Here is a 269,683-nt window from a genome sequence, read left to right as displayed (position 1 = left end):
TGTAACAACCTGTGTGGAAAGAGAGTCTAAAAGAGAGTGGTCATACGTGTATGTATAATTGAATCACTTTGCTATATACCTGAAGCTAATGCAACACTGTACCTAAACTATATTCCAATATAAAATCAAAACTAAACTAAAAAAAAGGAAAAAAATAGTTAAGGACCTTGAGATGAGACTATCCTGTGTTACCTGAGAAACCCTAATCTAACCACACGAATCCTTAATGGAGGAGAACTTTTCCTGGCTGTTGTGGGAGAGTGATGTGATTATTGAAGATGGTGCTGGCTTTGAAGAGGAAGGACAGTATCCTTGACCCAAAGCACTGGGGGGCCTCTAGAAGTTGGAAGGTCAAGGAAATACATTGTTCCTTAGAGCCTTCAGAAAAGAAGGCATTTTTGCTGATACCTTGATTTCAGCCCAGGGAGACCCATGTTGGACATCTGACCTAGAGAATACTAAGATGATAAATTTGTGTTGCTTTATGTTATGTTTGTGGTATTTTTATTAAAGCAGTAATAAAAAATACAATGAAAACACTTAATAAAATCACCAGACCTTAAAAATCATAAGCAAGAAATAAATTCAGATTGCAATTAGACTTTCCAATGGCAATGCCCCCAAGAGCAGAAATGACAGAAGACAATGGGGTAACTTTTAAAGACGCTCTAAGGAACAAAGTGTGAGATAGGATTTTATATCCAGTTACCAACACATTGTTAACAGCATACAGGTTCATGGTGAACACCCTTAAACCTTTCCTGAGGAGCTCTCCAGACAATGAGCTTCAAAGAACAAAAATGACTAGAGACACTGGCATGAAAACCGCTATGTCCTTAAAATTGAGATTGATAGCATAGGAGAAAGACAATGCAAATGTAAAATCTGAATATTAAAAGAGAGCTTGAGATAAGGCATGAAATATTTTCTCTTTAAAAAAAAAAAAAAAAACAAGGAGTGTTACCTACTTCTGTCTACTGAAAGGGAACAATGACCAACCCAGGTGTGACATATGCAAGTAGGACTTACAATCCCAGCTGTGTTCTCGACCATTTCCTATGGAGAAGAACCCTAGCATCTTTAGCAAAAAGGTTGTCCAGGTCCAGGCAAGAAATCTACAAGATGCCCGAAACTTGCTATGATACAAAATAGCCATGAATCTATCGAGAGGATCCAAGTAGTTTCAAAAGATCTCAAGAGCCACATTGAAGAGCTTCCCAGAGGCTAAAAAGATTTAATTTGAACACCAATGAAAATAACAGATGCATTGTACTGACAGACATTTATTTCCATGAATTTATTATAATACTCAAAAAAGAGTTAATTGATCATCATTAGAATACACTAGGAACTAAAATAGCTGTGACATGAAGAGAAGCGAAAAGCAAAGGAGAAAAGGAAAGATTTAAGCATCTGAATGCAGAGTTCCAAAGAATGGCATGAAGAGACAAGAAAGCCTTCCTCAGCGGTCAATGCAAAGAAATAGAAGAGAACAACAGAATGGGAAAGACCAGAGATCTCTTCAAGAAAATTAGAGATACTAAGGGAACATTTCATGCAAAGATGGGCTTGATAAAGGACAGAAATGGTATGGACAGAAGCAGAGGATATTAAGAAGAGATGGCAAGAATACACAGAAGAACTGTACAGAAAAGATCTTCACGACCAAGATAATGACGATGGTGTGATCACTCACCTAGAGCCAGACATCCTGGAATATGAAGTCAAGTGGGCCTTAGAAAGCATCACTACGAACAAAGCTAGTGGAGGTGATGGAATTCCAGTTGAGGTATTTCAAATCCTGAAAGATGATGCTGTGAAAGTGCTGCCCTCAATATGCCAGCAAATTTGGAAAACTCAGCAGTGGCCATAGGACTGGAAAAGGTCAGTTTTCATTCCAATCCCAAAGAAAGGCAATGCCAAAGAATGCTCAAACTACTGCACAATTGCACTCATCTCACACGCTAGTAAAACAATGCTCAAAATTCTCCAAGCCAGGCTTCAGCAATACGTGAACCTTGAACTTCCAGATGTTCAAGCTGGTTTTAGAAAAGGCAGAGGAACCAGAGATCAAATTGCCAACATCTGCTGGATCATAGAAAAAGCAAGAGAGTTCCAGAAAAACATCTATTTCTGCTTTATTGACTATGCCAAAGCCTTTGACTGTGTGGATCACAATAAACTGTGGAAAATTCTGAAAGAGATGGGAATACCAGACCACCTGACCTGCATCTTGAGAAACCTATATGCACGTCAGGAAGCAACAGTTAGAACTGGACATGGAACAACAGACTGGTTCCAAATAGGAAAAGGAGTACGTCAAGGCTGTATATTGTCACCCTGCTTATTTAACTTACATGTAGAGTACATCATGAGAAACACTGGGCTGGAAGAAGCACAAGCTGGAATCAAGATTGCCGGGAGAAATATCAATAACCTCAGATATGCAGATGACACCACCCTTATGGCAGAAAGTGAAGAGGAACTCAAAAGCCTCTTGATGAAAGTGAAGGAGGAGAGTGAAAAAGTTGGCTTAAAGCTCAACATTCAGAAAACTAAGATCATAGCATCCAGTCCCATCACTTCATGGGAAATAGATAGGGAAACAGTGGAAACAGTGTCAGACTTTATTTTTGGGGGCTCCAAAATCACTGCAGATGGTGACTGGGGCCACGAAATTAAAAGACACTTACTCCTTGGAAGGAAAGTTATGACCAACCTAGATAGCATATTCAAAAGCAGAGACATTACTTTGTCAACAAAGGTCTCTCTAGTCAAGGCTATGGTTTTTCCTGTGGTCATGTATGGATGTGAGAGTTGGACTGTGAAGAAAGCTGAGTGCAGAAGAATTGATGCTTTCGAACTGTGGTGTTGGAGAAGACTCTTGAGAGTCCCTTGGACTGCAAGGATATCCAACCAGTCCATTCTGAAGGAGATCAGCCCTGGGATTTCTTTGGAAGAAATGATGCTAAAGCTGAAACTCCAGTACTTTGGCCACCTCATGCAAAGAGTTGACTCACTGGAAAAGACTCTGATGCTGGGAGGGATTGGGGGCAGGAGGAGAAGGGGATGACAGAGGATGAGATGGCTGGATGGCATCACTGACTCAATGGATGTGAGTCTGAGTGAACTCCGGGAGTTGGTGATGGACAGGGAGGCCTGGCGTGCTGCGATTCATGGGGTCGCAAAGAGTTGGACATGACTGAGCGACTGAACTGAACTGAACCGATACAATGGAATACTACTATTCCATTGGAATAGAATACTACTCAGGATGGAATGGAATACTATTCAGGCATAAAAAAGGAGGAAATAATGGTATTTGTAGTAATGTGGATGGATTTAGAGATTATCATACTTAGTAAAGTAATCCATACAGAGAAAGGTAAATATCATGATATTGCTTATTTGTGGAATCTTAAAAAAGATACAAATGAGCTTATTTACATAACAAATATATCCACAGACACAGAAACAAACCTATAATTACCAAAGGGTAAAGCAGGAGGAGGGGAGTGGGATAAATCAGGGTTTTGGATTAGCTTAGACACACAACTATATACAAAATAGATAACCAACAAGGACCTACTGGACAGCACAGGAACTACACTCAATATTTTATAATAACCTTTAAAGGAAAAGAATCTGAAAAAAGTATGTAAAAGGAAAAGGAAATTAAGAAATCTCTGTCACATACAGATTTATTTGCATTCTAATTCTTATAATCTATAAAATCAATCCATTTATAGCATTTATGGGATAATGGGAAATTTGCATGCTTACTGGATATTGATAGTATTTTTAAATTGTTCAACTTTTTAGCTAGAATATTGACATTTTCATTACATTATTAACTTCTTTCAGAGACATATACTGAAATGGAGAGATGAAAATCATGTTTGGGATTCACTTCAAAAGCTCACAAGATGGAAAAAGTAGATACATTGTAGGCAATAGAGGATAGTGGTGGGTTGGCCAAAAAGTTTATTCGGGTTTTTACCATAACCTGTTAGGAAAAACCCAGACAGAGTTTTTGGCCAAACCAATAGCTGCATTACAGGCAGTGGGTCCAGTACAGGAGTGGGCAATTGCTGATGCTGTGTAACACGGTTAAGGGATTGTGTTATATTATTCTATCTTCAAACATGTTTGAAATTTTCAACAATAAAAAGGTTTAAAAAAATTCAAATAGTGATTGCATTGCTCCAGCTTTCTGATGACTGTCTCATTCTTCGAGATTATTCTAAGTGCTACTGAAATAGCATCATGAAGCATTTTAAGATCTTTAAGTGGTTTGGAATGTAATGTATATGAAACTGGAGATCTGCATACATGTAAAGTTCACTCTTATCCGTGTTTCCTTCACCCTTCCAGACTGAAGATTAGTCTATGGATGAAGAAGACAGAAACACAGGTTAGACAGGACTAGCTTAGCCTTGAGCACTTAGTCACTCAGTCATGTCCAGCCCTTTGTGACCCCATCAGCTGTAGCCTGCCAGGCTCTTCTGACCATGGGATTTTCCAGGCAAGAATACTGGAGTGGGTTGCCATTTCCTCCTCCAGCTTAGCCTTGGCCAAGGGTCAAAGGGAAGAGTTGTCATAACCCACCAGTCCTCCAGGAATTTCACTTTTATGACAGGATACCCTTGAACCTAAATCTGAAATAGACATGGCTGATTTTCTTTCTACTTTAAGTAAACACAACTTTCATTTGGGAAGCTACATATAGATGCTGCAAATATTATAGGTTTAGAGTTCTTTAGCTGAGTCTGTTGCTTTGTTAGGATTGTGAAAGTGAAAGGGAAGTAGTGTTGGGCTCTTTGAAACACCACAGTACGTAGCCTGCCAGGCTCCTCCATCCATGGGAATTTCTAGGCAAGAATCCTGGAGTGGGTTGCCATTTCCTTCCTCAGGGGATCTTCCTGACCCAGGAATCAAACCCGGGTCTCCCGCATTGCAAGCAGACTCTTTACTGTCTGAGCTACCAGGGGACATGTTAGGATTAGGGATCCTTTATATTGAATTTTAAAACCTACAATGCTAGCTTTTCCCATTTTCATTAATATTATCTCATAATAAGTTTAAAGACATTTGACGGTTTTCTATACTCTCAAGTTCTGTGAATAATATTCCTTGCATGATTTTTGTGAAGAGAGAAAATGCCAAAAGGTAGGTTCTGTTATCCCCCAGCTTGAATTGAAGAGTCTACCATGAATATGAACTGTCTGAACCCCCAGTTCCTCCCCTCCTGGTATAGGAGGAGCATACACCCAGCTGCACAGCGATGTTTTCACTGAGAACCCCAAACACTGAATGCCTTGTTTTTCTTTTTCAAGAAATCCCCTATCCTAGGAGATATGTGATGCCATTTGTGCCAGATGCTTACAGAAGAATCGCTCAGGAAACTAGCAGTAACAGCAACAAAAAAGAAAACTGCCCATTTGTCACTGAAAGTGCTCTTATTTTGCTAGTTTTTTAAAATCAATTTTATTTTTTTAATGTCAATTTTTGTAAGAATTCAGAAAAAGATATGCAATTATTAACATTTCAGGTAAAATTATTACTCTTCACAATCTCTACCTTTTCCATGGAGCAGTTTTCTTTAAAAGAAGTGTTATTACCTCCCTACTCATGTGGGCCCTCAGTTCAGTTCAGTTATTCACGACTCTTTGCGACCCCAAGAACCGCGCATGCCAGGCTTCCCTGGCCATCACCAACTCCCGGAGCTTACTCAAACTCATATTCATTGAGTTGGTGATGCCATCCAATCATCTTCAAATAAATGTCTGTAGGTGGGACTCTGATTATAAAGGCAGAGTGAAATTAATGTACCAAGGTGTGAAGTATGAACTTCAGCTGGGTTTCCATAAAGAACTCTGTTGATTACATGTTTGAAGCTACAGAGATCTGTCTCAAATGTCACTATTGAAGCCTTTTACAAGCTCTCATGCTAATCAGCAAGGACAGCCTGCAGCTCTTCCATGTACCGTGAAGTCCGTGCTGACAAGCAGCTTATCAGCGCTGTTTTAGCAGTGGCACCAGAAGATGCTCTCCACGTTTGCCTTCTTCAGAACTGAGTACTTAAGAAATTACCAGAATGTTGCCAGGAGCCTTGCCTACAAGCTGCTGCCTTTGAGAATTTTTTTTTTTAAGGATTATAAAAGTTATATTTATTCACGATGCTATATTTATTGCATTCCCTTAGAAAAATGGAGAACTATTTATGTACCCAATTTGCACATATAAAACTTTATACAAATTATGTGTAGCATATAAAGGCCTCCAGTACAGCTAAAATCCTGACACTACAATTTGGGTAATCCTGCTTCGGGGTCTCCAGTTTATCAAGTCTGTCCATAGAAAATAAAACTGGAATAGAACTGAGTACTTAAGAAATTACCAGAATGTTGCCAGGAGCCTTGCCTACAAGCTGCTGCCTTTGAGAATTTTTGCAACCATTTACAAGAGTAATCAGAATGCATTCCATCCCTTATGAATTTCTTAGTTTATGAGAAGGACAGAATTGTTAGGTATCCTCCTAGGGACTGTTAGACATGTCTAATAGTCTAATAATTTTCTGCATATTTCTTAAGATTGTTACTCAGACTCTGAAGCATTACAAAAGATGCAGCTTTCAGGGTGCTGATGTCAAGCTACACTTGATCTTGACAAGAGGGGTTCTCAGTTAAAACTTTATAGCCCTCCTAATCCTCCAGTTCCTTAATCCTTGCTAAATTTAGAAATCCTGACTTGGTGAGACATCACCAACCCACAGACGTGGTCCCACTTATGAATCATCTATCAATTCACATACTCATTTAAGTCATGGGTCAGTATTATTTACTGAAATCCACTTTGTGCTATAAGCTCTGGGTTGCCTTCTACTCACGTACAAGAGGATAAAAGAATTCTGAACGAACTCATAGTCTATGGAGGAGACAAACACAGAAGCTTTGATCAAGTACCTCCGGCAGCAGGGAGGAGGAGTAGCGTTAGTTGCTCAGTCGTGTCCAACTTGTTGTGACCCCAGGATTGTAGCCTGTCAGGGTCCTCTGCCCGGGGCATTCTCCAGGCAACAAAACTGGAGTGGGTTGCCATTTCCTTCTCCAGAGGATCTTCCCCACCTAGGGATTGAACCCGGGTCTCCTGTGTTGCAGGCAGATTCTTTACCATCTGAGTTACAGGAAAGTCCAAGAACAAAGAAAGCTCCTTGGGCAGTGAGGCAGGCTTCCCAGAGAAGGTAATAGCTACTCTAGGCCTTAAACAATGAGGAGTCTATGAAAAGGAATACTGATACCTTTTACTCTGTGTTCTTTAACCTGCCAACCAGGCGTCTCCCTTGTCCTCAGGAAAAAAGTTAATTAAAATCATGATTTGTAACAATGCTTTGATCTTGGGTGTCAAGAAATTCCATCCCCAAAACACGTACCCCAATGTTCACTGCAGCGCTGTTTACAATAGCCAATACACGGAAGCAACCTAAAGAATAAAGATGTGGCAAGGTGAAAAGGCAGCCTTCAGAATGGGAGAAAATAATAGCAAATGAAGCAACGGACAAACAACTAATCTCCAAAATATACAAGCAACTCCTACAGCTCAACTCCAGAAAAATAAATGACCCAATCAAAAAATGGGCCAAAGAACTAAATAGACATTTCTCCAAAGAAGACATACAGATGGCTAACAAACACATGAAAAGATGCTCAACATCACTCATTATCAGAGAAATGCAAATCAAAACCACTATGAGGTACCATTTCATGCCAGTCAGAATGGCTGCGATCCAAAAGTCTACAAGCAATAAATGCTGGAGAGGGTGTGGAGAAAAGGGAACCCTCTTATACTGTTGGTGGGAATGCAAACTAGTACAGCCACTATGGAGAACAGTGTGGAGATTCCTTAAAAAACTGGAAATAGAACTGCCTTATGATCCAGCAATCCCACTGCTGGGCATACACACTGAGGAAACCAGAAGGGAAAGAGACACGTGTACCCCAATGTTCATCGCAGCACTGTTTATAATAGCCAGAACATGGAAGCAACCTAGATGTCCATCAGCAGATGAATGGATAAGAAAGCCGTGGTACATATACACAATGGAGTATTACTCAGCCATTAAAAAGAAGACATTTGAATCAGTTCTAATGAGATGGATGAAACTGGAACCTATTATACAGAGTGAAGTAAGCCAGAAAGAAAAACACCAATACAGTATACTAACGCATATATATGGAATTTAGAAAGATGGTAACAATAACCATGTGTATGAGACAGCAAAAGAGACACTAATGTATAGATCAGTCTTATGGACTCTGTGGGAGAGGGAGAGGGTGGGGAGATTTGGGAGAATAGCATTGAAACATGTATAATATCATGTATGAAACGAGTCGCCAGTCCAGGTTTGATGCTTGGGGCTGGTGCACTGAGGCAACCCAGAGGGAGGGGAGGGAGGAGGGAGGAGGGTTCAGGATGGGGAACGCGGGTATACCTGTGGCGGATTCATTTCGATATTTGGCAAAACTAATACAATATTGTAAAGTTTAAAAATAAAATAAACTTAAAAAAAAAAAGAATAAAGATGTGGCATATATACACAATGGAATATTACTCAGTCGTCAAAAAGCATGAAACAATGCCATGTGCAGCAACATGGATGGACCTGGAAATTGTCACAGTGAGTGAAGTAAGTCAGAGAAGCAGAAACATACGATCTCTCTTATTTGTGGAATCAGAAAAGACATACAAATGAACTTATTTACAAAACAGAAGGGGACTCACAGAGAATGAATGCATGGTAGACAGGAGGGAAGGATGGAGGAAGAGATAGTGAGGGAGTTTGGGGTGTTCAGGTACACAATGCTATATTTAAAGTGGATAACCTAAAATGACCTACTGTATAGCACAGGGAACTCTGCTCCATGTTATGTGGCAGCCTGGATGGGAGGGGAGTCTGGGAGAGAATGGGTACATGCGTATGTATGACTGATTCCTCTTGCTGTCCACCTGAGACTATCACAGCATTGTTCACTGGCTGTCCTCCAATACAAAATAAAAAAAAATTAATCATAAACAATAAAAATAAAGAAATTCCATCTCTAGAAAGTCCCTGTTAAAATGTGAAGGAGGCTGGCTCATTAACTCATTTGCCAGACTTGTAGTAACTCTGTTATATCACACAATTGATACAAGGTTCAGTTGAGAAGATATGTGGGAAATCCCATTCTTTGTCAGTTGTAAAATACAGATTCCCAGCAGTCATGTATGGATGTGAGAGTTGGACTATGAAGAAAGCTGAGTGCTGAAGAACTGATGCTTTTGAACTGTGGTGTTGGAGAAGACTCTGAGAGTCCCTTGGACTGCAAGGAGATACAGCCAGTCCATCCTAAAGGACATCAGTCCTGAATAGTCATTGGAAGGACTGATGCTGAAGCTGAAGCTCCAATATTTTGGCCACCTGATGCAAAGAACTGATTGATTGGAAAAGACCCCAATGCTGGGAAAGACTGAAGGCAGGAGAGAAGGGGATGAAAGAGGATGAGATGGTTGTATGGCATCACTGACTCGATGGACATGAATGTGAGTAAACTCCAGGAGTTGGTGGACAGGGAAGCCTGGAGTGCTGCAGTCCAGGGGTGGTAAAAAGTTGGACAGGACTGAGAGGCTGAGCTGAAAGTACACGGCAGTGTTAGATGTCTGTGACACACCACTGTTGTTCTGGTAAAACCCTTCTTACTGTAATAAGGATTATTTTATCAGTTCTCTGGACTTTGGAAATACAACCTGGAATAAGTTGAGAAATACAAATAGATTTGAAATATTTTAATGTTCTGTCATAGTGGATACTTCCAAGAAGACTTATCAGGGAAAACTTTGTCTTAAGTTTTGTGCTTATGACAAGCTTGTGTCTCTCTTTTGTGCTACCAGAGAGAAAATAACAAATAGGCTAGAAATTAGATCTAGTTTAGAAATTACAACCACCTCCACCTGGGTTGGCCCGGGCTGGCTCAGCCATGCTCCCGTGTTTCCGCACTGAGGCTTTACCCTTTGTATGTCTCCACCCACATGGCACCTGCCACTCAAAAACTTTACCCCACGGCTGAGTGTAGACCCAGACCTAGGGTGCTGACAAATTGGGGGTTCCCAGACTATTTTTGAAGGATGACGTTTGATATTTCAATTAGAATCAAAATTAAATATAAAGACAAAAACTCCATTGCATTATCTTAGTCTTCATTTAGGAACTAAGAATTGTTTTATTGTTCCCATGTTTAAGGCTCCCGAATGGTCTTCGATGCCCCACCTGGGAGTTTCAAAGCGCCTTCAGTTTCCCGCGATCCTAAACGCCCGGAGTGGCGGGGGACGCTGTAGACCGAGGGCAGGGTGGGCGGCGTGTTCTCTGAGCGTCTCCTGTGCCCTGAGGGCGACACGTGGGGCTGGACCGACAGGAAACGATATTTGCAAACCCAAGGCCGCTCCTGGGCCTGGGCGCCGCATCCAGGAGCTTCCTGCCCTTTAGGCCTCTCCCGTCCTCAAATAAACGTCCCGCATTTAAAACGGGCCCAGCCTTCAGCCCTCCCGTCTTCCCCACACCAGGCGCAGGACCTACCCAGGGGTACCCAGAGTGTTTAAAGACCCCCTTTCCTACCTTTCTCCTGGTCCAAAGTCACTCCCGCCGAGTTTCGGGGAGACGGCGCATCAGCCGAGCCTCGTATCGCCTAAATAAAGGGCCCACGCGCAGGTGAGCGAGCTCCGCCCCTCAGACGCACCTGCGCAGAGCGAGCAGGGGGCGGGGTTTGATGCTGGGATGGAGACGTCCTGAAAAGCACACACTGGCCCATAGTTCAAAGTAGGGGTTCCCCCTTTACGTTTCTAAACTCATTGCAACGTTTCTTAAAACCCCCACTTTCCTCAGGAGTTTCCCCCTGCCCCCTGCTTTTTTGCACCCACAACTGCTCCTCACCTTCTCTGGCACAATTCTCCCAATTCCGGCCGTAACTCATGCCTCTCTACTTGCGTGTGTGCTCAGTCGTGTCTCACATTTTGCAACCCCATGGACTGTAGCCCATCAGGCTCCTCTGTCCTTAGGAGTCTCCAGGCAAGAATACTGAAGTGGGTTGCCATTTCCTCCTTCAGGGGGGCTTCCTAACCTAGGCATTGAACCTATATCTCATATATCCTGCGTTGGCTGGCGGGTTCTTTACCACTAGGGTCACTTCCATTTGGTCTGTTATTTAAGTACAATGTATCTTTATTAATGGGGCTTCCGTTGTGGCTCCTGCAGATAAAGAGTCTGCCTGCAGTGCGGGAGACCTGGGTTCGATCCCTGGGTCAGGAAAATCCCCTGGAGAAGGAAATGGTAACCCATTCCAGTATTCTTGCCTGGAAAATCCCATGGATGGAGGAGCCTAGTGGGCTACAGACCATGGGGTTGCAAAGAGTCGGACTCGACTGAGCATCTTCACTTTCACATCTTTATTATCTATCTGGATGATCTGTCCACAGATGTTAGTGGGAGGTTAAAGTCTGCACTATTACTGTGTTACTGTCAGCTTCTCCTTTTATGTCTCTTCATATCTGCGGATAAGCTGAGGTGCTCCTGTGCTGGGTGCATGTATACTTGCAATTGTTGTATCTTCTTCTTGGATTGACCCCTGGATCATTATGTAGTGTCCACAGCTCTCCAGCTCTCCTGAATGCAAGCCCTGCTTGCCTTCAAAGCCAGACATTCTGCAGGCTCATTTCTTGGTGTAGGATTCCCAGCCAATGTGGGACTCAGATCCCTCGCCCCTTTGGAGGAAGCTCTGCAATTCTGATTGTCACCGAGTTTGTGGGAAGCCTACCTGAATATGTGGGTTTTGACTACTCAGCATCTCTGCCCCCTCCTACTTGTCTTGTGGTTCCCTCTTTATATCTTCAGTTGTACGAGATCTCTTCTGCTAGTCTTTAGGTCATGCTCATCAACAGCTGTTGTGTAAATAGCTATAATTTTGGTGCACCCATGGAAGAAGGTGAGCTCAGGGTCTTCCTACTCTATCATGGCTACCTCCTGCTTTGTTCATCTTTGAATCTCCACTTCTTAGCATGACATCTGTCTCACTGTCAGTGCTTAATAGCTTTGTGTTGAATGAAACTGAAAAGAATTTCACTAATTAAGATGGCAGAATTTGAAAAAGACCTGATACCTCTCTGTTAACTCTCAAATGAGTCTGATAAATTAACTATCTCTTTCTTTGGAGATGGGCTATCCACTACATATTCGTACCAGGCATGCGAAACTAAAAATAGAAGGAATTGGTGTTGAGTTTAGTAATGATAAAACCAAAAGTCTCTAATTCTGAAGTTATGATGGAAGTGGGATGGAATGAAGCATGTAGTCAGGAACATTTTTCTAAAACTCAAAGCCCAGGAGGAAGTTAATCCTGTAGTCATTTCTGCATGAATTTTGGGTAAAGGTTCTCAAATTACAGTAACAATAACAGGTCAATTCAGTCAATCAGTAGTGTCCGACTCTGTGACCCCATGGATTGCAGCACGCCAGGCCTCCCTGTCTATCACCAACCCCCTGAGTTTACTCAAGCTCATGTCCATTGAGTCGGTGATGCCATCCAACCATCTCATCCTCTGTCATCCCCTTCTCCTCCCGCCTTCAATCTTTCCCAGCATCAGGGTCTTTTCAAATGAGTCAGCTCTTTACATCAGGTGGCCAAAGTATTGCAGTTTTGGCTTCAACATCAGTCTTTCCAATGAATATTCAGGACTGGTTTCCTATAGGATGGACTGGTTGGATTTCCTTGCAGTCCAAGGGGCTCTCAAGAGTTTTTTCCAAAACCACAGTTCAAAAGCATCAATTCTTCAGTGCTCAGCTTTCTTTATATTCCAACTCTCAAATTACAGTATCAGTTCAGTTCAGTTCAGTCACTCAGTCGTGTCCGACTCTTCGCGACCCCATGAATCTCAGCACACCAGGCCTCCCTGTCCATCACCAACTCCTGGAGTTCACTCAGACTCACATCCATCGAGTCAGTGATGCCATCCAGCCATCTCATCCTCTGTTGTCCCCTTCTCCTCCTGCCCCCAATTCCTCCCAGCATCAGAGTCTTTTCTAATGAGTCAACTCTTCGCATGAGGTGGCCAAAGTACTGGAGTTTCAGCTTCAGCATCATTCCCTCCAAAGAAATCCCAGGGCTGATCTCCTTCAGAATGGACTGGTTGGATCTCCTTGCAGTCCAAGGGACTCTCAAGAGTCTTCTCAACACCACAGTTCAAAAGCATCAATTCTTTGGCGCTCAGCCTTCTTCACAGTCCAACTCTCACATCCACACATGATCGCAGGAAAAACCATAGCCTTGACTAGACAGACCTTTGTTGGCAAAGTAATGTCTCTGCTTTTGAATATGCTATCTAGGTTGGTCATAACTTTCCTTCCAAGGAGTAAGCGCCTTTTAATTTCATGGCTGCAGTCACCATCTCCAGTGATTTTGGAGCCCAAAAACATAAAGTCTGACACTGTTTCCACTGTTTCCCCATCTATTTCCCATGAAGTGATGGGACCAGATGCCATGATCTTCGTTTTCTGAATGTTGAGCTTTAAGCCAACTTTTTCACTCTCCACTTTCACTTTCATCAAGAGGCTTTTGAGTTCCTCTTCACTTTCTGCCATAAGGGTGGTGTCATCTGCATATCTGGGATTATTGATATTTCTCCTGGCAATCTTAATTCCAGCTTGTGTTTCTTCCAGTCCAGCATTTCTCATGATGTACTCTGCATATAAGTTAAATAAGCAGGGTGACAATATACAGCCTTGACATACTCCTTTTCCCATTTGGAACCAATCTGTTGTTCCATGTCCAGTTCTGTTTCTTCCTGACCTGCATACAGATTTCTCAAGAGGCGGGTCAGGTGGTCTGGTATTCCCATCTCTTTCAGAATTTCCCACAGTTTATTGTGATCCACACAGTATAGAAGGGTATTATTATATGTTCTTCGGAAAGATACACAAGCTAAAGGCTATTTTAACTATTTAGGTAGCCTCTCTTGCTTCAGTGGATGGGTAAATGTGACATTTTTATTAAGCATATTTTCTTTCTTTACATATTTTTTGTCCACTAATGAAGTGTTAACAGTAAAGATTATAGTGTATTTTCAGATTTGTACTGAATAATATACAAAGCAACTGACATTTGGTTTATTCTAACAATTGTTCCACACATTTCTTTAATGACTTTGAAAGTGTTGGCATAATAGAAAAGAATTTAGAAGTCATCTAAAGCTTAAAGCTTATTTGTGCTTAATTATTTAATAGAATCCTGGCCATAGTTGATCCTTGGCACATTGTAAAGTAGGTTATGTTCTCAGTTTTGGATATCATTAATACTTTAAATGATGTGGTCAGCAACGTCAGAATTTCATCCTACTTAGTTGCATCTTTGTGATTTGTCTTGGGTGCTCTTGACTGCAGGATGAACATTTTTTTGCTAACCTTTCCCCTCCTGCCACATTTTAAATGTCACCAAGCCAATATTTATATAATTGGCTTCTCCCCTTCCACCCTTTTCTGTCCATTATACCTCGCCCCTCCCCACATATGAGCACATTTCCTTTGGAGCTCTGAGGCTCTTCTGTCCTGGACAGCAAAACAGTCTCCTTTCAGAAATCTCTGTTATGTTCTCTGCAATCTTCTCTTCCACCACCATGTCTTCTCCCAGCTAAGATTTCAGATGCTTTGTCTGATGTCAGTTAATTATGTTGTACATGGCACCAAGTGCAAGATATTTGGTGGTTTTTTTTTTTTTTTTCCATTAAATGAGCAAAGTGAATAATTCTGTTTATTTTATTTTATTTTTTTTTAATTCTGTTTAGAATGAATGTGAGGAAGTGTTATTACATGTACTGGATTTAAAGTCATATTCATATGTTCCAGATACATTTGAATGATTCAGAAAACATGCACCGTGAGCAGCCTCACTGTGGCCTGGGAGGGTGCCAACAGCCTTGGCCTCGTGTGCTGCAGTCCACGAGGTCACCAAGAGTCGGACGCAACTCAGCGACAACAACAACCAAAACCTTGGAGGTCTTGACATCCATGAAACTGTCAGTGAAAGAATGGCGTGGGCTATGGGGAGAGGAGGAAGACACCCTCCAGGGAACATTACATTTACATATTTAACTTCACTGAATGAATACTTAGAAGGTGAGGGTTGTGGAATTTACTGGCGATCCAGGAATCACCAGCTAATCCAGTTTGCCTCCTTATTTTCAGTGGAAGAAGAAACAAGAAAATAAAGAAATCAAGGAATGGATTTTAAGCTCAGAACAGAGGAATTCATTTGAAAAGTCCTTTGTACTTTTCAAAGCAAGAAAAAAGTCAGATGACATGTCCTCTCACAGGTTACAAAAGGCGATTCTGCTGACATAGGAGAAAGTTAACTGGGACCCAGCAGTCTGGGGTAGAAATAGCCACCTCTTCCAAGGATGCTTACGCTGCCACAGCAGCTTCTTGCTAGACGGTTTCACCAGCCACACGACTATACAGGCCGTCAGAGGCAAGTGTGTGAGTCTGTCTCAGAGCATCCCAGGCAGCCAGGCTCTCGCCCCTGTATCCTGAGGCTGGGCCTTTGGGGCACGTGGAGCATGATGCTAGAGCTCTTGGATGGAGCTGCGACGTGTGCTTGGGAAGGGGGTTCTGGCACAGAGCAGAGGACCGTGAAGACAGCAGAAGGTGGCAGCAGGGGGGTCTCACCCCCCAGTGAACCGAACAAGGTGGGACTTGCTGAGCACGGCGGCAGCTGAGTCACTCTGTCCTTGCTGCGGAGGACATGGGGTGGCAGGGTCCCCTGTGAGCTCCAGGTCAGGCTGAGGGGACAGTGCTGCTGCCCAGGGACATCGAGGGGCCACCATGCACGTCCCGTCACCTCCTCCAGCAGCGGCCTCTGGGGGTCGGGGCTGCCCTGCAGGAGGGGCTGCAGCCCCTACACCACTCCTGACCAAGAGGAGACGCCTGGGAGGGCGGCACAGCCTGGGCAACCACGAGGACCCCAGCCCCCTCTACCCTCCAATGCGACATCCTCCAGGGAGACGGGGGTGCTGCCGTTTATCTCGGCCTAAGAGGGGAGAGTCCAGATGACTGATCGGTGTTTCTCCTTAAGATGGGAAAAAGCAGCTTTGCACCAAGAACAAGGTAGGGATTTGGAGTTGCAGAGGTTCTCCACAGGGCTTGGAGTTGAATCTTTTCCTAATAAACACCAGGAGAATATGGCCCAGAAAAGTAAAATACCCTCCAACTGTGAAGGTAATCCTCAGAAATCTAGTGAGAAACAGAAGTTACAACACACAGTTGGTCGGAAAGTTCATACTTATATCCAGGGCTGCACTTCTTCAGTTATCACTTTAAATAGTTAATGATCACAAATATTCTTTTTTTTTTTTTTTTTTTAAATAAGAATAGCTGTTTCCAGAGAGAAATGACTGGCTGGCTGATGTCTTATCGACACTTGGCCATCTTCCCACACCTCCTGACTGGTGTCTGACAGCAGAAAAGAGAAATTATTATGGTCTTAGGGAGCAAATAAACTGACTTTAGAAGAATTTTGTATATCTAACTTGTAACAGTGATAGAAAATCCCACAGCATCCCAATAATCTGTTTTTACTTTTCTATGTAATTGATTCAATAATGTAAAGTCCATTCAGTCTCTTGTCTGCAATAGTTTTCATGCAAGGTGACTGTTTTTGATCAGATTTATTCCTAAACACAGATTTATTCCTATCGGGATCTAGCTTGAATTTTGACCTAAGGATTGATCTACCATCTTGAAACATTTTCCACCTAGTTTTAGCATCTCCAATTTTAATTTCTGGGTCAAAGGACACACAAAAAAATATCCTCTGAGAATAATCCTCTTTAAAACAATAGCTCTCATTAAAACAAACTGAGAATATTTATTATATAGGTTTTAAGATGAATTGGAGAAGGCAATGGCACCCCACTCCAGTACTCTTGCCTGGAAAATCCCATGGACGGAGGAGCCTGATAGGCTGCAGTCCATGGGGTCGCTAAGAGTCGGACACGACTGAGTGACTTCACTTTCACTTTTCACTTTCATGCATTGGAGAGGGAAGTGGCAACCCACTCCAGTGTTCTTGCCTGGAGAATCCCAGGGATGGGGGAGCCTGGTGGGCTGCCATCTCCGGGGTTGCACAGAGTCGGACACAACTGAAGCGACAGCAGTAGCAGTAGCGGCAGCAAGACGAGCTACGCATGGCAACAGTGTGTTCATTTTTATAGCCCTTCTGGGTCTTCATCTGAGACCCAGATAACCTGAGATGAGACAGTTGTCTCATTGCTGGACTGGGCTTCCCAGGTGGCACTAGTGGTAAAGAACCTGCCTGCCAATGCAGGAGACATACGCGGCATGGATTCCATCCCTGTGTCGGGAAGACCCCCCCAGAGGAGGGCATGGCAACCCACTCCAGTATTCTTGCCTGGAGAATCCCACAGACAGACAGTCCATGGGGCTGCAAAGAGCTGGACTCAACTGAAGCAACCAAGCACACATATTCGCATCTCTGAAGTAGTAACCCTTGAGGGCGGGTGTGAGATCTACTGAAATGCATTCGGTAGGCCAACACACTGTTCATGTAAGTTATGAGACTCCATTTAATCCATATAAATGTAATTTTATCACATGGATGTGTTTGGCTAGTTTCTTCAAGAGAGAGGGACTGGAATTAATTTGTGTTTCATTTCAAATGATTTAAAGTGGCTTTCACCAATTCAGATGACAATATCATATTTTACTTTCTAATTGAAAACAATATTGTCTTTATTCCTTTTTTTTTCCCCCCATGACAAGGCCTCCCATTCTACCAAATGCTAAATAAGTTGACATAATTGGAATCTCCTCTAATCAGTGATTCTGGTCATTAATTGCTTCAGATACTTAATTATTAAATTGATCATCCTTATCCCTCTTCAATTCAGAACATTTAAGTCCTATTACTGCAGATTCAGTAATTGAACCGAATGAGCCCTCAGCAGTGAAGGGGTATCGAACTGAAATCCATGTTCGGTTCAGATCTCCAGGCAAGAGGACTTCTTGACTTCTGTCAGTCAGAGAATTAAATAACAACGCATTCGAAAGTAGCAAAGACTTTTAGAAAAACCTGAGTTTGAGTTCACATGGAGACATCTATATCCTGGATCTCAGAGACTTAATCATTTTGGGAACCTTATGAAAGAATCCTTAAGAGTTAGATGTAGTCAAACTTTTTCATGTGACAAAGTATTTTCAAATTAAACCTCCTCTTGGTGGTTAGTATTTAGTTATTTACCTTTGTGCAAAATTAAGCACCCCCAAATTATACAAATGAAGAGTAATTTTTTGGTTTTGCTTTTTTGGAAATAGGACTGGCAAAATAAACTTTCCGAATGACCTCTGGGAAGCTCACCTGGCAGGCACCTGTGGATACCTGGCCTGATGGTGAGAGGCTTTCACTATTGATTGGATCCCTGGATGAGCTGACCTATGACACCTCCAAACCCATGACTCGAGGGGCTGAGTCACAACAGGCTTTGGGAGCACCTATGCTTTCGGGACTTTCACCAACACGTATACCTGTTTCCATTTGGTGTTTGCTTTATTTCAGCCTGAATAAACTTCCATTTTGGGGCCTGGAGCTCCAAACCACGAACCTCTCTGAGAGGTGCCTCTTAGAACTGGAAGAGGTGGATTTGAGAGCAGTTTTCAAGAAGTTGTCACCCAGGACGTCAGGAGCCCCTGTGGTTGGTTCCTGAAGTGGCTGTCCCCAGGCAGGACTACCAGAGAGATTTGATGGATGTTCCCGGGTTCCTGGAACCACGTAAAGCAAAGCCTGGGCACCGTATCACGGAAGCATGGGCTTAAATTGAAAACATGCGTTTTTGTCATCGCTTTTCAATGTGGTGCACAGCAATAAAAGCTGCACTTTTGCTGGGAGTGAGTTGAAATGTGAAAGGTCATATTCACTCCAGAATTAAGGAAAGTTTCATGCTTTGAATCATACCCCTGTCGAGCATAAAACCAGGTAAAACTGGCTAGCTAATTATCTTCAAAAGGATGATTTAAACCAAGACATGAGGGTCAGTCTTTCTGGATGGTGATGATCATGGGTGATTGTGATTCCTTAAGAAAAGAGGTTTAGGGATAATCCTAAAAGACTGGGTTAAAAAAAGTCATCACTGCGAAGCAACCTTTTTTTTTTTTTTTTTCCATTCTTATCATCAGTTGTTTGGGGGACCGAGGCTTTTGATTTATTTTCTGACAATTTTATTGAGAACATACAGGTCGTCTGTCTAGTTCTTGTCAGTCTTACAGACGAAGTGATTTCTCCAGCTGGATGGGGCTGACATCTCAGGGGCGATTCAGAGACATGACAACATGAAAAGGTAATCTTTCTTTGCACAAAATCTGCTTATTTTAGAAATACCTCATGAGATGGGTAGGAAGGGGATTGGGGGACAGTTATCCCTGGGGTTGTTTTGGCAGATAGAGTAGGAGATGGGAGAAAACGGCACCTGTGCTCATCGCCTTGACACTCTGCCTTATCTGAATGATTGTGGGAGATCCCACACCTGCTGTGCTCACTTGAAGCTAGTATTTTCATGAGTACTTATTACAGTACACCTGTGAGTCAGAGGGACGAGAACTGTTTTTCAGGCTAAATTCATGTCACCTGGATGGGGCAGACTAGAAACTTAAAACCTATCAATATGTTTTTGGGTCTCCAAAGGCTCTTAAGGTAAGGATAAAAGTTCCTCTTTCAAAGAGCTGTCTCAAGGTTTCAATGAGCCATGATGCACAGAATGTAGCTTACTGGAGTCCTGGTCCTTACCAAGAGCCCCCTCCCTTGCCAAAGGATCCCTCGTTATCACTGTAATAATGGAAATGTTCATTACCATAACGCCTTTCAGTTCTACCTCTAGGTATTGGGACAATTACTCTTCCATGACTGCAGCTGATACTGGTCGGTAATGATAATTATGGTACCCAGGGCTAGACTCTAGGACCACACCGTCCTCTCTCAGATGCCGGCCTGTTAAGCAGTGGTCACTTAGGAAGTGAACCAGGGCAGGCGCCACGGCCGGTTTAAGTTATGGTTGCTTGTCATTTCCTGCTTCCCTTTGCACTGCGCCTCCGGGAGCAGCGTGAGAGGCCCGTTGCAGGAGCCTTCCTGTCCCTCCTCATAAACACGCCCCAGATGTGGCCCTGGCTACCCGGTCAGGGTTCACCCGGGGCAGGAAGTGGGAGGGCTGTGTCCACTCTGCACCCAGGCCCCCAGGGCTGCTGATGGCTGTGCTGGGGGGACAGGCACCCTCAGCCAGTTCCGGGGCTTGGATCCAGTGCAGCCTCATCGCATCTCCCACTCTGAGGGGACTCAGCATCCGTGTGTCATCCTTTGCTAATATTGGACTAATGACTGTTGCTCTGCAGATGAATACTAAATAGCTCACCTGTTCTCTGGGCAGTAGTTTCAGAAGCAGGTGAGTCCTGCCTCCTGCCATGTTCCTTGGTTTGTCTTGTTGGTGTGGACAGGTGTGTCTCAGTCATCGACCACTGTGTAGCAAATCAACCTGAAACTTAATGACTTTAAACAATGACTTATGATTTCTCTTTGATTCTGTGGCTTGTTGGGGTGGTTGCTCTGCTGGTCTCACAGGGTCACCATGTGGCTGCATCCAGCAGCAGGGTGGCTGGGAGCCTGGCAGAACTGAGCCTCTGTTTCCAGGTGGCACGTTCACTCCAGATTTCACAGCATGGAAGTCTCAGTACCACCATCTAAGAGAAGGGAAAAAAAAAAAACCCTTGCAAGCCTCTTGAACCTAGAATCATTTCCACGAGACCTCAGATGCTGTTGGTCAAAGAAAACCAAAAGGCCAGCCCTGACCCAAGGGATGGCAAGCAGACCCATCTCTTGAGGGGAGCAGTGGCAATGTTATAATGCAAACAAGCTGGAGAGGAATTGTCTCCACTATCACTGAAATGAAACAAACACAAATTGCAAAAGTACACGTGATGTGAAAGTTGCATCTTTTGCAAATACTTTCTCTCATTCCGTGTTTCTTTTTTGTTTATGGTTTGCTTTGCTGTGCAAAAGCTTTTAGGTTTAATTATGTCCCATTTGCTTATTTTTGTTTTTATTTTGATTAAGCTAGGACATGGATCCCCAAAAATATTGCTATGATTTATGTCAAAGAGAGTTTTCTGTATGTTTTCCTCTAAGAGTTTATAGTGTGCAGCCTTACATTAGGTCTTTAATCCATTTTGAGCTTATCTTTCAGTATAGTGTTACAGGATGTTCTAATTTTATTCTTTTACACGTAGCTGTCCAGTTTTCCCGGCACCACTATGGACTGTCTTTTCTCCACTGTATATCCTCGCCTTCTTTGTTGTAGATTAATTGACCATAGCTGCGTGGGTTTATTTCTGGGCTTTCTAGTCTGTTGCATTGATCTGTGGTTCTGTTTTTGTGGCAGCACCATACTGTTTTGATGCCTGTAGCTTTGTAGTATAGTCTGAAGTCAGGCAGTGTGATTGCTCCAGCTGTTCTTCTTTCTCAAGATTGTTTTGACTATTCAGGGGTTTTTCTGTTTCCATAAAAATTTTTAAATTATTTGTTCTAGTTCTGGGATTAATTTACAAAAGAAAAAATTGCTCATATAACTTAATAAAAAAAAAAAAAAAACAAGCAACTCAATTAAAAAAGTGGACAGAAGATCTAAACAGACATTCCTCCAAAGAAGACACACAGATGGTCCACAGGCACATGAAAAGATGCTCCATGCTGCTAATAATTAGAGAGATGCAAACTAAAATGACAATGAAGTATCACTTCACATCAGTCAGAATGACCATCATTACAAAGTTTACAGATAGCAAATCCCGGATAGGGTGTGGAACAAAGGGAGCCCTCATACACTGTTGGTAGGACTGTAAATTCGTGCAGTTGCTGTGGAGAACAGTATAGAGGTTAATTCAAAAGCTAAAAATAGAGTTGCCATATGATCCAGAAATCCCACTCCTGGGCATATATCTGGAGAAAACTCTAATTCAAAAAGATACATGCACACCAATGTTCATTACAGCACTATTTACAATAACCAAGACATGGAAGCAACCTAAATGTCCATTGACAGATGAATGGATAAAGAAAATATGCTGCATATATATAATGAAATACTACTCAGCTATAAAAACAAGGAAACAATACCATTTGCAGCAACATGGATGGACCCAGAAACTATCACAGCAAGTGAGGTCAGGCAGAGGAGGAGCAACATCATATGACATCGACATGGATGGACCTAGGAATTATCACACCAAGTGAGGTCAGGCAGAGGGAGAGCAACATCATATGACGTCAACATGGATGGACCCAGAAATTATCACAGCAAGTGAGGTCAGGCAGAGGAGGAGCAACATCATATGACGTCGCTTATGTGAGGAATCGTAAAAACAATCATACAAATTAACTTATTTACAAAGCAGAAATAGGCCCACCTACATAGAAACCAAATCTGTGGTTACCAAAGGAGATAGACCTGGGGGAAAGATAAACTAGGAGACTGGGATTAACATATACACACTATTATATATAGAATAAACAATAGGACGTATTGTATAGCACTGGGAACTATATTTAATCTTATAATAACCCAAGTGGATAAGAATCTGAAAACTATATATATATATATATATATATATATATATATAGTGGCTCAGCAGTTAAGAAATCTTCCTGCTAATGCAGGAGATGTGGGTTTGATCCCTGGGTCTTGGAGAAGGAAATGGCAACCCACTCCAGTATTCTTGTCTGGAGAACCCCATGGACAGAAGAGCCTGGTGGGCTATAGTCCATGGGGTCACAAAAGAGTCAGACATGACTTAGTGACTAAACAACAGCAATATATATATGCACACACATGCATATATATATACATATTATGTATGTATGTATACATAATATCTGAATCACTTTGCTGTATACCTGAAACAACACTGTAAATTAACTATACTTCTATTAAAAAAGGTTAATTAAAAAGTTGCATCAACATTGGTGATGCAAATGCTAGACTTTTCTACTTAAGATGGGGTTTTGCTGAGGTATGACAGAAATCAAACCAATATTATACAGCAATTATCCTTCAATTAAAAATAAACAAATTTTTTAAAAACATAAAAAGGCAAAAAAAATGATGGGATATATCTTGTTAAAGAGAGTTCAGTACAGATACTCCACAGGGCTAACACGGCGGCATTCTCACATAAGACCCTGCATGTGCAGCTTGTTCAAAGATGCAGATCTGACCTGCTGGGCTGGTCAGTAAGTGACTTCCTGTGTGTTTGGTGCATCCACATGGAATTCTTTATTCATTCCTGCCTGCATGCCTGCATTCACATATATGTATATATATGAGAGCATATTCCAATGGAAAGCCCTGAGCTAGGCTCTGGAAGAGAGTGAACAGCCAGATTACTTAGACGTCTTTTCCAAACTTGAACTATTACCATCAATGGTCACCATTTTCTTCTTACCTGTCCAACTTCTCCTCTGTGATTTTTTTCAGTTTGTAGTTTTTTAAAGTGAAAGTTGCTCTGTCGCGTCTGACTCCTTGTGATGCTATGGACTGTAGCCCGCCAGCCTCCTCTGTCCATGGGATTCTCCAGGCAGGAATACTGGAGTGAGCAGTCATCCCGTTTTCCAGGGGATCTTCCCTACCCAGGGATTAAACCTAAGTGTCCTGCCTTGTAGGTGGATTCTTTACCATTTGAGCCACCAGGGAAGCCTGTAGCACTTTAAAGTCAGCTACACTTTTTCCTTTAAGCAAGAGCTTTTTCTGTCCTTCCCACATAAGCCTCTGTTGAGAAGTTGTAACTCTGATGGCATGTAAATATAAAGAGAATATCTTCGGGAAAACTCCAAACGCAGATACCCAGAGACACCATCTTCTTGGACAAACACTTAAAACAATATTAAAAACAGAGGGAAAGCCAAAGATTAAGACATTAATAGCTACAGAGCTATGACAGTTTAGTAGCTGGGATGTCCAATGACAACTCACATAAATCTTGGGCACTTTGGGATTTTGCTGGTGGCAGGTACAGACAATACTCATTCATTATTTGTTCACTTATGCAGAAAATATTGTGATTTTATTGTACGCCAGGCCTGTTCTAGGTGAGAGATTTTTCAGTGAAATAAAAAAGAGAGCAAAGTTCTTGTCCCACGTCTTCAGAGACCATGTGACTTGTCCAGGAAGGATAAATGGTACAGAAAAAACAAAGCGGAAGCCAGGAAGATGAGGGGAAGATGGCAAAGAGACGGCGATGGGCTGAAACGGCAGGATGAGAGGGAAGTCAAGACGGGAAGCTGTGCCACTGGGTCGCGAGGGTTTCGAGAAAGGAGTGACAGTCATTTCAGAGGCAGTGAAGTCTGAGGATGGGCCGTTGTATTTGGCAGTGTGGTCACTGGTGGCCCTGATATGAGCTCATCCGTGGGGTGGGGCAGGGAAAAGCCAGATCAGTTTGATTTCAAAGGAATGGGAAGAGAGGAATGAGAGGAAGAGAATATTAAACCCTTTATGGGTGTGTTGCTGAAAGGTGTACTAAGGAATGGGATGGTAATTAGAGGGAGATGGGGCCACAGCGGGTAATTCTATATGATAGAAATATGGCAACACGTTTGGTGCTGTCGGAGAAGATCTGGCACAGGGGGAAAGTTGATGGAGCTCAAGCGGGAGGGAAGTGATGGCCTTGAACCTCTGGGGAGCATGGCTTGCTACCAAACATATACAAGAAGTCATGTTATCAATTTTTGAGCATATATCCAAATATATAAGCATATATTTAAAATTTGTATTTATATGCTATTTTTTTTTACATTATACAAAAGATTTTATTTATTTATTTAATTGGAGGATAATCGCTTTACAATGTTGCATTGGTTTCTGCCATACATCAACATGAATCGATTATAGGTATGTCTCCTCCCTCTTGAACCTCCCTCCTCCCCCCGCAACCCCGTTCCACCCCTCTAGGTTGAGCTCCAGGTTGAGCTCCTTGCATCATACAGGAAGTTTCTGCTGGCTATCTGTTTTGCATATGGTAACATATGTGTTTTAATGCTACTCTCTCAATTTGTCCCACCCTCTCCTTCCCCTGTTGTGTCCGTAAGTCTGTTCTCTATGTCTGAGCCTCTATTCCTGCCCTGTAAATAGGTTCTTCAGTACCATGTTTCTAGATTCCGTGTATGTGCATTAATATATACTTGTCTCTTTTTGACTTACTTCAATCTGTAAGGCTTTAGGTCCATCCACCTCACTAGAACTGACTCAAATTCATTCCTTTTTATGGCTGAGTAATAGTCCACTGTGTATATGTATCACAGCTTCTTTATCCCTTCATCTGTCAGTGGGCATCTAGGTTGCTTCCATGTCCTGGCTATCATAGCTAGTGCTGCAATGAACATTGGGGTACATGTGTCTTTTTCAATTATGGTTTCCTCAGGGTATGTGCCCATTAGTGGGATTATGGTAGTTTTATTCCTAGTTTTTAAAGAAATCTCCATACTGTTCTCCATAGTGTCTGTATCAATTTACATTTCCACCAACAGGGCAAGAGAGTTCCCTTTTCTCCACATCCTCTCTAGCATATTTACATTTCACAACATGTAAAATTCTAATTATATCTTCAGAGGAAAAAAATACATAAATATAAGGCTATTTTCTCTCCATACCCCACAGACAGTCTTACACGCATGCTCCTTTTTAAAATGTTCTTAAATTCTTTTATTTCATGTATTTATATACCTTACTTGTGGATTTATATTCCATTTTGTTCCACATAGCCATTTTAAAACTACTTAACCTAATTTCATTCTCACTGACATTTCCCCCATCCATTCTCAAGTTTATTTAAAATGTATCTTTCTATACTATGCACACAAACTTACCACCTACGCTCCTTGAAGTGTGTGTACTGTACTTGAAGGTTCTCACCTTCAGACAAGGTCACGTCTGACAGTGATTTATCAAAAAGCAGTTGAAAGGAAAGAGCTTGGTCTTTTAGGTCAGAGAATCCCAGTGTTCCTTTTATCTTGCTTTTCTGTCTCAGGAAGTGTTTTGACCTTAAGCAGCACCTTATAAAGAGCAAGGACTTTAAATGTAATGCTAGAGGTAAGTTAGTTCAAAGGTTCTTCAAATGCTCCTGGAGGTTACCTTTGTTACATGTAATGTCACATAAGCAAAAAATACTCAGAAAGAGGAACAGCCACATTTCAATTTTTATTTGTGGACGTTGGGTTGCTTTTTAACCACAGGTTATTCCCATGACTTTCTCAAATCCATTGCTGAAGGACAAACCATGGGCATCTTTGAATCGGTACAAACTAAAACCTTTCACCACCTGATAGGAAGAGGAATGTACCTACTTTTTCTGCAGTTTCTATGTGAAATGATGCAGTTTCCAGTGAACGGGCAAACTAAAAACACGTCCCCAGGTTGCAAAGAGTAAAGATTGTAGACATCAGGCACTGGAGCTTTTCCCAGAAGACACGTCCTTTGGCAGGCATTTTTGCTAAATTATGAGGCTGAAACTATTGGCACAAGAAACATCATTCTGTGATTGGCTAATATAATACAACAAAACAATGATTTCAACTTGAACCATTATGAACATCCGTACAGTGGTCAAGGGAGTTCTTCCTTCAGTTTCAACGTGGTCCTGGTCGTGAACTGATGTTTCCAGGTACGTCAGGGCACTCAGGGCAAGCATCTCGTTCACAGTGCACGGGTCTCCTCCTCCAGAGGCAGGGTGGTCCTAGATCAGCCTCTCTGCTGCAGGGGCGTCCATCACGCTCCACATCTCCACACGAGAGCCGTCCTTTTCCTGACGGCTCGGGCTGTAGGAGCCCTGGGTTGCCCTTTTGTTGGAGGCGAGAACAGAAGCCACCACTGCCAGAAAGAGGATCAGCAACAAGGCTAATGTCACTGAACCGATGGTGGTGAAGACGTCCGACAGCAAGTCATCTGCCAACTGTGAGGATGGAGATAATTGTGACGTGAGTTACAGAGCAAAGGAGAATGGCCAGGACAAGCAACTATTCTGGAATGAAAGTCAAGCAGAGCACAGGTACCACCTTGTGCCCGAGAAAGACTAGATACGGAGGGACATTCAGGGCTTCTTATTCCCAGAGCATGAGAATGGGACCATGTCTCTAGTGTTTAAGGTCTGGAGTCAGGAAGTGAGGCACAACATCTACTGAGTTTACCGTGTGTCTTAGTCTCAGTGACTGAGATCATTCATCTGACATCAAGGCCAAAGGATGAACCCACACATAGCCATGCACGCATGCTCAGTCACTCAGTCTTGTCCGACTCTTGGCTACATCATGGACGGTAGCCCTCCAGACTCCTCTGTCCGTGGGATTTCCCAGGCAAGGAGACTGGAGTGGGTTGCCATTTCCTCCTCCAGGAGATCTTCCCGACTCAGGGATCAAAGCTGTGTCTGCTGGGTCTCCTGCGTTGCAGGCAGAGTCTTTACCCCTGCAGCACTTGGGAAGCCCAACCCACAGTGTGATTGTAAAATCGTTTCCAACCATAGGATCCGGCTGCTCACAGTCTTTTGACTCCCGTGCAAGAAGTTCTGATTCTGCACTGAAAGAATGGTTGTTTTACAGCCTTTCTCAGGAAATGAAGCAAATTAAATCAGTTGGGCCTCATGGGAAAGATCCAAGACAAAGGATGGGCTGCAAGGCTCTGGTTTGCACACTCACCACTTTGATTTGGATTTGATGTGACAACTGAACGGTTGTGAACACACTCGTGCTCCGTGTGGAGCCAGACCTCACGAAACAGGAAACTGGAGGAAGAGCCCCTCTTGGAGGAGCTGGGTCTGGGACTCTCGAGGGCGGGCCTTGGACAGAGGGGTGTCTCTGATGCTGACCGCAACGTGTTTGCCAAGCACTTTTTGTCGTTGGGTAAAAGACACTGATCGGGTTGCACAGAAATATTAAAGACAAGACACAGTTGCTATTTGAATTTTTAACGGGCTTGCAAAGAAATATTTCTGTCAGGGTCAACAAAGCAGAAGTAGACCACCTTCTCGTTTAGCTTTCCCTAGGACCCATCCCCTGTTCCCTAACCGAGTTACTATTATAAACGTAATCTCTGTTACTCTAATATCCTAGGGAATCTGTAACACTTTGGCTTCCCTTTGTGCGTGCGTGTGTGCATGTGTGTGTGTGTTGTTGTTCTTCACTGTGCTTTGGTTTAAATCATTATACGGTCAATATATTCCTATGATACTGTATCTCTTCATAACACTGTCTTGTATTCACTATGTCTTGTATTCACTTGTTCAAATGTGGTTCATTAGTTTCTTCAATCAACAATATTTATTGACTGTCTGCTATAAACATTGAACTGAGCTAGGAAATACAAATCAAAGGTAAGCCAAAATTTGATATCTGGAGCTGAGATTGTGGACATGGGCAAATGGAGGACACACACACGCACACACACACAGATAATCATATCTTAAACACGTGTTACGGTAACGTCATACATGATCTACACGGGGTGTAGGTAGAGTAACAGTGGAGGGATGCCTGTGATGACCTTTTGAAGGATAAATGAGCATTCAAATATTTCCCTGAGGAGGTGCTCAGCACATGAGGACGTGAACCGCAGTGAAGGCGTGGTGTGCCCCCTCCCTGACTTTACTTCACTGTGAAAGATGAAGGGGAACTCCCTCGATGCCTCGGGGTGCGACCCGGGAGCCGACCTACATACCTAAGATTGCAATTCCGAGCTCCAGATAAAGCGGGGGCTGAAACAGCTGGCCTAACCAAATCAGATAAGATTCTCACTAAACTCTGGAGGGGAGCTGAGGGCGTCGGGGTTTGAAACCACCTCTGGGAGGCCCTTTGCTTTTGAATTCCCATGGTGGAAAGGCCTTATTAGCTCTGCTATTCTTCAGCTGGGCTTAAAATACACAGCCCCGGAATGGATCCTTTGATAATGGAAACTGCTGGGATACAGGAACCGACAAGGCCGCCAAGTGTGGACCGTCCTGGAAAGCAGCTGGAGTGCCAGGCCAGGCCTGTTTCGGTGGGTTGTGCTTCTAACGCTGCGCTTTTGAATAACCTTTCTCAGAAAAGACAGATTCCAAGCTAACTAAAACTTTCATGTAAAATTACTTTTTACACGGCTTATGCCGCAACCTGTACTGTTATGCTAACGTCCTGTTTATGAAATGTACACCCTCTTTATGAAATGTATGAAATGTACATCTTTATATGAAATGTACATTTTATATGTGATCAAATTAAACGGTGACGAGCTGAACTTCCTATCTGCAGAATAAAATAAATCAGTGTTTCATTTTTTTCCCCTGTAGAAGATTCGTTCTGAATCCCTGACTGGTTGTGGCTGAATGAGACCCAAGGAAGGGTGCACGCTGGCGTTCTGAGAGAAACGGCCAAAACTTCCTTTGAACCGTCTCGCCTGGGGCTAGGCTGAAACACACTGGAAACATCAGAAGCTTTTTCCCTGCAATTCCCAAAGAGGAATTCTAACTGTGATTCTTCTGAGGGGAGGCTGCAAACAGAATGTGCTCGCTAAACAAGCAGAAGTGGGTTTGAATCCGGTTTTGCCACTGTATCCTCCACGCGTCTCTGCTGTCTGCCCGCCTGTGAAGCAGGGGCGACAGCTGTGTGCCTGAGACTCGCTCCGTGGCATAGAAAACATCCAGGTGTGCAGAGCTTCTCCGAGGGCAGGCCCAGAAGGGAGCTCAGTCCCGTGGTCACCCGTTTCTCACTCCCCAGACTGAACCTTCCCGGCTGATCACCCAGGTCCTGCCTGGGTGCCGGATCACCCATCAGATGCCTCCCACTCTGGTGCCGTGTCGGGACGCAGTGCCCAGCCTAGGAGCCGGGGTGGTGGGGGGCGGGCACTGCCCTGGAGCTGGTCAGGGCCCGAGCCGTCTGGCCAGTGGGGCCCACCGCCCCCTGGCTAGCTGAGTGCTGGACAGTTCATCTGACTCTGGAAACACAGGATGAACTGGCTTGTCTGGAAAGGAAGAGCAACAAGACCCCTTGTGTCCTCAGCCCCAGAATCCGCCTGGCACAGTATTTAGGGCCAACACAGAAAACTGTGAAAACTACAAACACAGCGGGCGGAGCTGGAAAAACGGGACATTTTTAGAGACTTGACCCTATTTCCAGGAAAGGTGGTGAGGATGTAGAGCTCTGACCTGAAGCGAGGAAATTCTAGGACCAAGGTTGGGGTTACCCACCTAGGTGCAAGTTCTTCTCAAGTACGTCTGTGGTTGAAAAAAGTAGAAATGATGGGACTTAGAAATTGGCTCCTGAGAAACACTAGGGGAGAGTGAACTCCCCAAATCCTTCTTAGAATTCAGTCTATATGTCAGTTGTGTGGAAATATGTGGAAACAGTTGAAAATGAAGAGTAAAAATATTCAGATGTGCAGTTGCTTATGGGTCATATTCCAGCTTCCTTGTCTGAGTTTCTGAAATGTGTGTGTGTGTGTGTGTGTGTAGTGTTACACAAGTATATAATGATACATCAGGTGCTATTATGACTGTTATTAATTAATGGGAAAAACACTTTAAGGATGTTATGTTTTTTACAAAGCCAGTTATAATATTTACCTTCCATCTATGTATCTAAAGTGAAACAACGAAATCTAATTCTCACAGTTCAAATTTTTTAAAAAATGAAGAGAGAGTGCAGTCCTTGTAAATTACTGTTGTAACAAGTAGGTCTTCTATTTGGTGGATTGTAAAACCCTCCCACACAGACCTGGGTCCTTGAACTATCTCTTATCAGTGAATTGCTAGAAACAGCCGTTTCCATAGTAATATTGAATATGTGCCAGAACTCTGTTTTTAAAATGAATATTGCTGCAGTGGCCAATTTTCAACCACAAATACACTGTCCACTTTACAGTTATAAGGGCAGGGGGAACAGGGGACCAAGGGGCCGAAAGAGGGGCCTGGGCAGTGTCCAGCCCCAGGGAGTGGACCACCCAGCAGGGCTCCAGTCACCTCGTAGAAGGCTCAGGACTGGGGAGGGTGGCGGCCACGCGGTGGGGGGACCCCCTCCAGGCAGCCCCCGGCCACTGGCTCCAGGGGACTCTCGGAGGCACCTGAGCTGAAGCCCAAGGGCATCTTCTCCTTGGCACCCCCATCTTCATCCACTGCTTCTCCCAGAAAACACACAGGCTGTCTGAGGAATCAATAGTCTTTCAAACCAATTCTCACCAAGTAATTACAGTCCCTCACACCTCCATGGGGTGGGGTGGGGCGGCCTCTTGACAGCCTGGGACAGACACACAGAGCTCCATGAGGGGGTTCAGGGCACCACTGCCCTGGGGGAGCTGCCCTGGGGAACTTCAGACGTGACTTCCACATCAGGCCCTGTTGAAGATGCTGGGATAGCTCCTGTGGAAGTTTGGTGTGGGTTCACGGCTGACAGGGGGCTTCCTGTCAGCGTTGGTGGTAAAGAACATGCCTGCCGAGGCAGGAGACAGAAGAGACGCAAGTTCAGTCCCTGGGTGGGGAAGATCCCCTTGGAGGAGGGCACGGCAACCCACTCCAGTATCCTTGTCTGGAGAATCCCAGGGACAGAGAAGCCTGGCTGGCTACAGTCCACAGGGTCACAAAGAGTCGGACACGACTGAGCGTCTAAGCACAGCACAGCACATCCTTATGCTGAGCTGAGGGGTGCTACAGTGGGCCTAAAGGGACACGGTAATTCCTGCCTTCAGCAAACGGTCCTTGCACACATCCTCTGAGTGAGCCCAGCGGCACCTAGAGTTTGGTGGGGAGCCGGCAGGCCCCGCCCTGTCCATCCAGGACTGGGTCTGGAATCCTCCTGATGTCCCACAGGCTCATTCCGGTGAGGACGCCAGGTTTTCTGCAGAAAGACTGACGCAGCTAGGAGTCTGGAGACCTTTGCTTTCACATTTCTCTCTCCTTGAGCAGGTGGTCTCAGTGATATAATTGTTTTCCTTGGAACGCAAGGCCTAGTGAATAAAACTTCTCTCTCTCTTCGACTCATACAAGAACCAAATCCCAGTGGCCCCAACTCGGGTTTCATGATGTTGCTGCAAACTTGCTGTGTGCAGATAATCACAGCCCTTTCTTGGGTCGGGGAAAGGGGTCACCAGATGCTGTAGGCAAGGAAACGTCTAGCTGGTAGGTGGGGATCGTCGCTTCCTGTCGCCTCCGCTGGTCGCCCTCGTTGACTGCTGCCAGCCTCATCTCTCCCTGGCACATCGTGCCCCGTGACACCTACACAGGTCAGGAGTGTCTGTCCTCCAAGTGTGGAAGCTCCATCAAGGGGCAGCCCCACCCTTCTGCCTCCCAGCACCTGGACTGGCCTGGGTGCCCCCAGGGACCCCATGGCGAGTACCACTGGGCATAAGGGTTTGCCCAGCACACAGAGCTCCCCTCCCAGGATTCCTGCAGGGGGACACCCTCAGCCTGCGTCCGGCGGAGGATGAGGCGGCCACTCTCTGACTCTGCTGAAGGGCAGGCGCACCTCGGAGGGGCTGCGGGCAGACCCGAGGGGGCAGATCGGGAACCACGTGGTCAAGGGGCAAAGGGGCCATGAAGACACTTGCTGACTCTTCCTTTCTGCAGAATCAACCACAAACAACTCATCTGCTTCCAGCTTCTCCTGTCCCTGGAGCCCATCAGGCGGAGCTACTAAGCCCAGGCACCACAACTACTGAGCTGTGCTCTGGAGTCCGTGTTCCATGACGAGAGTGGCCACCGCAATGAGACACCCTCACACCACGAGGAAGAGGAGCCTCTGCTCCTTGCAACTGGAGGAAGCCCACGTGCAACAGCAAAGACCCAGCCCAGCCAAAAATAAATAAATAAATGTTTTTTATAAACCTCATTTTTTTTTTTATTTGCTTCCATTTCCTGGTCAAGGTCATCATCAGCTGCAGCCTCACTAGCACCTTGCTCTCCAGCAAAGTGACCTTCTTGACCAGCCCTTTTGTGAATAGGAACCTCCTCCCCGACCCCTTCTGCAGACCCCTCCTCTATTCAGAGCACGCTTGGGCTTGGCTGCCCTCTGCATTGCCCCTGAGGACCCTTCGTGATCCCCCTCCTGGGGTCTGTGTCTCTGTCAGCAGAGCCCGGGGCTTCAGCAGCGATGAGAAGACCTGTGACCCCACCTGCCCGGCATGACCTGCCCCGGGCACTTGAACGTGCTGCCCTGATCACAAAGGATTAGGCCCCTTCCACCCCCCCACCCCCACCCCCGCCCCTCAGAACTGCAAGGATAGGAATCCGTTTCCTCTGGAACTTTCCAACAGGCAAAGTGCAGGCTTTGCACAGACTGGCCGATCAATCGTTCCTGACTCACCCACTTGAAGTGTTCATGGCTCTATTTCACGCATCGATTCCATCCTTTCCAGTGGTGGGAAGACTTCTTTACAGCCAGGAGCTCTGCTGGTGGGGACCTGCGTGCACGCAGCTGTTCATGCACTCACCCAAGCACTCCTGTGTGGTTACTGAACGCTTTCCCCGTCTCCGGCGGTTCACTGGGTCCTGGATCCTGTGTGGTTACTGAACGCTTTCCCCGTCTCAGGCAGTTCACTGGGTCCTGGATCCTGTGTGGTTACTGAACGCTTTCCCCGTCTCCGGCGGTTCACTGGGTCCTGGACACACAGAACCCAAAGGTGCGGGTGCCGTCTTGCTAGAGCTGACTGTGGAGTGACGGTACTGGGCGGGGGCGGCTACACAGACCACCGCAGTTCACGTGAGGGGGGATCTGGTGGAGGCCAGCACCAAGGAAAGGGAAAAGGGGTAGAAAGGGGACTTCCTGACATCTCCCAGTTTTCTTAAGGGGGGCTGCGAGGAGAGCAAGGTAAGGAAAGGCGCTGAAAGCAGAAGGAAAGAGAGATCCTTCGAGAGAGGGGGAGCAGGTGGCAGCCTCTCCAGCTTGCCTGGGAGGCTGCTGGGGAGCGTGCTTCTTGCTTCTGTAGAGCCCCGCGTGAGAGAAGCAGCAGTCACGTGGCAGGAAGATGTCACCCAGCCTGGGCGTGGAACCCAACCCGAGTCTGCTCCAGGAAGCTTCTCTCCCCTCCCTCAGCGAAGCGGAAGCCAGAATCTCAAGAGCAATTTCTATATATTCTCTGTGGGTTTTTTCCCAGCACGTCTGACCTACACCTCTTATCAGAATGGCATCAGCCTCGCATGCCAGGAGTCCTCTACTGACCAGGGTTTTGCAGGACCCAGAAGGACTTAAATTTCTTTCTACCCTTTCTTTTTTGCTATGGTGTATAGATTTTTAGAAGGTGACTGATAAGTATGCCAGTTGATTTTACACAGCATTTCAAAAGCAAGAGAATATCCAGCAAACAAGTTAAAAGGGCCTGGGGACTTTTGAGATTAATTGATACTAAAATGACAACTAACATCTAAATGCAATGGACTGTATCCTGAATCAAAGTAAATAAATAAATCTAAAGGACAACTGGGGCCAATTAGAGAAATCTGAACATGGGTAGTATATGAGATGGTCAATTTCATGAACGCTTACTAGTATATGGGCTTCTCAGATGGCGCAGTGGTAAAGAATCCACCTGCCAATGCAGGAGACTCAAGAGATTCGGGTTCAACCCCTGTGTCAGGAAGATACGCTGGAGGAAGAAATGGCAACCCACTCCAGTGTTTTTGCCTAAAAAGTTCCATGGACTGAGGAGCCTGGCGGGCTACAGCCCATGGGGTCGCAAAGAGTCAGACACGACTGAGCGACAGAGCACTCACATTAGCATGCAGTTCCAGCTGTTGCTGCTGCTGCTAAGTCGCTTCCGTCGTGTCCGACTCTGTGCGACCCCATAGACGGCAGCCCACCAGGCTCCCCTGTCCCTGGGATTCTCCAGGCAAGAACACTGGAGTGGGTTGTCATTTCCTTCTCCAATGCAGTAAAGTGAAAAGTGAAAGTGAAGTCGCTCAGTCGTGTCCGACTCTTAGAGACCCCGTGGATTGCAGCAGAAGGAAGTCGTATTTCTTTGGAGACATTTGCTGAAATATTTAGTGGCAAACATAGGGTCACAAAGAGTTGGACATGACTGAAATGACTTAGCATGCAAGCAAAATGTTATAACTTCTGCACCCTACATTCTAAAGAAGGGGCAAAAACATACGTATCCAGAGGTAAGAAAGGGAACAAAATACTAAAAAAGTTGCTGTAACTGGGTGAAGGGCATGCATGTGTTCACTGCATTATTATTTTTTTTTTCTGATTTTCTTTAACTTTCATTTCCCACCCCCCCAAATCATGGAAAAGTAATGTTTTAAAAAATGATGGTTCAGATCAGATCAGATAAGTCGCTCAGTTGTGTCTGACTCTTTGTGACCCCATGAATCGCAGCACGCCAGGCCTCCCTGTCCATTACCAACTCCCAGAGTTCACTCAAACTCACATCCATCGAGTCAGTGATGCCATCCAGCCTTCTCATCCTCTGTCGTCCCCTTCTCCTCCTGCCCCCAATCCCTCCCAGCATCAGAGTCTTTTCCAATGAGTCAACTCTTCGCATGAGGTGGCCAAAGTTTCAGCTTTAGCATCATTCCTTCCAAAGAAATCCCAGGGCTGATCTCCTTCAGAATGGACTGGTTGGATCTCCTTGCAGTCCAAGGGACTCTCAAGAGTCTTCTCCAACACCACAGTTCAAAAGCATCAATTCTTCGGCGCTCAGCCTTCTTCACAGTCCAACTCTCACATCCACACATAACCACAGGAAAAACCATAGCCTTGACTAGACGAACCTTTGTTGGCAAAGTAATGTCTCTGCTTTTGAATATGCTATCTAGGTTGGTCATAACTTTCCTTCCAAGGAGTAAGCGTCTTTTAATTTCATGGCTGCAGTCACCATCTCCAGTGATTTTTGAGCCCAGAAAAATAAAGTCTGACACTGTTTCCACTGTTTCCCCATCTATTTCCCATGAAGTGATGGGACCGGATGCCATGATCTTTGTTTTCTGAATGTTGAGCTTTAAGCCAACTTATTCACTCTCCACTTTTGCCTTCGTCAAGAGGCTTTTTAGTTCCTCTTCACTTTCTGCCATAAGGGTGGTGTCATCTGCATATCTGAGGTTATTGATATTTCTCCCAGCAATCTTGATTCCAGCTTGTATTTCTTCCAGTCCAGCATTTCTCATAATGTACTCTGCATATAAGTTAAATAAACAGGGTGACAATATACAGCCTTGACGTCCTCCTTTTCCTATTTGGAACCAGTCTGTTGTTCCATGTCCAGTTCTAACTGTTGCTTCCTGACCTGCATACAAATTTCTCAAGAGGCAGGTCAGGTGGTCTGGTATTCCCATCTCTTTCAGAATTTTCCACAGTTTATTGTGATCCACACAAAGGCTTTGGCATAGTCAATAAAGCAGAAATAGATGTTTTTCTGGAATTCTCTTGCTTTTTCCATGATCCAGCGGATGTTGGCAATTTGATCTCTGGTTCCTCTGCCTTTTCTAAAACCAGTTAGAACATCAGGAAGTTCACGGTTCACATATTGCTGAAGCCTGGCTTGGAGAATTTTGAGCATTACTTTACTAGCGTATGAGATGAGTGCAATTGTGTGGTAGTTTGAGCAGTCCTTGGCATTGCCTTTCTTTGGGATTAGAATGAAAACTGACCTTTTCCAGTCCTGTGGCCATTGCTGAGTTTTCCAAACTTGCTGGCATATTGAGGGCAGCACTTTCACAGCATCATCTTTCAGGATTTGGAATAGCTCAGCTGGAATTCCATCACCTCCACTAGCTTTGTTCATAGTGATGCTTTCTAAGGCCCACTTGACTTCACATTCCAGGATGTCTGGCTCTAGGTTAGTGATCACACCAGCGTGATTATCTGGGTTGTGAAGATCTTTTTTGTACAGTTCTTCTGTGTATTCTTGCCATCTCTTCTTAATATCTTCTGCTTCTGTTAGGTCCATACCATTTCTGTCCTTTATAGAGCTCATCTTTGCATGAAATGTTCCTTTGGTATCTCTGATTTTCTTGAAGAGATCTGTAGTTCTTCCCATTCTGTTGTTTTCCTCTATTTCTTTGCATTGATCGCTGAAGAAGGCTTTCTTATCTCTTCTTGCTATTCTTTGGAACTCTGCATTCAGATGTTTATATCGTTCCTTTTCTCCTTTGCTTTTTGCTTCTCTTCTTTTCACAGCTATTTGTAAGGCCTCCCCAGACAGCCATTTTGCTTTTTTGCATTTCTTTTCCATGGGGATGGTCTTGATCCCTGTCTCCTGTACAATGTCACAAACCTCATTCCATAGTTCATCAGGCACTCTATCTATCTGATCTAGGCCCTTAAATCTATTTCTCACTTCCACTGTATAATCATAAGGGATTTGATTTAGGTCATACCTGAATGGTCTATTGGTTTTGCCTACTTTCTTCAATTTAAGTCTGAATTTGGCAATAAGGAGTTCATGGTCTGAGCCACAGTCAGCTCCTGGTTATGGTGAAAGTAATTCCCCTAAACCCCCAGTTTCCAGATCTTGCTTCTTTCACTGTTTGTTCCTCTGCTACTTCAGGTCTTGTGATTTCTCTCTCTGCTATAATTTTACTGCCCAGTAAATCTTGTTCCCGTCAATGGTTTTATCTCCCCTGCCAGACACTGAGACATTCATGGATCACATCACACACCCAGTTTCATCACGGAATTGGCCTTAACCACCCCCTGCCGGAACCTAACACGGTGCCAGGCACATGGTAGGCGTTCATGGTCTTTCTCACCATCTCCTGGCACCATCCTTCTTGACCTGAAAGCTGTTGTTGTTGTTTTAAGTCATGTTTGACTCTTTACGACCCCACGGACCACAGCATACCAGGCTTCCCTGTCCTCCACTATCTCGCAGAGTTTGCTCAGGTACATGTCCATGGAGTTGGTGATGCTATCTAAAAGCTATACCTTGGCCCTTTCCTCACTCAGATTATGTCCTTCTTACCAACTTTCCTCAGTTGGTGAAAAGCTGCTATTGATTCATTCTCACATTAGGCAGGAAAAGAGAGTGCTGAATCCCCTACATGCTTATGGCTTATCACATGTCCTTTCTTTTTCGCCAGAGGTAATCTAGTCTATGTCACCATATTTATTGCCCGAAAATCAAAACCAGTTGCTAGAGTAATGAAGGTCTATTGGTTTGTGTCGGCTTAATCCATGTCAGGGGGGCTTTAGGGGCGTATAAGGATAATTTGACCAGCAAAAGGAAAGCCATAAAAATGATCAAAAAGCTAACAGATATGCTGAGAACACCAAGCTTATTTTGCTGAGGATTTATGGCCAACTTATCAGAAAACTATTTGGTCCAAGTCGACATTCAAATCGCTCCCTCTGTAATTCAGCAAAGATTCCAGCCTCCGGAAAAAAAAAAAAAAGAAAAGCAGCCTCTATAATGAGATACCCTGGAAACCCCTAACTTGCAGCACATGGAGTTTAATTTTCAACAGTTGTGAGATGGCAGTAAACCCAGCTTTGGAATAACCAGCTCCACTGATGCCTCAGACCTGCAATAAATTAATGGAGTGCGGAGACGGACTGCCACGCCTCCTCTGACATACCCACATCCGCGTTTATTCATCAAATGGAGCTTAAATGTCCGACCTCCCTCAGATGGCACTGGAGCCAGGGCCTGCGGGGTCCCGGCAGAAGTGGGTGCCAAGTCACTGGGCTCTGCCACACGAGGTCAGCTGTGCCCCGGGCCCAGCCCTGGAGGCTGTATTTTATTGACCAGACTCTAGTTGGCTTCCCCTTGTGTAGGTGATAAAGAGTGGCATCAAGTCACCCGTGTGAAACACATCACTTTAACTCTGACAGCTTGTCATTGAAGGCCTTGTTTATATAATCTATTGTGCCATTTACTCTATTCTTATTTTAAAAAGCAAACATAGAAATAAAAACCCTACCTTCCAGTGTTTCGTGGATGGATGTCCTGTACCTTCTCTTAAATAATCTCAGAAGTAGCTATTTCTATTGTCACTGTCAGTTTACATCAACTGATCAGACTTTCAGTTTCAGAGTTGGCCTCGCAGAAGATGAAAGCTGGATTGTGCGCTTTAATGAGAAGTCTTTCAGGGCATAGCTTCTCCCTTCGAAATCGTTTGAGAATTGCTATGTCTAAACAGGTAAGAAGCCTGCCATGCTGAGGTTGGCCAGATCTGAAGCAAGCATTCTTAAATCTGTGAGCTTGTTGCCACTTAAAACACCAGGGTGTCTTACCACTAACCTCAAGAAACAAGAAAAAAGTCAAATAAATAACCTAACTCTACACCTAAAGCAACTAGAAAAGGAAGAAAGGAAGAACCCCAGGGTTAGTAGAAGGAAAGAAATCTTAAAAATTAGAGCAGAAATAAATGCAAAAGAAACAAAGGAGACCATAGCAAAAATCAACAAAACCAAAAGCTGGTTCTTTGAAAGGATAAATAAAATTGACAAACCATTAGCCAGACTCATCAAGAAACAAAGGGAGAAAAATCAAATCAATAAAATTAGAAATGAAAATGGAGAGATCACAACAGACAACACAGAAATACAAAGGATCATAAGAGACTACTATCAACAATTATATGCCAATAAAATGGACAACGTGAAAGAAATGGACAAATTCTTAGAAAAGTACAACTTTCCAAAACTCGACCAGGAAGAAATAGAAAATTTTAACAGACCCATCACAAGCACGGAAATTGAAACTGTAATCAAAAATCTTCCAGCAAACAAAAGCCCAGATCCAGATGGCTTCACAGCTGAATTCTACCAAAAATTTAGAGAAGAGCTAACACCTATCCTGCTCAAACTCTTCCAGAAAATTGCAGAGGAAGGTAAACTTCCAAACTCATTCTATGAGGCCACCATCACCCTAATACCAAAACCTGACAAAAATCCCACAAAAAAAGAAAACTACAGGCCAATATCACTGATGAACATAGATGCAAAAATCCTTAACAAAATTCTAGCAACCAGAATCCAGCAACACATTAAAAAGATCATACACCACGATCAAGTGGGCTTTATCCCAGGGATGCAAGGATTCTTCAATATCTGCAAATCAATCAATGTAATATACCACATTAACAAATTGAAAAATAAAAACCATATGATTATCTCAATAGATGCAGAGAAAGCCTTTGACAAAATTCAACACCCATTTATGATAAAAACTCTCCAGAAAGCAGGAATAGAAGGAACATACCTCAACATAATAAAAGCTATATATGACAAACCCACAGCAAACATTATCCTCAATGGTGAAAAATTGAAAGCATTTCCTCTAAAGTCAGGAACAAGACAAGGGTGCCCACTTTCACCATTACTATTCAACATAGTTTTGGAAGTCTTGGCCACAGCAATCAGAGCAGAAAAAGAAATAAAAGGAATCCAAATTGGAAAAGAAGAAGTAAAACTCTCACTATTTGCAGATGACATGATCCTCTACACAGAAAACCCTAAAGACTCCACCAGAAAATTACTAGAACTAATCAATGACTATAGTAAAGTTGCAGGATATAAAACCAACACACAGAAATCCCTTGCATTCCTATACATTAATAATGAGAAAACAGAAAGAGAAATTAAGGAAACAATTCCATTCACCATTGCAACAAAAAGAATAAAATACTTAGGAATATATCTACCTAAAGAAACTAAAGACCTATATATAGAAAACTATAAAACACTGGTGAAAGAAATCAAAGAGGACACTAATAGATGGAGAAACATACCATGTTCATGGATTGGAAGAATCAATATAGTGAAAATGAGTATACTACCCAAAGCAATCTATAGATTCAATGCAATCCCTATCAAGCTACCAACAGTATTCTTCACAGAGCTAGAACAAATAATTTCACAATTTGTATGGAAATACAAAAAACCTCAAATAGCCAAAGCGATCTTGAGAAAGAAGAATGGAACTGGAGGAATCAACCTACCTGACTTCAGGCTCTACTACAAAGCCACAGTTATCAAGACAGTATGGTACTGGCACAAAGACAGAAATATAGATCAATGGAACAAAATAGAAAGCCCAGAGATAAATCCACGCACATATGGACACCTTATCTTTGACAAAGGAGGCAAGAATATACAATGGATTAAAGACAATCTCTTTGACAAGTGGTGCTGGGAAAACTGGTCAACCACTTGTAAAAGAATGAAACTAGAACACTTTCTAACACCATACACAAAAATAAACTCAAAATGGATTAAAGATCTAAACATAAGACCAGAAACTATAAAATTCCTAGAGGAGAACATAGGCAAAACACTCTCTGACATACATCACAGCAGGATCCTCTATGACCCGCCTCCCAGAATATCAGAAATAAAAGCAAAAATAAACAAATGGGACCTAATTAACCTTAAAAGCTTCTGCACATCAAAGGAAACTATCAGCAAGGTGAAAAGACAGCCTTCAGAATGGGAGAAAATAATAGCAAATGAAGCAACTGACAAACAACTAATCTCAAAAATATACAAGCAACTCCTCCAGCTCAACTCCAGAAAAATAAATGACCCAATCAAAAAATGGGCCAAAGAACTAAATAGACATTTCTCCAAAGAAGACATACAGATGGCTAACAAACACATGAAAAGATGCTCGACATCACTCATTATCAGAGAAATGCAAATCAAGACCACTATGAGGTACCATTTCACACCAGTCAGAATGGCTGCGATCCAAAAGTCTACAAATAATAAATGTTGGAGAGGGTGTGGAGGAAAGGGAACCCTCTTACACTGTTGGTGGGAATGCAAACTAGTCCAGCCACTATGGAGAACAGTGTGGAGATTCCTTAAAAAACTGGAAATAGAACTGCCTTATGATCCAGCAATCCCACTGCTGGGCATACACACTGAGGAAACCAGAAGGGAAAGAGACACGTGTACCCCAATGTTCATCGCAGCACTGTTTATAATAGCCAGGACATGGAAGCAACCTAGATGTCCATCGGCAGATGAATGGATAAGAAAGCCGTGGTACATATACACAATGGAGTATTACTCAGCCATTAAAAAGAATACATTTGAATCAGTTCTAATGAGGTGGATGAAACTGGAGCCTATTATACAGAGTGAAGTAAGCCAGAAGGAAAAACACCAATACAGTATACTAACGCATATATATGGAATTTAGAAAGATGATAACAATAACCCTGTGTACGAGACAGCAAAAGTGATGCTGATGTATGGAACAGTCTTATGGACTCTGTGGGAGAGGGAGAGGGTGGGAAGATTTGGGAGAATGGCATTGAAACATGTAAAATATCATGTATGAAACGAGATGCCAGTCCAGGTTCAATGCACGATACTGGATGCTTGGGGCTAGTGCACTGGGACGACCCAGAGGGAGGGTATGGGGAGGGAGGAGGGAGGAGGGTTCAGGATGGGGAGCACATGTATACCTGTGATGGATTCATTTTGATATTTGGCAAAACTAATACAATTATGTAAAGGTTAAAAATAAAATTAAATTGAAAAAAAACAACAACAACAAAAAAATAAAATAAATTCGATTATATATAAAAAAAAAACACACCAGGGTGTCTTACCACCAGCAAAGTTAGAAATCTTCATATTGGGAAGGCTGGTTCAAGTAGTATTTCGTTTCAGAACACAGAGTTCTTTCAGAAGTCAAGCATTCAAATTCCAAATAAGCCTTTTGGTAAAGTTCTATAGGTTTTACTGCTGGCACAATTAAAACACAAACATGAACACAAGAATCTTATGTCTGATGTTGCTAATAGTCTGCCTGCTGCTGCTGCTAAGTTGCTTCAGTCGTGTCCAACTCTGTGCAACCCCATAGACGGCAGCCCATCAGGCTCCCCCGTCCCTGGGATTCTCCAGGCAAGAACACTGGAGTGGGTTGCCATTTCCTTCTCCAATGCATGAAAGTGAAAAGTGAAAGTGAAGTTGCTCAGTCATGTCCGACTCTTAGCAACCCCATGGACTGTAGCCCACCAGGCTCCTCAGTCCATCAGATTCTCCTATCTGGGGATAATGATCTGTTTACATTAGTATTGAGGCATGGACAGTTTTCCTTCTTGGAGAGACAAAAATAAAGTCTAACAGCATTTAACTCTTAGTCTAAAAACCCTGGCTTCCTCGGTGGCTCAGTGGTAAAGAATCGACCTGTCAATGCAAGAGACCCAAGTTTGATCCCTGAGTTGGGAAGATCCCCTGGAGTAGGGCATGGCAACCCACTCTAGTATCATTGCCTGGGGAATACCATGGACAGAGGAATCTGGTGGGCTATAGTCTGTGAGGTCACAGTCAGACATGAGTGAGCAACTAAACAATAACTAAAGCCGTGCTGAACTACAGCACCCTATCTCTACGTACTAATATAGTATAGAATTTAAGAGCCCAGTATAAAATGAGATCAGACTCTAGCTGTGATGGTTACTTTACATTTTTGAAGCTCTAAGTGTCTGGACACCTGATGCAAAGAGCCAACTCATTGGAAAAGACCCTGATGCTGGGAAAGATCGAAAGCAGGAGGAAAAGGGGGTGGCAGAGGACAAGGTGGTTAGATAGCATCACCGACTCAATGGACATGAGTTTGAGCAAACTTCAGGAGATGGTGAAGGACAGGGAAGCCTGGCGTGCTGCAGTCCATGGGGTCACAAAGGGGTGGACACGACTGAGCAACTGAACAACAGCAGCAAAGTGTCTGGACACAGTAATTATGGTGTTCAACCAGCCTGCGCCACCTTTTGAAAGAACGATCGAGGAGACCCTTGCCTGAGAAGCTCTCTGCCTTCCCTACAGAGGGCTCAAAGGACAGGTCACACCCTCCCCTCCTGTGGCCACTAATTTCTAGTGATGTTTTAATAAAATGGAGATCAGGTTCTCTGCTGCCTACCCAGTTCAGAGACCTTTTAAAGAAGAAATAAGATAACCCAGCTAATTTATTTAATTCCATTCTGGTTTAATAATTTGCTGTTAATATTCTAAGAGTGTAAAGCTTTTCTCTGTATTGTCTTTGCTGATCACTGTACTGTCTCATATTCTATGTCATATTGAAATTTTAATTATTTACATTCATTTCCACCCGCCCCCCCCCCCCGCCCTGAAGTTTAGAGTAATTGCCCAAAGAATATCCCCCTTACTAACTTGAATAATCTGAAACATACGGAAATCTTGTTTGCTAAACCCCCAAAGAGACTGAGAACTGAGAATTCGGACTGTAAACTAAGCCTCTTCAGTCTCCTTGCTTCTTTTTCCCAGACCCTAGACTAACACTCCTCTCCCTTCCTGTAAAGACTATTTCCCTTGAGTCTATAACTTTTCTGTTCCACCACCATTTAGATGACTTGTCCTCAGGGACGTGGCTCTGTTAAGAGCCCCAGGAAGCAAGCCGTGATTAGTCGCCAGGCTTGCGAAATCCTCCCCCGTTCTGTTTACGAGGACGGCTGCCAACCCTCCAAAGGCTGGCTCCGCACCCGTGTTCTTTTCAGGGTCACTGTGCTTGCAGAGCGCAGATTAAACACGCAGCCTCGGGACTCTCGTTGCTGTGAGGAGAAACATTTACATTCCACTGACAGCACAGGGTGTAAAAGGAAGCCATCTGCTCTGATTTAATGACTTCAGGAGTAACTACGACTCCGAGATGAGAAAAAGTCACAGCACGGCTCACCTCAGCCCAGGGCTCTTCTGTGAGGCAGACCTGGGGAGGAATTGCCTCCCTGTTAGGAAGCATTTTCATCCTGAGAGGTTCTCAGAGGTTGGCCCTCTACCCAATGGTTTCATTGTTCTCTTTTATTAATGGTTCTTTGCTACAGTTTTGTAGGGCTCTTTCCCTGGTCTTAGGAACCTGGAATAAATCTATTTCTAACATAAAGGTGACAAGCAGGTTGTTGATTATTTGTGCATTCCACCCAGGCAATTCATCTGTTCGATATCCAGCCCATTTTCTACAATGAGATCAGCTGTAAAATATTGATACTTCAGAACGAAAAGGTGGGGTGTGTGTGCTCAGTCGCTCAGTCACATCTGACTCTTTGCGACCCTATGGACTGTAGCGGGCCAGGCTCCTCTGTCCATGGGATTCTCCAGCAAGAATACTGGAGTGGGTTGCCATTTCCTTCTCCAGCTAAAAGGTGGTGAACAGGGGAAAAAAGGAAAAGTAATTAAAACCTGAGGATTTAATATGTCCCTGGCCTCTGCCATGCCATCTCAGTTTAATCTTCATGATTGTCTAAGGATACAGAGATTGTTGCCCTTAATTAAAAGATCTTTTAAGCAATTTGTCCCAAGTAATGAATTGCTTAAGCAGCAGATCTGGTATCCAAATCATCCGGGTTTGTTCACTTATACACAGATGCATCCTGGGTAGAGCACTAGGTAGATATAACCCTAAGTTTACCCTGAATTTCAACCAAGTTCCCCTTATTTGACATATTTACCCACTGAGAGATGAGTAATAATAGTTATTTTATATTCAGATCTCTTGCTATGGACAGTGTTTACATAATCAGCAGTGCTTCTGTTTACCGGTGTTGCTCTAATTTTTTAGGACTTTGCACAACAAAATGCTGCTGCTTTGCACAACAAAATGCTGCTGCTGCTGCTGCTAAGTTTCTTCAGTCGTGTCTGACTCTGCGCAACCCCAGAGACGGCAGCCCACCAGGCTCCCCAGTCCCTGGGATTCTCCAGGCAAGAACACTGGAGTGGGTTGCCATTTCCTTCTCCAATGCATGAAAGTGAAAAGTGAAAGTGAAGACACTCAGTCGTGTCTGACTCTTAGTGACCCCATGGACTGCAGACTACCAGGCTCCTCTGTCCATGGGATTTTCCAGGCAAGAGTACTGGAGTGGGATACCATTGCCTTCTCCAGCACGACAGAATAAGCTCCGACAAAAGTAGGCTGATGGGTGGAAGCGTTTTTTCTGTGAGTTCTAGGCAGGTGCCTGGCACACAGCAGCTATCTGGGAGCAAAGCTGTCTCTCTAAACAGTGCCTGCATAGATGCTGAAAAATTCAGCAGAACAAAGAAAGGGACCCCTAATTCACAACTTTCAGTCCTATGCTTTTAACAGCCCAGCATGTCTACCAAGAAACAAAGCAACGCAGGAAAATCTCCCAGGGTTGTTGCTTGTATGAAACAGCCCTTGTGCTACCCTCTGGTTTTAACACAATGTTATCAGGCGATGATTAAGAAGGTAGCTGTTTCCTCGCTTTGCAGTGTCAGAAAACAAGGTATCAAGCCAACAACTGCCTTTGGAGGTGCAGCACTCAGATTGCAGCCAGGTATCGCTTCCAAGTGTAAATATTAACAGCGAAGGAGAGGAGGCGATCTCCTCTGGCTCTGGGCTGCCTGAGCTCAGCAGATTAACGTGACACTCCGGCCTGATTTGCTGAGATGCAGATAATTGAGCTTCTTGTTAACGAGTTTCCATGTATTTTTTTTTTTTTTTAACTCCATCAGCAGGTTCTTGAATCAATGCCTGGATTAGGTTTGACTAACATCAGCACAATTGACTCTGATGGAAAGTTTAAAATTTGTAATTAAAAATTGCACGTCCATTTACTAGTTTCCAAGTAAAAGGAGTTAAGCCTTCTGGAAGCATTTATACCTAGTTTGCCAGAACATATTATTTCTTCTGCCTCTGCTTGAATGAAGGAGTCCGTGATGTTTTTAGGATGCTTGACTGAAAGAGTCTGTGATGTTTTAAGACACTGGGTAATGCTTAGGGGCAAGTGGAAGGAGGCCTCTCACGTTTCACCCACTGCCAAAGGATTTAAGGTCTTCATAGTTTGGGTGAATGACAGAGTGGTTTTCATACTCCTTTTGAGATGCTGGTAAAGAATCTGCCTGCAATGCAGGAGACGTGGGTTCAACCCCTGGGTTGGGAAGATCCCCTGGAGAAGGGCATGGTGACCCACTCCAGTATTCTTGCCTGGAGAATCCTATGGGCAGAGGAGCCTGGAGGGCTACAGTCCACAGTGCCGCAAAGAGTCGGACACGACTGAGTGACTAACATTTTTGAGACACTAAGTTTCAAAACTATTATATAGGAGCTCTTATTTTCTTGTAGATTTTTTAAAAATGGCCTCAGCATTGTTTACATGAAAACATGCTTGCATCCTTTTCTCTATATAAAGTATATAAGCATGATTTACAGTTCCTGCATTCAATAAATGCCAGCTGATGAGGATGGTGATCCCAGAGTCCCTCAAATGCACTTAAGCTGTCTCACTGCAATGGCATGTTACTACCCATAAAAATCTGACACAAAATGTGTCCAGATATGTCTCTTTGCAGTTCCATGGACTGTAGCCCTCCAGGCTCCTCTGTCCATGGGATTCTCCAGGCAAGAATACTGGAGTGGGTTCCCATTTCCTCCTCCAGGGGATCTTCCCAATTCACGGATGGAACCAGAGTCTCCTACATCCCCTGTGCTGGCAGGCAGATTCTACAGCACTGAGCCACCTGGGAAGCTTGTCCTACAGCGCCATGAACAAAATCAAGGATGGCAGCACTGCCCATCCTTGCCCAACATTGCCCAAATGTTATAAAGTCTACCTGCTTTTGTTTGTAAGAAGATACTCTGAATTTGTGTGGCAAAAATTCTAATCAGCATATTCTTGGCTATGGAATCCTATGGTTCATCACACTAATGTCTTAATGTGTGGTTTCAAGATCTATACTCTTCTATATTTAGAAAGCTGTATTCAAACAGAATATAGCATCTTCTTCTTTTCTGTCAACTTCAAAGTTCATAACACATCGTATTTGCTCAAATTCTTTCTGGCTGAGTCGACAAATTAGATAGCACTGTAAAACAAATGCAGAAGCGAACTCGACAGATGACGGGTAGTGCCTGCTCTATCCAGGTGACACTCGGCTTACTTCTCAGGAAGAGAGCATGGCCTGGTTGGTCTGTGCATCAAGACTGACCTGGACCTCACTTTGAACTCGGAGAACTCAGCAGGAGCTGGTCATTGTGACTGCAATCCAGGACCACTGGGATGTGGACAGTTCAGTTCAGTCGCTCAGTCACGTCCAACTCTTTGCCACCCATGGACTGCAGCACGCCAGGCTTCCCTGTCCATCACCAACTCCCGAAGCTTGCTCAAAGTTATGTCCGTGGAGTTGGTGATGCCATCCAACCATCTCATCCTCTGTCGCTCCCTTCTCCTCCCGCCTTCAATCTCTGCCAGCATCTGGGTCTTTTCCAATGAGTCGGCTCTTTACATCAGGTGGCTAAAGCACTGGAGCTTCAGCTTCAGCATCAGTCCTTCCAACGAAGAGTCAGGGTTGATTTCCTTCAGGGTGGGCTGGTTTGATGAGGACATCAGTGAGCAAATCCTGAAAACGGAACTGGACCAAGGATGGTGCTCTTATCAAATCCGCTTCAGCCCACAGGGCTGTGTGAGTCAACACACAGGACCCAGCCAGCTCTTCCTCCCCCAATATTTTACTTGAACAGGGAGCCACTCAAATGCTTTGCCCTCTGGAAAGGCACATGCCTGTGTGATGCTCACAAAGGGCCTCCCAGGCTCCTTGCATCCAGGAACGCCTTTGTACAAAGGCGCTCATGGCAGGAGCCCGCCCCCTGCCGGCCAAGCACTCACCGTTACTGTCCCAAGGCAGAAGATAAATGGCACACGAGGACACAGAGCCTGGACCTCCTGAGCTCAGCCCGCGAGGTGACGGGGAAGCTGAAAGTCATCACTTAGGGCTCCGCAAATACAGTGTTAAATGGGAGGCTTACATTGGTCACTACGATTCAAGAGCATCTATTTTGGTAATTTAAGTGGTGATTTAATGTGCATCCGTGTGTGCTAAGTTTCTTTAGTCATGTCTCACTCTTTGCAACCCATAGGCTATAGCCCGCCAGGCTCCTCTCTCCATGGGATTCTCCAGGCAAGATGCTTATATTGGTTACTATAATTCAAGGACATTTATTTTGGTAATTTAAGTAGCAATGGAATTATCTCAATTCAAACATATAGGACCATTACCCTCAGGAAGCTGCAAATTAGAATAATTTACATGCTGCCCGCTGTGAATAACTTTAGCATTCACAGGACCTAATGGTAAAAACAAATAGGTTATTCTGGATTCCGTGGGGGCCCCAGAGCAGATACTACAATCTTTGTTTACAAGATTTACATTTTTCATATTCTCCCTGGAAATGTTCAAAAAATTCCAGAGTTACCTGGATATCGTCTGTCTCGTGAAAAACTTGTATTTCTGTAAGTTATATATGTCCATGTGCGTGTGCTAAGTCGATCAGTCGTGTCCGACTCTTTGTGACCCCATGGACTGTAGCCCTTCAGGCTCCTCTGTCCATGGGATTCTCCAGGCAAGAATACTGGAGAGGGTCTATATATAATGATGTCTGTTTCAAACCCCTATTTTATAATTAAGAAACGCTAATATCTCTAAACTGTTCAGGTAGGGTAGTCTGAAAAACAATCTCCAGGTGTTGTGTTTATAAATTAGGACACTGAAACCCAAGACAGTGTTTTGAAGGAAAACCAGTGATGAGTCTGAGTAAATCATTTAACCGTTTGGGCCTTAGTTTTTGCATCTGTCAAGTGTCAGTAACCTTCCTACTGATATTAGGATTAAATGAGGTACTGCTCATGGCACACCTGTGGTCATCAAGACAGCTCAACATCAGAGAAGGCCCAGATCTTGATGAAAGAGATACGAGAGGGCTCTGGTCAGCAGGCGCCTGAGCCAGTGGGCTGCCCATGTCCCGAACTGGTAACTCTCCTTGGGCAGTTAATGGTCCTCTTTCAGAAACTCCAGGCTTCCCTAGCTCTGTAAACAAATTACACTAACCAAAGAAACGCTCGAACCACCTCTATCTTGGGGCTTCCCTGGTGGCTCACATGGTAAAGAGTCCATCTGCAACACACAAGACCTGGGTTTGATCCCTGGGTCAGGAAGATCCCCTGGAGAAGGGAAAGGCAAACCACTCCAGTATTCTTGCCTGGAGAATCCCATGGACAGAGAAGCCTGGCGGGCCATAGCCCATGGGCTCACAAAGAGTCGGGCATGACGGAGAGATGGGAATACCAGACCACCTTACCTGCCTCTTGAGAAACCTGTATGCAGGTCAGGAAGCAACAGTTAGAACTGGACATGGAACAACAGACTGATTCCAAATAGGAAAAGGAGTACGTCAAGGCTGTATATTGTCATCCTGCTTATTTAACTTATTATGCAGAGTACATCATGAGAAATGCTGGGCTGGAGGAAGCACAAGCTGGAATCAAGATTGCTGGGAGAAATATCAATAACCTCAGATATGCAGATGACACCACCCTTATGGCAGAAAGTGAAGAATAACTAACGAGCCTCTTGATGAAAGTGAAAGAGGAGAGTGAAAACGTTGGCTTAAAGCTCAACATTCAGAAAATGAAGATCATGGCATCCAGTCCCATCACTTCATGGCAAATAGATGGGGAAATAGTGGAAACAGTGGCTGACTTTATTTTTCTGGGCTCCAAAATCACTGCAGATGGTGACTGCAGCCATGAAATTAAAAGACGCTTACTCCTTGGAAGGAAAGTTATGACCAACCTAGACAGCATATTAAAAAGCAGAGACATTACTTTGTCAACAAAGGTCCATCTAGTCAAGGCTATGGTTCTTCCAGTAGTCATGTATGGATATGAGAGTTGGACTATAAAGCAAGCTGAGCACCGAAGAACTGATGCTTTTGAACTGTGATGTTGGAGAAGACTCTTGAAAGTCCCTTGGATGGCAAGGAGATCCAACCAGTCCATCCTAAAGGAGATCAGTCCTGGGTGTTCATTGGTAGGACTGATGTTGAAGCCAAAACTGCAATACTTTGGCCACCTGATGCGAAGAGCTGACTCATTTGAAAAGACCCTGATGCTGGGAAAGATTGAGGCAGGAGGAGAAGGGGACGACAGAGGATGAGATGGTTGGATGGCATCACCGACTCAACAGACATGGGTTTGGGTGGACTGCAGGAGTTGGTGATGGACAGGGAGGCCTGGTGTGCTGTGGTTCTTGGGGTCGCGAAGAGTCGGACACGACTGAGCGACTGAACTGAACTGAAACTGAGCAACTAACACTTTTCATCTTCATCTTGGTCTATTTTATAATGATTTGCATAACTGGGACATTTTAAAAAGTGAGCAAATGCCTTTCTAATTTTACATACTTCAAGATGATGAATGATAGCTTTATTAGTCTATTGCCTCAAAGAATCTTTTTCGTGGTGCTGATCCAGGGAATTTGCTCAGTTTTTAGAGAAGGGAGACTTAATCTGATTAAACTTGAACGTCCTCAGACCAAAACATGCCTTCGGTCCTTTGAGAAAAAAGGGGGAGAGCATCACAGGCCTGAAAAATCCTCAATTAATGAAAAAGAACTTTAGAAAGATTCAAATGAAGGGGTTTTTTTGGGTGGGGGGGGGAAGATGCTTAAAGCAAAACTTAGTAACCCAGAACTATGCCTAGAGACATCTTTAATTAGCAGAAATCAGAAATCAGGTTAAAGAATATGTGCCTTTAATAAGTTAGAGAAAAACCAACTCCCAAACCAGGCCTATTCAACAAAATTTCCTGTCCAAACAGCATAATTTAAAGAAAAAAAAAAAGAATATCTAGAACAAGAAGCAAATTGTATTAGTTTGAGTTCCAATAGGAAAGAATAAGTCTGAGAATATCACTAAGGTGTTTCCATCAGTCAAATACAACCATCATTAAAGAAAGGTGCTACTGGTTTTGGTGGGAGGGAACCCCTTTAATCAGAGTGAGGGGCAGCCCGTGGGAAATCACAACCTATTGAAAATAATTTAGAGGACGGCGTGGTGCCGGCCCAAATTGGGTTATTATGAAATGACTCTTTCCTGCTCCGGCTGGGTTTCAGACAGAAGCTGGACGATCTAATCTGTAATCTAGCCCTCGCTTGAATTTATCCAATTTTATACCCCACCACTTCCAGCATCCTTCGGCATCCCGGCCAGGGCTGGTCCCTCTTTGTACCTCACATTGTCCAAATTCGGTTCCCACCATCACATCTTTACTCCTGACCTTTCTTCTCTCTTGAACGCTCTCCCGTTTTCTGTTCTGCAAATAATCTTCCTCGTGTTTTATGGCCTAGTCGAATTCCCATAACCTCCTTGAAAACTCCCCCTCTTGGAATAACTCGCTGTGACCAAACTTCTGTAATTCATCCTGTGCTTTCACTCAGCCCCATAAATCAGGGGCTGTTTTCCATATGTCTTGTGGCTTCTCTTTCTCTTCCAGAACCAGATTGCTGTTTTACTGACATTCTCGGAGTAGGGATTATGCATCTCCCTGATTCCCTGTCCCCCTCCCTCCCTCCCTGTGTCCTGTCCACTCTCAGACACGGGGCAGAAACGCCTGTTTGATGCTGTGGTCACCTCCTTGACTCTCAGCGGGCAGGGACAGCAGCCACTCAGCCGTTTTCGGCCTCAAGGTGGGACTTGTGAAAGGACAGGACTCTGGGCTTCCTGCTGGGAGGCCCAGCCGGTCAGCTCAGCCCACGGGAGCAGTCTTGGAAGACAGAGGTGGCTCAGAGGCAGGGTGACCTAGCGGGGAGGAGAAGCTGGTGGACGGCTTAGCCCCTCAGGCTCAGCTGAACTCGGAAAGCGGGGAACAAGTGGAAATCTCTTCGAGAGGCTTTTCTTACAACCAGTGCTGTGAAAAAATGAGAAGCGTTGGTCGTGCTAATGGTGTTCTTGGGGTAAATACAGGCCATTTCATCCATGTCCGTGGTCTCCTGGGGCAGCCGTCAGGCACCCTTCCCCTTGGGAACAGCTCTAACTTTGCTGGGTCCTCCTGGTCTCCTGGAACCGCCTGAATTTCATCAGCACCTTTTCCTCTTTCACTGCTTGGGGCTCCTCAACAATCTGTCCACTGTTTATCATCTTGTAGGGTCAGTGCCATAAATCTCCTTGTCTCTCTCAGACCTCTAACCCTCCTCCCATGACCCCGAAGGAACTCGATGCTCTTACACTTGGTCTTCAGGGTTCCTTTCTCAGACTCTTGCAAATATCAAGACACCGTTACACAAACGCCTTACCATCGAGGCCACGTGTAATTATGAACGCATTGCAGCACATCTCACTGAAGAACTCAGTGAAAACCTGGGATTCTGAGCTCTCTGCTAACAGCACACAACTTTACTTGTGACAGTTTCTTCTATGAGAACCAATTTATTCAGCCCTTTGGCAATAAACAATCAAACAAAACAAAAAAGACGTCTGGGGAAAATGTGCTTTTTGTGTTGTTAAGAAAATTCCTGCTCATTCTGTAAGACCTGGGTCAATGATCTTCTGGGAGAAACTATCCCTGCCCTCCCTTCCTCTGTGCAAACCACGTGCCACCCACCATTCCTTTGTCCATCCATTCATCCCTTCAGTAAGGACTGAAGCACCAGCTCTGACAGGCAGGGCAGCCAGGCCCAGACCTTACAGAGTTAAACAGCCTTCCAGGAGCTCACGGGCCGGAGGACTCGGCAGACACATCAAGCTGTCTGCACTGCTGCTCCCACATATGTGGGGCACAAGCCCCAGAGCCTGAACACGGGTCTTGCACCTTCCGAACTGGATCTGCTTGAGAAAGGCACTTAACCTCGGACTTTGTGTTCTCATCAGTAACATGGGAAAATTAATATCATCTAAGTCTTGGGACATCTGTGACAAATAATAAAGATAATGTGTGAGAGGACCTTAGGCATAGTGGCTGGCTCCCAGGAAGGACTCTATAATTAATAACCTTCATCAGTGTTATCATTATATGTTACAACGGAGGTGTATTTGGGAAGATGTGGGAGCTTGAAGGCCCCCTAGTGTTGATGGGGAAGGCAGAAAAGAAAGGAAGGCTTCAGTGGCAACTTTGAGAATATTCATACTGGACCTGGCAAAGAAGGATAAAATGAGAATTCAAAGAGCAAAGAATTACATTTTCTTTAAAATGTTTTTTTTCAAAGTTGCAACTGTGGCCAGCTTGTTCTGGGTTTAGAAGAGGTGAAGGCATGGATTTTAACGATTCAACACACTCATATTTGAAGAGAAGAGAACTTAAACTCCTCTCCAGAATCATTGGTTTTGAGGGGCCCTGTCCATCCTGCTGTAAATGGAATGCTTTCCTAAAAGCAAGTGAGTGAGTGAAGTTGCTCAGTCGTGTTCAACTCTTTGCAACTCCATGGACTGTAGCCTACCAGGCTCCTCAGTCCATGGAATTTTCCAGGCAAGAGTACTGGAGTGGGTTGCCATTGCCTTCTCCAGGTGATCTTCCTGACCCAGGGATCGTACCTAGGTCTCCTGAATTGCAGGCAGACACTTTACCATCTGAGCCACCAGGGAAGCCTCCTAAAAGCAAAGAGGAAGTCAAATTAGATACATCCTGGAGGGCTGCCCTGAGGCTGTCCCCGGGGTCCACGTGACTATGTTACAGGTGAGCGCCCATGTCTCTGTGAAGCTAAGCTTCCTCTGGGAAAATGGTTCAGGAAAGAGCCAATTTATATCAAATTTCACTTCAACATGAATAATAGGGTTTCTGTGCATTTGGTTCTTGGATGGAAATAATGTTCCTCTGTGGGAGAATGTGGGCTTCCCCAGTGGCTCAATGGTAAATAATCTGCTGGCAATTCAGGAGATGTGGGAGACTCAGGTTTGATCCCTGGCTCAGGAACACCCCCTGGAGGAGACCACGGCACACACTCCAGCAATCTTGTCTGGGAAATCCCATGGACAGAGGAGCCTGGACAGACACCAGGCTACAGTCCATGGGGTCACAAAGAGTCAGATTCAACTGAAGTGACTGAGCACAGTGGAAAGCGTGGATCATTGATCCTCAAGATCCTACCATCACCAAAGAGGTTACTAACGACCAAGACTAGACTTTTTCATTCTGTGAATTTGGTAGGAAAACTGGACAGATTTTCAGTACATAATATGTGCCATCATTTATATCTTAATAACTGTGGGACAGGCTTAACACACACACACACACACACACACACACACACACACGGTGCTCAAAGTTAGAAAATGCCACTCTGAACTCATCTTAAAAACACTTCATTCGTTATATCAGCATTATATATATATATATATATATATATAATGCTGCCTATTGAAAACCTCAAAGGAATATATGAGCTTTAAAAAAAATGTTTTCTTGAGGTTTTTTTTCAGCTTCCTAGGTGGCACAGTTGGTAAAGAACTTGCCTGTCAATGCAGGAGACTCAAGAGATGGGGTTCAATCCCCGGGTTGGGAAGGTCCCCTGGAGGAGGAAATGGCAACCCACTCCAATATTCTTGCCTGGAGAATCCCATGGAAAGAGGAGCCTGGCGGGCTACAGTCCATGGGGTTGCACAGAGTCGTACATGACTGAGCATGCATGGAACTAGAGTTATTTCACTCATTCATCAAAAATTAATACGTAATTTACCACTTCGAATAACAAGTATATGGATATCTCAAATCTCCTTCATAACACAGTCTTGCTATTCATAGGATTATCAAAAAATGTTAGGGGAATTGAGTGAAAATAACATTATTCAGAGTTTTATGTGCAACTAAAGTCAGGCAGACAATAAAATGATCATATTCCAAATGATTAAATATGTTTCATTGCAAATAGCCTATTTGTTTTCAGAGGAGCTATATTTAGTATGTTACTTCTTTCCTCTATACAATTAGTTTCCAACAGATTTCCATACTACACGAAACAATCTGTGACTCAGTGATTACAATGTGAGAAGAAGATAAGACCCATGATATCTTTTGTCCTTTTAGAAGGAAAGAATTCTTTCTATTTCTATCAAGCTTCAGTCAGTCAGTCAGTTCAGTTGCTTAGTCGTGTCTGACTCCTTGGGACCCCATGAACCACAGCATGCCAGGCACCCCTGTCCATCACCATCTCCTGGAGTTCACTCAAACTCACGTCCATCAAGTCGGTGATGCCATCCAGCCATCTCATCCTCTGTCGTCCCCTTCTCATCCTCTGTCGTCCCCTTCTCCTCCTGTCCCCGATCCCTCCCAGCATCAGAGTCTTTGCCAATGAGTCAACTCTTCGCATGAAGTGGCCAAAGTACTGGAGTTTCAGCTTCAGCATCATTCCTTCCAAAGAAATCCCAGGGCTGATCTCATTTAGAATGAACTGGTTGGATCTCCTTGCAGTCCAAGGGACTCTCAAGAGTCTTCTCCAACACCACAGTTCAAAAGCATCAATTCTTCGGCGCTCAGCCTTCTTCACAGTCCAACTCTCCCATCCATACATGACCACTGGAAAAACCATAGCCTTGACTAAACAGACCTTTGTTGGCAAAGTAATATCTCTGCTTTTCATTATGCTATCTAGGTTGGTCATAACTTTTCTTCCAAGGAGTAGGCGTCTTTTAATTTCATGGCTGCAGTCACCATCTGCAGTGATTCTGGAGCCCCAAAAGATAAAGTCTGACACTGTTTCCACTGTTTCCCCATCTATTTCCCATGAAGTGATGGGACCAGATGCCATGATCTTCGTTTTCTGAATGTTGAACTTTAAGCCAACTTTTTCACTCTCCATTTTCACTTTCATCAAGAGGCTTTTGAGTTCCTCTTCACTTTCTGCCATAAGGATGGTGTCATCTGCATATCTGAGGTTATTGATATTTCTCCCAGCAATCTTGATTCCAGCTTGTGCTTCTTCCAGTCCAGCGTTTCTCATGATGTACTCTGCATATAAGTTAAATAAGCAGGGTGACAATATACAGCCTTGACGTACTCCTTTTCCTATTTGGAACCAGTCTGTTGCTTAGGAAAATAATATTCATGTAATACATATATGAATCAGGAAAGTTTCAAGTAGAAAAATGTTAAAAACCAGTACCAATTTCAAGTCAGTTTTCTTGATATTTAAATTTGTTCAAATATAAAATCCCCAAAGTGTGCCCAGTTTTCTACATTTACTTTCACAAAAAAGATCAGCAATGGATTCAATGAGCTGCACACTCTTTTCCCAAACCCAGTGTAAGTCAGTCAAGAAGAAGGTCCATATAAGAATCTATACATTCAATTCTTGAAAAAAATTGGGAGAAACTAAATTCATGTTATGTTCAACTAGACAACATCATGATATTCACTTGCATACTAACTCTTTTGTTTCATTAATCACGACTCTATTTTTAATAGATGAACCAATGTTAAAAGTTCTTCTTGAGTAAAAACCAACAGGAATAACAAAAAATAATCGTTAACATGGTGTGATCAGCTTCATTATTCATCTTGAGTCTTTTGTTAAGTTAACTGGATTGTAACACAGAGACTTGCTTTCTAAAATGATCTGTGAGGACTTTCCAGTGGTTGAAAATCGCCTGGTGATGCAGGGAGTGCAGGTTCAATTCCTGCTCAGGGAACTAAGATCCCACATGCCGAGCAGCTACTAAGCCTGTGCCCCACAACTAGAGTCCATGCACCTCAGCAAGAGATCTCACGCAAAGCCAAGAAGATCCCATGTGCAATAACAACAACTTAGTCCAGAGAATGAAGGCAATCCTGCTATTTGCAACAGTGTGGATGGACTTTGAGGGCGTTGTTGCTGTTGTTGTTGTTCAGTCGCTCAGTCGTGTCCTACTCTCTGAGACCCCATGGACTGCAGCACACCAGGCTCCCTTTCCTTCACTGTCTCCCAGAGTTGCTCAAATTCACGTCCATTGAGTCAGTGACGCCATCCAACCATCTCATCCTCTGTCATCCCCTTCTCCTCCCACCTTCAATCTTTCCCAGCATCAGGGTCTTTTCCAATGAGTCAGTTCTTCACATCAGGTGGCCCAAGTATTGGAGTTCCAGCTTCATCACCAGTCCTTCCAATGAATACTCAGGACTGATTTCCTTTAGGATGGACTGGTTGGATCTCCTTGCAGTCCAAGGGACTCTCAAGAGTCTTCTCTAATGCCACAGTTCAAAAGGATCGATTCTTCATCATTTAACCTTCTTTATGGTCCAACTCTCATATACGTACATAACTACTGGAAAAACAAAAGCTTTGACTATGCAGATCTTTGTCAGTAAAGTGATGTCTCTCCTTTTAAAAATGCTATCTAGGTTTGTCACAGCTTTTCCTTCCAAGGAGCAAGCATAGTGTGTGGCTGCAGTCACCGTCTGCAGTGATTTTGGAGCCCAAGAAAATAAAATCTGTCACTGCTTCTGCTTCTGCCTTAAAGATCAGGTGAAAACGCCCCTCTTCTGTCCTTATGTAGAGCTGGCAGTGAGTTCCATCCTAACACTGACCCAGGAATTCTTCTCCCCTGCCAATCTGCATCCTCAATGAGACCCTCAGCTTGTGGGCATGTGCTTCATCTAATCCACTGCTGAATTCTCTAGTCCAGGGCACAGTTCATAGAAAGTCTTTATCAGCATTTGTTGAATAAATCAAAAAATAAAGTTGAGAAATGAAATAGTCCATATTACTAATGATTTTGGTAGTTGAGAATATTTTTCATAGTTTCTTCACTGATATTCTTCCTAAATCACTAAACTCAAAATTTTATGTATCACCATTCCCAGAAAAGACTCCATTTAAATTTTGTAAAATTAAAGCTGAACAACTTCTGCTGTAATACTCAGATATGGCAAAGGGATCTTTAAACATAATTCAGTGAAGAATTAGGAAGGTGAGAGATATTGGTTGCCCTTACAGTGAAAAATATGTATTTATGAAAGGCTTATCACAATCCCTGGTACTGAGAAGTTTCTCTGAAGTGTTAAATTCGTCTTTCTGTGCTGTCAAAACACTGATTTCTCCAAACCTCCCTATTTTCTCAATTTTCCCTGTTCTCCAAAAAGAAGGGTGATAAAAACCACATCCACACACAGGAGGAAATGGCATGGCCAAAAATAGACACATAGCCTTGTTTAGTTCAAATGCTGAACCTTAAAAATGAGCAAAATGAAACATTTCTAACTCAACCACTAAGGTTATGTTTCAGAGGCAGGGTCTAGAGGAGACTGTGTAGATTTCTGTCACTCAGGTGAGATGGCCCCTTCTCAAGAGCCAGGTTAACCGGGTACATTGCACGTCCCCAGTAAGAACAATTAAGGATGTCATCAACTTGAGAATCCCAACTAGAGGAATATCTGGACATAGGGGGAATGTACATGGAACTCTGACCTAGACGGGCACAGGTGTCTACCTGCAGGAACATGTCTGGGGGAAGAGACCACATTCATGGAGATCAGCACAGGTTCTTCTGTGTTTGCCGTGTGTGTGTGTGTGTGTGTGTGTGTGTGTGTGTGTGTACCTGTGCATGCACCAGACTTGTGACCATCTTAGCGTGCAAGACACAGTCAAGGCAAATGAAGACAGATATCACAAGATGAGGAGTAGAGACACAGAAACAATGGTTTTATTTTTCCGTGCAAATGTGCAAAAGCTGTAGTCACACACAATGCAACTGAAAACACAGAAGAAGACAGAGAAGAGGACAGGGTTTTAGGTCAGATATGACAAGACTGGGGAAATGGAAAAGCAGCTGACAATTACAGCGACGACAGAGGCACTAGAATTGTATGGAGAAACAAATGGTGAGTGACTCAGAAATATATCTGGAAGGAAACGTGTTATATTTGGAATGACCTGTAAGTACATAATTACAGATACGCCCAGGAGGGAGCAGATGTGAAAACTGTATGTGTGGTCTTCGGCTATAATCAATTTTATGGTTACTTCAGATAATTTGGGAAAGCAAATATTGATAGGAAGGGTTTCTCCAGGTCTCTTGTCAGGAAATCTAACTTTGCAGCAGATCAGCTGAGATGGTGGGTTAGCACATGCTGTCTGGGGGTGAGGGGGTGGGGAGTACAAAGGAAAGAAAACTTCAACATGAGTTTCTCCAGTTTAGTGCCTGCCAGCACTCCACAGCACAGAAATTTGCTGCATAAAATCCTCTATAACTATTGAAAAATGAGACTGAGTTTGCTTCCTTTGCTTTTATAGTATACTAATTGTAGTTTTGATGTCATGCTATATTTAAATTTAGCTTGTAATTTCCACAGGAAAACAATTTTCTTAACAACAAAAAAAAAGAAGGAACTAAATGAGTATTGGATACCACTCAATGGATAAAACACCCTCACATTTTCCAACCAGGGCAACTCTTAAAGACACAAATGCATTTACAAAATGATATTTGGTGGACCTTTGTTATTACAGTTGCTTTCCGAATTAATTCATAAGATCAACCTATTTTCCCTTTAAATGAACACTAATCATGGCTCCTTGGGAAGGTATGTCCACACTCATACACTTAGCATAAATGACGGCAAGTCAGCGGAAGCAATAAAAATACTAGTAAATAAAGTTACTTTCTAATTAATATATTATATACTGTACAAAAGCTAAGCAAGAATATATATTAATCTTTGCATACCTTATTAATTTACTTGGTAAATACATCACTTCATGTACTTATTAAAAAATCATAGTGCCAAATATATTTTGATTATAATATAGGTCTATGGGATCGCACAGAGTCGGACACAACTGACGTGACTTAGCAGCAGCAGTATGTTTTCTCTTCAGAAATATAGTGAGAGGATAAATTTACTTGCAAATTTTAGAAAAATAGGCCTCCAGGAAATCAAGTTTTATAAATTCTATTTTTAGTATATACCTATAGAATAGCATTTCTCTTTTTAAAATATGTATTGAAAAGCAATTGTGATTAGTTCATTTGATAGGAAAGTCAATAAGCTCATAAATTTATAAGCAATTAACAAAAAGTTATTTGTATAGAAAGTATTGCAGGAAAAAAAGAAACGGAAAAAAGTTTTATCTGTCATTTTTTCTGAGGAAGAAAGGTTTTATGGAATTATAAATTACACTGGTAAGGAGTAACTTGAGAACTGATACCAATTATAACAGAAAAGTTTCCTTCTACATTTGGAGGGACTTCATGGGATTCTCCACTTTATACATATTTTTAACTTACCGGAGAACTGGCAACACAGCATAGATGGATAAAATTTTTTTTAAAAATCTAATTTTCAAACTGTTGTGTCCTGAATAATATATGGGCATGAAAGGACAAGACTGACTGAGGATGAGGGTGAGGGAGGCTGACTTACTCCGTAAAGGTGCCCATGAGAGCGGGTGTGGGCGAAAGCACTCTCTCACCACAAGGGTCCTTCAGATACAGATGCGCTTAGAATGATGGCATATTTGTACTCAATATTCTCGACAAGGAGACGTTTCTGCTTGTATTGAGAACAATATTGCTTTGCATTTGGAGCCAAAATAAGTAAATATTTGCTACACTTGTAAAGTGCTTTGCAATATGCTTAAAATAGGCCTTGAATTTAGTTTTCAAGATGATTAAATTTCAAGGCATATCCTCAAAGTCGTGGTTTCAGGTTTGGGAGCGCTCAGACGCAGTCAGTAATCGTCCTGGTCTCCCCACTCGACCACGGGCTCATCATTCAGGCGCAGGATGAGGTAGGACAGGAGCTGGAAGAGGTTCTGCCAGAGCAGCAGCGAGACGTAGAAGGAGAGGCCGCTTACGTCCAGCTCGCAGCGCGGCCCGGCGAAGGCCAGCGCGCACACGCACCGGAACCCGTTCAGCAGGTCGTGACACCGGCCGCCGTGCAGGCAGGGGTCGGACGCGCACTCGTCGATGTCCTTGTCACACCTTCAAGACAGAAACAGCAGAGACCGGGCCCCGGCTCAGTACACGGGCCGTGACACGAACAGGGAGGGAGAGCTTCGGTCTCACCCACCCAGACCAGCGCAGTGGGACCGGCCAATCCCCACGCCCTTCCTGCGAGCCCTACAGCTGGGAGGCAGCCCTCCAAATGCCTTTCACGGATTTTGGTTTTAATGAAAATAATGTGCACACACACACACACACACACACACTGTTAATTAGAATGAGAAAACTGGTGCAGATCTTTAGAAACTAAAGCAAAACGGAGCCATGCATGAGTCAATTTCAGTTTCCCTCTCAGGAGTTCGTGTGGCTGCCACCTTGTAAAAAGTTCGGTTTATTGGGCTACATGGGAACCAAGAGAGGGAGCTGTGTTTTTTCAACTCAGCGTCTACAGAGCAGACCTCCCTGGGGCTGTGAGGGTTCTAAGGCGTCAGTGTGCCAGGCGCGGGGGAAGCCGGTGAGAAGCAGAAGAATGTATTCGGTGTATTCTGGGGGCTTTGGGATTATTTTCCTTGGGAATTCCATTTTACACACACAATGTATATATATATACACACACACACACACACTATATATATATATATATATATATAAAATGCATGAGTGCTAAACAGTCATGTCCAACTTTTTGCGACCCTGTGGACCATAGCCCACCAGGCTCCTCTCTCCATGGGACTCTCCAGGCAAGAATACTGGAGTAGGTTGCCATGCCCTCCTCCTCCAAGGGACCTTTCCCACCCAGGGATCGAACCTGCGTCTCTTGCATCTCCTGCATTGCAGGCAGGCTCTTTACCACTCATTCATTTGGCTGCACCAGATCCCAGCTGCGGCACGTGGCTTCTTTGCTGTGGCTAGCGGGATCCTTAGTTGCAGCTGTGGGATCTTCAGTTGCCGCCGGTGAACTCCTAGCTGCAGCACATGGGATCTAGTTCCCTGACCAGGGATCCAACCCCAGGCGCCCTGCATTGGGAGTACGGAGTCCTAGTGACTGGACCACCAGGGAAGTCCTGGAGATTCCATTTTTAACAAAAAGCCAAAGTAGATAATCAGAAGATTGCACTTGCTAATAAATTGGTTTCATAGCTAGGTTGTAATCTTTCCAAGTCCAGGTAGAACGATTTTCAAAAGCCAAAATTTTCCAAAAACAAGTGATGCCAATTCTAAGGTAACTGAAACTTTCCTCTTCCCTGGAGCACTGTCACTTTTCACCTGATTTCCATCCACCGAAATTGCTTTTCTGTGCATTCACTGATTAACTCCCCAGTCCCTTACTGAGTAGATATTGAGCACATGCCACATGCTAAAACCTCTACTGGGCCTGGGGATAGAGCGGTAACTGAGGCACCTCTCTGACTTTGGGAAATTCATACAAAATCATAGCTTCAAGAGTCTCTGCAGAGCAGCTCATAGAGGTGAAGTTCACGCCAAGCAGTTTTTCATTCCCCACCTCTGAAGAGGTAAGCATGTGCGCCTGGGTCATCCACTAATCCCCAGGCTCAAGAAATGAAGAGAGGAGGCGGTGGGTGGGGCAGGGCCTCCCCAAGGCATACAGGAAAAAAGATTTCGTCCCAGAAAAACAGCTCCTTATCCCGCTGGATACCAAGCATAGCTGGGACATTCTGTTTCCTTGCTTTGGCTCAGGCTCCCGGGCTCGAGGAGGCCTCTCTGGTTGGAGCAGAGCAGAGCTCGACGGCCGGAGGGAGGCTGCCAAGTCCTCCCTGCCCTGGGTGGGCCGGAGCATTCAGAGCATCCACCACGCACAGCCTGCTGGGGTGACGGCACAGAGCTGGAGGTCAAACCCCACGGCAGAGGAGGCGGTCTGTTAGGTGACAGCTTTCCAACATCTCTGGGCTTCGTGGGAGCCTCACCTCCTGGTCCTTGGGAGGCTGCCCAGTGCTTTCCGCTTTTCCCCTAGTTATTCTTTCTCCGTTGCTTATCTACTTCTCTTTCGAACTGAACAGCACACAGTATACACACAATGATCATTATAAACATTATTGGAGCTTTCGTTAGAAGTGATTAATGGGCAGGGAATTAAAAAAAATAAATCCATTGCCATCTAGTGAAATAACTAAAGACAGAGAAGGACTTTGAAAGCATGGAATCCATGGAACACCTGGGGACTATTTTAGAAATTCATTTTCAGTGGAGAAGTTTATCTCGGTGAAATGATTCCTGGGAGAAGAAGGAGAACGTTGAGCTTGCTTTTCTTACCATATTTGAAATCAACAATTTGGAGGTTAAATGTCAGATACTCTTTTTTAAAAAAAAAACAATGTTGGAGGAAAGGGAGACATTTACTATCAACAGGCACAATGTGCAGGCAGCAGAGAAAAATAATCCAAGGCTTTGGATGAGGTCTGTGCTGTCGTCATTAAACATCAGTTAATCAACAGAATAATAACAGTGAGCACTAAACTGTGCCATCGAGGCAGAAAGGAACCAGCACTTAAATACACAGTTAAAGCATTGTTCAAAGTTCTGGACAAGAAAATCTTTGCAGTATTTTGGAGATGGAATCGGAGGCCAACCGAATGGTCTCTGGGTTCATAATATTATTATGGTGCATGAGTGGAAAAAACCGGTGCCATGAAAAGCAGAATGTGGCTTGAGGTCACACCCCTCCATATACACAGATTCTCTGACTGCCCATGCCGCTTAGAGCCAGCCACTGAGAGCAGACCAAGAAAGCAAGGACCAGCCTTGTCACTGAACGCTGGAGGGAGAAATGCAGGTGTGGCCACCCTGCCTGCTGTTTGCCAACATGGCCAAAGAGCTGTGTCTGTGTGGTGCCCGAAGCACTAGCTGAAAAAGAGAAATTCCAGTTAATCCAAACTGCAGTTGTCACGGGGCAAAAACGCACCCATCATTTCACTAACTGCTCTTCTGGGGAAAGTTAATTCGGTCAAAATCGTTTTGTCCAAGGTGTTGGATTGATCTACTTTGTTCAACAGAGGAAGCCTGATCCGAGAACAGTTTATCTAGCCCTGGACGGTGTAAGAGATGGAGGAGGACTCTTTCCCTTTTATTTTAGTTGTTGCAAGTAAAGATTTGGTCATATGTTTATGCCAGAAACACCCTGGAGATGGGCAGAGGCTCTGAAGGTGGCCTGACCTGGCTGCAGGACAATCTGAATCAACAGCTGACCTCTCCCTTAACCTCTCAGCTTCAGTTTACACAAATGCAGAAGGGATATAAAGACAATTAGAGACAGTATTTGTAGGGTGCCTGGCAGAGCGCTAGACAAATGGCCAAGTGTTTGCTCTCTGCTGTTACAGTGCATCTTGTAGAGTCTCGGTTTAGCACCATTCTGAGGACACTGACCCCTCGGGAATCTGACGAAAGCTACCGGGTGTGCACTTTTCAGGGGGCACTAGTGGGTAAAGATCCCGCCCGCCAAGGCAGGAGACGTAAGAAACGCAGGTTGGATCCCCGTGTCAGGGACATATCCTTGAGTAGGAAATCGCCGTCCACTCCAGTATTCTTGCCTGGAGAATCCCATGGACAGGAGGAGCCTGGCAGGCTACAGTCTGTGGGGTTGCACAGAGTCAGACGTGACTGAAGTGGCTTAGCACACACACCTGCACATCTTTGCCCCTGAACTCACCTCAGCAAGTCACATGCATATACAAACATGCCTGCATTTTCAGCAAGTCGTAGATTGAAAGCAGTAATCAATTCCACGTCAACAATCCCAGCATTAGGTGCAGAGGAGACAGAGGGTTTCTCTGGGAACAGTGGAGTCATCTGGATAAGGTATGTATACTTTTTGTGTTCTAGGTAAGTCCACGGGGCAGTCTTTAAGGTATATTTTTTTTGACCTCAACAACACACACATTTGCATCATGTGTTAGAGTTAGTGGGAGAGAAACATGAATCCAGAAGTATTTCTAAGAAAGAAAAATATCACATTTCCCATTTTTCAGAGACATATTTCCCTAGTTAAAGTCTTGGCTCATAAAGTGTCCTTGACTTTGACCTCAAGGGTAATTTTTCTTTTTTATTTTGACTCTGGCCAGACCTATACTAAAGCACAGATTTTCCTCTGGGAACTGAGACGAGAAAGCGGACAAGAAACACACTTCGCATCGTCTCACTGTTGTCCGGCCCGGAAGGGCCTCCCGTAAAGCTCTGCTGCGACTCACCGTTCCCCCGTAAAACCTGGCCCGCAGGCACATTTCATTTCTCCCTGGAACGCCGTGCAGTTGCCCCCGTTGTAGCAAGTGAGGTTGGCCTTCTCATTCCCACAGACGGTGGAGGGTAATCGGAGGTATCTAGGGAGAAAAAAGCAACAGTCACTGCGGTTCATCTTGTTCATTCCGTTCAAGAACACTTTTTTAGAAAAGTCCGCGTATCTTGTCCTTGCCAAACTAATGAGGTGCTCAGGCGGACTGAGCTACAGATGCTTAACTGTGCTGTTTTGTACACCGATCACTCTTCGGTCCACAGGTCCTGCTGGAGGGCGCTGTAAGGAGCGTGGCTATCCATCTTCCATTTCTACCCAGTGCTCATTCATGAGATAAGATCTGTGCCGGGGGGTTGGCAATAAATTTAGTGTAGAAACTCGCTATGGCTAGATTAGCTGCTGCTTGGCTAATAAATCACATCAGGCCATAGGAAAATTGCATCTCTATAATCGTCAGGAAAGAAAGGCCAGGACTGTAGTACCCAAGCATTCGTGTGATTTCTCCGCTGCCTCTCACAGCCGAACTCCGGTTGCCCCGCCAACACTTGCTGCCCTCATCCAATAATTCATGACTTAGCAGAAGGCAAGCCAAATGCTGTCCAGGAGGTTTGTATACAGCGCTCAGTGGAAAGTACATGTGAATTCAGAGTGTGGCTCTTTTGTTTAATAACACAACTTTATATATTAAGGAATGCCTATAAAAGCCAGTACAAATTGTTAGATGCTAAGCAGAACTTTACTACCAGATAAAATCCAGGGCTGTGACAGGGCTGGTTAAAAAGACTTTAAAGTGCCTAGGTCCTTAACTACACTGTGCGTGTTGTGCATTCAATCAGATAAATAGTTAATATTCAAGAAAGATACAATGAGTTTTATTTTGTTCTGCTCAGCAGACTGCAGCTAATATGGAGAAAGCAGTGTATGTGCTAAGTGTGTCTCTTCCCACAAGAGCTAATCAATTTGACTTTAAAAAGAAAATACCATAAGGATTTTTCAAAAGAGCCAAAAATGTCAACCAGCTTTGGAAGAGGTCAATTAGCAATGCAAATAGGAAGCTTTGTATACATCTTAATGTTTAATAAACAATTTTTGAATCTCGTTAAAAAGTACTTTTGAATCAAAACTTTACTCTTTGAAAACTTGGCTTTGATGAATTAGGCAGAAAAAAACACTGGAGCACTGGTTCCTAGGCATATATGTGTCTTTTACTTTTCCAAAGTCACCACAGCAGTACTATTAATTTTGATCCTGAATGTCTCTTGCTGTTAAGCATTCAGTTTACCTGTTGACAAATGACTAGGTTAACTTATGAAAAGTCATGTTTTATTGGAATGTCAGTACTCAGCAGTCAACCTTGTGTCTTGCCTTCATAGGCTCTGAACAACAATATTATGGAGACAAAAATACATCTCCTTGTAGCTGTGACTACGTGTGTGTCTACCAGGAGATTTATCCAGTGAAGGCACCACCTCTGAACTACTGTAATGTCTCCAGGCTGCCAGCCCACTCCGGGCATTCTTGTCAACATCCTGGAAACTATTACTTGCTGGAAATAATAGTCTCATGTTCCTACGTGCGTGCTTAGTCACTTCAGTTGTGTCTGACTCTTCATGACCCCGTGGACTGTAGCCCTCCAGGCTCCTCTGTCTATGGGATTCTCCAGGCAAGAATACTGGAGTGGGTTGCCATGCCCTTCTCCAGGGGGTCTTCCCAACCCAGGGATCAAACCCACATCTTTCATGTCTCCTACATTGGCAGGCGAATTCTTTACCACTGAGCCAAAGCCTATATACATATATATTACATGTACATATTTATGTATATAATTGTATTGTCCTTTGACATTTTGATTTTTATCTTACTGGTTCCCTCATTAATTCATGACAAAGTCATCAAAACATGCTCATTCTGAGAGTCATGAATTCCCATTTTGAAAACTAAACTTTAACATAGCCTTTTCAGAATTTTGTAAAGTTGACCTGCCTGAAGTGACCCAGGGCATTCTTTCAGGGGTAGGAGTCATGCTTCCTCCTGCAAAACCAGAATTCAGCTCTTGTATTGGTTGTCACTGTATTTATTTCCTGCGGCCTTAAGGCTCCGACTCCGGGGCCTATAGTTCCCGAGACATACTCTGACTGAGGTGACTGAGAAGACATTTTGTTTGAAGTATGTGGTCCAAATCCTGTAGAAAGTGCTGGCAGATGCGATCCTGTCTGCACAGGACTGAACTGTCATGGCCGTGACCATGAGCCCCTGCTCAGCACAGCGTACTGAGTGTACCTGTGCACGTGAGCACACCTCCAGACACGCTTTATGTGGATGTAATGCTCACCTGGCCGCTCAGAAGATAAAGAATCTGCCTGCAACGAGGAGACGCGGGTTCGATCTCTGGGTCGGGAAGACCCCCTGGAGAAGGGAATGACTAACCAGCTCCAGTATTCTTGCGCGGGAAATCCCATGGACGGAGGAGCCCAGCGGGCGACAGTTCACGGGGTCGCAGAGTTGGACGCGATTAACGCTTAATGCTCACCTGCAGAACCTTCCCGTGAAATTTCCGGGACAGCGGCAAGAGTAGCCGTTGGCGTCACTCACGCAGGTGGCCCCGTTTGCACACTGGTGATGCTGGCAGTGGTCCACCTCCGACTCGCAGTTCACACCGGTGAAGCCAGGCTCACACCTGCAATGATAGGCTGTCCCGCCGGGGGCGGAGCAGTTGCCGTGGATACAGGGGCTTGAAAGGCATTCATCCACGTGGAACTCGCAGTGCGGCCCCGACCGCCCCGCGGGACAGGTGCAGCGGTGGGAGCTGTAGGTGTCCTCACAGCGTCCTCCGTGCAGGCAGGGCCCGGAGCGGCAGGCGTCGAGCTGCAGGCAGCCCGTCTCCACCGGAGGCCGGAGACTTTGAGAAACCGCTCCTCCTGAGGTCTGTTCATCAAGCCACGGACGTTTTCAAAGTAAGAGAGATAGAGGCCGCTGATTGCTATCGTGCTTAGACACCCTCGCAGGGCCCGCGTGCTGTCGCTAGCTCGGTCACCCACATAGACGTCTGTGTCATCCTTCAGGAAGCTGAGGCTCCCAGCAGCGACTGCGCTGGTCACAGGAGGCGTTTGTCCGTCCACCTCCATCTGCCACCTGGAGGCCTGGGCCCCCGGGTCTGTCATGGAGATGGTCACCTGGTACCACACGCCGTCGCTCACGGGCTGCAGACTCGTCAGACTCAGCGTGTAAAAGCTGTTGCCGCTTCGCAGTTGAAATAACAATCGGGAATCCTGAATGTGAATACGAAGGAATTCAGGCTCCTTCTCTGCGTGCAGTATGATCGCGTGGGCATCCCTCGTTCTGAAACCGAAGGTGATGTTGGTGAGCTCTCTGGTGATGTTCCCGTTGCTCCTGAATATTATCTCACGGCTTTGTCCATTAAAAACAGCATTTGCGATACCTAAAGAGAGAAGGCAGTGTCAGTCAGCAACTTGACTAAACCTGTGACATTTGCTTCAGTTCAGTTGCTCAGCTGTGTCCGACTCTTTGTGACCCCATGGACTGCAGCATGCCAGGCTTCCCTGTCTATCACCAATTCCTGAAGCTTGCTCAAACTCTTTTGCTTAATTACCTTTATTAACATGAATGATCAAGACATTATTACCATCATGTATTGATTGATATGGGATAGGCACTCTGTTAGTTGTCTTTATATTAGTTTTAATACAAAGTTCTTAAATACAGGTTTATTATTAATATCGTTTCTATTTTATAGAATAAGAAATTGAGATTCATAGAAGTTAAGTAATTTTTTAGTGGTCAAATGGCTAACAGTTAATGAAGACAGTGTCAAACCTGGATGGTCTGACACCAAAACCCGAATCATATATTTCTTTTCCACTGAAAGGGACTTCCCTTGTGGCTCAGATGGTAAAGCATCTGCCTCCAATGCAGGAGACATAAGTAGACACGAATTTGATCCCTGGGTCGGGAAGTTCCCCTGGAGAAGGAAATGACAACCCACTCCAGTATTCTTGCCTGGAAAATCCCATGGACAGAGGAGCCCAGTAGGCTATAGTCCATAGGGTCACAAAGAGTTGGACACACTGAGCGACTTCAGTCGAATATCATTTCTATTTTATAGAATAAGAAATTGAGATTCATAGAAGTTAAGTAATTTTTTCGTGGTCAAATGGCTAATAGTTAATGAAGACAGTGTCAAACCTGGATGGTCTAACACCAAAACTCAAATCATATATTTCTTTTCCATTGAAACGCTAATACATTCCAATATTATTTTACTTTGGTTCCCACCAATAAAGCATTGATTACCCATTTTATACATCAAGAAACTAAGCACAAAGCAGTCTCAAGTCTAGCTACGGTTACACAGTAAATTAACAGTGAAGACTGGCTTCTGAGTTAGCCGACTGTGTGCTCAGTCATGTCCGACTCTTTGCAACCTTATGGGCTGTAGCCCCCTGGGCTCCTCTGTCCCTTGAATTTTCCAGGCAAGGATACTGGAGGGGCTGCCCTTTACTTCTCCAGGGGATCTTCCTGACCCAGAGATCTCACCCACATCTCTTGTGTCTCCTGTACTGGCAGGCAGATTCTTTATCACTAGTACCACCTGGGAAGCTGACCATGAGACACTTAAAGGTAGCAGTCTAAATGACTAATTTACTATCTGCAAACTCCAATTAAGTGTCCAGTTACCAATCTGTGCCTAACTAAGAGTAGTATTCTGTGAAACGGGCAAAATCATACAACCATACCATCTGCCCCACTGCATGGCATGTATACACGATCACATATGACCATAGCACTTTGGAGCAATCTTATTGGGTTTTTCTATTGAAGTGTTTTATCTCTTAAGTCAGTTTATGATCTCCTTTAATACATTCTTGAGAAAACAAGAGAAAGAAGAACTGCTTCAGCTTTCCACCTAACCTATAAACCTGGCAAATTTGGATCCACTCTGCTTTCTATTCTGTTATAATAGACTGTTGTTGAGTTGCTCAGTTAAGTCCAACTCTTTGTGACCCCATGAACTGCAGCACACCAGGCTTCCCTGTCCTTCACCATCTCCCAGAGCTTGCTCAAACTCATGTCCATTGAGTCAGTGATGCCATCCAACCATCTCGTCCTCTGTCATCCCGTTCTCCTCCTGCCCTCAATCTTTCCCAGCATCAGGGGCTTTTCCTAGGAGTCAGCTCTTCCTATCAGGTGGCCCAAGTACTGGAGCTTGTATGGATGCATTGGATGTATATGGATGTTATAATGGATGCATCGCCCTTCTTCTCATCTGCATAATAACAGAAAATACATCTACTGTTCTCTGCCCCTGGCTCCTGACCGAGGCTCCAAAAATCCTGGTGAATTCCTAAATGATGAGAGCATGGCACTGGGAGCATGTGTGTTGTAATGAGACAACTCTGCCTGGGTTCCTGAATGGAGCCTGGCTGCAGGCTGGTCATCAGGAAGACTGAGCCATGACTAGAAGCTTGAAACTCTCAGCCCCAGCCCATCCTCTAGAGAAGGACGAGGTTGGAAAATGGGGTTAATAATTAGTCATGCCTACATAAAGAAGCCTCCACAAAACCCCGAAAGTATGGCATTCAGAGAGGTTCCAAGCTGTTCAACACAGGTACACTGGGACGGCCACGCACCCCATCTCCTCGGGACAGAAGCTCCTACACCGGGGACCCTCCCAGGCCTCGCCCTGTGTATCTCCTCATCCAGATGTCCATCTGGGGCCTTTGCAGATCTTTCAATAAGCTGGTAAGCCAGTAAGTGTTTCCCCAAGTTCTGTGAGCTGCTCTCGCAAATTAACTGAACCGAGGTGGGGATAGCGGGAATCTCAGATTTACAGCTGATTGCTCAGAAGCACGAGTGACAACCTGGACTTGCGGTTGGCATCGGAAATGGGGTGGGGGTCTTCTAGCAGGACCAAGCCCTCGGCCTTTGAGACCTCACACTATGTCCGGATGGCATCGGAAACGGGGTGGGGGTCTTCTAGCAGGACCAAGCCCTCGGCCCGTGAGACCTCACACTATGTCCGGATGGCATCGGAAACGGGGTGGGGGTCTTCTAGCAGGACCAAGCCCTCGGCCTGTGAGACCTCACACTATGTCCGGATAGACAGAGTCAGAGTTGCACTGAACTGTGATAACTTGAGGACACCCAGCTGGTGCTGCAGAATTGCCTGGTCAGGGGGAACCTGCACACATCAGGCGTCAGAAATGTTGTCAGTGGGGTCCTAGTGTCAAAGTCAAGGGGAATCACACAGGAGGGGGACCGCTGGGCTTTCCCTAGTCGGGTGGGAAGCTGTAGGTTTTCCTGCACACACCCAAGCTCAGCTCTCACAGCCATGCCTCGGGTCCCCTTCATCTCCACCTTCTTCATGGAACCTCCCCCTGTACTGCATCATCATTTTCCCTCCCCTTCCTTCATTTCCCAGCAGTGCACAAATAGGCTGCAATTGCACATGAAAACCTGAGTCCTACCCTGACTTCCACCTACCCTCTTGCATTTTTATTTCTCTAGTTCCTTCTCTGGCAAAGCTTTTTCCGAATAGTTTTATATTCACCTTGTCTCCACTTTCTCATCTCCCATTTTGCTTTTTAACATCTTCCACTGAGACTTTGGTTCCCGTCACGTCACTGAAACCACTCTTGTCAAGGTCACGGAAGCATCAGTGTGACCCGATCCAACAGGCAACTCTCTATGCTCATTGTCTTCCAGCTTTCAGTAGAAATGAACCTCACAGCACTGTCTTTTGCTCACATGTGCAGCACCACACCCAACCTCGAACACTTCATATACAGACTCTTCCAGCTATTCCTCAGTGTTCTGGTTTCTACTGCTCTGCAGAGCAACGTACCAACCATTCCTGAGACCCCACTGCTTACCATCACGTCTAGAAAGATGCCCCAAGTCCCACACACGGCGGACAGAATTTTCTGTGGCCCAGCCCCTGACCGACTCTCCAGTGCCATTTCCGGCCATTCTTCCTCGTTCACGTGCTACAGCCACAAAAGCTTCCTGCTGTTTCTTGAAGACAACGCGCTTGTTCACAAAGCGTGTCTTTTACCCTTGCTGTTACTTAGACAGGATATTGGCCCCTGCTGGTCCCACATCCACCTCTTTCTCAACATAATGTGTGCTCAAATGTCACCTCCTCTAAGAGGGTTTCCCAGCCTATCCAAGTGTTTCCGTCCCAAATCCACTCTCCTTTCAATTATTCTGCTTGATTTTCTCCATAGCATCTTCTAACTATTTGAAATTGTTAAATTTTCTTTAACAATCCAATTAAAAATAAACAAAATAAAAAATATAATAATGTAATAGTAGTGAAAGTGTTAGTTGCTCAGTCACGTCTGATTCTGTGCGACCCTCTGGACTGTAGCCCACCAGGCTCCTTTGTCCATGGGATTCTCCAGGCCAGAATACTGGAGTGGGTTGCCATGCCCTACTCCAGGGGGTCTTCCCAACCCAGGGATCAAACTTGGGTCTCCTGCATTATGGGCAGATTTTTTATATAATATATAAAATATACATTTTATATAATAATATATAAAATGCTCATATTTTATATATAATACATAATAATAAAATAAGTAAAAAGTTTCCTACTTGTTCCTGGTCTTTCCTTACTAGAACGTGAACTTTTACGAGATCTTGGACATTCTCTGTCTAGGTTCTCACTAAGCCTTGTGCCTGGAACACTGCCTGGTATACAGTAGGTGCTCAGTAAATATTATTAAATGAATAATATATGAAAGTAACTCAGTCCTTAATTCCGAAAAGTGAGATAATGATTAGAAACCTCAGCATGAGTAAATTCAAGTGGATTATTTGACGGGATTAACATTGCTCTTGATTTTATTGCTTTTGACTGTGGTGGATCTTTTTTTTTTTTTTTTCCCCAGCCAGGTTGCGATTAGGGAGGAAAAGAGTAAGAAGTGTCTCATTACATGCTTTAACATGTAACATGCTAACATACAGGTTAACATGACAAACCTCATTATTCCTCCAGCTCCTGAAGGAAGGGTGGCGTGTCATGCTGCGTAACTCGTCTCACGGACATGCTGACCGTGCAGAAGTCACTCCTTGTTGTCTGAGTTAGAACCGCCGTGCAGGTACTATTTATACTCTGCCCTTCCTTCAGGGAACTTTATCATAATAAACACGTCTCTATCTAAGGTGGGTTGTAATTTTTAAGTCTCTCTTTTTTGATAGGACACACAGATAGAAACAATTAGGTACTAAAGGCAAATTTGGGTAGTTACTCTAGCAGCACTATCTTCTCAGCACATCTCACTCAAAAAACATACCATACAGTCACGAGATCACATACAACAGAGAGAAAGTGATCTAGGGGTAATATCTATTGGATAGGAAAAGTTCACCCCTTCTACTGATTTCCCTCCCCCCCTCCTTTATTAAGATAGATCATATGTCAAAAATGTTTATGAGACTCTGTGAAAGGTCAGAGGCAAACTTTCTCCTCTCTCCGCAGAGGCAACACCTAGCAATGAAGAGCCCTCCATGCCTTTCCGAGGCGTCCAAATCCTTCACGTGAAGACAGAGGCAACAACACTCACCCGGGGTGTGGTTCTCACACCGCCACTGTTTTTAGAAACCTTTTCTTGTTTCCCTATGAAGGCATTCAGAATGATTTAAACCCTTTTGTAGAACATAACTTGGACAAACAACTTTAGTACTTCCATCAAAAGAGTAATAATGAAATGAATAAGTAGTAAACTATTTTAAGCAAGCAATTCAGAGGGTTGAGCAAGGCAAAAGGTGGCATTAAAATTCTGCGTCATATCTGAGGCCTGACCTCATTCTTTATGCAAATTCATCATGCTTTATTCATGTGTGTAGCATGCGTTCATGTGCGTGTGTGCTAAGTCGCTTCAGTCGTGTCCCACTCTGTGCAACCCCATGGACTGTAGCCCACCAGGCTCCTCTGTCTATGGGGTTCTCGAGGCAAGAATATTGGCGTGGGTTGCCATGCCCTCCTCCGGGGATCTTTCCACCCCAGGGACTGAACCTGGGCCTCTTATGTCTCATTGGCACATGGGTTCTTTCCCACTAGCGCCCCCTGGAAAGCCCCACGTGTAGCACATTATTTCTTAAATCTGAAACATGAGGGTATGTGTATTCTCCAAGAAAAGCTCCCCAAGTATATACACAATGCAATACATTTCACACGTCACCTGAGAAGTTGATATATCATCTCAAAGTACATAAACATCAAAAGTAAATATATACTTGTCCTCAGTCACTTCGAGGCTCAGTTTTTGTTAACAGACCTGAGGGCCATCTACCCTCTAGCTCCAGACTATTATTTTAGTTCATTGTTTTACAAGGTATTTTATATATTTTTAAACTTGTATGCAGGCAATGTGCTTTAAGTCTAGACCAGTTAAGTGAAACTATTGAGTTAAATGGAAGAAAACAGACATTCATTAAACAAGTATTTGCTGACAGCCTCCCATGTGTTTGGCAGTATTCTAAACGCTAGGAGTAAAGTAGGAAACCAGAGGGAATACCTCCTTCTCTTTGGAAGCGCATATTCCACTGAGGAAAAGATGATGAACAAGTGAACAAATACCTATAAAACGAAACACCCAAGGATGATAAGAGCCACGAAGAAAAATGAAGCCGCAGAAGGGGGCGTTTGGGTAGGAAAGGGGATGAAGAGAAGAGGCAGCCTGTGGAGCTGTGGGCTGGGAGGGTTCAGGGTAGAGGTGGTGGTGGGGGGAGCCTGACTGATGGGGTGAAGGCAAGAACACTGGACAGTAAGACGTGAGGAGCACGTGGAGGCCAGCTCCCGGAGGGGTTCTCCCACCAGGAAAGGGGCAGGAACATGGGAGGCAGCTGGCGGGGATGGGGAGGCAGGGATCATCCCCCAAGGGAATCAGGGGAAGTAGTTTGTGACGAGGATTTGACAGTATGTTTACATGCTGGTGGGAGAACCGATGATGCTGCTGGCGGGCGAGAGAAACATTTCAGAAGCAAAATCATTGAACGAGGCAAAGAGACGAGAGTTGAGTCCAAACGTGAAGGGTGGCTACAGACTGAACTGCGCGTTGTCTCAAGTAGAAGAAAAGGCAGACCACGAATCACTGTGCCGCCAGCACATAGACATGTCAGAATTGTGAGGAGAGCGTTCAGCTTGCTGACACTTGGGAAACTGCTGAGTGGTGCTGAATTTGGGCAGGAGAACTGCTCCGACTGAAGGAAATACTCACTGCAAACAGGAACTGAGTGCTTAACGCGTTCAGCTGTCTACACACAAGGTCATACAATGATCACACACACACACACACACACACACACACACACAGATTTATCTGCTCTTCCAGCAGACGTTTTATCCTTGTTTTACAGAGGAAGCCTTAGATTATGGAGGCAGGTGAGCCACTGGAGGCCTCATAGCTAACCGATGGCAACAGGCTCACTCTGGTGCTTTTGCTCTGCATAATCAGCAAGGAGGAAAGAAAAGCCAAATATCAGCCTTATCTTTCTCTAGAAATCAGCCTTACACGATCCAGGATGTAGGTCTGGAGTTGCTATGGCCACCATCTCCCCACCCCCCCGAAACCCAGGGGCGGGATATGTCATGAGGTTACCCTGGTTGACTACACTCGTGTTAGGCTGGTTACACCACCCCTCATGCTGGGGGAAGCAACCACAAGCTTCTCTGCTGAGCTGGGTGTATCTGTGCTCTTCTTCTGGGCCGACTCATCGACCAACTGAAACGCCCAACTGGACTGGATGGTGAGAAGTTAAACTGCACCTACATTCGAAGCCTCGAGGCAGCCGCAGGCACTGGGCGCCGGGAGGACACGGGCCGAGTTCACACCAGCGCAGCTCCTGGCAGGCCTTCCCAGCTGTGTTCACAGGGCAGGAGCAGGAGAAGTCGTCCCACAGCGGGTAGCAGATGCCTCCGTGGTGACAGGGGTTGGGCTGAGTAGACAATAAATCACAGGCGTAAGGAGCTCTGGCAGCTAAATGCGGAAAGGAGCCAAGCGAGACCCCGAATCTGTTCATGTTAACTTCCTACTTATTTACGTATCGAACATTTTTATATCTGTTGGCTGGTAAGTAGAATAAAACTTACTGCTACCATCAAAAGGAAAAGGGAAATAAATAAAAATATATAATATTGATCTCCTGTAGCACAAGGGAGATTTTCAAAGGTGTAATAATAGTCTCTATAATTTACAAATTCCCAAACACTTTCAATGACACTAATGATCTTTTGAGTTAGAGACTTTACCTCTCGTTTCTCCTGGTGAGGAAACTGAGGTCCCTTTCATTGTCCAAGATCCTGTGTGTGCTTTTGTGCCTGCTTCAGTTGTGTCTGACGTTTTGCCACCCCATGAACTGGAGCCCACCATGCTCCTCTGTCTATGGGGTTCTCCAGGCAAGAATGCTGGAGTGGGTTGCCATGCCCTCCTCCAGGGTATCTTCCCATCCCAGGGATTGAACCTGGGTCTCTTATGTCTCCTGCATTGGCAGGTGGGTTCTTTACCAGGGAGCCACCTGGGAAGCCCTTCCAAGATCCTATCAAAAGCCAAACGGTGAAGCTGGTACTTAGATCCTCTGGGTCCCCATAGAGCGACACCTCTGCCCTCCAGGAGCCCCACCTCTGAATCAGAAACATACTGTTATCATCTGAGTCCTCACAAGGTTGCTCACAAAGTAATCAAAACAGAAGCACTGACAAAGGAATCTCTGAGAGCTCCATCTGCACTTATGTCCATCACTCTATTAACATGTCATCTGGGGACTTCCCTGGTCCCTGGTGGTCCAGTGGTCAAGACTTCACCTTCTAAAACATGTGGTGTGGGTTCAATCCCTGGTCAGGGGATCAAGATTCCACATGCCTTGAGGCCAAGAAACCAGAGTATAAAACAGAAGCAATATTGTAACAAATTCAATAAAGACTTTAAAAATGGCTCACGTCAAAAACAATCTTAAGAGACATTAAGGAGAGGGTGGGATGATTTGAGAGAATAGTACTGAAGCATACATATCACCACATGTAAAACAGTGACAGCTGGATGCATGACGCAGGGAACCCAAAGCTGATGCTCTGGGACAGCCTGGAGGGGCGGGCAGGGGTGGGGTGGGAGGGGGTTCAGGAGGGAGGGGACACAGTGAGGACAGGGTCCATGTGAGTAATCCTACCTCACACAGGTTGTCTCCGGGGCAGCCTTCGGTCACATTGACAAGAACGGCATTGTGGGCTGCGCTGCTCGTTGGATTTGGGAAGAATTCCAGGTTCTCGTTGTTTAGCCTCATATCTTGGATACAGCCTTTGAAGAATCCACCACTAACCTCAGTCTCTCGCCTGTCAGGCAGTCCACCAACGTAGAGGACATCTCCTCTTTGGAGTTTCCACGTAGGAGCAGAAAGAAATCCTAGATTTCGTGACGACTCATACAGTTCAATTTTATTTGGCTTGATTTTCAAAGATACCAAGCGGACATTTCCGTCGCTGAGAACAAATGTTACTAGTAATTTGGGAGAACCTGGAGTCAGCATCGCTAGCCTGCCATGCTCTAGCCAGACACGGAGGTACTGGTAAGTGCCATTTTCTAGAGCTAGGAGCAGGCCGGTCGGACGGCGTGTTCGAACAAACATGGAGAGTGTGAGGTCCTCTTCGTAATCCTTGTTGAGATGAAAAACAGCATATCCAGGAGAGTCATCTTGGCCAAATCTGCCTGCCACATACTCTTTAATATCAAGACAGAGGAGGAAAAACCAAGAAGAAACATCTTAAGATTCACAAGTAAAAAAGCAGCAAAAGATTATACACACACACACACACACACACACACACACACACACACACATATGTTGCAATGCATATATGTTGTTGTTTCTTCACTCAGTCGTGTTCAACTCCTTTGCAACACCATGGACTGTAGCCCGCCAGGTTCCTCTGTCCATGGGATTTCTCAGGCAGGCAAGAATACTGGAGTGGGTTATCTTTTCTTTCTCCAGGGGATCTTCATGACACAGGGATGGAACCCATATTTCCTGCATTGTCTGGTGGATTCTTTGCCACTGAGCCACCAGGGACACCCATAATGAATATACACACAGACACACACACACACACAAATACAGCCATATTTTTTAAAGTTCATGACGGATTTATTCAATAGAATGACAATTTAACCTGACTTTCTGAACTTGTGGGTTTACTTTATTCTGAAAATTAGATTTCAGTGTATAGTTTATAGTTGAGGTCCACTGATCACAAGGAGGAAGAGAAGATTTCTGCACTGATGAATCTCCACGCCTCCTCCTCACTGCCCTGAAGAGGTGGGACTAAAAGAAGGGAGACCAGACAGTACCCTGCTCCAGCTTGGCTCTGAGAAGTCTGGGGGGAAAGAGCTCTTCCTCCAGGACATGGAAGCAGGCTATTTGAGCAATCATTGTCTTTGCTATATGGGGAGCATCCTCAAGCAAGTGGCATTAAACCTAATTATTCCTTGCAAAGGACGGAAATCAAGAATTAGATTGGCAAATCCTCGCTTGGGAAGATAGCCCTGACAATAATAGGAGATGAGGCAGTTGAACAAAGGAAGAGGAGGACTCTTCCTCCTGTCGTCCTTGGTGGGTAAAGAAAGGTGTGGAGCTCACAGAAGTTGGACTCAATCCAAAAGCTGAGTTTTGAACTCACCCAACGTTTCCTGTGGACAGAGAGGTTTCTAATGCACGGACATGGCGACACTACGGATGTGCCTCACCACAAGAAAACCCTTGAGGAGCATGAAAATGAATGGACGCGGACCTTCAGAAGCATCGATGATACAGTAGAAACAAAAGCTTTCGTACTCCTAAAGCTTATGTTCCAGCTGGGTAGAGGTGATGCGGTATGTCAGGTGGTGACAGGTTCTTCGGTATAAAATAAGTCAAGCAGACAACGGGATTAGAGAGAGCTGGGGGTGGGAGTGGAGCCAGCATTTTAAATGGAATCGTCAGGGAAGAGCTCTGAGAAGGTACTATTTGAGCAAAATCCCAAAGAAAGGAGAGATATTATTGCAGAAATACAGGAAAGAAATGACACTGGCTTAGATCAGTGGTCATGGTGGAGATGGGGAGAAGTGATCAGATTCTGGAAATGTTTTGGTAGGACCAACAGGATCTTCTGGGGCAAGTTCATCTCCAAGGTGTTTGGTCTAAGTAACTAGAAGCATTGAATCTCCATTTGCAGAGATGGAGGAGAAAACAGGAGGAATGGGTTTGGGTTGGAGGGGAATGGGATTCCATATTAAATTTAAGATGTCCTATTAGATATCCAGGTGGAAGTGTCTAGTCAGCAGTTAGATACAGAGGTTCAGGGAAGACATTTGGCGCAAGCCATAGTAATTTTGGATTTTCCAGTGTACACATGGCTTTTAAAGCCATGAGACTAGATGTGATCACCAAGAACATGAATCTAGAGAGAGAAGAGGTCCAAGAACTGAGCCCTTAAGCATCAGACATGTGGACGTAAAGGAGTCGATAAATGAATACTGCTGCTACTGCTGCTAAGTCACTTCAGTCGTGTCCAACTCCGTGAGACCCCATAGATGGCAGCCCACCAGGCTCCCCCGTCCCTGGGATTCTCCAGGCAAGAACACTGGAGTGGGTTGCCATTTCCTTCTCCAATGCATGAAAGTGAAAAGTTAAAGTGAAATCGCTCAGTCATGTCCGACTCTTAGTGACCCCATGGACTGCAGCCTCCCAGGGTCCTCCATCCATGGGATTTTCCAGGCAAGAGTACTGGAGTGGGGTGCCATTGCCTTCTCTGGATAAATTAATAAGATAGAAAGAAAACCCAGAGAGTGATACCCCCAAGCCTAGGGAAGGAAGGGTTTTCAGGAGGAAAGTAAAAGAAAAGTAAAGTGAAAGTGAAAGCCACTCAGTCATGTCTGACTCTTTGCGACCCCATGGACTATACAGTCCAGGAATTCTCCAGGCCAGAATACTAGAGTGGGTAGCCTTTCCAATCTCCAGGGGATCTTTCTAACCCAGGGATTGAACCCAGGTCTCCCACATTGCAGGTGGATTCTTTCTCAGCTGAGCCACCAGGGAAGCCCAAGAATACTGGAGTGGGTAGCCTATCCCTTCTCCAGCCAATCTCCCTATAACAGGAGTTGAACTGGGGGTCTCCTGCATTGCAGGTGGATTCTTTACTAGCTGAGCCACCAGGGAAGCCTTTCAGGAAGAGGGGGTATTCAACTGTGGTAATGGTTGCTGAGCAGTCAAGGCAGGTGAGGACTGAAAATTGACTGCTGAATTTGGCAACCTGGAAATCACTGATGTACTAGACAAGGGCATCACCTTAAAGATATTGCCATCTTCAAGTCTTCACATCCCCATCCTACCAGAAAAATGGCATATTCTACCACATTTAAATGATGTCATATGGTTCCATTAAAGCTTGAACAAAGGTGAGACATATTTTAGTTTAGCTGAACTACAGTGAAACTTGCTCCGGCAACCACTGTGTTTGAAGACCTCCTGCATAAAAGGCTTCATTTTCAAAATTTCATCTCGATTTCTTACAGGATCATTACAGCTGGAATCTGCATTTGGAGACCACCCGCTCCAGCGAGCTACAGGTGGCTTTCAAAGCGCGCCATTAGATGTAACAGTCCGTTTGAAGAGGCTAACATCTCTGAACACACAGCAGCGCTTTCATGTGAGATAAAATGTTTAATAAGGAAAGCTGGCTCTTGAAGTTCCCGAGGTTTGGGAAAATGCACAGAATCACTCAGCTCAGGGGTGGTCCCCGCTGGTCATCCTGGGACGCCTACGGCATCACTTTGTGGATCCAGATTAAAAGCACAGAACACAGAGCGGTTGCTTTCTCTCAGAAGCTTGACTCTTCAGCAGTCCTGTTCTCTTCAGAAGTCACAAGCACATAGTCAGAGCACGTGATTCAGTACATGATTTTAGAAGCACCTGACGCCACACGTGACTTGTCTGGGGACACGGGAAGAATGATTCTCGTATGTGTTGTTGACGTGTCCTGGAGAGGGGTGACAAATACGGCTGAAAAGTAACTTCAAGTCTTAATGATTGATGGACTGCAACAAGGAGAAATGTATTGAGAATAAATAAAAGCCACTTGGGTCTAAACGCCCTTCACTGGTTTAGGGTGGAAGAAGCAGAACTCTGCAACACCATCGGTGAGAACAGCTCAAAGTGAGCCTATCACAGAATGCGGCTGCCCAAAGGTCAATGTGGTCTTAGGCTGCAGAATAGAAGAACGTTCTCCAGAATGAGAAGGTCACAGTCCCATGGCACTCTGCATTCTCCGACTCATCTAGGAGCCAGATAAGCACATTTATTCCCAAGCAAGCAAGCAGCCGACGGAGGGGCTGAAAACGAGCCCCTGAGGAAAGCATTAGAAGAACCTGGGTGTGTTCAGCATGATAGGCATGATGGCCTCGACAGTACAAGACTTGTCTCCAAATATTTGAGTTCTCATGGAGAACACATGTAAGCAAGATTGTCATTGGCTTCAAGAGTTACAGTGCAGCCAATGAATGGAAGGGGAGGTCATCCTACATTATTTCAGGACCAAGAAACAACTTTTAGGGGATTTCTGGGAAGATGGAGGATGAAAGGGTTCTCACACCTGGCGGTGTATAAGCAGAATTCTGGGCCACTACACTTGGCACGCACAGCTGTAAGAAATTCAGTCATGGAATGAAGGACATCCTATGCCTAAGAAGCTCTAATTCCAAGAGGGTAAGAGTCTCAAAGTTTAGGTGTATAACTGAAGATAAAACATATGTCAATTGCCTCTGTTAATGAAACATCCTCTAGAAGGAATGAGATCAGTGACACCTTATACTGAACAGTATCTTGGAAGCTCCCCGTTCCTGGACACAGCCAGGATGACAAGATAACACTGATAAGGAGCATTAAAAAATGATGCCAAAGGAATCATGTCTATGCTTCTAAGTGTCTAAGCGTAGACACTTGCAGACAAGTTTTGAGAAAATTTTCTCTGAACTCTTCTTATTGTGAGACACTTGATTATTTTTAAATGATCAGCTTTACAATACAGGAAGCCCCTCTGTCTTCCCTGTGTATTCAGCCAGCTAAATTCTCCCTCCAGTCTGTCTGTTCCTTGCAATGGGTACCATGTTTGGGAAACACTGAGCTGGGATCAAGACCTGGGTGAAGTTCCCCTTGTACTTTTTAGCACATCTCCCCGCTCCTGAACGTCTGTGCACAATGACAGAAAGGTTCCAGGTTGCCCCATATAGCTTGCAAGCATCTTCTGTGATGGGATAAACTCCCCAGCAGACATTCCTCAAAGATGACAGCAAATACAGGGCATTTTGGGGCTTCCCAGGTTGCACTAGTAGTGAAGAATCTGCCTTCCAATGTAGGAGACTTAAGAGATGCGGGTTTGATCCCTGGGTCGGGAAGATCCCCTAGAGGAGGGCATGGCAACCCACTCTGGTGTTCTTGCCTGGAGAATCCCATGGACAGAAGAGCCTTGCGGGCTACAGTCCATGGGGTCACAAAGAGTGAGACACGACTGAGCGGCAGAAAGCACACAAGGATGCTTTGGATTTATGACTAAGAGGTGATATCCGAAATATAACTTTTCTTAAACTTATACCAAGAATTTCAGAAAGAGAAGACTTTACAGAATTTACTCCCTAAGGAGACATCTTCTGAAGCTTTTTCATGAGGATTAACCAGTTTCAAATAGTGAAGGGGTGGGGGCAGCAGGGTAGGGGAGAAGGAACTTGGAGGAAGACAGGGGACAGGTACCCAACTCAGGAACTGGGTTTCAAGACTGTGAGTTTTCCAAGTTGGAAAAAAATAAAGCAAACCAGAACCCACGAGACTGGCATCTCTTGAATCTATTTACCAGGACAGTTAGCATCACTGCAGTCAGTAGTAACCTCGTGGGTCACTGCACTTGGAAGCTGGTCAAAATGACTCAGCATCTGTTTGTTATTTTGTATATGTAGGAAAAATATTGCCTTGGGTCAATTAGATTTTTCTTCAAAAACTGAACATTGCTGCAGTATAATTTCTCCCTTTCTCCTTTAAAAAAAATCTCAAAACAACTTGCCATTCCATTTAAAATATTACTTAGAGCTAGTAGATGCCAGACCTCATTGTCAAGCAGGTCCGTGATTTGTAATGAATATTGTGGTCAGGGGGAGACCCATGAATAGTGTCTAATAATTCTCAGCCCTTCATACATGGAGTAGGGTATAGACCAAGGCTGGTTTCAATTTCACTTCATATAAAGCACAGAAGACTATTTACCAGATGTCGTCCCTTTTCAAATAACTCTCAAATCTTGGGGTGAATTACAGCTCACTTCAAAGCAGTCTGTTGCAATTACCTTTCCGACATTTTCAGTGCAAAAGAATCATAATAAAAAGAAACAGGTATATATTGATCACTATCAACAGCGATCTTTGGAACGATGTCGGAAGTAAGGCCTTTGAAGTGCATTTCAAACTCATCTGCTGGAGAAATTACATCAATTAGTTTATGGCATCTACCCAGTTTCCATGTTGTTACTTTTTAAAAATATTTTCTTTCTTGGACACGTAAGTAGAATACCTGTTTTCTCCAATGCAACTCTTAAAAATACACCTTTGAATAAAATTGGTGGTTTATAAAAGTGCTAAACTGAGGCACGATTTTGGAGCAAGTGTGAACTGCATGGAAAGGGGGGCAAGAAAGTAACTGTTTCTTAGGAAAGAAACTCCTACTACGCACGAGCCACTGAGCTATACGCACGAGCCATTGAGCTAGGACTTGGTATTGACTAGTTTCATGGCCTATTCTTCAAAAAGACTGCTTCCCTTTCAAGTAAAATATACAATAAATTTCTGATACACCACAAATGGTAAGATTGTAGCAGCATTTTGTAAACACCAAGAAGGAAACCCGCTTGGATGGGAGCTGTGGGCTTAGTTTTCGCTTCTCTGCGTGGCTGAAACCCTGGCGTGGGACGCATTCACTGAGACGGAACTAGTGCACACCCCCAGCCTCTTCTGTTTCCCGTCGGCGGGCAGCCAGCAACAGCGTCCTTTGGGGTCATCACCGCCAGCAGCAGCCTGGCCATTAAGCCCCCGGCCCACCCAGCCCCCAGCCCCCTCACCTCCATGACAGCTGCGGCCGCGGTAGGGCCTGTAGCACTCACACCGGTGACCGAGCCACAGGTTGAGGCAGCGTCCTCTGTTGCGACAAGGCTGGCTCTCACACCAGTCCTTTCGGGCGCAGCCTGCCTTGACGTTCAGAGACTGGTCAGATAAGACGTTCTCTGCGGTGATGGCATTCGAGTCCAGGTGCACGTCTTGGAGGCAGCCTACGAGCGAAGGTGCGGATGGTATCCTATGGACGTTAAGCAGAGCATCACCACTGTGGGCTCTTCCTTCTGGCAAACCCCCCAAAAAGGAGTTCTGGAGAGCACACGCTGATGACCCATCACTTTCAAATGGAGAAGGAGCCCTAGCAACACATGTCCCCATGCAAGAGTCGTCGCGCAGGGCCAGGGTCACAGCCTCTGCAAACGTCGCCTCCACCGCATGCCACCCTCCGTCGCTGGTGTCGTGGGGGATGAGCAGGACCACCTTCGGCCGATCGCTGACTTGAACGGTCAAGTGGACAAAGCCAGCCAGCACCTCCAGCATCACAAACACGTCCCGGTCACCCCGGAAGAGCAGCAGGGCCGCCGGCTGGACGGTCTGGAACCTGAGGGCTACGGTACAGCCTGAGTCCTGGGCCAGAGCTGAGCCACTTGAGACCCACAGGAAGCCACTGCCCAAAAAGGACAGCGTGGTGACGGTTCCACACCGTGACCCGGTGTAGCCAGGGGGGCACAGGCAGTCGAATCCGTGCTGGCCGTCGTGGACGTGGGGGACACACGTCCCGTTGTTTAGACACGGATGATCAGCACAGCCCAGGAGAATATCAGAGCAGTCCCTGCCTCCAAAGAAGACTCCAGAATGGGGATCAAATGGGCAGTGGCAAGTGTAACCCTCAGGCGAGTTCTCACAAGTGCCCCCATTGCGGCAAGGGCTGGACAAGCACTCATCCACGTCCTCTTCACAGTGGACTCCTGTTCAAGGACAGAGAACAGACCTGAGTTACATACAGTCAGATCGAACACAGACACCTCACATCATCCTCATGTGGAATCTTGCGGAGGGGCAGACGGGCTCACTTTTAGGGCTGTAACAGAGAGAAGTGTGAATCATGATCGAGGGTATGATCATTCTGCCTGTGAGTTGCGTGGAAGTGCCGTCACAGCAAGCCTGGAATTCTTCCTCTAGAAATCGGCTCCTTGCTGTGTAGAGTGGCTGACTCAAATTACCACCGACAGACACATATGTGACACTGAATTTTTTTTAGAGAGAGAGACTGCTATTGGGATCAAATCTAGACACAAACTATTTGTTTGGGGACTTAATTCCCAGATATGGTTTATGCCGCCATGGGCTGCTAATTTCACTCTGTTCTACTTGGGAACAGCAATCTGCCTTCTCCATTTTTGGCAACTCCCCATAATCCCTAGCAGCTTCCCCGGTGGCTCAGATGGTAAAGAATCTGCCTGCCAATGCAGGAGATGCGAGTTTGATCCCTGGGTCAGGAAGGTGCCCTGGAGGAGTGCATGGCAACCCACTCCAGTATTGTTGCCTGGGAAATCCCATGGACAGAGGAGCCTAGCCAGCTACAATCCACAGGCTCGCAAAGAGCTGGACACGACTCAGCAACTAAAGAACAAGAACATAATCCCTAGACCAACAGACAGTGCAGATGCCTCTCTCTGCAGAGGCTTCTGAGGAGAATAGAGGATCCCCTCTCCTGCTCACCAGGATTCTAACATAAACTGTGAAAACTATCCAACAACAAGCCCTGGCTTCTAGCTTCTTCACTTTCTTTTACTCTTCTTCCTGACTCTCAAGTCAAAAAAAATTTTGATACCTAATTAGAGAACTCATTAAATGAATTCTATTAGAATTCATTTAATCCAAGTAACAAAAAGAAACATAACACTTTGTGAGAGTGATGGTTGCAGCTTTTTACAGAAGTTCAAATGCACAAATGCTGCTAACAGAAACTGACATGTGTGTAGCACTTACACAGTTTTGCCAACACCGTGACCCACATTGTGCGTCTGTACTTACTGAAAGGTCCAGCTAAGGTAGTGAGCAGGTTACATTTACTTTTTGTGTCTAGGTCTTCTGACCTACAAAACAGGGTTAATAATAGTACCTGCAGCATAGTTCAGTTCAGTTCAGTTGCTCAGTCGTGTCCGACTCTTTGCAACCCCATGAATCGCAGCACGCCAGGCCTCCCTGTCCATCACCAACTCCCGGAGTTCACTCAGACTCACGTCCATCAAGTCAGTGATGCCATCCAGCCATCTTATCCTCTGTCGTCCCCTTCTCCTCCTGCCCCCAATCCCTCCCAGCATCAGAGTCTTTGCCAATGAGTCAACTCTTCGCATGAGGTAGCCAAAGTACTGGAGTTTCAGCTTCAGCATCATTCCTTCCAAAGAAATCCCAGGGCTGATCTCCTTCAGAATAGACTGGTTGGATCTCCCTGCAGGCAAGGGACTCTCAAGAGTCTTCTCCAACACCACAGTTCAAAAGCATCAATTCTTCGGCGCTCAGCTTTCTTCACAGTCCAACTCTCACATCCATACATGACCACAGGAAAAACCATAGCCTTGACTAGAAGGACCTTTGTTGGCAAAGTAATATCTCTGCTTTTGAATATGCTATCTAGGTTGGTCATAACTTTCCTTCCAAGGAGTAAGTGTCTTTTAATTTCAGGGCTGCAGTCACCATCTGCAGTGATTTTGGAGCACCCCCAAAATAAAGTCTGACACTGGTTCCACTGTTTCCCCATCTATTTGCCATGAAGTGATGGGACCAGATGCCATGATCTTCGTTTTCTGAATGTTGAGCTTTAAGCCAACTTTTTCACTCTCCACTTTCACTTTCATCAAGAGGCTTTTGAGTTCCTCTTCACTTTCTGCCATGAGGGTGGTGTCATCTGCATATCTGAGGTTATTGATATTTCTCCCGGCAATCTTGATTCCAGCTTGTGTTTCTTCCAGTCCAGTGTTTCTCATGATGTACTCTGCATATAAGTTAAATAAGCAGGGTGACAATATACAGCCTTGACGTACTCCTTTTCCTATTTGGAACCAGTCTGTTGTTCCATGTCCAGTTCTAACTGTTGCTTCCTAACCTGCATACAAATTTCATGAACAGTACGAAAAGGCAAAATGATAGGATACTGAAAGAGGAACTCCCCAGGTCAGTAGGTGCCCAATATGCTACTGGAGATCAGTGGAGAAATAACTCCAGAAAGAATGAAGGGATGGAGCCAAAGCAAAAACAATACCCAGCTGTGGATGTGACTGGTGATAGAAGCAAGGTCCGATGCTGTAAAGAGCAATATTGCATAGGAACCTGAAATGTCAGGTCCATGAATCAAGGCAAATTGGAAGCGGTCAAACAAGAGATGGCAAGAGTGAATGTTGACATTCTAGGAATCAGTGAACTGAAATGGACTGGAATGGGTGAATTTAACTCAGATGACCATTATATCTACTACTGTGGGCAGGAATCCCTCAGAAGAAATGGAGTGGCCATCATGGTCAACAAAAGAGTCTGAAATGCAGTACTTGGATGCAATCTCAAAAATGACAGAATGATCTCTGTTCGTTTCCAAGGCAAACCATTCAACATCACGGTAATCCAAGTCTATGCCCCAACCAATAACGCTGAAGAAGCTGAAGTTGAACGGTTCTATGAAGACCTACAAGACCTTTTAGAACTAACACCCAAAAAAGATGTCCTTTTCATTATAGGGGAGTGGAATGCCAAAGTAGGAAGTCAAGAAACACCTGGAGTAACAGGCAAATTTGGCCTTGGAATACAGAATGAAGCAGGGCAAAGACTAATAGAGTTTTGCCAAGAAAATGCACTGGTCATAACAAACACCCACTTCCAACAACACAAGAGAAGACTCTATACATGGACATCATCAGATGGTCAACACCGAAATCAGATTGATTATATTCTTTGCAGCCAAAGATGGAGAAGCTCTATACAGTCAGCAGAAGACCAGGAGCTGACTGTGGCTCAGATCATGAACTCCTTATTGTCAAATTCAGACTTAAATTGAAGAAAGTAGGGAAAACCAATAGACCATACAGGTATGACCTAAATCAAATCCCTTATGATTATACAGTGGAAGTGAGAAATAGATTTAAGGGACTAGATCTGATAGATCGAGTGCCTGATGAACTATGGACTGAGGTTCGTGACATTGTACAGGAGACAGGGATCAAGACCATCCCCATGGAAAAGAAATGCAAAAAAGCAAAATGGCTGTCTGGGGAGGCCTTACAAATAGCTGTGAAAAGAAGAGAAGTGAAAAGCAAAGGAGCAAAGGAAAGATATAAGCATCTGAATGCAGAGTTCCAAAGAACAGCAAGAAGAGATAAGAAAGCCTTCTTCAGCGATCAATGCAAAGAAATAGAGGAAAACAACAGAATGGGAAAGACTAGAGATCTCTTCAAGAAAATTAGAGATACCAAGGGAACATTTCATGCAAAGATGGGCTCAATAAAGGACAGAAATGGTATGGACCTAACAGAAGGAGAAGATATTAAGAGATGGCAAGAATATACAGAAGAAGTATACAAAGAAGATCTTCACACCCCAGATAATCACAATGGTGTGATCACTGACCTAGAGCCAGACATCCTGGAATGTGAAGTCAAGTGGGCCTTAGAAAGCATCACTACGAACAAAGCTAGTGGAGGTGATGGAATTCCAGTTGAGCTATTCCAAATCCTGAAAGATGATGCTGTGAAAGTGCTGCACTCAATATGCCAGCAAATTTGGAAAACTCAGCAGTGGCCATAGGACTGGAAAAGGTCAGTTTTCATTCCAATCCCAAAGAAAGGCAATGCCAAAGAATGCTCAAACTACTGCACAATTGCACTCATCTCACAAGCTAGTAAAATAAAGCTCAAAATTCTCCAAGCCAGGCTTCAGCAATATGTGAACTGTGAACTTCCTGATGTTCAAGCTGGTTTTAGAAAAGGCAGAAGAACCAGAGATCAAATTGCCAACATCCACTGGATCATGGAAAAAGCAAGAGAGTTCCAGAAAAACATGTATTTCTGCTTTATTGACTATGCCAAAGCCTTTGACTGTGTGGATCACAATAAACTGTGGAAAATTCTGAAAGAGATGGGAATACCAGACCTGCAGCACAGGGCTTTTTAAAGATTGAGTTAAGACACATCGGATGCTCATAACATTGCTTGATATATAAATAACCACTCCATAAGTGTTGGCTGTAATTAAAACATAGTAACAAAAGGAATTATTCTCTTATGCCAAAATCAAGTAGCACTATCATCATTGAGAGAAATTACTTAGAAAGTGTAGGCATATGGAGTGACTGACAAATTGTACAACTCTCCATAATGAGAGATTTACTGGGACAGCATGTTAGGCTGGAGTCTCACTCCTCATGAGAGAAGGGAAACTGTTTTATTTGACAGTGCGTGTCTAAACCACAGCACGATGCCTGCCTGGCGCTTAGAAATTAATTTTTTAATGAATTGATTAATGATGACCATTGTAAGCTGACTAAAATGTTCATACTGAACTTATACTGATCTAATTCAAAGCCCAAAGTGCTCTTTTTGTGTCTATTTTCAGGTAAATTTACCTGAAGCACCATATGTTTAGACTCTCGACTGAACCCTACTGTACTTACATCTCACTCTACTTGGATTGCTTTCATACAAGTTTGTTAATCCAAAAGTACTTCAAGCTCCATGAAAAGAGGGAGCATATCACAATCTTAGAGTCTCCAACAGTCCCTGCACAGGGCTGAGCAGGTATGTGTTATAAAAGAAACTGGATGAGTAGACAAAGTAAAATGAAATCAAATGGATTTGTTCTTTATAATAATGAATCATCCTAGATTTCCTCTTCTTGGGCTCTAAAATCCCTGCAGATGGTGACTGCAGCCATGAAATCAAGGCGATTGCTTCTTGGCAGGAAAACTATGACAAGCCTAGACAGCATATTAAAATACAAAGACATCACTTTGCCAACAAAGGTCCATGATAGTCAAGGCCATGGTCTTTCCAGTAGTCATGTATGGATGTCAGAGCTGGACCAGAAAGAAAGCAGAACACTGAAGAACTGATGCTTTTGCATTGCGATGCTCGAGAAGACTCGAGAGTCTTTCAATAGCAAGGAGATCAAAGAGGCCAACCCTAAAGGAAATTAACCCTGAATATTCATTGGAAGGACTGATGCTGAAGCTGAAGCTCTAATACTTTGGCCACCTGATGCAAAGAGCTGGCTCACTGGAAAGGACCCTGATGTGGGGAAAGATTGAGGGCAGGAGAAGGGGGTGGCAGAGGATGAGATGGTTGGATGGCATCATCGATTTGATGGACAAAATCTTGGACAAACTCTTGGAGATAGTGAAGGACAAGGAATCCTGGCATGCTGCAGTCCATGGGGTCACAAAGAGTCAATCATAACTTGGTGACTGAACAATCAAAAAATAATCATCCTTATAGGTAATAGAGAGCTGACATAGGAATTACAGGCTATATTCTAAAGGAGAGTTCTAATGCAAGTTTCATCTAATTGAACTTACAACAAGTTCTTCTAAAACTTTGTTAGAAGATATTTTACTTAGATTTGATTTTCATAGGATTTTAAGCACAGAAAAAATTAATCTGCAAGCATTTAATTAAGAGGAATACTGAACAACTCATGAGTTATAATCAAAGTGAAACACCTTGTCCCCACCCATTGTGCTTTTCAACATGCTTAATGGAGTAGGGGGTAAAAGCTTGGATGAAATCTCCAGCAGACTTCAAGTCTTTTCTGCAGAGCCTTGAGTAATAATAGTCTTAACGGCATATTTTAAACACCGATGCTAAATAGTCATAAGAACCATCAAGTTTTAGTACATTTCAGAATTGAATCTTCTTTCTCTGCCAGGTGGACTTCAGGCTGCCTTGGAAATGACTTAAGGAGCTCCCCCTTCTTTTTCCCTCCACTCTGCCCCCCTACCCTTCTAGACTTCTGCCTGAGTGTCAGAAGGGTTCAGAAGGTATTCCCTGCGGGTGCTGGTGGTGGATGCTCCACGCTCCCTGAGACTGGCGGGTGCTTCAGGGGGACTTATTCTGGGGGCTCTTTTCTGGGTCCTTGGTCTCCGTTGCTCCAGTGAAGACCCCAGAGAGCTGCCAGCAGGCCTTGCTCTCAAGTTGCCCCTCCACCAGCCCCTTCCCCATGGATTTCCTGAGGTTTGCTCCACTTCACCAACTCGGTCTGTCCGTTGTCATTCCTGAAACTTCTAAGAGGGACCAGGACCCGTTTCACACTGGCCACTGGCTGCCAGCCCTCCCGTGATTCCCCAAGAACCCCAGGTCCATGGGCTCTGCTTCACAAGTGGAGGGGAAGCAGGTCGCTGCCCAGCCCAGCCCAGCAGCATCCCCCTACGCCTCCTCTCCTTCTCCTGCGGCCCCAGGCATGCCCTTTCACCTCTAGGTTCCTCAGGTAGGTGGAGAATCTAGGCTAAGTTGCCGCTCCTGCTCTTCCCACAAATTATGTGAGACTGCAGTCTCCTTGGAGCCACTCTGGCGGGTTGTAGTGAGAATGTAACCCCCAGCCTGGCATGTGAGGGCTGGGCTCCAGCTTGGCATAGCAGCCAGTTTCTCCAGAGAAATCTCTGCACAAACTCGCTCCTTCAGGCTGCCTCCTGGGAGCTTTCATAGAACTTTGAAATGAGCCTAAGTCTGTCATCTGTCTTGATTTTGACATTCTGTACTATAGTCTCTCAAAACTCACGCTGGTTCCTGAAGCAACCGTATTTTAACCCGTTGTGATGTGCTGGGATAAGTCACTCCTACTCTGAGGAGCGACAGGCTGCTAAGTTGTGTCCTGCTCTTTGCAAGGCTATAGACTGTAGCCCAGCAGGCTCCTCCATCCATGGGATTCTTCAGACAAGAACACTGGAGTGGGCTTCCATGCCCTCCTCCAGGGGATCTTCCCAACCCAGGGATCAAACCCAAGTCTCTTATGTCTCCTGCATTGGCAGATGGGTGCTTTACCACTAGTGACACCTGGGAAGTCTTTTTTGACCCCTTAGTTGAAGTTTTAATTTACCATTTTCTTAAATGTATAAGATACCTATTCTGAGCCTCGCAGAGGATTGTGAGAGACACAGAGGACACAGGCCAGGCCTCAATATGCTTAGGGCATGACAGAATAAGAAAACTCGTATTTATGCAAATACAGAAAATGCATTGCGTATAGCAGGTTCTCAAAGAATGTATGGATAATAAGTGAGGATCAAACTAGGGGGACACTTGAGAAGATTTAGCTACCGCACAATTGCACTCATCTCACATGCTACTAAAGTAATGCTCAAAATTCTCCAAGCCAGGCTTCAGCAATATGTGAACTGTGAACTTCCAGATGTTCAAGCTGATTTTAGAAAAGGCAGAGGAACCAGAGATCAAATTGCCAACATCCGCTGGATCATGGAAAAAGCAAGAGAGTTACAGAAAAACATCTATTTCCGCTTTATTGACTATGCCAAAGCCTTTGACTGTGTGGATCACAATAAACTGTGGAAAATTCTGAAAGAGATGGGAATACCAGACCACTTGAATTGCCTCTTAAGAAATCTATATGCAGGTCAGGAAGCAACAGTTAGAACTGGACATGCAACAACAGATTGGTTCCAAATAGGAAAAGGAGTTCATCAAGGCTGTATATTGTCACCCTGCTTATTTAACTTATATGCAGAGTACATCACGAGAAACGCTGGGCTGGAAGAAGCACAAGCTGGAATCAAGTTTGCTGGAAGAAATACCAATAACCTCAGATATGCAGATGACACCACCCTTATGGCAGACAGTGAAGAGGAACTCAAAAGCCTCTTGATGAAAGTGAAAATGGAGAGTGAAAAAGTTGGCTTAAAGCTCAACATTCAGAAAACGAAGATCATGGCATCTGGTCCCATCACTTCATGGCAAATAGATGGGGAAACAGTGGAACCAGTGTCAGACTTTATTTTCTGGGCTCCAAAATCACTGGAGATGGTGACTGCAGCCCTGAAATTAAAAGACACTTACTCCTTGGAAGGAAAGTTATGACCAACCTAGATAGCATAATGAAAAGCAGAGACATTACTTTACCAACAAAGGTCCGTCTAGTCAAGGCTATGGTTTTTCCAGGGGTCATGTATGGATGGGAGAGTTGGACTGTGAAGAAAGCTGAGCGCCGAAGAATTGATGCTTTTGAACTGTGGTGTTGGAGAAGACTCTCGAGAGTCCCTTGGACTGCAAGGAGATCCAACCAGTCCATTCTGAAGGAGATCAGCCCTGGGATTTCTTTGGAAGGAATGATGTTGAAGCTGAAACTCCAGTACTTTGGCTACCTCATGCAAAGAGTTGACTCATTGGCAAAGACTCTGATGCTGGGAGGGACTGGGGGCAGGAGGAGAAGGGGACGACAGAGGATAAGATGGCTGGATGGCATCACTGACTTGATGGACGTGAGTCTGAGTGAACTCCGGGAGTTGGTGATGGACAGGGAGGCCTGGTGTGCTGCGATTCATGGGGTCACAAAGAGTTGGACACGACTGAGCGACTGAACTGAACTGAGCCAAGACAGACTTTATTTTCTTGGGTTCCAAAGTCACTGTAGATGGTGACTGCAGCCATAAAATTAAAAGATACTTCCTCCTTGGGAAAAAAGCTATGACAAACCTAGACAGGGTATTAAAAAGCAGAGACATCACTTTACTAACAAAGGTCCATATAGTCAAAGCTATGGTTTTCCCAGGAGTCATGTGCAGATGTGAGAGGTGGACCATAAAGAAGACTGAACACCAAAGAATTGATGCTTTTGAATTGTGGTGTTGGAAAAGATTCTTGAGAGTCCCTTGGACTGCAAGGAGATCAAACCTGTCAGTCCTAAAGGAAACCAACCCTGAATATTCATTGGAAGGACTGATGCTGAAATTGAAGCTCCAATACTTTGGCCACCTGATGCAAAGAGCCAACTCATTGGAAAAGACCCAGATGCTGAGGAAGCTTGAGGGCAGGAGGAGAAGGGGGGACGACAGAGGATGAGAAGGTTGGATGGCATCATCGACTCAATGAACATAAATTTAAGCAAACTCCAGGAGACAGTGAAGGTCAGGGAAGCCTGGGGTGCTGTAGTCCACAGGGTTGGAAAGAGTTGAACACTACTGAGTGACTGACCAACAAGCCAGGTTTTAAGGAAAAAGCATTGAATGAGAGATTGTTGTAAATCTTTAGTTGTGTAAACTAAAAATTTTAAATCAAATAAATCAATAAATATTGATTACATATCTACTGCATACAAAAAACACTGTGGATAACATGGAATAAAAACTGACCCCCATCCTCACTAGTTTAATGGAAAAATAAGACAAATGTGTGAAAAATTAAATGAAAGTATATATTAAGACAACATTAGAGAGAACACTAAACAGGGTATAATGGATTCTAAGTGAATCGTATGAACAATGGCTGCTCTGGAGAGACAGCGATCTTCAGGATGGGCTGGATTGGGAAGATTTTGTAGGTAGAATTTAAGACAGGTTTTCAAGTATGGATCAGATTGGCAAAGACACATGCACACTTAGCCAAATCAACAAAAACTGTTCCCTGGAAAACCATTAGACATTTAGAGGTGACAGTGCGCTTGGCAATCTAGTTGGCATGGAGGATTTATGCAGGAAAAGCAAGTTAGAAAGATTAAATGTAGCCAGATTGGAGAAGGTCTGGCATTGAGGGCGTTTTGTTTCAATTAATTAATTAATTTTTGGAAGGCAATGGGGATTAAGCTGGTAGTTGTTGAATGGAAGGCAGAGCTGCTTTCGCCTAAGGACCCATCCCACGGGATCTGTACCAGATGAAATGGGAAGAAACCAGAGACAGGAAGATGCGAGGCAGCTGTGAGGATCATCCACACCTAAGGTTAGGAGGGCCTGGAATCAGACACTTACTTCTTCATCATTACGGTCTCCTTTCATTTATCTTTGGTCAGCAAATAAGTACAGAGAGTGATATTTCTTTATGGTTGCTTACTGCATTTTATCTTGCAACTCCTAAAATTTATAGATTTAATCTTTCACAAAATAACTACCAATCACTTGATTATTAGTATGTGTTTCCTTTAAATATAAACAAGAAAAACTAGTTTTAGATTTTACTACCATCATGGGGAAAAAAGAGAGTCTAGTCTAGGTCAATAGGTCTGAAGAAAGGTCAATATTTAGGTCAATAGTCTGAAGAAAGTAAGAAGAATTAGATATTAAAAGTAGAAAGGTAATTTATGCTTTCACTTTGCTTAAAATCTATTCTATTGACATCTCCAACATAAAATAAGGTTAGATATATTTATTTCACGAACTTAGAAAATTAAAATGGGAAGAGAGACTGAAGCTTCTTTTCTTGGCTATTTGACTAGCTTGGCAAAGAAAGTCTGCTGTCAATCAAGATAAAAGGATTAAGGAATATTTGTGGGATTATCTGTGTCATTCAGTCTTCTTAATGGGTATTTTAGTTGACAATGAGTTGGTTATTTAGGTCCTTCTATTTATAGAACGAGGTGGATTGCTTAAAGCTGTTATGTTGTTTATATGAAGTCTATTCATTTAATTCAAAAAGGTCACTTCCTTTTATTTTTCTAAAATTCTTTTATTTGAAGATCTGATTCTATGATAAGATTGTATTTAAAAAATAATCAAGATAGGGAAAATTCATATTATCTGGAAAACCCCATATTTCCTGCTGCTGCTGCTGCTAAGTCGCCTCAGTCGTGTCCGACTCTGTGCGACCCCATAGAGGGCAGCCCACTAGGCTCCTCTGTCCCTGGGATTCTCCAGGCAAGAACACTGGAGTGGGTTGCCATTTCCTTCTCCAGTGCATGAAAGTGAAAAGTGAAAGTGAAGTCGCTCAGTCGTGCTGGACTCTTAGCGACCCCATGGACTGCAGCCCACCAGGCTCCTCCATCCATGGGATTTTCCAGGCAAGAGTACTGGAGTGGGGTGCCATTGCCTTCTCCATCCCATATATACATAAGAATAAATTATATTCATGGATAAAAAGGACATAGACTTTATGTTTAATATAAATATCATGAACTGTTAAATGACCCTTTGCTATATTCCCACTTAGAAAATCATAGCTAATGAAATATCTAATAGAAAATTATTTCTACAAAAACTTATATACAAGTAAGTTTCATCTTTCTTTATTTTAAATGACTCAGGTGTTTTCTTTATTTTAATAAATAGAAATCAAGAAAAAATTAAAGTCCAAGGACTCGTTGCCTAAACATTGCCTGTACTCATGACTTTCTGTTACTCAAAACTCATCATTTTCAGTTGATAGTCATCTCTAATATAGCATCAACACCAGTTGCTAAATAACCATCTTGAACACTGTAACAATGGTACCAATCAGCTATACAAGTATTAAGAAAAGCATGAGTTACCTATGAGCATTGCCATTAAAATGTGAAAACCTTGGGTCCTGGCTCCAAACATTTTCCTGTAGAAAAGGGGATATCCATCCAAATACCTACTAGGTTGACACGACCAGTTTCTGATGCTTTTCTACCATTTTCCAAAAGTGTGTCACCTTCTTCCTTCAGGCAGAGGCTGTGGGACTTGGTCTGGGTGCCGGATCAGTGGGGCTTAGTGTAAGACCCATTTGCGCTGCTTACCAAGCAGACTTGTTACAGCCTTAGTCTCTCCTTAGTTCTGGCGCCTCCCCCTTCTAAGTCCCAAGAGCAAATGTTAACAGGAACACGGCCACCTCTATCCCAGAAGGAGGCGTTTGCGGGGTTTGACAGACAGACTGGAATTTTTGGTAACTTCTATCATGGACCATTAGAGATCGATTTTATTTTTTCTTCACAACAATGAAAATGGTTTCTGTTTTCATTTTTCCCCTATTTTGCTTTCGAACAGCAGTTAGGAAATTTATGGCAGCTTTGAATCTATTGAATGTCCATGTAGGGCAGTGGCAAAGAGAAACTAAGGAGACAGCGGGGGTTTTCATCCACAGATTGTGGCCAGTTATTTGTGTGATGCTCCCAGGCTTCAATTCCACTTCTCTGTGAAAAAAAAAAAAATGACTATGCTCTGTTTGTCTTAAATGTAATGGCATTTGATGCTGTGCAATAGGACAATTTGAATAGGTGAGGTGTTTGGGACATACTTGAGGAGCTGGTGCTTGACGGTTTTGTTTTGCTCTTTTTTAACAGACCTGAGGATCTGCAGAGGTTTCACTCGGGCAAAACAGGCAGAGACCTCACCAAGCGGCACCGAACTGCCTCGGGGCCTGAAATCCTTACCACTGGAGCAATTTCTGTAGGCTGAGGTCTGGTCTCTTAGAAGGCTTGAAAAGATGAAAATATTACCAGAGAAGGGTGGTAGCTGTGTCATGAGGCAGGATCAGTGCCTTCTCATGGGTCAGTATATAAGCCTCAACATCTGCCAGGGGGCTTCTCCGGTGACTCGTCAGTGCAGGAGACAGGGCTTCAATGCCTGCTCTGGGAGGTTCCCACGTGCCACGGAGCGACAAAGTCCGCGTGCCACAACTACTGAGCCTGTGCTCCAGAGCCCGGGAGCCGCCACCCCCGAGGCCTCGCGCCTGGAGTCTGCTCTCCGCAACAGAGAAGCCGCTGCGATGAGAAGCCCACACGCCACTAGAGGGTAGCCCCACCCCTTGCCACAGCCAGAGAAAAGCCTGCAGAGCCGCGAAGACCCGGCAAAGCCAAAAACAAATTTAAAAAGTTATTTTTTAAAAGTCTGCCGTGGATCTGAGTCAGAGAGGCTGTGATGGAAACCAGGTGATAAGGAAAAAGTCATTGCAATAGTATGTTCCTCCACTCACTGATTATTTCTTCACCCTTTTAACTGTGCTGGATGAATGAACATCACTCATTATTCACTCATCCTTTTAACAGGTGCTGGAAATAGGATGTGAGCAAAAGGAGCCTTGGCTCTGCTTCACGGGAGGGAACATGGGTTACCCAGGTTTACAGCCTTGGGGAAGGCTGGGCAGATGGGGGTCTCGGGGACCATAGGACCAAGTCAGCCCGTGGGGGCTAGAGGAGAGGGTGTGGTGCAGGGGAGAAGCAACATGTTCAGAGTTCTGACCAATGGATCAGCTCAGAGAGAAGTTTCTAGCGACCATCAGGGAGCCAGAATAATGAAATAGAATAAACAAAGAGTAGGAGCCTTGAAAACTGATTTTCAAAAGCCAACTTTGATATTTTCTAGGCTATGAGAACTCGGCAGGCTTCCCAGGTGGCGCCGTGGTAAAGACTCACCTGCCAATGCAGGAGACACAGTGATGGGTCTGATCTGTGACTCAGGAAGATCCCCTGGAGAAGAAATGGCAACCTGCTCCAGCATTGTTGCCTGGAGAATCCCGTGGACAGAGGAGCCTGGTGGGCTGCAGGCCACAGGGTCGCAAAAGAGTTGAACGCGACTGAGCATGCACATGCATGCACGCAGGGGAGCTCAGGGGAACTCAGGAAGCAGGGAGCTCAGGGGAACTCAGGCGAGTAGCTATTTTTTAAGCTAACACTAATGTATGAAGTGGACATAATAAAGCCTATTAAGCAGTTATTTCTGTGTGAGCAAAATGAGAACTATAAATGCTTGGGGCATAGTAATATTTCAAAAGAACTTCAATAATTTGTGTGTGTGTGTAATGGATAAGTAAACTTGAATATAAATGACTAGAACTAAAATGTAGAAGGCACGCTGACCAAATCTGCAGGTAACGTGAACTTGTTCAGGATAAGGACTCCTCTGAACCAGAAATGACGGGCCAACCCAACAGTTGTTTCCCCGCACGTCTCGCCCCCTTCCTTACGGCCAGAGCACACCTCCACCATAATGGATGCCGATGACAGACTCTCACATCCTCCTTGATAGCTGGGCCACAGGCACATGACCTAGTCCCAGGCAACGGAACCTGAGGAGGCTCTGCTAGGGGGCCTCTGCAAAGGGCTTTCCTTCCTAACATGAAAAGATACGCGGCCGTCCTCTGATATTGTCTTGTAGATATGTCCTGCGGCTGTCACAGTGGAAGATGCTATCTAGGGCAATGGAAATGATAATCCTTCTGAAACTCCAGATTTCTAATGCTTTTAATCCTTTCAGTTCAGTTCAGCCGCTCAGTCATGTCCAACTCTTTGCAGTCCCGTGGACGGCAGCACACCAGGCTTCCCTGTCCATCACCAACTCCTGGAGCTTGCTCAAACTCATGTCCATCGAGTCAGGGATGCCATCCCCGACCATCTTATCCTCTGTGGTTCCTTTCTCTTCCCACCTTCAATCTTTCCCAGCATCAGGGTTTTTTCCAACGAGTCACTTCTTTGCATCAGTGGGCCAAAGTATTGGAGCTTGAGCTTCAACATCAGTCCTTCCAATGAATATTCAAGACTGATTTCCTTTAGAATGGACTGGTTGGATCTCCTTGCAGTCCAAGGGACTCTCAAGAGTCTTCTCCAACACCACAGTTCAAAAGCATCAATTCTTCAGCCCTTAGCTTTCTTCACAGTCCAACTCTCACATCCATACATGACTACTGGAAAAACCATAGACGGACCTTTGTTGACAAAGTAATGTCTCTGCTTTTTAATATGCTGTCTAGGTTGGTCATAGCTGTTCTTCCAAGGAGCAAGTGTCTTTTAATTTCATGGCTGCAGTCACCATCTGCAGTGATTTGGGAGCCCAAGAATATAAAGTCTGTCCCTGTTTCCATTGTCTCCCCATCTATTTGCATGAAGTGATGGGAACAGATGCCATGATCTTAGTTTTCTGAATGTTGAGCTTTAAGCCAACTTTTTCACTCTCCTCTTTCACTTTCATCAAGAGGCTCTTTAGTTCTTCACTTTCTGCCATAAGGGTGGTGTCATCTGTATATCTGAGGTGATTGATATTTCTCCCGGCAAATTTGATTCAAGCTTGTGCTTCATACAGCCCGGCATTTCAGCTGATGTACTCTGCATGTAAGTTAAATAAGCATGGTGACAATATACAGCCTTGACGAACTCCCTTCCTCATTTGGAACCAGTCTGTTGTTCCATGTCAGTTCTAACTGTTGCTTCTTAACTGGCATACACATTTCTCAGGAGGCAGGTCAGGTGGTCTGGTATTTCCATCTCTTTCAGAATTTTCCACAGTTTGTTGTGATCCACACAGTCAAAGGTTTTGGCATAGTCAATAAAGCAGAAGTAGATGTTTTTCTGAAACTCTCTTGCTTTTTCGATGATCCAGTGACTGTTGGCAATTTGATCTCTGGTTCCTCTGTCTTTTCTAAATCCAGCTTGAACATCTGGAAGTTCATGGTTCATGTACTGTTGAAGCCTTGAAGAATTTTGAGCATTACTTTACTAGCATGTGAGATGAGTGTAAGTGTGCAGTAGTTTGAACATTCTTCGGCATTGCCTTTCTTTGGGACTAGAAAGAAAACTGACCTTTTCCAGTCCTGTGGCCATGGCTGAGTTTTCCAAATTTGCTGGCATGTTAAGTGCAGCACTTTCAAAGCATTATTTTTTAGTATATGAAATAGCTCAACTGGAATTCCATCACCTCCACTAGCTTTGTTTGTAGTGATGCTTCCTAAGGCCCACTTGACTTTGCATTCCAGGATGTCTGGCTCTAGGTGAGTGGGTAGCCTTTCCCTTCTCCAGGGAATCTTCCCAACTCAGGGATCAAACCCAGGTCTCCCGCATTGCAGATGTGTTCTTTACCAGCTGAGCCACTAGGGAAGCCCTTGAATCCTTTAATAGGAATTGCTATAAGAAGTACACTTCATAAGGAAATCTATAAATCAATTCTTTGAAACCATGTTGTTAGAGAAATTCTTGAAAAAAATAGGGAAGTTTAACCCAGAGAAAAGCAGGTACTAGGGAACATCAGAAGGTCTGCAAGGAGCTGGAAGTCCAGCCTGTAAAACTGTCTTTTTTGTTTGGTGCTACCACGGAAAAGTAGCACCAACAGTAAGGTGCCATAGGATGCTGTATTTATGCTCACTATGCAGAATCTCGTGGACATCGATGCTGAGGTTCATAGAATCAGTTGTCTTGAAATACAGGAAGTTTCCTGACCTTGAAGATGTGCACATTTATAAAGGATCACCAGGCAGGGTGAATGCTACACAGAAAATTAAGGAAAAGATGGGTTATAGAGTCCAGTGACCCTATAATCTTCTAGCCCCGAGATTCTATCATCATTTAGAAGTAAAAGATGTGTTGTATGCATCACTGCTAAGTAAATAATATAAGAAGAGATTTCATCAGCAGAGCATGCTGAATACAATAAACTTAACATCTTCATAACCTTGTCACGGTTTTTAGAATATGTTTAAAAGGAAAGAGTAGTAGGTTCCTTAGAAGGTTTCTACCAGAATCAGTGAGATAGTTATTCTGAGTCTATAGGTCCAGCTTCTACTGGGGGCTTATCCAACACTGTTTATCTTGCCAAAACCTCCTACCTCCATTTTTACTTGCTTAAGAGAACAATTAAGATTTTAAAAATATATATCCATAATTTATTCTATGTTGATTATAGTTAAATTACAGTTTTCCAGAGGTCACCAGAAGCAATCTCAACCAGCCAGAACATAATCATGAAGATATATTCTAAAAGTGTCTATGTTTAAAAAACAGAGATTGCAAAGTTAACTATATCCTCAGACCCTTGTTCACCAGTTATTATTATTTTGTGTTAGTTGCTCAGTCATGTCTGACTCTTTGCGGCCACATGAACTATAGCCGACCAGGCTCCTCTGTCTGTGGGATTCTCCAGGCAAGAATACTGGAGTAGATTGCCAAGCCCTTCTCCAGGGGGTCTACCCAACCCAGGGATCAAACCCGTGTCTCTTATGTCTCCTGCATTGGCAGGTGGGTTCTTTACCACTAGCGCCATTATTTTAGACACAATTATTATTTTATACACACACCTTCTGATGTGCCCAGTACCTGCTTTTCTCTGGGTTAAACTTCTTTACTTTTTTCAATACCTGGATTACCTGGTATCCAGAAAGAGAAAAGAGAAAAGAGGACTGTACCATATATATTTTCAGCATCAAGAAATAATATTTGAGAGCTGGACAGTGAGCTTGAGTAGATGGATTCTAAGAACTGTGAAGGGTCCCAGCTATGTGGATAGTTTACAATTCCCACAATGACAGAGTGTGCTGCTGCTGTCATTTCAGAAATGATGGAAGTGACTCCTGGCGGGTGCGACCGGGGCCCCCATCTGCATGACTCCTGAGATGAGCCTATTCCTTCTCTTCTAAATCAACTTGCTTCCAAGGACAATACTGCAATGATATGGCATAAAATAATATGTGAAAGTAAACCAGTCAGGAAATATTAAAAATAGGAGCAAAATCAATATCTATTTTAAGGCTGCACTCCATAGGACAATGGCATTCAATAAACCAATAACATAAGTCATCAATAGAATGCATAAGTGCATGCAACCTTTTCCACCCAGAAATGCAAAAGAGTGTAGCATATTTCTGAAATATTTTAACACAAAATGGTGAAAAGAAAACATATTTTCCCACAAGAATCATACAAATGTTTTACCCCCAACCTTAGTGACATCAAAAAAGCTGGATGTTATCGCTGGTGATTATCTTTTTTATTAAGATGTGTATGTGTACAGCATTGAGCACGGGGCTGTTTCTTCACCATCCATTTTCCTTTGATCTATTTCATTATTGCACTAAAGTTTGATTCAAGAGATACATACACACACTCTCTAGACGTGACATTTGTTCAGAACCGTACAGCCACTCAGATAAAAATACTGAGCCCAGAGGAAGATTCGATTCAGTCCATGTGTGAAGAGTATGGGGAGATCTTCAAATGGAAGACGAAATAGCTGCACAAAAGCTTTGCATTTCAGGCCTATGATGCACTTGATTTTTGCACTTCAAAAGTCCCACTTTGAAGCCCGGTGGGATGGGGGGAGTGATTTTTAGTTATTTTATGGATTACCAAGTAGAAAATGGAGCATTGCACACGTTCACTCCTGTTGTCTTTACTTTGAAAAGTAATTTCAGAGAAACTCAATCCTCGACCGGAGCTCTCCTAATTGGCTCCGATCAGTAAATCATCAGAGACGACGCTGCCCTTGCTGAGTCCCTCTCCCCGCTTCTTGTCAAAAGCGCGTGATCAAACACCCGGTTATGGGGAATTACAGAAACCTGACCTGTGCTGGGCTCTACACGCTGCTCTTCCAGTGATGTTTGCCTTCTGTCTGCCATGGCGGGAAGTGCCTTTCCTTTCGCTGGGAGTGACAATCGTCCTCTCACAGGTTCATTAATATTTGGTTCTGCAGGGCCACCAAGTAATGTCCGAGGCTGAGGAAATGACTGAGCTGACGTTCAGGGCCCTCGACAATCTGGCTTCTATTTACCATCCCCTCCACCCCACCCCCAAGCCCAGCATTCCTTTCCACTGCCCACTACAGTAAGGGTCTGTACATGTGACACGGAGAAGGCAATGGCACCCCCTCCAGTACTCTTGCCTGGAAAATCCCATGGACGGAGGAGCCTGGTAGGCTGCAGTCCATGGGGTCACTAAGGGTCGGACATGACTGAGTGACTTTACTTTCACTTTTCACTTTCATTCATTGGAGAAGGAAATGGCAACCCACTCCAGTGTTCTTGCCTGGAGAATCCCAGGGACGGCAGAGCCTGATGGGCTGCTGTCTATGGGGTCGCACAGAGTCGGACATGACTGAAGCGACTTAGCAGCAGCAGCAGCAGTACATGTGACAGTGTGGATGAACCTGGAGGACAATATGCTGAGCAAAATAAGCCAGCAGCAGAAAGACAATGGGGCTTCTCAGGTGGCACCAGTAGAAAAGAACCCACCTGCCAATGCAGGAGACGTACGAGGAGGCGTGGTTCCAGCCCTGAGTCAGGAAGATCTCCTGGAGGAGGGCATGGTAACCCCCTCCAGTGCTCTTGCTGGAGAATCCCATAGACAGAGGAGCCTGGTGGGCTACAATCCATGCGGTTGCAAAGAGTCAGACACGCCTGAGTGACTTAGCACACACAGAAAGACAAATGCGGCAAATCTCACTTACATGTGGAACCTAGAATAATCAAATTCACGGAAGCAAAGAGCAGAGAGCGGGGGCTGGCAGGGACAGGAGCGAGGCAGAAATTGAAGGTTATCAGGACAGAGCTTCAATTATGCAAAGGGAACAAGTTCTAGAAACCTACTGTGCAGCAGAGTGTCGATAGTCACACTGTATTTTGTATGTAAAATCTGCTAATAGCAGATCTTATGTTCAATGCTTTAACAAAATTTTTAAAAATTTTAAGAGGTTAGATCTCATGTTAAATGTTCTTACTACAATAAAAAACGTAAATAGTAAATACATGAAGACATCTAAAATGGCTAAAGCTGTGTTCAAAAGCAAGTCATTGAGCATAATGATTTATTCCTGATTTAATTTATAACTAAAAGATAAAAATATAATCTTATAAAACAAAAAGCGAGTCATAAAAATAGAGGAAAAATAACTGCTGTTCAAATTTTAAGTTTTGGAAGTAGGAAATAATAGAGGAACAGAAGTGGTGAATACGGGAGGAAAAAGCATAATACACAGCAGAAGTGAAAGATTTAAGACCATTTAAGACCCATAGGTGTTTATCTCCACAGAGGGAAAAAGATAAATGACACAGTAGATTTACTCAAGAAAAAAAGTTTAAATTAACAGCAAATACAAATATATTGTAAAACAAATAGAAAAGATGTACAAAAGAATACCATTTATAATACACAGTAATACATTTGAAAACAAGCGGGCATAATTTTCTGGGAAGTAAAAATGATCAAACAACTAAAGGAAGAATAGAAGGAGATAACAGCTAGGAGAAATAGTTCAAGAGCTTTTTACCACAAAAGGCTTAGGTGCTAAACAGTTTTTATAAAGTAATAATAACCCTGATGCTAGACAATATCCTACAAAAAGATGGAAAGGTGTTCAAAGCACGATATTTTCCTATCATAAAATCAACATCTAACTGTTAGATTATCCTCCCCCAAAAAAGCATGCAAACCAACCTTATTCATGCATATTGATACAATAGTACTATTGTGAATAAGATAACCCCCAATTTTTTTTAATTGAAAAGAATTTTTTTTCAAACACTACTTTTAAGATATGATCAAAGCTAACATCATTATAATTAGCCATATTGATGGACTGCAAGGAGATCGAACCAATCAGTCCTAAAGGAAATCATTGGAAGGACTGAATGTTCATTGGAAGGACTGATGCTGAAACTGAAGCTCCAAAACTTTGGCCACCTGATGTGAAGAGCTGACTCATTGTAAAAGACCCTGGTGCTGGGAGGGATTGAAGGCAGGAGAGAAGGGGACAACAGAGGATGAGATGGTTAGATGGAATCACCGACTCAATGGACATGAGTTTGAGCAAGATTGGGGAGTTGGTGATGGACAGGGAGGCCTGGCTTGCTACCGTCCATGGGGTCACAAAGAGTCAGACACGACTGAGCCACTGAACTGAATGCAAGTGTCTGTCCGTGGATAACTGGACAGACACATGTACTAATATATAACACAACAGAATACTATTTAACCTTTAAATGGGAAAGAACTCTGACAGCCTGCTGATGTTTGAACCTTGTCTGAATTATGCTAAGTGAATCAAGCCAGTCACAAGAGAAATACTGAATAATTTGAATTGTGTGAGCTTTCTAAATTAGTCAAATGCATAAAGACAGAAAGTAGAATGCTGGTTTCCAGGACTTGGGGACGGGGGCCCTAGGGGAGTTGCTTAATGGGTGTATAATTTTAATTTTGCAAGATGAAAAGCGTTCCAAAGATTGGGTATACAATAATGTGAATGTACTTAATATTACTGAACTGTACACTTAAAAATGGCTAAGAAGATACGTTTTGTTATGTGTATCTTATCACAATTAAAAACAAAAGTAATAAAAGATAAGAATGAGGGAAACTTTTTAAAAAGTTTACTGAAGGATGCAACTCAAACTTCTGTTCATTCCTGAAATACAGATACAATTCAATACTAGAAAATCTGCCAATAGTTTACATTAATAGGTATAATAACAAAAACCATGATTCTTTTAACAGGTGATAAACATCAGTTCAATAAAATCCAACGCCATTTCTACAAAATAAGATGCTCTCAGAATAGTGAGATGGAGGCATCCAAGATCAACATGGTAAGCATCTCTCTCTTTCACCAGATATGCGTGGAATGGTAAGACTAAGGTAAAATCAGGAGCCCAACGTGAGTTAGCACTCAGTTGTAATTAATTACACATCGAGTACTTGCAAGCTAAGTGAGTTCAGTCATGTCTGACTCTTTGCGATTCCATGGGCTGTAGCCCCCCAGACTCCTCTGTCCATGGACAAGAGTTCTGCCGTGGGTTGCTGTGCCCTCCTCCAGGGAATCTTCCTGACCCAGGGATCTACCTGTGCCTCTTGTGTCTCCTGCATTGGCAGGCGTGTTCTTCATCACTAGAGCCACCTGGGAAGCCCAACCACATACTCTTCAGTTCAGTCGCTCAGTCGTGTACAGCTCTTTGCGACCCATGGATTGCAGCGCTCCAGGCTTCCCTGTCCACCATCAGCTCCCAGAGGCTGCTCAAACTCACGTCCATCAGGTTAGTTCATGTAAACCCATAATTACATTTAAAATATACCTTTTGAGATTTGTCATCGATTTGGTCATTTTAATAAGAGACAAGAAAAACTGTAGGTATTGAAAAGAAGAGTTATTTGCAAACAAAATAAAACTGCGTCACTCTACTGGGTCCTGAGCATTAGCTCGGTTCGTCCTTTTGGGGAAAAAAAGCGAAAGTGTTAGTCATTCAGTCGTGTCCGATTCTTTGTGACTCCATGAAGTACCGGAAATGTTTATGTATGGGAAACTGAGCCTCAGAAAGGTTAAGTTCACACAGTTCTCACTGGAATCTCTGCCCATAGAAACCTCAGAGTTACTTTGCTTCTTTCATTCCCCTGTTTGACGTGAACTCCGGCATCTCTGATTTACCAGAGCAGAGATTCAGTCTACCTGAATTATGTTTTGAGGAAATACTTGTGAGGAGAGAGAAAGACGAGGGAAAAGTAGAAGAAATGTACCAAACATTTCTGAAAGAGGGGTTAGGATTGTTTTCAGGTTTCCTCATTCTTTTCGGTATTTTCCAAAATTTTCTACAATGATCATATTCTACTTTGCTTTGATTTAGAAAATATAACAGACATATTTCAGAAAGCAAATACGTCTTCACTAAAGCATCCAAGTCTCTGGGAGCCAAAATTTTTTTAAAATAACTTAAATCAGGGCTGAGTGAATATTTGATTGAGAAACTGCGTACATCAAGGTGAGGCTAAAAGGTGCTCTTATGTGTTTGCATGGTTTACGGTTTATTCTGGAAGAAAAAAGCAAGACAGGGTTTGTAAGGCCACTAGAGATGCAGGAGTCCCGTAAGGTGCTTAATGTTTCTGTTTTTAAGATGTACCCTAGTTTATTTTATCACTGTTAAATGCTCTTTCATAATACTTCCGGTTTCTCTTGGCGGCTCCTGTGTTCAAAATCTCTGACCCGCTTTGACGACACCAGCTATGAAGGGTGCAGCGCCATCTAGTGGTACCTCCCGCTAACTGCAGAACCACTGATTTCCTTCATTAGTTCACTGACTCACAGGATACAAATGGTGGCTTGAGTGTAAGATACTTTGCTAAACCTTTTGTTTTCATTGATTTGATTCTCACACATGGTAGACTTCTAACGTGCCTCTAAGATCCCCATTCCTGGTATCTATACTCTCATGTAATCTCTTTCCCTTGAGTCTGAGTTGGAACCGGTGACTTGCTTCTAAATACTAGAATATGGCAGAGGTGATGGGATTCACTTCCATGATTATGTTGAAAACACTGTGACTTCCAAGATGACTTGCTCTGTTGATGACTTTGATCAAATTGCCATTGTTAGAAAGCTGACCATCAGTGAGAACTGAGACCATCAGTGAGAACTGAGACCCTCGGTCCAACCTCCCTCAAGGAATGGACTCCAGCTGACAACTCCATGAGTGGGTTGGAAGTAGATTATATCCCAGTTGATTTCTGCTGGATTCTATGTTATCTATTTTATGTCCTTTCTTTTTGCTTTGGGTTTAATTAGCTTCTTTTTCCGGTGTCTTAGAAGCTTAGATTATTATTTGAGATTTTTCAAACTTCCTACTATAAGCAAGTAATGAGATAAATTAGGAATGGGCAAACTTTTTCTTTGTGATCCATATGCCCTCTTGTGCGTGCATGCTGAGTCGCTTCAGTTGTGGCCTACTCTTTGCGACCCCCTGGACTATAGCCTGCCAGGCTCCTCTGTCCATGGGATTCTCCAGGCAAGAATACCAGAGTGGGTTGCCATCTTCTCCTCCAGGAGCTCTTCCAGACCCGTGTTTCTCATGTCTCCTGCATTGGCAGGCAGATTCCTTACCATTTGCGCCACTTGGGAGGCCCTTCTTACAACCACTCAACTCCGCAGTGGAAGACGATAAATTTACAGATTTCCAAGAAAACTTCATTTATAAAAACAGGCAGTGGTATGAATTTCATTGCTACAGTTTTCTAACTTTGCTATCAATTTCTGAGATTAAGTTTTAATATTATAAAGATGTCACAGAAAGGCTGAAAGTCCACTAAAATTCCTCTCTTTTCTCCTTTGTAGGTAACATCTCTTTTCTTTGCCTGACCACAAGATTTTCTCTTTCTGTTTAGTTTTCAGCAGTTTGAAAATGATGTATCTAGGAGTCTGTGTGTGTGTGTGTGTGTGTGTGTGTGTGTGTGTGTGTGTGTGTGATTTCTTCCTAGGTTTTCCTGAGATTCTTTAATTCTTTAATCTTGGGATTTAGTATCTTTATTATTATTTTTAGAGAATTTTTAGCCACTTTCTTTTAAAATATTTTGTTTGTTCCATCTCCTTTCTTGCTTTTGCATCAATTATAGGAATGTTAAACTGATATCGTCCCAAAGCTCCCATATGTACTGTCTTTTTTTTCCTTCAATTTTCACTCTTATTTTCTGTTTATGTTATTTTGAATAATTTCTCTTTACTTACCTTCAAGTTCACTGACTCTTTCCTCAATAGTGTTGAGTTTACTGAGGAGGTTGTAGGCAAAACTCTTCCTTTCTGATGTCGTATTTTTTAAAAAATGCATTCCAGTTATATGCGATGCTTATTGGAATTTCCACCTCATGGCTGAAATTAGCAATCTGTGTATTATCCCTATTTTCCATTAGGCCTTTCAACACGCTGACCAAAGTCATCCGAAAGCCCTGCCTGCTGCTCCCAGCGTCTGTGTCACCCTCAGGTCTTTTGCTCTTCCAGTACGGAAGTCATCTCTCTGTGCTCCTGCCTTCCTGGTGATGAGCTGTTACTTGTCAGGCGCTGGCTAGACTGGTGCTGGGGGCAGGAGCCTTCTCTGTTGTCCTGGGGGAGCCTCAGTCTTGGGTAGAGTCTGAGTCTTAGATCTTGGGATTGGGGCTTTTTAGGGCTCCTGTCCCTCCTTCCCCCGGCAGCTGAATCCCGCCTCGTGTCCGCCGCTGATCCTGTGCAGGACAGTTTCAGTCTCTTCCTGTGGTGGGAGGTCTCCCACGGTGTTGGTATTTGGTACTGGCCACAGGATTCTCTCCTTCCTCTCCTATAAGATAAGAAGGTTTACTTCTGCTCTTTGCTGTGCCCTGGAAGGACCAGATTTGCTGTCTCTTCCCCTGTGGCTCAGGAATTCACTCCCTAAGAGAGAGGCTGAGGGTAGAGCTTTGCTCCTTTTCCTGCAGTGGAGACTGACCTCTTCCTGCAGCCTGAACCCAGAAAGAAGGCAGCTCTCTGGTCTGTGGCCCTGCTTCCAGTGGGGCTTTATTTCAAGATAATCTCTTCTGTTAATTTTTATATTCCTTTGGTGAATAATATGGGTTTCTCTGGTGGCTCAGAGGTAAGGAATCTGCCTGCAATTCAGGAGATGTGGGTTCAATCTCTGGGTCAGGAAGATCCCCTGGAGGAGGGCATGGCAACCTACTCCAGTATTCTTGCTTGGAAAAATCCCATAGATGGCGGAACCTAGTGGGCTACAGTCCACGGGGTCACAAGGGAATCCAACATAATTTAGCAACTAAACAACAACAAGTAATAATATGCAATCTCCCAAACAACTCAAAGTACGCACATGAGGTGGGAAAATATTTCTGGCTTATGAAACATTTATTTCCTGCCTCCATTTACAGAAATTTTCAGAGTTTCAACTAGTTTCAGATATAACATACATTACTTGGTGTCAGAAGAAACACTTCTAGAAAGTTATTTCACTTCATTATCACTTGGAACAACGTTGAAGCATATCAAGTTTATGAGATGATTTTCATTGCTGGAGTTGGGAGAGTAATTTGTTTTTCAGTCATGTCTCTGCTGCATTTGCTCTGTAGACAACCTCTGGTGGTTCTGTTCAGATTCAACCTTCATGTGGAAACTGTAACTTCAGGCAAGTTACTTACGGTCTGAGGCCCAACCCTCCTTCTCTCGACAAGGCTGATAATAATAACTGCACCCCAGGGTTAGGATGAAAACTGAATGGTGTAAACAATACTCCTCGGCCACCTCGTGAGTCAGCTGTTTATTTCTCTGGTTGCCTTAGGAACTAACTAAGGCATGAAACAGAGATACGACTTGGAGAAATCCCATCTCACTGGAGCACAGCCTATGCTCTTGTGATGGAAAATGGGATTTCTGTGCATGGTTTAGACAACATACTGAATTAAAATGTTATCACCACTTTTGGAGAAATAGAGATGGACAGCTAATCCTGTCACTGACCAGAAATGGTGCCTTGAAACTGACTTCAATGAAAACTGAATCAACAGGATTCCTTGACACAAGAAGTAAATTGAAGGTTAAAGTCATTAGGATTTTTTAAATAAACTAAGTTATAATTAATAATTATAGAAATTCATGTATAATTCTTTTTATTAATTGGTACAAAATAAGTAATTTAATAATATCTATACATATAAATGCAGTTATATATATAAATTCTAATATGTATACCTAAAACTTCCTAAATTTTATGGGAATTTTTTAAAAGGCTGACTATATACTATTTATATACATAGTAAGATTTAAAAATTGGTCTTGAGACTATTGTAGTTTTAAACGAAGAAAGAAAAACTATTTCAAAAGCACCTTTTCTTACTATATATTCACTTCACTTTATTCTGTTTTCCTAATGCTTATTTAAATGCATTTTGTAGAGGTAAGCATTTTGGAAAAAATAAAGTAAAAGAACAGACCAAAGTGACTTAATATTCATAAAAATTCCATTCTTACTAATGGAAACAGAGTTTATAAAGGGCCAGGGTTGTAATAATATGTCATAACGCAAACATCTGAGATTTCATTGGCTGAAACATGATCTGGAGTAAAAGTTTGAACCATTTGGGTAATATTTTTTTGTAAAAGTTTGATTACTTAAATCCGTTAAAGCCTAAGACCTTTTCAGTAAAATAATAGTTTTTTCCACGCCCCCCCCCGCCCCCTCCACAATGGTTTTACCTCTTAAGTAATGAATTTTTCTCCTTTGAAAAAATGACCACTTTCTAAGCGATCAGGAGTGCTGACAGTACCTGGTGTATTCATCTAGATCTGCCAGGGGAAATCAAAACCAGCTCAGCTATTTAACCGCACGTGTTAGCTCCTGAGTCACCACGGCCCCCCTCCGCCTGCTCTGCTACTGCTGGATCTTCACCTGCGGGCCTCTCCCCAGCACTTCATGAGGGCTGGGCTCCTGAAGCTAGTCGTTCAGCAGCAGCAAACCCAGCTCTAAGAAACGGTAGTTTATATTAGTTCCCACGACTGCGTCTAGAAAGGCAGATGAAACATGGAGCAAACAATTCTACTTTTCGCTGTGTGTTCACTCCTGTGTCTCTTTTGCGTGTGCTTTTTAATTTCAATCTACTTTTAAACCTGTGTTGTTAACACTATGGGGAAAAGTTGATCTAGAGTCTTAATTATATTTATGTTGTGAGAGACACACTCAACGTACTCAGCCAGTATGTGTTTGGAAGCAACTACAGAGTATATAAATTTATGCTCAGTTGGTAAAGAATCCACCTGCAATGCAGGAGACCCCGGTTCGATTCCTGGGTTGGGAAGATCCCCTGGAGAAGGGACCGGCTACCTACTCCAGCATTCTGGCCTGGAGAATTCCACGGACTGTATAGTCCATGGGGTAACAAAGAGTCAGACATGACTGAGCAACTTTCACTTTTCACTTTCAGGGCAGCAGGCAACGCCACCCCCTTTCCCCCCCATTATTTCACCAGGCTCCGAGTTTAAAGACAACCTGCATTTGTAACCTGATTCCCTACTTGGTTACAGGGGTGGCAGCTCAGAAAATGAAATTCCCAGCTCTTCAGCTGCACTTGCTCGTTTCCACAGGACTTAATTTCCTCACGAGGGCAGCCTTGCTGGTCCACTGCAGATCTGTCGAAATTTTATCCAGTTGCACATCTTATATTTGATCCGTGGTATTTTTTAAAGTTATATTTTATTACAGTTTCTCTGTAGTCATATTGCTTCATTTAAGCGAGGCTTTAGAGCTCTGTTGTTCTACGTTCCATGTTTTATGAAACAGTAGTTTCACAAAAACAATCCATCCCCTTCTCCTTTTCAGTCTTTGGGTTCTTTCTTGGCATTCCACAGTATGGCCGCAGAGACTGGAAAACGGGCATCCAGTAATAGCACCAGGAGAAATAATTATTATACCTGACTAAGAGGAGCTAACATTCCAAGAGTCACTAGGAAATGTATTTATTTCCATTTGGACTATTTTCCCCCAAAATTTAATATATGCCTTTTCCAATCTAGCCAACTCCCAAGTTGGTCTGATTTTCACATTGTGCTTAAGCAATGATTCTGTTATTTTTAATGCACCCTCTTTATTTTCTGGTAGAAAGGGTGGCAATATGGAAATTATGGAAGTAAATTATTTGTGTTTCATCATAGCTCCAGTCCCTCTAGTGTAGCGTTAGTCACTCAGTCGTGTCCAACTCTTTGTGACGCCATGGACTGTAGCCTGCCAAGCTCCTCTGTCCATGGAATTCTCCAGGCAAGAAGACTGGAGTGGGTAGCCATTCCTTTCTCCAGGGGATCTTCCCAACCCAGTGATCCCAGGTCTCCTGCATTGAAGGCAGGTTCTTTACCATCTGAGGCACTAGGGAAGCTCAGCACCAGTTCCGAACCATCTGCAATTATGATCCAGTTATCCTGCTGGTTTTCTCGTCCTGTGATGCAGTCTCTGTGGTCTTAGCTAGAATAAAGTAAGAGGAGCTAGTTTTCTCACTTGCAAGTGGGAAAATGATATACATATATATTTTTTTAATATAAAAACCAAAATATATTTTATATTCAAATTATATATATATACACATATATACATACATATATATAATATATAATTGTACATAAGTGATTTTGGTTGTTTTGCCTTGTCATTAGAGAGAAAAATTGCAACTTCAGGTGTGGAACAAGAGTAGAAGGTGGCCTCAGGTGTTGGCCACACCATCCTTGCCCCTTCCAAAGCTGCTCGGATATCTGAGCTCCCTTCTCCCTGGGATGTGGGCCCCACAGAATGCTGATCCTATTGTTGTTCAGGTGCTCAGTCGTGTCTGACTCTTTGTGACCCCGTGGACTGTGGCACACCAGGCTTCCCTGACCGTCACTATCTCCCAGAGTTTGCTCAAATTCATGTCCATTGATTTGATGATGCCACCTAACCATCTCATCCTCTGTCACCCCCTTCTTCTCCTGCCCTCAATCTTTCCTGGCATCAGGGCCTTTTCCAATGAGTCGGCTCTTCACATCAGGTGGCCAAAGGATTGGAGCTTCAGCTTCAGCATCAGTCCTTCCAATGAATATTCAGGACTGATTTCCTTTAGGATTGACTGGTTTGATCTCCTTGCAGTTTAAAGGACTCTCAAGAGTCTTCTCTAACACCACAATTTGAAAGCATCAGTTCTTCAGTGTTCAGCCTTCTTTATGGTCCATCTCTCACATCCGTCTGTACAGGACTACTAGAAAAATCATAGCTTTGACTAGACAGATCTTTGTCAGCAAAGTGATGTCTCTGGTTTTTAACATGCTGTCTAAGTTTGTCATAGCTTTCCCTCCAAGAACCAAGCATCTTTTAATTGTGTGGCTGAAGTTACCATCTGCAGTGATTTTGAAGCCCAAGAAAATAAAATCTGTCACTGCGTCCACTTTTTCCCCTGCTACTTGCCATAAAGTGATGGGCCCAGAAGTAAGGATCTTAGTTTTTTGAATATGAGTTTTCAGCCAGCTTTTTCACTCTACTCTTTCACCTGTATCAGCCTTCAAAGCCCTCCATGGCCTCACCCCTAGTTTCTTATAGCTTCTTGAATACATCCCTGGGAATAAAAGGTGCCTTTAGGTGTCTTTGCAGGGAGACCCCCAAGTTTCAGCTGCAAATTCTATAAGCAGACAGATGCCCCATCACACTCAGCCCTGGACCCTCTCAGATACTGACTTTATCCAAGATTGAATGTGACTTGTCATCCTGGTGTTTATTACTGTGGGAAGGTCTTTCCCTTCCTTCTTGACATTTTTCTTAATTCTTGCTTGTTGCACCCACAATCTGACCCATTAGCAACTCTTAGAAAGCCTGTACATCCTGGCAGTACACTTCTGGGAACTGGTTACATTCAACAGCCATGAATAAGAACGTCAGCGGCTTGGTTGTGCAAAACCCAAGAGTGGAATTAATTATAAAGTTTTGGGACGCAACTATCAGAAGCAAAGATGCCTGCTGGTCTGTGGAGTTATATATGGAGCTCACTTTGCTTGTTAACAGAAAACAACGAGCAACTTCAAGCATCCTTTTCCATTTGAACTCTTTCCAATGCAATCATCTTCCATTACAGTGACAACTTCACAGCAGAAACTTGGTTTGCTTTTCTGTACTCTTCGAAATGATACCATTAAACAACTCTTCTGAAGGGATCAGAAGAAATCACGAGAAATTTATGAGACTCTGTGCGACTGTAGACCCTCTGCCCCTCCATCAGAGTTGGGTGAACCTGGCCTGCAGGATCAATAGTTATCATAGCAGGTGGACAGGCCAACAAGGCAAATGATTTCATAAGGTTTCTTTCCTGAGGAGACCACACTAAAAACAAATCTGTTTTCACTCCAACAACCTCTAAGGGAGTTTCAGAATGTTAGCTGTTTGATGAATACCACTATCGAGAGAGACTGGGAGGCTTCTAATAAGCCATAAAAGGAATTGTGTTTCTGGTCTCTAGGTGAATTCTCTTGCTTGTTCTAATTGCAATCGGCATGTAATCGCTCCTGCTGTCTGCTCAGAAACCAGTCCGGCCTTCAACTCTTGCCTGGGGAAATAGTTTCTTGGGAAAGTACTTTGACAATTCCTAGGAATTAAAAAGATTTTTTTTTTGCTCCAGTATATATGAATCTGCAAAGGATAAGAAACTATGCCTGCATAAGCTTATTGTTGAGTCCTGTCAGCATATTCTTAAAGGCCTTGGGCTAGAAAATACTTTTAATAGGAAGTGTCTTTATCTGAAAAGACACCAAAAATCAAGAAGAGACTCTTCAGTTGTTATTTTTGTGAGAAAGGAAGGGAATTTAAATATTTTAATTAAGCTGTTTTTTTTTCCCCCCAGCTTTATTGAGATTTAAACGATATCTCCTCTCTACCACTCAGTGCTCCTGGGAGCTGACTGTGGCTCAAATCATGAACTCCTTATTGCCAAATTCAGACTTAAATTGAAGAAAGTAGGGAAAACCACTAGACCATTCAGGTATGACCTAAATCAAATCCCTAATGATTATACAGTAGAAGTGAGAAATAGATTTAAGGGACTAGATCTGATAGGCACAGTGCCTGAAGAACTATGGACAGAGGGAGATTCAAGACATTGTACAGGAGACAGGGAGCAAGACCATCCCCAAGAAAAGGAAATGCAAAAAAGCAAAATGGCTGTCTGAGGAGGCCTTACAAATAGCTGTGAAAAGAAGAGAAGTGAAAAGCAAAGGAGAAAAGGACAGATATACCCATTTGAATGCAGAGTTCCAAAGAATAACAAGGAGAAATAAGAAAGCTTTCCTCAGTGATCAGTGCAAATAGAGGAAAACAACAGAATGGGAAAAACTAGAGATCTCTTCAAGAAAATTAGAGATACTAAGGGAACATTTCATGCAAAGATGGGCTCAATAAAGGACAGAAATGGTATGGACCTAACAGAAGGAGAAGATATTCAGAAGAGGTGGCAAGAATACACTGAAGAACTGTACAAAAAAGATCTTCACAACCCAGATAATCACGCTGGTGTGATCACTCACCTAGAACCAGACATCCTTAAATGTGAAGTCAAGTGGGCCTTAGGGAGCATCACTACGAACAAAGCTAGTGGAGGTGATGGAATTCCAGTTGAGCTATTTCAAATCCTGAAAGATGATGCTGTGAAAGTGCTGCACTCAATATGCCAGCAAATTTGGAAAACTCAGCAGTGGACACAGGACTGGAAAAGGTCAGTTTTCATTCCAGTCCCAAAGAAAGGCAATGCCAAAGAATGCTCAAACTACCACACAATTGCACTCATCTCACACGCTAGTAAAGTAATGTCCAAAATTCTCCAAGCCAGGCTTCAGCAATACGTGAACCGTGAACTTCCAGATGTTCAAGCTGGTTTTAGAAAAGGCAGAGGAACCAGAGATCAAATTGCCAACATCCACTGGATCATCGAAAAAGCAAGAGAGTTCCAGAAAAACATCTATTTCTGCTTTATTGACTATGCCAAAGCCTTTGACTGTGTGGATCACAATAAACTGTGGAAAATTCTGAAAGAGATGGAAATACCAGACCACCTGACCTGCCTCTTGAGAAATCTGTATACAGATCAGGAAGCAAGAGTTAGAACTGGATATGGAACAACAGACTGGCTCCAAATAGGAAAAGGAGTATGTCAAGGCTTCATATTGTCACCCTGCTTATTTAACTTCTATGCGGAGTACATCATGAGAAATGCTGGGCTGGGAGAAGCACAAGCTGGAATCAAGATTGCGAGGAGAAATATCAATAACGTCAGATATGCAGATGACACCACCCTTACGGCAGAAAGTGAAGAAGAACTAAAGAGCCTCTTGATGAAAGTGAAAGGCAAGAGTGAAAAAGTTGGCTTAAAGCTCAACATTCAGAAAACAAATATCATGGCATCCAACCCCATCACTTCATGGCAAATAGATGGAGAAACGGTGGAAACAGTGGCAGACTTTATTTTGGGGGGCTCCAAAACCACTGCAGATGGTGACTGCAGCCATGAAATTAAAAGACACTTACTCCTTAGAAGAAAAGTTATGACCAACCTAGACAGCATATTAAAAAGCAATTACTTTGCCAACAAAGATCTGTCTAGTCAAGGCTATGGTTTTTCTAGTAGTCATGTATGGATGTGAGACTTGGACTATAAAGAAAGCTGAGAGCGGAAGAATTGGTGCTTTTGAACTGTGGTGTTGGAGAAGACTCTTTAGAATCCCTTGGAGTGCAAGGAGATCCAATCAGTCCATCCTTAAGGAAATCAGTCCTGAATATTCATTGGAAGGACTGATGTTGAAGCTGAAACTCCAAGACTTGGGCCACCTGATGCGAAGAGCTGACTCATTAGAAAAGACCCTGAAGCTGGAAAAGGTTGAGGGTAGGAGAGAAGGGGATGACAGAGAATGAGATGGTTGGATGGCATCACTGACTCAGTGGACATGAGTTTGAGCAAGGTCGGGGAGTTGGTGATGGACAGGGAGGCTGGCGTGCTGCAGTCCATGGGGTGGCAAAGAGTCAGACATGACTGAGCAGCTGAACTGAACTGAAATGATATACAAGGTTATGTAGGTCTAAGGTGTACAAAGTGATGACCTGATTTTTGTATATACTGGGGAATGGTCACCACAAGAAGGTTAGTTAACACTTCTAACACCTCGCATACTCGTGTGTGTGTTTGGGTATGGTGAGAACTTTTAAGATTGACCCTTCCAAAAACTTTAGTCTTTCCTGGTGGCTCAGTGGTAAAAAAAAATCTGCCTGCTGATGCAGGGAACGTGGGTTTGATACCTGTAGAAGGAAATAACAGTAACCACTCCAGGATTCTTGCCTGGGAAATCCCAGGGACAGAGGAGCCTGGTGCACTCCAGACCATCGGGGTCACAGAGCCGGATGTGATTTTCACTTTCATTTTCTTTCATTTCATAACATCATGGTTAATATTAATGAATACATATATATTGCTGTCAACATATTAATACATTCTATTAACACTAATATTATATATATATTGCTGTCAACATATTAATACATTCTATTAACATTAATATTATATATAGAGTATGCATTATTATAGCATAATGTATTCTAATATACTTTTATTATTACTATTAAAAATAACCTGTTGAAACTGGCACCCTGAAGAGTTGGAGTGATATGAGAAAAAAGACTCAAGAAAGAAGAGAAACCTGAAAACTTATTTCCTATTTCATAATTTTATGTCTCACATTATATACATATACTTTTCTGATAGAATATCAAAGAGAATTACAGAGCACAGTTTCCAAAAAACCCTCATTTATCTATTTACATTTTTAAAAAGACATTTTTTTGGAAAAAGCAATCCTCCACTGCTTGTTTATTTAAATTACAATTTGGGAATCATTAACACAACTTTAATAATGATAACGCATAACTGATAATGTACAACCTGTACATCTAATTCAACAAATTCACAACAGCAGTTCATCGCAGAGGGTAGAATTTGTGATACGGGGGGTGGGGGAAGAAAAAGGTCTTCAATAGCAACATTTCAGAGGAAAATTCCCATTTTAGAAACCTGAATTAATGAGCTTAGCTGACTAAATCACAGCCCTCCCTCCCTGCAAACTCCTCAGACAGAAAATCCTTCAAAGGTTTCTGCTGATCCTCTGAAGTGCAGACCAAGTCCCGTTTTATTACAAGTCTCTCCTCCTTTGATGAAGGAGATTAGCTTTCCTTTTACTTTTTTCTATCCAAGAATCTTTACCAGAGAGAAAAGACAACTGACTGAGACAGGTGGTGCCCACACCTCTCCAAGGCAGAGACTGCTGCACACGGGCAGAGGAGCAATATCAATATGCAAATGAGGCCATTCACATCCCCATTACCTGCAAATGCTAAACAATTAAGCGTGAAATGCTTTGGGGGGATAATTTAGGTAAAACTGCATTTATGCGCTGCAAGTACCACAGCGTAGTCTGTGCTCATTTGACCATTTTATTGTTCCGTTTTGAGGACTTCAAGGAAGCTCCGGAGGCCTGGGGGACTCATGAATGTTAACTGACTTCACGAAAAGGCTACACCTACAGAATGTGGAAAATACATTTAAGATGCAACTCCCCTCTCAAGACAATATGCTCTGAACTTGGAATCAAGGCAAGGGTCCTAAACTGAGATGCCCACTCACACCAGGTGGCCATCTGCAGTGGCAGGGCTGTTTCCAGGGCCAGCTCCTGATGCCAGGACTTTGCATTTCCCCTTGCAGGGCAGAGCACGGCCCACCTGGGAGTGCTTGGCGCCTGCCGGTCTGGGCCCGGGTCCTCTGTGCCCTGTGCCTTCCGTGTGACCCTGGAAGATGAGTTACTGAACCTCTCTAGGCCTTAATTTTCTAATTTGTGAAATTTGAATGATGACAAAGATAGGAGTTTTGAGAAGAGAAAAAAAATGAACTCGAGCTTTGTAGCAGCTGAGATAAAAGAGAAATCACGACATCTGAAGTCCCTTTCTGAAGTCACGATGTCCCACAGAAGGTTCAACTTCGAAATCTAAAATTTCTTAGAAGTGTCTTTGTATAAGGGACAATTTGACAAAGACATGCAACCATTTAGCAAGGAGTAACTTAACTAGCAGTTCTGTTGAAAAAGTAGAATTTCTACGTGCCTGCGATCATTACTCGGTCCTCAGGGCCAACCCTAGGCACCTGGTCCTGGAATGGTATTTGCAAGAAGCAGAAAAGGAAGCGGGTAGCTGATTCAGATGCATCTGTCAGTGGTTATCTGACAATTCAGAGACAAGGCTTAGAAAAGCTCAAGGAAAGAACCATCACTATGATCTCTATTTTACCTTTCCCAAATGTCAGCAATTTTAGTTGCGGTTCATATGGATACTCATGGTGAGATAGGTATCTTATGTGTTGACTGAAAGCAGGTCCACTCTGCACAAACCAAGGAGGTGTGAGGCTGGGGGAGGGGTAAGCAGTGAGAGGGAGAAGAACACAGGGGTGGGGGCCGAGAATTCTCAGAAGGTAACTTGGGGCCCATTCAAGTCCTTGAACGACTCTGAAACAGCTCCAGAATTCTGCACCAAAAAGAGTGGACAAATAACTTTAGCCTGAGAGATTTTTCAGGGAGGTCATCGATTTTCTACTCCAGCTATGAAAGAACGTAAATCTGACTCCTGCAGGACCGCAGCCTGGGAGGTCAAGGAAGCTTAAAAAGCACAAAAGTTTCCTGAAATAAGTTCTGTGTGCACCTTTATTTCCTTCTTCCCTCCCTAGAAGGTAATTTGCACAAAGGCAGAGATTATAGTCGGTTTCGTGTTTCCAGGACGTGCAACAGTAGCTGGCACAGAGTCTGCTCTTAATAACTATTTGTCAAGTGCAGGATCATAACTGTTGTTGTACATCCAGATACATACATGTGTGATAGTTTATTCAGTGACAGTTCTGGCTTGGGCCTAGTTTTTGTTTTGCAGCTTCTGCTGGATATAACTGATAAACAGGTTCCTTTGACACTTAAAGCAGGCTGCTTTATAACACAGATGGTCCTCTGGAAAATGCCTTTCCATCTTAGAATGATTATTGTAGCATCTTCTCTGAGATTTGCTTTCTTATGCCAATGAATAAGTAAATTATTAAATGAATTAATTAATTTGCAATGTCTTTCATGCAAGCTAAGTCACTTCAGTCATGTCTGACTCTTTGCCACCCCATGGACTGTAGCCCACCAGGCTCCTCTGTCCAAGGGATTCTCCAGGCAAGAATACTGGAGTGGGTTGCCATGCCCTCCTCCAGGGGATTTCCCTGACCCAGGGATCAAATTTGTGTCTACTTATGTCTCCTGCATTGGAGGCAGATTTTTTACCACTGACGCCACCTGGGAAGCCCTTGCGATGTCTATGTATCACTAAAAGCAGTGTGACGCTGTCAGTGATTTCATTCACTTGTCAACCAGAGTCTATCACATGCTTCACCAGTCATCAAGTCTGCATCAGGTGCAGTGCTGGGCATTTGAAAGGAAATAGGGGGTCTCACTGTCACTGTCCTCAAGGGAGACACATGATGATAGAAACTAGGTACACTGGGCTTTCTCTGCACCAGGAAGTGTTCTAGGCCTTCTGCACATATTAACTCATAAGTGAGCAACTAGACAGACACGTAGACTGCTTTGTCTTCACGCTGAGGAAGTCTGGCCCCACGGTCCACGCTTCTGATCACCAGCACAGTTTCGTTTCACTCGGCTTGGTAAAGAAATGCCTAGCGCAGGGCCAGGCATGTCATATGTATTTGAAAATTACACACTGAGCCAAACTTCTTACAGCCCAAAGGAGGACAGGCCATTTGGAAAGCCTCAAACCCATCCATGGTGAAGAGTTTACTCCCTGAAGCCCATAAATTATTCAGCTGCCTCACATTAAAGAGTACAGAACACTTTTAAGGAGTTCAAGCATCTCACTGCTTGGTATGCACTTGATTTTGCCAATCAGTGTGTAAATTTCCAAAATTTTTCACGAGAGTAAAGAGGTTGTGGACAGTTCTTACGTTAATTTAAGGCAGGAATGATGCTCATTATTGCTACTGTAATGAGTTATGCTGTCATCTGACAAATTGAAGGTTATATGCATCACCTCTTGTGTCTTTAATGATTTTCTATAGATCTGTGGTTTGACCAAATCAATTATACACATTATAGCCATTGAATTCATTACAAAGGACAAAATTAATTATGTTTATTGAGGGAGCCCTTTTAGTCACACATACACAAATGAAATTGATGTCCTAACTCTCCACGGAGAAAACTTTCGTAAGATATCACTGCAAGGCCCTAGAGAAATAATTATTTTGTGCATCTGAAAGAATATATTTATTTTCTTAGCATGCTTGCTATGATCTAAATTTGCTTGTGAAATATGTAGTACACGGGGATTCAGCAGACAGTCTGAGTGAGCCAAGGAGAGTCATAACCTAGTCTCCTGTCAGGGCTTCCCTGGGGGCTCAGTGGTAAAGAATCCACCCGCCAATGCAAGAGATGCAAGTCTGACCCCTGGTTGGGAAGATCCGCTGGAGTAGGAAATAGCAACCCACTCCAGTACTCTTGCCTGGGAAATCCCATGGACAGAGGAGCCTGACAGACTACAGTCCATGGGGTTGCAAAGAGTTGGACCCAGCTCAGTGACTCATCAACAACAACATTTTCCTCTCATGTCTCTATTATAAAATATTCCTTAAAGTCACTGAAAAATTCTCTTATGACACAATGACCACTGCCTGAACAGGCTACGGGGAGAGGAAACTCAGAATGGGGGACCCGAGTAACAGAAGTGGCTGAAGGTGCTGGTGAGGTACTGCTTAAAGGAAGAGTCTTGAAGCTGATAGTAATTAACCATCTGTCGGGATCTAAGAGGAGGAATATGAACGGGAAAGGCTGTCAGATGAGATAATGGGGTTGAGAAGAGACATATATCCTCTGTGGAAACAGGGAGGCACGGAGGAATCTCTGCTTTTTTCTGCTGCTGTGGGAGGCATGATTGGATGCTGAAATCTCTCACCCACAAGGACAGTTCAGCAAGACGAGATGTGCCAGGCACACAGCGTGCTGCCTCCTGGACCCCTCCATCCCGCTGGGCAGCTTTGCACAGCCTGCTGTGGTGGTGACGTGTTCAGCCGGCATAGATCAAAGTGCCCAAGCGCCAACTGCGAGAATTCAAAGGCAAAGACGGCCTCAGATGATCTGGAAGGTGTCTTGGTGCAAAGCTTCCCAGTGTTTTAATTTCTCGTAGCGTTTTGCCTTTGGGGCTTTGCAGAATTTAACTGTGGTTGAAGTTAAGTGCGCAGCTGGGTGCTTGCTTCTATCATTTTTCCTAATGAATGCACTACGAGAAATTGGATTATCTTACTTGGATTCTCTCACCGATTTGTCTAAGCTGTTTAAATCTTTTCACTGGAACAAATTCTCTGAGCTTCCTCCTGCTTCTGTGGGGGAATAAGAGATACAAGGATGCCCTTTTCTGCCAGATAAATCTAGCTACTTAAGTGAAAGACCACAGCTGGATGGCTGCCCCAAGAAATAGTAGGAAAGTGGGTTAAGAGAAGAAATATAGGGTCTTATTAACATTTCAAGGGCGATTGAGACAGGCAAGAGATAATGAATGGTACTGGAGTTTGGCCAGGTCAATGGTGTTAAAACTCATTCAAAGAAATAGATAAATTTGAGGCCCTGGCCTTTGTTTAACCTCCCATCCAAAAAATGATTCTCCTTTGCCAAAACTTTTGATGATATTCCAGAATATTTGTTTAATAGGTAACTCAAAAGGAATGCTGCCTTCAGTTTAATCACCTTAGGCTCTGCAGAACCCAGGTGTGAAGTAGAAAATTAGACAGCTTCTATCTTTATTTGTCTTTTTCTTCCTACTTACTAAATAACTGACGAAGTAACATGCTAAAACATTTAAATCACAAAATGAAGTAGCCACATATGGAAGAATGTTAAAGAAACAAAGTTCTACATCATGAAAAGATGCAGAAAAATGAAATCTTAATTCTACTGCTGACCACTGGGTATGGAGTTATAGAAAGAAGAAGTTTTACAGTCATCATCTAGGCAGCGTCTTTGTGTTAAAATAAAATTATGTTCAGTTCAGTTCAGTTGCTCAGTCAGATCCGACTCTTTGCGACCCCTTGAATCACAGCACGCCAGGCCTCCCTGTCCATCACCAACTCCCGGAGTTCACTCAAACTCACGTCTATCAAGTCGGTGATGCCATCCAACCATCCCATCCTCTGTCATCCCCTTCTCCTCCTGCCCCCAATCCCTCCCAGCATCAGAGTCTTTTCCAATGAGTCAGCTCTTCACATGAGGTGGCCAAAGTACTGGAGTTTCAGCCTCAGTATCAGTCCTTCCAATGAACATCCAGGACTTATCTCCTTCAAAATGGACTGGTTGGATCTCCTTGCAGTCCAAGGGACTCTCAAGAGTCTTCTCCAACACCACAGTTCAAAAGCATCAGTTCTTCGGTGCTCAGCTTTCTTCACATAGTTTCAATAAAAATGGACATAAAAATTTCACTATGCAGCAGAACTGGGCCAAAAATGGGATTAGATATACACTATCAAATGAAACTTATTCTTTTGAAACTTATTCTAACCTCTAGCAAGATGTCAGTGGATAGAATTCTTAATGTAGAATAAAATATTTTATAAATATGGGAAACAAAAATCTCATCCTACTATTCTACGAAATTGAAAAGTCATTTTAAAGGGTATTTGAAATATCATCTTTATTATTAGAAAATGGAATGCCATTGTGCACATTTATAATTGCCTTGTGCTACTGCTATGATGCTGATCATTAGTTCATTTTTACATACATTTTTAGAGTTGGAAAGAATCAAAGAAGTCATCCAGTTCAACCAACCACTCAGTGAAGGACGTCATCCTTCCCACCCAGGAGAGACTCCAATGCCGTGGACCCTTTCTTCTTCCTGAGATGCTTGTGCCATTTGTAAGAGGGTTTTAATTGCTTGAAAGTCATTCCTTTGATTGAACTGAATTTTGCCTTTGTTGCTACCTATGCTGATTCTAGCTGCCTCCTTCAAAAGAAAGTAGCATATATTTAATCATTATCTTGACCTGGATTCTGGATACATGAGTATGCTCCCTGTACAACAAACTTATGAAGCTATAAATGTGTGACATGTGCACTTTTCTGCATGTATGTTATACTTTGATAAAATGTTTACAAGATGCAAAAACAAAAAAAGGAAGAGGAATAATGGTATCTGGATTAGTGTGGTTCTTTAGGATAAGGTAAACTATAATTTTGGGAGGGAGGCTTCTAAAGAAAACCCATGAAGAAGAGAATTTATATGTGTGTGTGTGTGTGTGTGTGTGTGTGTGTACAGCTATAGCAGCAGAGTATCTGTGACATCTATGAAATGTTTCATTCAGACTTTCCTTGTCAGGGTCAGACCACCACGAGAGGAAGTGAAAATTAGCCTGAAATAACTTCCTTACACAACTTCATCTCAGAGCCATTAAAAATGAGTCTAGTTCCTCTTCTGTCAAGAAAGGTTGACAGAGTTTTGGATTAGGGAATCCAAAATTTTAATGAATTTATTAAGAACTATTAAAATAAGAGAGAAAAAGCGAGAGATGAGCAAAAGCAATACAGAGAGAGAGAGAGATTAAGAATGAAGAAAGATGGCAGTAAACCAGGCTACCCTACACAGTAAAACAGCTGTGAACGCTCTTGAGACAGAAGAACAGAACTGGAGGCATCAGGCTCCCTGATTTCAAACCATCCGCCAAAGCTACAGCATCAAAACGAGTGGTGCTGGCACAGAAACAGACACAGCCATCAGTGGAACAGAATAGAGAGCCTAGAAATAAATGCGCACATTTATGGTGAATTGATCTAAGGAGGCAAGAATGTACCATGAGAAAAGACAACCTCTTCCGTAAATTGTGTTGGGAAAACTGAACAGCTAATGAAACTGCACCACTTTCTCATACCATACACAAGAGTAAAATGGATTAAAAATGTAAATGTAAGACCTGGAACCATAAAACTAGAAGAAAACACTGGGAGTAAGCTCCTTGACATCAGCCTTATCAACCTTAAAAAATATTTTTGGCGCTATGTCTCCTCAAGCAAAGGTCACAAACGCAAAAATAAACAAATGGAACTACATCTAAATAAAAAACTTTTCACGCAAAGAAACCATCAACTAAATGCAGAGGCTACTACTGATAGGGAAAAGGTATTTACAAACAGTATGTGACGAGGCATTGATACCCAAAATGTACAAAGAACTCACACCACTGAACACCAAAATATAAGTAAATAAAAATGGGAAGAAGATCTGAACAGACATTTTTCTAAAGAGATACAGATGGCCTAAAGGCACAAGAAAAGACGCTCAACATCACTAATCGTCAAGGAAATGCAAATCAAACCCAAACTGAGCTATCACCCAAACCTGTCAGAGTGGCTGTCATCAGAAAGACAGCAAGTACCAGTGTTGGTGAGGGCGGAGAAAAGGGGATTCTCCCGAGATGCTGCTGCAACCACCGCGGTGTGGAGGCTGCTCTAAAAATCTATCCAGCAAAACTTCCCCAAAAAGTCCCTCAGAACGCAACTTCAAAAAGATATATGCACCCCTATGTTCATAGCAGCACTATTTACAATAGCCAAGAAATGGAAGCAACCTCAGTATCCATCGACTGACAAATAGATAAAGAAGATTTGTAATATACAAAGAACTATTATTCAGCCACAAAAAATGACATTTTTAGTGGCATTTTAAGACATTTGTGGCAATATGGATAAATCTAAAAGGTATTATGCTAAGTAGAATAAGTTAGAGAAGACAAATACTGCATGATCTCATTTATTAGTGGAATCTAAAAAAACAAAACAAAATGAAAACAGATGTATAGACACAGAGAACAAATGGATAACTGCCAAAATCAAAAGGCAAGGTGTGGGGGTGGCTCAGGGCTGGGCAAAACATGTGAAGGGGATTAAGAGGTGCATATCTCCAGTTATATAATAAATAAGTCACAGGGATATAGACACAGTGTAAAAAAATATGGTCAATAACTACTTTGAGGGGGGACAGATGGTTACCAGAGTTATTGTGGTGGTCATTTCATAATGTATGCAAAAGTCAAATCATTAAGCAGTACGTCTGAAATCAACATACTATTGTACATAAACTATATTTCAAGAAAAAGATGGTATGATTTTTTTTAAAAAGCTATTGTAACTACCTGGAGAAATTCAATTAATAAGTTGATCTTGATCTAAAGTTTGAATCCAATTTAAATAAAAAGTTGACTTTGTGGAGAGCTAGCAATTTTGCTTGGATAGGTTTAAGAAATTTTAAACAATGGCTATCATCTGCATGATTGTATGATACTTGGAAAGGATTGAAGACTTCATGTGTCAGAAAGGGCCTACCCATACACAGCTTTACCCTATCCCCTTCCCCTTCCCCTACAGTTAGGAAGATAAATCAGGAAACTCAAATTGGAAAAAGCAACTGCAATACTGCTTTAGTTCAGGTGTGGAGCAAAGTGATCCAGTTATACCTGTACATGTATCTATTACCTGTAAATCTTTAAATTATTGATAAGAAGTTGGAACTGAGGAACTTAAAGATAGGATGTTAAGATATTCGAGTCTCCTGAAAAGTAAAGATCAATTAAAAATAAAGAGAACACATTTTTCAGATTATGAAATGTCAACTGACCTGGGACATTTAATTTATCAAAATTGGGCTAGACCGACCGTATTTGGGACAATTGTGGGTTTCAGTTAATTATATTTAACTTAGAAGAATGAAACACTCTTCCTAAGATTCACTAATGCTTCTAGCTGCCAAGGGCAAAACTTCCCCTGACGTGGGGTTGATAAACTATACATGCCCCCGAGTCCTGAGATTTGGCTGAAGCCTCAGTCGAGGGATTTCAGCATTTTTATTTTCAGCAAGGGGATAGGCCCTGTACTAGGTGGGCTTCCCAGGTGGCGCTAGCGGCAGAGAACCTGGCTGCCAATGCAGGAGGCACGAGAGGTGCAAGTTCCATCCCTGGGTTGGGAAGAGCCCCTGGAGGAGGAAATGGCAACCTACGCCAGGATTCTTGCCTGGAGAAGCCCATGTGCCGGGGACCAGCCCCGGCTGATCCAGGGTATTCGAAGGAGAGACGGCATAGGCGAGGATCAGGAAACAATTGCTTAATTAAATGTTAATTAAGGATATAAAGAGTAATAGAATGAGGATAGCTCAGTGAGGAAATGCAGTGGAGAAAAGAGGCTGAATAATTCAGCCAGAAGGTAAGAGAAAGAACGACATGGTGAGACCAAGTTTCGGTGAACAAGGCCCACACTTTATTTTCCAAAGTAGTTTTTATACCTTAAGTTATGCATAGAGGATAATGGGGGAAGGGGTAGAGTCATGCAGCAAGCCAGGCTTTCTTCCTGCAAACTTATCATATGCAAAAGCTTAGGTGATTTGCATCATCTTCTGGCCCGGAGGCCTGTTAACATTTTAAGACCTTTTCTTCAGAAAACTTATTTTTCTCTAAAGGTGATTGGTCAGGAGCCACCCTCCAAAAGCATTAGATAAAGTTGCATTCCTACAGAGCAAAGGTGTGGTGGGCTATAACAAGAAAAAGAATTAACTCAAGGGTCCCAGGTTACAAACATTAAAGCTACTACTTACACCAATTATATTAATCAATACACTGCCAGGGACACAGCAGGTAAGGGATATGTAAACTTAGCAGCAAACATTGGCCCAAGAACCCATGGACAGAGAAGCCTGGTGTGCTTCGGTCCGTAGGGTCACAAAGAGCTGGACACAACGGAAGTGGCTGAGCACACGCGCACTCACTGCACCAGGTCCCAGCCCTAGTAACCAACAACATGTTCAGTGTCTTTCACGGTGGACGATTCTAGTCGGGGCTGGGAGTGGAAAAGGGAAAAATAAACAGAAGAGGGTGTGCACACATGCTTACAATCAGATAGCAATAAACAAGATGAAGAAATTAAGGTAAGGAAATAGAGTATGTATACGTATGTGAAGATCCCCTGGAGAAACGAAAGGCTACCCACTCCGGTATTCTGGCCTAGAGAATTCCATGGACTGTATAGTCCACGGAGTCGCAGAGTCGGACACACCTGAGTGACTTTCACTTTTCACTTTCATATGTATGTGTTGGGACAGAGAGAGAGGAGCATCTTATTTAGAGAGGTCCAGAAATCTCTCTCTGGGGAAGTGACATTTGAACAAAGACCTAAAAGAGGTAAATGGGGAGCTGTGCAAAGACTTGGAATCTTTCAGGGAAAGGTAAAGGAAATGCAGAGCCTTCAAGGCAGGAATAAGTTTGGCCTAATCAATATCAAGAATCCAGTGTAGCTAAATAAAGAGTGAGAAGTCTACAGAGCAAGTCCAAGGCCAGGTCATGTAAGGGGTTGTAAAAAGTGTCAAGGAGCCATTAAAATGTGTAAGTGGATGATTTTTATGATCAGGTGGACATTAAAAGTTTCAGGGGGATCTGATTTAGGGATTCAAGGAAGAAGCACCCAAAAAAGCTAGAAGACTGTCACAGTGGTCAAAGTGAGACACGTTAAGTGTCTTGGAGAAGCATAGGAACAGTAGAGATGATAAGACTTGGTCATGCTTGGGATATATTTTGAAAGAGAAACCTATGAAACTTGTAGATGAACTGAATGTGAGATTAAAGAAAGAGAAAAATCAAATATGACTTTTCACCTTTTGGCCAAACTAGGTGAATATGTTATTAACATCACTGAGATGGAGAAGGAAGAATATCTTTGTTATTATCATTCTGGTGGCTGCTCATTGCTTGTTGGGTTTGCTTTAGTTAGTTTTCTTTTTTTTTTTTTTTAATTTTGGAATTCATGAAGAGGGGAAAATAACAGGTTTAATTTGGTATATACTATCTTTAAAAATCATTTTAGTTATCTAAGTGTAAAAGTTAAAGGAAGATTATGAGTCTGGGCAAGAGATAAAATTTTGACAACATATACATCTATATAACATTTAAAGTCAAGAAAGTATGTGAAATTTCCTAGAGAGTGAGTGTGAATGGAAAAAAGATATCTAAGGACAGCCTTAGAGATTAGAAAATAGAGGACACACTAGCAATAGAAGGACAGCGAGCAGGAAGAACAGGCGGCAGACGTCAAGAAAAGAAATTGTATCCAGAAGATGAAAGAGAGCAGCTATAAAATGGCACCGAGAAGTCAAGCAAGATGAGGACAAAAAACTAAGCTTTGACTTAGTGAAATGGTTGATTTGGCAAAACTGTTGATGAGGAAGTTTCCTCTGAAGCAGTAGGAACAGTCTGATAGGACAGAGTTAACAGCTAGTGAGAGAGTAGGTTAAGAGTAGACATCTCTTTGGAGAAGGCTGATACAGAGAAGTGGGGTGATACCTGGAGGGTGTCAGGCATAATGGAGACCATGTCTTTCCCAGATGGAGGATAGTCAAGTTGATGATGACTTAGAATAGAAGGGACATCAATGTGGAGAAGGAAATGGCAACCCACTCCAGTGTTCTTGCCCAGAGAATCCCAGGGACGGGGGAGCCGGTGGGCTGCCGTCTATGGGGTTGCACAGAGTTGGACACGACTGAAATGACTTGCAGCAGCAGCAGCAGCAACAGCAGCAGGACATCAGTGATGTAAGATTTGGAAGAAATAATTGCTAAAGGCAAGTCCCTGAGTCATTGAGAAGGAACATACAGGAACACCTGTATGGAACATACAGGTGGAGAGCCTTGAGTGGGAGCACTGTAATGGGGGCGGGGGGCAGAATGCCAAACATGGGCAGATGCTGGGAAGTGGTGAGTTGCGAGTAACAGGCAAACAGGTCGGCGGCAGAGATTCAGTCTGCCCTGGGGACTGAGCACCACTGCCCGTTCTTGATGTGTAAACCAAGAATGCAGGACCCAAGCATTCTTCTCCTGGGTCAATACTTAGGGTTGGGTGTTGCAGCAAGCAGCTTTGAAGAATGAGATGACATCTCCCTTTAGGACAAAAATCAGCCTGGCTTACTGCCGATGGTGTGGGTCTCCTGCTTCCCTGTCTCACTCACTGCCCCACACCATCCTTCCTAAAGTTGAGCAGCAGGGGTAGCATTGAAATAAACAGCCCTGCTGGGTGCCAGCTCTCTCTCAGGTGGGAGGAGGAAGGGGTGTCGTCCTGGCAACAGAGCAACAAGCAGCACAGCTCCAGCCAAGGGGCAACGTGTCTATGCTGCTGAGTCAAGAAGAACTGGAAGCTGACATAGATTCTGTCAACAGAGAGGACCTGGCTATTCGTCACAGGGTTTCAGATAGATCAAATGTTATAGGTTGGTTCGGGTGAGTCACAAACCGTCACGTGAAACTGAAATCGAATGATGCGAAACCACACTGGCTGGTGAGGACCTGCTGTCTCCCTCCATGGCCCTGGGTGCCTCCCTCCCTCTGCCCCATGACCTCAGCGCCTTGAAGGACAAACACCCCCACCCACACAGGACCTCGAGTCACCACCTCACCCAGAGGCGGAGCTGCTCTTGCCTGGTGAGACCCCTTTGACAGGGCAGAGCACAGAGGGTAGAAACGGAGGGGCCTCCTGGTCCAGGGGCTCAGCAGCCATCAGGAGATCCAGGGGAGGAAGGAACTCTGACACTTGGGCTGCATCTCTGGGGTGAGGACCCAGTGGGGTGAACAGGTTTCGGGCAACCCTCCCCGCTCTGCCTCAAGAGCAAACCTGCCCCTGCCCAGCCCGCCTGCCCTCCAGTTGGGACCTGTGTGGTTTTTTGGTGGCTGTTGGCTTTATTCCTAACTCACCGCAGCTTCCCTGATAGCTCAGCTGGTAAAGAATCTGCCTGCAATGCAGGAGACCCTGGTTCAATTCCTGGGTCGGGAAGATCCGCTGGAGAAGGGATAGGCTACCCAGGCCAGTGTTGTTAGGCTTCGCTGGTGGCTCAGCTGGTAAAGAATCCACCTGCAGTGCAGACCTGGGTTTGATCCCTGAGTTGGGAATATCCCCTGGAGAAGGGAAAGGCTACCCACCCCAGTATTCTTGCCTGGAGAATCCCATGGACAGAGGAGCCTGGCAGGTTACAGTCCATGGGGTTGCAGAGTCGGACACGACTGAAGTGACTTAGCACACATGAATGCACATGGCAGGTATCCCTTTGGGGGCGAAAAACACTTTATTTCCCATTCAATTACCTTGACTATAACTGCTTACTCAGTGGGGCCCTCTGCCCACAGACACCAGGATCCTCTGATGCTTGGGCCTGATGGTGTTTCTGGGAAAGCATCGGTCATCCAGTCCCAGCAACTACAGAAGGCTGACTGAGGTACGGACTGGTCAGCACAGTGACCTCATGGGAGCTGGTCCTCCTTGCCTTGGACAATCAATATCCTAAGGACCAGGCATTTTGTTTTCATTACTACCTCTTGGGCTACACTTAATGATCTGCTACTTGGAAGACCACAGGCTGGCCAGTTATAGATGCTCCTATTTAGGGCCTTGAATCATGGAAAGAAATTTCAACCACCAATGAGACAGCTTGGTCCAATCACACGGATCATCAAGGGAAGGGCCCACGATGTCTAATGAGACTGAATCAAAATGCTCATCAAGCCTGAACCACTCAGGTCACTGTTACCACTGTCTGGATCCATTCTCACACCAGACGAAACAATAGGTTCAACCCCCGTGGAAGACACGATTGTGAGCTGGAAGGACCACTGCATGGCAGAGTCTGACTCCTGCCAAAATAGGTCCAGTGGTTCTGCAGTGAAGGAGACCACATTTCACAGAGGAGCATCTTCCCTATCTCCTCCTACAAAACTGACCACTGGCTCTCTGACCCTCCTTGGGGACTGATGTTGGCAACTTGTCATTTAGACATTTTCAGGTTACGCTGTGGCTGTTCCAGTCTGGTTAGCTGACTCTTATTTTCAGCTTTCCAGAACATCTGCAATCTTACAGAAGCTTTTTTTTTTTTTTGTAGAGGCACCCAACAAGGGACAGCTAGTCAACATCAACAATGGACATTCCATACTTCTTCATTCTCTGATAAGGCTGCTTACACCACTGAGAAGTGATATAGACTTTTTAAAAGTTTCATCGACATTATTTAAGTTACAGGTATAGAGCATAGCAATTCACGATATTTAAGGGTTATACTCCCTTTTTAGTTGTTATAAAACATTGGCTTCATTCCCTGTGTTGTAAATATATCCTTGTACTTTATTTTATACCTAATCGTTTGACCTATTTATCCCCTATCCCTGTATTTCCCCTTCTGTCTCCCCACTGGTAAGCAGTCCTTTGTTCTCTGTGTCTGTGGGTCTGTTTCTTTTTTGTTATATTCATTAGTTTGCTGTATTGTGTGGATCCCACGTATAAGTGAGTCCATACAGTGTTTGCCTTTCTCTGACTTATTTCACTTAGCATCACACCCTCTAAGGCCATCCATGTTGCTACAAATGGCAAAATTTCCTTCTTCTGTTATAGCTGAGCAGTAGTCCACTGAGTGTGTGTGTGTGTGTGTGTGTAGCCATTCGTCTGTGTTGATGGACACTTAGGTTGCTTCCATATCTTGGAAATTGTGAACAATCCTGCTATAAATATTGGGGTGCACATACCTTTTCAAACTAGACCTTTTGTCTTTTTTTCAGATACATGCCCAGGAGTGTAACTGCAAACCAACCCCAGATGATTTCTGACTTTATCTCCGTCACCTCTTCCTGGTCCACACACCTTATTAAGGCAGTTTGGGCATGAAAATATTAACCCCTTGTAGGCTACCTCTTGGGTAATGATCAAGATCAAAGAGGTGAGGGGTTATATAAACCTAGTTTGAAAATTCATGATTCTGCCTTTACCATTAATGCACCTGAAGCGTCTTTCTTTCCGCTAATGACCAGCTTGTTTTGCACCCACTCTGAGTGGAGCGCCCCCACCCCAAAGGAGATGCTAAGGGACTCAAACTGAATTCTGATTCTTTTCCTGAAATAACATTGTCCTAGATCATAATGACAATGATGCTGGTTGAAAATACTGCCCACAGATTCCTCCTATAGTACTAGCCTGCTTGGACCATATTGGAAAGTATAATGGGCCTCTGCAGGTTTTTTAAATGACCTTTTCCTATTTACATCCAACCCCATTCCCTGCAAGGAAATCAAGCCAGTTAATTCTCAAGGAAGTCAGCCCTAAATATTCTTTGGGAGGACTGGTGCTGATACTTTGACCACCTGATGTGAAGAGCTGACTCACCGGAAAAGACCCTGATGCTGGGAAAGATTGAAGACAGAAGGAGAAGGGGACGGCAGAGGATGAGATGGTTGGATGGCATCCCTGACTTGATGGACAGGAGTTTGAGGAAGCTCAGAGAATTATCCTGTCCATCACCAATTCTGGTGTGCTGCAGTCCATGGGGTCACAAAGAGTTGGACACGACTGAGTGATTGAACCTGACTGAACTGAACTGAACCACTCCCCGAAAGATGTTGTATGTAGATGGTTGGAGACAAGGTAGAGTTACAGCTCCTGGGGATACACTCCAGTCTTGGGGCCATGGAGGGAGAACCACCACCCCAGCATCTGAGGACCAAACACTTCAGACCCCAGGAGGTTCAGGGATGGGCACTTTGAGCTCACTATGCTTGTCCCTTGGACTCAGTACCACTAGCTGGCCAAACAATCAAGGTGTTTGATTGGTTGTTGAGTCTAGCAGGTCAAGGTGAATCTAGCAGCAGATGCAGCTGACCATTTAACTTGCTACTGGGTTCGTCATCCCTGTCTACATGCTGTAAAAACAGAAAAGCTCCTTGGACACAGCCAGCTGGTCCTAAACTATTCTGCATGCCTGACACCACCAAAGGCAGGTCCTGAACCCACCCCCTCTCAACCTTGTATCTGTATAGACAAAGGAATGCATGCATAGGTGCTTGGTCATGGCCGACTCTTCGAAGCCTTGCGGACTGTAGCCCACCAGGCTCCTCTGTCCATGGAATTCTCCAGGCAGGAATACTGGAGTGGGTTGCCACTTCCTCCTCCAGGGAATCTTCTTGACTCATGGATTGAATCTGCATCTCCTATGTTTCCTGCATTGGTGGGTAAGGTCTTTACCACTGAGTCACCAGGGAAGGACCCCTACAATCTTGTTTTGATCTTAATGGCAAAAATTCACATGCCTCTCCTGATGCCCAAGAAGCTCTGGACTGTCCTATACAGTAGTCGAGGCTGAAACTATTCAGTGATGCTCTCCAATGTACCAGTTAGCTAAACCAGTGTAGCAATGGTCTAAAACAAGTTTAACAACAAATTCCAAACCAGAGAAAACTGTGGTCCTTAATATTATGGATTTGTATGTGGGAGAATGTCTGTCCTTTGGGGGCAAGTGTTACTCATCTACTGCCCCTGTAAAAACATCAAAGATCTGCAGGTCAGTCTAAATTCTTTGTGTGGGTCACTGACTGGCTTTGGACTACATCTTGACTGAAATAAGGCCCATTGATGACCTTAGGATTTATTCCCAGTTTGCTGAGTCCTGGACCTTGAGGAGTGGAATTGAAGTCAATACTGCAAATTGACCTCATCCTGTTTCCCAGAGTCCTGATGATAATATCCTTAACCAAATGCTAAATGAGGGAACTAGATCAGATTTGACCCCAGTCAGATCAATCAAGTTGGCTAGTGGAGTGGCATATTCAGCCAAAAGTTTGCACTCACCCTTGAAAGTATCAGACCATGGGATGGATTCCTGGACCTTGTGCATCCTTGCAGGCCCTGGCTGGGAAAGCCAAGAATGAAAGGCTCTGACTTCCCTTCACCCAGGCCATTTCTCAGGATTTGATGGCAGGAAGCAACTCTGAGGATAAAGTCATGGAAAATCTCCCTGTAGGACAAAGAGCAGGCTTCACACTGCTTGCTATAGAAACAGTGAATTGTCAACTCCGTGTTCCTGATTTGCACCTGTGTAATTCTCACCTGGGCCCACAGTGTGTCAACCCTGCAAGGACTGAGTGCAAGAGAAAACAGTGTGAACACTGTCCATGCCGACTGCTGTGTGTGCCTTTCTCCCCCTTACTCAAAACTCTTATATCTTCTGCCAGCATCCACGAAGCAGTAACATGCTAAATTATGAGCTACCTTACAAGTAGGATAAAATCAAATCTCAGATCCAACAATAGATTTAGTTGAGGGAAGATGAGGTGGTTCTTCTCTGAATGAAATTAGACACCTGATAATCAATGGAGGGTAACAACGAGGGAGGAGTTAATCGAAGTTTGGAGAAAGAGAAAGTATAAAAAGGTCATCTTGGGAAGTAGAACTCTAAAAGGAGTATTGTCTAAGGGCTAGGAGTCTCCTCAAAATTTTTGGTCATAGATTTAAAGCAATATTCGTGAGTTAAGTGTTTGAGTTGTGAGTTTTTCTCCAACCACGCTCAAATTGCTTGTAGGAGTGGAGAAGATGAAGTGTGAAGTTTAATCACCAGTGTACTTTTGCCAGGTAAGTACAATGGAGAGAGACAGGATCAGGGGAGCTGAGGTTACCCGCAAGGAAATAGTTGTAGGGTTAGACCATGAAGTCTTAGCTGAGACAGAAGGTGAGGCAATGAGTAGAAAATTGGTTGGAACAATTGACGAGGTGCGGTGAAAAAGTGTTGGCATGTAAATGAACTGGAAGAGTGGAGGCTGTAGTCAGAAAGCAGAAGAATGGAAAGTGAGGTTTTCCATGAGTTACTGGTGACAACAAGGTCTAGATCATGACCACAGAAGTGATGGAAGTAGCCAGGCAGCAGTCAGAGTCATTTGGAAATAAGGAGGTCGAACAACTGGGAAATGATGCTTGCAGGGGTATTCTATACGGGTGTCTCCAAGAATGAGGACAGGAGTGAGTAGTAAACTTTTCAATGGCTGATGGAAAGGTACAGGGGATGAGAGGAAAGCCACGATAAGAAGAGGCCGCATGTAGGTGGCATCATCCTGCACTGCAGGCAGATTCCTCACCATCTGAGACATCGGACACCAGCCCGTATATGAAGACACATTCTTTCAAATGAGTGGGGTTTTGAATGAAAAGGAAGGAACAATTGCCTAGAGGTAGAAATAAAGTGGAAAGGATGTTAAGTTGACTTTGGGAACCAGTCAAAGATGGGATTTTGGAGAAGAATAAAAAACCACCACCATTTTCAAGGATTGCAGAAAAATAGCATTCTGAGAATATAGCTAGATTGTAGCTAAAGCATGTAGGTGAAAGAAATGTTTGAAAAGGAGATTATGGCGGGAGGTTGCTGGGTCATAGGGTAGCTCTATTTCAAGTTTTTTAAGGAACGTCTATACTGTTGTCCACAGTGGCAGTACCAGCTTACATCCCCACCAATAGTGTAGAAGGGTCCTCTCCTCTCCACACCCTCTCCAGCATTTACTGGTTGTAGACTTTTGATAATGGCCATTCTGACCATGTGAGGTGATACCTCACTGCAGTTTGGATCTGCATTTCTCTAATAATTGACTCATTGGAAAAGACTCTGATGCTGGGAGGGATTGGGGGCAGGAGTAGAAGGGGACGACAGAGGATGACATGGCTGGATGGCATCACTGACTCGATGGACGTGAGTCTGATTGAACTCCAGGAGTTGGTGATGGACAGGGAGGCCTGGCGTGCTGCGATTCATGGGGTCACAAAGAGTCAGACATGACTGAGCGACTGAACTGAACTCAACTGAACTGAATAATTAGTGAAGCTGTGCATCTTCTCATGTGCTTTTTAGCCTTTTAGCATGTGCTTTACTTTTTCAGTATGACTTCTCTGGAAAAATCTCTATTTAGATCTTCAGCTCATTTTTTAATCATTTGTTTTAATATTGAGCTTTAAGAACTCAATATTATATATACAACATGAGTTTGTGTATTTTGGAGATTAATCCCTTATCTGTTACTTTATTTGCAAATATTTTCTTCCATTCTGAGAGTGTCTTTTGTTTTGTTTATTGTTTCCTTTGTTGTGTAAAATCTTTTAAGTTTAGTTAGGTGCCTTTTGCTTGTTTTTATTTTCATTACTCTAAGAGACAGCTCAAAATTATGTCAAAGAGTGTTCTGCCTATATTTTCCTCTAAAAGTTTCATAGTATCTGGCCTTACATTTAGGTCTTTAGTCCATTTTTAATTTATCTTTGTGTATGGTATTAGGGAGTGTTCTAATTTCACTCTTTTCCACGTAGCTGTCCAGTTCCCAATACCACTTATTGAAGAGATTGTCTTCTCTCCATTGTATACTCCCGCCTCCTTCGTAGTAGATTAGGTGACCATAGTTGCATGGGTTTATCTCTGGACTTTAATCCTGCTCCATCAATCTAAATTTCCGTTTTTGTGCCATTATCATACTGTTTTTATTACTGTCGCTCCGTAGTATAGTCTGAAATCAGAGCCTGATTCCTCCAACTCCATTTTTCTTTCTCAATATCTCTTTGTCTATGTATGGCCTTCTGTGTTTCCATACAAACTGTAAAATTTTTTGTTCTCATTCTGTGAAAAATGCCATTGGCAATTTGATAGGGATTGCACTGAATCTATAGATTGCTTTGGGTAATAGAGTCATTTTCACAGTATTGGTTCTTCCAGTCCAAGAACATGGTATGTCTTTCCATATGTTTATGTCATCTTTTATTTCTTTCATAAGTACCTTACAATTTTCTGAGTATAGGTCTTTGCCTCCTTGGACAGGTTTATTCCTAAGCATTTTATTCTTTTTGATGTATACCTGAAACTAATTCAACCTTGTAAATCAACTATATTCTAAAAAAAAAATTTTTTTTTTTAATGAACAACAAAAAAGAAGAAACAGATTCATAGACATAGAAATCGGAGAAGGCAATGGCACCCCACTCCAGTACTCTTGCCTGGAAAATCCCATGGACAGAGGAGCCTGGTAGGCTGAAGTCCATGGGGTCGTTGAGAGTCGGACACGACTGAGCGGCTTCACTTTCACTTTCCACTTTCCATTTTCATGCATTGGAGAAGGAAATGGCAACCCACTCCAGTGTTCTTGCCTGGAGAATCCCAGGGACGGGGGAGCCTGGTGGGCTGCCGTCTATGGGGTCACACAGGGTCGGACACAACTGAAGTGACTTAGCAGCAGCAGCAGCAGACATAGAAATCAAGCTTATGATTACCAAAGGGATAGATTTGGTAATCTATCCAAAAAGAGATAAATTAGAAATTTGGGATTATCAGATACAAATCTGCTATCCATAAAATAAATAAGCAGCAGATTTACTATAAAGCACAGGGAACTGTATTCAATGTCTTATAATAACCTATAATGGAAAATAATCTGAAATACACGTGTGTATATAGGTATATACACACACACACACATGTATATACACATCCCAGAATCACTTCACTGTACACCTGAAACTAGCATGACACTGTAAGTCAATTACACTACAAAAGAAAAATAAAAAGGAGGTAAGGAGAGCGATAGTGGAGTTTATAATAAATGTTGAGACCTTTAGCATATAGAAGGCAGGTCAGAAGAGGGTGGGAAATCAGGTGAAACTAGGCAAAGTACAGAGCGTTTTGGCTTCAGAGACCAGGGCTCGCCTGGCCTGGGTGAAAGCACCCGGGGTGCTGGATGCCTGTGAGCGCCGAGGTAAGCGGACTTGCAAGTCATGGTGCAGAGCTTTAAACAGACTTAGAGCCAACGCTGACTCCAGCCTTTCCAGGAGTATTTGCTCAGTGACTGAGGAGGGAGAGGCAGAAGAGGGCTACTGCGGAAGGAGGGCTGGTTTTCACCAAGAGCAGGTATCATAGAACCTTTTACTGTAAAAACAGACCTAACTCCTTAGTAAATTTGGTTGATCTAAGGTTCTAATGCTGTCCTGAGGCCTGGGACCTGAGCTGCTCAGGGCTGGAGTAAAGCTCCAGACAAACGTGTGTGTGTGTACGTGGTTAGGGAGGGGTGCGTGACGGAGGAAAAGGTGCTTCTGAAGTATCTTCCACGTGCCTGTCGAGAGACAGCCTCTCAATACAGAATGCAGCAGTGGCCTTTGGTGAAAGAGCTGTAGTCTTTGATGAGGTCGGGGGAGGTCACTAATACTGTTCTTTCTTAACACTGTTGTTGTTGTTGCTGTTCAGTTGCTAAGTTACGTCTGACTCCTTGAGACCCCATGGAAGGCAGCACGCCAGGCTTCCCTGCCCTTCCCCATCTCCTGGAGTTTGTTCAAACTCATGTCCATTGAGTCGATGATGCCAGCCACCCATGTCATCCTCTGTCACCCCCTTCTCCTTTTAAGATTAGCGTGCTTAAAGAAACGCTGGGGGAACCTGAGCAGCAGGGAATGAATGAATAGCTGTCCTCACCAGCAGCAAACCAACTGCTGCCAGGCCGTGTGCAGGCGTGCAGTGCGGACTCCCATAAGCCCAGCTCCTAGTATCTTCGACCTCGTCTCTGAACATCCACTTCTAGTTCTTGCTCTAACAACACCTGGCTATTATTGGGGAGTGTTACTTCCCTTACAGGTCTTATGGCCCACATCTCTCACACAAAAATAGAATCCAAGTTGCACCAGTGGCATGACAATGTGGATTATGGAGAATTTAATTATGAACTTCAAGGTGAAGGATTTGCCATGGTTTTATTCTTCTGTTTTAGAAAGCTTTCTTTTCCTAATACATGTTGGCCAGAATACTTGGAGAAGTGACATCTATCTGCTGATTATCCATTTGAGAGCTTTCCTTAGCTTGTTTCACGTTATGTCAACAAAATAATGCTAACCTAATAAAGCAGCCACGGGCTTCCCAGGTGGTAAAGAATCCACCGACAAATGCAGGAGGCGCAGGTTCGATCCCTGAGTGGTGAAGGTCATCTGAAGAAGAAAATGGCAATCTACTCCAGTATTCTCGCCATGGAAATCCCATGGACAAGGAGCCTGGTGGGCTACAAAGTCCATGGAGTCACAAAAGAATTGGACACAACTGAACGACTAAACAATGATGACAGTAAAGCAATAAAGCCACAGCCCGAGAAGCTGTTATTATCTCTCTCTGTCCTCAGGGTCTCACAGATGTGGCCATCTCTGTATCTGGTCTGAATTCGACCGTCTAAATCATGACCGTTAATTTTCCCTACAAGATACCTTCGTAGAGAGTAGGTAGTAAGCATAATGAAGATGATTTTAAAATCAATGGATATATAAGGTGGTGACACAGCTTTCCTAACTGTTAGAGCTGAGACAGCTAAATCAAGAGTAGTACATGCAGAACTGTGCTCATACCTGTACTAAGGAGGGCTTTGTTTATAGATGTTAAAATTCATAGTAAAAGTAAAGGTAAGTGAACTGGATGAATCTATTGAAAATATTAATAAACACTTCATTAAGTAAATAAGGATAAAAGCAAGCTTTTCTCTTCTAGGGTTACAGCTTTACATGTGCATCTAATAGCTGTTCAAGTTATTTAGGACTTACAGTCTCAAACTTGAAATTATTAACGGGGGAAGTGCACCTCTAAGAACAGCGAGCCTGAAACAACAAAGGAACGAACTCTGGGCGATTTCTCAGTGGGCAGGAGCTGCTGATGGCCCCATATGCTTGCTTCATCGCTTCACGAATATAGGAAGCTTTCTGTGTTACATGTTCAGCCCTACGTGTCTATTTTAGTTGGATTTGGGTAGGATGACAGGATTTAACTTTTAAGGAGAAGTGAACACTGCATTTTTAGCAACACTGTGTTAGAGGTGGATGAACCTGATCACGAGGGGCCCCATGTGCAGCCACTCTGCCAGGTGGCTCTCATCGGGGTGTTCATTGTTGAGAACCCCACTATTTTTGCCTGAGGTTTGAAGCCAGGACTTTGCAGGATTCCCTGCTGCACGGCTCAGTTCTTCCCATGCACAGAGCAGATGGGTGAGGCAGAAGAAGAGCCCCACCTCGGAGGCACCAAGGAAGCATTCCAGAGACCAGCGACGGAGGAAACGCTAATTGGAGGTGGCGAGTGAAAGTTAGAGCTGAAAATTGGACTTGGCTTATGAGCAGTTGGGAAACTTGTTAGAGGTTTTATCACCACGTTTTGATAAACAGAAACAAAATGTTCACATTAAAAACATGAGTCAATTGTTTCCAATTTAGCTTAGAACACGGTGCTTCAAGGGTAAGCACGGGGTCACAACATCCTTTCTTAATGTTTAGAAGTAACGCGATCATTTGTATTAAAATACTACCAAGTCATCTGCATTCTTGGAATTTCCACTAACTTCTATCTGACATAAATAGCAGACATAGGTCTTCTTCCCTGATTTCTCTGGCTACACCTTTTTATGGCTTCATTGTGGCAATTACTGTATTGTCTTATATTCTTGTGCCTCTTTTTCCTCCTGCTCTTTCACTTTCTTTTGGGAGGAGACCACGTATTTTCATCATTATATCCCTAGAACTGAGTCTAGTGCCCCAAAGTCAAAAGTTAAAACATGACAGAAAGAAGCAGCCAACATTCCTTCTAGCAGCGGTCAAGGATGGTCATACAAAATAAAGATAATTTATAGTTTTGGACTAAACTGAACAGTGTTTTTCAACAACAGGCCTGCCCCAATTATAGATTGATTTAGTTTACCATTAAAATTATCTATGTGGGTTTAAGTAAACAGACTTTATATCAAGTCTTTATCCACCATTCTCATTACAAGTTGAGCATTGCCGCTAGAGGCACTAAATAGCTATGGTGGTATGTGAGGAAATTTTGCCAAAGAATATGATTAATGGTTTTGAGATAATTAGGGAAGAGGAAAGACTCTGCCTGCAATGCAGGAGATCCAGGTTCAATCCCTGGGTTGGGAAGATTCCCTGGAGAAGGGATAGCTACCTACTCCAGTATGCTTGCCTGGAGAATCCCAGGGACAGAGTCGCCTGGTGGGTTATAGTCCATTGGGTCGCACAGAGTCAGACACGACTGACGACTAAGCGCCAAGCACGCCCCTTTTGCCTGTGCCTTCTCTATTTCCCATTCCCATGGCTTGGAGCTCTCTTTATTTCTATCTCTCTGGGAATCTCAGTTAATTTCTACTCTGATATATTTCACTTTTTTCATTATAGAAAGTTAGAAATTGCATTAAATATGCAACCACAACTATTTTCAACGTGGGACGTAACTGTACATGGAGTAAACAGCAAGAGATACATCCTTAATTATAATTGTAAAACCGGAAAAAGCTTGTAGCTATATTTAACAACTCTGATGGTTTCTTTGAATGGAGGTCTGTCATTAAACGTATTATTCACAATTACACTTTTCATCATGATGGAAATTTATTTTAATCTAACAAGTGATAGAACTGCAAACGTGTATAGCTTGCAAAAAGTAAACTGTGTCATTTATATCATCAGTTCAGTTCAGTTCAGTTCAGTCGCTCAGTCGTGTCTGACTCTTTGCGACCCCATGAATCGCAGCACGCCAGGCCTCCCTGTCCATCACCAACTCCTGGAGTTCACTCAGACTCACGCCCATCGAGTCGGTGATGCCATCCAGCCATCTCATCCTCTGTCGTCCCCTTCTCCTCCTGCCCCCAATCCCTCCCAGCATCAGAGTCTTTTCCAGTGAGTCAACTCTTCACATGTGGTGGCCAAAGTACTGGAGTTTCAGCTTCAGCATCATTCCCTCCAAAGAAATCCCAGGGCTGATCTCTTTCAGAATGGACTGGTTGGATCTCCTTGCAGTCCAAGGGACTCTCAAGAGTCTTCTCCAACACCACAGTTCAAAAGCATCAATTCTTCAGCACTCAGCCTTCTTCACAGTCCAACTCTCACATCCATACATGACCACAGGAAAAACCATAGCCTTGACTAGCCTTTGTTGGCAAAGTAATGTCTCTGCTTTTGAATATGCTATCTAGGTTGGTCATAACTTTCCTTCCAAGGAGTAAGTGTCTTTTAATTTCATGGCTGCAGTCACCATCTGCAGTGATTTTGGAGCCCAGAAAAATAAAGTCTGACACTGTTTCCACTGTTTCCCCATCTATTTCCCATGAAGTGATGGGACCAGATGCCATGATCTTCATTTTCTGAATGTTGAGCTTTAAGCCAACTTTTTCACTCTCCACTTTCACTTTCATCAAGAGGCTTTTGAGTTCCTCTTCACTTTCTGCCATGAGGGTGGTGTCATCTGCATATCTGAGGTTATTGATATTTCTCCCGGCAATCTTGATTTCAGCTTGTGTTTCTTCCAGTCCAGCGTTTCTCATGATGTATTCTGCATATAAGTTAAATAGGCAGGGTGATACATATACAGCCTTGACGTCCTCCTTTTCCTATTTGGAACCAGTCTGTTGTTCCATGTCCAGTTCTAACTGTTGATTCCTGACCTGCATACAGATATATCATCAGCAGAGATCAATGGGAGCCCCAGTGGCACCGGATGTACCAAGCAGACCAAAATAACACTGCCATGACTCTGAAATTTAACTGGGCATTGGGCTTGCAGAGCCCACCGAAGTAGACTATGACCTGTTTGTCAAAACGAAAAAGCTGACTGCCTGATAAAATTTTAAAAATTCAAATAAGACTAATAGTTTCCTAACATAATGTCCAAAATGTCCTAGATACAATTGAGAAATCACCCATCATACCAAGAATCAGGAAAACCACAACTTGAGTGAGAAAAGAAAGTGAACTGATGTCATCAACTCAATCTGAGCTGAATCATATTTTTAAACTGACAAAGATTTAAAGTACCATCATAAAATGATTTAATAAGCAATTACAAATTCTCTTGAGTAAAAGGAAAAATAGACAATATCAGCAAAGAATTAGATGATAAAATATGGAAATTATAAAACTGGAAAATAAAATAGGAGAAACAATCAGTTCTCTGGACGGGCACAATAGTGGAGAGGAGATGAAAGAGAATAAAATCTGTGAATTTTAAGGACAGATCAATAAAATTTACCCATTCTAAACAAAAAAGAGGGAAAAATTAACAGAACTCAGGAATCTGTGGAAAAATAGGAAAAGACACAAAGTTTACATTATCAGAGTTGCAGGAGAAGAAAAAGAGACTAGGGCTGAAAGAGCAATAAAAGAAAAACTTGGCTAAAGACATCCTAAATTTGGCAAAAGACATAAATCCACACATTTGAAAAGTTGAGTGAATTTCAAATTGGAAAAAAAAATAGATGCAGAGATACATTCATAAATAAAATTCTGAAAATGAAAGATAGAGTTGAAGGTGTTATCACTCCATACTTTTTCTCTGCAAGGAGTCAGAGAAAAGATGCGCTACCTACAGGGGACCATGAATTTCAATGAGAGTGGATTTCTTACTTGAAAAATAGAGTGCAGAAGGAAGAGATGTTATTTTTTCAAATGCTTAAAGAAAAGAATTGTCAACCATGACTTCTATATTCAACAAACTGTCTTTCAGGAATAAATGGGCAATAAAGACTTTCTCAAATAAAAACTAAAAGAATTGTCACTAACACACCAACTCTTAAAGAAAAGCTAAAGTTCTTTGAACAGGACGGAACCAGTAGCATAAGAATCTTGAGGCAAAAGGCAGAAAGAACAATGGAGAGGGCAGGTAAACAGAACAGAACACCCTCCTCTTCATAAACTTTCTAAATTATATGGAATGACTAAAATAAGATTTAGGATACCATCTTATCCTCAAGACAATGATACTTTAAAGCGGGGAAGATAAAGAGACCTAAATGGAAAAAGAGCTTTACTCTGCTTCACCCAAAATTGTAAAATGTTAATACCAATAGGCTATGAATTACATGTGTACATTGTAATAGGCAGAAGAACCATATTGTGCATATGAAAAAATACACAATACATCCAAAATACTAGAACTAAATCAAGATGAAAACCTTAAAAAATGGTCAAGTATCCCATAGAAAGGTAAGAAAAGAGAAACAAAGAAATCAAAGAGAAAACAAATAATAAAATGGCAGAGTTTACCCCAACCACATCAATAATTACGTACAGATAGTCTAAATATATCAACTATAAAGCAGAGATTGACAAACAGTTTTTAAAAAGCATTATGCAATAATATGCTTTTTTATTATGACATTTAAAAGAAACTCACTTCAAATTAAACAACGAAGAGTTGAAAGTATAAGGATGGAAAAAGGCATACTGTATAAACATTAATATTTTTAAAAGGCAGGAGCATGATTGTTCATGTATAAAATATGAAAGAACTGGAAAAAAAAATCCTAGAACTAATAAATGATTATAGCACAGTATCTGAGCACAAGGTTAATATATAAAAGTCAAAAGTCAATTGCTTTCCTACATAACAGCAGTGAACAAATGGAACTTGAAATTAACAACACAGTACCATTTATAGGGGCAGTCCAAAAATGAAATACTTAGGTATATATCTAAAAAAATATGTATAAGATACATTTAACAAATTATGTATAAGACTGATAAGAGTCAGACTACAAAGGGGCTTCCCAGGTGGCTCAGTGGTAAGGAATCTGCCTGCTAATGCAGGCGAGGAGAGTTTGATCCCTGGGTTGGGAAGATCCCCTGGAGAAGGGAAATGGTAACCCACTCCAGTGTTCTTGCCTGGGAAATGTCATGGACAGGGAAGCCTGGCAGGCTATAGTCTGTGGGGTCACAAAGAGTCAGACAGGACTGAGCGACTAAACACGTATGTGACCCTGAATCACCATCTGAAGGACAACTGATTCTGAGAACCCTCTTTGGAAGTCACATGAGTGGAAAATGAGCAATTTCATGAAGCCATACTTGGGGCAGCCCAGGACTTCTTAACTCATGAATTCATTCTCAGCTGCTCCTCAAAAATCAAGGCCAACACACTTTCCTGGGGCATTTTATTGCCTCTCTTGTTCGGATCCGCAAATACATTGGTCAGCCATGTTCTTTCATCTGATGAGGCAACATTAGCAGAGGCCTCTGACTTTGATAGACCTCCTTGTAACCTTACACTCAAGAAAAAACATTTATAACTCCCTTACCTTGTTTCAAGAGGAACTTACAGTGGTTAACAAAATCACTTACACTACACCAAGATCATACAATTCAGAAAATACAAGAAAATAAGGTAACTAAGAAAAGAAACAGAACAAGAAGTTGTTAGGTAAGAAACAGAACAGGAAATTTAAATAATCCCAGGGGTGGGGTAAATACAGAAATGTATTATAGAAAAACCTATATGCTTGTAGAACCCACTTTTACCTATAAGATTTCCAGCATCTTATATTGTTGGTAAATGTGATGTATTGCAAGATTTAGTTCATGCTTTTTTTCATTTATCAAGATTTATTTGCACACCTTTTACTAAGAGGAAAAGCATGCAAGCTAGAAGCTGTTCAGGAAGAACTATCCTGCTCCTGACATTGACACTGGCGAGACTTTTATCCTACATGTTTTTACAGAAGGGACAGTGAATCGGGACATTCTCTACAGCAACTTTATAGCAAACGCTGCCAAGAATCAAAGGTCATTGCACATAAAAACTGAGACATTAAAAGGGAATACTAAGTGTAAATAGACCCATCCCCTTATTTTTCTTATTCCTTATTTACTTTTCTCAGAAACCCCCAACAGCAGCTGAAATATTGCCCTCAGATGTCACTGGATCTATTGAGAGAGAAATAAGGTAGAAATCTAGGTTGCAATTAGTTTTCTCAGTGGTATCTATGCAACTGTAGGTAACTGCTGCTGCTGCTGCTGCTAAGTTGCTTCAGTCGTGTCAGACTCTGTGCAACCCCATAGATGGCAGCCCACCAGGCTCCCCCATTCCTGGGATTCTCAAGACAAGAACACTGGAGTGGGCTCCCATGGCCTTCTCCAGGTAATTGCTACTCATCATCAAACACAGGACTGTTTCCAAATTTCTGAAAAGTTTCAGAAACGGGAACAGACAAAAACACAACTGTTCATGCAAATCTCCACTGGGTTTAGAGTAAGGATACTATAGAATAAGACAGAGTCCTTTAAATTTGATAACGGGGAACAACTTTCGCTATAGAATAGTTGATTACTTGAGACTAGATCATTGTTCTCAGTGTAAACATAAATACGCTAACTTCTTAAGCAAACTTGAATAACATAAAATGTAACATCATTATAAAATTTAATGACACAAAAATTCTAAAATTTTCTGTCTCTAAGGTGAAGAACTTGAGTTGGCTTCTAATTCCCCAGGATAAAGTATACAAGCATTTCCCCTTTCGTACGCCTCTTCCACCCCTGTTTTTAACATTTTCCCCATGATTTGAGGAATTACCATAGGTGAAATGAGGTATTTTCCAGGCCCACAAGGGGGACCCTTTGCACCAGGGCACAGAGGTTACACAGCACCGCTCTCTGGGTGAATGCATGACCTGCTGGCAAACGCTAGAAAGGCGAAGTGTCTCTCCGGCGCCGGGCCTTACCTGTGAGTCCGGGTGGACAGATGCAGACGTAACCGGAGGCTTCGGGGCGGCGGGATGCAGACAGCAGCCGGGCCAGGCGCTCACGCCCCGTCTCCGAGGACAGCTCCACGCACCGCCCGCCGGCCTGGCAGGGGCCGCTCCCGCATCCGTCGAGGTCGGTCTCACACTGCGCGCCCGTGTATCCTGCAGGATAAACGGCCAGAGAGGCTGCGGGCTCAGAGCTCCTCAGCCACGGAGCACGCGCCTGACTGGGGGCTGCCCACCGCGTGGCGCCAGGTAACAGGCGCTGGGTCCCCCTTGAGGAGCCGGCAAGGGGATCTGATAAAGGGGGCTTCCGCGAACGTTAAGAGCAACAGTGGAGTCACTTCCATAGTACCACCAGATTCTTAGCAAAGATGGATGAAGAAGGGGCTTCAGGATCATCTTGACTTAACCTGGAAGTTTTAACTAAACTCCAATTCTTCAAACATTCCAACTGTTTGAATGCTAAGCAAGAAAAAAAAAAAGATATATTTTTCCAGAGTATAGATGTAAAGTCAGCAGACCGCAGGTGGGTGCTTGTGATAAAGAACTTGCCTGCCAAAACAGGAGATGTAAAAGAAGTGGGTTCAATCCCTGGGTTGGGAAGATCCCCTGGAGGAGGGGATGGCAACCCACTCCAGGATCCTTGTCTGGAGAATCCCACGGGCAGAGGAGCCTGGCAGGCTCAGCACTTCAGAGTCAGACAGGACTGAAGCAACTTAGCACATACCACACACTCAGCAGAGAGCACGTAGCCAAGCCTAAATTCTTCTCTTAAACCTTGAAGCAGAGGTCAATGATTTCCTTACACACCATGAGACAGAAGAAAAAACTATTTTGTACTTGAATGGATTTAACTGGGTCATTTTACTAGGGACAAGAATAAAAACAATAAAACATCAAGTATTTAGTATTTAATAAAATATTTGGATATTAAATATAAAAGAAAGTCCCTGCCAGAACTATTTTCTGTGGTTTTACCCACATATGCACCTGTTAAAACCACATGTGTGTCTATTTATTGTGTGTGTTAACGTAACCGGCACTGTACTGACCGCGCGCATCCTTCAGTATGGCCTGGCGTCTTTACTCCCGGGCACAGTCTATGCATGTTAGAAATATAGAGCTAACTCATCATTTTCAACTATTGCCAAGTAATCCATAACACAGATGTGTATAATTTGACCATTCCATTCCCTTAGCGGGTTTATATACATTTTTGCTATTACAATATTGCATTGAATAACATCATATATGCGGCTTGTGCAAATGTCTGAGCGCAACACTGAGGTCTATGCTAGGAGTGGGATTTCTGGGTTATAGGTTACGGGCATTTCAAATTTTAATAGATCCTGGTAACGACCTCTAGAGAAACTGTAGAGGTTGTTACGTGTCTACTGGCACAGGATAAGAGTGTGTGTGGTCCAGACCCTTGTCAACACTTGCCACACCAAGCAAAAATTTTTACCAGTTGGCTAGATAAAAAATCATACCTTATCATTGTTTGCTTTACATTTTCCCCAGATATTATTGAACTTAATATTTTTGAATTTTTTAATCATTTCATATCTTTTTCTATTAGGTTGTTCTTCTTACCGATTTCGATTATTTACATACTGTGTGTAGTGCTAGCCCAAAAATGTAAAGCTAGTTAAGTGCTAACATAATGCTGAGGAGTGTGTTCAGGATCACACCAGCTGTTTTGTGAGATGATGAAAGAGATGTTCGAAGTTCCTATAGGAACACAACCTGACTTATAATACAAATGACTTCACCTACAGATCTTTGCAATGTCACTTAACTGCTGAGAAATATGTTCTTAAAGTAAAATTGCAATCCAAAGTGGTAAAGGTTATAAATCCAATCATGGTCTTTCTTTACTTTGAAACCATTCAAAGGCTTCACTTTTCACACATAATAAAGTTCAAAATCCTTAACCTGGCCAGCCCTTTATTATCTGGCCCCATTCCCAAACCTGTTCCTGTCCCTAGAATGCTTGCTGTCCCAGGGCCTTTAGAATACCGTTCCCTCCCCTAGAAAACCCTCCTCCACGACTGTGCTTGCATAACTCTTACGTATTCAGACTCGATCTTTTATTACTTTCTCAGAATGTCATTTCCTCATGGACAGATCTAAATAAGAACCTTTTTCTCTCACATACCCAATTCTTTCCTTTCATTGTCTTACAAAGATTGGTCTTATGTGCTTATTTTTAGAGGTATCTTTTAAAATTCATTTATGCATATAGTTTTTACTTGATTGCTCAGACAGTAAAGAATCTACCTGCAATGCAGGAGGCTCGGGTTCCAGCCCTGGGTCAGGAAGATCCCCTGAAGAAGGGAATGACAACCCACTCTGGTATTCTTGCCTGGAAATCCCACGGACAAAGGAGCCTGGTGGGCTGCAGTCCACGGGGTCGCAGAAGGGCTGGACATGACTGAGCGACTGAACAGATGACATAGCTTATTCACTTATTTATGTAGCTGTCTCCCTCAACAGACTGTGAGCTCCATAAAAGCAGAGACTGTGTTTTTTAATTCACATGCTAGGACTGAGCAACACCTGAGTACTAGGCCTTCAGTCAACTCCTGGATGAGATTCAAACAGAACTAATCAACAATTTAGATGATAATCCTCGCTTAGCAAATAAACTAGAAAGTTGGTGAACTCTTAATGAGCAAATAATGAGAACATGATATGAATGTTCATCTTGTAATTTTAATAAAAACCTATATGGGGTCCCATGTCAAGTCATAACCGCAACACAAACTCTGCTGCTTGTTCGTATAATACTTTTGTCATGTTTGACTCCTGGGGTCTTCATCAACCTTCTCAAGAAGAAACTGAGAGTTGAAAAGGAAACTGGAAGCTCATGTCAGATGAGGGTCCCACAGTGCTTTGTTATGACCCTCCCCACCCCTAGAACCCTTAGTCTCTTAAGCCTGAATGTTTACTTTTTAAGCGTTTTTATTTCATACTTAAGGATCTACACATATTCACTAAATAATGGTTTTTATAAACATCTTGTGCTACAGTTGACTTACTGAAGTTCTATTTTCAATTTTCTTTTCATTCTAAGTTTGAAGACTTATGCACAGCCCAGGTTAGGAAGTAATTTAGTACTTTCATAAATCCTTTTTTGCTTTCTGGCTCATGCATTGTCTTTATTCTTATCCTGAACATTAGGAAGGTTCTGATTTATGGTATTACGGGTCCCGTCCCTACCACTGGGCCCTGTGGGGATTCTGTTTGGTGTTCCTTTTAACCAGATGTATAAATAGATTCTTTCAGTCAAGGCTACATTCAATAGTTCTAACAAGTTTTCCTATAAAACTCTGTACAAAGAAACAATATGATGCTGAGTCAAGGCCCCAGGGTTCTTAAATTACATGTTTTAAGAAAAAAAAAAAAACAAGAATCTTCTCTGGGTAATAGGAAAACTTTTAAGATGAGCATTTAAGGTAACTGACACTTGTGATTAATTACCCCTGAAACGAGGACCCTGGGCAATTACAGCGCTGTATTCTTGTCATCGCGCTCAGTGGCAGGCATCTCATGATCCAAAGGAATGGTCTACGATTCTTAGATATAGAGTAGCTTGTGGCGTTAAACCTTCTCTTTACACATAACTGTGAGAACTGGGTACAAAGACATTGTGAGTTTTCTCTCTAGGCAAAATCGACATCCATCCAGTGACCCAAGAGAGAAACTCGGAAGCAGAACTGTCCTAAACTGGCGCTCCCTTCCCAATCCCCACGTCCTTTCCACCTCCTAAAGGGCTCCCGTGGCCGTCCATACGCTCACATCCACCCTCGCCACTGGCATCTTTGTTCCGGTCCGTGACTTAGCTCTTATTTAAATCACTGCAGAAGTGTCACGGGATTCCCTGCGATTAGCCTTATTTCTCTCCATCATTCTTCCCCTGAAGTGCCAGGGAGCTCTTCGTAAATTAACAGGTCAGACTGCCCCACGGTTTGCAGGGTGGACATCATGATTTGGCTTCAGCCTCATCTTGCTCCTCAGCCCACCCCTCTAACCCCAGCCCTGCATAGCCCAGCATTTTCCCTCCAGGCTCCACAGTTGGACGGGCTCTTTTCTCTGTGCTCCTGCTGCCCTTTCGTCTTTCCCTTTTCTTTTTTCCTCTCTTCTATCTTTAAACAAGCAACGAGCTACCACCTGCCAGCCTTAGGGTCTAGAATGGCCCATCTCCTAATTCCAGGGTGTTGGGTTGACATTTATTGACTTGCTGTGGTCTAGGCTGAGCTGGGAGCTCCTTCACTCCACAATGACACTATGTGGAGTACAATGACACAAAGTCCACTCAATGAGCTGGACTTCACTCCACAATGACACCATGAGGCGGATATTATTATCATCTCTGCTTTATCTGTCAATGAGGAAACCGAGGCTCAGAGCAGAGACGTGGCCAGAGTCACACAGCTCGTGGGTACATTTCTGGGATGTGCTTAGTGGTCTTTCAAGTTTTCTAAAATGCTGCCTCCTCAGGCCGTTGCTAAACATTTTCTCCCCTTCTTCCCTTTTATGGAATTTATTAGAGAATCTTGTGAAAGTGTTAGTTGCTCAGTCATGTCTAACTCTTTGCAACCCCATGGACTGTAGCCTGCTAGGCTCCTCTGTCCATGGAATTGTCCAGGCAAGAATCCTGGACTGAGTTGTCATTCCCTTCTCCAGGGGATCTTCTCGACCCAGGGATCGAACCCGGGTCTCATGCATTGTAGGCAAATTCTTTACTGTCTGAGCCACCCAAAATTGTACTGTACACAGTTTTTTCACACTGTATTCCTGCTAGAATTTAAGCTCCTTGGAAGGAGGTACTGTGTCTTTGTGATCCCCTAATCCTTCATATTGGAGAAGGAAATGGCAACCCACTCCACTGTTCTTGCCTGGAGAATCCCAGGGATGTGGGAGCCTGGTGGGCTGCCGTCTATGGGGTCACACAGAGTCGGACATGACTGAAGCAACTTAGCAGCAGCAGCGGCAATCCTTCACATATATAGTTGGCAGTGAAATCTTTGGGGCTCATACTGGTCTTTTTTAGGCAGTTCTCCTTTGCTGCCTGACTCCATTACAAACCCTTCAGAACAGCAGGACCCAACTTTTTTGGAACCAGAGACTGCTTTCATGGAAGACAATTTTTCCGTGAACTGGACAGGGGTGAGGAGGTGGTTTCGGGATGATTCGAGCACATTACATTTAGTGTACACTTTATTTCTATTATTATTACATCAGCTCACCTCAAATCATCAGGCATTAGATCCCAGAGGTTGGGGGCCCCTATTTTAGAGCACAGAAACCATCTGTCATATACAATTTTCACCTCCTGGTGTAGAACCTGGAATGTAGTAATAATTGTTGCCTTTTTTTTTTTTTTTTGAGTACTTAATACATGCCAGGTTCCATTTTCATAATTTTACCCCTCACAACAATACTATAAATAGCTTTTGTATCCTTTATTTGTGGATGAGAAATGTAAGAATTAAGGGGTAATTCGCCCTAGTTTACTCAGTTAACAAATGGTGGACTCGTCCTGCTCCCAAGCTGTCCACTCTACCCCCTGCTTCTGGACTGAGGTCCTGTTCAGACTGTTGACTGAGTGTTGAGGGTTGGCTGATGACAAGAACGTGGAATAACACGTTTTGGAAAAAAATTCAGTGTTGGAGGTGACTTGTTGATTCAAGTGTTACAAATCGTTTCCTAGTGACAAGGACCAATGGCCAAAGGAAAACAAATACGTCCTCTTCATTATCTGGAAGTGGGGAGACACATGAGGTACACAGAGCTCTGAGCCACAGGCGAATCCCCAACTTCCTTTTATACTTTTAAGTTTATCTGGTTTTTACCAAAGCATGTAAAATGTTCCTCAGGCAATGAGATGCCTTTTGATCAGAAGCTGCTATTGACTGGACTGACCCCAGTCTTCATGCCTCCCCCCAACTTACAGGGCCTCCCTTTCCTTAGATAATGACATGAGTGGGGAGGTGGGGTACGTGGTCAGTAAGCTTAGATTTTAAATAATCGCAAGCTTATCGGTTGTTTTCCAATGGCTCAAGAAAGAAGAGAGGAGAAATGCACTTTCATTTCTAGCAATAAAATCCTAGTAAGAGGTTGAAGTATGTCAAGCAGGTTATTTTTTGCCAAAATTAACATCAATATTTACGAGTGGCTTGTTGATTCAAGTGTCACATACTCTTTCCCATCACCTCTACGCTCAAGTCCAGTTATCTTTTAAAGTGCTATTTTAAATTAGGGTTTATGTATGTGTAACTTATATTGTCTTTTACATTATAAAAGGTGAGCAGAATACTTACATTTCTGAAAAATCATTCTATGCTCTCTATGGGGACAATCAGCCATCACACTGACTGACTCCATGAATTACAACACAAGCACTTAGGATTTTAACGGAGTTTCATGGGTTTTAATATGTTCTAGGTGCCAAAGAAAACATCCTGGAGGACAAGGAAGCATCTTCCAGTGAATTTTACTCCACGAAAACCATGCTGAAATCAACCCTTCCATTGATTATTTTTTTCCTCTGCATTTCTTCTAGAAGATTCTGATGATTGGACACTTTGGTAATCTAGTTCAGATAATGTGTAGTGTAGCAATAGATATGTTTGAGCACTGAAGAACAAGATTAAATCAAACAATGATAACTAGAAGAAAGAGTTGGTTTTAAACCTCCGGCAACAATTTCCTTTTGCCATAAGCTATTTGTTTCTATTCTATGCAAAAGAAAAAAAAAACAAAAAGCCAGTGGAAGGAGTCCTGTCACTCACCGGGCCGGCAGCGGCAGGTGTAGCGGTCAGCACTGTCCTCGCAGATGGCGTTGTTGTGACAGGGCTCTGACCAACACGGGGGCAGCAGGGTCTCACAGCGTGTCCCCGTGAACCCACTACCTGCGCAGGTACAGCTGTACCTGGGGAGCAAAATGAAGTCGGGACATCAGCCCTTGCTCATGGGGGACGACGTATCCTTGTCCTGTCTCTCCACCTGTCCATCAGCGTGGGCTTAATACCTACCAGAAGCATATGCTTGCAGGCTTCAAGAGATGATCCCTCAAGGTTTTTAGTGAAAGCAAGTCTGTTAAGAACAGCTAAGGAGACTTGCTTATCCCACGCAAATGTTTTAAGGAGAGCCAAGGAGCCCCTGGAGAGCTAAGGAGACTTACCCCAAGCAAGTGTTCAGTCAAAATTACTTGGAAACCATGATTGTTTATACTTCTGTTTCCTCGCCCATAAATTGAAGGTAATAGTACCTTTGTCACAGAGTCCTTGGGATAATTAAATGCGTATATGAAGAATGAGCATAGCATGCCAAAGGGCAGAAAATACTGAATAAAACTACTGAATTGTACGAAATAGAGTAGTTAATATTTGTGAGGCGGCAGAGAATGATTTATACCATCAAGGCACTTTTTTATATAAAGAATCCAGTAATAAGGTCCCTAGTGAAATAATAAATTATGGAAAAAAGGAAAGCTTCTCATTATATAAATTGTGACTTATGTTTCCTTATTTCTAGATTACAAGAATATTTTGGTCGTGTTATTTATAATGATTCGTCCATTGAATGGGATTATCTGACAGACCTAAATACGAATCTGACCGGGAGAGTTGTTCACTCTATGTCACTTTATATGGCCTCTCCTTGAGGATCCAGTATTGAAAAATCATGGGCTTACACACCCAGCTTAGATAAAATAAGTGTCTAGGGGGAGGACACCTTTGATTTAATAAAGAGTAACAGTCCTGTTCACCCTGGCTATATGTCTGTTTACCACCAATGCAGACATTAAGATTTCACTAAGGAAAATGAAATACTAGCAAATATAAGTGACTATAATTTTTATTCATAATTTTCCTAGCTAGAAATCCTCTATTCACTATTTCATTTCTTTGATTAAAAAAATGCCTACTGCAAATCTCAATACCATGTGTGAGACCTTGAAGACCAGAGCCCTGAGGTCAAGCCTGGCTAGCGCACCTCAGTTCACAGACTCAGTCTCATTTACATCTTCCTTTGTCTGCAGGAACCTTCCAGGGGGCATAGTTTTTGCCTTTCCCACAAATCTCATAGCAAATGCGTTAATTATTTTGGTGGGAAAACAAAGTCAGGTCATATTTGCTGAACTTGAGATGATCTCAAAATTTAGGTATTTTGAGAGAGCTCTGGATACAGTAGAAAAAGTATTCACAGCACGTACTCCGGTGAAAGAGGAAAGCTAGCAGGAAGCAGGTTTAGCCTTGTTCTGTTTGTTTCCAAAGGCATCAAAGGGCTTCCCAGGTGGCACTAGTGGGAAAAAATCCTCCTGCCAACGCAGCAGACAAAAGAGACACGGGTTTGGTCCCTGGGTCAGGAAGATCCCCTGGAGGAGGGCACGGCAACTCACTCCAGTATTCTTGCCTGGAGAATCCCATGGACAGAGGAGCCTGACAGGCTATACAGTCCACAGTTTCACAGAGTTGGACATGACTGAAGCTACTTAGCACGCACACAGGCAGGTATCAAAAGCATTGTGTGACTTCTGTCCTGACGCCTCCTGGAAACAGTGAGGCCTGGCTGGAAGAGCCTCCTCTTTCCCGGAGCACTTGTGTGGGAACTGCTGCTCTGTCGGATCTGTCTGTCCATGTGTTTCCCAGTTACCAGTCTCCAGGTGTGAAGATTCTCACCACTGGAGAACGAAGTGGGTGTAACTGAAAATCACAGGCAAAGCTTGGATCACGCTCAGAGTTTACCAAAGAGGTGTTCCACCACCTTGTTCTGCTTAAAATCTGTTGTTTTCCTGGATATATTTGAAGCACATAAGACTTTTATTGCTCCCCCTTTTGAGTCTGACTCATTTTGAAATTCAGATGTGGGATAAATTATATCTTATTTATTAAATAAAATTGGGTTCTAATCCTCCTTTGCAAAGAATTAACTGTATGAATGTGTGGGGTTTCCCTGACTTCTCCAAACTTTAGACTCCGTGTTGTCGAGGGGGTTTTAAGGCCCACCTTGCCTTCCACTGAGCTGCCGGAGGATCTGTGAACACACCGCCCAGTGCTAAGCAGTTAAAACTCAAGTGTTTGATAACTCAATGCCTGTGCTTTAACTGCTAGAAAGTTCTTCCAAAAAATATTTTATATGAATTCAACTACCGTCACCCAAATTTATTATATGCCTTATATTAAGGTGCGATTTATTGTTTGGTTTTGTTTTTGCTGAGAAGTCAATGGGGTTAGACTCTAATTTGGAACATCACTCTGCTGGCTCAAAAGTACTCACCTAATTCCCTAAACAACTAGAAATTCAAGACATAATTAATTTAATATCACTGCCCTTGCCAACACTGTTTAGATAAAATTCCTAAAGGATTTCTTTTTCACCACTTGATTTATATGCTTGTCATTTCATAAGTACAATCTTACATTCACATACAGAATAACTCCAGCTTTGTTTTCGCATCTACCACGGATAGGGAAGGTAGATTCCCCTTTGTTTCTTCTATGTGGAAGACTGGCACTTTTCTATAACAGAAGAAATTCTAAACTGTTACAAGAATGACTTGGAAAAATGCTCTCTCTTGAGACAGGGGCCCTCCAAAGGATGCATTTTTTAATAAAGCGTGACTGCTACAACCTTGAATCACTTGAAGCATAAAAAGCACTCTGAAAACGTTAAGCTGGGGTTGTGAGATCTCCAGATTCGCCAGAGGTGGTGCAGTAGCTCCTGGCCAGTGAGTGCTCTCTCGGGAGAAAACGTACCTGTTGGCTCCGTCCACGCACAGCCCACCATGGAGACACGGCCCACTGGCACACTCGTCCGTGTTGAGCTCACAGTGATCGCCCAGGAATCCCGGGGCACAGTCACAGAAGTAGGCCCCCGCAGCGTCCCGGCAAGTGGCACCATTGAGGCAGGGCTGGGACCAACACTCATCAACTTCCAGTTCACAGTTTACACCTTTATGCAAAAGTCGGCACAGGAAGAAAAAAAAAGGAAAAGTTTTAGCGAAGTGTTAATATTTTCACTCTTTGGCAACGCTTTGTTTGCCAAAGCTCTTGTCAAGTGTGATGTTGCCCAAAATAATTTTCCTCCTTAATTGTAATTGATATTAACTTTCTGGCAGGCTTGCGGGAAGTTCACAAAGCAGAGCAGCTGTCACTTACAAAAAACCATCGCCTGCAACAGCTTGTGGCTTTTTAGTCCGTGGAAACAAATCATTTTTAGAACAAAGTAATTGTTTACTGTACTTTTGTTGGAAGCCTGAAAGGGACTGGCCAATGTCTTTAAATTATTTTTAAACATTTAGTTTAATTAGGCATCACATTGTACAGTGGATAAAAGCTCAGACTCCAAAGCCAAATGGCCTGGATTGGAATCTTGTCACAGCCTCTTTTAGTTGTGTGACCTTGGGAAAGTTGCTTGACCTTTCCTAATCTCAGTTTCTTAACCTGAAAAATGGGACCAACAGTTGTAATTACCCCATAGGATACTTATTACAATTCCAATGTGTTCTAAAGTGCCTAACGTAATACCTGGAGTATACTACACATTTGCTAGAGAAAAAGTACTTTCTCTTTCCACAAATATTTATTTACTGTACAATGTGCAATTATTTCCCTAGTATCCTTTTTGCATAGAAATATTTACATTTTCTATACCACTGTAAAATGTTGCTTTTAAATAGAAAATCCATTTGTGACTTAAACTCAACGTATTTAGTGCTATTATTAAAAGCTACTTCATTTTAAGGTAAAATTACATTTTAAAAAATCTGTATTTTCCCCCTCCCCAAATAGTAGGTGAAGATTATTTTCTAAGCAAGCTAAGTTTAAGATTTACAAAAGTAGTCACACTGAGATTACAAAGTATTCTACTGAATCTGTCTAAATAATATTTGATGGTGCATTCATGGTTAGTCATGTCCAACTCTTTGTGACCCCATAGACTGTAGCTTGCCAGGCTCCTCTGTCCATGAAATTCTCCAGGCAAGAATATTGAAGTGGGTTGCCATTTCCTACCCTGGAGGATCTTCCTGACCCAGGGATTCAACCTGTGTCTCTTACATCTCGGCATTAGCAGGCAGGTTCTTACCGTTAGTGCCACCTGGGAAGCTGAAATAGTATTTGATACACAATAATCAAATATGCATATAGGTTTTAAAAGATACAAAAGGGAGCTATCTATATTTGCTCATCTTTATTCTTGGGCCTATTCCCTAGGATAACAAATTGTGAATTAAAATTATAGAGGAATTTCTCAAGAACCCAGAGGTTTTTAGTAGTTATTCGATTGTCTGTCCTCTTTTCTGACAGAAAATGAAATAGGCTATTCCAGCACCACCTGCCATTTACAGCTGGTAGACTCTACAAATGCCGACCCAAAAAGAGATGCCAGCATGTTAACTTTGAGTGGTTTTTGAGAAGAAAAAGAATTTAAATTTTACATCAGTAAAAATGGAAAGTTGTGGAATAGTATCTGTTGTAGGTAAGTGGCTTGCCATTTTTTTCAAACTTTAAACTTTTTATTTTATATCAGAATATAGCCAATTAACAATGTTGTGAAAGTTTCAGGTGGACAGCAAAGGGATTCAGCCATACATATACACATATCCATTCTCCCCCAAAGCCCCCTCCCATGCAGGCTACCACATGACATTGAGCAGAGTTCCCTGTGCTACACAGTAGGTCCCTGTTGGCTATCCATTTTAAATATAGCAGTGTGGACATGACCTTCCCAAAGTCCCTGCTGCTGCTGCTGCTGCTAAGTCGCTTCAGTCGTGTCCGACTCTGTGCGACCCCACAGATGGCAGCCCTCCAGGCTCCCCCGTCCCTGGGATTCTCCAGGCAAGAACACTGGAGTGGGTTGCCATTTCCTTCTCCATGCGTGAAAGTGAAAAGTGAAAGTGAAGTCGCTCAGTCGTGTCCGACTCTTAGCGACCCCATGGACTGCAGCCTACCAGCCTTCTCCATCCATGGGATTTTCCAGGCAAGAGTAGTGGAGTGGGGTGCCATTGCCTTCTCCCCCAAAGTCCCTAAGTATCCCTATTTGAGGTCTGGCTATTTCTCACCCGGCCTGCAAATAGGAATTTCTCTGTCAGTTTTATTTGGCATTAGTAAGGTCGGTGGCTCAGTGGTAAAGAACTCGCGTGCCAACGCAGGAGATGCAGGTTCAACCCCTGGGTGGGGAGATCCCCCAGAGGGGGAAATGACAACCCACTCAATTATTCTTACCTGGAGAATCCAATGCACAGAGAAGCCTGATGGGTTACAGTCCAAGAGCTCGCAAAGAGTTGAACAGGACTGAGCAACTGAACTCAAGGTGAAGGGAAAGACCCCTGAACTGACCAGTAGACACCGGTGTTCTCGTTCTATCTCTGAAGCAGTTTTTCAGCAATGCTTTGGTATCTTTATTTCTGCCATGTAAAATAATACAATAACAGATACATTTTTTATTTTTTAAGAATATATGAGGTGGATGAAACTGGAGCCTATTATACAGAGTGAAGTAAGCCAGAAAGAAAAACACCAATACAGTATACTAACGCATATATATGGAATTTAGAAAGATGGTAACGATAACCCGGTGTGCAGCAAAAGCAACAGCAAAAGAGACACTGATGTGTAGAACAGTCTTTTGGACTCTGTGGGAGAGGGTGAGGGTCGGATGATTTGGGGGAATGGCATTGAAACATGTATAATATCATATAAGAAATGAATCGCCAGTCCAGGTTCAATACAGGATACAGGATGCTTGGGGCTGGTGCACTGGGATGACCCAGAGGGATGGTATGGGGAGGGAGGTGGGAGGGAGGGTTCACGATGGGGAACACGTGTACACCCGTGGCAGATGCATGTTGATGTGTGGCAGAACCAATACAATATTGTAAAGTAACTAGCCTCCAATTAAAATAAATTTAAATTTTAAAAAATCTAAGCTAAAGTAAAAAAAAAAAAAAAGAATATATGAAAGATATAAATGATCAATTCTTTTAGAAATGTTTCATATAATTATTTTTTAAATATTTGTTATTCAGTTGTTAAGTCATGTCTGACTGTTTGTGACCCCACGGACTGCAGCATGCTGGCTTCCCTGTCCTTCACCATCTCCCAGAGTTCACTCAAACTCATGTCCACCTAGTTAGTGATGCCATCTGACCATCTCATCCTTTGTCGTCCCCTTCTCCTCCTGCCCTCCATTCTTCCCAGCATCAGGGTCTTTTCCAGTAAGTCAGCTTTTCTGAAATCAGGTAGCCAAAGTATTGGAGCTTCAGCTTCAGCATCAGTCCTTCCAATGAATATTCAGTGTTGATGTCTTTTAGGATTGATTGATGTCCTTTAGAAGGCAATGGCACCCCACTCCAGTACTCTTGCCTGGAAAATCCCATAGATGGAGGAGCCTGGTAGGCTGCAGTCCACGGGGTCGCTAAGAGTTGGAAACAACTGAGTGACTTCACCTTCACTTTTCACTTTCATGCATTGGAGAGGGAAATGGCAACCCACTCCAGTGTTCTTGCCTGGAGAATCCCAGGGACGGCGGAGCCTGGTGGGCAGCTGTCTATGGGGTCGCACAGAGTCGGACATGACTGAAGTGACTTAGCAGCAGCAGCAGCAGCAGGATTTGATTTCCTTGTTGTTAAAGGGCTCTCAAGAGTCTTCTCCAGCACAATTCAAAAGCATCAATTCTTCAGCACTCAACCTTTTTATGGTTCGACTCTCACATCCTAATAGCTTTGGATTACATCTTTTGGTATTTTAGTCATCTATATTTACTAAACACCATTAACATATAAAGCCAAATAAGTGATTTAAAACTTGTTAACACTTTCCTAAACTTTATTTCATAATGTGAATAAAATTCATATACCTATCTGTTATACACTCAGGTTACTTCCTATTGCTTAAGAAATAAGATAAATAAATTAGAAACCATTATTGTAGACACTGCAGCTCCATTTATAACAATGTCATTCAAATACTTTAGCTCTCAAGTGATCCTGATGCATGCGTAAGAACGTGTTTCAAAAGCTTAAATTCAATTTCAGTACAAACAACTATTTGCTTTGGATTTATTTGATATGTCTTATCACTGTTAATATTACTTAACAATGTGATTCTTATCACAGCTTTTCAGAGGTACTGTTATGGGGAAAAAAGGAAAAAGTGATTTGGTCTACATCTGAGTGATACCAAAACAGCTGGATGAAAAGTGATGAGCGCAGTCAGTCATCCAGATGTTTTTGTATTTCCAGATGCTTGGCTCCACAGATGAGACATCTGGAAAACTATGATCTTCAGTTTTCATTTGGATGTTTACTGTTCTCACGCATACAGCCATCAAGTATAGATAGCGAATTGACCTTCAAAAACACACCCGAACAGTGTGGTCCAGTCTGCCTGGAGGCATTCACTTCGTAAACAGCGTCACTGAGTATGGGGCCCTGTCATTGTAACCCTATGTAGCGACAGAAACTGATTGCAGCTACTGAGTAGCCCTTCTATGGCTAATTGTCTAAGAAAAGGAAAATTCGTAACGTTAAATTCTTTCACAAAAACACCTCCAGGAGCTGAACCGATCTGTTGGAATTGGTTTATAGTTCTGTGAATTCCATGGACGGGTATAGTCCATGGGGTCACAAAGAGTCAGACACGACTGAGTGCCTTTCACTTTCACTTTTTTTTTTTCTGTATGAAAGAAAAGTAGAAAGGTTGGGATAAAAACACAAATAAAAGGAACTCTGCGTCAACAGAAAAATCTACAGGACAGGAAAAAACCCTCTGATTTATTAGGTTCGGGGACGCACTGTAACTTACACAGCGACATCGCTACGTGTACGCGGACGACTAAGGTTACGTCACGGATTCCTGACAGTCACGGGTAGTTCCGCTCTGAACTGCGTGACTTCCATTAGCTGTCAAAGACAGTTCAGACATTCTCTCACAACCAGATATTTTTAAAGACATAAATTCAAAGAAGGACTGAAATCACATGCATTTAGGGGAGGACAGGGAGACCTGGCGTGCTGCAGCCCATGGGGTCGCAGAGCCGGCCGTGACTGAGCGGCTGCGCCGCGGTAACAGAAAAGGAAAAGGATGAGAGATTTCCATGCTGACGCACTGGCTTTGGTGGAGAAGCAACGTTCCTGGCAAATAGTCTAAAGATGCTCCCTTCCTCCTTCTGTAATTAATTTAAAGCAAAAAAGCCCTCCATCTCCTCCTGGTTCTGGCGATGCTTTCGGTGGGTTCTCCTTTAGTCTCTTCAAAGGCTTCTGGACTTGATTGTCTCTTTCCTTCTCAAGTCCTCCTCCTCCCCTCTTCTTGCTTACTTGCTACATCAATTTCCCCCCCCTTTTCCTTATATGGAAAGGTCATATTCCCTGGACGGAGGAGAGTCCACTTCAGAGAGATCTCACTTCATAGCCCTGAGGCCAACAGGAGGGCCAGCGCTGCTCCTGCCTCTGCCCGACCTCGCGGATACCTTGTGAAAAGACATCCTTGCCTGGTGGGGGGTGGGGGGTGGGGAGGCGGTCTTGTTAGAACCCAAGGAAAGTGACGTCCAAACTTCAAGTGCAGAGAGTGTCAGTCCAAGGGCACTGGGAAGTCTGCTGTCTGCGCAGCGCTGTGGTCACCCCTTCCCAAGACCACCTGCCCTGCAACAGAGAGACATTGGGACACACGTGCCCTCAGATTCCCTTCTCCATGCAGTTCCCGGTTTGAGTTTGCTGACGAGAGGCACTTAGGGATTCGGGAGGTGGGAGAGAAGCCAGGACTCACGGGGACAGGTGGGCTTCCCAGCAGCTCCCCGGAGAGCCTGGAGACCACTCGTTCCTACGGCTGCAGGATGGAGTGTCTGGGAACTTCCCAGAGATCCTTCAGAGCTGCAGCACCTTCTGGGGAGCTTTCAAGAACCCCCACTTCAGTGCTTTGGTGAAGATCTTTCCCAGGAATTTCTGTGACTCCCCCTGCCCCAGCCATCTGACAAGCAGGGCCAGTCTCCTGGAATTCATGGCATGTGACCTTTGCTGTCACTCAGGGCCTTGCGCCTAGAAGGGCCCTGTATGAGTTTGCCAGGGCTTCCTGGGAGGCTCAGACGGTAAAGAATCTGCCTGCAGTGCAGGAGACCTGGGTTCCACCTCTGGGTTGGGAAGATCCCCTGGAGAAGGGAATAGCAACCCACTCCAGTATTCTGGCCTGGTTCAGATGGCATCACCCACTCCAAGGACAGGAGCTTGAGCAAACTCTGGGAGATGGTGAAGGACGGGGAAGCCCGATGTGCTGCAGTCTATGGACTTGCAGAGTCGGAGACGACTGAGCGGCTGAACAACAACAAACTACTGGAAATCAAGTGGCTTAAAAAGCAGAAATCTGTTGTCTCATAGTTTCCAAATCTGAGATGGAGATGTGGTCGGGACTGGCTGGCTCTTTGCAGGGGTGTGAGGAAGACTCTACTCCAGGCCTCCACCCTGTTTCTGGGGCTTGGCTGCCAGTCTCTGACATCCTTTGGTTTATGGAACCATCACCACAATCCCTGTCCTCATCTAGGAATTAAGGGCTTACAAATTGCATTGCCTGTTCTGCATACAAGCCTTTAATTCCTGTATGAAACTCCTCATATCTGAAATACATCAAATGAATTTTTTTCCTAACCAAATCCCTATTGATATGCAGACCTAGGACAGAAAATATTGGAGGAGCACATTCAAACAAGCAGAAGTCTTCAGGGTTTGGTCCAACCTTCAGATTAAAGGAGGGAAACTGAGGGTCAAAGATACAGCAGAAGTGCAGGTTGAGGAGAACCCCAGACTTCTCACCCTCATCCTCGGCGACCTGGGGATTGGATGGGACCCCAGACACATGCTGGGACCCAGGAAAGAGGTTGTGAGTGTCCTGTTTTTCCTTTTAGAACTCTGAAGACATATGAGGCCACCGTAATTCCCAGGCTGCCACACCACAGAATGCGCAAACAGAGAAAACTACACGAAACCTGAATATATGGAGGTGAATGATTTTATGGAGAATGCTTGTGCAAGCCTGAAAAACTGCCAATGCTTTTTCTGGTAAGCGAAATAATCACTGCTTTCTAACACTGGGTGAGAGAATTATACAAATGTCCCTGCGGCTGTCTCTTTCCTTCTCTCCCCCTTTCCTCTGCCGCTCATCTCAGGCGAGTAGAGGAACGTGGGTTTGCGGGCAGACGGCCCAGGACTGCACGCGCTCTCCGCCTCCGAGTGAGGCTGCACACAGCTAACGCTCAGGGTAGGGCAGGGACGATCCAGTCATTTGTTCTTTCCAGTGTTCCTGCCTTGAGTTCTCCAAGTAGGTAAACTTTTTAAAGATTTTGAAAAGTAATTGGAAGCAAAGATAAATTTGCCAGGGAATCTGGGATAGCTTCCAACTCAGTTAAATACAGATGTGATGCTGAGAGAACAGGAGCTAGAAACTGGAAAAGCATGAAGCAGCCACTGTATTAAATATGATTTTAAAAATCTACAAGTGACATGTAAATACCTGCTGAACAATACTAGGGGCTTCCCAGGTGGCACCACCTGCCAATGGAGGAGACATGGGTTTGATCCCTGGGTTGGGAAGATCCCCTGGAGTAGGAAATGGCAACCTACTTCAGTATTCTTGCCTGGAAAAATCCCATGGACAGAAAAGCCTGGTGGGCTGCCGTCCATGAGGTTATAGAGAGTCAGACACACCTGAGCACACGCGCGTGCACCAAGAACAATGCTAAATGCATAACTACAGTCAGCTAATATCGGAGGTGGCACAACAGCCCTTAAGTCAGGAGAAAAGAAAGCAGGCAATGGGGATTCCCAGGTCTGGAAAGTTGCAAAATACTAATTGCAGGTCAAGGGCAAGAAAGTTAAGGAAAGAGGCTCATCATTAAAACAGCTCCCCAGGAAGCCCAGTCTTCCCCGGTGGCCCTAGAGGTGAGGAACCCACCTGCCAATGCCCACCTGCCAATGCCCACCTGCCAATGCAGGAGATGTAAGAGACACAGATTCGATCTCTGGGTCAGGAAGATCCCCTGGAGGAGGGCATGGAAGCCCACTCCGGTATTCTTGCCTGGAGAATCCCATGGACAGAGGGGCCTGGTGGGCTACAGTCCATGGGGGTCACAAAGAGTCAGACACAACTGAGCAACTGAGCACCGCACAGCACAGCATGGCATAAATCCCAGGCTGGTTGGGGAGACATCAAGACAAGGAAAGAGTGACGGATGGCACAAATGCAGAGAGGCCCAGAGACGGAGATTCTGCTAGAGCTGAAGTAAGATTTCAATAGAAGCAAGGAAACAGAAGTTTCAGTTCAGTTCCATTCAATCACTCAGTCATGTCCGACTCTTTGAGACCCCATGAATTGCAGCATGCCAGGCCTCCCTGTCCATCACCAACTCCCAGAGTTCACTCAGACTCACGCCCATCGAGTCGGTGATGCCATCCAGCCATCTCATCCTCTGTCATCCCCTTCTCCTCCTGCCCCAATCCCTCCCAGCATCAGGGTCTTTTCCAGTGTGTCAACTCTTCGCATAAGGTGGCCAAAGTACTGGAGTTTCAGCTTTAGCATCATTCCCTCCAAAGAACACCCAGGACTGATCTCCTTTAGAATGGACTGGTTGGATCTCCTTGCAGTCCAAGGGACTCCCAAGAGTCTTCTCCAACACCACAGTTCAAAACCATCAATTCTTTGGTGCTCAGCTTTCTTCACAGTCCAACTCTCACATCCATACATGACCACTGGAAAAACCATAGCCTTGACTAGATGGACCTTTGTTGGCAAAATAACGTCTCTGCTTTTGAATATGCTATCTAGGTTGGTCATAACTTTCCTTCCAATGAGTAAGCGTTTTTTAATTTCCTGGCTGCAGTCACCATCTGCAGTGATTTTGGAGCCATTTCGTTGTGAGAATTTGGGTGGTAAAACCTTTTGAACAAGGGCAGGCTCTGACCTGAAGTTGTGTTGTGGTATGGTTATAGTGGAATAGAGATAGGGGTCACCGAAAAGAAGAAGCTCAAGAAATTCTAAAAGCCTGGTCCATAAAATTCTGCAATAGCTGCTAATTGGATTTAGATAAACCAAAAACTTACTCTGGTACCAAAACATCTTCGTAATATTTCCAAGTTCTTTTCCCATGACAATTATATCACCCTCTACGTTCTAGTCCTATGAAACCATTTGCTTTTTCTCAAACCCACTAGGTCCCTCTACCCTCACTCAAGTTTAGACACACTGCTCTCTCTCCCTCTTCTGGAAAATTCTTTCCTGCCTATCTACCTGATGAAGTCATCCTTTAAGGCTTCTGTTAAATGTCCCATCCTCAGTGAAGTCTTGCTCATTTTCCTTACTCTTTCCAGCCTCCTGGGTTCCACAGATCGTCCACTGTTATATTTTACTTGTTACTTGCTTATATCCCACAACTGCTTTGAAGACAAAGATCCTTGCCTGTTATTAATGGTAACAGCTGGCATTCACTGAGTTTATTTCACACCAGATACTGTGCTAAGCTTTTCATGCGCATGATCTGATTTTGTTTGTCAAAAAATTATCCGTGAGGTACTACTATGATGCCCATTTTATTAAGGATGAAACTGCAGCCCAGAGAAGTTAAGAATTTAAACAAGATCAAAAAGCTACAAAGTGGCAGAGTCAGGATTAGGAAAGGAACAGCTTACGAGGAAGACAAGAGAGTCATGAACTAAATGATGGTCTTCCAGGAGCAGTGGGCTGAGAAAGTCAACTTCCCTCTTGGCCCCGAGACTCAAGGAGAGAGGAAGGAACCCTTTAATAAGGGCTGTGTGGAAAGTGCTTCCACCCAAAAAATGCCAAGTTCTAGCAAAGGCCAACAAATTAAAGGTGCATTGGAAAAAAATAAAAAATGTTTTACTTATTTGCATTTGAGAAAAGACTATGGGGGCACGTGACCATTCTCAGGGAAACCAGGAAGCAGTTTTTCCCTTTAACATTTTCTCAGAAACTCTTCGATTTTGACCTGTAACTTGAGCCAGATTGCCCTTCTGAATCCAACCATCTCCAGGATGTCTCACCAACTATCTCACAGGCATCATTCAGCAATTCCAAATATCAACTCTCTCTCCTCCATCCACCCTCTCTTCCACCCCTGCCGGAGAATGGGGTTATCATCCAGGTCACTCAAGCCAGTTTTCCAGGAATTACCACGATCTTCCTCGCTATTTCCCATGCCCTAATTAGCCGTCAAATCCCGTAATTCCTCCCCTAGAAATGGATGTAAGGTGCCATCCGCATCGCTGTAAACTTGCCCAGACCCTGTTCACCATCTCTCATCCTGTCTGACTGCTGGCTTCTCTCTTCCAAATCTCTCTCTACATTTCTTTTCTAGGAGTGATCTTTATAAAAGACAGATCTGCTTTTACCATTGTCCATGTTAATTTTTAAAAATAGTTTCTTCCTTGTTTCCAGGAAAAAGCATGTTGTCTTGGAATGCTACAGAAGCTTCTAAAAGATATGGATATCTAAAAGATAAAAGATATGGACACTGTTGGAGCCACCTGCAAGGATGGTCTCGCAACCCACCATCTCTCACACCTCTCGACTGCACACAGCTGTTCTCCTTCCTTGTAAAACCCGCTGCTCACCCAGTATACTCAATAACTAACAGGGCTCTGTGCACAATTTGCTCTTGAGTAAGAATCATGTATGCCATTCCTGGCATACACTCCTGAAGGAGTGATGTACAGTACATCAGTTACAACAGCCATCAGAGTGTATCTGCAGCCAGTATCGGCGCAGAGGCACAGAGCACACGTTTCCATTACAACAATGGGTTTACGATAGAGGCCTGGGTTTCTACGTGTCACTTATAATCTTTTAACCTCCTGAAGCAATGAAAAGTCTGTGTGACTTCCTGCTCTGATTCAAAGTGTCAAGCTACCATAATAACAGTTAACAAGATATTATGAGAGATTAAGGGCTTCCCAGGTGGCGCTAGTGGTAAAGAGCCCACCTGCCAGTGCAGGAGACATAAAGAGATACACGTTCAATCCTTGGGTCAGGAAGATCCCCCGGAGGAGGGCATGGTGACCCACTCCAGTATTATTGCCTGGAGAATCCCTTGGACAGAGGAGCCTGGTGGGCTACAGTGCATAGGATGGCAAAGAGTCAGACACAACTGAAGCAACTTAACACACACAAACGTGAGAAATTAGAATTGGGACTTTTATTTTCAATGGGAGCATTTTGAATTTTTATCCAATAAGATTTCTGGCTTGTGCATTTAGACACACCTTTTCTAAGGATACCAAAATGTATTAACACACTTTCTAAAAAAGCATTTGCTTAATGTAGACTTTACAAGCTTAAGACTCGTCTCTGAAAGACAATTGAGTTTCATCAGTTTGGAGACTGCTCTGTGCCACCTCACATTTTTAACTTCTAGAAGCCACCACGGACAATAAGCAGTGCCTTGGTGTTGTGTATTATTTTAGTTGCAGAGGTTTTCATTCTTATCTTATATGAAACCAAAGTCATTATCAGTAATGAATTTAACCCTGATAAAACATGAAAATAGATGTATTCTTTTATTATTTTAATCATATTTACTTATTACATATTATTATTATGTATTATTATCTGTTGCTGTTGTCAGTTGTTAAGTCATGTCCGACTCTTTGTGACCCCATGGACTGCAGCATGCCAGGCTTCCCTGTCCTTCCGTATCTCCTGGAGTTTGTCTATTGAGTCCATGACACCATCCAACCATCTCATCCAGTCACCCCCTTCTCCTCCTGCCCTCAATCTTTCCTGGCATCAGAGTCTTTTCCACTGAGTTGGCTCTTTGAATCAGGTGGCCAAAGTATTGGAGCTTCAGCTTTAGCATCAGTCCTTCTAATGAATATTCAGGGCTGATTTCCTTTAGGATTGACTGGTTGGATCTCCTTGTAGTCCAAGGGACTCTCAAGAGTCTTCTCCAGCACCACAGTTCAAAAGCATCAATTCTTTGGCACTCAGCTTTCTTAATGATCCAACTTTCACATCCATACAAATAACTACCAGAAAAACAATAAAGTGGTGTCTCTGCTTTTTAATATGCTGCCTAGGCTTGTCACAGCTTTTCTTCCAAGGAGCAAGCATCTTTTAATTTCATGGCTGCAGTTACTGTCCACAGTGGTTTTGGAGTCCAAGAAAATAAAGTCTACCACTGTTTCCATTGTTTCCCCATCTATTTGCCATGAAGTGATGGGACCGGATGCCATGATCTGCCATGATCTTAGCTTTTTGAATGTTGTGTTTCAAGCCAGCTTTTTCACTCTTTCATTTTCATCAAGAGACTCTTTAGTTCCTCACTTTCCACCGTTAGGGTGGTGTCATCTGCATATCTGAGGTTACTGATATTTCTCCTGGCAATCTTGATTCCAGCTTGTGCTTCATCCAGCCCAGCATTTTGCATGATGTACTCTGCATAGAAGTTAAATAAGCAGGTGAGAATATACAAACTTGATGTACTCCTTTCCCACTTTTGAACCAGTCCATTGTTCCATGTTCGGTTCTAACTGTTGCTTCCTGACCTGCATACAGGTTTCTCAGGAGACAGGTAAGCTGGTCTGGTATTCCCACCTCTTCAAGAATTTTCCAGAATTTTTTGTGACCCACACAGTCAAAGGCTTTATGGGTAATCAGTGATGCCAACATTATACATTTCAGCCTTCTGTAATGATAATCTTGTAATTGTAACAATTATCTTTCTTGATAATTGTTATTCCTGAGTATTGAAATAATATTAACAAATCCTTAATTCCTTTATTTTATGATATAGCAGTTTCAGAAATTAAATTCTTGCCTAGACACATCATAGTATTCCAGTTTAAACTCATAGAGTCTTGGGCCTACCGCCTCAGTTAACCAATTCCTGAGTAGGATTCTAATCTATTCAAAATGAAAGCAGTTCAAATATAATGCAAAAGGCATTGGTCAGGGTTGTGTAAACAGCTTTGGTAGCAGCAGCAATACTGAAGATGTTAAAATAGTGAAGCCAGCACACACACAGCCTTAAATATTTTATGGAAATACTGTCCCTAAATCATTTCATTCTCACCAAGACCCTGACATTAGGTGTTAACATGATGCTTATTTGTTAAAGTGAGGAAATGGAAACTCAGGACTCTCATTGTTTACCGTCATCACGCTGCTGGAGAAGGTCCAAGCCCGGCCTGGAATCCTGTGTCCCGTTCCCCACGTTGCACACTGGCACCCGTATGGCCGCACCCTCCTCTCTCAGACCCGTGCACCTGTGCACAGCTGCAAGGCACTGAGAGGAGAGCCAGAGAGGGCAGGCGTTCAGGACGGAGCACGCCGTCCACACTGCCAGCTGGACCACAGGCCAACCAGCAGCAAACAGGACAGGAGAGACACCACCTCTTTCCAAAACGCCGCCGCAGCCCTCCCCCTTGTTCTCAGCTCGCTGTGACTCACACAAAAACAATAATAAATGCAGCCAGAGTACAAGAGTCTCAGCTCCACATCCTGGAGCTGGTGCACCCTGCTCTGCTCACGGACCACTTCTTCTCCAGAGTGTTCCCTGACTCTGAGTGGCATCTTTCTTCCTGCTTCCCCAGTACTCTGTTCAGAGAGAGACTGTAATTTTTGTTCACACGCTTTCTCCCTGAATAGGCTGTGAGCATTTTGTCAGGGATAAATTCTGTCTTAGCCATCTTTAGGTCTCCATGGTCTGGCACAGTGTCCAGTGCTTGCAAAACTGTGATGAATATTTTCTGAGCAAATAGCATTTGTTACTTTGTGCTCTCATTCAACAAACATTTGTCAACAGCAAGAAACTGCATTTCTCATGAAAACTATTTCAAATGGTTCTGTTCCTGAGCAAAGCCCTGAGCAGTATTTAACTGCCTTTGCATGACCCCACCAAAAATTCGTCAATTTCACAATTAAGAGCGTATAGGAAAACTACCATTTTCCTTTGATAAAATAAAGATATAGGCTGTGAAATTCAGAATTTCTCTTTAGGCTGTTACACATTATTTGCCTTTGGAATTTGAAAGATAATTCTTATGGGTGTATTATATGGTGAGTAAAATTTGAGGTATCTAGGTAGGTACTCCAGAATCAATACTTAAGTGTTCTTTAAACTGGTGCCTCATATATTTATATAAATATGGACTATCTATGAAAATTATTCCTGGTAATGGATATAAGTTCATTAAGTTTCAGGTCTTAATTTTGCAAATAGGATTACACTTTCAACAAAAAACTTTCAATAGTAATGGTAATAAAAATATTTTCCATGAAATAAGATCATATTTTACATAATACTTTTATGTTCCCCAAATTATTTTCATGACCATTCAATCACACATTTGATTCACCATAGCTTCAAAGTGATTTACCTGAACAAAAATACATTAAGAACAGATGGAACATCAAGCCTAGGTGAGAATCTCCACATTGACTGAAATTCAAATTATGCCTTTGATAAATGCCACTGTAATGGCAGTGTCAGAGCTGGCTACCTTTTGAGGACTATTGGAAAAAGCTTAGAGAAGAACATGAAGAATTATCAAAAAAAAAAAAGAGAGAGAGAGAAGGTCTTAGAGTCTTATAGATTTTAAGTAAGTAGCATCTATATCATGTGATGTGGAGAAGTAGAGTAAGTTTCAGGTGTGCAGAAAGAAGCTGCATGATAACATGGTTTATCCGCCAGCCTCTAAGGGGGCCTTCCCTGTGGCTACAACTATTGTGAAGGGCAGACCCGTGCCGAATAATCTGGATTTCCCACCAGAGGGCAGAAGAGAGCAGGCCAGGGAACGCGTGCTCTCTCTTGTTTGCATCATTCATGACCCTTCAGTGTTCATTTCTGTCCTAAAATTTAAAGGAAACAAGGTGGTGGTGTTAAAATGTGATACTTCTCTTTCACTCTTTCCTCTTAAATAATAGTCCACTTGCTTGGATTATTATATCACCCTTCACTGGCACTCTAATCCTACCCTAACCTCTCCCTTCAGTGTATCCTCAGCACAAGGAGCAGAGCGATTTTGTTAAAATGCAAGTCGAACATTTTCAGTCCTCTGCTCAAAACTCTGCAACAAGTTTGGGATCAACAGATGCTCAAAACTACATATAAAAGAGAAAAACAACCGAGACCTACTATATACAACAGGGAACTATATTCACTATCTTCTAATCACCTATAATGAATGGAAAAGAATCTGAAAATGATCATCCAAAAGACGGGTCACTTTGCTATACACCTGAAACTAACATAATAGTGTAAATTATACTTGGACACAAATTAAAAAAAACTCCAAAGTCACTCACTAATGATTGAATGAACTCAAATTTTTATTTTTACCCATATCATTTATCTGGAACTTTTTCTAGTAAAAAAAAATTACTATATACATGCATATACATATGCAGTACATATAAAAATAAATATATAAGTGTGTGTGTGTTAGCTGTGTCCAACTCTTTGCAACATCATGGACTATAGCCCGCCAGGCTCCTCAGTCCATGGGATTCTGCAGGCAAGAATACTGGAGTGGGTAGCCATTTCCTTCTCCAGGGGATCTCCCCAACTCAGGGATCAAACCCGGGTCTCACACATTGCAGGCCAATTCTTTACTGTCTGAGTCACTAGGGAAGCCCTATATAAAAAATAAAATATAAATATATACAAATGCATGTATAACTACTTTGGGTTGATCCTTGTCTTACAGGCTTTGCAAAATAAGAATCAAAGATGTCATGTGACAACCCATTTAACTGTTTACATCAGTGTTCTCTCAAAGTGTGGTCCCCAAACCAGCAGCAGCAGCACCACGTAGGGGCTTGTTATAAATGCATGCTCTTAGACCTCACCTCGGATCTATTGAGCTGGAAGCTGTATTTTATTAAACTCTCCAGGTGAGTCTGTTACATGCTAAGATTTGAGAACCACTGAAACAGATTACAAATTCATTAAGCTGGAAATGGCAATTGAATATTTAATGCATTCTCATTTTCATATTAGAGATTTCAAGTTTTTTGTGGGTAAAATAAGTTTGAAAATATTCTGGCTGTGATAATATCAGCAAGTCTTCTTCCTAATGATGTGAACACCTGTTCTTCCCTTACCTGCGTTTAGTCCCTCATCCAGACTGGTCCTAATGTCTTACACCTGGTATTGCAATGCTTTCTAACTAGTCTCCATGTACTAACTAGTCTCCATGTATTAACTAATCTCCACATACTAAGACATTTTCTTGAATAAAAAAATAAATTTTCATACATTTTTGTTTGTGAAATGAGATGCATCTTACAATCAATAAATACATTTATTACAGTGCTTTTTCTTATTTCCCCAAAGATTATTTTTATATCAAAGATCTATTTCACTTGAGGAACCAAGATATTTTCCTATACTGCTTCGCTTCATCATGCATCCAACTGGCATTCCCCCTGCCCTCTCATTGCTCTATTTATCTCATACTGCAGGCATTTTTAACATGAAAAAAGTTTATTAGTCAACCGGGCTAATTCTAAGGAAGATGTCAATTTCAGAATGATCCACTGCAAACACTTGAACTAAGAGCATGTCACTAAGGTGAGGCTGTTAAGGTGGCCCCTACTCCAGTCAGACTGGTGTCCCCGTAAGAAGAGGGACGAGGACACAGAGGTGCACAGAGGAAAGACCACAAGAGGCATTTCACATTTGGGATACATCCTTGACATCTTTTATGCCAAATTTAGACCACTTAAAGGAAACCTTACAATTCAATTAAAATGTAAAAGTAAAAAAAAAAACAAAACACATACACTGTAAAACATAATTTTTCAAGCTATGTTTTTGCAATTATAAGGCTGTTGTAGAAAACTAATTTATATGGCTGAAACATTTGCCTTTATGTCTGTTCCTTTCAGTCACCATTCATGATATTGTACTAGGAGCAGGAAACAGGAGATAGTATCTTAATAAGCTATAGTGGTTTTCCAATGTGACTTTATAAACGGATGCAATCCCAAAAGCAGTCCTACAAAAATTTACTTCACATTTTTATTCAAACACTAATAGAATTGATTTTGATGGTGAGCACACTGTAGTGTATACAAAAGTGGAAATATAATGCTGTGTGCCTGAAACATGTAGTGTTATAAGTCAGTTACCTCAATAAAAAATTAAAAATTTTAATAATTGAAATTCAATTGCTGTAACTCAAAAGAATGGACATGATAATATGGAATATGAACAAAGGGTTTTTCATGAGGTAGTACTGTTTTATGAGCTACTTTAGTATGCCTGTAATTTTTAGCATATTAGATAATTTAAAGATACTGAACAAAATAATTTTCCATGGGACACGTGTTCTACCATCGTAAAGTATGCATAAAGTAATAGAGAAAGTAAAATCTAGTTTAATATCTATTTACACCAGTTTTGTTACTAGGAAGAGTACCCAGAAACAAGGAAGAATTAATTAGAACAATTCACTAACAGTTTATTATTTCACCATGATTCACTGTGCTGAGTACTCCTCTTTTTAATTCACTAACTTAGTATAATAAATACTCCCAAAGTATTGATGAATTGAAGAATAAACAGAAAACATGACTTCTGTTCTTTCAGAACTAACACTTTAGTGGGAGGAGACAAAAACACAGATAATCTGAAGAAGAGGACAGAATATAGGGAGTTCTTTAATAGAGACGCAAACTACTATGGAAGTAATAACTAATCATAGTTACTTGGTGGCTCCGATGGTGAAGAAGCCACCTGCAATGTGGAGACCCGGGTGCATCCCCAGGTGGGGAAGACCCCCTGCAGAAGGGGACTGCAGTATTCCTGTGTTTCCCTGGCGGCTCAGATGAAAAAGAATCAGCCTGCAATGCAGGAGACCTGGGTTCAATCCCTGGGTGGGGAAGATCTCCTGGAGAAGGAAATGGCAACCCACTCCAGTATTCTTGCCTGGAGAATCCCACGGACAGAGGAACCTGGTGGGCTACAGTCCACAGGGTCACAAAGAGTTGGACAGGATTGAGTGACTGAGCAGGCAGGAGCCTTATAATGAATGAGCTACTTGTTACTGTTACTAAATCAACATCAGCAGAAACTTTGTGAATAGATATATGGGTTTATTATTTGCTGTTTCCATGAGATTCAGCAAGAAGTGGCTTTTTAAAATAATAAAATCATGACTTATCTCAAAGGCCATTCTCCGTCAGCCTTGCTGTCCTTGGTGTGTTTATCACACTCCGACACCCTGTGTCCATCCGTGGCCAGCCCCCACCAGGCCGCCCCACGCCCCTGGGAGGAAGGGCGTCTGCTCTGATGGGGAGACTGGACTGCCTTGACCCCGAAGCCCAGGTCCCAGACGCCCTTTAAGTCTAGACTGCATCTACAATAACAACAGCGACAAACGCTCAAGCTGGGTGGATTTTGAGTAGCTTAGGAGGCCCCCTATCTGCTGATGAGCTCCTGTCAAGGCCATGTTCAGAAGCAGTTGGATGGGCCATTCAAGGTCTCTTCTGCTTCCATCACATTAAGCAGAGGGCTAGGTTCCCCGCCCCGGACTGGACCCCCACTTACCAGAGAACCCGCGCGGGCAGAGGCAGGTGTACCGTCCGATCTCGTTGAGGCACGTGGCCGCGTTCCGGCAGGGCTCCGACACACACTCGTCCACTTCCACGTCGCAGTGCCGGCCTTGATAGCCCGGGACACAGAAGCAGGAGTAGCCGTCGCCTCTGTCCTGGCACATGGCGCCGTGCAGGCAGGGGCTGGACGCGCACTCGTCGAGGTCCAGCTCGCAGAACCTTCCCGCATAGCCAGCGGGGCAGACGCACACAGGGGGCCCGGGGTCCTGGTGGCAGACGCCCCCGTGCAGGCAGGAGCGGGGCCCGCAGGGGCCAGCGGCGGTGTCGCAGCCGGCCCCGCTGTGCCCGGGAGGACATCTGCACCGAGAGCGCCTCTCCCCCGGGACGCGGGCGCACGTGGCGTGTCCAGGACAGGGGCTGGAGAGGCAGGGGTCCTCCTCCTCCCCACAGTCTTTGTCCCCGTGAACGGCTGTGTCTGAACAACGGCAACTCTTGTCTTTTGAGAAATCCTTGCACGTAGAATTCTTTTGGCAAGAATCGGAGAGGCACTTGGTGTCATTTTTATTGCAAAAGGAACCTGCAAGGAAAAACATCAGATGAAGCATGCAAACAAATGGTGGATGATAAAATTAAAGAACATCCTTACTTCCACTCTTTATGCACCTCAAATGAACTCATTAAGAGAATGCAAACTTGACTGCATTCTAGCGATGAATTTGTTAAATTATGTCTAATAACGAGCTCTGTCATAATGATGATTTGTCATTTTTTTTCATATAGCTGCTAGTAAGAAACAAAAATGACTGGCTTCAGATTCTTTGCTTCTCTTGCATTTTCCTTTTCTCAGGTAGAAGTGCTGTTGAGGGATGGGGTGGATTGTTAAATTGCCCCATAATCCCTAAATTTTGAAATTCACATTCTCTCATGGAGGAATTTGGGTGTATCCTGGGAGATGAGATACAAAATTGTCTCTGAATATACTGTCTAACTGAAACTAATATTTGAATGAACACAATACTTTGGCTTATGACTGCTTTATTACAATCATCATGTGCGGTCTAAAAAGAAAAGCATAGAAGAATGAAAATATAAAATTAAACACCAACTATTTGCTGAAGGTTTACTCTGTGTACCAAGCACGTCAGGTGTTTCCATATATTATTCATAATCGTCCCAGCAACAAATATTATGTGCATCGTACAGATGACAGGCTAAGTCCCACCGAAAGGAAGCAGATGTAAAGTGTATGGACTTCCAAATTTCTGAAAGCTTCTCTGTTCTAGGGAAACATTTTTGAAATTCTCATTGGAATGATGACCAGCAAGAAAGCAATACTTCCGTGATTTTTTTCCCAAGTTCACTGGATATCTACATGTGTATAATTTTCCCCTGAATCTACACATATTATGATCACAGCATTGTTATCTTCTTAATTATGTATATTGAGAAGCTGTTTGATTTGGCAACTCAACCACATCAGATCCAAAACACTATCCTTTGTGTATGGATTTATCTAGTACACCATTCTCTTATTTTTACTTCCAGTCTCACAATATCCCTAATATAACAGTGGGTAATGGTCTAGGCTTATAATTTTAAAAATTATGAAATGAATAGTCTGCTCTTAGGAGACATAAATCAACTACTGTCAGAAGAAAGTAGCATGAAAACTTTGAGAAATATGTAAAAGTGGTAAATCTCTTCCTGCAAAAGGAGAATTGGTTCTCTTTAATGTGGTCTGGTCACCAAGAGTGTGATGGGAAGATGGAAAGCTAGCGATTGACTGGTTCATCACACAGGAGTGAGGGTTTTCACAGTTCTCTTGCTTGGAGCCTTTCTGGCAGCTGAAAGTTCCCCTCCAGTGCCTGTGCACAGAAGGTTAACATATGCTTATGTGTTATCAGGAGGGTTGATCTGAGAGCAGACCTTTTCTAGTCCCTGTGGAAAAACTCAACCAATCATCCTTTTCCCATAGTTGTTTTTTTTCAAGCACTGGCTTTCCAATCACATCGTCAAATGTATGACTGGCTTCTAGCTGTTCATGTCTTAGCCACAATGTCACTTTCTGAGAAAAGCTTTCTCTGAACCCCTTTTGTAAACCTTTATCATGTTTTACTTTCTCATATATATGTGAAGTGTGCTTATTTCTCTGTGCACATGTTTGTTTTCTGTTTTCCTCACTGCAGTTCTAGCTCCACTAAGGAAAGGGGAAGACCTTGTCTCTGGTGTTTTCTGGGTTTGTAACATTACCTGTCATACAGTATCTGCTCAGTGCATACCTACTGGAATAGAGCAGAGAGATGTCACAACAGAACATGGGAGGAAGGGTGCTGTGTGATCACAGGGTCCAGGGCAAGCCTGCCAGGAAAGCCTCACTGGAGAAAAGGTACTGGAGATGTCTTTTAATTTATTAATAATTGGATGACAATTGGTTTGCAATGCTGTGTTGGCTTTTGCTGTACAATAATGTGAATCAACCATGGTGGTGGTGGTGGTTTAGTCACTAAGTCGTGTCCGACTCTTGAGACCCCATGGACTATAGCCTGCCAGATTCCTCTGTCCGTGGGATTCTCCAGGCAAGAATACTGGAGTGGGTTGCCATAAGTATACATATATCTGAGATGTCTTTTTAAATGAATGCAAGTGAAGGAATGGCATTATTTTCAGAAGAAAAAAAGAAAAAGCATGAGAGGTATGGGCATTGCTCTGCCAATCGTATGAAAAGCATGAAAGTATGGTAAGGCAGAGGTCTGAGAAGGGGGCAGAGGGCAGAGGATAGGGAGGAAAATGAAGAGATATTCAAAAGTTCTAACATGTATAGTACTTAGAGTTCCTGTGTCCAAACTAAAAAAAAAGGAGAAATAAATATTGCAACTCTGCTCTCTGAACTCACACCGTCCTAGGCATATGATGAAATTACGTTTTCAATCTTGCTTTGTTTTGTTGCATTTTGTTAGTGGTAATAATGATGGTTTTCCCCTTCCTTCAGAAATCAAGTATCTTGGAATAACAGTGGAAAGTAAGAGAGGAAAAAAGTGAAAGTGAACTGTAGCATAGTTCCTAAGAGATACTTGGAAGAGGTACAGTATTATTTACAGGCATACTGTGATAAGTCAAAGATGTATATTGTAAACTCTAGGGCAAGCATTAGCAAATTGTAGCCTGTGAGTCAAATCTGACCTGCCATCTATCTTATAAATAAAGTTTAATTGGAGCACAAAAAAATCAAGTATCTTGGAACTTCCCTGGTAGTCCAGCAGTTAAAACAGCCTTCTAATGCAGAGGGTGTGGGTTCAATCCCTGGTCAGGGAGCTGAGATCCCACATGCTTCACAACCAAAAAACATTAAAAAAAAAAAAAAGAAAAACAGAAGCAATATTGTAACAAATTCAATAAAGACTTTAAAAATGGTCCACATCAAAAAAAAAGTTTAAAAATGAAGTATTTTCATTTAAGCCATTAATTGAAGCATTTGTATAGAAAAACACATAGCAAAAGGAAATTAGCATTTATATCTTAGGCCCTTACGGTGCAATTTTAAAAGTAAACTTCTAACAGCATTTGTGCAAAGCATTTTACAGATGGAAAACTGAGTTTTATAGGGAATGAGCTATTTTTACAGGGTCATAGAGAAGGGGGATTTGAACCTCTGATTTGTCTGATTCCAAAGTTCATTTCTTTTTCCTGCATTATTTTAGAAGTTAGGATCCTTCTGGGTAGAGTTTCCTACTTAACCATGGTGATATCTACCTAAGTGTTTCCTTCTGCTGCTTCTAAACCCCATGAAAAGCCTAGTGAAAGTGTTAGTTGCTCAGCTGTGTCTGATTCTTCGCAGCCCCGTGGACCCTGCCAGGCTCCTCTGTCCATGGAAACTTCCAGGCAAGAATACTGGAGTGGGTTGTCATTCCCTTCTCCAGGGGATCTTCTCGACCCAGGGACTGAACCCAGGTTTCCTGCCCTGCATGCAGATTCTTTACCATCTGGGCCATCAGGAAAACCTGTATGGCTTAAAACAGTATGGCGACTCAATGGAGAAGGAAATAGCAACCCACTCCAGTGTTCTTGCCTGGAAGTTTCCCTGGACAGAGGAGCCTGGCGGGCTACAGTCCATGGGGTCTCAAAGAGTTGGACAGGACTGAGCACATGCATAGCTGCTCGCCCACTCAAATGACTAAATGACAAAGATTGACAATACCAAGTGCTAATGGGCACCTGGAGAAAACAAAACTCTCCTTCATGCCCCCTTTATTATAACTGATCTTTCTTGTCTATGTGTTAATAATTGCATTCATCTTTCAAATAATGAACTTTGATTTTGTAGAGTTTGTCTATACTTTCTTGGTTTCTTGGTTTTCTGTCCTACAGATTTCTACTTTTACCTTTTTTTTTCCCCCCTTAATTTTACTTTCTTTTTAACTTGCTATTTACTTTTTTGGATTTCTTCTAATTATTAATAAGATAATTTTTTTCTTTAAAAATACAGCTTTGCTGTGTTTCTCACAATTGCTTTTTATTATATTAAAATGTTTTCTAATTTCCATTGTGAGTTATTCTTTGCCATATTAAAAATCTGAAAGAATTAATTAGATCAAGTTTGTTAACTGTTATTTAGATCTTCTATAGCATTATTCACTGTTTTCTACTTTTTCTCTCTGCTGAGGTTGATGCATTAAAACCTCCCATAGTGATTAGATATTGGGCTTCCCTGGTGCCTCAGCTGGTAAACAATCCGCCTGCAACGCAGGAGACCTGAGTTCAATGTCTAGGTTGGGAAGATCCCTTGGAGAAGGGAAAGGCTACCCACTCCAGTATTCTGGCCTGGAGAATTCCATGGACTGTATAGGCCATGGGGTTGCGAAGAGTTGGATACGACTGAGTGACTTTCACTTTCTTTCCATTTTCATAGTGATTATAAATTTTCTCTATTTCTCCTTTTCGTTCTGACAATTTTCACTTTTATATTCTGAAGCAATGTTCTTATGTTCATAGAAATTCAGAATAGCTACATCGTGCTGTTGGTTTGATCCCAATATATTTTCAAAAAATCCTCTTTTGTCTTCAGAAAGGCACCGTAACTTAAAAGACTACTTTGCTATATCAGTTACTTATCACATACATTGCCAGTGGAAATTCAAAATAGTGTAGGAATTTTGAAAAACATTTTTGAAGTGTGTTATAAATTTAAACATACATTTACCGAATGACCCAGCAATCCCACACCTAGGCATTTCCCCCAAGAGAAATGAAATCATAACGCCCATACAAAAAATTGCTTGAAAAAGAAAACAATTTTACTCATAATGACCAACACCAGAAAGAGCTAAATGTTCATCAACTGGTAAATAAATTTTAATATATCATATATTGGACCACTACTCAGCGAATTACTGATCCACAGAACAACATGAAGGAATCTCCAGAGTATTATGCTAAGTGAAAGAAGCCAGACCAAAGACAGCGTGCTGCATGATTCCACTTTCATGATGTTCTAGAGAAGAAGTAATCATATCATTGGACACAGTTCAGTGGTCACTGGGGAACGGAACTGGTGAAGGGCCTTAATGCAGAGGATCATAAAGAAATATTCATGGACATATTCTATATCATGAGTGTGCTTCTAGTTACTAATTGTATGCATTTGCCACTTAAAAGTGGTGAGTTTTCTCATACTGTATGTAAATTATACCTCAATAAATCAGACCCACCCCAAATCCTAAAATAATACAGAAAGGAATAAATCACCATAAACTTTCAAGAGCCAGGACAGAGGTTGAGGGAGTAGACAGCCATAAACACACACACACACTGGAAGCTGGACTGCAGGGGGTGAGAAGTACCAGACTTAGGAAGCCAAAGAAAGCTGACACCAAGCCAGAAGTGGGAGAGCCCGGAACCAGCTGATGCCACAGAATTCCCGACAGGTTCAGGAATTACATGTGTCATGCACTTCTGAAATGATCATGCAAGTGGAGCTGAGAAAAGGAAGGTTGTTTGGGAAACTGGTTGAGAGCAGTTAGATGCTCTTGTTCTCTCTCTCACCCTAGGAAACTGCATGTGTTTCCCCCACGAAGGCAGATTCAGACACACGGGTGATGTGGGTGGGGCTGAATCTGGTTTGTGGAAGAATTAAGTGGGTGTCTATGCAGAATTCTGAGACACCCCCCAGCCTCATTTTCAATTCATTTCTAACAATGCCAGGAGCCAGATGTATACTCCAAGCAGGAAAGGGAATTATTTCTCTTGACAAGCCTGAGTGAAAATACTTTCAGATACTGATGCAGAATGTTACTTATTGAAATGACCCAGTTGGACCACTCTAGAATAAATCCTAATAAGCTGTAAAGCCTAGCACATAAAGAAAGATCTTTCAAACAGCTTTAATAAGAACTACTATATGGAATGTACGTAAGCATATAGGGCATGCATACGTGCTCAGTAGAGAGTTATTTTTTAATTATACTTTAAATTATACTTCAATTATACTCTAAAAAACAATGATAAATGAGTGTTTTTGAATCTATTAATCAGCTTAAGAAACAATAGTACTTCCTTCTAATGTATGAACAGATTGCATGAGATTTTCAGACATTTGAGGAAAATCTCCAACTAAGATCAAACACAAAGACAAAAACACACATTGTTTTAAAGAAATGTAACTTGGAAGAGACAGAGACAGTGTAGGGAGAAAAGCAAAATTTATGTAAACTTGAGAATTATTATTTTCAAAGAGTCGGAAAGGAAATGAGTAGAAGGGTTATAAAAATAAACTTCCAGAAAACAAGAAATTAAAAATGTGAGTCTCAGACATTTAAAAATTCAGCTGAGTGATTGAAAGTTGGGAAGAATCTCCCCCACCTCACCCCCACAAAAGAGTTTTACCAAGAGACTGGAAACAGGAGGTAGAAGAAAAAGGGACCTAGAGGAACAGTCAAGGAGGAATTTCAAAATGAGACACCAGAGAAAACGGGGAGGACATGAGGGGTCAAGGAGAAGAGGAGGACGGAGCTTAAAGTTATGTCAGGATATGCAGAATTCCAAGCGATCGTGCGAGCAGCTAAAACCGAAGAATAAGGCCTAGCCTATTATTTTAAAACATACAAATGAAAACTACAAGAAATATCTAGAAGAGTTTCAAGTAGTTGCTTCCAGTTGCATGCTGAGAGTGAGAAGCTGGAATTGAAGGGGAGGTGGTAAGAAGTGTATTGTTGTCCCCTTATAACCCTTAGTGATTTTTAAAGTGTGGCTGAATAAATGTAATAAAAATATTTTTCAAAGCCAAACAGGAACAGTTATAACACAGACGCACACACACACTCATTGGCCTGCTGACCTGCGCGCTCTGAGTTCTGTTTCCCGTGCTGCTGCAGGACCAGATGGTCCATCAAGCACATCCCTTTACTGGGTCTTCTCTGGGGGTCACGTTGTCATTGGCACCATTTGCTGCCTGGGTGTATGGGTTGCCCTAGGTGAGATGCAAATAGGCCCTCTTAGAAATGCAGCCTGTGTGTGAGTGTGTGTGTGTGTGTGTGTGTGTGCGCGTGCGAGTGTGTGTGCTCAGTCTCTCAGTCATGTCTGACTCTCCGCGACCCCATGGACTGTAGCTCACCAGGCTCCTTGGTCCATGGGATTCTCTAGGCAAGAATACTGGAGTGGGTTGCCACTTCCTCCTCCACAGGATCTTCCCGACCCAGGGATCGAACCCAAATCTCCTGCATTGGCAGCTGGGTTCTTTACCAATGAGCTACCTGGGAAGCCCACAGACTGTGACCTAAGCATTGTTTTTTTTTTTTTAAGATTTTTTAATATGGACCATTTTTAAAGTCTTTATTGAACTTGTTACAATATTGCTTCTGTTTTACAGTTTTTGTTTTTTTGACCACAAGGCATGTGGGATCTTGGCTCCACGGCCAGTGGTTGAACCCGTACCTCCTGTATTGGAAGGCAAAATTTTAACCACTGGACCTCTTAATACGAAAGGCAAAGTCTTAACCACTAGCCTAGGCGTTATTAATTGACTGTACTAAACTGACTGTATTGACTGTACTAAACAAGCAAAGAGCATAGCCTGTCGAAAAGAAAATAAGTTTTTTCAAATATAGAAAGGAACTGCAATTTACTGCCTTAGTAAAAAACAAATTAAATAGCCAACTAAGAAAATGAAAGCGGAATATGCAGAGACAAATGATGGGAGTGTCACGATGTAAGGGTTATGATTGTTCTCCTTTTGTACACCTGAATTGGAAAAGAATCCATTGTGTATACATTACTCCAGTGTACCACGTACACTGTGTGTACACTCAGTGAACAATGAAATAATTCTCATAATGATAATACCTTTAGAACAAGAGTGAAATGGACACACACAGGCAAACTTTGCAGGAGGAGGATTCTGTTCCCAACCTTCATGTGAGCCTTGGTCACCGTGTGAAAACCTTACTGCACGTGAAGTGTCACGGCTATCCTCAGACCACTTTAGAGGCTGCCCAGCTGTTTTCTTGCAGTAAAGTTTGCCATCTACTGGATATTGTAAGAAGTTCCAGAATAATGGAGTTCAGACTTTTCCTTTTTTCTTAAGTGCGGCAGAACTCCTCCAAGGAAGATGCCGTGAGCAATCCCAACACACAGAACTGCAGCGAGGAGCAGCTCAGTGTGAGGAAGGGAGGAGACCTCAAGCCCAGCCACTCAGCCCCCAGACTTTCTGGGGACACCTGCGGGGAGCCCAAGGGGCTGAAGAGCAATCTGAAATCGCTGTTCAGGGGAAAAGGAACTGTTTCGGAGAGTTTCTGTAATTCTTTTGTATTTGCTATTTTGGTATTGCTAGGGCTAAAATAAATGTATATATTTTAATACAAATATACATTTATATAAGTATATATGCAAACATATGTATATTTGCTAAGAAATAAAAAGTAACTTGACCAGTTTTAAAGACTATAAGCACACAAACATTAGTATTTACTTATGTGTGGGTGTTTTTATTTTCTAATAATTTGATTTATTTGGAAAACAGCCATATGGGTAATTTAGCTTAGTTATAAGAATATATTTATTTGGGTACCACAAGGTGATTTCAGGGAAAAGCATTTTAACATCTCTAAGATTACTCAGCATGTGTGCATGCTAAGTCGCTTTAGTTGTGTCCGACTCGGTGACCCTAGACTGTAGCCCGCCAGGCTCCTCTATCCATGGGATTCTCCAGGCAAGAATACTGAAGTGGGTTGCCATGCCCTCCTCCATGGGATCTTCCCAATTTATTCCTTTGTCCTTGATGGCTTTAATACACCTATCTCTGAAACAGAAATGTAATTCTCAGATTTAAAAATCATCAGTCAAGAATCTAAAAATTTTATCAACTTTTTATTAGCAATGTTTTTGGCAGTGTTTAGACTGGCTGACCATAGTAGATGAGCCAGTGTGTGTGTGTGTGTGTGTGTGTGTGTGTGTGTGTGTTGGATGACAAGCAAAGCCTGTGAAGTGAGACACGCTCTGTCGGGCCTGGCTCTGGCATGCACAGCCTCTGTTTCCTCAGCTACAGAGAAGGAGAAACAGTAGAATCCACTTCTTAGGGTTTTTGTGATAACTAAAGTCACTAGATTTAATGCTTGGCAGACACACAGTAAATGGTCAGTAAATGTTAGCTCTTATTGTTATATAAGATGCTTAGAGATTGTTTGGGAAAAAGTTACTGGATTAATAGAAAATGGAGCAGTAACAATAATAACCAAAAAAGTGTCATTTACTAACACAGTGTCACTGCAGGAGTTTTATTTGAGGAAACTTAACAGAGACCCGGAGAAAACAATGGCAACCCACTCCAGTACTCTTGCCTGGAGAATCCCACGGACAGCAGAGCCTGGTAGGCTGCCGTCTATGGGGTCGCACAGAGTCGGACACGACAGCAGCAGCAGCAGCAGCATCAACAGAGACCGGAGAAGGAAATGGCAACCCACTCCAATACTCTTGCCTGGAAAGTCCCAGGGACGGAGGAGCCTAGCGGGCTGCAGTCCATGGGGTCGCGAAGAGTCGGATATGACTGAGCGACTTCACTTTCTTTCTTTCTATAGTTCCTTTTGGAGAAGGAAATGGCAACCCACTCCAGTGTTCTTGCCTGGACAATCCCATGCACGGAGGGGCCTGGTGGGCTACAGTCTATGGGGTTGCACAGAGTCGGACACAATCAAGCAACTAACATACACACACAACAGAGACCCAAGTGCACACGTACACAGCGAGACTACCAATGGGCTGATCCAACACGCAAAGACACCTTTCCCATCAAGTACATGCCATACATGCAACACTATGTATAAAGGAGGTAACCAATGAGGCCAAACACTCAGTGCTCTGTGGGGGCCTAAATGGGAAGGAAATCCAAACAAGAGAATATATATATATATATATATATATATATATATAGAGAGAGAGAGAGAGAGAGAGAGAGAGAGAGAGATGATTTACCTCACTATACAGCAGAAAATAACACACGTTGTGAAAAACTACACTCCAATAAAAATTAAATAAAGCACCTGGACTCGGTCAGGATCAAACCGAGATAAATGAGGTTTAGACTGAGAGAATAACCTGCTCTCACACAAGAACATCTTCACTATCTCACTGTATATTTCGAGTGCCGTTTAAATTCGGGGCTCAGAGAAAGGCTCGCGAATTGAGAGCTGTGATGAGGGTTTTCTGTTCAGAGGATCTGCTGTGTGTTCCCAGTGCCTATTCTGTGAGTTTTCATAGTCAAAGCCAAGATCGTACCTTAAAGATGTCCCTTCTTGTATAAACTCGGCCTGTGTACAAGTCCACCTGCATTTATTTGTAGGGGTAACAACTGACCCTTGTTTCTGTTTTTTATTTAAAGGCTCTCTTATTACAGCTCCTCTTGGTCTTTTCCTAGGATTTCCTAACTGAACTCCCCCCATTAGCACTCTCATTTTTGAGGTGAGTCCTCATTTTCATTTACTCTAAGAATCGAGTCTGTTAGCAGAAGGGAAGGAAGGAAGGTAGGAGGGACTAGTGTTATTACTCATATCCGGGTTAAATTAGCAGTCCAAAATAGGCCTCGCCTTTAAGGAGGGCGCTCACGTGCACTCCCACAATTACACACCAAGTGTCCTCTGCTCACTGCCCTGCGGCAGGTACTTCACTGCGTTTTCTCCTCAAGCCACTGAGACCTGGCCGGGGCCCGGGGAAAGTGCTGCCTGGGATGGGAGTAAGGGCGTGCCGGCTGCGGACAGGCGCTTCTTTAACACGCTAAGGGACAGGCTTTGCCGCCGCTGCTGCTGTTCAGTCCCCAAGTCATGTCCGACCCTTTGCAACTCCATGGATGGCAGCACGCCAGGCCTCCCTTTAAAGATACAGGCACAGGCTTTAAAGATATATTATTTCTACTTTTAATGTACATTTAACCTAATTTCACCTAAATAAAAATGAAAGATGAATTGAGGAATTGTGAACATAAGTTCAATTTTCCCAGCAACATCTACTGAATAGTTTCTGATACCCTGTCATGTCAAAGATCTTTTCTTAAGAAGAATAAGTAAACATTTGTTAGTGAATTGCTTTCATTTGTACTTTTGTTTTTATTAAAATAACAACAAAGTCTACTGTCTTTATAGAGACATTTTGCTTATATCCTTGGTATTTTTAGAAGTTAATATAGATTTCTATATTAAACCAGATCTCAAAAGCCACTGTTGATTTCTATAATTGGAACAACCATTGACTTGATAAAGAGGACTTAATTCAGCTGATGCTGGGAAAGACTGAAGGCAAGAAGAGAAGGGTATGACAGAGGATGAGATGGTTGGATGGGATGAGTTTGAGCAAGCTCCAGGAGTTGGTGATGGACAGGGAAGCCTGGCGTGCTGCAGTCCATGGGGTGGCAAAGAGTCAGATATGACTGAGCAACTGAACTGAACTCATCTGTCAAAGGAAAACATTTTTATTCAGATTTTATTGTCTCTTCCTTATTCAGAAATATGGTAAATTGGATGGACCCTGTCATTTTGGTGAACCATCTAACAATTTCAGTCATGTTGCTGTGGTTTAGCTGCTCAGTCCTGCCTGACTCTTGCAACCCCATGGACTGTAGCCCACCAGGTTCCTCTGTCCATGGGATTCTCCAGGCAAGAATACTGGAGTGGGTTGCCATTTCCTTCCCCAGGGGATCTTCCCCACCCAGGGATTGAACCCCTGTCTCCTGCATTGTAGGCAGGTTCTCTACTGCTGAGCCACCAGGGGAGCTCATTTTAATAACAGTTTGTATTTCAAATAGCAAATATTTGGGATTTGGGGGTTTCAAATTATCCACAATAACTTGCCTTTAGAATGAAATAGGTTATAAACAATGCTAGAGATAGAGGAGAAATTTCCAGATCAAAGAATTCCACATCAGGGAAGGGGCTGGTTGAATTTTCTTGAGCCTGGCTTTCTGCAGAGACTGAACTTTAATTCCAGGATTGGGACTACGGTGGGGGGTGGGGAAGGGACGTGGCAGGAGATGCATCTTTATTCGGGAAGTAGCCAAAATGGCCCACACGTGGTGGGTAATCAATAGGAATCTTGAATAATGGATGAATGAGCAAGAAAACCTGGATTCCCGTTTAAGCCTGGCTGTGAAGCTCTCACTCTCACCTCTTTTGATAAAATCAAGTGGAGCAAATCAGAGGGTAAATTGCTCACTTTGATATACATGATGAGAGGATCACACGGGACAGTTCAAGAAGTAGATGCGCCCTTTAAGACGTTTCTTTTCTCTGCATTCCTGTAGCCTCTAAAAAATTAGGCATTCTCTCTCTCCTACCTAGCTATCTCTGTAGACAGGTTTTAAATTCTAAATTGAGGCAAATTGACTGTAATGGCAAAAGCACAATTGTGTGGTAAGACAGACAGAGGTTTAAATTTTGGTTCTGCTGTTTCCCATACCTGTGGTCTTAGGATGCGTGTCATTAGCCTGCCTCCTCATTTCTGAGGGAGACAGACCCGCAGAGCAAGGGCTTTGGAACCTGGGTTTAAACCCTGATGCTGCCACTTACAGACAGTATGAGTTGTATTAAGACACTTAACACCTCTGTGCCTTAGCTCTCATTTTTATAAAAGTGATGCCCACCCCACAGTTTTATTGGTGATATTTAGTTAATACACATAAAATGCCCAGCAGTACTTGTAAGAGCGAGAGTGTTGTCAGCCAATTCATATTGTTGTTATTATCATGAGAGGTAAAAAGGATAACATACATAAAGTTCTTTATAAAAATTATAATAAAGTAATTATCTACTCAGTATTATTTGTTTTTCCTTTCAGTGCAGAGTTCAAAGCATAGATGCCTTGGTCCCCTTCTACTGACAAGCACAATGCCACCACATGGCGAGTGCCTGGTAAGTGCTTGCATGCTTAATAAATGAGTCAGTGCAAGGAAAATGAGAGTGTATGTCTATCCTGGAAAGAGTTGTTAGTTTCTGAGTTCTGGGAAGTACAAGTGTACTGTCATCACACATCCCTGAGGACCTTTCCTTGCGATCAGGAGGGAGCTAACCCAACTGCAAATTTAGCGCCCTTAGCTCACAGGCAAACTCTGCAGCACGACTCCCTGCTGAGCAGACTGCACTAGAGCTCGCTGGCATCACCTGCATCTCACCTGCTCTAGAGTGTCCGTGGACTCACCAAGGACTTTTCCCACAAAGATATTTTAAATCCCCTGGGTATGGGTGCCATCTTGCTAGGTGCCTTTTACGTACAATTTCCGATCGTTAACATTGGCACACGTGAGATCGGGGCCTGCTTCTCCAAAGCTTCCTTTTGCTCTCAAAGCTTCCCCGTGAGAACAGAAGCCTCTGGGTCCTCATCTACACAGCCTACACACCTGAGCACAGGTCTGGATGGGGTCAGCGTGAGGGACCAATGGATCACACACGCGAACCCCAGAGGAGGGGCCCTGCCCTTTGTCATCCTTAAACATAACTAAAGAATGAAACTGTGAAGGTCATTTTTACTAAGTGTCAATCACTGACGATTGCAATGAGAATCTAATTATGTCCCTTTGACATTAAAATCATCTAAAGCTAATCAGGCCTGGGCACTCTGACCTTATTATAATCCATGTACACTTTAATAAGGATAGGCTTGTAAATGACCCCTTTTATTTAAAGGGATACTTACATTTTACTAGGTCCTTGCCTCTAGCGAATTGAAATTCCACAGTAAAGCTAAAAATGTTCTAACTGAAGAGAAAAATAAAAGTTATTTTTTCCCCACTCCTTCAGTTCAGTTCAGTAGCTCAGTTGTGTCCGGCTCTTGGTGACCCCATGAACCACAGCACGCCAGGCCTCTCTGTCCATCACCAACTCCCGGAGTTTACCCAAACCCATGTCCATCGAGTTGGTGATGCCATCCAGCCATCTCATCCTCTGTTGTCCCCTTCTCTTCCTGCCCTCAATCTTTCCCAGCATCAGGGTCTTTTCAAATGAGTTAGCTCTTCGCATCAGGTGGCTAAAGTATTGGAGTTCCAGCTTACCACTATTTTCTGTTATTTTCTGTTACCACTATTGTGTCTGTTGATCAACAGACATCAGATCAGATCAGATCAGATCAGTCGCTCAGTTGTGTCAGACTCTTTGCGACCCCATGAATCGCAGCACACCAGGCCTCCCTGTCCATCACCAACTCCTGGAGTTCACTCAGACTCATGTCCATTGAGTCAGTGATACCATCCAGCCATCTCATCCTCTGTCGTCCCCTTCTCCTCTTGCCCCCAATCCCTCCCAGCATCAGAGTCTTTTCCAATGAGTCAACTCTTCGCATGAGGTGGCCAAAGTACTGGAGTTTCAGCTTTAGCATCATTCCTTCCAAAGAAATCCCAGGGCTGATCTCCTTCAGAATGGACTGGTTGGATCTCCTTGCAGTCCAAGGGACTCTCAAGAGTCTTCTCCAACACCACAGTTCAAAAGCATCAATTCTTCGGCACTCAGCCTTCTTCACAGTCCAACTCTCACATCCATACATGACCACAGGAAAAACCATAGCCTTGTTGGCAAAGTAGTATCTCTGCTTTTGAATATGCTATCTAGGTTGGTCATAACTTTCCTTCCAAGGAGTAAGCGTCTCTTAATTTCATGGCTACAGTCACCATCTGTAGTGATTTTGGAGCCCAGAAAAATAAAGTCTGACACTGTTTCCACTGTTTCCCCATCTATTTCCCATGAAGTGATGGGACCGGATGCCATGATCTTTGTTTTCTGAATGTTGAGCTTTTAGCCAACTTTTTCACTCCACTTTCACTTTCATCATGAGGCTTTTTAGTTCCTCTTCACTTTCTGCCATAAGGGTGGTGTCAACAGACATAATCTCAATATTAATTATAAAACCATCCTGCAGAATCATTTAGCTACATGGCTACTCTTGTTCTAAAATGATACCTGAAAGTTTTATTATTTTCCACTAGATTTTTATCAGATTTTAAGGTAATTATGTTATACAGAAGTAAGGTTAAAGAAAGCTGGTAAAATAAGTGAAAGCAGACTTTCAAATTTTAGCTCATTCTGCTGTACCCAAAATAGTATGGACAATATAAGAATGAAAAAAATTAGGATAAACTAGTGTTTCAGTTTTACTATTGATATTACCAAAATGCCTCCAATACCTGGGTTCCTAGGGATAAATATCTCATTAATTCCTACACAAAAAATATGGGGTTGGAGGTATTATAGCTATTTTATAAGGAGGGAATTGAGATTCAAGGATGTTCAATAAATTCTCCAAAGTTATGCAGCTAATATGTGTTCGATTACGATGCCAAAAAGACTTTAAACATTTATTTGAAAAAATTCAAATAAAAAGTGAATCATAAAAAAAAGTACCGAAGCAGTGTCGAGACCAGCATTCCCACACTTCGTCACTCATCTAAACCACAGGATCTCATGAACTTGTGGACTTTCTGAGTCAGCATTTCTAGTGAGCTCCCAGGGGTGCCGATGCTGAGGGTCCAGACCACACTTTAAATACCAGGCCTCTCTCCCTGCCTTGTCTAACAGAGGTATGAAGTGGGTGGGCCACATATGTAACGTTAAGTCTTCTAGTGAAAAATATAATTTAAATTATAACTAAGAGGTAAAAATAAGCAGGCACAATTAACTTTAATAATATATTATGCTTAACCACATATAACTAAAACTATCATTCCAATATGTAATTAGGGTTAAAAATTAACGAGATATTTACATCTCTTTTCATCCTAAGTTGTTGAAATCCTACATGCACTCTACACTGAGTGCATCACAGCCCTAGCTAGCAACAGTTTAAGTGCTCAGAGCCACATGTGACTCAGGCTACTATGTTGAATAGTGGAGATCTCAATGGTTTTCCCATGCTGCTGCTGCTGCTGCTAAGTCGCTTCGGTCGTGTCCGACTCTGTGCGACCCCATAGACAGCAGCCCACCAGGCCCCACCATCCCTGGGATTCTCCAGGCAAGAACACTGGAGTGGGTTGCCATTTCCTCCTCCAATGCATGAAAGTGAAAAGTGAAAGTGAAGTTGCCCAGTCGTGCCCGACTCTTAGCGACCCCATAGACTGCAGCCTACCAGGCTCCTCCATCCATGGGATTTTCCAAGCAAGAGTACTGGAGTGGGGTGCCATTGCCTTCTCCGGGTTTTGTCATAATTCTGCACAAAGAACTAATGTCTAGAAAAATTACATTTGGTTATGAGTAAGACATTCATCTTCTAGTATTTAAATTGTCTTCTTTTATGGCATGATTATAGTACTAGGCATCATATAGTACTGTGTGTGTGCTCGGTCATGTTGATTCTTTGCAACCCCATGGACTATATATAGCCCACCAGGCTCCTCTGTCCACAGAATTTTCCAGGCTAGAACATTGGAGTGGGTTGCCTTTTCCTCCTCGAGATATAGTACTAGGCATGAATAAAGATGCTTCAAGGTACTTTCTTAGAGCTTATTTATTACCATGTATATTCAAATTGTGCACATCCTTAGAAACCTATGTTCCCATGAATCATTCCCAGATCTTTGCGTCCTTGTTGATCTCCTGGCCTGAGCCGGCACAGAACTGATCACTGTTAAGACATCACACTTATTTATGTTGTTCCTGAATTGTTCTGTTTCACAAATGGTGACCTGTCTCCCCAGTTAGCAAAGGAACTCTTTAAGTTCAGGAAACAACATTCCCCACCTCAGTCTGTCTGTACACAGGCTCTGTGTATTCAGCAGTGACCCCACTTGGAACCCTAGCTCCTGCATGGTGCAGTAAGTACATGCTGCTGGCTTTGCTGATTGATAGGTTTTCCCCAGGGGAAATCTGTCCTGCTCACTTTAAGGCTCACTGCACTTGGACAGAGAGAATGGTTTTCTAGTCTGGTCACTGCAGGTCGTTAGCCAGATTTGGGGAAAACCCAGGTTACTGTGGTTACTTGATAACTTGGAAACAATGGTGAATACATTTCCTTTTTTTTTATCCAGCTGAAAGCCGTGTGACACCGAGTGCAGCGAGTACAACGCCCTTGTGCCTTTGGTGTGGGCAAGATTCTGGTGGCCTGCTGCCCAGGGCGCCCTGGCACCCACTGTTCTAGCAGGCCCCAGTGCACTCAGACCCGCCCCAGCTCCCCGGCACACCCTGTAACACACATGGACCATGGGTCTCCATCTCCCAGGACCCATCTGGCAAACTCTACCCCCGAAGGCTGTGGCGAGTGTGCACGGGATGAAGGCTGAGCCTTCCTTGCTGAGTACAGAACATCGGGAAAATGAGAGAAAACTAGAGGGAGACGCGTGGTTGCTGACGTTCTTCTGCAAGTTGAAAGAGAATGTCTCGTATTTGAATTGGCAGCGTAACTGAATAGAAAATAATGAAAGTCTAAGGCTAGCTCTACTGTGGAAATGACACAGAAGGGAGCTTCATGAGCAGACACAAGACGCCATACTGTAGGAAGGCATGGCTGTACCTTTGCACTTAAAGTGTTGTGGAGGTGGGTGGGTGGATAGGAAAAGAAGGATGAACTCAAGCAAATAATTAATTCCTAATAAATTAAGTAAATTAATATTTTGCATAGTAATAGAAAACATTTTACTTGATATAAATTAGGTTTTTAAGTAAATCCCATGTATTATTCATCATTGCATATACCACCCATTTCCAACATAGACTCAATAATCGGTAATTCATAACTGAACTGAAACAAGCAAGCTTAATCCCTATGTCCCGAAATGTAACTAATTGTTTTTTCTAAGCCTGGTAGGCTACGGTCCCTGGGGTCACAAAGAGTCAGACGTGACTTAGCAACTAAAACACCACTACCAGGATTACTGTATTTTTTTTTTCTCTTGAAAAGTTGTCTGCAGCCCACCACAATCTATTACTATCCCTGCATCATATACCTGGTTATACTCCCACTGATCTTTCACTTAGGAGCTCTTGAATGACACACGTGTATGAAATGGGAGCCTTCGTCGTGTTAGTTGCTCAGCCGTGTCCCAACTCTTGCGACCTCATGGACTGTAGGCCACCAGGCTCCTCTGTCCATGGGATTCTCCAGGCAAGAATACTGGAGTGCGCTGCCATTCCCTTCTCCAGGGGATATTTTCCTGACCCAGGGATCAAACCCAGGTCTCCCACATTGCAGGCAGTTTCTTTACCATCTGAGCCACCAGGGAAGCCCAAATGGGTGCCTTCATTCTTTTCTACATCATTTTTTTTAACTGTGCTAAAACAATAAATTCAGAACAAATCCAGTAAACTTACCTAGTATAACACGCAGTAAACTGTAAGTCAAATGGAAACAATGCCTAATTTGAAGCACACTGAAGGGCATAGCAAAGGATGAGAACTCAGCTTCATCAGTTGGAGCAGAAGGATGACCTCCTGTCAGTGAGCCTGGCAGGTATCATCACGCTGTGCCCCAGGCTTCCCCAAAGCACAGCCTTTTAGTGACCTGTGAGAGAGCGGACAGATGCTACCGCAATACAATGAAAGAAGCCACTTTACAGACTATTCCAATTTCATGATGGAGAGATAGAATAAGGATACAATCAATAATTTTCTGAAATGAAGGAGGCTAAGATCCTATCACCTAAAGCCAGGTCTCTAGAAAACAATAAAATGCTTAAGCTTTACAAAATAAAAGCAATTTTAGTTTATTTACAAATTAAAAGGCTTCCGTCAAATAAGCCAATTAATATTTATCTTCCAAGGGGATGCTAATCCTATGGTATAAAAGGGTTAAGAGACCCTGAAAGAATCTGTTTACCTCGGGTCTATTTCTAAAGCACCCTATCATGTTGTTATAGAAACTACTCCGGGCTGAAAATCTCCCTCTATGATTATTGCTATAGAAACCACCAGACGGCCAGAAGCCAGTTTTTCACCCATTAGCCATCACTCCCCTACCCTCCTCCAAGACGGTTTTGCTTCTAAATGCTTCTGAGCTGCTAGAAACAGAGGGAAAAAAAGGGTAAACAAGTTTGGTGGGAAAGAAAAGACACAGAGAGAGAAAGGAGGGCACGTTACAAGCACTGAAGAGACCCAGGGTATTTCAGTTTTCCTTTACAGAGAAAAGAAGGATAATTAGACAAGCAAACAAGCCTTTAAACTGGTGACTGAATCGCCTCATGACCATCTGTTCAGATTAAAAGTGAGCAATAAAGAAAGTGCTATTCTCATATTTTTAAAGCCATCGTTGGGCATTTTCAAGAATTTCCCAGTAGAATGTGTGTCTATGTCTGACGTTTTTTCCTATTTAACTCAGATTAACACTAGAATGTGTGTCTATGTCTGATGTTTTCCTATCTAACTCAGATTAAATATAAAAAGCAATTTTCCAGGCCTTCCCTGGCAGCCCAGTGGTTAGGACCTGGGTGCTCCACCGCCATGGCCCAGACCCAGACCCTGGCTGGGGAACGAGATTGTGCCAGCTGCAGAGCACGGCCAGGGGTATAAACATACTTAAAACTTAAACAGATATGTAAATAAACAGGTAAAACAAATAAAGAAAAGGCAATTTTCTTATGATAGTTTCATATAAGATATTGTTAAGTTCTAGTATGGTGTCATAGTGAAAAACTCATGCTTTGATAACCATAATCTAATTCATTTCCTTCTTCCCAAGGTTGTAATCAGTTTTTAAGTTCTCATATGATTTTAAAGTTTTGGCACTGTTTTGTGTAAAAATGGCCTACATAAATTAAACCAGACAACAGAATTTTTTTTTTACTTCCTTTATCATACCTCAGACTTTATCTTTTCATACTGAATTGCCTTGTCTGTTAATAAATAACAAATTTGCTTGGACTTTATGGCTTTTAGTTTTAAAATTTCAGCAGACACATACATAAACCTGACACGGAAATAACTCAGAATCAGATTTTTTGACACAAGGATGATGGTTTAAATGTTTAAAAACTGTCACCCCCATGAAGAGCTTAGAGATATCAAGGGTTGGAGGAGTTTGCTGGCAAGACAGCAGAGCAGGACATGAGCTCACATCTTCTTACAAAAACATCTAGGTCAAAACTAACTGCTGAACAATCATTGACCAAAAAAATGCTGGACCCTACCAAAAAAGATACCCCACATCCAAAGACAAAGAGGAAGCCATGGGACGGTAGGAGGGGTGCAATCACAACAAAATCAAATCCCACACCTGCCAGGTGCGTGACCCACAGAAAGGAATATCATTGTACCACAGATTCTCCCACAGAAGTGGAAGTCCTGAGCCCTGTGTCAGGTTTCCCAGACTGGGAGTCAGACAATGGGAGGTGTCCCCAGAGAATCCGGCTCTGAAGGCAAGAGAGGTTTGAGTACACGTATGCCACACGACTGGAGGAAACAGACCTTGTGTGTACCAGGGCCCAGAGAAAAGATCAGCAACCTCATAAGAGACTGGCCCAGACCTGCTTGCTAGTCCTGAGGGTCTCCTGTAGAGCTGGAGGCGGCTGAGGCTCACTGTGGGAACAAAGACACTGGCAGCAGCAGTTCTGGCAAGTACTCACTGGTGTGAGCCTTCCTGGAGGCCTCCTACTAGCCCAACCCAGGGGCCTGCAGGCTCCACAGCTGGGCTCCCTAAAGCCAAAGCACCAACAGGATAGGAGAGCTGGACCATAAAGAAAGTTGAGGACCAAAGAATTGATGCTTCCAAAATGTGGCGCTGGAGAAGACTCTTGAGAGTCCCTTGGACTGCAAGGAGATCAAATCAGTCAATTCTAAAGGAAATCAACCCTGAATATTCATTGTAAACACTGATGCCCAGATATGCAGATGATACCACCTTTATGATATAAAGTGAAGAGGAACTAAAGAGCCTCTTGATGAAAGTGAAAGAGGAGAGTGAACAAGTTGGCTTAAAACTCAACATTCAAAAACTGAAGATAAAGGTGTCCGGTCCCATTGCTTCAGGGCAAATAGATGGAGAAACAATGGAAACAGTGACAGACTTTATTTCCTTGGGCTCCAAAATCACTGCAGATGGTGACTGCAGCTAGGAAATTAAAAGATGCTTGCTCCTTGGAAGAAAAGCTATGAGCAAACCTAGAAAGCATATTAAAAAGCAGAGACATTACTTTGCCAACAAAGGTCTATATAATCAAAGCTATGGTTTTTCCTGCAGTCATGTATGGATGTGAGAATTGGACCATGAAGAATGCTGATTACCAAAGAACTGATGCTTTTGAACTGTGGTATTGGAGAAGACTCTTGAGAGTCGCTTGGACTGCAAGCAGATCCCACCAGTCAATCCTAAAGGAAATCAGTCCCGAATATTCATTGTAAGGTCTGACGCTGAAGCTGAAGCTCCAGTACTTTGGCTCTCTGATATGAAGAGCCAACTCACTGGAAATGACCATGATGCTGGGAAAGATTGAGGGCAAAAGGAGAAGGGGGCAACAGAGAATGCAATGGCTAGATAGCATCACCCACTCAACGGATGTGAATTTGCGCAAACTCCAGGAAACGGTGTAGGACAGGGAAGACGGCATGCTGCAGTCCACGGGGATGCAGACATTCAGACATGACTTAGCGGCTGGACAACACCAACAACCTCAGAGCTGCTTCTGCTCCAACCCCGGAACATTTACATCTTTCTTATTCTGGAATTATGATTATTTAGAGGACTACTGTTGCTGCTGTTGTTGACATGATAACATGTCATTCCTTCAGAAGAAACCTCCCAGAATTTGTGTCAGTTTATATCAATATTTTGTCAGTAAAGAATGTATTTGGCTTCATTCTATAAAAGCACAAAAGTTGTTCTTATAGACATAATTCGTCTGTTTTACAAGATCTCTTTTCTGAGATTTTTAATAGTTTTGAAATTTGATCTGAATTTATAGATATATTGGATCCTAACTTTCCATTGATATATATATACACACACACAAATTTCTTATAATTGCATTTTCTTTTCTTTCACTAATTTTAGCTGTGTTATTTTATGAATCTATCACCTTCTTGAAATTGGACCAGACAAAATATTGTGGAAAAGGGTTCATGTACTGGATATATTAGAGACAGTGAAAAATACATGAATAATATTAAATGTTGCCATGTGTAATTTTTGGAGAAACAGTATAAAAGTACTTTCTTTTCTTTATTTGAATGGATAATGGCCTCTGTTCTGTAGCCATGGTCTGTTTTTCCTGCCCTAATGGTGTTTTATGAGTGAAATAGTATGCTTATTTGGTTTCAATGGTGGTTTTTTGTGTGTCTTACTGAATAACAGGGAGAAGGCAATGGCACCCCACTCCAGTACTCTTGCCTGGAAAATCCCATGGATAGAGGAGCCTGGTAGGCTGCAGTCCATGGGGTCGCTAAGTTGGACTTAACTGAGCGACTTCACTTTCACTTTTCGCTTTCATGCATTGGAGAAGGAAATGACAACCCACTCCAGTGTTCTTGCCTGGGGAATCCCAGGGACGGGGGAGCCTGGTGGGCTGCCGTCTATGGGGTTGCAGAGTCGAACACAACTAAATCGACTTAGCAATTGAATAACAACTAATAGCAATTGTTAGTATGTATTGATAGTTATCCTTCCATTCTAAGGTTTATTTTCATATTTTTAAATATTTCCTATTTTCAGGAATGTTCAATTTTTTTCCATTTTATTTAGTGTGGAGCAGTTTGCCTAAGTTATATTATTTATGAGAAATCTAGAGCATGATAATTTAGCGTCATTTACAGAAAAGAAAGAAGAATATTTGAGAAAACCCTTATCTTTTACTCAGACTTGATGACTTTTAATTTAAGAGAATTTCACTGGTCCAGTGCCTGGCTTTGCTCCCTGGTCAGGGAACTAGATCCCACAAGCTACAACTAAGAATTCACACGTTGCAAATAAAGATCCCGCATGTCACAATAAGACCCAGCACAGCCAAATAAGTGAAGATTAAAACAAAAAGAAAGAAAGAAAGAAAATATCACTGGGAAAGAAGCTCCATTATGGCAGAATTGATAACAAAATCTCTTTAAGGTTTCCAATCATAACAGCAACTTTATCTAAAATAACACCAAGTGTTTAAAGATTTGGGATTGCCTGGTGGCTCAGATGGGAAAGAGTCTGCCTGCAATGCAGGACACCCAAGTTCAATCCCTGGGTTGGGAAAATCCTCTGGAGAAGGGAATGGCCACCCACTCCAGTATTGTTGCCTGGAGAATCCCACGGATGAAGGAGCCTCACGGGCTACAGTCCATGTGTTCACAAAGAGTCAGACATGACTGACTGAGTGACTTCACCTTTTTTTTTTTCCTAAACAACTATTTGTACTTATTTTTATATGATGTCATAATCTGTCACTGAAACTGATGTAAGAGATTAAGATACTTTGGTAATCCAGTTACTGTGTTCAGACACAATGCTGACCTCTTACAACTAACTATATATCCTAAACATACAAAGAACCAAAAAACCACCTTAAGAATATTTGTTTTCATAACCGTTTGAGAAGAAAGAAAGGCACATTTGTTCCTTGTCAGAAATCAGCCAAGGCACTCCACTGGGTATCATGTGATTCTATCATTTTGTAGATATTTACCAAGTTAAACAACTAATAATCAAAGGCTGGATAGTGCAGAGAGTTAAATCCTTAACTCTGCATTTGAACTCCTGCCTCAGCACAGGGTCCTGGGTGTGATCCCTGAGCCTTCTGCTCATTTGCAGATGAGAAAATGGAAAGCGAACATTCCTTAATGAAATTAACAAGTGAGCAGGCAGAGTGTTCCTCCAATTCATGATTTCCCTGCTAGAAAGACTCAGTATTTAATACCTAAAACTAATAGAATGTGTGTACCTTTCATTAGAGACTGTGATACTTATTTTAAACAATATTTTTAATCCAACAATGTACAGAAACAGCCTCAAATGAAGTGCCGATTGTAACTGGTGGAGAGTCATACATCGATACTTGAAAGCACATGGTATGTCCGCAAGGAGGCTGTGCCTCTGAGATGCTGTCGGCTGTAACAGGGAACTCTTGGTTAAGAGCCACAGTAATTGTGATGGTTTAAGCATTTTACATTCTAGGAATGAAGTTTAACTTGGGTTCTAGAAAACTGGCTGGGACATTTGGGTTGAGGTGAAATGCAACTTTTTCCATTTAAAATATTACATAGTAAACATTTTCACTCTCAATGTTTGATTCTCAGGAATGAATTACTGGTATTAAGCAGGCAACATTTCTCCCCCACCTTTTTTCTTTGCTAAAGCACATTTGAGTTGCATTTTAGTAACTTATAAGCAAAAGAATCCTAACTACTATTTCATTAGTGTTTTATTTTTATGGACTCAGACGTTTTTGCCTTGCTTAAGAAAACCTTTTTCTTTCCAAGATTATTTTAAAAAAATTGTCTCTTATATGTCATTCAAATCTTTTACAGCTTTCAATATTCTTGGTAATAGAAATCTGAAATTATGTCAAAATAAAAATATTAAAGTGAAGAAACTATTTTTAGCTTAGCTCTTCAGGTTTAGAGTTTTAATTTTCGGAAATTTATTTCTAGGCACAGTGGAAGAAGGCCAGTGCTCTGGATGAGATTGCTGTCCCGCAAGTATTCATTCCTCTCCTCACCTCGAGGAACATATACTGCCCCACTCCCCGGATGTCGGGTTTGGTGGTATGACTTGCTTTGACCAAAGGGGCATCAACAGATATTAATATATTGCAGAAGCACATTATACTTCCTACCACCCCACGTGGCCTTATACATTTGCACTGAGTTTTTGTTAAAACAAGAGTCATTATATAATTAGTGTAATTATGCAAACACGGTTCTCAGGTGAACGCTCTAGTGATTCTAAGGTTCACATAGAGCACTCTAACTATGTATCCATTAGTATATATTTTCCACTTTATTCACTGAGTTTTCTGTATATCTAACTCTAACTGATCTAGGAGCTTTGTGGCAGAACTCTAAAGTTCCTCTCAATATGGTAAAAACACATTTTAAAAAATTTATAAATCCATTCTCTTTTAGATGAGCTGCTCAACAGGCTAATTATATGGCTGGTAGGCTGAGATTTCCCTTCGAGTTATCTTGGGAATTCCTTTTCCCTGGGGCCTGTGGTCTGGCACCAAAGCGGCAGTCCAGGGTCCAACAGCTTCCAGGAGGAGACACCCCCAGCCTCCAACTTAGTAAAGGATAGAGGATTTAGGTACCACCACCTCCTACTAAGGTCTGGTGATGGGGAAGGAAACGGGAAGAGAATATTTTCTCTTTAACTCCCAAATGCTCAGATTTTCTTTTATGTTTTCTATTCTGAAAATTGCCAAACCAGCAGGGCTTTGGTCATTCCTTGAGGCAACAAGGAGAGTCACCAGAGAGGTTCTTTCCTTGAAAAAATTTTAATTTTTTTTTCAGTTTAATTTTTTTTTTTACTTTACAATATTGTATTGGTTTTGCCATACATTGACATGAATCTACCATGGGTGTGCATGTGTTCCCCATCCTGAACCCCCTCCCACCTCCCTCCCCATCCTCTCCCTCTGAGTCATCCCAGTGCTATACGACCCAGCAATCCCACTGCTGGGCATACACACCGAGGAAACCAGAACTGAAAGAGACACATGTACCCCAATGTTCATCGCAGCACTGCTTACAATCACCAGGACATGGAAGCAACCTAGATGTCCATCAGCAGACAAATGGATAAGAAAGCTGTGGTACATATACACAATGGAATATTACTCAGCCATTAAAAAGAATACATCTGAATCAGTTCTAGTGAGGTGGATGAAACTGGAGCCTATTATAGAGTGAAGTAAGCCAGAAAGAAAAACACCAATACAGTATACTAATGCATATGTATGGAATTTAGAAAGATGGTAATGATAACCCTGTATGCGAGACAGCAAAAGAGACACAGATGTATAGAACAGTCTTTTGGACTCTGTGGGACAGGGTGAGGGTGGGATGATATGGGAGAATGGCATTGAAACATGTAAATTATCATATGTGAAACGAATCACCAGTCCAGGTTCGATGCATGATACAGGGTGCTTGGGGCTGGTGCACTGGGATGACTCATTAAAAGAAATTTCAATTATTTTGTTTTCAACTGTGAGATGACTTATTATAACCCCATACTGCGGGGCAAACTCTGTGAGCAGGGAAATGTACCAATCAAATACATATAAACACCATACCATGGGACAGACGCTGCCTGCCCCAAATGAAAAAATTAAAAGATGAAAGCTGTGTACAAAAAACCACTCATTGAACCTACTCTCATTTTATCACCCAGTGAGCAAGTGTGGATTGTTTTCAGTTTCCCTTTTTTAAATACGTTGTTAGACCAGCAGACGTCCAGTTGCTAGAAGTGCTGTATACTATATTCAAGAATCTATAGTAAAGCAAGTGTGCTTGTATTACATTAATTCTATCATGCTCTGTGTTCTAAACTTCCTGAATCCTTACAGTGAAGAAATAAATTTCTCTAAATACTTGGATTCCAGCGCTATTCTTTTGGAGGTAGAAAAGCAAATGGCAGAAGCAGAGGAGAAAATATTGCAAAACCCATTAAACAGAAGACCTTATGCCAGCCTAGACACCAACTAGGAAATTTCGTGTGTGTGTCAGGAAGACACAACAGGATGTTCAAAGATCTTCATGGAAGTCCAAACTACTCTAAGAATGAACTCTGAAGTGTGAGTGACACTGGAACAGAACTATCTGTCCTATTGCTCTTTGTTCATCAGTGAATATACATTTGCACACTGCACACACATATACACACACATATATTTTTACACATTTACATATTCAGACATTTTTGGATTTTTAGGTTTATATTTTTTCCATCTTTATAAAAGCACTTGGTATATTGTGAAATGCAAAACATACACAAGGAATTCTTTTTCTTAATCACTATCATCACAATAGTTAACATGTATTGAGAATTTGATATATCAGGAATTTTTTAATTTAGACCCCATAACACAGTTAAGAGGTAAACCTCATTCTTCTCCCTATTGTACAAAGAAACACATCAAGCGTTATTGCTAGCATAGTAAAAACAACATGAGCAACAATAGATAACTTTGGTTGAGTCTGAATTGTTTGCCAAGTTTTCCAAGCACCTTATATAAATCAGCTCATTAGCTAATTGGATTAGCTTCACAGTAATTTTATGATTTAGAACTGATTATTATTGCCATAATAAACAGCCTTTAAGTAACTTGCAAAAGCTTATGTAGCTAGTAAGTAGAAAGGCCAGGTAGAGAGAGGGTCAGGAGTGCTCCCCAGGTGATCGGGCTAAGTTGGGATGAGACAGAGCCTGAGGAGGCCATGGGACTCCAGCAAACTGCACCTTAGAGCTCTAGTCGTTGTTGGTATTGCTTATTCAGAAAGTCGTGTCCTCCTCATTTTGCAACCCCATGGACTGTAGCCTGCCAGGCTCCTCTGTCCATGGGATTTTCAGGCAAGAACACTGGAGTGGGTTGTCGTTTCCTTCTCCGGGGGATCTTCCCAACCCAGGGATTGAACCTGCGCCTCTCGCCACATCTCCTGCATTGGCAGGCAGGTTCTTTACCACCAAGCCACACAACCAAAGCTCTGTCACCATGAAATTAACGAGTCACCCACTCCTCCACTAGTGTAAGTTGTCTAGCCATCAACGACAGTTTATGGATATTTCTGTTCACTTTCAAATTTTAAAATAATTAAACAAAAAAAAAAATCAGCATTTATAGAGTACCAGCTGTGGTCTGGGCTTCTCTCTGCCATTTTAGTTCCTGCCGTTAATGTTATTTGTGTGCATTTTCTCTCATCTTTTAGACTCAGGGCCGGCAGTGGTAGGAACCATGGCATCTTTTCCTTTGCATCCCCTGGGCCTTGCGTGCTGTTTGGCACACGTTATTTTGTTAACAAATATCCATTAAACTAACTGAGTTGCCCATGTAAAGCCCCTTAATCCTGTCCATCTTGTAAAGCAGCTTTTATTATCCTCATTCACACTTGTGAAAACTGGTGACTGGGGAAGTCATCTGCTGAAGGTTTCTGCCGCTTTAGAAAAAGGTCTGAAACTTGACCCTGGCAATCCTGATGGTGGCTCTAAAGCTCTCACTGCCTCCCAGCTCTACAGGCACTTACTAAGTCCTCTGAATGCTTGTGTAAAATACTGTAGGTAAAGTGCAAGGCAAACAAAACACGCTTAATAAATGTTGTACCGGCCTCTAGGTAGCACATGCATTCAAAAGAAATTATAATGGAAGAAATAAAAGTGAATGGACTTTCATTTTATACCTAAGAGTTATTTTCACAGTTACAACTGGGGGACCTGTCTGGCTACACAGATCAAGCTTCTTCTCCAGCATCCTGCTAAGGGCACGACTGACGGCGTGAAATGAGTGGAACACAGAACGTTCTGCCTGGTTGCGGTGGCTGTTTCTGTCTGCCCTGCTTTAGAAAAAGGCCCTGTGAGCTTTCATTAGGAGTGAAAATGACTGGATGCCAAGGAAGCCCAGAGGGAGCCCGCCCTGTGCTTGACTTTGGATGTTCACGTCGTTACTTTCTGTGCCATTTTCTTTCTGCTACAAATGCATTTTCAGCAATGAAGTGATTTCTCTTTCATCTTTGATCCTCAGCCCCGGAGTCTTCTGTGCCCAAATCCTGCCCCTGGCAGAGTCTCTTCCCACTGTCTCACTGTTCCACACAGCACCCACCCAAACCTAACCCACCACCCACCACCTGTGCCAGGCTCTTTGCCTCCAACCCTCAGGACAGTACTTTCAATTTCTTGGCCAGGCTGGACCATCCACTGTGGGATAAGCTCTCCTCTGCTGCTGCTGCTGCTGCTAAGTCGCTTCAGTCATGTCCGACTCTGTGCAACCCCATGAATGGCAGCCCACCAGGCTCCCCCATCCCTGGGATTCTCAAGGCAAGAACACTGGAGTGGGTTGCCATTTCCTTCTCCAGAAGCTCTCCTCTAGGGTTTAGAAAAACCCAAAATCTCAGATGGGGAATCTCTGCCCAGTCGCCATTCTTGATAGTTCATAACGTGTTCCTTTGTTTTCTCCTAGTTCCTCCTGATTGTTGGTTGGAATATTTTCACAACTTCCGTCCTTTGACCATTTAACTTCCTTCAGCCCCCTGGGAGTTCTGCATCCTGGACTTCACACCAGCATGCATCTCCTTGTTTAGCGCTGTCCAGAGACTCAGGGCAGGAGGCCTCCTCTGAACCTTGACCTTCTGGGTGCCCATCTTGGTTGCTTCCTGAGTCAGCAAAGCTTCTCTACTCATGTTCCCCAAGGCTGCTCATTATCAGACACTCTTCACAGCTATTGAGGTTGACTCCTGGACTCCTTTTTTTGCCTCTAATCCTCTTTGGTTTCACTCCCTAAAATTCAGTAACAAAGATATTCCTAGAATTGAGTCTGAAAATGCTGGAGGATCACTCCGTTGATTAGTTTGGTTTTTTAATTAGATTCCCAAAATCAGTTTCCAAAATGAACAGTTCATCACCTGCATTAGAAAGATTTTTCTTTAAAATACAAACATTGCAATTTGGGTGGGGAGGAACATTCACAAGGATTGCAGGTGTTTGAATGTCCAGTTCAAGAAAGCTGTGAAGTATTCAGGTGCAGTTAAGACTGATAATCAAAGACACTAAGGAGCTGACTGTAAAAGTCAGATAATTCTTCAGGTGCTATAATAGTTTATCCAAGGTAAAAATTATAAAAGGACTCTAGTGAAAACTTGTAGATTATAAAGATCATTCATGTAACTATTATTCCTATCACATTATAATATTTATATACCCATACCTATATAAAATACCTTGTCAACATCCTAACCTCCAAAAATCCTTTTAGAAAACACACTTAGTCACATATTTTTAAATCTACTTCAGATGTTTTAATCCACTGTATTTGTTACACAAAGCTTTTAAACACATATATCCACTCTTCATTTTTAATAGCAACCCCACAGTTATCCTCTGACTTACTGATTCATTAACAAACATGTTTACACACTTGACTCTCGTACTCAAAACCAATGAGTAGATAATGATTGGGTGGTATTTAAATTACACCACATATAGACGCCACAGAGAGAAGCTGAAATGATTTAAGAAAATAACCATAAAAATTAAAGACTGTGCAGCAGAAACCACACGAGGAAAGTACCCCTGTGAAGACAGTAGACTCAAAGAACATCAGAGCAGAAAGCAAGTACGGGCACTGTATTAGGGCTCACGACACGACTGAGCAACTTCACTTTCACTTTTCCCTTTCATGCACTGGAGGAGGAAATGGCAACCCACTCCAGTGTTCTTGCCTGGAGAATCCCAGGGATGGAGGAGCCTGGTGGGCTGCCGTCTATGGGGTCGCACAGAGTCGGACACGACTGAAGTGACTTAGCATAGCATAGCATAGAGCATATGAGGCTTCCCTGGTGGACCCCTGTGAAGACAGTAGACTCAAAGAACATCAGAGCAGAAAGCAAGTACGGGCACTGTATTAGGGTTCAGTATAGAGCATATGAGGCTTCCCTGGTGGCTCAGAATGTAAAAGCATCTGCCTACAGTGCAGAAGACCCGGGTTTGATCACTGGGTTGGGATATATAGAACATATAAAGCAAAATATTTTAAGTATAAACAGACTTAATATATGCAATTAGATGCAAACACCACCATTGGAAAGGCTCAAGAGTGGGCTCCAGGTGGGCTTAAAACGACTTCCAGAACACTACAGAACTACCCTGAGACGGCCACTGGCACTGCCGAGTGCAGAACACAGGGCCGTAACTCTGAGCCGGGGGTCAGGGCTTCCTGCTGTCACCGCCACCATCGCCATAGGCTTTGCCACAACTGCCCCTTGACACCTTGACAAGGTGGTGGGTGATGGAATGCTACCCTGGCCTTGTGGCTGGGCAAGCCTGTACACACAGCCCCAAAGAGGAAGAGGGCTCACTTCTGCTTTCCAAGTGCTTTTAATTGGTGGAAGCTAATTCATGCATAGAAATTCCTTCCCCACCTGCAAGGAAACTGAGAAAATGTAGATTTCAGCTTTCCAGCACCCACAAAGCAGAAAGGACAGAGAAGGACAGTGGGGTGAAGGACGAGTGAGTCAGGCCACAGTATCTACACAGAGGTCACCTGTGTGCATTCCTCCAAATTACAGACGATAAATATGAGGATCATAGAGGTTAAGCCTGAACATGGTGTGGCCAATCACACAATTTCTTTTATTGACTAAATCCAGTGTTCTTTTTTAACTATACCCCACTGCCATTCACAAATCAATGTCTCCCATGTGGTTAAATGTTTAATGTCACTTAAAATTAGCATTGATATATATTTTTAATTGTGGTCAATTAAAAGAGCAGGCATCAAATTGAATTTGAATTATTTTAAAGTAATTATTAAAGAATTATTAAATTATTAAGAATTATTAAATGATATATTATATTCAATATAATTCAAAAGGGTATATGAAATTCCACTTTCAAGATCTGTACTGAAAAGATTTTGGGACTCTTTTTTTCTGTTAGGAGTAATAACTCTTTTGCCTCAGAGTAAAAATAAACAGAAAAATAAATTGACCAAAAATAAATGACCTAATCATTTGGATTTGGGCTTCATTTTAACAACAACAAACAAATGATAATGAGAAAATTGGATGCTGGAGACCAAGACACACAAAATGCTTGTATTCAGCGAAACTTTATGGGAAGTGGGACATTTGCAAGTGTGTATGATTTAAGTAAGCCTTGAGAATGGATCTTTAACCATCAGGAAGAACTTGACACCCCTTCCCACTTGACTCCTGTAGCCCAAAGGAGTTGTTTAATCTCACAAGTGTTTGGTTCTTCTGATTTTAATTTGCTGTTGCTTCTAACCCTAACAGATTATAGTTCAAGATGAACTAAAGAGGCTCTTGTGTGCGGTGTTGATATTCCCCTACACCTGTCCCGAGATGTCTTGCATTCTTTCCGCCTGGCCTCCAATCTCACCCTGGATTTCCTATTCTTCCTTCCATCCTTAATCAGTCGGGACCAGCAGATTCGCCTTCACTCTTGACACACTTGGTCACTTTTTTACCCTCCTTTTGTGTGTTTTAGACCCTTTTTAGGCCTTTATATTGGTTACTTTTGGGTTAATTATGAGCTTTATAACTATAACCTAGACAGCATATTAAAAAGCAGAGAAATTACTTTGTCAACAAAGGTCCATATAGTTAAAGCTATGGTTTTTTCCAATAGCATGTATGGATGTGAGAGTTGGACCATAAAGAAAGCTGAGCACCAAAGAATTGATGCTTTTGAACTGTGGTGTTGAAGACTCCTGAGAGCCCCTTGGACAGCTCTCAAACCAGTCAATCCTAAAGGAAATCAACCATGAATACTCATTGGAAGGACTGATTCTGAAGCTGAAGCTCCAATTCTTTGCCAACCTGATGTGAAGAGCTGACTCATTGGAAAAGACCCTGATGCTGGTAAAGATTGAAGGCAGGAGGAGAAGGGGACAACAGAGGATGAGATGGTTGGATGGCATCACCGATTCAATGGGCATGAGTTTGAGTAAGCTCCGGGAGATGGCAAAGGACAGGGAGGCCTGGCGTGCTGCAGTCCATGGGGTCTCAAAGAATTGGGCGTGACTGAGTGACCGAACAACAACTAGATCATGGTTTAGTCTATGGAGTTTGGCTCTTTTCATTCAATATTAGATTTTTAAGATTCATGCATGTAGTTTCATTAGCAGTTGCTCATTCATTTTCAATATTCTCTAATCTGTTGCATAAACATATCATAGTTTATTTATTCACTATCTTGTCAAGACAGATTCCCCCCCCCACCAGGTTTTTACCATGAGGAACAACACTGTATGAACGTTTTTGTACAGATTTCCTATCACATATATGCATTGAATATTTTTCCTCCAGCTTGCAGGAGTGGAATTACTAGGACTTAGAGAATATTTGTGGTCAAATTTGTAAAATAATGTCACACTGCTTTCTAGGGTTTCTGTGCAAACTTACACTTCTCTTCATAACATGTAAGGGTTGTCCTTGTGTCATCCCACAGTCCCACCTAGATGTCTTTGTAAAATTTACTAATTCTTACCCATCTAGAAGCAAAATGGTAATTTTTGTGAACTTAACTTGCATTTCCCTGAGTATTAGCGAGATCGACTGTATTTTCTTCTGTTTTTAGCCATCCACAGTACCTCTTCTGTCAAACAACTCTTCACATCTTTTACCCATTTTATTATTGGGTTGACTATCATTTTCTTATTGATTTATAGAAGTGCTTTACATAATAATTTTTGGTTGACTATATAACCTGCAAGTTTCTTCTAGTTTGCTGATTGCTTTTCACATTCTTTGTTGTATTTTTGATAATTATAGTTTTTAATTTAATGTAGTTGAATTTAATCCTTAATTTACTTTACAATTATAGCTTTTAGTCTTTAAAAATTTATTCCTACACTGAGGTAAGAAAATATCCTTTCGCTTTTTTTTAGAGCTAAAAATATTGGTTTTCAAATTTAATTATGTATCTGGAGCTGCTTTTTGTGTATGAATGAGACACAAATCAAATCCAAGCCTTCCATGTGAATAAATAATCAGGCAATTCCATTTAAACACAGTTTACTCTATTCCCAGTGCTGGCAAGACTGCTTCTGTCATGTACTGCTTTTCGTCTCCATATGGATCTTTCTGAGCCTCTGCTCTATTTATTCACACCCTGAGCCAATTTTACACTTTCTCAGTTGTAGTATAATAATAAGTTTTGCTGTATTATCTGCTATATTATCTGGCAGCTCTCTTTCCTCAGCTTGAGGATTATAAGTCTTATTTTCCATTCAACTGCTCCATTCTAACTCAACTTCACAAACACGAGACTCCCCTTGTCATTACTCACCCCTGCAGTCCCCATCCAACACTTCTCCTCCCGCCATATCTGCAGCTTGGCCAGAAAGTTGGTGGAAGAACTGGGCACACAATTGACCAAACCAGAATCCTGGTCATCACTGACTCCTCTCTGTTACTCAGCCCACTCGATGATTCACCAGATCTTGTAGACCCGCACTCATATCACATCTGGTATTCTCTTAGTCTGGAAAGGGACAGTTAGGACCTTATGAGCAACATTAAAGAAATTGTTTGAAGGGAGGTAAGTACAGTTTGAATATTAAGACTGTTGGACAAGGTCCAAAGAGAGGACAGAACTGAGACCGTGGAAAGTAATCAGTGAGGTTTTAGGTGCCCCAGTGTTCAGAGTAGAGAATCAAACCACAGGATTCAGTGACCCAATCATAGAGAAAATCGATGTAACAAGATTGGAAAATCCAAATACTGAGGATACCAGCTCAGACAGAACCAAATTCTGCTGTTAGGAATGGAGAGGAAAGAAGGAAAGTCAGTCAAGGGGGAGACTTGGTTATTGGGAGAAATTGGTCCGGAAATCCAGTGCTTAAAGGTCAGATAAGTGGGGCCTCAAAATTAAACCACTTTGCTTAGTCCCTGAGGTCTATCTTTTCCTCTTATCTGGAGACTTCAGAATCTGTGGCAAGACAGCTTTGACAGAATAAAATATAAAAGAAATTCAGCGATCTCATTGGATAACAAAAGCATAAATTAAAATTTACTGATGGCTATGTGCCAAGCATTTTTTGGCACCATTCTAAATCATTCCTCTTATGATGCCATTAAACTTCATAAACACAGTAAACAATTTAATATAAGTATCATTGTTATTCTCAGATGAAGAAACTGAGGCTTAGGAAAGTAATTTTCTCAAACTAAACACCTGGAAAGGGATGGAGACAAGGATTAGCCCCAGCATTCTGGCTCAAAACCTGCTGCAATTACCTTCTATGAAAAGTGTGCCTTGTCATAGACAACAGACTTGCGGACACAGCAGGGGAAGGAGAGGGGTAAGACAAACTGAGAGAGTAGCGCTGACATATGTACACTCTCATGTTTCAAATAGACGGCTGGTGGGAAGCTGCTGTATAACGCAGGGAACTCAAACCGGTACTCTTCGAATGACCTAAGGGAAGGCTGGGGCAGTGGGAGGAAGGTTCTAGAGGGAAGGGATATACATATACTTCTGGCTGATTCCTGTTATTGTACAGCAGAAACCAACACAACACTGTAAAGCAATTATCCTCCAATTAAACATAATTTTTTTTTAAAAAGTGTGTCTTTTTACTCTAGCTATGGATGTTATTCATGCTGCCAGTTAGCATGTGGAGAAACAATCCAAGAAGATTAAGAAATTTGTATGTTATAGTTGACTCATTGGAAAAGACCCTGATGCTGGGAGGGATTGGGGGCAGGAGGAGAAGGGGATGACAGAGGATGAGATGGCTGGATGGCATCACCAACTCTATGGACACGAGTTTGAATGAACTCTGGGAGTTGGTGATGGACAGGGAGGCCTGGCGTGCTGTGATTCATGGGGTTGCAAAGAGTCGGACATGACTGAGCGACAGAACTGAACTGAACTGAACTGAACTGATGTTGTAGTTTAAGCATTTCTAGAACTCAGATTCCCCAGTCAGGTGTTCATACTCTTAAAACCTCATTCTCCCACATATGTATGGAGGACTATATCTTATCTGAGAGAAAATAAAAAATCTCAAGAGTTTAAGTGCCATCTTTCTTAGAGCCAGCAGAAACAAAAGGAAACTCCCGTCCAGCTGTGTGATGCCACACTTCACAGTAAGGCTGGCTTTGTCTTTATGAAACACAGTATTTATTAGCATCATCCTAGGTACATCCAGACTCAAGCAGAAATAAGATTAGACCTCAGACGTATGTTCCACTTAACAGAAAATCTAATTCACAATTTTGATCTACCCAACAGATATTCCCATTAACAAATCTTAATGCTGGGGATGGAAGAAGGGAGGGTGACTAAAACAAAGCTGCTGAAATACAGAGCAGCTATTCCATGTTTTCAGGGCCAAGATATGGGGGCTTGGAACTGAGCCATTGTAAAGAACGATGGACCGCAGGCGTCCTGGGTGGTTCAGACAGTATAGCGTCCACCTGCAATGTTGGAGACCTAGGTTTGAGCTCTGGGTCGGGAAGATCCCCTGGAGAAGGGAATGGCTGGATAATTCCACGTACAGTCCCTGGGGTCACAAAGAGTTAGACACGACTGAGTGACTAATACTTCCACTTTTCACACAATGGACAGCAGTTAACATGATGAAGCACAAACTCAGCGAGACTGCAAAGTCCTGGAGCACCTGGTCTCATGATTTAGCTCAAAAATTCCGTGTCCTCTGACATTTCTGTCCTATAACAAGATACTCCCCTGTGCTCCCTTGACCCCAGCTTCAGTTACTCTTGCCTCTGGCTTTCCCAAGCTGCTCTCAGTCTTCCCTGCTTTGTGTCTGATCCTTGCTCTTGACTTCCTCATGGGACTTAACACATTTCCTTGGCCTCCTGCTTCAGTCCTGTGGGAGTCAGACGTTCAGAACCCAAGTGACACCATCCAGGGCCACCTTCACTCAAGTCTTGGGCTCACTGGAGACCAAAACAGTATCCACAGATACTGAGAAAAGGACTGAAATCAACACTCTTACACCCCACCAGTAGGTTAAAAGAGGTTTGTGGTTTTGCAAGAATTCAGAGTATATCACTCATGCCATTTTGGAAAAAATTACTCCTTTGGATGGTAAAGCGTCTGCCTGCAATGCAAGAAACCTGGGTTTGATCCCTGGGTTGAGAGGACCCCTAGAGGGGAAATGGCAACCCACTCCAGTACTCTTGCCTGGAAAATCCCACAGATGGAGGAGTCTGGTAGGCTACAGTCCATGGGGTCACAAAGAGTTGGACACGACTTCACTTTCACTTTCTGCCCAAATATTCCAGTAAAACAATCTTAGTTCTCACAAATAAGAGAACTTACACACAAATGTCCCAGAAGAAGACAGATAGGAAAGACTGGTATGTAATAAAACATGTGTATAGATACAATATTGTGCATTATATATACATTTATGTAATATAAAAGTTAATGAATAAGGCAAGTTGTCTGGAAATGTCCTCTTGTTAGCACTACTACTACTGCTAAGTCGCTTCAGTCATGTCAGACTCTGTGCGACCCCATAGACAGCAGCCCACCAGGCTCCCCCGTCCCTGGGATTCTCCAGGCAAGAACACTGGAGTGGGTTGCCATTTCCTTCTCCAATGCATGAAAGTGAAAAGTGAAAGTGAAGTCGCTCAGTCGTATCCGACTCTTAGCGACCCCATGGACTGCAGCCTACCAGTCTCCTCCATCCATGGGATTTTCCAGGCAAAAGTACTGGAGTTGGGGTGCCATTGGCATGCTAACCAAAAACTCTAGGAACAGAAAAGACCAATACAGATATTAAATCTCTAATTCTGCTCTTACTATAGAAAGACTATAGCATGAATATCCAATAATGTCATAAATTTTTGATGACTGAATTGATATAAAAGCCAATTGAATGAAATTTTATCATGCAATTTGAGGCTATTTTGAATGTGAGATATTTATAATAATCAAGTACATTAATTTGAAAAGATATACAGCCAAATAATATTGGAAAGTTAAGGAAATATCAAGATATTAAATCCCCTAATGTAATTACAAGGCTTCCCAGGTGGTGCTGCTGGTAAAGAACCCACCTGCCAATGCAGATGAAAGAGACGCCGGTTTGAACTCCTGGAGAAGGGAATGTCGACCCACTCCAGTATTCCTGCCTGGAGAATCCCATGGACAGAGGAGCCTGGCAGGCTACAGTCCATAGGGTTGCAAAGAGTAAGACATGACTGAAGTAACTTCGTACACACACTCAATGTAATTACAAGTTAGACTAAACTGCTTAGAAAATGTCTTGTAGCCCACAGTGATAAGGAAAGTAAAATTCAATCATTATAATGGAAAGAAAAGACATATATGTCTACCATCTTACATATTTCAATTTTTCCATTATGAATATCCCTTTCAAATGTTTTTAAAGAGTATATTGTTCAAGAAATTATTTTGCATGGATATTTAAATATTACTGATTAAGGTTTATGATAGTGAGTCATTCTGGTTCCTGAATTTATTGCTTTTATTTAGGTCCTACTAAATGCAAACTTACAGAAGTTCCCAGTTTTGAATATCCTGTGAGAATGCCATATATATATATATAAATAAAGAGATGATTAATGTTCACTTCAGACTTTTAAAAAAAATCAGATAGTGCTTTTTAAATTGTGAGGACAACACTAAAAGAATAGAAACAAAATAATATTTTCAAATCAGAAGGTGGGGATGAGGGAGGAATAAATAAAACTGCATCAACCCAAAATAGTGCACAAATGGAAGGGGATAAAAATGAGACTGAGAAAACATGGTAAACAGAAAGCACAAAATAAGATTACATAAACAAGCCCAAATATAATAATAATTACAGTACATATAAATGAAACCAAATCATCACTTGGATGATAGAAAGTTTCAAATTAAAATGAACACAAAATTTAACTATAGTTTGTGTGCAAGAAATTAATCTAAAGCATGGTGGAGCAGAGTGAAGCAGAAGAAAGAGCCTTCAGCTAAACTCATGTAATACTATGCATGCCTACTGGTCATCATCATGTATCACTGTTTCATGTCTACACTTCAAAAAACAAAGAAACATATACTCTCACCTTAAAGAAAGAAATTGTTCCTCCTATAAAAGCTAAGCTTGTCTAGATTCCTGACACAAAGAAAGTATAAATGAATAGATGTTTGTTGTCATGGCGTTGATTTGTTATGCAACAACAGGGAACCACCTCATTCAAAGATCCTGGAATTGGAAATGCTATGAATGATGAGAATATGAATGAAGAGTGTTCTGGAGGAATAATTTCATTCTATTAGCCTGTTGGCTAAGATCAAGTGTAGTATGTAGTATAAGGAAATGACGATCTACTCCAGTATTCTTGCCTGAAAAATTTCATGGACAGAGGATTCTATCTACAGTCTACTCTGGCTACAGTCCATGGAGTCACAAAGAGTCAGACACGACTGAATGGCTGAGCACAGAGCACACATGTGGTTTTTATTTTTTTGGTGTTTAGACAAGGAACAGTGAGTCATGTTGATGGCCAGTAGACATGCACATTATTACATAAGTTTTGCTGAACAACAATATTTGAAAACCTTTTCAATATTTAGTCAAATTCTCCCTTTTTAAGCACTCAAGGGAGAAGTCACAGTTCTTTGTAATCTAATCTCAAAGTGACATCTCATTGCTTTTGTGTTCTTTTATTCCTTAGGAAATAGGTTCAGTCCACGCTCAAGAAGAAGGGATTTCACAAGAATGAGTACTGTTGGGGGGATCGCTGTGGGCCATCTTAAGGATGCCTACCAGCCAGTTGATGGTCGTTTCTCTCTCATCTAGATCCCTTGATGTTGTAGCACAGGTCACTGATGCTCTGTTTTGGTGTGGTTTTGCTTGTTTTGCTTTGTTTTCTTTTTAAATCCTCTTTCTCTGTGTTTAATTTTGGATAGCTTCTGTGGCCTCATCACTAATTTTTCCTTCAATGTCTAATTTGCCACTAATCCCACCTGTTAGGTAGTTAGAATAGGAAACAGGAGTCCAGAATGGCAGTGGCTAAAAGACAAGGAAAGGAAAAGCCCACAAAAATACAACAAAGGAAGGTCTGAGGACCTGAAAGAAGACCTCAAATAGAACAAACAGCACTCCTGGCTAGCCCAGTTTACATAGGGCAGGCCCAGGGAGAGGAAATATATTAAAAGAGGAGCCAAAGGGCCGGAGGTCTCTCTCTCTCTCCCCTGCGTGCTGGAGTGCTCTTCTCTTTGCGTTTTTGGGTCAACATGCCCTCATGCCTCGAGGATGGATTTTCTTGCTATTTTCTAAATAAAATAGAGCTGTAACACAGAGCTGTAACACTGATTTGTCTAAGAGCTATAACACAGTCTGTTCGTGACCTGAGAGCTATAACACGGTCTGTCCAAGACCCAAGAGCTGTGACGTGCTGAGGGCTTTAATGTCCATCACTCCAAATCTTTGTTGTGATGAGACAGAACCAAGGAGCATACACTCGCCTGACATATCCATGGTATCTCATATGTTCTTGTTTTAATCTAAGTTTGACTTAAATCTTTTCTTATATTGCCCATATTTCTACTTAACTTCTTGAACATCTGAAATACACTAGTAATAACCATTTTAATGTTCTTATCTGCTAAGATCTGTGTCATCTGTGTCAGTTTATGATCATTTTTGATTGACTGGGATCTTACTTTCCTGTTTCTTTGCACGCCTCTTTTATTTGTCAACTTTACCCTGATAGGTGCTGATTATTTCTGTCATCTTATAAATATTTTTGGACTTTGTCCTGGGATGCAGTTATTTGGAAATAGTTTAATCCTTTCCGGTTTGCATTTAAGATTTGTTGTGCAGAACAAGAGTAGGCTGAATCCAGAGTTAATTATTTACCACTGCAAGATCCTTCTGTTTACTCCATGCCCCATCAATCATGAGGTTATCTAGTCTGGCAGGTCATAATAGTCCTTTGCTGAGTGCTGGGTGCTATTATCTTCCATCATTTCAGGTCATATTCTTTCCTGGGTCTTAAGTAGTTTCCTCGCATGCACAAGTGGATTAGAACTCACCTGAATATGCAAGAGGAAGCCTGTCCAGGTCTCTGGTCCTCTGTCTCTGGGCAGCAATCTCTTCTCAGGAACTTTGTACTGAGAATTCTTTCTGGCAGAGTCTCCTCAAACATTCAGCTTTGCCCTTTAGTTCAGTGATTCACTGGGCTCAGCTTGGGTCTCCCCACCCAATGCTGTTTCCTGGAAATTCTCTCAAGGTCATAAGCTCAATAAATCATAGGGCTCATCTTGCTTGTTTCTCACTGCTTAGGGATTACTGTCCTTTGTTACCTGATGGCCCATGTCTTAAAAACCCTTGTTTCATACATTTGGTCAAGTTTTTAATTGCTTCAGACAAAAGGGTAATTCTGTCCTTGTTATTCCATCTTGCACAGAAGTGGGCGTGCCCTTCAGAATATAACTTTTATTTATTTTTAAATTAAAATATGTATTTATTTATATTGATGTAATTTTGGTTTATAACACTATATAAGTTTCATGTGAACATTATATTTTTGGCTTTTATATACACCACAGTATGCATGCACGTGTACTAAGTTGCTCCAGTCATGTTTGACTTTTAGCAACACCATGGACTGTAGTTCGCCACGCTCCTCTGACCATGGGATTCTCCAGGCAAGAATACTGGAGTGGGTTGTCATGCCTTCCTCTAGTTGATCTTCCCAACCCAGGGATCAAACCCGCATCTCATGTTTCCTGCATTGGCAGGTGAGTTCTTTACCACTAGTGCCACCAGAGTATACTTATCAAGAAAAACTGTTTCCATCCATCACTGCACAGTTGACCTCCTTTAACCATTTTGCCCTCCCTCCATCCCTCTTCCTCTCTGGTAACTACTGCTCTTTTATCTATGTGATTTGTTAACTTATTTATTCCTCATATGTGGGAAATCATATGGTATTTGACTTTCTCTGTAGGACTTATTTCACTTAGAATAATACTGTTGGGGGTCCATCCATGTTGTCACAAGATTGCATATCTTTTTGTGGATTATACAGTGGAAGTGAGAAATAGATTTAAGGGACTAGATCTGATAGACAGAGTGCCTGATGAACTATGGACAGAGGTTCGTGACATTGTACAGGAGACAGGGATCAAGACCATCCCCAAGAAAAAGAAATGCAAAAAAGCAAAATGGCTGTCTGAGGAGGCCTTACAAATAGCTGAGAAAAGAAGATAAGCAAAAAACAAAGGAGAAAAGGAAAGATACAAGCATCTGAATGCAGAGTTCCAAAGAACAGCAAGGAGAGATAAGAAAGCCTTCCTCACACAATCAATGCAAAGAAATAGAGGAAAACACAACAGAAAGGGAAACATTAGATATCTCTTCAAGAAAATCAGAGATACCAAGGAAACATTTCATGCAAAGATGGGCACTATAAAGGACAGAAATGGTATGGGCCTAACAAAAGCAGAAGATACCAAGAGGTGGCAAGAATACATAGAAGAACTATACATAAAAGATCTTCATGACCCAGATAATCACAGTGATGTGATCACTCACCTAAAGCCAGACATCCTGGAATGTGAAGTCAAGTGGGTCTTAAGAAGCATCACTATGAACAAAGCTAGTGGAGGTGACAGAATTCCAGTTGAGCTATTCCAAATCCTAAAATATGATGCTGTGAAAGTGCTGCACTCAATATGCCAGCAAATTTGGAAAACTCAGCAGTGGACACAGGACTGGAAAAGGTCAGTTTTCATTCCAATCCCAAAGAAAGGCAATGCCAAAGAATGCTCAAACTACCACACAATTGCACTCATTTCACACGCTAGCAAAGTAATGCTCAAAATTCTCCAAGCCAGGCTTCAGCAATACATGAAACATGAATTTTCAGATGTTGAAGCTAGATTTAGAAAAGGCAGAGGAACCAGAGATCAAATTTCCAACATCTGCTGGATCACTGAAAAAACAAGAGAGTTTCAGAAAACCATTTATTTCTGCTTTATTGACTATGCCAAAGCCTTTGACTGTGTGGATCACAATAAACTGTGGAAAATTCTGAAAGAGATGGGAATACCAGACCACCTGACCTGCCTCTTGAGAAATCTGTATGCAGGTCAGGAAGAAACAGTTAGAATTGGACATGGAACAACAGACTGGTTCCAAATAGGAAAAGGAGTACATCAAGGCTGTATATTGTCACCCTGCTTATTTAACTTATATGCAGAGTACATCATGAGAAACACTGGGCTGGATGTAGCATGAGCTGGAATCAAGATTGCAGAGAAAAATATCAATAACGTCAGATATGCAGATGACACCACCCTTATGGCAGAAAGTGAAGAAGAACTAAAAAGCCTCTTGGTGAAAGTGAAAGAGGAGAGTGAAGAAGTTGGCTTAAAGCTCAACATTCAGAAAACTAAAATCATAGCATCTGGTCCCATCACTGCATGGCAAATAGATGGGGAAACAGTGGCAGACTTTGTTTTTTGGGGCTCCAAAATCACTGAAGATGGTAACTCCAGCCATGAAATTAAAAGACGCTTACTCCTTGGAAGGGAAGTTATGACCAACCTAGACAGCATATTAAAAAGCAGAGACAATACTTTGTCAATAAAGGTCTGTCTAGTCAAGGCTATGGTTTTTCCTGTGGTCATGTATGGATGTGAAAGTTGGACTATAAAGAAAGCTGAGTGTGGAAGAATTGATGCTTTTGAACTGTGGTGTTGGAGAAGACTCTTGAGAGTCCCTTGGACTGTAAGGAGATCCAACCAGTCCATCCTAAAGGAGATCAGTCCTGGGTGTTCATTGGAAGGACTGATGTTGAAGCTGAAACTCCAATACTTTGGTCACCTGATGCGAAGAGCTGACTCATTTGAAAAGACCCTGATGCTGGGAAAGATTGAGGGCAGGAGGAGACGGGGACAACAGAGTATAAGATGGTTGGATGGCTTCATCAACTCAATGGACATGAGTTTGGGTAAACTCCAGGAGTTGGTGATGGACAGGGATGCCTGGCATGCTGTGGTTCGCATGGGGTCGCAAAGAGTTGGACACGACTGAGCAACTGAACTGAACTGAATACTCCATTGTGAATATGTGTGTGTGCATATTGTATATCTCACATCTTCTTTATCCATTCATCCATTCATCACTAGGCACTTGGGTTGTCTCCATATCTTGGCTATTGTAAATAAGGCTGTGGTTAACACAGTGGTGCACATACCTTTTTGAATCCATGTTTTATTATTCTTCAAATAAATACCCAGAACTAGAATAGCTGGTTCATATGGTCGTATATCTGAAAAGGGGTTAATATGCAAAATATACAAAGAACTCACCCAAATCAACATCAGAAAAACCAACCACCCAATTTAAAAATGAGCAGAGGACCTAAGAGACACTTTACCAAAGAAGACATACAGTGGCCAGCAAGCACGGGAAAAGATGCTCATCATCACTAATCGTCAGGGAAATGCAAGTCAAAACCACAATGAAATACCACCTCATACCCATCACAATGGCTGTATCAAAAGGGTAAGAAATAACAAGTACTATGAGCATGTGGAGAAAAGGAAACCCTCCTACACTGTTGGTGAGACTGTAAGTTGGTACAACCACTATGGGAAACAGTATGGAGATTCCTCGAAAAGTTAAGAATATAACCTTTAAATGCAACGTAATCTTTAAATGTAATAAATTTCTGAACTTTGCACTTTTTTACTGAAGTTTAACTGACTTACAATTTTATATTAGTTGTACAACATCGTGATTCAACAGTTTCCTACATTATGAAATGATCACCATAATAAATCTAGTTACCATCTGTCTCCATACAAAGTTATTACAACATTATTGACTATATTCTCCTGTTGTATATTACATCCCCATGGCGTATTTATAGCTGGAAGTTTGTACCTCTTAATCTGCCCCTCTTATTTGTTTTTATCCAAGTTTGCGTAACTAAAAAGGAAGGCAATTCCTGGTGGATCATTTGTATTTCTTTCTCCTTCATGAGTAGAGTAAAAACAGAATTTCCAGACAAGACAGATAAATTGAGTATAAGTGAACTTTGCCTTGTCACTGCCTCCAGCATCTTTCTTTAGCATTTCTCTTCCTCACAGTGGAAAGTCAGTAACCTCATGCTGCACTGGGGTCATTCAGGGTCCCCACTATAGAGGTCACGATAGTACAAATCTTTCCCAAGCTCTCCACAGGTGATCTGCTTTAGGTCTTGCTGCTTCAAGTCTCTCAGAGAAGACAATGGCAACCCACTCCAGTACTCTTGCCTGGAAAATCCCATGGAATGGAGGAGCCTGGTGGGCTACAGTCCACGGGGTTGCTAAGAGTCAGACACGACTGAGTGACTTCACTTTCATGCATTGGAAAAGGAAATGGCAACCCACTCCAGTATTCTTGCCTGGAGAATCCCAGGGACGGGGGAGCCTGGTTGGGCTGCTGTCTATGGCGTTACACAGAGTCGGACACGACTGAAGCGACTTAGCAGCAGCTTTAAGTCTCTAAGAAACAAAGTAAATATATGTTGATTTTTTCATTATCTTTTCACAAATTAACCTTCTGGAGAGTCTAAATTAACAAAAGCAACAAACAATGAGGAGGAATGTCAGATACCACAGCAAGCTATTTGAAGAAGATATTGGTTTGGTTTCGTGCATGCTAAGTCACTTCAGTCCTGTCCGACTCTTTGTGACCCTATAAACTGTAGCCCAGCAGGCTCCTCTGTCCATGGGGTTCTCCAGGCAAGAATACAGGACAGTAGGTCAAAGTCACTCTATATGTCAAAGGACTGGGACGACCTTTGTTAAATTTTCCCAACTTAGGGTTTACCAAATTCAGCCTCTTTGTTGTCAAGTTCTGCCTTTCTTTCTTAACTCCTATATATTCTTTGATCTAGAAATCTATTTGACCTGTCCAGTGACCTCTGAATATGTGATACAATGTGAATTCTTAGAATTACAAAAGCATATAAATATTATACAATAAATGAATCTATCAACTCAAGTTTAATTTGAGAATTCTGATATTTATGAACTTTAATTTGTGAACATCCATTACTCGATAAAGTAGAAAATTAACAGAATTCCAGTATTTTTTTACCCATGAACCAGAGACAAAATGAGCCTGTGAAATAGTTAAATATTCATTTTTTCTGATGACCATATGGTTTTGGTTTTAATTACAGACATAAGCAAAAATTTTATAAAATGCAAAAAAAATGAGAACTATGTGAGTGACTTATAAAATCACGGGGTTGGGTGATGCATTAGGAAGGCATTCGCAGCACCCAGGGGTCCTCAGGTACCAAGAACCTGTGATCACACTGAAGATTAATTCTAGCAAAACACTGTGACTTTATCGTGCTGGCTAAGACGTCCAGGGGAATCACACAGGCCCAGGGAAACTTGTCAAAAAGAGATTGTTTCCTAATTCACTGAAAGTGAAGACTGAAAGTGAAAGTGCTGGTCGCTTAGCCTCATGTCTGACTCTTTGTGATCCCATGGACTGTAGCCTGACAGGCTCCTCTCTTCTTGGGATTTCCCAGGCAAGAATAGTTGGCTAGGTTGCCATTCCATTCTCCAGGAGAAGATCCAAACCCAGGGACTGAACCTGGATTTGTTGCACTGCAGACAGATTCTTTACTTTCTGAGCTGCCAGGGAAGCCCCAATTCAGAGACTAAACAAAATTAAATTAGTAATTCCTGAAAGTTAAGATTTATTGAGACAGTTTTAATTTTATGCAGATGATTCTTTTCATTATTTAATTAGCAGGTGTATTTCCCGGGCATGTTCGTCCCCTGGTGAAAGTGGGAGGAGCTTTGTCTCCTGTCTCATGCACTGCTTCTCAAAACTTCTGGCTTGTGATCATCAATCCTTATTTCCACCACTTTGGCCTCAGCAAAGAAGAAAATATAAGTCACAATATACTGTTAATAGCTCAATTCCACTATTATCACCATTATTCACCATTCTACTCCTCGAGCTTAGAAAGTTTGGAGAGACAGAGGCTTTGAAATGCAGTAACACAGATGAGCTCAACTTGAGACTGACATTCTTATTCCTAGTCCTTTGCACATCCCACGGAGAGGAACGTTTCACTGGCTATTTTTTCTCTGGAGGTCGTGGCCTCTGTCAAGTTGACCGATCTCTCTCCCCATCCTCCATTTCTTTCTGAATTCTACCTTGTTTATTCTCTGACTCCCAAACTCATGGTCATTCATCATTAAAAGCAGTTTAGCTGTCATTTCCTTGCAAATCTTCAAAGAAGCCATGCCCTTGGAGGAGGTGGAGCCTCACCTTTCTACCCCCGCCAAGCAGTTATCCCAACTACCTTCCAGGTCACTTCCCAACCAGAGGGACTGCCGTGCTGATCAGAATCGTCCTTCTCAGGTTAACAACCATCTCACACTTCAGAAGCCTGCACCCCTGACCTATTTCAGCAACCAACTCTCAAGACCACAACTTGTCGCCATCCCTCACTCCCACTACATGGAATTGTTCAGTGACATGGTAATCATTGACCTGCAGCACAACATGTTTTCAAAGACAGACTAGGTTTAAATTTTAACTAGAAGTGAAAGGATTGTGACAGAGCATAGGGTGAACCTCTAAGTTCAGCAATGATCATTTCAGAAATCCATCAAGGAAGAAAAGATTTTCCAACCGAGCAGTGGGTTTCCTTGTTCTCTTTTAAAAACAACTAGAGTATTATAATGAACACTTGATTCATCCACTTTTGAAAGACATATCCAATGATTCTAAGATTTTTCCATGCTTACTATGAGTCTGTGTAAGACAGGCCTGAAGATCCGACCTTTAGTCTTGCAAAGCAGCAAATGATGAATAGTTAGAAATTTACCTAACTCAGAGGCAAGATAACTGAGAATTCTGTGTACCAGAGTGAGCACTTACACTCATCATGAAGGCTGCTTAATGAGTAACTGGGAGCTAATGGAACAGAGCTGTCCTGGAGAATGGGGGCAGTTTATGTTAACGAGTGACCAGCCAAGTACATGCATCAGTTCAGTCCAGTTCAGTTCAGTCACTCAGTCATGATCGACTCTTTGAAACCCCATGAACTGCAGCATGTCAGGCCTCCCTGTCCATCACCAATTCCCGGAGTTTACTCAAACTCATGTCCATTTAGTCAGTGATGCCATCCAACCATCTTATCCTCTGCCATCCCCTTATCCTCCCACCTTCAATCTTTCCCAGCATCAGGGTCTTTTCAAATGAGTCAGTTCTTCGAGTCAGGGGGCCAAAGTATTGGAGCTTCAGCTTCAGCATCTGTCCTTCCAATGAATAATTAGAACTGATCTCTTTTAGGATGGACTGGTTGGATCTCCTTGCTGTCCAAGGGACTCTCAAGAGTCTTCTCCAACACCACAGTTCAAAAGCATCAATTCTTCTGCACTCAGCTTTCTTTATAGTCCAACTCTCACGTCCATACATGACTACTGGAAAAACCATAGTCTTGACTAGATGGACCTGTGTTGGCAAAGTAATGTCTCTGCTTTTTATTATGGTGTGCTGTCTAGGTTGGTCATAGCTTTTCTTCCAAGGAGTAGTAAAGTTAAGTCGCTCAGTCGTGTTCGACCCCATGGACTGTAGCCCATTAGGCTCCTCCATCCATGGAATTTTCCAGGCAAGAGTACTGGAGTGGGTTGCCATTTCCTTCTCCAGGGATCTTCCCGACCCAGGGATGGGACCTAGGTCTCCCACATTGCAGGCAGACACTTTAACATCTGAGCCACCAGGGAAGCCCCAAGGAGTAAGCATCTTTTAATTTCATGGCTGCAGTCAACATCTGCAGTGATTGTTGACCCCCCAAAAATAAAGTCTCTCACTGTTTCCATTGTTTCCCCATCTCTTTGTCATGAAGTGATGGGGCCAGATGCCATGATCTTAGTCTTCTGAATGTTGACTTTTAACCCAACATTTTCACTCTCCTCTTTCACTTTCATCAAAAGGCTTTTTAGTTCTTTTTCACTTTCTGCCATAAGGGTGGTGTCATCTGCATATCTGAGGTTATTGGTATTTCTCTTGGCAATCTTGTTTCCAGCTTACGCTTCATCGAGCCCAGCATTTCTCAAGATGTACTCCGCATATAGGTTAAATAAGCAGGGTGACAACACACAGCTTTGACATACTCCTTTCCTGATTTGGAACCAGTCTGTTGTTCCACACACAGTTCTAACTATTGCTTCCTGATCTGAATACAGATTTCTCAGGATGCAGGTCAGGTGGTCTGGTATTCCCATCTCTTGAAGAATTTTTCACAGTTTATTGTAACCCACACAATCAAAGGCTTTGGCCTAGTTAATAAAGCAGAAGTAGATATTTTTCTGGAATGCTCTTGTTTTCTTGATGATCCAGCTGATGTTGACAATTTGATCTCTGGTTCTCTGCCTTTTCTAAATCCAGCTTGAACATCTGGAAGTTCATGGTTCACATACTGTTGAAGCCTGGCTTGCAGAATTTTGAGCATTACTTTGCTAGCATCTGAGATGAGTGCAACTGTGCAGTAGTTTGAGCATTCTTTGGCATTGCCTTTCTTTGGGATTAGAATGAAAACTGTCCTTTTCCAGTTCTGTGTCCACTGCTGAGTTTTCCAAATTTGCTGGCATATTGAGTGCAGCACTTTCATAGCATCATCTTTTAGGATTTGAAATAGCTCAACTGGAATTCCATCACCTCCACTAACTTTGCTTGTAGTGATGCTTCCTAAGGCCTACCTGACTTCACACTCAAGCATGTCTGGCTCTAGTTGAATGATCACACCATCATGGTTATCTGGGTCATGAAGATCTTTTTAATATAGTTCTGTGTATTCTTGCCACCTCTTAATATCTTCTGCTTCTGTGAGGCCCATACCATTTCTGTCTTTTATAGTGCCCATCTTTGCATGACATATTCCCTTAGTAATTCTAACTTTCTTGAAGAGATCTCTAGTCTTTCCCATTCTATTATTTTCCTCTATTTCTTTGCATTTATTACTGAGGAATGCTTTCTTATCTCTCCTTCCTATTCTTCGGAACTTTGCATTTATATGGGTATATCTTTCCTTTTCTCCTTTGCCTTTAGCATCTCTTCTTTTCTCAGCTATTTGTAAGGCCTCCTCAGACAACCTTTTTGTCTTTTTGCATTTTTTTTCTTGGGGATGGTCTTGATCCCTGCCTCCTGTACAATATCACAAACCTCCGTAGTTCTTCAGGCACTCTGTCTATCAGATCTAATCCCTTGAATTTATTTCTCACTTCCACTGTATAATTGTAAGGGATTTGATTTAGGTCATACCTGAAAGGTCCAGGGGTTTCCCCTACTTTCTTCAATTTACGTCTGAATTTGGCAATAAGGAGTTCATGATCTGAGCCACAGTCAGCTTCCAGTCTTGTTTTTTCTGACTGTATAGAGCTTCTCCATTTTTGTCTGCAAAGAATAAATCAACTTGATTTCAATATTGACCATCTGGTGATGTCCACTTGTAGAGTCTTCTCTTATGTTGTTGGAAGACGGTGTTTGTTATGACCAGTGAATTCGCTTGGCAAAACTCTGTTAGCCTTTGCCCTGCTTCATTCTGTACTCCAAGGCCAAATTTGCCTGTTACTCCAGGTATCTCTTGACTTCCTACTTTTGCATTACAGTCCCCTATGATGAAAAGGACATCTTTTTTTGGTGTTTGTTCTAGAAGTTCTTGTAGGTCTTCATAGAATGGTTCAACTTCAGCTTCTCTGGCATTAGTGATTGGGGCATAAACTTGGATAACTGTGATATGAATGGCTTGCCTTGGAAACCAACAGAGATCATTCTGTCATTTTTGAGACTGCACCCAAGCACTGCATTTTAGACTCTTTTGTTGACTATGAGGGCTACTCCATTTCTTCTAAAGGATTCTTAGAACAATGTGTAAACAGTCTATATATATATATATATATATCTACACCATTAATGTAGATTTGCCTAGAGAACAATGATCTTTTCCATGGTCAATATCTTGCTCGTATTAACTACTTAATAAATATTTGTTGAAATGTTTGTCAATGTCAGCAAATTTTTAATATTCATCCTTAATGGTGGCTTGGTGATAAAGAATCTGCCTGCAATGCAGGAGACATGGGTTCAATCCCTGGGTCAGGAAGATCCCCCAGGGAAGGAAATGGTCATCTATTCCAGTATTCTTGGTTGGAAAATCCCAAGAACAGAAAAGCCTGGTGGGCTACAGTCATGGGGTTGCAAAAGAGTCAGACATGATTTAGCGGCTAAACAACAACAATAGTTATTAAAATAAATTTGTTTAGAGATTGCCCTCTGGAAGTTGGAAACAAAGGAAAAGTGAAACAGACCACACTATTTGTTTTAAATATTCTCTGCTTTAATATATCCTGAGTCCAATAACATCAGGCTTAGTCATATGACCTGCCTTGATGAATTAAATATGACCCAGAGTGACAGGTCATGTATGTGCTGAAGCTGTGACGTGGTTCTAGCCCCACTCTTTCCCTCTGCTGTAAAAACACCAGTTCTAAAAAGGGACTCCCTTTCTGGCCTGTGCCCAGATGAGGACACATGAAGCAGAGCTTCAGTGAGCCTGCCCCAAGACATGATGAGGAACAAAATAGAAACTTTTGTGGTTGTAAACTGATGTTGAGTTTGACCATTACAATATAATCTAACGAAAGCTGCCTCATATAGGGTGAGGCTACTAAAAACACTTGGTATATATTTCTGTGTTTGTGCCAGTATCATACTGTTTTGATTATCGTCTGAAGTCAGGGAATCTGATTCCTCCAGCTCTTTTCCAAAGACCCCAATTTGTGTTTCTGTACAAATTGTAAAATTTTTTGTTCAAATTCTGTGGAAAATGCTACAAAACAGGATAGAAAGTTCAGGGAGAAACCCACACACCTATGGTCGCCTAACCGACGACAAAGCAAAGACAGTCTCTTCAATAAGTGGTGCTGGGACAACTGTACAGCTGCATGAAAAGAGGGAAATCACTACATTCTCTAACACCAAACACAAAAACAAACTCAAAATGGATTAAAGGCCTAAACATACGACTGGATACTAAAAAATTCTCAGAGGAAAACATAGGCAGAATACTGACAAATCACAAGATCTTTTTTGATCTATCTCCAAGAGCGATTAAAATAAAAACAAAAATAAACAAACGGGACCTAATGAAACTTAAAAGCTTTCCCACAGCAAAGGAAATCATTAACAAAAGGAACAACTCATAGAATGGGAGAAAATATTTGCAAATGAGGTGACTGACATAGCATTAATCCCCCAAATACAGAAACAATTTATGCAGCCCCATATTAAAAAAAAAAACAAACCTCCAAACAGCCCAATCAATCAATTGGCAGAATATCTAAACAGACATTTCTCTGAAGAAGACATATAGTTGGCCAAGAAGCACATTAAAAGATGCTCAAAATCACTAATTATTAGAGAAATGTAAATCAAAACTTCACTGGTATAAATGTAAGTTAAAACTTCCGAATTGCAGGCAGATTCTTTACTGACTCCATGAGAGACCTAGGTTCGATCCCCAGTTTGGGAAGATTACCTGGAGGAGGACAAGGCGATCACTCCAGGATTCTTGCCTGGAGAATCCCATGGACAGACAAGCCTGGTGGGCTGCAGTCCATGGGGTCACAAAGAGTGGGGCACGACTGAGCGACTAAAAACACACAAATCAAAACTACAATGAGGTGTCACTTCACATCAAATGGCCATCATCAAACAAATCTATAAACAATAAATGCTGGAGAGGGTGTAGAGAGAAGAGAACCCTCCTACACTGTAAGTGGGAATGTTAATTGGCACAGCCATGATGGAGAACAGTATGGACATTCCTTTAAAAACTAAAAACAGAGCTACCCTTTGATATAGGAATCCCATTCCTGGGCATGTCCACAGAAAACCATGATTCAAAAGGACACGTGGACCCCGGTGTTCATTTTAGAACTATTTACAATATCCAAGACATTGGAAGCAACCTAAATATCCATTGACAGATGAATGGATAAAGAAGATGTGGTACATATATACAGTGGAATATTACTCAGCCACAACAAAAAGTGTAATAATGCCATTTATAGCAACATGAATAGACCTAGAGATTGTCATACTGAGTGAAGTAAGTCTGACAGAGAAAGACACATATCAATGATATTGCTTATAGGTGGAATATTTAAAGAATGCTACAAATGAACCTATTTACATAAAACAGAAATTGAGTCACAAATGTAGAGAAAAAAAATCTTATGGATGCTAAGGGGAGAAAGATGGGGAGAGATAAATTTGGGGGTTGGGGTTGACATATACATACTACTATATATGAAAGATAACTAATAAGAACATACTACATAGCACAGGGAATTTTATCCAATACCCTGTAATTACCTATGTGGGAACAGAATCTAAAAAAGAGTGGATAATGTATAGGTATAACTGATTCCCATCGCTGTACAACAAAACTAACAACATTGTAAATCATCTGTACTCCAATAAAAAATAATAATAAAAAAAATAAAAACACTATTGATCCAAGCCTATGATTCCATTACTTAGAATAATCATGGAATCAAAAAATGTAGATCTCACAGGAATCTGGTAATTATATAATCACCCCCCTCATTCTACAAATGAGAAATCAGAGAGTGTAAATGGTGCATTTACGGATGTACAATTAACCAACATTGGCCAGGGCCCAAATTAGAACATCCTGACTCTACTTATTTAAAAATTGATGCTGAATATATAAATATTTGTTCTTCAACTACATTAAAAGAAGGATCACTAAAATTATAGACAGGTAGACATCAGAATAATGAATTCCTTGTATAAAAAAGTTATTGCTGCTAACTCACAACTGGTTTTCCAATAGCGCTGCTTTATCTGCTAAGTGCTATTTCCGTTTTCTCTCTTTGTGTTCAAAGCAACAAATTTGAGGCCAGCTGATTAGACTGACCAGTACTTGTATCCACTTGGTCTCCGTGGGAAGCAGACAGAATCATACAGATTGGACCACAAACCCATCCTCATTAGCACTCTGCTCTCACCAAGTTGCCTAATTTTAAGAATCAAAGAATTTTGGATTCAGAGAAAAGAATCATTCATTTGGCAATTATCAGGATAATTACGTGAAGAACCAAAAAGACCACAGGAAGGTTAATCTAGGTTACATATGAGTGAGTCTCATTTCTGCAGATATTAGTCATGGGGGTGGATAGCAGTTGAAACTATAAACAGTTTTAATTTGGAAAACTTTTAAAGGCGAAATGGATACTCAGTTATCTAGCACTCATTAAAAAAAAACCACAACCCTGATTTGTAGTGTTTGCCAATTTCTCTGATGCCAGTTACTGCCACCATTGCTCATTGGAGCCAACAGTTTAATAACTCTCTTGCAAAATCCCTGAGTGTTTGCCTCTTGGCTTTCGTGAGTTGGTAGGAGGCTTGGAATCTGACAGACCTGGGATTAAATCTCAATTGTCACTTTGTAGTTGCCTTTTAAGTATATCACATAAGCTATCATGATCTCAGGTGTCTTAACAATAGCTACTTTTTAGGACTTGAGGTATGGATAACAAACCCATGATACTTCTTCTACTTGGCTCTCCTCTTGCTTAATCTGCTCCAGCAACACCGCTCGCCTCATGATGCCTCAAAAACTCTGGGCACGCCCCTCCCGTGGGACTAAGAGCTGCTGTTTTCTTTGCCAAAATGGTTTCCACCCACATAGCTTCATGGCTCACTTGCTCCGTTGCTTTTCTCCAAAGCACTATTGCCAGCTTAAAGTTACATATTGTACTTGTGTTTTTTCTGTCTCATCCCATTTAAATATAAACACATTAGCAAGGATTGTGGTCTTCTTGTTCACAACTATAAAATGAGCAGTAGCAAACATACAGACATTAAATACCTGTTGAATAAAGGAGTCAATGAAGAAATGATTGAATAGTGAACATTTAAATATTTATCATCCTAACCAACCACGGTCTGGCTAGACAAAGCTATGGTTTTTCCAGTATGGATGTGAGAGTTGGAACATAAAGAAAGAGAGAGTTGGAACATAAAGAAAGCTGAGCACCAAAGAACTGATCCAACCAGTCCATCCTAAAGGAAATCAGTCCTGAATATTCATTGGAAGGACTGATGCTGAAGCTGAAACTTCAATACTTTGGCCACCTAAGGGGAAGAACTGACTCATTGGAAAAGACCCTGATGCTGGGAGGGATTGGGGGCAGGAGGATAAGGGGGTGACAGAGGATGAGATGGTTGGATGGCATCACCAACTCAATGGACATGAGTTTGAGCAAGCTCTGGGAGTTGGTGATGGACAGGGAAGCCTGGCGTGCTGCAGTCCATGGGGTCGCAAGGAGTGGGACACGACTGAGCAACTGAACTGAACTCAACTCAACTGAATCATCCTGTTCTCTGGTGTCCCAGACGGTAAAGAATCCACCTGCAATGCAGCAGACCTAGGTTCAATTTCTGGATTGGAAAGATCCCCTGGAGAAGGGAATGGTTACCAACTCCAGTATTCTTGCCTGGAGAATTCCATGGACTGAGGAGCCCAGTGGGGTCACAAAGAGTCAGACACGACTGAATGACTAACACACACCTCTCCAGGCTAGGGATAACTAGTCTTACCTTCATTTCCCTATAGAGCTAATACGCTTTTTGCTTCAGCTAAAACATTTCAGCTCTGGGTAGGCAAGCTCATTTCTACCACTATGTCTTTTCTTATTTTTGGTCCCATCCTGTTATTATTCTAAGTACACTGGTTTGCGTTCTCCATGCAGTAGAACTTTTCTGAGAACAAAGAGAAGGCTAGGGAACATATGACAACACGCCTAACACACTGCTGGAAAACTCTGGAGGAATCACTGCTTTTTATTAATTTGGGAAGAAAACTCTACAAGACTCATAAAGGGTGTTAACAGTATCAGCAAATAGGACCTGGTTCTAGATGACTGAGTCCATTCCTTCCTCAGATTTCACTGTTACGGCAAAATCATGAAGTCCTAACCCCTGGTGCTTGTGCCCTGTGCACTTTACAAGGTCTTCGGGAATGCACACGTGTTAAGATGTGGTCATTAGGATGGGCCCGAACCCAATGTGCCTGATGTTCTTATAAGAGGGACAGAAGAGACACAGACAGACACAGGGCGCACACCGTGTAATCACAGAGGCGGAGCGTGGAGTGATGCAGCTGCGGAACAAGGAACGCCAGGGCTTGAAGATCACCACCACCAGACACTGGGAAGAGGCACGGAAGGATTTGACCCAGAGTCTCGGAGGGAGCAGAGGCCCTGCTGACACCCTGACTTGAGACTTCCAGCCTCTAGAACCAGGAGAGAATGGATTTCTGGTGACCCACACCATTTCTGGCACTTGGCTACAGCTTACGTAGGAAACTAAGACCATAGCCCAAGATTGGAAGCAGCCAAGATGACCTCTAATAGGTGAATAAACAAAATGTGGTACATCAACATAATGGGATATTATCCAGGGATAAAAAGAAATGAGGTATTCAAGTCACAGAACATCATGGAGAAGCCTTCAATGAATACAGCTACTTGAAAGAAACTAGTCTGAAAAGGTTACACATTTTATGCTTTCCAATTATATACCATCCTGTAAAAGACAAAACTATAGAGACAGTAATATCCCCTGGAGAAGGGAATGGCAACCCACTCCTGTATTCTTGCCTAGAGAATCCCATGGACAGAGGAGCCTGGCGGGCTACAGTCCACGGGGTCACAAAGAATAGGACATGACTGAAGCAACTTAGCAGCCACGCACACAGGAACAATAAAATGATCAGAGACTGTCCAGAGGGCGAGAGCAGAAAGAGAGGGTTAGAAAGGGGACTTAGAGAGTAGGGAAACTGTTCTGTATTATGTTGTAATAGAGCATTTTAAAAACCTAGAGAACTGTAGAGAAAGAAGAGTGAACTCTATTGTATACAAAGATCCCAGGAAGGAAAGTTGATCAGGACAGCAAAGAAATGCAGAAAACAATCACACAGAAGGTGCTGAGGGAAAAGGTGCTATCCAAAGGAAACACGCAGGGCTTCCCTGATGGCTCTGTTAGAAAGAATTCGCCTCTCAATGCAGGGGCCGAATGTGATTGCAGGTTTGATCCCCGGGTTGGGAAGAGCTCCTGGAGTAGGAAATGCCAACTCACTCCAGTATTCTTTCCTGGAAAATCCGATGGACAGAGGAGCCTGGTGGGCTATAGTCTATGATTACAAAGAGTTGGACACTACTGAGCATGCACACAGGGAAACAAGCGTCAAAATACAAACAGAAACCAACTCATTTTAAAGCAATTATCCTCCAATTAACATGTTTTAAAAAAGAATAAAAACAAAAGGAAAGTCACATAAATAGTACATGCAAATTGATAAAGATATTTCAACAGGATTGTGGGTTGAAACTTTGACATTGGTAGTGTGTCCCTCAGTCGTGTCCAACTCTTTGTGACCCCATGGACTATTAACCCAGCAGGCTACTCTGTGCATGGGGTTCTCCAGGCAAGAATACTGGAGTGGGTTGCCGTTTCCTTCTCCAGGGGATCTTCCTGACCCAGGGATCAAACCTGGGTCTCCCACATTGGGAGGCAATTGAGCAAACTCAATTATTTCTTGATAACAGCCACCAGGGTTATTACGATTGAATACATCTGATCATATTTTATCTTTATAGATTCTATTTGCTCTGTATACTTCAGGTAGATTGAAAAGAAAGCATTCTTTCAAATGCTTTTTCCCTTCTCCAGGGGATCTTCCCCACCCAGGGATCAAACCCAGGTCTCCAACATTGCAGGCAGATTCTTTACCAACTGAGCTACTTCTTTAAAATAACAATTCAAATTCATCTACTTAATCATTGCTGATGGGTTCTAGAAGATAGGATGGCATCCCAAAGTCTTTGAAGTTATTCAAATAAATTCAATAATAGTTTTGTCAAAGCACATTTCTCTTATACACTGTTAAATATGCCCACACTTTGAATACTGGTTAAAACAATTTTAAATTAAACTAGATGTTGAATCTACATTGACAATATTCAATTTAGATCCAAATGCATGAAAGACTCAAGAAAGATAGCTATAAATTACTTTCCTAAAGCACAGTAGCTCTAATATGGTAGTTTCCTTTCATATGTCAAGGTCACAAAGAGAGTCATTTATAAGGTGCTGTCATTATTTAAAAGAGCCCCATGGACACTGTGAACCATATGAAAATTTCATGCCAATAAAGTTCTCCCTTGGGTTTCCCTAGTGGCTCAGTGGAAAACCATCTGCCTGCCAATGATAGAGACACGGATTTGATCCCCAGTCCAGGGACGTCCCACACGCCACAGGGCAACTAAGCCCTTGTGCCACGACTACTGAGCCTGCACTCTAGAGCCCCCGAGTTGCAACTACTGGTCCCAGGAGCACCCGAAAGCTTGTGCTCCACAACAAAAGAAGCCACCGCAATGAGAAATCTTCACACCGCAACTGGGCTTCCCTTGTGGCTCAGCTGGTAAAGAACCCGCCTGCCATGCGGGAGACCTAGGTTCAATCCTTGGGTAGGAAGATGCCCTGGAGAAGGGAAAGGCTATCCACTCCAGTATTCTGGTCTGCAGAATTTCATGGACTGTACCCAAGGGGTAACACACAAAGAGTTGGACACTACTGAGGGACTTTCACATCACTCAACTTCCCACTCTCCACAACCAGAGAAAAAGCCTGCACAGCAACCGAGACCAGCGCAGACAACAAGTAAATAAATAAAACTCTTAAAATTCTCTCTTAATACATCACAAGCAGAAAACTTCCTGATGGCTCACTGTGGGTTGCGGAATACCTGGGTTCGATCCCTGGGTTGGGAAGATCCCCTGGAGAAGGCAAAGGCTGCCTGCTCCAGTATTCTGGCCTGGTCACAAACAGTCAGACACGACTGAGCGACTTTCACTTTCACATTAAAATTCTCTCTTAACACATCAAAGCAGAAAACAATAGTTCTTCTTGAATTATTAAAATTCAATGTAGGTTACGTACAATAACCAGTTTTGTAAAACTACGGAACTGATAGGAAAACAATTGGCAGCGTGTAACCGCAAATTCATCACAGCTCTGAGTAAAGGGGAGTGTCTCTGCACAGAAGAGGAAGGGAATGTCCCTTCCTGAACTCTGCTCTGAGACTCCGAATGTCCATGTCCTCATCCAGAAGGAAATGGAATTGTAGGACAGTGCATGGTCAACAGAAACAGCACATCCTGGAAGGAGAGGGAGGCACCACTTTCATGAAAAAATTACAGTATGGAACCAAGGGTGACTCTTCCCTCTTCATTTAAAAGAATGTACTTCATTTTTCATTTCAAAAACTTTTTGTTAAAGTTCAAGAGGAAAAAAATATTGATTCAATAAATTCATATGATCCAAATAACCACAATTTTCTCTATGTTTTTATGATGTTCTGAGCAGTGTGCTAACCTACCTTCCCCCAGCACCGCCCCCAGCTCCCCACACTGCTGCTGCATTATCCTTCAAGAGAGTCAGTACACAAGCTAGGAGCACAGCAGCCAGAGTCAGACCTCTCGGCCCTAGTCCCAGGCCCGGCATTCCCGGCAGTGTGGCCTCAGAAAAGCAAATAACCTCTGTGTGTGCCACGGTTGCTTCAGCTGTAAGACAATTAATAAAAGGTTCTACTTGATAATGTGGTCATGTGTGTCATAAGGAAAAAACGCTCGTAAAGCTCATTGTACTTATATTTTTTCTCCTAAACAATCTCTTCGAGGAGAGAGAGACACTTATGTCTTACAACTCTGATTAAAGTTCTCAGGAAGATGTATTGCATACTGCAGAACTTGTGATCGCCTGTGTTTGAAACAGAGAGCTTGCTGACAATACATTCATGGGGACCCACCCAGACATATGAATTATCAGGGGCTGCACTTGAGAGGTGGCATCTTAAACATTCCAGGTCTCTGTTGTCTACCAAAGGCTGAGACACCCGGTGTAGCCTTCTGACTCTATACAATAGGGACAGTTATAATCATAGCTATCTTATGGGGGAGCTGGGAAGAATTAAATGAAGTATAGCACATATAAAATATTTAGCAAGGTCAGCAAACGTACTATTATTTATTAATATGGATGGAATATAGGATTTGTCACATAAGCAGTCAGAGTGGAAAAGAAGGCTGAGGTTGTGAAAGTTTTCAAGTCGGGGGAAGAAAATGCCTAAACTAGGTATTAGGACCAAGAAGGCAGTGTCATCTCCTCTTGAAAGCAAATATATTAACACAGAGTTTGAGAGTTTGCCTGCTTAAAAATTAAAGTGAGACTTCAAGTTTTTTTAACTAATAAAAGATGTTGTTTTAGAGAATGTATCAAGTAATTCCAAAGTATTTATTTAGAGTCTATCAATAAAATCACCAATTCAAAGAGACAGAAAACACAGCTACACAGCTGTGACACCCCTGAAAACAGAGATGGCACAATAAAAGGTCTACACTCATCTCCTTAAAAGCTACGTGCAGCAAACACTAGGAACTATACCTAACTGGAATTAAAAGGTCTTTGCCATAAAAGGTACTATAAGGTCACCTCATTTTACGTTTTACCTGTCTTCCCATTTCTTTTGCTCCTTTTCTCCCCCCGTCCCCCACTTCTCAACATAAAGCTTCTGTGTCTCGTTTCCCAGTGCATGGGCCCCACTCGAAGTTTCAAGGAGGATGAATAACTAAACAACTCTTTTCAATAAGCACTGCTGCTGCTGCTGCTGAGTCGCTTCAGTCGTGTCCGACTCTTTTCGACCCCATAGACGGCAGCCCACCAGGCTCCGCCATCCCTGGGATTCTCCAGGCAAGGACACTGGAGTGGGTTGCCATTTCCTTCTCCAATGCATGAAAGTACACCTCTGGGCAAAAAACAACCCTGAGTGTGTGTGTATGTGTTGCAACTTTCCCGTTCATTTGGTTTTTCTCCACTCCCTTTGGCTGCCTCAGCTATAGCATAGTGGGCTGCCGTCTATGGGGTCGCACAGAGTCGGACACGACTGAAGAGACGCAGCAGCAGCAGCAGCACTTATTGAAAAGAGTTGTTTTTCCACCCAGCCTTTGCTACACACTCAGCTGTAAGGCATATAAGTAACAATCTCACTGTAAACCATACCAGTAACAATCTCAGCTGTAAACCATACAAGTAAAATTCTCAACTGTAAGCCATACAAGTAACAATCTCACTGTAAGCCATACAAGTAACAATCTCACTGCAAGCCATACAAGTAAAATTCTCAACTGTAAGCCAAACAAGTAACAATCTCACTGTAAGCCATACCAGTAATAATCTCAGATGTAAACCATACAGGTAACAATCTTGCTATAAGCCATACAAGTAACAATCTCTCTGTAAGCCATACAAGTAACAATCTCAGCTGTAAAACCAAAGTAACAACCTTGCTGTAAGCCACACCAGTAACAATCTCAGATGTAAACCATACAGGTAACAATCTCGCTATAAGCCATACAAGTAACAATCTCAGCTGTAAGCCATATAAGTAACAATCTCGCTGGTACAGCCACAGCAGGTGACCCAGATTACAGAACACTGTGCTAATGCCAAGCTGTCTTGTTTAACAGCAGCTGCTCTATGCTTTCCCTTATTGATATTCAGATTCAGCAGACACAAATCACACGGCCCCTTTGAGGAGCATGCACTCTGCTTGCTTCCTTTTGAATGTTCAATAGCTACCGTCCTGCATAAACACACAGCTGAGGCTGTTGGTTTCCTCTGATTTTCCAGACTGCCATATATCTGACAAGACTATCCCAGAAAACATTACTCTTATTTTCATTTGGGGAAGTTGATGGACTATGATAGATAAAACAGAAGCACATACGATAGAAAGGAAGCCCATTCCTCTCTGGTAAAATAGATGCTTTGAACCATTATCCTTTGGGGAAAATTGAGGTTCTATCCCCTTCATCATAAGAGAAACTGTTGGAACACAAAGTTCTTTAAAAGTGGAGCTACACAGCATTGGGGATAAAATGCTGTATAGCTTAAGTTCCTTTTAGACTATATCAAAGTGCCAAATTTATTCTATAAAAGTATAAACACAACAAAATAACCTCTCTATGTGCCCATTTCAATCTCGTGCTCACCATTCGAAGGGGTGAAAAAGAACATTATCTATATCTAAATACTTATTGGAAATCATAGAATCTGAAAACTGTTCACACTGGCTGGTCCCACTGATTCAACACAAGATGCTTGCTAACACCAAATCCTTTTTACTTTTTAAAAAAGCCTTGTATTTTGCAGAACGTGCAACACTACACACTATTCCCATGAAACATTTGTAAGTCAGGAAAAGTGCCAAAAGTTCAATAAATGGAAAAGACTTACTTTTTATGGAGATGAGCAGTGAGAGACTGAGGCAGAGGAGGAGACGGTGGTTAACTGTCCGTAGCGCCATGGTGTCCTGGAGGACATGCCCCGACCTGCTACTGGTGGTCTGGTCCCTGTCCAGCTCCAGCTCCCAGCCCTGCCTGACTCAGGGGGTAGCCAGCGTCTCAGAGTCTCACCTGAATGTTATCTCTGCCCCTTCCCCTCCAACAGCTCCCTCACCACAAGGACTCAGATTCCAAGAGCAGTTGTACTTCTTAGCATCTTACTTGCACAGGGGGATGGGGTGATTTTTCAAACCTGGTGCAGATTTTTTTCATGCTGGACTGGAGTCACCCCCTCAAACCGTGTGTGCTAGTTTCCTTCCATGAACAACTCTGCCTCCCAAGGGCCTGTTGAATGGTGTCCTAAACCATTCTTAGCAGAGGGTTTAGTTTCTGATGACTGTCTTGGCACACAGTCGTTATGATCTGGCAACTGTTAAAGGATCACCTTATATTGCTGTATATTTACCTTCATCTTTAAAACACAATTCACAGACACATCAGCTTTTCATAAACATACTCTCACAACTCAGATTATTGTCACTGATAAAATGGGCAGAGTCCTAGAGATTATTTAGGAGCAGTTTTATCTCAGTTAGTAAAGAATCTGCCTGCAATGCAGGAGACCCCGATTCCTGGGTCGGGAAGATCCACTAGAGAAGGGATAGGCTATCCACTCCACTATTCTTGGGCTTCTCTTGTGGCTCAGCTGGTAAAGAATCTGCCTGCAATGCAGGAGACCTGGGTTCGATCCTGGGTTAGGAAGATCCCCTGGAGAAGGGAAGATTACCCACTCCAGTATTCTGACCTGGAGAATTCCATGGGCTGTATAGTCCATGGGGTCACAAACAGTTGGACATGACTGAGCAACTTTCACTCAATCACTTTCTACAATAAACTTAGGGCCCACTTCTAATCCTGTTCATGCTATTTATATCTGCTGGGATTTCTTGAACTTTTGCTTTATCATAATGGTTAAATGCAAATATGTTTACTTACTTTTTATATACACTTATGCTGTTTGGACTGCAAGGAGATCCAACCAGTCCATTCTAAAGGAGATCAGCCCTGGGTGTTCTTTGGAAGGAATGATGCTAAAGCTGAAACTCCAGTACTTTGGCCACCTCATGCGAAGAGTTGACTCATTGGAAAAGACTCTGATGCTGGGAGGGATTGGGGACAGGAGGAGAAGGGGATGACAGAGGACGAGATGGCTGGATGGCATCACCAACTTGATGGACACGAGTTTGAGTGAATTCCGGGAGTTGGTGATGGCCAGGGAGGCCTGGCGTGCTGCACTTCATGGGGTCGCAAAGAGTCAGACACGACTGAGCGACTGATCTGAACTGATGCTATTTCTTGTGACTTGTGTCCAGTCACATGCCAACTCTGTGACTTTGTGGACTGTAGCCCACCAGGCTCCTCTGTCCATGGGATTCTCCAAGCAAGAATACCAGAGTGGGTTGCCATTTCCTTCTCCAGGGGATCGTCCTGACCCAGGACGGAATGTGCCTCTCCTGCATTGGCAGGCGGATTCTCTACCATCAAGCCATCTAGGAAGCCCATATACTTACGCTAAGTACTGCAATATTTTCCTTTAGGTTAAATCGTTCAAGTTCTTAAGACTGCGTTATCCTTGGACACTTGATGGAGACGTCTGCTAGTTTAAGTCAGATTCCTTCCTCTCTAAGGTTAGTACTAGTACATGGTCAGATTCCTTCCTCTCTAAGGTCAGTACTAGTACATGGTCAGATTCCTTACCCTCTAAGGTCAGTACTAGTACATGGTCAGATTCCTTACCCTCTAAGGTCAGTACTAGTACATGGTCAGATTCCTTCCTCTCTAAGGTCAGTACTAGTACATGGTCAGATTCCTTCCTCTCTAAGGTCAGTACTAGTACATGGTCAGATTCCTTCCTCTCTAAGGTCAGTACTAGTACATGGTCAGATTCCTTCCTCTCTAAGGTCAGTACTAGTACATGGTCAGATTCCTTCCTCTCTAAGGTCAGTACTAGTACATGGTCAGATTCCTTCCTCTCTAAGGTCAGTACTAGTACATGGTCAGATTCCTTCCTCTCTAAGGTCAGTACTAGTACATGGTTTCAGTCCATTGTTAAAACTGTCTACTTGTTACACTTAAAATGCAAGTTACATTAGAAAAATTTTGTGTAAAACTTGAGGGCTCTGTCAAAAGCTTACATATTTTGAAGCCTCTATATTTCCTGCTTGTGTATCTAAACAGGGAATAGTATCTTGAGAGCTTAATGGTTTCTACTAATATTATACGTTGACCCACTCCCAGTGGATTTTACTTTTTCTAGTGGGGCTTATCCATTTTAGCTATTTCTTTCTTACAGAGCTCATGATAGTTATTATTTTTTTAAAATTTCCCCTATAATGCAAATAATTTAGTTTAGGCAATTTAACAAAGTAATTACAGATTAAAGAGGCAATATTAATCCTCTGTTCTAATCCCTGTATTTTATTAGGTAGAGAACAAAAATGCAGAGCAATTATACTGTCTGCCCAGAGTCATCTAGTGAGATATGGCAGTTAGGACTACAGTCTCCCCACTGATTTCTAGAACATTATTCCTTCAATAAGCCCTGTGGGTTCCATTTCCATCTTTATTCTTATGCACTCCTTTATGCTTTTTGCAATGTGGACTCTGGGAAATCTTCCATCTGTCCTCAAATGGCCTCCAGGGAGAGGTGAACAGGCTGAGCACAGAGCATCTGGGGGCAGTAAAGATGCTCTGTGTGATAGTACAGTGATGGATACATGCCATTATACTCCTGTCCAAACCCATAGCCTGTACCTATAGCCTGTACAATACCAGGAGTGAGCGCTAAGCTAATAGACTGTGGGTGATTCTGATTTGTTGATACAGGTTTATTTTGGTAAAAAATGTACCATCTAGTGAGTTATGCTGAAATGGGGAGACTGTATGTGGGGACGCAGGGTATATACAGGAAGTCCCTGTGCCTTGCTCTCCATTCTACGGTAAGCCTAAAACTGTTCCTAACAAATACAATCATTTGTAAAAAGGGCTCCACCATGGATATCACGGACCTCAAGGCTAAGTGAGTGACAATGTATAAGACCACCTGATAGACTGGAGAGGGAGTGAAGGGCTCCAGGCATAGAAGCTGACAGTACTAGAAAATATTCCATAAAGTTGTGTTATGAGTGTTACAACTAAAGAGAAAATTAGGGTTTTTCAAAAGACAAAACTATTAAAGATAACTACAGATGGTGACTGCAGCCATGAAATTAAAAGACGCTTACTCCTTGGAAGGAAAGTTATGACCAACCTAGATAGCATATTCAAAAGCAGAGACATTACTTTGCCAACAAAGGTCCGTCTAGTCAAGGCTATGGTTTTTCCTGTGGTCATGTATGGATGTGAGAGTTGGACTGTGAAGAAGGCTGAGTGCCGAAGAATTGATGCTTTTGAACTGTGGTGTTGGAGAAGACTCTTGAGAGTCCCTTGGACTGCAGGGAGATCAAACCAGTCCATTCTGAAGGAGATCAGCCCTGGGATTTCTTTGGAAGGAATGATGCTGAAGCTGAAACTCCAGTACTTTGGCCACCTCATGCGAAGAGTTGACTCATTGGAAAAGACTCTGATGCTGGGAGGGATTGGGGGCAGGAGGAGAAGGGGACAACAGAGGATGAGATGGCTGGATGGCATCACTGACTCGATGGACGTGAGTCTGAGTGAACTCTGGGAGTTGGTGATGGACAAGGAGGCCTGGCATGCTGCAATTTATGGGGTTGCAAAGAGTGGGACATGACTGAGCAACTGATCTGATCTGAAACAATTACATAAAGGATGTCTGACTATGCATCAGATTTGGGGCTAGTTAGGAAATCTTCACAAAATAAGTAATATTTAAGCTGAATTTTCAAGTATGATTACAACAAATAAACAGAGGGAAAGTAGTATTTTAAGGGCATTTCAGGGAAAGGGCATATGTATGGGAATAGAGGGAGAAGGCAATGGCACCCCACTCCAGTACTCTTGCCTGGAAAATCCCATGGATAGAGGAGCCTGGTAGACTGCAGTCCATGGGGTCTCGAAGAGTCAGACGCGACTGAGCGACTTCCCTTTCACTTTTCACTTTCATGCATTGGAGAAGGAAATGGCAACCCACTCCAGTGTTCTTGCCTGGAGAATCCCAGGGATGGGGGAGCCTGTTGGGCTGCCGTCTATGGAGTCGCACAGAGTCAGACACGACTGAAGTGACTTAGCAGCAGCAGCAGCGTGGGAATAGGGGCATATAGTGTATGGGAAGATCTAGAAACTGAATATATTCTGACTTTACAGAAATATGAGTGTGAACATGGCAACGTCAGTGCATAAAACTCAGTAAAATCAAGGTAGTTTAACTTCTAATATGAAGAAAAGAAACAATAGGTTTAAACATAGAATCAGCATAATGAGATTTGCATTTGGAAAGATAACTCCAGTGGTCATGTAGCAATGACTGGAAGAGGGCAGGTGAGAAGCATGGAAACCAGTGAAAAGGACATTGTCATAGCACACAAGAGAGCTGAGGGGGCCCAAACTGCATCAGACAGTGGAGATAGCAAATAAAAGAAAAAGAATAAAATCAGACGGATAACCAGACAAATCTAAAGAGCCAGTCTAGAGACTATGGCTACAGAAAAGCTATAAATTTTCCAGGTAAAACAGACAGATCTAAAGTGCCAGTGTTAGAGACTATGGCCCCAGAAAAGCTATAAATTTCCCAGCTTGGGCATTGGGATAATAGTAATGCACCCATAGAAATGAAGAATATAAACAAGGCTTCCAAACAAGCAGCAAACACTCTCTTCCAAGTCAAACACACTGAAATATATGCATTTGGACAAACAGTAGCTTTTGTAAAAATATACAGGTGAGCTCTAAAAAGGAAGGGGAATATCCATTTGGGACAGAAATCTCTTGGCTTCATGTGGGGGCCTGATTCCACCCCCGCCCCCCACCATTGGCTATGGGATGCAAACTGGCAGCAGGACTCCTGCTCTTGAATGTGGATAGAGAGCTCCTGGTGAGAGACAGAACCCAGGCCTGCCCCAGGGGTGAACCTATACCAGGGGGAGGTCTCAGCTGAAACTGAACATGTGGTGCAACGTTTTAAGCCAAAAATCTTATTAAAAATAAAAGGGAAAGAGAGAAGTACTGGTTTGTAAATAGGAAAATGGCACCGTGAGCAGAGCCGAATAGGAATCATTATGTGGGAAAGCTGAAACTCACAGTTCACACTGAGCCATGGAAGGCAGCCTCTACTGAAGATGACCTCACAGTCTGAAACCACAGATCAAACTAGAAGCCTGCTGCCATGAGAGACAGCAGACAAGACAAATGGGAACATTCACACTCAGAAGACTCAAAGAAAAGGGAAGCGAGCTATCAGAAGAGACTTTAAAATAACACTGTAAAATGTCTATTTAAAAGTTTTTAGAGAAAAAGAATGTGTGAGTTTCAAAAAACAAGACATCATAAAAAAATAATTAGACATATTAGAAAGTGAGCCAAATATAAATTCTAAAACTGAAAAATAGTCTTTGAAATAAAAAATTCAACTCACAGCTTAAATGGTAGAATGACACTATGCTCAGCTAAATAGATGGTCCTGAAGAACTCAGCCGTAATAGAGCAGTGTGAGATAAAGAGATGGTCCCAAGGAGTGAACACTGAAGAAATGTGGAAAGTTCTATTCCAGGAGAAAGAAGGAAGAAAATGAAATGGAGAGGATATAATTTCTGAGAACTCATGGTATATATTTTTCAAATATGAGAAAAAAATATGGCTCCTTGAATTTAGAAAAGCCCACTGATTCCCTACAAGATACTGTATTTAAAGTGTATAAAAAATGAGCAAAATGAAACAAAGTGAAGAAAATAAAATCTTAAAGGTCAATATTTGTCTTCAAAGTTAAAAAGTCTACAGTGGAATGACAGTAAGAAGTACTGAAGACTTTTCATCAATAAACTAGATGTCATAATCAAAGGAATATAAGAGAAGATGAAGGTGCGTAGGTAGACATAATAAGTATGGTTTTAAAATATGTTCAGTTTGAGATGCCTATTCAGAACCAAGAAGAGGATATGTGGTAGGATCTGGAAATACAACTCTGGAACTCAGGACAGCGGTTCTTTTTGGTGGAAAGGACAGGTACCATATTAACGTACAAACATCACTGAGTGCCTATTGTACACCAAACACCAGAATCAACATCAGGGTCACTGCCCTTATGAATCTAGGGAACAGATGCAATCTAGTGAGAAAAAATACTTCATCACTCAGTTACTTGAGGTTTAAAGTTGAGTTAATAGCGTGCAAACAGCGCTGGTTATCTTCAGCTGATTGCCTGCTCCAGATTGCAGATTCTTTCCTGGACACTGTGTGCTTGTGTGCTCGGTCGCTCAGTTGTGCCCGACTCTTTGCAACCCCGTGGACTGTAGCTGCCAAGCTCCTCGTCCGTGGGATTCTCCAGGCAAGAATACTGGAGTGAGTTGCCATTTCCTTCCCCAGGGGATCTTCCCCACCCAGGGATCAAACCTGCATCTCCTACATTGACTGGTGGATTCTTTACTTCTGATCTACCTGAGAAGCCCTCCTGGACACTAGCTTGTTTAAAACTCACAGAATCTCCACAAAGTATATGAAGTTATACCAATTTGACAAGTGAGTGATCCAGGTCAAACATGTAATAAGTGATTAAGCTCAGATCCAAACCTAGTTCTATTAACCTACTGTTCTTAATTCTTGTTATAACAGTATGTAATTATGTAAGTAAATTATAAATGTACTTACAAAAACACTCTAAAGAATCTTTCATGAGTACCCATCTCACACTCTTCTCCAGAAATAACCATTGTTATTGTTTGTTGAAGATTGTTTTATACCATTCTAAGCCACAGGTTGACAGATTATTGATTGATTGATAGAAAAGTTATTTGGCTTCTTTTCATTTATTTTTTGTTTAAATAATGATATTATAGCATGTATATTATTATGCAACTTCCTCCTCTCATTCAACAATATGTCCTGGATATTTTTGCACATTATTAAATCTGTCTCATTCATACTTTTTTTTTTTTTGGTCTGCAGAGGGTCTCAGTCTTGGGTGCCTGTGCTGACCACACACTCAATCCCACCCCAGGCTCTCCTCTCTGGACACCCCCAGAGCCCTCAGCCTTATCACCAGGAACCACAGGGCTTACAGGATCCAGCTGGTGCCTAGATACAAGGGACTTCTCCAGCATCTGTGTGCACAGATCCACGCAGACCTGGAATCTCCTGCATCTCAACTAGCTCAAGACCAGGAGCAGCGGCTCCACCACCAGCCTAAGGCAGCCAGGGTCCACAAAGGACCAGGACCCGGCCAGGGAGGGGGCGGCAAGGAGAAGGTGGCATTCAGCTCTCTGACTCACACTTTTTAATGCCATAAGGCAGTCCACAGGATAGATGTACCACAGTTTAATTTTTTCATTTTCCAGGCATCAGTGTTGTTCCCAATTTTCTCTATGCAAACAATAATTTAATAATAATCATTTTACACACTTTTTGTGCAAATGCACAAGAGTTTCTCTAGGGCAAAGGCTTAAAAGCAGTGATTTTAGATTTCAGAGTATCTTCATTTTTAAATTCAATAGATGCTTCACAAAATGAGGTGACCAACTTCAACTTTTCTCAGCTGTATGTGAAGAAACTTATTTCTTTATATTTCCCCAACACTGACAACATCAAATGATAAAACATATATCTAAATCTCAGTGGGGAGGGGAGTGGCTATATGAAATAAGATTGGATATTTTTTGATAAATTTTGAAAGTGGTTATTAAGTATATGGAGTTTCATCATATCATGTATTCTAATTTTGTATAGATTTTTAAAATTCATAATCAAAACTTGAAATTTTAATTTTCATATCCTTCGTACTTAAAAAAACTGAGCATCTTTTGAACATTTGTGTTTTCTCTTCAGTGATTTGCCAACCCACATCTTGCTTGTTTTCTATTAACTTTCTTAAATTTTTATATATTTTGTTGATTTCTTTATAAAGTTGAGTGTTAATTCTTAGTCTGCTGTAAGTGTTGAAAGTATTTCCTCCTTTTAGGTTTGTTTATAGTTTTTTCTTTATGAACTTTTACATTTTTATTTAAAAGTTTATCTGCCTTACATACATTTATTAATCTTATTTTTATGTCCTTTTGTTTTTATCTTATAGAAGAAAAGGCTACAAGATTACTCACATAGGATGTTACCGGTATCTTATTCCAATATTTATTTTAAATTTTAAAAATATTTATTTATGTATTTATATAAAATCCAATTTTATGAATGTGGAACTTGTAAATCTAACTTTATTTCTAAATGGATCGCCAATAGTCAAAATAATTTCCTTTGTATTTCAAATTTGAAATCATGTATAAAATTCCCATCTGCACATGAACTTGTTTTGTTTCACTATCCTTATGTGTATTTCTTTGCCAATGAACTGAGTTAAAGTAAGTTTGGAATCTGGTACTGTCAGCATGCTGCAGTCCACGGTGTCACGAACAGCTGGACACGACTGGGCGACTGAACAACAACACACACCTTTACAGTGGTAGAGAACCTGCCTGCTGACGCAGGAGACACACGTGACTCCGGTTCAGTCCCTGGGTCGGGGAGATCACCTGGAGTAGGGCATGGCAACCCACTCCAGTATTTTTGCCTGGAGAATCCCAGGGACAGAGAAGCCTAGTGGGCTACAGTCCATAGGGTTGCAAAGAGTCGGACACAATTGCAATTGTGCACAGTTGCACTTAGCACTCACACATGCACGAACTTGGTAACAAACAAATGAATCCTAAAGAAAAACCTGCTGGCTTCACAAACTGTTAACAAAAGATCAAGATCAACAAGGATTAGTCACCTGGCTAGATAAAAATATTTATGACTTTTTGTCTGAAATATTATTGACTTTAATTGTTTCGTTTAAGCTAATTCTGACTTAACAGCAATTTGATAAATTACACCTTTGTAAGCAAACTGAATAACTGATCTTTTCTTTCTACCTGATCGTCCCAGAATTTGGAAACTCTTAGTGAGTACTCTTATTTTTATAGCAATCAAACTATTTGCATAAGTTTGCGTAAGAATCTGTTCTTCTTGTAACAGGACACACCTGGAAACACTGGCTTTGACTGGAATGTCATGTTTGAGACTATGCATAGAATCATATATGACCAGACAGTTTCAAAGAACTAAAGTGGAGTTTATGGAGCCATAAATTCCCCTGGAAAAACACCCTGCTACCTTGCCTACAAGGTTCCCAGCAGCCTTACCAGGTAAATAAGGAAGGCCACTCCTGGTAGGTACAGGAATGTCAAAATACTTTGGGGACATTGAGAAGAGAGGAATTCACCCAAATCTATAGGTACTACAGGTGAATTTGATGGCAAGTCCTTGGCATTGCTTTCCTGGCCTTTACAGGCCTCTCAAAGTTTAATCTCAGGTTCCTGATGAGAAGTTCAGGGCATTCAATTTAAAAGAATCTATATGATTATATCATATAGATATATGTATAGATATATACAGGTCAGAGCCTGTCCAGAACTCGCACATGTTTCAGGGTGTTTATGGCCTCACTCTTTTGCTACTTACTGTTGCTGTCTGTTTGTACTGAATAAAAACACCTTCATGTAGGCTGTTGTATGAATTGGGGTCTGCTCTGAGCAGGCCTCAACTCTGGTTTGTCTCACAATGCATGCTTGTGTACCCTGGGTTTTTTATCTTTTCATAAAGAAGTGCCTCCTTTGAATTTAATAAAACTCACTGCAGAATAAAAAAAAAAGAATCTATATGATTAATTATACTTATCTAAATAATCAGACCAAGTTTATTGAAACTGGACTTATTTTGCAAACAAATTAACCTTAATTTAGCTATAGTGGGTAGAAATGAGGGTAATTTTAGAGAGAAAAAAATCTCAGTGGATATTAAGTTCTGGTGTTGGTATTTTTCTTTGAGGTAATAAATATGTAGTAATACATTTCAGGTGGTATATAAACATGACACACAAAATGAGAACAACTCTGGGAGGAGGAAGGCTTTGCAAGGGGACAGTTCAAAGTTGGAGGTGAGCAGAAGCTTCCCATAAGGGATACAGGGTCCAAACCAGGGGGCTGAAGACTTTTAAGTATATCCACGTAATTTCCAGGTAACAATTATATTTTATAAGCTATTTTCCAATATATGAAGCATTTTATACTCTCAACTTCATAACAACTCAGATTAGAAAATATTATTGCACCATTTCATGGTTGAGAAAAGAGAGATTAAACAATACAAAGTAAAAAATCCCTGTCACTTATTTTCAAATCTTAAGAAGTCTGTACATCTACAATGAGTATTAATCTTTCTCTCACTATGCAGGAGTGTTGTAGTTTAAAGTGTTGGAATACATTTCAAAGAATAAGTGGGAGAAAAGAAACACTAGCAGGACTTAGTTACTGACTGAGAGTGAAGATTGTGGGAGAGGGAGGCATGAAGAATGATTCAGGTTTCTGGCCTTGCAAACTCGGATGTTTAATGAAGACGGTGGAGTCAAAGAAACGTAAAATTAATTTTTAGTTTAAAGGGCAGGCAATGTTGAAATTTAAAAGAATACCAAAAAATTTTTTAAATTTACATATAAAACTCTTGCTAGGAAAAGCACACAAGGGCACACATATATGTGCGCACACACACATACACACAGTAGGAAACAGATAGGATATAAATAAAGCACACAGCAGAACCTATGCTTTCACAAGCTTACATGGCAGATTGTCTGGTGCAACAGAGGAGCTAAGTAAGGGCTCATGCCCAGAGTTAGGATGTTCCAAGTCGCTCTGTTCGGGACAGAAATTCAGCCAGCAGCCATGAGGCACTGGACTAGACCACAATGGGGAGAATTCTGACATGATCTACTTAGGTAAAAAGCAGAGACATTACATTGCCAACAAAGATCCATCTTGTCAAAGCTATGGTCTTTCCAGTAGTCATGTATGGATGTGAGAGTTGGGCTATAAAGAAAGCTGAACACCAAAGAATTGATGCTTTTGGACTGTGGTGTTGGAGAAGACTCTTGAAAGTCCCATGGACTGCAGGGAGATCCATCCAGTCCATCCTAAAAGAAATCAGTCCAGAATATTCATTGGAAGGACTGATACTGAAGCTGAAACTCCAATACTTTGGCCACCTGATGCAAAGAACTAATTAGAAAAGACCCTGATGCTAGGAAAGATTGAAGGCAGGAGGAGAAGGGGGTGACAGAGGATGAGATGGTTGGATGGCATTACCGACTCAATGGACATGAGTTTGAGCAAGCTCTGGGAGCTGGTGATGGACAGGGAAGCCTGGCATGCTGCAGTCCATGGGGTCACAAAGAGTCGGACACAATTGAGTAATTGTACTGAACTACTTAGGGTATTCAGGGCCCCAAACCCATGGACTCTGTTCAAAACAGGGACTCAGGCACAAAGTGGAAAAGGGAGACAAATCAGCAAGACCAGGCAGAAGCTCAAATGTGCTAAAAAGAGAGGAATTAAGCTGAAAGAATAAGCTTCACAGTCATATGAGAAAACGCTCTAAGGCAACAAGACTAACTCTAGTTCCCAACTTGTAATGCTTTGGCAGAAATGTCTGCAGCTCCTTGGGCCTGAGTCTGTACTTTCAAGTTCCCCAGTGAATAGCTGAGATGGCCAGAGCAAAGCAACTGACTGACAGGTGAAAGGATCCTTCAGTTCAGTTCAGTTCAGTTGCTCAGTCGTGTCCAATTCTTTGCGAATCCAGGCCCATTTGACGTGGGCACTTCCTTACAATTACATTGCTCATTTACAACCAGGCTCTGAACCGTGATGGGTAATGAGTTGGTAAATATTTTCCTTGGCTAGATCCTCATCTAAGAGCTTAGAATACATATGTTATAAGTAACAGGTAACCTAGAGGAAATTATTGGCAGAATACTTAATCCCTCAAAGGACAGATGAAAATTTAGGAGAACAGGTTGGAATAACCTGAGTAAAACCATGGTGATGCCTTGTCATGACAATAAGAACAGCTTAAGTTCATCAGGATAATACCTCTCACACAAATGAATTCTAATAATTTCCCCATTCTGTCAAAGTCAAGGAAGACAGAACCAGGTGCTCTACCAAACTGAAGCTGGGCAGTGCACCTGGATTTGCCATGTGGCACTACCAAGCTACCCCAAATGGAAAATTGACAACTTCTCCAGAGGAATTCAGGATGAGGATGCTGCTGTCAAATGAAGGGGAAATGGATGCAGGCCACCAAAAGAAGCAGATGCCCATTATAAACCTAAAGAGAAATAGTAATCAAGAAGCCAGGACAAGGCTGAGTATCCTTCAGTTCATTTCAGTTGCTCAGTCGTGTCCGACTCTTTGCGATCCCATGAATCGCAGCACACCAGGCCTCCCTGTCCATCACCAACTCCTGGAGTTCACTCAGACTCATGTCCATCGAGTCAGTGATGCCATCCGGCCATCTCATGAGTATCCTCAAGAGCTTTTAAATTTAAACTACCACAAAATCCAACGAATAAATCCAGTACCTAGTCACACATGAAAAAAAATTACTCCCCATTGAAGAGAAGGCCCATCACGAAATTGCTGGATATATTAAAATTTGTGTTACTGAGTTCTGCAAAGCTTAATTGAGAGATATTTTCTAGAACTGTGGAGAAAACACAAACATAAACTTGTGAAGTCACACAATAAGATAAGGGCAATTATTTAATTTATTGGCATATATGAACTTACTTTATTAAAATTCTATAATTGCCTTTAGAAATTATTTTATAATGATATATAAAGACATCTTTTTATTGTAATTGATTTATAATATTATTAGTTTCTGGTGTGCAGCCAAGTGATTCAGTGTATTTTGATTATACTGGAATATATGATTCAATATATATTTTTTAAATGATTTCCTGAGTTCAGGTTGCAGTCCTGATTCTAGTTAATCCAAGTTCCTACTCAGAAATTAAAACAGATGAGGCCCTTTTGCTCCCTGTCTTCATTCAATTATCACCACCATAGAAAAGCAGAAATAGCAACAGAGCCTGGGAATTGAGTAGAAGAGACAGTATGAAAAAAAAAAAATTCTATTCACATCATGAATCATTGTGACACTACTAAGAAAAGAACATGAGCGATTCTGACACGCTCACCACTGACATCAATATTAATTTCCAAAATCCTTAGTGGACTAAACCTTTCAGCACCCTACAGCATTTCTTTCTTCTATCCTGCTATAAATAGTGATTCCACAGACTTTTGTGTGCATTGCTCAGAAGAGAGGGAAAAGTCGTACAGAGGGAGTCACTCACTAAGCCTGGTCTTCAAGGGGCCTGGGTACCATCCCAGGTGAATAACTGTAAGGTTCCTGAGCCTGCAGAGTCTCCAGGAAGCTTTTTTTTTTTAAATCAAATATATGTGCTGCAGCTTTCTTCCCAATAATTATTTTTATATCTATAAATACATGTATTTATTGGGTTGGCCAAAAAGTTCATTCAGGTTTTTCTGTAACATCTCATGGAAAAACCCAAATGAACTTTTTGGCCAATCCAATGCTTCTCTGTGGAGAAGAGAAGGGATATGTGAATGGGGAGGCGGAAGAGAACAGACTGGAAGTTCAGATCCAGAACTGGCCCATAGTTTGGATCCATAGCTGCCCAAACCTTTTTCACCGTTTGCATCCCTAGGACATTTGGAATGAGCTCTAAGATTATTTCTGCACCCAAGTGCTTAGGACTGAAAAAAATTCCCCAAATCTCAGATTTATAGTTGCAACCTCACTGGGCTTATCTACAAGTGGTAATAGAAGCTCTCAACACAAAGAGTTGTTAATTCTCTTAAAACTTGATAGTTTTAGAAAATGTAGTTATAGCCTTTAAAATTCAAATCCACTAAGAAAAAATCCAAAACAAATTAAGTTAAAGTTTTACTTTACCAAGTGGTTTTACTTTACCAAGTGAATCTCTGCTTTGCAAAAAGATACACCCCATATACTATTTTCCTTCCAAAACTGTTAGGTTTTTTCCCTTCCTTATAAAACACATTTCATGTGATATATGGCAGATGTGAGCACTCAAATCTAAATTCTTTTGTTGTATCATTCAAAATCATTTGTCAGTCCCAAGCATAAACCAGGTTTTGGAAAAACAAAGAAATTCATCCAGTTACTTACGTTAAGACCCTGTATTAAGACGAGTGTATACAACCACGAATACAATGAATTATAACATAATGAGATAAATATTTTAAAACATATCCAAAGAACTGTGAAAGTAGGAATGCAAAAGTGATTAATTCAGCCTGAAAATTCAGAGACAACTTCCTAGAAAGAGGTGCCATTTTAAGCTCAGAAGGGGTATTGAAAGGTATGTCTGGAAGAGAAGATGCTGCAGATTTTGTGACCTGGAATACGGTGCCAAGGAGTCTGGAGGGCCAATGAAGGATCATAAATAAGGGAGTAATATAATCAGATGAGCAGTTTAAATTTAAGAATGATAATTCCAGCTGTGGCATGATGAATAAAGTGGAATCATCTGGATAAAAGGGACTGTGGGAATTTGAAGCAGGAAAAGGGGCAAGGGGACAAATTATGGTCTGTAGAGCAATTCTCAACAGCTGCCTATGTTTATGTCACCTACAAGCTAAGATGGGATTTTTACATTTTCAAATAGTTGAACATTTTTAACAGAATAATATCTAACATATAAAATGTAAAAAGTATATAAACTTCAAATTTCTGTGTCCATAAATAAAAGTTTTATTGGGGCACATACATGCTGTCTATGGCTGATTGCATTCACAGCACCATGCAGAACTGAGCATTTACAACACAGACTGTATGGTCCACAAAACCGAAACTATTTATGACCTAGCTTTTTACCGAAAAAAGTTTGCTAATGTCTGAACTCAGGTATGAACAAACTGGATGGCTAGGTCCAGTATGAGTTATATTCAGAAAGATTCTTCAACCAGCAGTAAATCATCATCACTGAAAAATATTTCTGTTTCTAGATATTAACCTAGCTCAAGTTCTGGGGACTGATAATAATCCAGAATAGAGAAAAAGATCACCATGAGAGAAAACCAGGTAAACTGGCAATAAGCAGATAATCTAAAACCCTCCTTTTTCCTAACACCACAATACCAATTGAAAAAAAAAAAAAACCGTTAAAATACTGGAAACCTCCATATTACACTGAAGACTTAGGAAGGAAGCTAGGTCTAAGAGAAAAATTACAAGGAATTTTTAACAGAATGTTTTTAAGAAAATGTTAAAAGAAGCCAGGGAGACTCGAACACACAACTTCCATTCCGGAGAAAGTAATCTTAATTGGCAGGAAATAATTAAAAGAGATATTTTGAGGAACAGAGATTAAAAGCACAGCCAGTCCTGTCTCTAACTCCGTTCTCTATAACTTCATTTACTAAATGTGTATTTAATGAGTACTGTGTTCCAGGCAATTACGTGACATTGTGCAAGCTTAACATCTCTGAACCTGTTTCTTTTTAAACAGATACTTACAGATCTGCTGTGAAAATCAAATAACAGCCAGTCCCAGCCCTCTGCAACAAGGATGACAACAAACACGTCTGTAGTGTTTCCTATGTGCTCAGCATTGTTCTAAGCACCTGATATATTCATGTATTTAAGTCCTCACAACAGCATTTTGCAGATAAGGAAACCACAGGGAGCGAAGTTAAATAAATTATATGAGGTTCCACAGCTGTGAGTGCAGAGCTGTGACTGGAAACCAGATAGTCTGTACACAAGGTCTGTGTTCTCAACACTGGACTGTTTCTTCAGAGCTCAAATAAAGTATGAAGAGTAGCACAATGTCTGTTTCGATTGTTCAGTAAATGTGGTTATTTACATATTTTATGAATTTCTTTAATCACTGGTGCAGAGGTGAGGGCTACCAAGTGGACAGATTGGAGGATAGATGGAAATCACTCTGCTTGAAGACCTTTCTATCAGGGGCACTTAGAGAAGCTAATCAGGAGAATCAAGGGAAAGAAAAACCTGATCACACAGAAAATAACATGGCAGGAAGCACTTCTTACTAAGTGGGGGCTCTTTCCTGATGCGAAAAGCTGCCCTCACACAAAGGAGGTGCCCCTAACAGAGGTTGGTACAAAAGTCAGTTTGGGGCTTTCCCTAGTGGCTTGGTGGTAAAGAATCCACCTGCAATTCAGGAGACACGGGTTCGATCCCCGGTCCTGGAACATTCCACATGCCATGGAATAACTAAGCCCATGAGTCACAACCATCAGGCCTCTGCTCTAGAGCCCAGGAACCACAACCACTGAGCCCACACGCCTCAACTGCTGAAGCCCGCACACCTAGAGTCTGTGCTGGGCAGCAAGAGAAGCCACCGCGAGAAGCCTGAGAAGCACAACCAATGAAGACCCAGCACAGCCAAAAACACATAACTAACTTAAAAAGTCCGTTCAACTAAGGAAAGCTAGTGTCCAGTAATGGAACATCACCAAACACAGGAATGAACAGAGAAAATCTTTCTCTGCCAGAACCACACAGCCCTGTCTCTATGCCCCTAATATTGCTGAACTGGTATAACTTACATTGACCAACCCTCCAAAATAAGATCTGAAAGGGGACAGTAACGGAATGTTCACAAAGCATCAAGTCAGGGAGTTTTATGGAAAATACTAGTTTCTCTTCTCATATTAAAAGATTAATAAAGAAAAAAGGAAGGAGTTTTGCCCTATCAGAAAGTGGGGGAAAGACCTAAACAGACATTTCTTCAAAGAAGACATACAGATGGCTAACAAACACATGAAAAGATGCTGAACATCGCTTATTATTAGAGAAATGCAAATCAAAACTATGATGATTTTTTTTCTCACACTGGTCAGAATGGCCATCATCAAAAAGTCTACAAACAATAAATGCTGGAGAGGGTGTGGAGAAAAGGGAATGCTCTTGCACTGTTGGTGGGAATGTAAATTGATACAGCCACTATGGAAGGTGGTTTGGAGATTCCTTAAAAACTTGGAATAAAAACACCATACGACCCAGCAATCCCACTCCTAGGCAAACACTCTCAGGAAACCAAAATTGAAAAAGACACATGTATCCCCTTGTGCACTGCAGCACTATTTACAATAGCTAGCACATGGAAGCAACCTAGATGTCCACAGACAGATGAATGGATAAAGAAGTTGTAGTACAAATACACAATAGAATATTACTCAGCCATAAAAAGGAATGCATTTGAGTCAGTTCTAATGAGGTGGATGAACGTAGAACCTATTATACAGAGTGAAGTAAGTCAGAAGAAAAAGATAAATATAGTATTCTAATACATATATATAGAATCTAAAAAAATGGTACTAAAGAATTTATTTACAGGGCAGCAATGGAAAATATGCAGAGTACATCATGAGAAACGCTGGGCTGGATGAAGCACAAGCTAGAATCAAGATTGCCAGAAATATCAATAACCTCAGATATGCAGATGACACAGCCCTCATGGCAAAAAGTGAAGAGGAACTAAAAAGCCTTTTGATGAAAGTGAAAGAGGAGAGTGAAAAAGTTGGCTTAAAGCTCAACATTTGGAAAATGAAGATCATGGCATCTGGTCCCATCACTTCATGGGAAATAGATGGGGAAACAGTGGAAACAGTGTCAGACTTTATTTTGGGGGGCTCCAAAATCACTGCAGATGGTGACTGCAGCCATGAAATTAAAAGACGCTTACTCCTTGGAAGGAAAGTTATGACCAACCTAGATAGCATATTGAAAAGCAGAGACATTACTTTGCCAACAAAGGTTTGTCTAGTCAAGGCTATGGTTTTTCCTGTGGTCATGTATGGATGTGACAGTTGGACTGTGAAGAAAGCTGAGTGCCAAAGAATAGATGCTTTTGAACTGTGGTGTTGGAGAACACTCTTGAGAGTCCCTTGGACTGCAAGGAGATCCAACCAGTCCATTCTAAAGGAGATCAGCCCTGGTGTTCTTTGGAAGGAATGATGCTAAAGCTGAAACTCCAGTACTTTGGCCACCTCATGCGAAGAGTTGACTCATTGGAAAAGACCCTGATGCTGGGAGGGATTGGGGGCAGGAGGAGAAGGGCATGACAGAGGATGAGATGGCTGGATGGCGTCACCGATTTGACGGATGTGAGTTTGAGTGAATTCCGGGAGTTGGTGATGGACAGGGAGGCCTGGTGTGATGTGATTCATGGGGTCACAAGGAGTTGGACACGACTGAGCAACTGAACTGAACTGAACTAATGGAGAAACAGACATAAGGAATAGACATATGGACATGGGGAGAGGGGAAGAGAAGGGGAGATGCATGGAGAGAGTAACGTGGAAACTTACATTACCATATGCAAAATAGACAGCCAATGGGAATTTGCTGTATGGCTCAGGAAACTCAAACAGGGGCTCTGTATCAACTTAGAGAGGTGGTATGGGGAGGGAGGTGGGAGGGAGGTTCAAAAGGGAGGGGATATATGTATACCTATGGCTGATTCATGTTGAGGTTTGACAGAAAACAACAAAAATCTGTAAAGCAATTATCCTTCAATAAAAAATAAATTAAAAAGAAATGAGCTATCAAGTCATGAAAAAACAGAGGAACCTTAAATGCATATTAGTGAACAAACATTTAGTGAACATAGGCAGTCTGAAAAGGCATAGCTGAAAAGGCTATGGTTGGCGTTTCCAACCATATGACATTCTAGAAGGGGCAAAAACTATAAAGATATTAAAAGCATCAGTAGTTTCCAGAGAAGAGGGATGAATAGGGTGCAGTAAAGGATTTTCAAGTCAGTGAAATTTTCTGTGTGATACTGTAACACTCTGGGGCTTCCCCAGAGCGTCAGTGGTAAAGAATCTGCCGACAATGCAAGAGTTCGATCTTCAGGCTGGGAAGATCCCCTGGAGGAAGGCCCAGCAACCCACTCCTACTGAAGTGGGAGTCCATACTCCCATGGACTGAGGAGGCTGGTGGGCTACAGTTTATAGACAGCAAAGAGTTGGACACGGCTGAAGCGACTGAACACACACACACAGGCACTATAATGCTACATGATATGCATTTCTCAAAACTGCAACACAAAGAGTGAACTCTGGTGCAAACTATTGACTTTAGTCATTAATACAGCAATACTGGCTCAACAACTGTAACAAACACCTAATACGGGAGAAACTGTGTTGGTGTGTATATAAGTGGGAGGGCTGGGATATACCTGTATTATCTGCTCAACTTTTCTGTAAACCGAAAATTGCCCTAAAGATAAAATCTATTTTTTTAAACCTGGAAAATAAAAAAGGATGAATAAAGAAAGAAAAAAGGAAGGAGTTTTGCACTACCTTTAAATAGTGAACACACATTTATGATTACTATAATTAGTAAATATTAATTATGTAAAAGTATTCATTGTATTTATATGATCTCTAATAAGGAATCATGAAACATTAACTAATATTAGAGCCAATTCTCTGGGCTGCTTTTCCACCAGATTCCTAATTTTCTTTTATTTTCTGCTTGAGATTTCCTATTCACTGTGGTTAAGAGCACAGAAACCTCTATCTAAAAATCTTTGCTCCAAGGACTATGAAAACCAGCATGCTAGAAATGTACCAAGCTGAGAAGAAACCCAGAAGTGGGTATTTGTTTGTCTCCAGAGATGGAAGTACAAAGTATTATACTTGTAGATACTGATCACAGCTTGACATCTTAGCCATAAATATTTCCAGTGCCTCCAAAAACTCAGTACAGGGTACACACAGATAAGCTCATAGCTCATAGCTCATTCGCTGGGATTAACATTCACCAGCTACTTTTACCAGCTCCACCCTTGATGGGCTCTTCCAGTCTGGACTTTGCTGTTTAGAATGCCAGAGCATTGAGTCTGCTTTTCTCACCTTGATTGATCTCCCTGAATTTAGATCCTGGCTTTCTACCTGTTCCCCAAAATACCGGTCTTCTCTGACCTCACCGTTTCGACTGCCTACATCTATCACATCACTAGCTTTATTCTATCTGAAAAATCTTGTGATGCCCTTTCTGAAAGCTCCCAACACTCCAGAGTGCAGGAAATAAGACCTCGTACTCAGAACGTTGACCTTCATAAATACTACTCATTACTTTTAACAGTTTTTTTAACAGCACTATTTTCTACCACATTGTTAATTATCAGTCCATGTAAACTGGTAGTTTACATCGCTCTGATATCTGACCATATTTCTTGCTCTCCTTCACTCTGGAATGTTCAAAACTCTGTACAGGCACCATTCACAAAATAAATAACTCAGCCATGCATATACATGTATCCATTCTCTCCCAAATTCTCCTCCCATCTAGGCATGACATTGAGCAGAGTTCCATGTGCTGTACAGGAGGTCCTTGTTGGTTATCCATTTTAAATACAGCAGGGTATATCTTATCTTTCTTAATTCTGAAATTTGTAATTATAGTACCTATTTAAAAATTAGGTTAACGAAAAATTTCATGATCTATTCTGAGAAACCAGCTTTATCTGTGGCCTTTAATCACATTTTGCTTCAAAAAAAATAACATTTTGTTTTAATCCTGTGTTTGTTGTTTAATTAATAATTGTCTTTAATGAAGGCATTTCAATCAATAATAAAGATACAAATTAACATTAAAATGTACCTAGCTGTGGGATCTCATGACTTGGCAAAGACATAGCCAATGCTAACTATACCATAATTTAATCCTTTACCTGCTGTTTTTCACCATTTACTTTAACATCAACTTCAGAAACATTAAAATGTAATGTAATAAAAATGTTACTATTATGAGAGAGAATTTTTAAGGCTTAGCCCAAGTTTCACCTCCAGGAGGCTCTCACCTGTTTCATTCAGCTCTTTTCTTTTGGTAGGCTTTTTTTTTTTTTTTACTTAAAATATTTACTACACAATTTAGAGTTGGTTACAATAAGCACCAATTATCTAACACTTATCCTGACCATGTATGTTAAGTAGTATTGCCCTACTTTATAGATAAGGAAACTAAGGCCCAGAGTCATTAATTTACGAAATTCAAAATCAGGTTTGTCTGACTCCAGAGCCTGGATGCTTTCCACTCAGGTATATTTTGTCTAGTTTCTAATTATTTCATTTGCTCATTTTGTAACAAATTAGCAGTAAGCTTTCTGCAGATGGGAAAATTGGTGGTACTTGGTTTTATACTTCACAGACCAAACCTGGGAACTTAATTATTCTTCATAAAATGCTTTTACATGATGAGGGCATATTTTATTGAAAATTGTGATGTTTGGAAAAAGAGCATTTTAATATAAATTTATAATTAAAATGTGCAAATATCTTTCCAGGCTTAAAACATGCAATTTTTTATTTCTACTAAGATGGTAACCTTTTGGTGTCATGTCACAAGATTTAAAAATGGCAACACTCACAAGAACGTATAACGTTTACAACTACCACGGAGTTAGCAGCAGCATATTCTCCTGGGCTTATAGGCTTAGCATTGACCAAAGCACCTATCGTGGTCAACTAGATTATTAGTATTTAAGGTGCAGATTTGTGTGATGATTGTTGTTCTCAGGTTCCAAAGTTTAAGCTGTTTTTCTTTAACACGCACACTTCCCCTGAGCATTCTGCATTTTACAGACCAAGCAAACTGATTCAGAGAAGATGCTGGCTACCCTCTGGGGAGCCCCTGAAAGCAATGGTGTGTGGCACAGCTCTGCTTACTTTTGATGAATTCCTCCATGAAGAACATGTTTTCTCTGCTTTGCCTGGGGTTGATACCACCAGGGAGCAATTCCACTGTCGCTGATGAATGCTAGCTAGGTCAGACCTTGTCAGTGCAAATGAAAGTCTCGTGATTAGTATTCTGTTCCTTCTTACTAATGAACCTTCTAATCAGGAAATCTGTCTGTACTTATCATCATCTTCTAACCGCTAAGTGCCCTTGAAAGGTTAGATAAGTGGGAAATAGTAACATTGGTTTGGGGTTTGGTTTTTTTTTTTTTTCCTTCTTGCAATATGCCTTTCAAAATTAATTTGGTGCTCGCTGTTTAGGACTCTCAGGATTAGAATGGATCAATCAACATTTCAACAGTGTCAACCTTGGTTATACAATTCCAATATGCAAATGGAAGTTACCAATACACAACAGTTGTCTATAAGCATAACTAGAAAATATTTTGGAAACATTCAAGTTTTGAGGGGACTATTCTGACAGTAGAAGAAGTATTTAAGACTATTTGTACCAGACTTTGCTAGAAAAACATTTAGTTGGAAACATTATGAGTGAAAAAGGTTTGGCACTAAAAAGATCAGATCAGATCAGATCAGATCAGTCGCTCAGTCATGTCCGACTCTTTGAGACCCCATGAATCGCAGCACACCAGGCCTCCCTGGCCATGACCAACTCCTGGAGTTCACTCAGACTCACGTCCATCGAGTCAGTGATGCCATCCAGCCATCTCATCCTCTGTCGTCCCCTTCTCCTCCTGCCCCCAATCCCTCCCAGCATCAGGGTCTTTTCCAATGAGTCAACTCTTCGCATGAGGTGGCCAAAGTACTGGAGTTTCAGCTTTAGCATCATTCCTTCCAAAGAAATCCCAGGGCTGATCTCCTTCAGAATGGACTGGTTGGATCTCCTTGCAGTCCAAGGGACTCTCAAGAGTCTTCTCCAACATCACAGTTCGAAAGCATCAATTCTTCGGTGCTCAGCCTTCTTCACAGTCCAACTCTCACATCCATACATGACCACAGGAAAAACCATAGCCTTGACTAGACGAACCTTTGTTGGCAAAGTAATGTCTCTGCTTTTCATTATGCTGTCTAGGTTGGTCATAACTTTCCTTCCAAGGAGTAAGCGTCTTTTAATTTCATGGCTGCAGTCACCATCTGTAGTGATTTTGGAGCCCAGAAAAATAAAGTCTGACACTGTTTCCACTGTTTCCCCATCTATTTCCCATGAAGTGGTGGGACCAGATGCCATGATCTTCGTTTTCTGAATATTGAGCTTTAAGCCAACTTTTTCACTCTCCACTTTCACTTTCATCATGAGGCTTTTTAGTTCCTCTTCACTTTCTGCCATAAGGGTGGTGTCATCTGCATATCTGAGGTTATTGATATTTCTCCCGGCAATCTTGATTCCAGCTTGTGTTTCTTCCAGCCCAGCATTTCTCATGATGTACTCTGCATATAAGTTAAATAAACAAGGTGACAATATACAGCCTTGACGAACTCCTTTTCCTATTTGGAACCAGTCTGTTGTTCCATGTCCAGTTCTAACTGTTGCTTCCTGACCTGCATACAAATTTCTCAAGAGGCAGATCAGATGGTCTGGTATTCCCATCTCTTGAAGAATTTTCCACAGTTTATTGTGATCCACATAGTCAAAGGCTTTGGCATAGTCAATAAAGCAGAAATAGATGTTTTTCTGGAACTCTCTTGCTTTTTCCATGATCCAGTGGATGTTGGCAATTTGATCTCTGGTTCCTCTGCCTTTTCTAAAACCAGCTTGAACATCAGGAAGTTCATGGTTCACATATTGCTGAAGCCTGGCTTGGAGAATTTTGAGCATTACTTTACTAGCGTGTGAGATGAGTGCAATTGTGCGGTAGTTTGAGCATTCTTTGGCATTGCCTTTCTTTGGGATTGGAATGAAAACTGCCCTTTTCCAGTCCTGTGGCCACTGCTGAGTTTTCCAAATTTGCTGGCATATTGAGTGCAGCACTTTCACAGCATCATCTTTCAGGATTTGGAATAGCTCAACTGAATTCCATCACCTCCACTAGCTTTGTTCGTAGTGATGCTTTCTAAGGCCCACTTGACTTAACTAAAAAGAAACTTTTTTTAAAAAAGGGGGTGACCCTGAGGTCAATCTTTAAGGAAAAGTTAATATAACCTGGGTGGCTTTTGACTTAACCTCAAAAATGTATACATTCTTAACTGCACAAAGTTGTATTTATGATTGCTCCTGATTAGTTATGTATCTCATTAAAACCAAGACATCATCATTTGTAAGGTGCATCCTTCTTTTGGTGGCTCAGTGGTTAAAGAATCCACGTGCTGATGCAGAGGACATGGGTGGGTTTGATCCCTGGATCAGAAAGACACTCTGGAGAAGGGAATGGCTACCCACTCTGGTATTCTTGCCTGGAGAATTCCATGGACAGAGGAGCCTGGCAGGCTACAGTCCATAGAGTCCCAAGTGTCAGACACGACTTAGCGAGTAAACAATCATTCTTTCAAATATCACTAAGAAGGAAAAATGCTGCCAATTAAACTACGACAAGGTATTGATTGCAAGTCACATCGGAGATGTTAAAATATAGAGGAAAATACTTCTTAGAACTGTTGAAATAAATATCATACAATGATAAGTATATGAAAGATACGGATACTAAGAGCAGGAGTGCAGATAGCCTTCTGTCAAAGTATCTTCTTTCCTAACCAACATTTCGACCAAAGCTGCATTCACCAGGGCCTAAACCTGAAGAAGCCTACCTGAATTTACACAGCCTTAATTATTTTCATGTTGATTGAGCAGGTGTTCTACTCAGCTCTGTTGCTAAAGTTCTAATAACTCATTCTGTTATGTGATCCGGGGGTCAGCAAGCTTTTATAAAGGATGGGATAATAAATATTTTAGGGTTTTGAACTGTAACAGTCTCTGATGTAACTACTAAGCCCCAGTCACTGTAGCACAAAAGCAGCTGTGTAGAATTAAAACTTTATTTACAGACACTGAAAGTTGGACTTTCATATGGTTCTCATCTGTCATTAAATTTTATTCTTCTTTTGCTCTTTTTTCAATCACTTAACAATGTAAAAATGTTCTTGGGACCTCTTTCAGGAAAATGGAGTAGACATTTTTTCCTATTCCTTCTGCTAATTACAACTAAGAAACGTGTACATTATACATACAAAGCAAACATAAGGAGACTCTGGAAGACAGAAGAAACCAGCCTGGCTACTGGACTTCAGGCTCTACAAATGGGACTATGATAAGCTCTTTAGGTTTTGCAGGGGGGCTGGGGGATTTGGCCCTGTATATCCCAGACTTGAATCTGAAGAAGTTACAAACTCAAAAATGCTGATGGATGTAGACAAATAAAAGTTGAGCAAAAGCCTGCTCTCTTTAACCAAAGATTAGAAAAGAGGCAACATAGTAAGACAGACAAGTCACTACTAACCAGATGAACAATTAAAGTACTATGAACAACTCTGTGCCCACCCATTTGGTAACTTAGATAAAATGGAATATTTCCTTTAGAGACAGAATATACAAAATCTACACAGGAAATAGTAAATTATCTGAATAGGCCTATATCTATTAAAGAAATTAAATTAATAATCTTCACACAATAATCTTCAAAATATAAAAGTGCTACGCCCAGGCTGTTTTACTGGTAAATTCTACCAAACATTCAAGGAAAAAATGATACCAACTCCCCACAGCCTCTACTAGAAAACAGAGACTACTTCCTAATTCATTCTATGAGGCCAACATTAAACTAATGCCTAAAACAGGTAATGGTATTAGAAGAAAGGAAAACTATAGATCAATATATCCCATGAACATAGATGCAAAAAATCCTCAGTAAAATACTCACAAATTGAATCAAAAAAATATGTAAAAAGAATTATATACCATAACCAAATGGGATTGATTCCACATATGCAAGACTGGTTCAACATTTGAAAATCAATGTAATCTGCCACATTAAAAGGCTTAAAGAAAAAATCATATAGCATATCATTAGATGCAGAAAAGGCTATTGACAAAATTTAACTCCCACGCATGATATAAACACTTAGAAAAACAGAGATTGAGGGAAACATCTTTAACTTGATAGAGTACATCTACCCAAAACCCCACAGCTAACCCCTAATAATGGAACATGGAATGCTTTCACCAGAAGCTCAGGAACAAATCAAGGATGTCCACCCTTACTTTTCTTTTCAACATAGTGCTGAAAGTGCTAGTCAGTGCAATAAAGCAATAAAAGAAAATAAAAGCCATACAGATCATACTTACACAATGGGTACAGAGCTACTTCTCAAGTAAATACCATAAAACATAAGGCTATAATCACACCACCTTACTTCTGTCTGTAACACGTTTGCACTAGAGCTCATAGGAGCAGAACTATGTGATAAGGTCAAGAATTCCAACCTGAACCAAAACTAGAACCGGAGGATAAGCCACAAGGGCATGGCTTCAGGATAAGCCTAACACAAAATAGAAAGAACATCCCCAAGTTTCACTCATGGCCCCCAGTCAAGTCACCAGAAAATGATTTAATTCAGGAAGTCTAGTCATTGATAAATGTTCATTTTTCTCTTTGGACTGTGCAGTGTTTGAGAAGAATAAATGATCCAGTATCCTGGTTCCTAAAATCCTTCTCCTTGCAAGATATTTCTTGTTTCTACCCTCTGGCTCTGTAACAAACTACTCTAGAACTTAGGTACTTAGAAAGCCGACCACTTATCTAGTTGTGAGTCTGAGGTCTGAACCACTCAGCTGTCTCTTCTGGCTTGCTCATGCCCCCATGCACTCGGCTGGTGGTTTGGCTGGTGGGTAGGTGATTAAGAGAGCCTTAGTCATATGACCAGTATTTGGCATATTACCCATGGGAGCAGCGCAGGTCCCGGGCCGGCCTAGTATCTGTCATCACAGCAGGTTAGCACAGGCTACACCACAGGGTGCTCACAGGATTCCAGGAGCAGCGGGAGAGCCGGCCACAGAGCGCTCCATACTTCAAGCCTCTGAAGAGCTGCCTTTGCTGGGTGATCAGCTCTTATTACCTCCACCAGATGCTGATGCCTCTCCCGCCTGCTTGCCCCTCAGCATGAGGAACCCAACGTGCCTGGGTAGCAACTGTATTGGAGAGTTGCATGAGTGCTCAGTCATGTCCACCTCTTTGTGACTTCACAGACTGTAGCCCACCAGGCTCCTGTATTCATGGAAAATTTTAAGTCAGTAATACCAGGGTGGGTTGCCACTCCGTTCTCCAGGGGAACTTCCGAACCAAGGAAATCAAACCCACGTTTCTTACATCTCCTGCATTGGCTGGTGGATTCTTTATCACTGAGCCACTTCGCAAGCCCATAGTGGGACCCAAATGCAATTATTTCCCCTTTGAAATGAGGTCCTATAACATGTTTCAGTGTCTCAAAGTTACAGGGACAGAAGGTACAAGTCCACCAACTGGGCCCCCATAAGGTGGGCAGGCTGGGTCACTCCTGCTTCCACTCTCGGTTCCCACATACTTGCCAATGGGGACACAGAGCCACATGTGCTCACTGATTTGCAACAAGCGCTACTTCCTGGAGGATGACGTTTGAATTGTTTATGAGCTGACTTCTTCAGTCCAGTTCAATCGCTTAGTCGTGTCCGACTGTTTGCTCCATGGACTGTAGCACGCCAGGCTTCCCTGTCCATCACCAACTCCCGGAGCTTGCTCAAGCTCATGTCCATCGAGTCAGTGATGCCATCCAGCCATCTCACCCTCTGTCGTCCCCTTCCCCTCCCGCCTTCAATCTTTCCCAGCATCAGGGTCTTTTCCAATGAGTCAGTTCCTCGTATCAGGTGGTCAAAGTATTGGAACTTCAGCTTTAGCATCAGTCCTTCCAATGAGTATTCATGACTGATTTCCTTTAGGATGGACTGGTTGGATCTCCTTGCAGTCCAAGGGACTCTCAAGAGTCTTCTCCCAATACCATAGTTCAAAAGCATCAATTCTTTGGTGCTCAGCTTTCTTTATGGTCCCTCTCACATCCAAACATGACTACTGGAAAAACCACAGCTTTGAGTAGACGGACCTTTGTTGGCAAAGTAAAGTCTCTGCTTTTTAATATGCTGTCTAGGTTGGTCATAGCTTTTCTTCCAAGGAGCAAGTGTCTAGCTTCATGACTGCAGTCACCATCTGCAGTGATTTTGGAGCTTTTGACAGACGTTCCCATCTTTCTGTCCGGCCAGCAGCTGCTCAGTGAGATTATAACTAATATGACCTGTGGGTTCCAAGGGCACATGCCCTCCCCTGCCCCACAGAAAGAAGCTATGTGGACAACACTGGGCAAGTGAATGTCCTCACAGGTGTTTCAGTGCTATCCACCACTGCCATCAGTTCAGGCTTCCAGGAGCCACTTAAGTAGTTAAATAGGCCTTGATGAATGTGAGCCCAAGTTGTTAGGATCACAAATAGCTTTCATCCTTGTCCCCATGGTTTCTCCACCTTTGAAACCATTTTGCTAATGTAACAGGCTGACTGATGACAGCTGGGTGAGGCATTCTATCTATTTAGTGTTTCTGCAATAGTGGATACTTTCAGACAGTCTTTTACATATATGTGGTTCTTTATTGTTGCATAACAAAGTCCTCCAACACTGGCAGCTTGAAACAACACACATTTGTCTGCATTAGCTCACACACAGGAGTCCAGAAACAGCTGCTTCTGGTTCTGGTCCTGAAGAGGCTGCAGTCAATTTGCTGTCCAGGGTTGCAGTCTGGGGACTAACAGAACCACTTCCAGGCTTGCTCACCTCTGTTGGTGGGAGGCCTCTGCTCTCCGTCTCAGGGGGCTCTCCGGTCCCCTGTTCCTCATGATGTGGCGCCTGGCTTCCTTCAGAAGAAGGGATACAAGGGAGGAGCAGGAAGCTATGGTGCCTTCTGCCAACTAGTCTCCAAAGCTGCTCATCATTACTTTCCCTTTATTCTATTCATTAGAAAGAAGCCTATCCCAAAGTCAAAAAGAGGAAAACTAGAATCTAACTCTTGAAGAAGAGTATCAGAGAATTTGGGGACACTTAAAACCATTACCACAAGTGGTACAAAGATCTTTAGACAGTGTGTCCACTCCCATAGGCCATCCACATGTCTATACCCCATCCCACTTCTTTGTGAAAGTCATTCAGGTTCTCTAAGAAGCAGACACAGAGATGGAGTTAGGAGAAATACTTATTTGTTGGAGGAGGCAGGTAACACAAGGTAAAGACAAATGGAGGAACAGACTTTGGCAGGGGATTGATCAAATCATGATGCAGGATGGATAAGTTGTCTGTGAGCTCAAGGGGAGTTCTGCAACAAAGAGATCATTAGAAGAGTCCATAAGAGAGATCTCAC

At 42.6% G+C, this 269,683-nt stretch overlaps 1 protein-coding gene and 1 non-coding gene across 2 annotated transcripts; one reads left to right on the top strand and one right to left on the bottom strand.

Annotated features, from left to right (window-relative positions):
• The first annotated feature begins 3,971 nt into the window (after nucleotides 1-3,971).
• On the top strand, nucleotides 3,972-4,041 carry MIR2284N (microRNA mir-2284n). The gene has a single exon (NR_030870.1). It is a non-coding gene; the product is annotated as a microRNA mir-2284n (primary transcript).
• Nucleotides 4,042-26,851: 22,810 nt separating this feature from the next.
• Nucleotides 26,852-240,533, bottom strand: CRB1 (crumbs cell polarity complex component 1). The gene is given in 13 exon segments (NM_001192482.2): nucleotides 26,852-27,067; nucleotides 61,587-61,713; nucleotides 65,877-66,005; nucleotides 68,448-68,811; nucleotides 68,814-69,356; nucleotides 76,711-76,876; nucleotides 78,104-78,651; nucleotides 85,065-86,024; nucleotides 149,382-149,564; nucleotides 156,203-156,342; nucleotides 159,173-159,368; nucleotides 177,966-178,547; nucleotides 240,453-240,533. Coding segments are annotated over 13 exon segments (4,224 nt in total). The 5' UTR covers nucleotides 240,523-240,533.
• Between the last annotated feature and the right edge of the window lie 29,150 nt (nucleotides 240,534-269,683).

Source organism: Bos taurus, chromosome 16 (assembly GCF_002263795.3).
Source record: "Bos taurus isolate L1 Dominette 01449 registration number 42190680 breed Hereford chromosome 16, ARS-UCD2.0, whole genome shotgun sequence".
NCBI classification, from domain to species: Eukaryota; Metazoa; Chordata; class Mammalia; order Artiodactyla; family Bovidae; genus Bos; species Bos taurus.
The sequence above is the reverse complement of the archived record's forward strand: the minus strand, read 5'-3'. Positions and strand labels throughout refer to the sequence as shown.